Raw genomic sequence first — 288,358 nt, 5'->3', positions numbered from 1 at the left:
AGGAGGAAGGGTAGACAAACAGCTTTGTCAAGGAACTGAAAATCTAGCTGAATCTGTGAATAAATAAAACATAGATCCAAAAAACCAACAACAACAAAAAACCATAGATCAGATTTAGAAAAAAAGACTGAGCCTTGATAGAGAATTGGAATCCCGATACTACCACTTATAAGCTATATAAATTTGGACAATTCATTCAATCCTTTCTAAGCCTCAAATTTCCTGACTATAAAATGAGGATAATACTGTATTTTTTTAGGGTTGCTGAAAGGATAAGATGCAGAATGTAAAGCCCCAAATATAATGCCTAAAATATACCATGTTTTCAATAAAGAGGAAAGTTTTCTTCACCTTTCTGCTTGAAAAAATGGAAAAAAGGACACTCAACTGAGCAGAAATATAGAAGAGGCAATTCAGGTGACAGAGACAACATACAGATCAAGCTAAATAAAATTTGAGGCTAATTTAAGGTATAGTCAGAGGTTATAAAGGAAAAATCTTAGCTGATCATATGCAAATATGTACGTATCATTGTAACTGATCCTTTGTTCCCATGCAGCTGAGATACATTCAACCATGGTACCCAGTTGTGCTATGCAAGGTGCAATTGTTAGTGCTGCAGGGTGTTGAGCACATGGCTTTCCTGATTAAAAAAAAAAATTCTAATTTCTTCTCCTCTTATATACAAATCAGTACTTATGGCATTCCTTGGTTTCTGACCACCTAGTGATAATACAGCAAATTTCAAATCTAGGTGTTCTGAAAGAGGCATAGTCCAAGGGGAGAAGAATGCACTTGAAAACCCATTAGAAACATGTGCAGAGTGTCCTTTGAAGGCTCAGCTCCCCCACCCCCTATTCTGCCCTGAGTGTAAGACCTTATTCCAAAAGGTTGAATAAAAAGGAAAGATAGAATAATGATTAAAAAAAAAAAAATCAGATACAGCCTTGCCCCGATAGCCCACCCATCATACTTTCAAATAAGCTGATCACTTACAGTAGAGGTTATTTAGAACAAAGTGGAGCTCCAGAGTCCATTTATTTGAATGTATTTCCATTTCAATCACCCTGCTTCAGAAGTCGCCTCTCCTTCCCGTCACATAAGGTGAACAGATGTGATTTTAAGGACTTACTTCACGAACTCCTGCTCTGAAAAAAAAAAAAAAAAAAACAGAGCTGTCTGGATAGAGAATTTCTTTTTTTACCCCATCAGGAGCATAAGATTCAAAAATTAGTTCATTTCTGATCCTACCCTTGTGAGGGCATCATATTATTGAAGTTTCCTTTCAATACCCTTAGTCATAGGTTCTTAGATGAGTGAGTTTTCCTCCACTCTGGGCATAAATAGATTAAAGAGATCTGTTCAGGTGAGGAAACAGAGATCAAGAAGACTTTCTGAAACTTTTCATTTCATTTGGCATAATCATTGGTATACAAAGGCATCCCTCTAACATGAGTGGAACATCAGTTGATGTTCCTTTTCCAGAAGATGGGAAAGGACTGATGGATCTGAAGAGAACCAACTACACAGTTTCTTGTCAAATAGGTGCTTTTGTGACAAACAGCTCTTTATTTCAAATGATTAGGAAAGACCAGGTTGGTGTCTCCCCAAGACTAAATCTGGCTAGAGATATGGTACATTATGAACATTTAGCATTGTGTTTATATTTCTAGTGTATTATAAAAACAATATTAACATTGAAAAGCAAGATATAACAAAAGAAATGTACCATAAATTTCTACCTTTTCTATGACTAAGGAAAAATAATGGCATTATCAACCAACATGCCATTTTTGAGCACTAGAAACACCCAGGACACTCCCAGAGAAGACAAAACTCCTACCCTCCCTAATGGGACAATGAAAGTTACATATATACAAAAAAGCTATAAAATATATAAGAATGTTCTGAATAAATGAAAAATGGGGTGCATATGTAAAGGCAATGGGAATTCTCTGTACCTTCCATTAGATTTTGCTGTGAACCTAAAATTGCTGTAAAAAAAAAAGTCTATTTAATTGGTAAAGAGACAGATGATAGATAGATAGATACAGGAAGTCATCTAGAATGACCTGTCAAAAATAGGCAAAGTCACAGAAAGCTTCTTAGAAGAGGTAGGCCTTGGGGTGCCTGGGTGGCTCAGTTAAGTGTCAGACTCTTGGTTTCAGCTCAGGTCATGATCTCATGGGTCATGAATTAGATCCCCCAAGACCGGCTCCCCGCTCTGCAGGGAGTCTGCTTGAAGATTCTCTCCTTCTGCCCCTCCCCCCACTTACACTCACTCATGCCCTCTCTCTCTCTCTCTCAAACAAATAAATAAATCTTGGAAAAAAAAAAAGAAGAGGCAGACCTTGATTTGGTACTTCAGAGAAGGTGGAATTGGGATAAACTTAGTGAAAGCAGAGAACTACAATGAGCAAAGGCCAGGAGCCCAAAATGTTCGTACTTCACAGAAACCATCCTCATTGTATCAAAAGGAACATGTTGGAAGGTACTCAGAAATAAATCTGAAGACTTTAGAAACAAATCTAGACGGTAAGGTCCTTGTTTTAAAATTAAAACATCAATCATTCTTACTAATTTATGCTATAACATGCCTACTCAATAGGGTCAAAATGCAGAACTAATTAATGATTAAGGTTGAAGCTCTCAAGAGTCAAGGCATATGATTTCAGAAATTTGGTAGTGGCCTTTCATGGTGTTCACCTTTGACACAAGGTGCCCTGGCCAGCCTGGGAAATCTCTAGCACAATAGAGTTGGAAATATTCAACAACCCAACTGCTGTTCAGCCAGATTAAGAAAACAAGGTAGTTTCTCAGGGAAAAAAAATCCTGAATCCTGTAGAAATTTTTCTGAGGAAGGAGTTCAAGGGGAGAGGTGCCAAGAGCAACTGAAGCAAACAGAAAAAAAATAACCTCATGCAATGGTAATTTGAAGGGTAGGAGGGAGGTTTGTGAATTTAATTATGATAACACCAGTTTGTCAGGAAAGCTAAACTCAACAAGAAAGTCCTTAATCATTAACACTGTCATCTCAGAAAAGCGCCTTCTCGCAACTGCCTGTTTGATAGATTCCGGATGACAAGAGAGCCTGCAGACAAGAACCAGTCAATCCTGCTTCACGGAACATCAGAGAACACCCCTGAATGTGGGGTGTGTGTGTGTGTGTATGTGTGTGTGGTGTGTTTTCAGGATGTGTATTTGTTTCCCCTTTTGCTCTTCACCCTTTGTCCTTGAAAATTCTTCCCTCTTGTTCTCTAAAACAAATTGGCAATGCCTACTTTGCTCCTTTGCACTTTTTCCTCCTAGTACATTCTGCTTGCTTTTTTCTCTGAAGATTTTACTCATCTTCACTGTCTGCTTCCAGAGGGGGCCATGTTATTGAAAACCATTCTCAAGCCACGGTGTCTTTCCAGCATGCCCCTCCATCCCCACCTTCATCTAATCTCAGAATAGAAGCTTCTAAACCAGTTGCCTAAGTTGAGAGGTAGTCAGAGGCCACCCCCTGGCCCAGATACCCACAGCCAGGACCCGTGCCGATGAAGAGGTCAGACTTTAATTGGTCTCTTGTTGACTACTGCCACTTCTCCTCTCTCCTCGCCAGCCGAGGAACATGGCAGGTAGTTCACCAAGACACACACAGTCACTCACCTCTACAGACTTGCAATCCACTCCTCTAAATCAACAGCCTTTTCTTGTTCCCTCCTCACTTCTCCCAGCACAGGATCTTTAAAAATAACCTAGTGATTGAGCATTTCAATTGGGAACATTTATACTAGTATCAGAGCTAAGTTATCTAGGTGGGTGGTAGTGTTGGGGAGGGAACTGTGGGCAAGTATTGAAAGATCACAAGTCCCAAAAGAGGTGAAAAATAGTTCTACGTCACCCAAGAGGGTATTAATCAGAACAACAAAATGAGATTGAAAGAGTAAATATATGCTCTACTGCAAGGAAAGAGCTCCTAACCAAGAGTCGATGAGACGGCAGGATGGCTTCTGTGGGGAATGGCAAGTGAAGCAGCAGCAGGGTCATTGAAGACAAACACACAAAGTTCCTGAAATAAACTGGAAGTAACATTCTATTCAAAGGGCTCAATTTGGTCAGGGCCCAATTTGGTCAGCATGTGGTAACAGCAGATTTCCCAATTTGGACATCTGTCATTCTCAGATTTTGAGCAGGGGGAAAACTGCTATTCATTTTTTGTACATTTTTTGGTGCCTATTTTAAATACAGTTTTATTTAAGACATTGCATTTTCCACTTACAATACAGTGCTTGTAAAGAATGTACAAGATGAAGAATCCCTTGAAACTCATGAGGGGTAAAATCTGGCTTGCTGCCATCTTCCAAAAATATATTTCTATGATAGAGTCTTCATTTATTACATAATCACAGGTCTCTGCTCTGTCTTTGCTTTATTTGAACTCATAAGACAACTGAAGTTAATCATATTGTGTTTTGTACCATCTTTTACATGACATATACACCATTTTTATTGTTAATGATTTGTATTTCTTTCTTTTAAGATTTCATTTATTTAAGAGAGAGAGAGAAAGAGAGCATGAGCAGGGGGAGGGTCAAAGGGAGAAGGAGACTCCCCACTGAGCAGGGAGCCCGCCCCTGGGCTTCATCCCAGGACCCCAGGATCACAACCTGAGCTGAAGGCAGACCCTTAACTGACTGAGGCCCCTGATGATTTGCATTTCTTACTTCCCTAGCTAGCAAGTCAGTTCTTTGAGGACAGAGGATACTTTATTCCTCAAAACTATTAGCATTGGACCTTCTATATAGTAGCCAATCATGAATATGTCCAAAATTCACTATCATTAAATGTTATTATAAATGGAAATGACTACAAATCATTGTTTATGTGTCAGAGAATGTGCTAAGAAATTGGGTCTAATCTTCAGAGCAATGTAATACTATTTCCCCCATTTTACAGAAGAGGCTGAGGTTTAGAGAAATAAGGTTAAAAAACTTACCTAAAGTTTCCCAGTTAGCAAGTCATAGAGCTAGAATTAAAACCCACCTAATGCCACTGTTCTGGCTCCAAAAGTCAGAGAATCCAAAAGACTTTATTATTTTGTACCACAAAGTAATAGCTAACTTTTTGGATATCATGCAATAGGCATTGGGCTAAGTGCTTAACATACATTAGCTAGCTTATGATGCAAGCATGAATAACAGCCATTTACAGATGAGGAAACCAACACAGAGTGTTGGTTTCCAGAAGTGGGATTTGCATCCCACTGGTCTCAGTCATCAGCACCATGCTCTTCACCACTTTGGAATACCACCATTCAGATAAAAGAACTTAAAATTCAAGAAGAAAGTCTAGGTCATCAAGCATCTAGTCCCATGCCATTTCCACCACAGCATAAGTTGTTGATTCAATAATTGCTTCGAAGTGATTTTCCACTGAGTTTCATTTAATATCTGTCCCTGAGTCCTTAAAAGCTTCACCCAACCTCATCAAGACAATTCAACACTGCTCCTGTACTCCGTTTAAATTCCAACATACCAACATTAAAAGTGATCTTTGGTGAGGAAAAGAAGTAACACTACTGCCCAAGCACCCCTTACTGAGACTGGTGGTGAGCCAGAGCAAAGCTATCCCTGAAGTCTGGGGCAGGGCATTTGCACAGGAGGCAGAATAGAGAATGTGCAAACTGGGGCGCCTGGGTGGCTCAGTTGGTTAAGCGACTGCCTTCGGCTCAGGTCATGATCCTGGAGTCCCGGGATCGAGTCCCACATCGGGCTTCCTGCTAAACGGGGAGTCTGCTTCTCCCTCTGACTGTCCCCCCTCTCATGAGCTCTCTCTCTCTCAAATAAATAAATAAAATCTTTAAAAAAAAAAAAAAAGAGAATGTGCAAACTGAAGTGTTGTGTATGAAGGTTCTGGTCACAAGCTAATAAACCCACGGTTCAACAAAAGGCCTATTTTCCAATGTTTTTTGCCACTTATTGATCTACATCATTAATTAGTACTGAATCCTCATAGAGAAAACTATAGAAAGGATACCCACTGAGCAGCAACACTCAAGCCACACACTCCTTGAGGGCAAGCATCCCATCCGCTGGCTCTCTTCCATGTGCATTAGAGCCTTGGCACAATACTAAGAACATGAGAAGTGTTTGATCAGTGAAAGCTGAATTTAACTGAATCTTTCTGGAGTCTTACCCTGACTGTACCACTAGCTAACCAGGCAACAAGTCACTTAGGAGACTCAGCAGAGGGGAGGACACTTCTTCAAGTTATGCAAGGAGATCACAAATCTACTGGGCCCTAGCTTTTGCTATAGCCTGAATAAATAATATAGTTTTATGATCATTATTCTTCAACATAATATATTTGCAAAGGTGAATAAGATTCAACTACATTCACAGTTGCTTTTTGTAATTATGGATTTTTTTCATCATAGAGCACAAGTATTATGTGGAGAATCTAAGTAATTTTATGGTATTCTTAAGGAATCCTCACATAAAAAAATGTCTAGCTATATTGGATCAGAGGCCATTAATGGTCCCTTTCTATTCCAAGCTTTATTTTTTTTTTTAAGTAGCCTCTACAACCAACATGGGGCTTGAACTCACGACCTCAAGATCAAGAGTCGCATTCTACTGACTTGAGCCAGCCAGGCGACCCCCTATTCTAAGCTTTTATGATTCTTTGGCTTAAAGCAGAGACAGAGAACTTGACAATGCTTTTCAAAAGGTGTGTGCTTCATTCTTAGAAATTGCTTTTGGGGGGCGCCTGGGTGGCTCAGCTGTTGAGCGTCTGCCTCCGGCTTGGGTCATGATCCCAGGGTCCTGGGATCGAGCCCCACATCGGGCTCCCCGCTCGGCAGGAAGCCTGCTTCTCCCTCTCTCACTCCCCTTTCTTGTGTTCCCTCTCTCGCTGTGTCTCTCTCTGTCAAATAAATAAATAAAATCTTTAAAAAAAAAAGAAAGAAATTGCTTTTGGTGATCAAAATTCCCATCGTTCACCATTGAAAAGTCAGGAATTTTCGTATTTCCATATCTGATTCTATAATGTTTTCTGAACATTTTTTGAATTAAAAAGATAATAATTATCTTCAGTTGGGTGTCCTTGCCTTCTTCTAAGAAGGATGCAATGAGCTTTTCAATGGTGGGTGTAAATTTCTCAAACCCATCTCTCCTTATATTCCCATGCATGTTATTTGCTCTTTTCATACAAACCATTGTTGTTTCTTGAACTTGCCACACACCTTCACATTATGCTGTTCCATTAGCCTGGGAGCCCTTTCACCAGTCCTCAGACATACCCTACTTCCCTTGAGCCTTTTCATCTTGGACCATCACTATTAGCTACTCCTTCCTACCATAGAGTGGCTGTGTGCCTAACCCAGGCATTTTACTCGGCTTGATGTTATATAGTTCATTGTTTGTATGGCTCTGCACTCCCATGGCCCGGAAGCTACTTGAGTTAATTATGACTATCCCTCATTTATCTTCTTTCCCCTAGACAACCTAGCTAAGGTGATCTCTAAGTGTTCATTAAATGCCCTAAATGAATGAAATGATAGATGAAGTAACCATAGAAGGCAAATATCCTTGATTATGAAAAACTACACTTGAATTCAAAAAGTTTAAACTGGTTTCCAACTTGTATCTGACATGGTTTAAAATGAGTTTAAATTTTTAAAAAATCTTACGCTCCTACTCCTAACTACCTAATGTTCTTTACACTTTATCAAAAGACAAGTGAAAGGAAATAAATTCTTTCTGCAGAGTTTCCTGGTCCTGCTTCTATACTCTACAGAAAGAATTAATAAACCAACATTATTCCTGGAACTGGGTTGATATAAATTGATGGTTCTAGTACCCAAACCAAGATGTGGTGGTAGGATAAGACTCTGAGAGCATAAATTTTTGTTAAAGGGAGAAACTACATTAATTCCATCACCATATAAAACAAACCTAAAATTTAAAAAAAAATAGAAAGGACAAAATTACAATGTTTCTTTTGTGGAGGTGAGTACAGACAAGGGAGGAAAAAATACATTTGTTCTTTTAAGTTATTTCTAAACCAAGGGGAAGAAATTAGAATGTACATGTAAAAATGAAGACATTTGCTAAAACAGAGAATACTACATAGAGCTTGTTCTCATGACAAAATTGTTTCTTCTATAAACTGCAGAAGGACAGTATACCATTAAGCGCAGGACCCAGGACAAAGAACTGACAACTGCTAACGTGAACAGATTACTTCATCCTGGTCTGGTACTGTGCTAAGCTCTTTACTTGCTTATAATATTTTATCCTTACAATAGCCCTCTGAACTGTGAATTGAGTGCTGTTATTATCTCCATTTTTCAGATGAGGTTTAATAAGATTAGGCTACCCAAGATGATGGAGTTAGTAAGCAGTGAGACCAGGACTCAGACCTGGGTAGTGTGATTTCAAAGTCTTAACCACTTCCTATTGAGAATAGGAAGTCCGGAATATAATCTGAATTCTATATTTGAGCTAGATTTGGAACATAGGCAGAATTTCAACAAATCCAGGCTAAGGGTAAAATTTTTCAGTTTGAGAAACCAACAACAAAAAAGATGCCGAAGTGAGAAAATAAGAGGTATCCCCAGGGGACCCAGGGAGATAAGAGCACAATATCTTTGGAGATGGTGGGATGGTAAAGTTAGGCCTCAGGGGGCCAAATCTGATCCACCACATGTTTTTGTACAGCCAGTGACTGAAGAATGGTTTTTCCATTTGTAAGTGATTGAAAAATACTTCTAGAAGAATATTTCAGGATAAGTGAAAATGATATGAAATGTATAAACTTTGAATAAAATTTCAGTGCTCATTAATAAAGTTTTATTGGAACACAGTCATGCTCATTCATTTTGTATTATCTGTAGACACTTTCAGAACTGAGTTGTTACAATATAGACTGTGAAGCCTGTAAAGCCTAAATTGTTTACTAACTTACCTTTTACAGAAAAAGCTTACTGACTCCTGATCTAGACAAGTAATAGAAGAAGGTTTAGAAGGGTATGTAAGTGACAGGCAGTTTTCAAAACAGGCTGATCAATCATAATTTGAAAGGTACTGGATCCAAAACTCTTAAGGATTTTGAGACATCAAGTAACATAATCAGGATCCTAAGTGTTTAGATTTAAGACATCTTCAGATGTCTTCTGTAATGATCATTTATTGTAAGGTCACAAAGGGAAGCAGGACAGCAAGGCAATTGCCTCAGGAGCAGTATAGCCATTCTGGGTCCTAGGGCTTCCAACTTCCAAGGAAAACAGTTCATCTACTCCAGGACTTTCCATGACCTCAGACAAGCCCCCAGCCCTGTGTGCTCATAGCATTCATTCCCCCAAGAGAAACTATCTGGTTGGATTGATGCTTTATTCCACAAAGTACAGTGGCTAGCTTCCTATATGTTTGGCCTTTCCATGGCTGCCCTGGACTGAGACCATTCCTTGGTACAGACAAAAGCAGGAGAGCAGTTTCTGAGGTGCTCAACACTCAGAGCAGAAACCCCAGCAACTACATAAGAACTGTCCTAAAAGCCTGGTTCATTTTACCTACTGCTTTAACCACTTACCCTACCTACTGCAACATTCTGTGTTGTTTCCTGCAATTACCTTTGTTCTTTTCTGAAAGAAGGAAGGAAGAAAGGAAGGGGAGAGAGGGAGGAAAGGGGAAGGACTGAAGAGGAGGGAGGGAGGGAAGGAGGGAAGGAAACTGAGAGAGAAATGTCCTTAAAAGCATATCTCTCCATTAGTGATGACAAGTTAGTCATTTATCCTCTTTTGAAGATCTTTGTGTCATACTTATTTGAATAAAATAGCAAAAGATTATCTGTATAACTAGCTCAGCAAATCCTAACAGTTTTCAAATCTGAGTTCTTAAAAGGCTTTTGTCCTCTCTTCTGAAGCATTTAAACTATTTGAACAGAACAGTCAAAACCCAGTTTTGCTGGAAACTGTATGGATGGAGAAAACTTGAGTTCTAATCTTCACTCTGTCAGTCACTAGCTATAAGATCTTAAGGATGCCAAAACCCTTTGGAGCCTCATATTGGTCAAATATGAAATATAAATAATACTACTTCTGTGACATATGTCACAGCTGGCTCAAGTGATCAAATGGGAAGGTAACACATTTCAAGCTTCAGAAATTGTCAAATATAGGATACATATGAATAAAGGATATAAACATTAGTATGCAGAATAAACATTATAGGGCTACAGAACAATGAGCCATCATGCCAGGCCAGATTGATAAGGGGTTGCTTTGTGAATGATTTAGAATTTCATCAGGGTCTTAAAGAAAGAGAAAAAGATTTCAGGCTGGAAGAATATATGGTATGGAAAAAAGCACAGAAGCCAAAATGCTTGAGGTATGTTTAAGGAGCAAGAAGTAACTAGCATGGCTGGAGCAGGCTAAGTATGTTAGCAAGGTCCTCTCTCTCTTTCTCATTCTCTCAAAAAAAAAAAAGTAAAAGGGGTGCCCGGGTGGCTCAGTCGGTTAAGCATCCAACTCTTGATTTCGGCTCAGGTCATGATCTCAGGGTTGTGAAATGGAGCTCCGAGTCCAGTTGGGTTCCATGCTGGGCATGGAGTCTGTTTGGGATTCTCTCTCCCTCTCCCTCTAAAAAAAAAAGTGTGTTAGCAAAGTTGAGAGAGATGAATGTGGAAAAGGTAAACTGAAGTCAAACTGGTCGAGTCCTTCAACGCCAGGGTTAGAAGTTTGGAGTTTATTCAGGAGACAAGGAGAGATATTTTTAGACTAATGATTTGACAATAGCATGTAGTATAGATGGGAGAGAGAATGGGGAGCAGACAGAATCTATTAGAAGCTATTGCTCTCACCCATCCAGAAATGAGGTAAGAGCCTACTGAAGCTATGGCCATTGGCTACCATGAAGGACTTATCAAATGATGAGGATGCTATTGTTGGAAATGGTGAAGTCATAAGTGGGAGCCATCCTAGAAGAAGAAATTAACTCATTTTCAGCCTCAGTTTTTGAAAGGATGATATTTGGGGCTTGAAAAGATTCTAATATATCACATAGAAATAGCTTTGAGAAAGGAATGAGCATGAAAGGGGCTTGGAGCCCCATCGAAAGACAGGGGGCAATCACTTCCCCAGACTTATCAATTGAGCAGGTTCTCCAAAAAAGGCATGAGGAATGCAATGCAGCCAGAGGGAGGTAGCTCCCTAGGGAGCCTGAATAACAGAGAAATGTAGAACTGTCATATTGGGGTCCTTGATGGTCTAAACCTGACCTTCTCTAGAGATCTCCCACACAGAAGGAAACTGCAACACAAGCCAAATGTTTTTGAACCAGGCAAAAGGGGAACCAAATACCAAGGAAGGCTGATTTATATTTAAATACAATATTTTTATTACTTTTCTGGAAATTTGATACCAATCCTCATTTTAAACTAGACAAAGCAGCATAATTTTTTCTTTCAAAATGACTGACACTCAAAAGGTAATACCCTTTAAATTCCTCCAATTAAAGCAAATTTAATTTTAAGTTTAATTAAAGGAAACTTTAATTAGAAAGAAGATTAAATTTTAATTAAATTTCTCTAAAATCTTCATACCGGCCTTTACAGCTAATATTTCTGTCAGAAACCAAATCCCTTCTTAATATTCTTAAATTCTATTCTAGCATTTTCCTTTGTATTAAAACAGCATCTCACCAGCTGAACCTGCCACTGTGAAAATTATTCCCATCTTAAAATACTGGAAATGCAACTGAGGAACCAAAGTCTCCCTGGGCAGAGAAGGGAAAACAACAGATTCTATTATTGATGAGATTTTTATTTTCAATCTCTTCCAGTCCTTTCTGAGGCGATTAGGTACGGTGGGCCTGCTGTGAGCCAGTTGTAGAGTCCACAGCATCAACAAATATTTACGGAACACCTACTGTGTGCGTGGCCCTGCACTAAGTTCACTATCTAACAGGGAAATATTGTCAAAATACTAGCTCAGGCAGAGGTCCCAGCCAACCGAGCCTGGACCAGCTTTGCCTCCTGGATTCTTTGGCTATGTCTCCATTTCCAGAGACAGGAAGAGAAACATCATCTGACACCTGACTAATGCAGGATGTTTGCACTGCCCCACCCTGCTCCAAGCCTGCCACAGCTCACTAGCAGGAAGAACCCTGGATTAAGAGACAAAAGTCAGATTCTAGACCTAAACTGCTGCTAGACTGCTATGTCATCTTTAAGGAAAACCTAAACTCTCCATTCTCATGTTCCTCATCTATAAAATGGGATAATAAAACTTGCCATGCCTACTTCTCAAAGATGTCAAAAGGATCAAACAAAATACTGTAGACAGAAAAAGTTTCTGAAAACCACAAAGTGCTGCATATTCCTACAGATAACCACCCCCTATTGCCATTATATTCTTCCCAGGACCCTGCTCTCTATCAATCCATACCCAAGCTCAGCCTGTATTTTATCTCCTCCCAGAAACCAGCACTGAACAAAGCCCCCTGAAAAGAAACATTCTCTTGCTTAGATACTCATTTATATATGAACCCTGGCCTAGACTGCTTTATACTTAGAGATACTGCTATATAGCAGAGCACTCCCTCTGTTTCGACATACATGAAACAAGCTTCAAGATCCCAACCATTAGACTGAAGTTAAAATGAGAATAAACAATTTCATTAAGAGAAGGTTACCTTTAGTTTGCCTGATAGGAAGCAATTCTCCTCTTTGCAGGTTACTAGATTAAGCTTCCAACCACTGTGAACAGGGCTGTGCTGAGCTCTGTAGCCGCTACTACATGTATCAGTCACACACCCCATTTCCTTGAGTAGCTAACATGTTCAAGGGCCTATGCTGCAGGCTACAGAAAAACTTAATTTTTCTGTTATCATCCCCTAACAACTCATTTACCCAGCCTCCTAGGGCACTTTCTGGCCCTAGACCTGGAAAGCCTCTCCTAAATCTACTCACCGTCTCCAAAATTGCCACCAAACCTAAGCTCCTCCAAGAAGCCTATCTGACTCCCCAGACCTTCCTTCTCAATTCCTGGATCCCTAGGATTCAGTAACCCACAATAAAGACTTTGATGCAGGGCCTGGCTCCTTGCTATACCCTGCATCTCAGGCCTGTCCCTTCATAGCTGAAGCTGCCACAAGGTCAGATCTGTGCTTTATGCTCCTTTGGTAGCACCTGCAGTGCTCGGGCCAGTGCTGCAGACATCGGAGATAACCAAGAAACACTTATTCATTAATTGTTTTCTAAAAAGGAGTAGAAGCCCTATTCTAATTCACAAGTACAGGGAACACCAGAGATACAAATAATTTTCACAAAGCAGCAGAGACAATGATTATTCAAGAAGCAAGCAAGAGAGGGACGATTAAAAACGAGAGATGGAGGAAAGGTGCTCACATCAGTGGGCTTGGCACAGGGTAAAAATGAGAATGTGGAGGTGGCTCTTCCTGGGGGGTTGAGAAGGCCTCAATGTGAGAAAGAAGTCAAGGGCAAAGGACTCAGAACGACTGGGTTTCCGTGGCCAGCTCTGGGTCTGGGGTGATCCATTATTCAACTGTAAAATGGGTACAGTGTAATCTCATGTTCCTACTTTAAGGACTTTTGTTGAGATCTAATTATTTATTGTTTGTAAAGGGCTTTGAACTCTCCAGATGAAAGACACCATGAGCAGTTCAAAGGATGACTCTAGACCATTATTAGCTGTAGTTAGCCTCAAAGTGAGAGGAACTACATGACCATTTTCAGTGCACCTGTCAGCTCGGCCTTTTTTATCATTTGTAGGATTTTTGTGGCTAAATTAGAATTGCTCTTCACTATATTTTCCCTGGCAATTAAAAAAAGATCAAAATGGGACTTGTAACAAGGAGGCTGAATGCTAATTTTTGCTCTCTATAGAAAGGCAAAACATCCATCTCAGGAATCCTTTCCTCTTTACATTTACAGTCTGCAAGAATTTTAGGGGAAATGGGACTTTCCTCTTCTGCCTCAGAAAAACTAGGGCTAAAAGAACTGAGGGGAGAAGGTAAAACACCACTTTTAAGTGTTGATTTTTCCTTCTTTATACAAATTACCAAACTTCCCTACCGCCAAATGACAGAACACCCATTTTTTGGTTTAATTTGAAATTGAACCTCTGAATAGAATCACCACTGTCATTATCAAAATGCTGCCAGCAGTGAATTCTAACATTTTCTCTCCTCCTCTTCCTCTTTCCCACACCACCCTTACTTAAACAGTACAGTCTTTGGGTGAGTTTCTCAAGGATCCAATGGAACATGATGATTTTCTTTTCCTGTTCCAGCAGAAGATTTCTTTGGGGTCCTTTCTCCAACCAGGGCTATTGCCTACGGGTCATGTCCACCTCATGCTGAGGTCCCCATATGCCTCTGGTTTTCTTTCTTGCCTTTTCCTTGGCCTTTTTGTTTCCAGGAATATATTAACTGAGAACTGGTTTGCCCCAATCTTTTTTTCTTTCTAGCTTTACTGAAGTATACTTGGCCAATAAAAGTTATATATACTTATACAGGTGTAAAATGTGGTGTTTTGATACATGTATACATTGTGAAGTGAGCATCATGATCAAGCTAATTAACATATCCATCACCTGACAGTTATGATTTTTGTGTGTGCCTGGTAAGAATATCTCGTATCAACTCTCTTAGCAAATTTCAAGTATATAATGCAGTATTATTAACTACAGTCATCATGCTGTACATTAGATCTCCAGAACTTACTCATCTTATATAACTAACCTTTATACCCTTTGACTTACATCTCCCCAACTCCCCCATCTCCCAGCCCATTCTAGTCCCTGTTTTTATGTCTGACTTTTTTAGATTCCACATATAAGTGAGACTACGCAATAGCTGTCTTTCTGTGCTGGCTTAATTCACTGAGCTTAACGTCCTCCACATTCATCAAGGTTTTCATAAATAGCAGGATTTCCTTCAAGACTGAATAAGTGTGTGCGTGTGTGTGTGTGTGTGTGTGTATCACATTTTCTTTATCCATTCATCTCTCAATAGACACTTAGGTTGTTTGTATTTCATGGCCATTGTGAATAATGCTACAATGAACATGGGAGTGCAGGTGTCTCTTCAAGATACTACCTTCATTTCCTTCGTATATATACCAAGAAGTGGGACTACGGGATCATATGGTAGCTCTTTTTTTTTTTTGCTAGCTCTATTTTTAATTTTTTGAAAAACCTCCATACTATTGTCCTATGATCTTGGAGAATTAGGGCTAACTATACTCATTGTTCTTGCTTTCTTCTAGTACTCCCCCTTTCTCTCTTACATACAGAAGTCAATTCACTAAAATGGATATTGCATGTTGGAGTTACTGAGAGAGATTAGGAAAAAGCTAAAGTGTCAACTGTTCCTTCTTCATCTTAGATTAATCCTCACAGGTAGCGTAAGAATCTAGATTTTTAAATAATGTTTGAAGATGACAGGTCTAACCTAGAACAAGGAGTTGAGAGTGAGTTGGCCGGAAAATAAACTTTTGAACTGAAATGCTTTCTGTTTTTCCTGCCAAAGCTGGGAGATGTGAGGGTTCTACATAGCATTATACCTTCACAACAGCAGCTAACAATAAAAGGAGGTGAGGTAACCCACCCACGTGAGCTGCTAGGGCAAAAACCCACTTTGCCCCAATCCAGGAGAGTCGTAAGATCTCGAACTCTGCTATAGGCATTTTAGAAACTTTCCTGGTCCCCCCGCAAAAGTCTTGTGCCCATATTCAGGGTATTCACAAGTATTCTATAAGGGGCTTTTCATTCCATTGCAATATTTGTGTGCCACAGGACTACTCAATCTAAAATACCTTGAATGTGTGTTTTATGAGTCCACTCTTCATAATGTGTTTCTCCGAGGAGTGCCTGGGTGGCACAGCTGGCTGAGTGTCCAACTCTAGATTTCGGCTCAGGTCATGATCTCAGGGTGGTGAGATCGAGCCCCACATCAGGCTCTGCACTCAGTATGGAGTCTGCTTGTCCCTTTCCCTTTGCTCCTCCTCCAGCTCTTGTACTCTCTCTCAAATAAATAAAATCTTGAAAAAAAATTTCTCCAAGAATACAAGTTTTTTTTTTTTTTTAAGATTTTTATTTATTTTTTCAATAGAGAGAGACACAGCGAGAGAAGGAACACAAGGGAGAAGCAGGCTTCCCGCCCAGCAGGGAGCCCAAAGCGGGGCTCAATCCCAGGACCCCGGGATCATGACCTAAGTCGAAGGCAGACGCTTAATGACTGAGCCACCCAGGCGCCCCTACAAGTTTCTCTTTTTAATAATTGCTGCTCATTTTCTGTTGCTGGTGGGGTTGTATAAACTAAAACCAAAGGCATCCATTTCAATAATAATTCCTTGAGATGTAATAATTCAACAGCAATGACAACAGCAACAACGAAAAAACCCTTAATGTTCAGAAATAGAAGCAATGACATGGAACTTTTAAAGACTCCACAACATTTAAAAAAAAAAAAAAAGACTCCACAACATTTTTATTTCTTTACTCCCTTTCACAGAGTCCTATTTTCAAGAGAATTTCTACCTGTATCTTCCTCTTTACACACAAACACACACAGTACCCTCTCTGCTCTCATACCTTATGTACATGTAAACATGGTACCTCTCATTAGCTTCATTTCCAAGACTGCTCATTATTTTCAAACGTCCTCAGGCTTCTTTTGTTCCCTTAAAAAACCCCATATTCATTTCTGACTTATCATCCATCACCAAACATTTGAATAAAAACATGAAAAAAAAATTACTCAACCATTATATCAAGCATTGGGGCAGGAGAGAGGTGACCCATATTCTGATCCCAGCTTTGCAAATAATTAGTTTTGTGACCCTGAATAAATCATTTACTCTAAGTCTAATTTCTTTATCAGGAACATAAGGAATATAACTGTCCTTCCTATTTCACAAGGTTGTTATGGGAAATAATTGAGAACTGAATATATACCTGAAGTTGAATGTTTATTATTGCCCATATCTACCTTATACCACTGTCTCTGGCATCCTCTTTGAGAGCTGTCTCTGATGATCACCATCCCACCTATATAAAATTTATCCTTTCGTTCATTCAACATACATTTATGATATACCAACTATATGTCGGGCCTCAGGAACTCACACACTCATGCGGAAGGCAGAGATTTTGGCAGAATTGCACCCCCGTGTGAGAGGTGCCCAACATGCTGGGGAACACGTCACCCAGTCTGTGAAAACACAGAAAAACTTGAGGCAGTTCTTCTATGTATATGTGGAGTGGACACGTGTCTTATTTTGCTTTTCCATCTTAGTCACTCAGCATTCATTCCTCTTTCCTAACAGGATCTTCTTTTGAGAAATCTATTCTTTCCCCAATGGGCCAAGGAGCAGACTCAACCTTATGCTAACTGGGTGCTCCTTCCCTGACACATGAAACTTGTTTATGGTGACAGAAGAGATTTTAAACAGTAGGAATTCACTATTATAGCCACAGCCCCTGACCCAGCTCTCCCTACTAGGAGACTGTTTCAGTCATTACTGTTTCTGCTCCTCCAGAGCTGGCTCCGTTCCTATCTTCTTCCAAGACTGGTTCTTGGCCTTCTCTGTGAGTTAGCTATATCCTTCCATTAAATTTCATTCTTGATTTAGTTAACCAAAGTTGCCTGAGCAACAACAAAAACCAAATTAAAAAAACTAACAATAATATGCCTATATGCTATATGCAGTGTGTCTTTGTCAAAGTGTCTGAAACATACAGGCCTACCTAAGGGCTCAATCCATACTCATTCATTCAACCAACAAATATCCATTGAACATAACCCATGTGTCAGGCACTGTACCCACATGCAGCTCACAGTAGAGCAGGGAGGAAAGACAGTTAACAGGTAATTAGAAGTATAGCATGTGGCAAAGCAAGCCAGAGCCCTTCTAAAGAGTGTGGAAGGCAGCCTGGAACTAAGGGGTTGCTTTCTACAAAAAAAGTCACATTTTACCTTAAACACAGGAAATGAGGAAGAGAGTCTGCTAGGTAGAGGTTGGGGGGATGGAGTTCCACAGGGAGGGAACAATATGTTCCCCTGGGAGAAGACCATGCACACAGGCCACTGCCTCTCTATTTCATGAGTCACCAGGGTACAGGGTAATGGGCTATAAAGCAGCCAGGAAGCTGAGTACTAGCTCTGGTCCTACAGTTAACTCACTATGAACTTAAAAAGGCACTTCCTTTTTTTAAATACCTGTTTCCCTGTCTGTGAAACGAGGGTAGGATATATAATATAGGGGATGTGTGGGTGGCTCAGTGAGTTAAGAGTCTGCCAAAAGGCTCAGGTCATGATCCTGGGGTCCTGGGATCGAGCCCCGCATCAGGTTCCCTGCTCAGTGGGGAGTCTGCTTCTCTGTCTCTCTGCTCTTCCCTCCACACATGTTCCCCCCACTCACACACCCTCGCTCGCTCTCTCAGATAAATATTTTTTTTTAAAAAAGGATACATAATATGGAAAGTTTCTAACATTTTATGATTTTATGTGTATTTGTCATGTCTATGATAAATAGATGAATAAAGGATGGGAAATGAACCTCATCTAAAAGGACCACCCATCCTATCTCCTCACAGTCCTCTCTGCTGCTCTCACCACAGGATGGGGCAGTGTGGATGCAGACAACTTTGGGAGGTAATAAAAGGGCACAAAGGCTCAGGTGGATGGAGTGTGTGTGGATGGCAGAAAACTGCCAAATGCAACTAGTTTTTATTCTGTCAAAAACTAACTCTACATTGTATCCATTTTCCTCTTTCCTGCTATTTAACACAGCACCTCTTTCATGCAATGTTGACCACATTGTAGTGTCTGTATGTTTTCTTCTGTACTACCAGTTTTAATAACAGAAAACAAATATGAGGCCCTGTCCAAAAACTGTCAAGAGTCAGTGATTCAACATAAATGATGTGATCCCACTGGATAAATTACGTACCAAAAGTCCCACCTACCTGTTTGGAGAGGAATTCCCTGGGAAGCAGGCGGTATGGGCCAAGAAAGCCACCAGTGGAGATACGCATTTTCTCAGTCCACAGTTCTTTACCCTGCCTGACATCTCCCTCCTCTGAAGAACAAAGGAGGTCTGAGCAAGGGGCAGCCCAGAGCTGGGAGATAGGCACACCCCTGAGAGGACAGCCCTATGACTAGTGAAGACAGTGGTCTGAAAAGAAACCACCCTGGTCAAATCTGGACTCCTAAGATTTCTAAGACACAAGAAACCTTTACAAACATTTCCCCTATGATAAAATTTAAGCACAAGCTGGGAGCAGCTTCTGTCCTTATATAAAATTTACTAAAAGTGCAATGAACATGAGGAAAATTTTGTTGATAGCTGATGGTTCACCACCTCAGGAGTTCCAGGGTGCAGTTCCAAATTGGCCTAGTTCACGGAGGGCCAGGAGGGACTGGAGAGAGGGCCGGCCCCGCAGGCCTGAAGAAGGTGGTTTCAGGAGCAACTCACCCGGTAGGCTCGCTGGTGGAGGACCCGCGGAAGAAAGCACCTACTCCTTGCAGAGCCTGGAGGGCGCCCAGAAGGCCGGAAGTGGGCACCGAGACGCATGCGCCCAGAGGGTCTCAGCACCAAGTGCCCGCTCACGCCTGCGCACTGGAAGATGGCTCTCACCGAGGGCGGACAGGCAGATTGCACCTTCTGAGGTCAGGGAGCCGGCGGGGAGTCCTCTAACCTGCCGGGGTCCGGCTCCTGTGTAAGTCCGCTGTCCCGTTCTCTCACAGATTCTTCCAGCAATAGCTGTATATTGTCCCTGAGCACGAGAAGAAAAACAGAACTCAAATCCAAGGTGAGCTCAGTCCCTAAGAAGAGGTTATGGTAACGTCAGCACTGCTAAGAAAACCCCTCTGATAAGACCGTGCAGGGAGCCAGCCTTACCCAGGTCCCGCGACAGTGCCTTCCACTGCAGGTAACAAAGCACCCTCAGGGCTGGGGAACAGGATCTAGGGTGTGTGAATTGCAGCATTATTCCCAGAGCTTTATTCTCCTTGTTGCTCTTCTAATACAAAACATACATGGCCCTTGTTAAGTCTATGCCCACCCTGTTCCTATGTCCAGGAACTTCCTCCCCTCTTCTCTCCACTTCTCTACATCCTACCGTAGGGAAGGTCCAGCTAAAGTTTGGCTCTTAATCACTGGGAAGCTGTCCCAATTCAAACAAACCCTAAGTGATTTTCATCTCAACTCCTATAGCAACCACTGTATGAATCACTTATTTGGCGCCTACAGTATCCTTATATTATTATTTTAAATCAGGTAATGAATATGAAAATTCATTAAAAGCTAAAAAGTGATGACCTAGCATTTTCAAAGTATATTTCACAATATGATAAATGTGTAATATATTTTTTTTAAGATTTTATTTATTTGACAAAGAGAGACACAGCGAGAGAAGGAACGCAAGCAGGGGGAGTGGGAGAGGGAGAAGCAGGCTTCCCGTGTAGCAGGGAGCCCGATGCGGGGCTCAATCCCAGGACCCTGGGATCATGACCTGAGTCGAAGGCAGATGCTTAACGACTGAGCCACCCAGGCATCCCTAAATGTGTACTATTAATAAATATTACATTTAAAAAAAAGGATTGCCTAGGAAGTGTGAAGAACAAGCAAATCCATTCTATGTATAAGGGTAGATATCAGCATAGTGGTTGCCTAGGGGTGGGGCAGGTTAGGGGGGAGAGGATTGACTGGCAAGGATCATGAAAAAGCTTTCTAGAGTGATAGAAATATTCTAGATCTTCTTTAGGGTTTTGGTTACAAGGGTGTATCCATTGGTCAAAATTTAAATTCTGTACCAGAAAACCCTATATGTTGCTGTATGTAATTATATCTCAATCAAAGAGATATTACAGAGATATTAAAAAAGATTAAACATATTTTTATCACAACACTTCAGAAAGCTTCTATCCTGTTACTGTACATTATAAACCTGCAGAAAGCAGATGTAGCGCCTTTTAGCCAAAGCACTCCTCATTTTTAAAGTGTCCCAAGATGGGGCGCCTGGGTAGCTCAGTCGGTTAAGCGTCTGCCTTCGGCTCAGGTCATGATCCCAGGGTCCTGGGATCGAGCCCTGCATCGGGCTTCCTGCTCGGGGGGAAGCCTGGTTCTCCCTCTCCCACTCCCCCTGCTTGTGTTCCCTCTCTCGCTGTGTCTCTCTCTGTCAAAGAAAGAAAGAAAGAAAGAAAGAAAGGAAGGAAGGAAGGAAGGAAGGATGAAAGAAAAGAAAGAAAGGAAGAAAGAAAGAAAGAAAGTGTTCTGAGATAGCTGTGTTACACGGAAAGGTCTGTGCTATTTATAACATTTGTTTCTGTTTTCTACTATTATATTAGATTCTCCAGGGCAAAGACGGGTTTTATGACTGTCTGTACCCACAATACCTGGCACAGGGCCCCATAGACATGTGCCTTGTCGCTGCTGTTGTTGAAACTGATGCAGATAATGGCAATACAAGATACTATGATAAAAGTAAGGGTAATTTGCCCTAGATCACTGGATCGGAACCACAGCAACCTTAGCCCCAAGGGTTATGCATGGATTCTCTTGCTCCAGAGGCAGGATGAGGCGGGGATATTTTAATGTGAAGGTTCTATTTAGTAGCTCTCAGATCTCATGAGGTGGCTGCATTCCCTACTCATTTAGGAGATCATGCTGCCACTTTCTGAGAATTTACTCACCCTTAAAACACCCATAAAACATTCTGGTGCTAGGCACTGGGGAATCCACAGTGAATAAAACACAGTATTTGCCCGCAAAAAGCTCATGGTCTAGTGGGGGAGAATGTTAAAGAGATGACTTAAAAGGCAGTGAAGTAGAAGCAAGTGCTATATGAGCTCAGGAGAAGAAATAATTCATTCAGCTGTGGGATGATTTGAGACACTAATATTTGCCAGTCAGAGAGTGGGGTGGAAGACATTCCAAGCTGAAGGAAGATAAAGGTAATAAGATAATACATTTGGAAAGGACCTTACATGTCAAGTAACTATAACTAATATGCCTATGATCTTATATAAGTTATTTATCTTTAGCTTCTTCATCCCTGAATAAATATAATAGTGGTTTAGATGTGTTTAGTGAAACTGGAACACAGAGTCTCTTAGCATGGAGACATGGTTGGGTGAGCTGGAGCCAGGTTGCAAAGCTCTTATGAATCCAACAACTGTAAGGGGGTCTGGACTTTATCCCTTGGGATTATTTTAAAGAGAGTGGTATGACCACGTATGTATTTAGAATGTCACTTAAGTCCATACCACACAGGAAATTCTATACAGCCCTGTGTTTTTCAGTACTTTTTTTTCCTGAGTGTTAGTCTTGTTTCCCCAAACACATGGCAAGCTACACGAGAAACTTATCTCACATGGCAAGCAGCAACATACTCAGGTCATAGAGTGCCCTTAATATGTATTTCTTCATTAATTCTAATACAATTATCTGACTTCCTCCTAGACATCTTAATCAATAACATTTGTAAAGTTTAATACAATCATATAAAGCAATTAATCCTAGAGCATGGGATTTTATATTTTACATAAACCTTTTACAAAGAGAAGCTTGTCTTCATTTTCCAAAAGACTTACATTCACCTTGTAGATGCAAATAGATGGGTGAGTATCTCTCCATATGTATGGCAAAGTGTCTGAGTAGTAAATTAGGAGGCTGCTGATTGTAGAGACTTAAGTAGAAGTGGGAAAAAGGAGCTACTATGTGCAACAAATCCCAGCAAAATACATTAGAAGGCAGAGAAAGAGAGACGCAGTGAGATATTGAAAGCAGAATGAAGTAAAAAAATGGAATTGATAGAGGCAACCAGCTCACAGATCTGTTTACTGGTGGGTCCAAACTCTTCTTTGGAGACCACTGGATTTGGTGGGTCAAAGGGAAAAATGTATACAAATAAAGTGAGAAAAATCAATGAAGACTTGAGTGAGTTATTTTGTTTTCCTTTGTTAATCTTTGCCCATCATTAGAAGCACACAACACAAACACTTGGACCCAGTGTATCTCAGCCCCTGTTAGGATTCACAAACCCTGGATACTGCCCTCTAGGCCACATACTCCCTCTTCTCCTTCACAAAGATAAATTTCACATCAGCCCAGCAGTCAGCCATCATCTGTTCTCAGGGGAAGAGTATATAGCATGACCTCCCTTGAAATATTAGCTCTATTTACACGGGTTTGCATGGACCACATTACTTATGAGTCACCAAGGGGAAACCGAGCCTCTAGTAGATAAAGCGATCAGCACAAACCTCTGTAAATAAATCTGAAATTTCAATGAAGGTCATGCCAAGCCTGATTTATTCCTCAGCACCCTATGAAATAATGTTGACCAGGTTAAGTGGTTTTCAATTTTTTCCTCCATCCACATGGAGAACCTTTTTGCTCTAAGGAGCTTGTCATGCATGCAACAATGAGCATCTGGTAGAAAGATAATACACCCTGAAGGAAATAACCTTCTATTATTATATTAGATTCTCAATACTGAAAGGCCAGGTCATATAGCAACAATTTGGTGTTGTTTTTAAATCTAATCTGGTGGTACAAATGCTCATAACAGAACTTAATTGAGGAGCTATTGCTCAACAACAGAAACTATTTTTTATTCAATAAACAGAAATGGAGCATCTACCTACAGGAAGCACTGAGCAGAGCATGAGGTTAACCAGTGTAAAGGAGATGAAGACAAATATGGCATGGTTCATAAAGGCCTCCCTCCCGTGTCTCCATTGAAAACCCCTGAATATTCTGAGAAGTCAAACAATATCAATCAACCAGTCAATTGGTAAGTAAATAATCATTCAATCAATTTATATTTATTGAGCATTTTCTAAGGATAAGACTTTATCCTAAATATTGAGGTGTGGGATAGAAATAAAATGAAAGCATAAGAAAATTTTCCTCAGAAGTTTACAATACAGTTGAATTTTATTATATAGTCATTGCAGTGGGAAAAAAGATAGACAATCAAATTAGGTGGGTTTTGTTTCATTTTTTGTTTTTAGTTCAAGAACCATGTATCTTTTCTAAACTGAATTTCCTACTTTTCCATCTGTCCTATTATACATAGCTCATATGTAGCAAAGGGACCTCAGGACCCCAAAGCATTGTCCTTTAAGCAGGAAAAAAGAAATGTGATGACACTAGAAGATCTTAATAGAATTGTTGAAAAAGGTAGAGAAGAGTCGGGAAGACAAAGATAAGAACCAGACATTAATTAGTTCTGTAAAGAAGATAAGATGCCAATAATGCTAGAAGTGTGCATCACAATATGATTCTGCCAGGTTTGGTTGGAATTTACAGAACGAATGGTAACAGCTTCTGCTTTCAATTCTGTCTCAAATCATGATAAAAAATAATTTCAATGTGTATGGGTGCCATTAGAAACTACAGCTTTGGAGAACAAGCTGTCCCTGGACCCAGTGTTAACAGAAACACCAATCTCACTCATTCTAAGAAAAATTTCTCTGGTTCTCATTTAAAAATCTCATTTATAGGCAAACAATTGATAAATTACTCATAAGATACTTCTGTTTATAAAACTTCCTTATCTGAAGGAGTCCACTGTGTACCTAAGACTGAAAAATCTGGATTTTGTTACACTGACTCATTTTTATTTAAACCAGTTTCCTTATCTTCACCCTCTTGTACAATCTTCTTTCACTTTTCTTCTAACAAATATTTCTTCTTTGGGGGCATGGCCTCACACCCTGTTGGAAAGAACAGTTCAGGTCTTTCTATCTGTGGTAACTCTGATCTCCAGTAATGCATGAGCATGTATTTTGGATAAGATACATATATGGTAATTTTGTTGGATTTTCAGTCTTTGCTTACAAAGGTTTCAGAACGTTTTAAGCGGGTAGGGCATTAGCAAAAACCCAAGGGCCGCTCTTTGTCATGCTGAGGCGCTCGCCTGTATCTTGTGCCTTTTTTTCCATTCGATCAGGCTTTATGTGTGCTTTGATCCAGGCAAAACATAACAAAGATATTTTTCAGTTGCAAAACTCCAACTATATATTCACTGAGGGCAAAGCTAAAACCATCATTAGGCAACAATGATGCTTTGAAATTCTGGCTGTAGAATTTTGTGGAGCATATTCTCCTTCCCCTTTATGTGAATAAAACCCTTTATAATGCTTCATATTCACGATGCCTCCTGGTTTCCCTGTAATGCAGCCCTGCTTTGTTATTCCCTCCTTGCTGCTAAAGAAAAAGAGGACAAGAGTGCCTAAGTAACTTGCCCAAAGTTATTCACATGGATTAAAATGAGAATATTAAAACTATTGAAAGAATGCAATGAATGTTCTCTGTAGTCACTGATTCTTCCTGTGGCAATGCTGATATGTATTGCCTGAAATGTGCTCACCCTCAACTACCACCTGCCAGTTCAAATCCTGTCCTTTAGGGGTTAGCTCAGGTCCCACCTCCTCAAGGTCCACTTCTTCCAAATCAGCCTTCTGTGAACTTCTCTCAGACTTAACAGCTGAATGCAGGATCAAGCTCTGGAGTCTATTTTGTATTTCTCCCAATGCAATCCAAATTGGTAAAGTCGTAAAGATAGTAATGTTTCCTACTTTTGGACACAGTGATATTCATCCTACTTCATGGCAACAGTAGTAACAATAATTATTTCATTAGTTGACAAAAAGCACTAGATTGGAGTCAAAAGAAAGCATGGATTTATGTTGCTGTTGGTAAGTTCTTGAAACCCGAACAAGTCTAAGATTCAGTTTTTCAATCTATAAAATAAAAATGTTAAATAACATGCTTTCTGATAGTAATTCTAAAGTACAGTTCTATTATTCTGTTGTTTTACTTGCACACATCCTTTGGGTTGGTAGAAGGGGAACTTTTCCCACTCCTTTTCCTCCTGCTTCCAACTTTTATCTGCATGTTTCTTCAAACCTGACCCAATTAGCTCAGCATTTTCAGAAGTAAGATTTAGAGAGGTGTTACTGAATGAGGATACTACTAGACTCTTTAACTAGTCGACACTTCAAAACACGTATTTCAAAATACATGGAAAAGGAGGAAAAGTTTGTCACTGGTATCATTCATCCTTTGATGGACATGGACAATGCACTGGACTTGATATTATGACATCTGAGTTTTAATTCACCCCCTGTCATCAAATTAGGCATTTGATGAATTGAAAATGGTCTCTAATGTCCCTTCCAGTACCAACATTTTAGTAGCTGGGGGTCAGATTGGGGCCTCCTATAAGTAACTCCATACCTTTCCAACACCCTCCTTTCCCCCATAGTAGTGTTCTCTTCCTCCATGACATGACCTCCTAAAACAGCTTCTCATGGGTGACCTATTCTACTAGTTTCCACCTCTTTCAGTCTTACCCCTATTTATCCCAGCTCTTTAGAAACCTGCTACTGCTTTAAGTACTTGAGGCATGAGGCAAGCTCCTGTTGTCCATTAACATGCATATATGAGAATACAGGATCTCTATGGAATCTGTCCAACATGGCAGAAGAAGCTACTGTTGGATCAGAGGAAAAAGTGACCCATATTCCCTTGTCTGTTGACCAGTCTCCTCAATTTTCAGCAGATACCTGATTTTCATTATGATTTAATCTTTTACAAATACCAAGTGATACACCAGCATTAAGAAAACCAACCTCACAGGATTTTTTGCCAATAATTTTGAATCAGCTAAAACTCTCATCTTCTATATGAAAGTGACAACATGGTGTGAAAAAAGTACTCACAGAGACCCAAAGCATGAAGCACCTTAACAGGCCTCAGTTTCTCTACCTATAAAGTGGTGGAATTTTTTAGTAACTTAGGTAGATCAAGACAATAGACTATCAGGCAGCCATTCTAGTGAAAATTACGCAAACCATAATAATATGGAAAAAATCTAATTCAATGTTAAATAGTAGTAGAAAAATATTTTATTGTATTTTTACTTCAGTAACCATACAAATACATATGTGTATAAGTAGAAAATACTACACAATAAGTGAAATAACCATTTTAGAGTAGGTGGGTAAGGGCTGATTTATATGATTGATAACAGTTTGAATAATGACAGACTCTTTTCAATTAACAGTACAGAGGTTAGAATGACTGCTCAGGTCTCATCCAGCTATGGATTTCTGTGATCCTTTGATAAACACATTCATGCCAACATGCTTAGCAAGTGTAAATGGAGTAAGGAGTTCCTCATGGAAGTAAAAAATATATAGGTGTTTTGAAGTATGGGAAAAGCACCTTTATGAAAAAGCATGACTGAAATAGACTCATTTATTTCTATGGTTTCAAAATAAGGGGAAGATCGTTTGCCTCCCATCGAATTTTCTCCTTAGCCCAGGAATGATTAGGCACCCATGGTTCCTTCTGCAAATCTTTTTTACAGACAGCAGTTACCACATTGCAAAGGGACTATCTTTAGTTCTGACTTTCCCCAGAAACTGTGACACCATGAAAATAAGAATGGGGCTATATTCATTTTTGAGTCCTTAGAACCCAACACAATGCAGACAGGGGCCAAATTAAATGTTAGCTTGAATGAATAAATGAGGGAAAAGGAGTAGATTAGCACTCTTCTCTTAAAAATAGATATTACAGCTGCTCAGGAGTTGGTGTTCCATCCCAGGGCCTGTGGGATTTTTTGTTGTTGTTGTTTTTCTTTTGTTTGTTTTCCCCCCAAGCCATCTTTACATCACAGCCCACCGGACTATCTTCGTGTTGCCAAAGAAACACAATTTATGCTTTACCTCACAGACCCAAGGTTTGCCTGACCAGACTCATTAAACTTGATAGTTTTACACATCCCCTTTCTTTGTTTATTGTTTTAGTCAGCATTTCTAATAAACCAGCTTTGCTTATATCGATTTATTTTTTTAAGTTTCTTATTTATTCATTTGAGAGAGTCAGAGAGAGACAGAGAAAGTACAAGTTGTGGGGAGGGGCAGAAGGAGAGGGAGAAGCAGACTCCCCACTGAGCAGGGAGCCCAACATGGGGCTGGATCCCAGGATCCCTAGATCACATCCTGAGCCGAAGTCAGATGCTTAACTGACTGAGCCACCCAGGCACCCCTGCTCATGTTGATTTCTTTCTTACCTGCACTCATCTTTGTAGAATGTGCTGGAAGGTTTCTCCCAACCCCCTTCACTTCCACAGAGAAGACCATAAATATATTGGGGGGCTGGTTTTCTGATATTCTTCAGAGAAAGAAACTGTTCCCTAAAGCATGCTGATGTACCATTACTACAAGTCCTTCTGGGGCACCCAGGGAAGCAGTCCAGGACAGAAGTCTCCCTGGGCGTTGATGTCTAGATACAGAGGCATATATAAAAATAACTTGTTTTTTACTTGTCAATGTTATTTATCACAACTGTTTTCTCATTATTAAGAATACTCCCCTGTGTTCTCTATCCTTAAAAGTTCCCTTGCTACTGGCTCTTCTAATCAGCATTAAATATGCCCAAGTCTGTTTCATCTAGATACCTCCCTGTCTTATTTCACCACTCAGTACCTTGAAGTGTTATCCACAACCATTGTCTTCACTTCCTCTCAACTTCCAGCCTCTTCTTACCCCACTGCTCCAGTTAATCTATTAGCCCAAAGGTCAGCAGTGGTCTCTGCAGCTAAATCCAGTGGACATTTTACTCAGTCGATAGTAAGTATTTGCCCTCTCTGCAGCGACAAACATTGTTCCCACTCCTCCACTGAAACACTTGTGCTCACTTTCCTTGGCTTCTTGGAAACCTCATTGTTTGGTTTTTCTTCTACCTCTGTAGCCATTTCTTCAAGGACTTAAATTCTTTTGCTTAAATATTTGGGTTCTGTTTTCATTTCCCTTCTCATTTTACTTTGTCTACCTGAGAAAATTAATCTATTTCCATGACTCCAGAAGTTCCTGTGTGCTTATGATTTTCACAATCTCCAGCTCAGCTCAGCTCTCCTGAGCTCCAGAATCATATGGTGAACACTTCCATTTGAACATCCTAGAGGTACCTCAAATTCAACATGTCAAAAAATGAACTCATTATTCCACTTCCCCAAAAATATACCTCTTTTTTGCTTCTTTCTATGAAACATAAGACCATCTATCCCCTTACCTGAAGCAGACACCTGGTAGTGATCCCCAATTCTTTCTTCTTTTTCTCCTTTTACCCACCTCACTAATCACTAAATCCTGTTGCTTTTCCTTCCTCTGTAACTCAAACCCATCCACTTCTATCCCCACTGCTGATGCCTTAATTCAGGTTACCCTCTTCCTTCACCTGGACTATTTCCTTCAATCCATCCTTAACCCTTAGAAGATAGAGTAGAATGAGATACAAAATGCAGTCATAACTTTCTTCCTGTAGACAAATTATTTTCATCAGCCTAAGCGTGTTACAGTTCTATGTAGTTACTTTACCTTGATCTTCAGATTGCTTACAGATTACAAATGAAGCTAGATGCTCAAGAACATCACAACAGTGTCTGCCTCACTCTGGTATCCTTAATTTTGCAATGGGGCTTTATATTCTAGCTCATTCACAGTCTCACTTCCTTCATGGTATTAGTCAACCAGGGCTCATGGTGCAGAAAAGTGTTACAAATACTTAGGTTATGGGGTGCCTCAGTCGTTAAGCATCTGCCTTCAGCTCAGGTCATGATCCCAGGGTCCTGGGATCAAGCCCCACATCGGGCTCCCTGCTCAGCGGGAAGCCTGCTTCTTCCTCTCCCTCTGCCTCTCCCCCTGCTCATGCTCTCTCTCTCTCTTTCTGTGTCTCAAATGAATAAATAAAATCTTTAAAAAAAAAAAATAGGTTACAATGCAGCCCATATGCTTAAGTTACGATACTTACTGTGTGACTTGGAGTAAAATATTTAATATCCCTGGGTCTCAGTTTCTCATCTGAGATATGAATAGCATCTACCACAAAAGATTATTGTGAAGACAAAATTTGTTAATATAAGTAGAGTTTAGATAAATACCTGGCATGTGACAAACTCTGTTGGCCTTTTCTATTATTATTTTAGTTGGCTTATTTCTTCTCCTTGCAATTTTCCTGCTCATACTCACACCCAGTTGAACCTCTTTCTGTCACTAGGAACACCCTTTTTGGCATCCCCTCCTTTTCTTCAGGCCAGCCTCACACCTGCACCTGAGTGCTGGCTTAATGGTCTTCCCTTTAGAAGTGAGGGAAGAAGAACCTAAGAACAGAAGTAACCACCACCATTACAGAGTAAGTGAATGGCAGAGATGGGACCAAATCCTTATAGCTCATAACTTTGTATTCAGGGCTCTCCTCATCTCTGAGAGTTCTTTCTCTCTTTGTTGAGGGAAAATGTTTCCATATGCCCTGCACAAAGCATTATTTGTAGAACAGAGAAAAAGATGCTGTCAAATCATGGCTCCATCCTGCCATGGTGTCTACAATTCCCATCATTAAAAAGACTTCCTAAGATACCCTGGAGAAACTTTCTCTTGGGAAGCCATTCCCACTATTTCCCTTACATTCCACTTCTTTCTCTTTCATTCCTCAGAGCATCTTATATTTATATCAGAACTTAGCACAATTCACTAAAATTAGTTTTTTCTGTGTCTCCTCTCACCCCACCCCCCACCTAGTAGCTTGTGAGCTCTGTGAAGGGAAGGACATCTCATTAATCTTTAAATTTCCAGTGCCCAGCATGGGGCCTATCTCAGAGAAGATAATTCAATAAAAGTGTATTTTATGAATTAGTAAATATATGCTCTAACTGGGTCAAAGAACAAAGTATTTGAAAAATGGCAACATCCCAAGGGAATGTTTTATATGATTCTACACAAGCCAGAGTACATCAGAACGCTCATGAGATTAAATCTAGAATAGCTGATTTTCATGGCAGGACACTTTCATCTGCAAATATCAGACTACCCAACTAAGAGTGACTCAGATTTTAAGGGTACTATTTAGTGCTTATTTCACAAGAAGTTCAGAGGTAAGTAATCCCTCAGCATCAGTGAAGCAAGGGCGAGATGGCAGGGGTGTAGAAAAAAATCCACTTTCTCTTCTGTGAGGCATAGCTCAAATTGCCTTACCAGGTTTTTCCTCTCCTGTTTTTAAACTTCCATGAGACTTCCTCACAATACTGTTTTAATTTGCTTCTATCTTATGCCCATAGCTCATCTTCCCAAGTAGATGTTAAACAGGTCAAAGGGAAGAATAGTGTCTTATACATGTTTGTATCTGCCACTGAGATGTTTATTATGTCCTGATAGGCACTTACAGCTTAGTCATTGTTTGAGTAATTAACTGATTCAAAGTTCTACTCATGTCCCACACACAAGGGATTTCCACAGAGAAACTGTGCATGTTCCCTATTATGGAACACAGGTTTAAGGTGGAGAGGGGAGTGTATTCACTTGCTTATCCAGAAAACTAACCCAGGCTCACTTGCATTTACTTGGTTCTCCGAGATATTCCTGCATGAGTCTCTGATAAGGATTCATTTCAGATGAGTTCTTCAGAGTCATGCCCTTATGCTGTCAACATTGCCACAATTTTATCCGGATTGAGTTGAAGCCCTGTTGATTTAATCCAGAAATTTATTTCTGACAGACAGCTGGGTAGCATTTGTCACTGTGTTCCGAATCCAAAGTCAAAGAGATTGAGAGTCAGTGTCATCGCTGTTTGGGTGGTAGTGAACCACAACCGTGCTTTATTTCCATCATAAATTGTTATTTGTTGTTTTTACAATGTGCATAAAACCATAAGCTAAACAACAGGAATACTTTATACATTTTACAAATAAAGACATGAACACTCTGGAATGAGTACTATGTTTTGGTATCCAAGTTTGGGTATTTTATTCAGAGGGTCTGTTCTCCTTAATCTAGACTTTTTCCTCACTTATATCAGTCAATGGAGCAAATATATGTGCCATCAAAACTCTCCCCCTTCATTTGGCACATATTTAGCAGAGGACACCATTCTTGGCCTCACATCTCACAGATTTCCCTGAGAGACTCAGCAGGGGAGATATGTGAAGCAATCCATAAAAAATGTGGGGTTAGTGTAGACATTCTGTCAGTGAACAGAAAAGTAATTCAGAGCCCCTGCTAGAATTCAGCTTTCTATAATATTTACCAACTGAAGTCAATTTGGAAGTAAAGTACCCATGTGTAGAAGCCAGAAACTCTAATTACATTCCCACACAATTTTTCAAACAATTGGGCTGTTTCCTAACCCATCACCATCACCACACATTATTTAGGGTGAAGGCTAACCACACATTTCTATTTTGCCTCACTTTAAAGATGAATGAACTTGCATGAATCAAAGAGGGGGATTGCAACTTCCTGACTTCCAAGAACTCTGTGAGGTTGACGTCCACAGGTAGGGTTAAACAAGTGTTATGGCAAATGAATCCTGGATCAATCAACTTGAGGTAAATTCACTATGTTATTGATTATTTGTTTCGTACCTGGTTGTCCCTAGGAGGATTTAAAGTAGAATTCAAAAGCGTACATAGTATAATACAGTGCATTTACTGGAAATGGAACACAAATTTGTCTCCAAGCTTCCAAGAGAACTACAACAAAAAAGGGAAGCTAACAGTCACATCACTTGGTGTTTGGAAGATAAAATCCAAGCCAGGTACACAGGAGAAATTGATTCTTCTAAGAGCAGAGTCCTCACAGAAAAACACTCTCATGCAGTGAACATCTTTAAAAAATTCACATTATGAAAGCATTAATGATTTTCATAGGACTGTTTCCTAGAAAGTCTCTCAGTGTGCTCATTGACACAGCACTAAAGTTCAACATAGGGATAGCATATTCTGTGGTACTACCATTACTTGTGTGGATACATTAGGCAATAGAACAGGAAATTAGAAGGTAACATTTGTTTATCATCTACCAGGGTAGCCTGCTGAATCATTGGCATTACAGTTTAGAGGTGGTCATAAAACTGAAAGAGATGTTTCTTTTTAAAAAAGTACTCTAAAATTAGGGGATAGATGGGCTGTTACTTACAGTGCTCTGGCTTTTTGAAAATCTTCCTAAGATTTCTTGGACCCAGAAGCTATACCTATCTAAGTACCCTGAAGTAGAGTTATAATTATTTAGAAACTTTGGCAGGGGGAAAAAAAAAACAAAACCTGTTTTCACTAAAATGGTAGTTGTGTCTAAATTTATATAGTCTGGCTATGTCATTGACCAAATCACTACATAGTTTTCTTAAATTCCTATTCCCTCTGCCAATACATTAGCTTCTCCCGGGGCATCAATTACTGCAAGCAATTTTTTGGAAGGTATTCAGAGACGGCTACCCTAGCAGTTCAGTGAGCTGTAGCCATCCCCCAATGCAGTCTGTTATTTCTGCAACCCCTACATGTGTACTAAATTTCACTGAAATCTATCAAATATCCAGAAGATATTCCTATTTGATAAGTTTGCTCAGCTTCCATTTGTCTCAAGATGAATGACTGTGTTAAAAATAAAAAATAAAGAGGAGAACCATTCTAAGAAGTGTATGGTGACTAACACAACATAATAAAAACACCCCCCCCCAAAAAAATAAATAAAAAATAAAAAATAAAGAGACATCTTGATATCCTATCATAAGGTACAAAATTTCAGCAAAATATTTCAATGTAGAACAAACCCATATTAAAACAAAAAGTTTCAAGAGGGTTGAAAGAGAGAAACTACTCCAGCAGAATGAAAAACCCCATGAACTGCCTACTGATAGAACGGGCACACCTTTTATTAAAACTTTAATGAGACTGTGCATGCAAAGCTCTCTGGGGTCAGGCTAACTTTTCTTCCTGTGCAAGAGCCCATATTTCCCTTTCTGTGACCTATGCATACCCCTTACTATTCTCAGAAAAAAAGGCCTCTGGTAGAGTGTGTTTTCCAAGAGGGCCGCAGCAATATCTCCTATCTCACGTTTTCTTCTGCATCGTGATCTTGCCCCTCCCCAGTGAGAAGTGGAGTCTATTTCTCCACCCCCTTGAATCTGGTTGGACCCTATGGCAGTTTGGATTGATCGAATAGGACAAAGTGATGTTGTGACCCCTCCTGGCATAATCCTTAACTGAACTGTCGTCATCTTCCAACTCTTGCCTTTTAAAGCCTGTGTAAGAAGTCTATGCTACTCTGATAGATAGGCACTTGAAAGGTATTGAGGCTCCACACATGTGAGTGAAATGCCACCCATTTGAACCTCCAGTTCAGTTGAGCCTTCAGATGATCTGGCCCCAGCTATTCTCTAAAGACAACTGCTTTAGATACCCCAGAGAAAACTCCTTAGGAGAGCCTGGTTAACCCACAGAACCATGATAGAAAACAATAAATTATTTTTTAAACCACTGAGTTTGGGAATGATTCAGAATAAGTCAAATTCCTTAAATAAGCTTGCTCTCCTTTCTGTCTCAACTGCTTAGAATTCTATTCCTCCCTATTTATGCCTTTTAAAATCTCACTCACTCATCAGAAGTTATCCGACTCAATCCCTCTACCCAACACTAACCACTCTCTTCATTCTAGTCTCATAATAATTTTTCCATACCTGTATTCTGTTAGTTTTCTACTATCAAAGCATATAGAATACACATTCTTCATTCATGGATTCATTCATTCCAGAATATTTATTGAGTGCTTCCTATGTACCAAGAAAAAGTGAATACAATACAGTGCCCAACCTGAAAGAAATTACTGACCGAAGGGGGTGACAGATATAGGCAAGATGAGGCTCAGTGATTATCGATCTTCACGGAAACACTGAGAAGGGATGGCAGGAAGGGAAGGAGTTAGGAAATAAGTGAGCCGAGCATGGAAAGAAAAGGAAGGATGTTCCTGTAAAGGGGATCACATGCACAAACAAATTTCCCAGAAGTAAAAGGCAAAATGGCTCTTCTGGGAAACTCTTAAGTATTTCAGTATTACCCAGATGTAAACCAGAAATTTTAGAGGACTAGAAGACTGAAGAAGGGCAGAGATTATAGGGAGCTTCCTGTACCATGCTAAAGTACTGAGATTTTGCCCCACAGAGACCCTAAAGAAAGCCTTAAGAGTGGTTAAGGAGAATGCCATGGTCATATTAGAGCTATAATGTATTTTCATGGCATGTATATGGGACGTAGAGAAGAGAAGAGCAAGTCTGGAGAACAGGGAGTTCAATTAGGCATCCATGGTAATAGTCCATCCCAAAGATGGCAAAAAAACTGCCCAAGAGCAGTGGCCATGATGATGCGAAGGGAAATTAATTTAACCCAACTCCTGCACTTGTAAGAGGGAAAACTAAAACCTCAGAAAGATAAGAGCTTTTCCCCGTGTTCTAACAACAAATCAGGGAAAATTTTGAGATAAAATTCAGGTTAACTGATTCCTCACTTTCTCCATTATTATTGAAATAATATTTCCAACCTCTTAGATTATTAGCTCTTTAATAAAATGATCAAGCATTCTATTGTTATATTTATAACTTTATATTTCTCATAACATGTAGTGCTGACCCTTATATATAGTGAGTGCTTGAAAGTATTTGTTGACTTTAACTGATGCTTAATTCATGTTCTGGTGGCAGTAGATTAATATATACCCTACTACTGTTATTAATATTCTTTCCAAAAAATTTATGAATGTGTAGCAATTTGGGAAGACTTTTATTTTAATTTTAATTTAATTTTATTTATTTGTCAGAAAGTGAGAGAATGCATAAGCAGGGGGAGTGGCAGGCAGAGCAGGCAGAGAGAGAAGTAGGCTCCCTGCTCAGCAGGGAGCCTGCTGTGGAACTCTGGATCCCAGGACCCTGGGATCATGACCTGAACCAGAGGCAGATGCTTAACCGACTGAGCCACCCAGGCGTCCCGGGAAGACATGTTTCTTATGTAAAGAGTGGACATTTGGGTAGCAACAATGTGTCATGGTATTTTTAAGAAAAGAATTGCCTCATACATGCTTCCCATATCTGTAAATATGTATCTTATTCCTCTACTAAAGCCTAGCTCAGCATCAACTTCAGAGGGGTCTCCCCTGATCCATCCCCCAAGTTTACAGCTATCTCTAAGTCATCATGTCTTCTCAATTTTCCATGGTACCAAATGTTCAGGGTACTTTAGAACTTTATCAATTATTTCTCATGTTTTCCTAAGATGGTTTCATATATGTTGATCTTGTTTTCTCAATTAAATGTATCATTGTGGGTTAGAAGGACATTGAACACACTTCCTTCTCTTGTGCATACGATGAGAACACAGTCAGAAATACTTGACCAGGCAGTTTATAAGAGTCTTGAGCTTGCCCTTGCCTTTACTATATTTTTAAACAAAGACACATGAAATAATTAAAAAACAATGGGGCGCCTGGGTGGCTCAGGTTAAGCAGCCAACTCTTGATTTCCGCTCAGGTCATGATCTCAGGGTCCTGGGATCAAGCCCAGAGGCAGGCAGACTCCGTGCATGGCTTGTCCCTCTGCCCCTTCCCCTGCTTGTGTGTGCACGTCTGTGCGTGTGCGCACACGCTAGCTCTCCCTCTCAAATAAATAAAATCTTTAAGAAAAAAAGTTTAAAAAAATAATTACAAAATAACAAAGAAAGGAAATAGGCATGATGGCAAAATGAGGAAAAAATATTGAACAAATTAATATAGTATTTTATTATATTTATATTCTAATTAAATGATAATAATAATGAAGTCTTATGTCTGTAACGTGTAATATGTTTTGCAAAGCCCTTTCATAAGTATTATGTCATTTACCTTAGAAAAAGATATACTAAGGAACACAGAGTAATTGAAAAATGCTGGAGCTATATGTGAAGGAATGAATTACCAACTTTATTCTAATAAGTCAAGGAAGGCTTCAGAAGTAATTGTGTGCTAAAGTTTTGTAGAGTGAAAATGATACCATTTTATTTTGTGTTTGTCTGTGAGATCTATAAAGACCAATGCCTCTCCAAGGGAATAAGCAGGATCTTGAAGATATCAGAAGATGATTGCAAACCTGACATGGAATTCTGAAATGCAACTAAAAGTAAAATGAAAACAAAAAAGATTTTCTTCACTGCCCTGAATCTAGAAGAAAATTATTGCATCTTTTCAACAAATAATTAAATTTGATTCTTAGAAAGAGACTGCTATTGACCATGTAGGAGTCAGCAGTTCCATTGTCTTCCTCTTTTTCCTCACACACTCACCCATGATGACGAATGAAATGGGCAAATACTTATTTTTCTCCTTCCAGGTCCTCTCTGCGTAGAATTGGGGAGCTCATCTAGCTAACCACTGGGGATGGCCAAAAACAACAAATCAGGTAGAAGAGGCAGAGGACTGGATGGATCACAGAAATATGTCACAGGTCTTTTAATATAACAGTATTTTTAAATAATAGATCATGTTATAGTTCCTTGGGCTCCTTTGCTACCACAAAAACAAGGATTGCTTCTTGTGCACAGAGTCCAATAAAAATCAGGTAGTAGATTTCCAGTACATGAAATATACTCTACTACATTTTTCCATGTTTTTTAATTCAATTTTTATGAGCCTCTGTGGCTGAGGGAACTATGGCTAAAGGAACAGGGAGTTCTGGGTATTTTAACTGCAGGCTGATATATGCTCACAGAATTATAGGGATGGAATGGACCATGGGAATCAATTTGTCCAATCCCCCCCCTCATTTAATTGGAAACTGAGGTCTAGAGCAGCACTTCGCAACTATGTATATGTAATAACAACATAGAAAGTGGACACATTTTTATGAAACGATGGGATTATCTGGAAAAGCCGATCAGAGCTAAAGGCAACCATCTGGGGCCACCTCAGGACTGCTTGGCCCCCAAGAAGGCTGTGGGATCAGTGTCTTGGCATTCACAGTATTTCAGTGTTGCCAAGGTCCACATCAAGGGGGAGCTCTGGTCTAGGGTACAGACACTCAAACAGCAGATTTATAGGAATAACATCTGAATGTCTGACTCTCCATAAGGTACTTGTATTGTCTTGGCGAGTTGGTCAGGGGCAGTGGTTAGAAGTAGGATGGTCCACAATAGAGTTGATGAGATGTAAATGGTGGTTGCCTGAGAAATTTCTAGCTGTCTTATGTATAACTACTTAATGTCTATACTTTGCAGATCCTTCCAAAATAGAAATTTAAATCATTGCTCTAGCCCACTCCCCCCCCAGTCCACTAAATTTTCTAATAACAGAATTATGATTTTTAGAATAGAAAAAATATTAATGTGAATAACTGCTGCAAATTCCATACATGCACACACACACACAAAAGCAATCATAGAAGTCCATTCTGAAATAATTAAAACCCTGTGATGTTGCCTGGCTTTCACTTACTATAATAATTTTTAAAAATTTATTTCACTGTATCAAATTCTTTAGCCCTTAGGCAGAGGCACGGTCCTTGCTGAGTCTGTGGGTGGTCAAATCTCCACCTCAGTAGCCTTCCCTCGCTAGTCTCAGAAAACTTAAAGGCATCTAAACTATTTATGAACTTTGTGCTTCATCTGATTAAAACCTATGTGAACCATACTTTATTTTTTATGGTGCTTGTGGCAGTGCCAAAATCAGAAACACCAAGCAACTAGGCAGTGGAGTTATTGGCATTCTGTTCATTAGCCTTTCTTCTCCATCATAACTGTTTCCACATTGAGTTCTTAGCTCTGAAAGAGAGAGAAAAGATGCCTGTTTATGAAATGTTTTCTTATATACTGCATACTTGAGAATGTAACAAGATCCTTTTCATTCCATTAAAAATTATTACTTTAGTAAATTCCAGGTTGAAAACAAATGACTACAGAATGATTTTTTTAAACATTTGGAAAGCTTGCTTTTTAAACAACTCCACTTCTATTGCACAGAAAAAGCCTCAACTATTTATTCATTTCATTTGACTACTTTTTAATCTCAGTTTTTATGAGGACACTAATGACCCTCACAGATTGTTACCCTCCAGTGAAATAACAGAGCTTTGGCAGCGGCTGGATTCCAGTTGAAGAGTTCTGAAACTCACTGTAAATCTTCCTGTTTTGTTGTTCTTCAAACTAGGCTTTGCCATCTGCCTTATGAATTGAATTTTTGTTGCAGTATTTCACATGATCTAAAATATGGTTATTGCCATCCATAAACTGAGGTTCCTGGAGAGTATTAATTAAGTCCAAAATATTGCACCAATGTGCACAGTGAAATACAACACAAATATCATGGCGTGACCATTATTATAACCCTCTCTGCATTCCATGATGGCTGTTCTCTCAAAAACCCAGAGACAATTTGGTTGTAACAGCCAACGAAGTTAAACCTGAAGACTTAAATTCAGGTGGATGAGATAAATTGAAACCGATGTTATTGCTCCCAAACACTCTCTTGGAAATAATGGCACCTTGACATTTTATCAGTCACTCAAGCGGTCATTCTCAGCCGTATCAGCCAGAGCTTGAAGGATAGAGCTGTAAAGAAAGGACTGTCAGCCATAAACATTCCTCAAAACCATGAAAACCACAAATGAGAGCTTAAGTAATGGAGGATGCAATACCCTTGATATTTCAACAATTACCTGCAACAACAGGCTTTGTTCAGAACCATGGTCATTTTTTCAAGAGCTTTACTTGTCAGCCCCAGACTAGGGTAACTGGAGAGAGAGAAGAGGAGAGGGAGGAGGGAAAGGGTGGAACTGACATTCTTAGGTTAAAAAGTGAACTTAAGTTGGCTGCATATTTAAGCTTATGGGAATTTTTCAACAGCAGCAAACTAGAAAAATAAATAAAAAAATAAAACCACTAAAGATTGAACCGAGGACATTAATATTGTTAAGCTTGTGGTGAAGCTTTGAGATCATTAGAAAGGCATTTACGCTGCTCAGCTGTTTCCTGTGTGGCCATTCCTGATGTCAAATTACAGAGGAGAAAAATAGCAGGGAATGCATTGCAGGGAAGAGAAGGTAGTAATGGGTAAGAATGTAAGTATGGGAAGGCAAAATGAATTTAACTTCATTATACCTCAGAAACACATCGCTGTGTTGTGGAAGAAGAAAGACTAATTTTAAATGGAGTTGGTGCTATTATCTTGGCAATTGGGACTCAAGAAAACTAAATGAAATTGAGTATACACCACAACCGAGTCACCCAAACTCAAGAGACAGCAAACGTGGAAAGGTTAAATGCCCTAGAAATTGCCTTTGTGGAGTTTCTCAACACAAGAAATTAATGGTTACTCAAAGCAATGGATAAATATTAGCTGAAGACCATTAGCTGAGGAAAACACATCAGTGCATCATGGTTCTCAGGACTTATCAGATCAATTTTAAATAAGTTTATCTTGGACTTTTCTAACATTTAATGAGGAACAAATTGTTGTTGTTGTTGTTGTTTTCTGTTTCCTGTACCCATGTTGACTTTTTGATATTACCTAGGAGAGAACAATTAAAATAAATGGGTCTGTGACAAAGTGTTACTTTGCTTGTCTCTGAAGCAATTGGAAAAGGGTCATTTTATGATTGTTTCCTCCTATTCCACAGTTTATCATAATATTTAGGTTGGCTAGTAGACTCTTTAGATGAGACGAGAGTTTGAATGGTCACTTGGCTCTTTCCACAGACTTCATATAGCACCCACCTAAACAATCTCAGATTAATGTGAATCTGCCTACTTTTCAGTAGCTCTCAATCCATGTTAATCAAATGGTCAGTCAATCTTCTTTATGTTTAACAAGGGCAAATGAAAACAAACCCAAAATATATATTACTGTCTATCTGGTGCCCATCACTGTGCTAAGTGTGAGGGGCCTTTTAAAAAATGAATAAATAGGGGCGCCTGGGTGGCTCAGTCGTTAAGCGTCTGCCTTCGGTTCAGGTCATGATCCCAGGGTCCTGGGATGGAGCCCCGCATCGGGCTCCCTGCTCTGCGGGAGGCCTGCTTCTCCCTCTCCCATTCCCCCTGCTTGTATTCCCTCTCTCGCTGTGTCTCTCTCTGTCAAATAAATAAATAAAATCTTTAAAATAAATAAATAAATAAATAAATAAATAAATAAATAAATAAAAAATGAATAAATAAAGCCCAAGTTTTTATCTCAAGAAGCTTAGTACCTAGTAAACCTAATTCACTCATATGATATAAGCCCATTTCTTTTGTCTCTAGGAAGGATGGAGGTAAAGTGCAATTATTTTATCCATAGTTTCTTGATTGTGTACAAGAAATACCGAAATCCAAAGCTTCCCAGTTAGGCATTAACAAACCACTTGGAGGAAAACAGGGAGTAGTACATGAAGGTTGTAGAGATTGAGTAACAGCTTTATGGCTTGGGGTTCTGCGCCATCAGCTCTTCTTTGTCTCTTAGTCCAGGTTTACTTGGTTCCCCCACCAACCATTCTTGAAATCACAAAGACTTCTAGATATAAATTTGTCTCTTAAGTTTTACTTTGTTTTTTTGTTTGTTTGTTTTAACTTTCTTTTTCTATGGTTACACTCCCAAATTCAGTAAGGATTTTGCAAGACCCATCTAAATCTTTTGATAAGCAGCAAATAAAGCAACACAAACGTTCAACCAAATGGTCCAATTTTGAAAGTAGCAAGTGACATTTCTGCTTCCTTCAATGAACCATGCATTTCATCTTCATTAAGAGAATCACTTCTTTTATTCTATGTCAGTAGCTCATAATAAGGCATCAGTAGAGTAGTGCTTATATGCTATGGCTTGGCTGACCTGTAAAACAACTTCCCATGACCCCAGTATTTCCCTTTGTGAACAGTACAGCATGAAATAGCCTGGTCCCACCCATATAGAACCTGCAGTATCACAACAAACAAAATAGCACAGAAGACCATGCACACTTTTCATATATTGAGGACTGCCCAAAGATGTGAATCTGAGTACATTTGTTGTCTGAAAACACAGGTCATGAGTAAAGGAAACTTTGAGATTATTTTATGAAAGAACAAAAGACAAGTCCCCTCTAGTGATCTGAAAAGAAAAATGTGTCCCTTTGAAGGCATCAAACAAATGGAATATTCTTTTTTTTTTTTTTAAAGATTTTATTTATTTATTTGAGACAGAGAGAATGAGAGACAGAGAGCATGAGAGGGAGGAGGGTCAGAGGGAGAAGCAGACTCCCCGCCGAGCAGGGAGCCCGATGCGGGACTCGATCCCGGGACTCCAGGATCATGACCTGAGCCGAAGACAGTCGCCTAACCAACTGAGCCACCCAGGTGCCCCAAATGGAATATTCTGAGTCTTAGCAATAGTGACATTGTTGTTCACAGTGGAGGCTCTACATAGGGGAAACCGATTGGGATAGAAGGGTACTTAGATAAAGAACTTCTTACTTCATATTTCTGTTGTGCTCACTTTGGCAGCACATATACTTCATATTTCTGTTGTGAATGTGTGTGTGCATGTGCGTGCACATATAATCTATATGATCTGTTTAAACTTTTTAAGTATGCATAATTTTTTTGTGTTAAAAAGTTAAAAAGAGCAAAAATCTCACATAACTTCTAAGACATAGTTTGTTTTTAATAAACATTGTTCATCTATATTCTTCAAAAGAAAGGGTGACCAATATCTATCCTACCCTGTACCCTTTCAGCTAGAACATAAATATCTTCTGTCCTGCTCATAACCAAAAACAAAGCAAAACAAACCTATGAAAAACAATAGTTGTTCTAAAAATTGCTTGGAGCCCATAATGTCGACCTCTCCCTTCCACCCAGATTATCCCTTTCCATTTCCTTGTTTATCACATTTTGAAATTCTCAGCTCCATATCCTGACTTCAAAACTTAACTTGTGGTCCACTTTGATTCAGATGATTCTCTGGCCTCCCACTCTGGATCTTCAGCTTTCCCCTTTCCCATAGAAGAAGAGAAATTCATATCTAAAAGGCAAAGCATTTAGCAGGAAAGATGACAGAAACTAACCTGAAAAGATAGGAATCCAACAGGAAAGGTAGACAGCAAGAAGCATTTTGAGCAGAAAAGCAATTAAGCTATCGTCTGTCAACCCTCACTCAAATGCGAAGGACACTATTGGATAGGGCCTCCGGGCTCAGCCAAGTAACAGGTGATGGGATGAGACCATATTGTTTCTCTTTCTGTTTCCTTTCCCACTTCATGTCTATACCTATTTCTCTTGTCTATTCAGCCAAACACGAGTAAACAAACTAACTTCTAAATTTTCTCTAGGAGTAGCAAAGAAGGAAAATTCTGTCCTTACACTTAAGGAAATTTGCCTGTAAATAGGGAGTGAAAATTTGTATTTGTATTAATAAGTAACTAAAAATAAATAAATAAATAATTGAAAATAGAAGTCCTTACTTTCTCCAAAAGAAATAATTTAGAAGCTCTATAGAGAGTGCTTGGCTTTACAAAGAAGGGCCAAGACCTGAATTTGGAAATATGGACAGACAGGAGCTGATTTTTTTACATAAGAAAATGGGGGGGGGGGGGGGGAAATACCAGATTTTGTTGGGATAGGGGTAGAGAGAAGAAAGAAGGAAGAAGAGAGAGAATGTCCCAGCAACTTACAGAAGGGTGAGGAGGACTTGTGATGAAAAACAGCCTAATATTTGATTCTAAGATTTTGCTTTGCTAGGATATAGACTCCCTTTTTCTCCCTAAACTTTCAGTAAAGTCTGAAAAATGCAAAAGACAAACAAAAAAACTGTTATTTTTGTGGAAATGAGAAAAATGGACTAAGATCCATGCTTGGATAGAGGCCACAGTGGAAATAAACAGGGAGAAAATACAAGATGGAAAATCTGGAATTCAGAGAAGGCAAGAAGCTAGAGCTAGACACTGACCTTGATAACATGACCTACCCTTGAACTCTTCAAAATGTTGGTGGAGGGCAATGTATTTTATGCAGGGCATGGAACAGGAATAAAGGCCAACCTAGATTTAGGAAGAAAGGATACCAAAGCTGACATCTGGGTTCTCATTGTGAGTAGCCATAGACTAGTGTATGTCTATGTCAAATATGTAATAAATACCAAAACATGCTAGAGAGAAAGAGATCAAAGCAGGGAGAGAATCAGGAAAGGATTTTAGAAAAAGAGTTCAAAGCATGAGCCTCAACCTGATCTCACTAGCTAATATGAAATACGGCCACTTTGTTATAATGTTAATGCAATACCATCTGGAAGCTGTGTCTTGGCTTCAACGGTTTTGTAAAGACACCCAAAGCCCATGGGGACTGGTCATATGTAACCCAAATTTAAAAAAACTGAGGAAAATAAAATTTCTTCAAAGGATCTCCCAGGAGAGTTCTAGTTTTCTTTGATCTTTTCAGCTAAGGTCTAATGCTAGTGGTGTCTTTCCTATGAATTCCCCACATAGGAAATAGAGAATGTGAACTTAGAATCCCACCTGCTTCCAATGTGAGAAGAGAAATAGCATACTTGTCCGATGTCTTTGAATGTCACTTTTGACGTGCCTAACAGTGTGACCCTGAGAAAGTCACTAGACTCTTCTGAGCTCCACTCTGTAAAGTAAGGGATGAAGGCAGCTACTTCATAATGTCATTAAGAGAATTATAAGACCTCATAAGTAAAGCACATTGCAGAATACCTAACAGTAAATATTCAGTAAACTGAAATCCTTATTCCTATCAAGAGGAATTCTTATCATAAGCCACTCCAACATAAAATTATTTTCTTTTAGATGTATATTCATTCATTTCTACAAATATTTGAATTTAATATATATTTATAATATGTTAGATGTTAGAGGAACTACCAAAAATATAACTTTCCCACCTTCTCAGAGTTTGTCATCCACCTGGGGACACGAGATATACACAACCACATAAAATAATTAAAAAAAAAAATACAAACGAATGTCATTAAGTGCCAAAGGGTGTAAACAGCATATACCACAGTATGGAGATTTCATTGTTTCTCTGAAAAAAATGAAGGATTATCAGGAAAAAAAATACTTTCAGATTATCAGAAAAAATGTATTGCTCATGCCTACTTAGTAGCTATTTAATTCAACATTCTGACCTCGGTTACTGGGTCAGACAAAGGTCCATCAATAAATCAATAGATATTTGATGAGCATCTATGATAATCAAACATTACTGATGTTCTCATATTAATGGTGGCTACTGCTGAGCAGAATGCAGAATACCACTGCCAGCACAGGGAAAGTTTCTGGGCCTCCCCCTTTCAGCTCATCACCAATGCCTGAAATTACCAGCATGTTCATGGTGCTACAGAATTGCAGACTGGCCAGCCCCAAGCGGAGAGGAAGGGGCAGAGGAGGTGGGAGTATCAACCAGTTTGGCAACAAGTGTATCCAGATGACCAAGCCCCTTACCCTGGAGTGCGCCATCAACCTGGACCCTCTTACTGATTATACTTTTGTTATAAAAAAAAATCCCTCTATAAGGACAGCTCTGTTGCAGCTAGATTTCATTGCATGAGTGAGGAATTTGATAAAATTGGAAAGAGGAGGGTCATAGAAGGGGTTCTGATGGTGCATGAGTACTGGCTGGCCCATCCATACTGCTACAGCTGGGAACAACTTTAGGTCACCAAGTTAAGCGGTGAACTTAACCCAGGAGAAGAAGCTGAAGGACTAAAATGCTTAATGACAGTGATACCGGGCTGTCAAGGTCATTGATGATTGCATTGGTAACTGGCAGAGACCAAATACTGAACCTCCTAAATATCCATGCATTTATGCACATATTACACAACCTAAGGAACGTAAGTTGTTTTTGGTTCAACTTCAGGAAGAAGCCTTGTTTGCAGACCCTAAAAACTGTAAGCTGGTAGCTGCACCATTGTTTGACTTGTATGATGATGCCCCAGGGTAAGGACCCATCATTTCTAGTCTCTCTCAGCTTTTGGGCAGGTTCAATTTTATATACAACTGAATTCCTGGGCAGTAGAGAAATAAAAGAAGCTGTCTCTATGAGCACAGCTATACACAGTGTAGAATAAATATGGTAGAAGAAATGTTTGGGGGTATTTTTTGTTTTATCTTTTTCCCAATCCCCAAAATGTCAGCTACTGTCCATTGTTTGAATAGTAAAATTAATACAAAAAACTAGACAGTGGTGTAACCAAATATGAAAATGTTTAATTTACTTTTTGTTCTACTTATACATTTTTTTAATATATTAAAGAAAGTAGACTTCAAAAAAATTTTTCTAGCTAGCCCATATCCTCTTTAGGCCTCAATGTATCATATCAACCTTAACCGAATCTTATCATAACTACACTGCAGTCATGACTCTGCTTGTTTACATCTCATCCTTATCCTAGGCTTTTACTCTGGCGTTTTGTTTCAATGTATTGGGACGAATCAGCAGTCTCAAAGTGCTCATCAGCATATGACTTCTCTTTCCTTTCCTTTTCTTTCCCTTTCCTTTTCCCTTTCCCCCTTCCTTCCTCCCCCCTCCCTCCTCTCTTCCTTCCTTCCTTCCTCTTCTCTTCCTTTCTCCCTCCCTTCCTCTCTTCCCCTCTCTCTGTCTCTTTCTTCCCAAAAGCCGCATTGGTGTCATTGCTCTAGGTGGTACTTTACAAGTTTCAATCAAGACAAGAATCACCAGGGCCCTTGTTAAAATGCAGATTCTGATTTCAGTAGGTCTGGGTGAGGCTAAAATTCTGCATTTCTAATGAGGCTCCCAGGAGATGCCAAAGCTACTGGTCTGTGGACATACTTTGAGTAGCAAGGCACTAGTTCTCCATATCCCTTACAGCATGGTGACTATAATTAAAAATACTAAATTGTATAGTTGAAAGTTGCTATGAGAGTAGAGTTTTAATGTTCTCACTGTAACAACAAAGTGGTAATTATGCAAGATAAAGGGTTTGTTAACAAACCTTATTTTGGTAAACATTTCACAATATATACATGTATCAAATCATTACATTGTACACCTTAAACAATGTTATATGTCAGTTTTAGCTCAATAAAACTAGAAAAGAAACCCTTACAACACTTCAATTATAAGCATTTCTTTAAAGGGCTAGACATAGCTGGGGAGGCAGGAAATACAAGAAGAGACTTTGCCTGCTTCTGTTATTCTATTATTATAATCTATTAACCATCCAGTAATAATGGTTAACAATTCCTGAGGACTCTCTTTTTGCCATTCATTGTGCAACACGCAGTGACTGCATTTATTATTTCCTTTAGTCTTTACCCTGTGAAGTAGGAATTACTACTTCTTTTTAAAAAAGATTTATTTATTTATTTTAGAGAAGAGAGAGGGAGAGAGAGAGTGCGCGTGCATGTGAGCAGGGGGAGGGCATAAGGAGAGGGAGAATTATACTCCACACTGAGCAGGAAGCCCCATGAGGGGCTTCATCCCAGGACCCCAAGATCATGACCTGAGCTGAAACCAAGAGTCAGACGCTTAACTGACTGAACCATCCAGGCACCCCAGAATTGTTATTTCTGTTTTTTTTTTTAAAGATTTTATTTATTTATTCATGAGAGACAGAGAGAGAGAGAGACAGAGGCAGAGGGAGAAGCAGGCTCCCCGCGGAGCAGGGAGCCCGATGCGGGACTCGATCCCAGGACCCCGGGATCATGACCTGAGCCAAAGGCAGACGCTTAACCGACTGAGCCACCCAGGCGTCCCTGTTATTTCTGTTTTGCAGATGAGAAAACTGAGGCCTAGAGAGGCTGAATAACTTGTTCAAGGTCACATCAACTAGTTAATCCTGGCAGAGACAGGAATTGAACACAAGCAGTCTAGTTTAGGGTCTAAACTCTTCACACTCACTATCCTATCTCTTTCATACTATACTCACTAAGCCAAAATATAACATTTGGTTCTAGGGCAATAGATTATTCTATTGTTCATTCAATATCCTTACAACTGAAATCCTTAAAAGCTCTTTCCCAACCATTGAGAAAGGGTGAGATACCGGTGATTTATAAAAGTACTCCCTACTTTTTGCTTCAGGGAACGTCTACCAGTTAAATTGCCAGACCTTTAGGTAGCTCACTACCACCCACGAGCCATGAGCCATCACCTATTCTTGTTCCCCCTCTCCTGCCACTTGGAACTTCCACCGGCTCTGAAACTGGTCCCTCGGCTCCATGATGAGCAACCAAAGGCCGGCTCCAGCCACTTCGCAGACCACACTCCCAGAGCCATCCAGGTAAGTTCTACCTTCCTCCACCAATCAAGAAGGAAAGTTTAGACACTGAGCCAGTTGTGAGCCACAAAAATGAATTCAGGCTTATTAATTTCTAGTCAGGAAAGGCTTTAACAAATCAGGGAGCATTTTGCTTAAGTGACCTCATCTCCTATTTGTACCCTTAATGGAGAAACTGAAATTGTTAAATCAGTGGAATACGTTGCCTCCTTTTGCGCACAAATAATTTATTTTAAGACTTTTCATGCCTTCAGGGTTCTCTTTTCTGGGTCACAAATGATAAAGCGCAAAAAATTTTATTCATTTCTATCATGGTCCTGGAGATGTTAAAAATCATATTCTGCTTTTAATAGCTTCTCTATCAATACAGGCAGTAACCTCTTAGCCAGCCTCCTGTCTCTAACTGCTATTCCTGCCAGTCTGTCTTAACTGTGGAACAATTTGCTTGTGTGAGCTCTCATTTATTAAGTGAAGATTACAGCTAAGTGCTTTGCAGAATATATACAGCATTAGCACTTTGTGGGATTCCTTGTGGTTTTGTATATTGATGACAATAATATGTCTTACATTCATGTAGTTCTTTATATTTTCAAAGGGCTTTTTGTGTTCTTTACCTCATTTGATCCAAAACTACTTTGCAAGAGAAGTAGAATAAATATTAATCTATCTATTTTATAAATTAAAAACTTGAGTGTCATAGAGGTTAAGTGACTTGTTCTGGGTTAGACAACAAGTTTTGTCAGTGTGAGTTTGGAACTGGGAGTTCCCTTACTCACTGTACACTTTTTTTTTCAATACAGAAAAATGCAAAACAAAACAAAACTTGTGCCAACCACCAACACTTAATAAATGTTATCATTTTGTCATAGAAGGAAGGAGGGGAAGAAGGAGGGAATAGTATTTCTGGCTGGTTGGTTCACAAAGGAGATAGAATTTTATCTCAGTCTTGAAGGATAGCTGAAATGTTAATGACCAGTAGGAGAAGGAATTGGTATAAGCAACAGTGTGGGTATATGACCATCTATGGATATGCAAGTTGGGTTTATGAGGCATTTGTACAAAAATATGACTCGAGCAGGAGACTTAAGTAGGAAGTTAGTAAGAAGTAAACGGAGATCAGATGGTAGAGAATCTTGAATACCAGCCTAAGTAGTTTAAGATTATTCATATTTGCATGGTTGAATACTACATACACATGGCACATATTGCTTTTTAAGTCAATCCATTTTATCTCAACAATAACCACCAGGCTTAATGCTGGGCAAAGTACAAAAGGTATTTGACCTTGTGATCTTTCCACCTGAGGTCCTGCCCCCACTACTAAACACCCCTTGCTCAACCTTTGGTCTGAATCACCATATTGGTACACATACAGTGCAAGGGTAAGGCCATAAGTCTCAATGCTTGACCATTCTTTGTTGAGAAGTATTTGCAAGAAGTCTATCATGGTAAGAAGTAACTGACATCCATTTTACTAGTTAACATCAATTAGCCATAATTCTTTTATTGCCATCAAGCAATTGAACTTAAATATTAAGGAAATGCAAAACAGTAATTGTATACTATATGTGGTCATATATGTCTTTAAAAAAAGAAAAAGAGGGGTGCCTAGGTGGCTCAGTCAGTTAAGCATCCAACTCTTGATCTCAGTTCTGTTCTTGATGTCATGGTCATGAGTTCAAGCCCCATGCCCAGCATGGAGCCCACTTAAAAAAAAAATAAAAATAAACAAAAGAAAAAAAAGGAAAAGCACCTAGACTCTATATACTGTGGGACTCATTACATTTAGCTCAGATCCAGCATCTTCTTATTACCTATCTCCATCCTTGGTGATGAGAATTCCAGCTGAGAAAAGGAATAGCGGGATTCTGTAGAAATTCCTTGGTAAAAAGAATACTGAATTATGTTCCCTAGAGCCTACTGACAACGTTAGAATTTCTCAGCCTTGACACTATTAGCATTGTGGGCCTAATAATTCTTTGTTGGAGTGGAGGGCTTTTCTGTGCATAAGAGGATGTATACCATCATCCATGGCCTCTACCTACTAGATGCCACTATTAACCCCCTAGTTGTGAAACCCAAAAATGTCTCAAATATCCTCTGGATGGCAAAATTGCCCGTGGTTGAGAAGCACCGGACCACAGCGCAGAATCTCAGAAGGATCTTAACAATAAGTTCGAAAAAAAAAAAAAAAAACCTAAAAAAATAAATGAACTAGCCTCTTTATTTCCCTAAGCTTCCCAGTTCATCAAGACTTTGCTATATAATCTCATTTGCCCAGGTAAACCTATCCAAACCAATAATGAGAAGGAAAAAAAAAGAAAAAGGATGACAGAAAATAAATCCCAGCTATGAACCAGTTAACTAACATTCCACACGAAGTTATAGACAATTTCCCCCAAGAAATTAAATTCCTTTACAAAAGTACCCTGAGGACTTTAACACAAATCACTCTTCTTACTTGAGACTATTTATCATTTTTTAGAGCTTATAAATTATACACACCAGCAGCAATTTTATACACCAACAACCACAATAATCCAGACACAAAACAGAGCAGTTGAAGGGTACACTCTTAACAAAGAGAGAAAGAGATGGAGGGAGGGGGCAAGAAAGGAACTAACCATGCTCTCCTTTAGAGCTCTCCTCTCAGGGACATCACTTTTCCTTTCTGTCTTCACTGTCTTAATAGATTTCATCTTCCTTTAAAAGACAAGTCACAATCTGTCCCTGAAGACAGCCGTTATCATTAAAACGCTCCGCTGGGGGCAGAGGGGCAACATAACTCAGTGTGAGACAGGACATGAGAGAGGATGTATGACACTTTTCCTTCAGGGCCAGCATTTTGGAGAATGGAGGGACTAAGACAGGACTCCCAGAGGTCAACCCTTCCATCCTCTGGTTGAGGCTGCTGCCTAAGCCATTTAAGAAGGAAAGTAGTCAACTCTCTCAATTTACATTTCCAGATTGGAGTTATTTTCACATTTCACGCAATTAAAAGAGTGAAGATAGATCCCAGAGCAATAACATTGCTTTTCCAGTGATACCCTGTGCTCCCCTTAGTGCTCCTGATCTGAACATCACTTAAAGCAATCAAGAATCAGATACTAGATACTCATCTGTGCAGCACACAGAATATATCACTCCTGCCCTCCCATGTTGGGGGTGAAAAGAAACCAGAGGAAGGACACTCAAACAGTGGTCAACTTCCATTGCGGCGCTTTTCCTCTCCCCATTATTTTGGGTAATAACCTACATATCACAATTAAGCGGCACACCATCTATACAACTCAATAGATAAAAAATAAAGTAATTACAGTATTTAGAGGGGGAAGGCACCTTGAAACATCTCTATTTCCAAACTCATTTAACAAAAAGGGAAAGCCAGAGCTAGAGAGGTAAAATGACACTGCCCAAGGTCATTTGGCTGATCAGTGACCTGTGAGAACCAGAGCTCCTGTCTCCTGACTCTGAAATGCTCTGACTTTAATGCTGCTTCTCAGGAACAGTGACAGAAAACCCAGCTCACAATGGCACCAGAAGGAAAAAAGAAAAATTGGGAGTTCCCATAACCAAACAAATCAAAGATAGTGTTTGGTTTTATGAGACTGCCTGGCACAGCCATTCTGCTTCTTAGTACCACCCCAATTCCCTTTGAGTCATTGCTGTGTCTCCTTTTCTCAGCCAGGTGGTTTGGGTGGATATGGCCTCACTGTCAGCCCCATACATCCTCCTTTTAGATTCACATTTAGCTGCAAACCCTGCACAGTAAATGAATTTATCAGATTGCTTTCCTCCCAGTGAAGAGAAATAGGAACATCGGGAAGGCAGGCACACTGAGGTTAGGATTGGAACTGGGGGCCCCAAATATACACCTTTCTTTTGTTTGAAGCTGATGCTAAGAGGCTTGTGAGAGCTCACAACTAGAGAGGCCCAAGACTTTCCACCAGATATCACAGGGCAATTGCTGTGGAATATAACTCCAGTTAACTAACTCAAAGTGCCCTGGATCCAACCAGGAATTAACAAGAGAGGTCTCAGACAACTCTACCAAACAACAGAACATTGTGCTTACATTCCAAGCCACTTCAGGTAAACACTCTAATCTTAAATGAAATCCCACACGTGCTGAAAATCAATGACTCCATTTACTACTACTTATGAGTTTATGCTGCTCGGGTTATTACCAGAAGGAGGAAGAGGTCTCCCTTTATATCTTTATTTTTAAAAAATATTACCCAAGTAATAACAACAATTATATTTTATATTTTTTAACCTAAAGATCATATTTGACTAACATGTTTGTACTTTCCAAAACCTAACATAACCAAAAAAGACAAATACCATATGATTTCATTTATATGTAGAATCTGAAAAGCAAAACAAATGAACAAAAAATACAAAACAAATAGACTCCTAGATAACAGAAAACAATACGATGGTTGCAAGAAGGGTGGGGGATGAGGGAATGGGTAAAAGTAGGGAAAGAGATTAAAAGGTACAAACTTCCAGTTATAAAATAAATAAAACACAGGGATGCAATGTACAGCATGGGGAATATAGTCAATAATATTGTAACAAATTTGTATGGTGGCACATGGCAGCTAGATTTATCATGGTGATAACTTCCTAATGTATATAAACACTGAATCACTATGTTGTACACCTAAAAGTAATATTGTATGCCAACTACACTTCAATTTAAAAAAAAACCCTATTATATATAGTCTCATTTGGTCCTCACGAGGCATTATTTATCCCCACTTTATAGATGAGGACAACTGAGCCACTGGTTCAAAGTGATTATCCAGTAATAGTAAAAGAATGGTAGAACCAGGACTCACGACATAGGATTAAGTTAACATTTAAATTACTAGACTTTCAATAAAGTAAATTATTCTCTAAAAGAAAAAGACACATTAACTTAATATGATGCAAAGAGTAGGGGTCCTTTATTTTTCTTGTAATGGCTCCAAATATATAATTCTCCTTCTCTGTCTCCAAAGCTTTGAAAGTTTATCTAATCTTCATAAAGACATAGATAGATCCTAAAGCAGACACAAAGAAAATGATTTTGAAGTAGCATGATGTTGTTGAGAACTCCTGATAGGTTCATTCGAATTTCATGAAACTCTGGCTTGGTGCTCCTGATCCTGCTAGAGGGCTTGCTGTGGCAACGTGTGTGTACGTGCATGTGTGTGCATGCAAACACATGCATGCACATGCACACATCGTGTAAAATAACAGAAGGGCGACATGTGATAGACCATGCTATGAAAATGAAAGACTGAAAATTGCATTTATTTTTTACATGGCACTATTGACTTTCAATTGGGATTCATCATTTACATAGCCACTTAGGTCAGCTGACATTCAAAGTGATTCCTTAGCTTGATATTTACACTGACTCTTAGTTCTCTTTCTACTAAAAATAAATAAGCATTTTGGACAATAATAACAATCTTGTGTCTGTGAATCTGGAGATGCTTTTTAAATCCCATTCTCTGAGAAGCAGCGCTAGGTCGATCAGAAGCATTTAACTCTGTCATCCAGATATTCCTTTACTGGATCTACTTTTTCCATTTGTTTTTACAATCATTAATGATGAGGAAATTTGGCCACTCCATTGAAGTTTCAGAAGACTTAGCGAAAGGTTTTGAATTACTTCCCAATTCATGCTGGAAAGATCCAGAAAGGCATCAGAGGCCAGCAGCAGCCAATTCCTAGAGCAGGGGAATGGAAGAGCTGTTTCAGGCATTGTCATGGGAAGACACAGAAGAAGGAGATTGGGTTGTGGAGAAGACTAGACATCTCCTCCCAACCCACAAGTGCTTCAAATGGGCCAGCTCCGTGTATGTTTTGTATGTTGGGATTTTGCTTAAGAATTATTATGCTAATCTCTGGTTCCAAAGACACACTGAAAAAGCTTTGAAAAATTTGAGAGCCATTCAGACAAAATGATTTGGCCCATATTACATAGTCCCTGCAAAACAAGGATCCCAGCCCAAGTCATCCAAGTCCCAGCACTGTTCTCATCAGCAATCCACATCCTCCTGATTTCTTACCTCTAATCTCATTTCACCCTCACAGCAACCAGGCAAAGTAGATAATATTAACCTTTTTATGTAGATGCAAAACTAAAGCCCAGAACTTCAGATTATCTTGGCTATCTAGTCTAAGGTTGGAATACCTACATCTCCTGACTACAAACTCCCACGTTTTTAGCACTATATGCACCATGTCTCAATGCAAAAGACAGTGGGTTTTTAAAAAAAAATATGAGTCATGCTATCTCCTTTCCCTATTTTAATTTAAATTGTCTTCTGCACACACCCCTTGTCTCTTCTGAAATGTTCTTTGTCTTTTATCTTTGTGTCCGTTTCTTCTCTATTAAACTGATTTTGTCTGTGGTGCCCTTCCAGGATGACCTCTGCCTGGCACAGAAAGCCATCCAACAGGCCATTTGTCACACCTCATCTCTTCTCTTTTATGAAAGGGACAAAAGGCTGTCTTTGAGCCCCCTTTGGAAGTGTTTTCATGCCAATCCAAGAATTACTGTTGTGTTTGTTTTCTAGCCAGTGCAGTGTGAAGCCATTCATGGGGCCGCATGGACCTTGTCTAGTCACATTCCAGGCCATTCTTGGAATGTTTTGGGGAAACGCATCATCGCTCTGCTGGTGGGAGACAAGTCTGTGTCCCTGCCTGAGGCTGGCAGCCAGTGCATCTACGCCCTCGACTGCACATGAAAACATCTCCTGCCATCTCCACCGGGCAGTGCAGTACACACATAGGGAGAGAGGAGCAGAATTAAATGTTCATCCAAAAAAAAGGAAAAAAAAAAAAAAAAGACCAGGAAGAAAACAACAACCTCCTAAATGTGTATCTCTCTGGAAAACAAGGAAAGAAAATGAGCTGAGCACTTTAAGGAAAGGCAAGCTTTTCCCAAACAACCTGAGTTTTTATGGGGTAACAGAAATAGATCCAGAATTGGGAGACATGAACACTAATTCTGATTCTGCCACTAACTAGGTGTGTGACTTTGAGCACATTGTTTTATTTTGTCCTTAGAAAATGGGGCTAATATTTCAAACCCCGTAAGGATTAAATGAAATATTATTCACTGATTAACTTGATAAACAAAGGAAACTAAACCAATAGCCATTGTTTTTGCTCTGCCTTCTGGGTCTCAATCCCTCAGTCTGTAGAATGAAGATAGAACTATGTCCTTCAAGCCAGCTGTGTATCTGAAATACCTAGGAAGCTTTTAAAAAATCTAAATTGGGGGCCTCATTACAATCTTGAGCATTAGGGCCCCAGAACATGTTTTTGTTTTAATTCACCATGTTATCTGAATGCAGCCTGCCCAGAACTGGTTTTTGGACCTCGGGGACTACCCACCTGAAGGTCACCAGCTCAGTGTTTTGTGATTCTCAAAGAAGACAAAACAGGGGCACCTAGGTGGCTCAGTTGGTTAAGCATCTGCCTTCAGCTCAGGTCATTATCTCAGGGTCCTGGGATCGAGTCCCGCATCGGGCTCTCTGCTCAGCAAGGAGCCTACTTCTCCCTCTCCTCCACACTCATGCTCTTTCTTGTTATCTCTGTCTCTCTCTCAAATAAATAAATCTTAAAAAAAAAAAAAAGACAAAACAGCTGATGTGAGCTAAAGTTGCCTATAATTTCACCATTAAAGATACAGTATTTTGAGTTATAAAAACTTTATTTTCGGAAGTCCCCTATTAAAAGGTAAATATCCTTCATAGGGGCAATATCCTATTCCAGTGCAGTTTATTTGTTGACCCTTGTCAACTATACTAACTAAGAGCATACTTAACATAGTGGAACACAAGAAATGCCAGTGTATGTGTGAGGGTAGAATTTTCTAGAATAATATCTTTATCTTCAAATATGGTAACTGAGCCCCAAAGAGCTTATAAGTAGAGAGATCATATAATTTTCATCCAAAATGAGAGTAAAAGGGGGATTATTGATAGTCACATTAGACATAAATCAGGGCATACAGGAATATATGTTCTCTCTAGTTAAAAGGGATTGTCTACATCACAAAGAAAGTTAACATTTGAGAGAAGGAGTCTAGAAATATCAACGAATGGGACTAGAACTTCAGCCTCCAGACTTCTTCACTGACCCACATCACAGCCTATGTGATTCAAATTCATTTCACTTTGGGACCATGTTCACCCTTATTTCTCAGAAACAAACTAGGAGTATATACTTTTCTCTTCTACTTCTTTCCTATCTCCATATTCTAGTTGGCCTATTTGGGGGCTTGGGCTCCATCACATCTGTGACACTTCATTGACTCAGAGAATTCACTGAGTTGAAGGTGCCTTTCCTTTGGATAAGCAAAGATACCTGCTCTACAAGATCAGCAGAAACCCATGTGAATATCAGGACTGTACCCAGATCCTTAGAAGCATCCCCATCTGAAGACAAATGTTCTTGAGGCTGTTGCATGATTCTGACAGTCCTGTATTAACTGTCCAGAGACTCTGTGCTTTGCCCCTCTGATTCCCATCAGCAGTGCCTTAACTGAACCCAAGTAGCCAGTTTGTCAATACCCACCAGGCAGCAGGAAAAATGTCTCTTCCCAATATTAGATTTTCTAATATCACTTGTCTAACAAAGGTTATTTCACTCTGGCTTTGTTTCTGGGAGATGACTCCTGGGTTGGTAATGACCCTTTTCCTATACCCCTATTCTCAGTCAGCCATATTAACAGGTACCAAACACTAGGCTTGGGGTTTAAAAATAAATAAATAAATAACCTGTTTTTCAGTTCCCCTTCATGCTTGAAAGGAAATTTGTAAATTGTCAACTTGACTTAATTTTTCCTCTGGACTCACACCTATTTGCTATAATAAGAATTTCCCCCCTGGGTTTCACTCATCTGCAGCATGTGGCAGGAAAAAGGGGGATTAGGATTGTATTTGTCGACTTTTCCGAGAGGATTTTCTTTCAGCAAGTCTGCTATCAATTCTGTCTGCCGAAATAGCATTTTAATGTGTTTCCTGCCGGTCAAGTATGTTCTGTTAAGTTAACTTCTGCCTCTGCTATGTTTTCTGATGGTGTTTACCATTATTTTTTTCCCATTGTTATCAAGCTTATTATTTTTAATACAAATGTGGATTATGCTATTTTGATCGTGTCTCTATTTCTGCAATACATTAGTTGAAAAGAAAAAAGGGGAGGGTGTAGAGGAGGCAGCAAACTGGGCTTTCTCCTGCTGGAAAGACTCTTTTAATGAGTTTTATTCTGTAGATGGGGAGATGCTCTTAACCTCCCTGGCCCAGTAAGATGTGATTTCTTGACACTGAGCGTATTGCAAATGCATTTTTATCAGAGCCGTATAAGGTGGACACCGAGGGGATTTCTCCAGTATTTAACAAAGCCATCTATTTGCAACACAAAGTAATGCTTTGTTTACCCTTCCTCTTTGTCCTGGGCATGGTATTATTCTAGAGGCATTGCTTCTCCCTTGCAAACTGTCAGTGGCCAAGGGTACTTTTCAGTGTGTTTGGGATCATAATTGGCAAAAATGTCTGCTCAGTAGTGAAACAGAGTTAAAGGTCAGACACGACCCGGTGGGGGCCATTCTCCAGTTTGCATGACACAGACACCAAAGTACCTTGCCCATTCTCCAAAGTTCACAGACCCTTCTCCGTATTCCAGGGACACAGCCTTTCCTCCCTGCCAGATAATTAGCAGCAGCAGCGAGCCCAGCCAACTTGTCACTGGGCACTCAATGGTGCTCCTTTCCTCCAAGTTCATTTCCTTGGAAGGTGAGAGCCATTATCGTAAAGAGGGATATTGTAAATTCTGTTCCTTCTGCTACACTGTGGCTCTGAACAGAGAAATTTGTGTTTTCTGCCAGGAAGAAGAATAACATTTATTTAATGGATGCTGAGCAAAAGGTATTCACATTTCATGCTTCGGGGCTTAAGCCGATCCTAGATCAGTAGGGAACTTTTCCAGGCTCCGAATTATACAACTGGGTAAGTGCTTTGTGCTAACAACCGTTCTGTCCCCATCCAGGCATGGTCTGAGGTCACCATCTCAGGGGTGCCCCCACATCCCCTTAGCTCCTAAATTTGTTCACAAACCATGCTTTACATCCCTGCTCCTGCCAGCTTCCCCTACAAACTTAAACCTATTGGTATTTTTTATAGACAGTTCTGCCCCACTGAATTCCAGTTCTGCTTCACCAGCATCCCAGACCCTTTAAGGGAATCCTCTACAGCATTAGAGCTGTTAATACATGCGTGTTTCCTCCCTCAGCTTTGGGGACAGCTGAATACCAAGAGGACAGGGGAAAGAGGGCAGCTTTCAAGCTAGAAAGATCAATACAGGTTTAACTCATTTTTGCACTCTAAGTAGTTGGGTAATCATAAATTGCTTTATCTCATTGACAGTTAGTTTCCTCACCTGTAAAAAGGAATAGTAGATCTTGCCTTGCAGCACTGTTGCAGGGACCAAGTAAAGTCTCATGTAGATGTGTGGTCCATAAGGACAGAAGTTGGATCGTGTCTCCCTTCTCTCAGGGGGCTGCAATCTAGTCTAACTCTAACACTAACTTGCTAAGTAACTTCTGGCAAGTCATTCAAATTCTCTGTGAGTTCATCTCCAAAATGAGGAAGAGAAAAACCTCTCTCCTGCCTTCCCTACAGGATTATTATAAGGATTAAATGAAATATTCATTAAAACAGAAATTTCTACAATGTAAAAAGAAGTGTGGCCAAGAAATAAGGTGTTATTATTATGCTCATGCTTACTCTTATTATCTTTAAGTTCTAGAAATTCTATGTTTTAAAGTATTATCTACAATTAACTAGACCCATCTAAAAATAGAATGATGCCCTTTAATCACATATAGATACAAGCCACAATGCTCTGATGGTGGAAAAGCTGACATAATCTCGTGTCTTGAGAATAGGTTTGCTCTCAGAGCTGGGACAAAAGATTCCTGGTGGCTTGGTCTCTACATAAAATGAATAAGGACTGGGACATTTTATTGTATCATAATTAGGTGAAAGCCTTGCATGTAAACCTGTGAGGCACATAACAAACATTCATTTTAGCTGTTCATGGTGTGCCAGTCAGTCTTGGCCTTTCTCCTCACTCCCACTGCTGGCCTCCTGACCCTCTCCACCCCTCCTTCCCATACACTCTGCCTCTCCTCCCCCCAGTTCCCAGGGCCATCTGGACTTGAGAAAGGCAATAACCAAGCACTTCCAGTTACACACTCAATCCTTGCTGCTAGTCTTCCCTGGGCATAAGTTCCCAGTCTCCTAGCTAAGGTTCTAGGAGATTCTACTTTGTTCTTGGTTCCTGAGCCCTTTCTCACTGTCTCACTGATGTACAAGGAGCTTTCTTCTCCATCCTCAGGACTCCTCACTACTCCCTACTTGACCTCAGATCTTCCAAAATTTAAGACTCTTCTGCTTGCAAAAAAACAAAAACCATCTCAATCTACCTTGTGAAATAAAAATTAGAGGAATCTGCTAGGAGAACACAGAAGTGCCACAGAACCCAAGGCTTGAATCATGCTGAGCTCCTCTCCACCCATATCTCTTTCTCATTGCTTGGTTTCTCTGCAGTGGGCCGTTTCCTCAGTCCTTGTGAGAACTGACAGCCTTGGAGAGTGAAATGTACAGATTGAGCTAGCAGAAAAGAGTAAATCACTCCTAGAGCCCAACTGCAAATTCACAGATAATGAGGACTAATTAGTCTGACCCAGGTCATGTGCTCACCACTGATTTAAACAACAATAAAAAAGGGGTGGGTCATTGTTGACCAAAATTTGGGGAATAGCAGGACACTGTGAGCTGGATACTCCAGAAGTGTCCACTTCACATAGGAGGGTGGTCTTCAGCAATGGCCTCTACTCCTATTCCAGCCCTGTTAGGTGATATATTCCACCGAGCCCTCCGTAGCCTAAACACCACCACCAGCCCATACCAGTGGCATGGCCCCTTCCCATGGCTTTGCATGCCATAGAAGACAATTGCCCATGGTGTTTGATACGTGGTTCACTCTGGTATCTGTCTGCACTGGGCAACGCTGCTACTTCCGCTGTTCCTCCCTATCCCCACCAGAAGGTGTAGCCCTTCTACAAGGTCTCACCACATCCAGTAGGCACTGAGGCAGCTTTGGCTGGGTTCCATTGCTCCTGCTATAGTGCCCACCTTTGTTGTACATTGTGGACAAGTCTAAGAAGTACCTTCCACAAGGCTGGGCCGTTGATCAGAGGCCATTGTCTCTACAGCTGCCCTTCTATTGTCTGCACTTCCTACCAGGTACCTTTAGTGGTACAGGGATTATTTAGAGAGCCAAAAAACTTGGGGGTGATAGAGAGAAGGGGACTAGAAGGAGTAAGAAGGCTTCTAGACTTCCATTTCATTCTCGTGTCAAAGTCTGTTAGTGGAGTTTCATACCATCTGTGTTACAGAGATTTAGATGGAACCACTCTTTCTGTCTTTTATTTGTGACCTTCAACATCATTCCAAACACAAGGCTTTGCCAATGGGTCAGATTTTAATGCCAGTTTCTTCATCCCTTAACATGAGTTTTCTGCTAAGAGACTGCTTAGCTTTCACAAAATTCATGCTGGCGTCTCTTCACATCCAGTTGTTTAATAGGCATAGACATGTAGGAATCTCATCTTGAACTGGGATCTTAGCAGGATCAGAATTAAAGAGAAATGTCTGTGAATTAGTTGTGAAGATAAAATTTAACTTAAAAGGATTTTATTTCATTTGAGATGATCAGAATTACCATCCTTGATGAATCTCATTGTTTGGTCAACTAGGATTTTTTTTTTTTTTTTTTAATCAAGAGCAGTCTCTTACAAGGAGGAAGTTGTCTCTAAACAATTTAGCATTCTTTGTATTAAAACTTGCTTTGTGTTGAAATTGTATGACACTAGATCTGCCAGACATTAGAGTAGTTTGAAACTGGTTATATCTGCAGTCAGGTCAAATGAAAAACTTGTTCACTGATGGTCTCCAAGTGAGGGAATGTGGTGGTGGGTTGGGTGAGGCTATGGCAGGGAAGGAAGGAGAGAGAGACAGCAGTTGGAAGCCACTGTAAAATACTGTAAAATGTTGCTGAGGGCATCGTCCTGAGCTCCTTCTCCCTGAATCCCCTGGAAGAACTGACAACTGCCTGGCCTTTACAAAATGAAATTGACATTTGCAGGCTTAGGTTCAACAGAAACTGAAAAGGGAGGGGTGGAGGATGCTGTAGGCAAAGCCAGAGCCCAGTTCCCTGGATCCAGGGCAGCAGGCCCATAACTCTGCTGTGAGTGATGCGTCAATATCCAATAACTCCAAATCAAAAGCTGAAGTCTTCTCGAGTCAGCAGAGCTGAAGCCTCCTTCAGGGGATAAGAATACAGCGCTGGCCCTTCTGACAGAGCTGGAGTTGCCAGCAGCCTTTAATCTAAGGAAACCACAGGCAAAGCAAACTTGGCATATAACTTTTCCAACATTAATTAGCACCCTTAAGTTTAAAGGGGAAAAATAATAATACTCTTGAGAGGGCAGTTAGAGCTCAAACTCTACTCATTTGGATTCAGCACACAAAGTCTCTGGGGAGGGGACGAATGGGTGGAGAACAGAGCACAGGCTTGGAGTGGCAGAGAGATTATTTTCAGGTCAGCGGAACAGTGGCTTTCAGAAGTAGGCCATTGTTTGAATTCTGTTTCATGATATTGATTACGAATCATCTTTAGTAGTTCTTCACCTTTTTGGTCAGGCTCTGCCTGTCCTATTGGAAATAGGATGCAATATGTCCTGGAGTTCTGCTAAAAATGTTCTTTTCTTAAATGCAGTGAGCCTGTTGGGGGGGTGGGGGGGTGGGGGAACAGAAATCAGACACGGTTTTAAGATGTACTTTTAGTAGGTCATTATCTAGCTAAAGAAAATTAGCTATTTTTATTTCCACTGACTAGAAATCAAAAACAAATCAATGAGTGAAAAAAATTATAGAACAATATATAGTTTGCTATTTATGTGGATGTTAAAGACATACAAACAATTTCTTTTTAAAATGAACTGAGGATACACACATCAGATTCACAATAGTGGTTCCATGTGGTGAGGAGGACAAAGGACCAGAATTGAAAATGGTGGGCAAAGAAGCTTTATCTTACCATTCTAATTTTTCTCTTTGAAAAGAATAATTAAAATTCATAAACCACTTGTATAATTATTTATAGAGAAAAAAAAAGAAATCAATGTAGCTTTCCATGTATTTTTTTAATTCCTAAAGTTAAAACAAGGAGTTGACATCAGATGGTTATTGTTTCTGTCTGCTTTGCATTGCAAGATGACTTTTTAAGAACAGATCTTGGACAAAAGATACTGGACTCCTGAAATTATATTGAAATGCTTCCTAAGTTCTGATATAGACACAGGTGTGAGCTTGGTTCCCTTAGTCAGGCAGCGAGGCAGCAGAAGTCAGGCTCTATGCAAGGAACCATTGCTACTTCTTTAAATCCACCCTCAGTCAGGAAACCCACTGGCTTGAATCTATCACAGAGCTCTACCTCCTTTTATTTTTATATGTTTTGTTTATCATTATTGCATATGTAGCACATTTTTTAAAGATTTTATTTATTTATTCATGAGAGACAGAGAGAGGCAGAAGCACAGGGAGAAGCAGGCTCCCCGCGGAGCAGGGAGCCCAATGTGGGACTCGATCCCAGGACCCTAAGATCATGATTTGAGCCGAAGGCAGATGCTTAACCGACTGAGCCACCCAGGCACCCCTATGTAGCACATTTTAAAACAGTGATCTAAAATATTTTTGAATGTTTATGTAAACATTTAAAATTGCAAACAACAATTTAAAATTGTATCTCATTCTTCAGTTACAAAGTACTGTTGTGTATTATTTATCATCATATACCTTGTAAGGTGCTAGGATTGGCATCATTTTACCATTTTGCAAATGAGAAAACTGAGGCTTCAAAGGAGGAAGTAACTTCTTCTAAATCATACCAATAACAATAAGGACCATAACTAGAGCTCAAGTCTAATTCTCAGCTGTCCATCTATTTATTCATTCAACAAACATTCACTAAGCTCCTACTAAATAGAATCTTTTTTAGAATTACTTTCAGTGCCTCTGGTAACTGTGTTTCCCTGTTTATTCTGTCATTGTAAGATACCATTATAGACTACATTATTCATTATAGTTCCATTTTGCATGCCTTTTCCTCTACCCCATCTGCCCAATAGATTATGAAGTCCTAGGATAGTTCCATAGTTCCGAGACAAAAACTTCTTTCATATCCCGTGGGGCTTAGCACAGTTCTGGGTATAAGGAAACAATCAGTGTTGCTTAACAGATTTACTGACGATTATTCAATAGGTATAAAAGCCTAGATATTAAAGATTAACCCACAGAGCTCTAATTATGTTAAGGAGATAGAACCATACCACATATGTCCCAATCTGCCCCAGACATGTGTTGAAGATGGTAAAACAAATAGCTGGGCAGAAACTTCAGAGAACATCCTCCATGCCTATGTTACTGTTCTAAGCTTCTCGGTTTCATTCCCAGTTATAACCTCTTACATAACATTGAGAACATAATCAGATAAGACCTTCTGGTTAGGAAAAAAAAAAAAAAAGTTAAAGAACACAGAATTGTCATCTATCAGCTGGTTTTTATTGAGATCCTATTATGTGCACAATATTTTGGATGATATTGTGAATAAACAGAGTAAAGTACATGGACACTTTCCTTTTCCTCCATGTGAACTACACTTTACAGTTTATGTATGTTATCTCATTTGGAACTTTATAGTCCAGTATGGCTCTTATGTGCTTGAGCTCTGAGTCACAGTCTAAATTTAAATCCTGGCTCTACCACTTTCCAGCTGTGTGACCTCAGGCAATTTGCTTAATCTTGCCAAGCCTCAATTTCCTCATTTGTAGAGCAATGATAATAGGGTTCTTGGGAAGATTAAAAGAGATAATTCATGTAAAGCACTTAGCACAGTGTCTGGCACAGAGTAAACCCTCAGTAAATGTTAGCTATTCCTATTATCATCTTTACAGCCACCCTGTGAGGTAGATAAGGCGCACATTATTTATACATTAAAGAGAAAACTGGGGTGGAGAAAAATTAGATTAGTTGCAAAGGGAGACAGAGCTAGCATAGGCCGCGTACTTCAGGCATTCTCTCTCAAGTCGCATACTCGCCCCCCTATCGCGCTTCCCTCTGACAGTAGGGGTGAGAGGAAAAATAAACCAACAGAGGGAAAAGTACAAACGTGGAAGGCAGTTGAAGAAAAAAATGACTGTCCTTGCTGGCTGTGCTCTCCTGTGCTTTAATCAACATCTGATCCGTCATTTACCAACAGATGAACATGTACTTGGTATTATGAAGTTCTTTCCAGTTAAGCTTATCTTTTTTTAATCTAGGCCAGTTTTCTATATTTTAATCTCATGCAGACTTGGACTTTTGACACCACGCTGTGCTTTTGGATTGAACTGAATAATACAAACATGTATTCAAGGAATAAACATTATTCATTGATGTGCCCAGAGGACGTAGGAAGGAGGCAGAATTTATCTCTAGTCCTACTACAACACTTAGACCTATTTCCCATACTTCAATAAACATCAGATCACAAATTGCTGGGCCCATCTCATAGATTCTGATTCAATAGGTCTAAGGTGAACCCTGAGAATTTGCATTTCTAACAAATCCTCAGATGTTGCTGCTGGTCTGGAGACCGTGCCTTGAGTACTGCCCTATATCAGTGTTGCCCAAAACATAGGCCCCAAACAATTTGTACCCAATCATCTTAAGAGATCATCAAAATGCAGCTTCCAAAGCCCCACTCCGAACTTACTATATAGACTTCTCTTTGGATGGGTTGTGGAAACCTGCATTGTCCTAGGTATCCCCAATGAATTTCAAGTCCCTGAAAGTTTCAGAACCACTAATTTAAACTCTGAGTTTTTCCATGACCTAAATCTCATTGTTGTATGCCCAGCACCTAACAGAGTGCTTGGCCTATGGTAACTACTAAATAAATGTTTTATTTAAATATATCCCCCTTTGAATCTCATCCTGTATCCACCCACCCCCGCCCTTCCAGGAACAGCTCTCTACTCTGAATCCCCACTTTACTGCCATACCCACCCAGTCAACATGTACAATTCATTGTCTTAAAACAGCTTTTTTATTGTCATTTTAATTACTTTCTCAAACCGTTATTAGATCTTATACAAACCCCTTTATTTAAGGGGGATTATAATCTCCCTGAGGAAAATGACCAGGCCCCTGCTCCTTCCATTCACAGAACCTCAATCCCAGTCAATGAATTGTCATTTCATCCCAAAATAAAATATTCATTTTTTAAAAATTTTGTTTCACTGAATTAAAAACCTATGTTTTTATTCATTCAATAATTTAATCGAGCACCTACTAGATGCCAGACACTTATCAAGACTCTAGGCTCTCAATTAACATATATAGAAATAATCAGTAAATTAATATTTAGCAAATACTAATCCTCTTTCATTTTTGTCTTCCCTATCATACCACACACACACACATACTTCTAGGAAGCTGACAATATTCACTGACAGCTGAGAGGGGGCAAAGCTCTGATAATAAAGTGATTTTTCAGGAAAGACCAGGGAGTTTATCTCAGTGAATATCTATGCAATTCTCCTCCCAACCTCATCCCAGAGAAAGAAGAAAGCCATTCTTGTTGCCCCTTCTGATTTGATGACAAACAGTTTCATATTCTCCATATTCAATCCTTGCTTTATCATATCACACTACATTGTTTTTTCACTGTGTGGCAGGGAAATGCTATAATCAGTTTTATGGAAGGCTCTCCCAGAATCAAGTAGCTGTAGGCAAGATTGGCTGGCAGCAGGACTCAGACATTTACAGATGTGGATCTAGCTGTGCAGGAGGAAAAAGCAATTTAAAGAGACATTGTCAAGTTTGAGAGGCCTAAATATTTCATCCTTAGTTTAGTAATTAATAGCTTGAAAAGTACCCAATTAGAAATATTTTCATAAATATTTTAAACAAAGAAACAAAGAATTTTTTTAATCCCTAGAATTAATCCCTAAATGTTAAAGCCAGAGAAAGTGAACGGGCAATTAATAATTGTCTTCAAATAAATATGTTTATTGCTGGAGGAGGTCTTAAAGATCAGCAATCCAACCCCCTCCTGGGACAAATCCAAGGCAAGATTTTTTGCAAGGATTAGGTAAAATGTTAATGGCAGGGACTGTTAGAAGCCTTAAACAGACAGTGTACTTTACAACTGAGAGAACTTGGGCAAAATAATGATCCAGAGTCACACAGCCAGACCCCAGTCTCCCAGGTTTTTCTCCACCTACTCCCTCCTACCTCCTCCTGGGAAAGACTCTCCCATGTTCCAGCCAACTTAGAAAAAGAAGCAGTCTGTCTCCCTAAAGGATTTCAACTGGATATAAAAACCCCATTTCCCAGGGCGCCTGGGTGCCTCAGTTGGTTAAGCGACTGCCTTCGGCTCAGGTCATGATCCTGGAGTCCCGGGATCGAGTCCCGCATCGGGCTCCCTGCTCAGCGGGGAGTCTGCTTCTCCCTCTGACTCTCCTCCCTCTCATGCTCTCTGTCTCTCATTCTCTCTCTCTCAAATAAATAAATAAAATCTTAAAAAAAAAAAACAAACCATTTCCCATGGTAAACTTGGCTACAGGGAATCTCTCCTTCTACATCCTCCTATTTTTCTTTAAAAGGCAGGAATGATGGCTGTGCCACATTCATACTTTGGCAAATGCCTGTGATGTGCAATTTATGAGAACTAAAGTGCTTTTGTGCATTGAAACCTCTCTATCATTTGCCTATCATGGAGTCTAAAGTTCTTACTATTAGAAAATTGTTCCAAAACCATTAAAATGTAAAGCATTTTGTCTTCAGGAAACTAATGCTACTTCTAGGAAAGGCTTACACATGAATCAGATAGCAGTCATTAATGCGTGGGCATAGCAGGACCCTGAAGAAATGGGACATACAGCCCATGCTTGGAACAGTAGAGTCTGAAGCCATGGGTGCTGCCTAGGGAAGGCAAACATAAAGGTAACATAAGGGTGAGTCCTAATAAAGCCAGATTACAACTTGAGGAGAGCAAGTAGCTGAATTACTGAGGGGAAAAAATAAAAAAGGAAACAAAAAATGAGCTGCTTTATTTCCTAATTTGAACTACGGTTGACTTGATTATCCCCAAGAAAAGCATAGGCTAACATAAGCTTAATAACTCATTCAGCGAGTATTAATTGTACACCTATTCTGTGTTAAATTCTACTATGAAATGCAGAAGGGAACTTAATGTATGTGTTTCTTTCCTTTTTTTTTTAAAGATATATTTATTTATTTGCGGGGGAGGGAGAAAGAGAATCTCAGGCAGACTCCCTATTAAGTGTGGAGCCCAATGCAGGGCTCGATCTCATGGCCCTAAGACATGACCTGAGGCAAAATCAAGAGTCTGATGCTTAACTGACTGAGTCACCCAGGCACCCAATGTGTTTCTTTCCTTAAAGAGACAGCAAATAAATAGAGACAAGATTGACAGAAACTTTAACAGAAGAAACACAATGGCTATGGTTTAGAAGTGTGGCCAACCAACATTCATTGAACCCTGATAAACCCAAGGCAGTAAGTTAGGTGTGAGGGAAGTCTTGCTGCACTCTTAGCTTAATAGAGAACATGGCCTTGGTACACAAATAGCCCTAATAGGATGGGAGATAAGGTCCAGGAAGGAGGTCTAAGCAGAAGCAAAGCCCTGAGTATGTGTTTGGAGTGGGGAGGGGGACATGACTTCTACAGCAGAAAGTCTTTATTGTGAATGTGTCACCAAATCTGAACCTAAACTTGAGGGAAAGGTAGACCTCAGTAGTTGCAGATGAGGGATGGTGCATTAAAGGTGGCAACAGAAGCAGATATACAATGTATGTTTGCAGGACTGTGAGCAGGCTTGTTAACTGGGATGAAGAAAACAAGTGAGAGCTTAGGAGGTGGGTCTTACATAACCTTGGAGATTTTGTCCTTTTTCCACTTTTTAGGCGTCAAAAATAAGAGAAAACCTTGAAGGGCCCTCGAATCCCCAGCCTAGTTCTCTAAAAATAGAGAGAATTAGACCCAACTCCAGGGACTGACTTCATTATTTAACATGTGAGTAACGGGCAAATCATATAACCTCCCTTACCTGTTTCCTCAACTATAAAATGGGGGAACTTTTACTACTGCATTGAAAGGGTTATGAGAACCAAATTAGATAAGTTTTACAAAAGTCCTAGACAGAGCTATACCAATATTTGTTATCATCATTATTATGGAAGTGTGCCCAGCATCCTTGGTGGAAGCCACCTAGCACTAGGGCAGGACACAAAATTAAATTAATCTGTCCTGAAAAGACCTTATAGTCCAGGAAAATAAATATTTACCTAAAATTGGAAATCAAGAGCTAGTACATTTGTGAGAAGCATCTGGCCTCTGGCTCACTGCGGACACCTCTCAAGCCGTGTGAAAGTTAGTGCACAGTGTGAGGTAGGGATGGGAGGTCACCCTGACCCTTCAAGAAGTGTTTAGATGGACACAATATTGCAAATGCTTTCAGAATGAACAACCAAGGAATATTTTTCTATACTTCTGATGGGTTAGGACTCCTTTATATGTCAATACAACCAATGTATTTCCCAATTACAACATAAATAAAATGCACAGTGCATTTTATTCTCCTTTACGTATGCTTCAAAGACCTCAAATGCACTGGAGCCACGATAATTTGCCATTCTGTGACCTTGGCTATACCTTCTTTTGATCACAAAGCTACACTACATTTTCAGAAATATATGAAGATAGTGAGGATACTGTTTTAGTCCTTTTGGTTATAAGAATGTGTTAATTTTCTGTTTCAATTTATGATGAGGAAATATCCCCTATTGAAATCAATCTATCTATGTTTTCAAAAGTAGTTCTTAAAAATAGAAGCAAAAAAAAAAAAAAAAGCAGCCAAAGAAATATTAAGCAACTTACTCAGATATTAAAAGTAAAAACAGGCGCCTGGGTGGCTCAGTTGGTTAAGCGACTGCCTTCGGCTCAGGTCATGATCCTGGAGTCCCGGGATCGAGTCCCACATTGGGCTCCCTGCTCGGCAGGGAGCCTGCTTCTCCCTCTGATCCTACCCCCTCTCATGCTCTCTCTCTCTCTGTCTCATTCTCTCTCAAATAAATAAATAAAATCTTAAAACAAACAAACAAACAACAACAAAAAAAGTAAAAACAATGAGTTAAGATTAAAATTCCAAATGTCAAATTGATTTCAACTTTGGCTGCTACTCATCTAATTCCTTTCATGGGACTAAATTTGGATTTCTCTTTCATTTTCAGTCCTTTAGCACATTCTGATTTGTTTTAAATGGGTACAGGGACACACATACACTTAAACACACACCTAACTGTCAGGAAACACACTTGTTAAATTCACAGTCTGTAGATATTGATGTTCTATTTAGAAGGAAGTCACACAATATATAAAAGCTATAGGGAAAAATTTCTTTGCATAACAAAAGAGCTAATGCATCAAGTTATGGTTTGTTAATGACATTCAATTAACATATAACTGTTGTTAGTTGATTAAAAATTAACTGTGAATAACCATTTAACATTTAGCACTTACAAATGTTCTTTGATTTATTAAAATTTTGGGAGCTAAGGAGTCTGGGGAGAAGCTAGAAATATTTGGTTAGATTTTTTCATGGAAATTTCAGGCACATTGTGAAATATTTCTTCCTAGTAAATATACATTTGTAAATCAATCTTCATGTTTTAACCGCTCATGAAGAATTTTGCAGACCTCCTGTTTTAAAGGCACTTGAGAAATAAATATCTGCCAGGGAGAGAAATCCCATCAGTTTTCTTGCTGTTCCTATACAGATGGTGGACCATACTGTGAAATTTGCTGTTCTTCGATTGCTCCATTCTGCACACGCCCCAAGGAATCTCAGAATTGTAGAAACTAGAGATGTAAGAGACTAAATAGGTCATCTATTCCAATAGAAATTTTACCAGATTTATACAAGACTCTTTTGAATTTACAATACAACTTACTTCCAAGGGGGTCCAAGTGCTGAACAGAAAATTGGCTTTTTTTTTTCCAGCCACCCTAGCGTCATATATTATGTTTTACTATTAATCATGTTTTTCTCTTGTGAAGATAATACACCATCAGAATGTGCACACGGAATTGCTTTTCCAACAAAGGGATTAGATTTGCAGTGATCCATTTCCAGGCTCTCATCTGCACCCCCCCCCCACCCCCATCCAATGGCTGTATTTGTAAGACAGCTTTCTGAGGTCTTAGGAGTATATTCTGTGGCCCAGAAAAAATGTACAGGAAACTAGCCTTTGTGTGGGTAATACTCCACAGTTTGGTCTCTTTAAAACCACGCTATAACCAATTAAAATAACCAGCTGCAGACATATTACATGATTACTTCAAAATCATTTTACTATATTTTTGAACACCATGTATGGGTAAAGAATAGTTAGGGAAACAAAGGACTTTGAGGCACAGTCTCAAGCCTTAAAGTTTTACATTCTTGGGTAGAGGGAAAACCATTAAATAAATGAAAACATTATCCTACTAGATGCTGGGGATGTCCTTTGGTTTTGCCTCCCTTCCTTTATTTTTCTGTTCTGATAAGGAATATTCTTACTGTGGTTCATATAGAACTGACCCCACAATAACTCATACCAGCAGCCACAGCAATTAATGTAGAAATGATCTGTGATCTAAGTTTGCAAATGAGGGTCCTTTCCAGGAATTTTATGCTAGAGATCTCCCTAAGAAAATCCCCCTTTATCACCAGGAAGTCCTAAACTTCCTAAACTTGGAGAATGAGGGCAAAGGGCTGCCAATGGCAATTTACCCAACACATGGAGAGAGCCTGTCTGAGAAAGAAGCCAGGATGAGAGAAGTAGAAACTGCAGGGGTCCCAGCAATGTCATTGAACCTCTAAATTCAGCTGCTCCTAAAGCTACATCCACATTTTTAATTTATCTGTTCTGTGACCTCTCAAAAAAGATCTCCTTCTTTTAGTTAAGATAGTTTGAGTTGGGGGTTTCTATCACTTATAACTGAAAGAGAGCTAACTAATATGTAGAGACACCTGCCAAGTGAGATATACAGATAACGAGAGTTATGGGAGCTCAGGGTATAAGGTCAAGATAAGACTTTCCAGAGAAGATGGAGCTTGAGCCATGCTTATAAGAATTTGGGAAGATAGAAAGGAGAAAAGAGGCATTGCACATAAGATGGTATATAAAAAGGCTGAAAAGTATAAGCCAGTTTCAAGGGTCAGAAAAGAATAATTTGGGGTGAAATGGAAGCTATTTATAGGATAAGAAGTAGGAGGTAAAGTACAAAAATAGGAATATTCTTAATAAATATGGAATATAATTCATAATCTTAAAAAAGACTATGTTTTAAAATAAGCTTTGAAAAGAATAAAATGCTGGCCAAATATCCTTGTCATCATTATTAAATACCATCACAAATTAGCTTCCCTCACAATGCTGCTCCAGAGTACTCTGGAGAGTACACTGGTTCCAAGCACAGAGAAAGCAGCCCAGTGGCAACCAGCACTGCCCATGTACTCTGACTCATCTCCAGACTTGAGCGTACACGGCCATCTACCCAGCATTTGTCATGATGACATAATCCTTTTAGAAAGACCAATAGTATCGACTGTATGTATAGATTGTAATTTTTCTCCTCTCCTGGTCTCTTATCTCTGGAAAATAATTCAATTATATACTCTTTCTTCTCCCTCACACCATCCTGAGCTTTTGTTTGTCCATTTCTTATATTCTATACCCTAACTTTGTCTTGGCCTAGTGTGCTGTTGCATGCATGATACAGAAGAGAAAACCTTCTAATGTTTTCTTCAGCTGCATCTGAAAAATTCTTTTGTACTTATATAGAGAATAGAAAACATACGTCATATGTCAAAAGAATTATCAAGCCATCCTGATTCTTTGGGAGTCGAGGTAAGGCATTTGGAGTAATTTATGAAGACAAATTTTGTAAGCCACATTAATAGGAATATATAGTTAGATATATGTGGATATGGATTTAGATATATATAAATAGATGTAGATGTGGATGTAGGTGTAGGTAGAGGTAGAGAAGTAGAGATAGAGATAGAATGTCTGCAGTCTGAGATTACCAAGACCATTTATACTGTCTTATACTGATCTTGTCTTTCCCAATAACTTCTGGTCAAACTATACACTCCTTTTAGTTCTATAAGGGTGATTAAATAACCCGTGTCTTTCATTAGAATGAGCTTACTCCAGGAGGTGGTATATTCTCTGTATGTTGGACAGCAATTGGTAAAGAGGTAAAATTGGTAAAAAGGTAGAATGATTTGCACCACCATCAGAATGCTGGCTGGATCGAGTAAAGGTTCAGCTATGTCTGACTAAGAAAAAAGAGGTTAGGCAAAACCTCTTTCCTCAAGTTTCATTTTCATTTATTCATTTAGAGTTCATACTTATACATGTCTAATGTCCAAAGAGAAATGAATCTGCAGTGGGGGCAAGGATTGGGATGAAAAATGGAAGCCAGTTTGACAATTTCTAAATAATTGAATTGTATTAATAATTTAGTTAAACATTGATTGAGTACCTACTATGTTCTAGGCATCAGATTAGCTGCATCATATGGCATATATGTATATGTGCCTGAGTTCTAGACCATGAGCTTGCTGAATGGTCTAGTCTATGTCTTTCCATTTTTGTATTGTAGAACCAAAGGCAATGTCAGATATGTGCTGGATGGTCAATATTTGTTCAGAAGATTAATGGTTTGATGATTAAATGATATAATGCATGCAAATTATAGAATAAGGGTTCCATCAATGTTACTATTTTCATTATTACAACATTTAAAGAGCATGTAGAAGAACCTGCAGAGATTGAGAAGGATGAAGTAAGAAGGGAATCAGGAAACAATGATGTCACATAAACCATGCCTTCTACACATATTTTTCTTCTGTGGAATGCCCTCATAACTCCTTTTGCCTCGCTTACTTCTACTTGTCCTCCAAGACTCAGTTTCAGTGTCAGGTACACCGCCATTCTGGGTCCCCTGCTCTTCTTTTCTAGTCATGCCAGACTCCATACCCCCCAGCCCACATTCAGTATTTGTAGCTTCTGGAAACCACTAGAGTTAAGATCATGAAAGCAGAACAAGTCTGACGAGTTTATCCATTATGTAGATTCTCTGCTGACCTCATTCATTTATGGAGCCTATATTTACTGAGCACCTTCTATGTGATGTACACAAACATCAAGGAAGTAAACAAGATCACATCTCAAGCCCAGCCCGAAGAGTAGGCTTTTCAAAAAGTTATATCAACTAAGCCAGGCTTCATACTGAGGCGGCTTTTGCAAGTCACTCCTACTACCAGCCCAAGCCCATAATCATCAACATTACAAGGAAATTGATGAAATCTGGTCATTTGTCCTCAGGCATATTCAATAAGGTTAAACATTCCTGAGAGGTCACGTAAGAGGGGCCAGAAAAGTCTTATGGACTGAGTCTCAGACATTCCTTTACACTCTCTGCCAGAAATGCTGAAGAGAAGTGCAGGGATGGAAATCAGAAGGCAGTAGGGTGAAGGCTGAATGTGAGGTCAAGAAGCTTGACTCTCATCCAGAGGAGAGAGGGAAATGGTTTCTAGAGGGGAGTGTGGAATACAGAGACTGTTTTGAGGATTTTTTTTAAGATAGAAGAGGCTTGAGCATATTTATAGGATAAAGAAAAAAAACCAATAAAGAGAGAAAGGTTGGAAATGAAAAGAGAGGCAGAAAATAACAAGGTCTGAGGGGAGAATTGTGGGATACATCATGAGCAGCTTTGGTGGGATTCACCTGTTCCTCAGGAAAGGCGGGGAGCCTGGGTAAACGTAGACATTTCTCAGAAAGTAAAAGGCAAGGTCACCTGATATGATAGGGGCAGATTTGAAGCTGGGAACTTTGGGGACATGATGAAGTGACCCTTCAGGACACTAGAGCTTTGGGAATGCCAGGACTAGGTCTTACCTTTGTAGAGATGCCAACCTTCACCATAGGGGTAGGCTGGCCAGGGAAGGAGGTGAAATCGTGCCAGGTAGCAGCCTGGAAATAAGAAAAGGAGGGAATTGGAAATCCATCACATTAGGAAGGATGGAAGAAGGGTCACAGACCATTGAGCCAGGTTAAGATTTCAGTTGCTTAAAAGAAATAAAAACCCAAGGTCTGATCTTGGAATTATGAGCCTGAGGTAGAAGGATAAATATTGTTTTAAGTATTAAGGCTGAAGCAAGAAGGTCAAAATGTTTTGTCTCATGAAGTGCTATGTTGATAAGGATTCTAGGGGTTCACCTAGGCTTAATAGAAAAGGGTACCATAGACAATAAGTAATAGCTGCCCTGAAGGAATAAAAGTAGAAACCTATGACAAATTTTTGCCACCTTTTGCCTAGGCTGTCCACATAGATGTTAAAGTCACCTATGGCTTTAGAGAGAAGAGCAAATAAGTTAAGGCAGGAATCAAACTCCTAAATGAAAAGAGGTAGTAAAGGGTAGCCACCCATTTGCATGAACCTAAAAAGGGAGGGATTGTTTTCCATGATAGTTTAAGAGTAATGATCTGGAAACAGCACTGAAGAATGAACAGAACACTGACAAGCTATCAGAAGATACGCAATCCAGCTAGAAGAAGGGTGATGGTGGCTTTAGGGTGAAATCAGATTTCTATCAAGGACATTGATATCCCCCCCCAAAAAGCATTCTAACCAAACCATGGAACTGTCCTCTATAACATGCCGTCTTTGGGCTCACCATGGAGAAAACCTGGTTTGGTTTTGGTGCATAAATCAATGAGGTATATCAGAGCACTGACTTTGATCTCATATGGGTAAAGTGGGTAAAAATCATCTGAAACCTCACCTCAAAATGACACTCTCAGATTCAAAACATTCCATTGAAAGCCCATATTCCTTAGCCTGGTTTCAATTTGGTTTTTCATTTTCTCCCACCACACCCCCCCGCCCCCAACTAACTTTCTACCCTAAACAGACTGATACGTTCACAGCCAACACTTATTCCCACTTTCTCATGCTCATTCCTCCTTCCAGCATCGTCCCCAGCTAAGGCACCCTTTGTTTCTTTCAGGCTGTTAGAATCTTTCATCTCTTTCCCAGCCCAGTCCATTACCTGCTCATTTCACGAATTCTTCCTTTGATAACAGAGAATTATGACTTCATCCTCCTCTGTAATCACTTGCACCCATTTGTAGTTTCTGGAGTGATTTTTTCTTTAAATCACCAATAACCCTATTAGATCCTTGCATACAAGAACACTTCATAAAAAAAAAAAAAAAAAAAACACTTCATGTCTCCTACTTCTTTTCATCCCCTACAATACCTGACATATACTAACTACTCAGTGAATACCTGATGGATAGATGAGTGAACGAATTACAGAAAAATTCCTGCATTACTCCCATCCTATAACTTTTACCTTCTTAGGGAGTGGGGTTGGGGGGCTCTGAGTGACAGAGTCTAGGACCAGACAAGGACTGCAGCATGATGCCAGTAAGAAGATGGGGACAGGGTGCCTGGGTGGCTCAGTCGGTTAAGCGGCTGCCTTCGGCTCAGGTCATGATCCCAGGGTCCTGGGATCGAGCCCCGCGTCGGGTTCCATGCTCGGCGGGAGGCCTGCTTCTCCCTCTCCCACTCCCCCTACTTGTGTTCCCTCTCTCCTCTCTCTCTGTCAAATAAATAAATAAAATCTTAAAAAAAAAAAAAAAAGATGGGGACAGAAATCCAACTTTAATCCAGACACCTGCAGAGAGGTTGGCAGTGGGAAGGTGGGAGCTACCACCACCTGAAGGACAGAGGGAGGAGGGGGGCACCCTCTCCCTCAAGGCATGAAGGGTATCTCTGCCGTCACTCACCAGAGAGCGTGCGGCACTTCTGGCAAGCTCCCATTATCCCATCACTCTCTCAGATGGTGGGCAGTGGAATCGATATTCCCAAGGCTTTAAAAAGCTCCCAAATGTTGTGCTGCCATTCATTCAGCAACAGGGGGAGAAATAAGGGAGGAAAAAACTGATGTTGGCTTCTTATTTTGCTTATGTTGTTAAAAGCCGCTCCGATGCTGCGGTTCTGGAATAGGTCCCCTCTTTCTTTGAAAGCATGCTGTGTGATAGACTGTCATTTGTCCCCTGCCTCCAGAAGAGCCAGCTGGCAGCTAAGTGCTAAAGCCAGTGACTTGCATGTGTTTTTCTGACATTTAACAAATGGGAACAGCTTGCAAATCTGCATTAACTCACTCTGTCTCACAAATAATCAGGGCCTACGCAGTGTAGACGCTGGGAACATTAGCTCCGACACAAAAGAGTGAGAGGCTGGGGGGTGGGGGGGGCGACAGAAAACAAGTCAGCAAATAACGGATGTTTTAACGAAGAGATGAATGGAACATTCTGGTTCAGAGGAAAGAGTTTTGAAGTCATTTTTGTTTTTCAACAAGCCACTGCTAATGGTGCTAAATCCGTCTGTCAAGGCCCAGCTTTGCAGCTTGAAGTCATCTTCCCTGCACCTCACAAATGCTGATCTGTTGGTTGCTTCCATCTTGCAAATACCATTTCAGATTCCTTATGCTTCAGAGCCAAGGATCTCTCAAAAGAGCTGTGTTTGACCACAAGCAGACTTTTGCAAAGCCACACCACACAGTGAGATTGCCATCCCTACTCTGTTGTTGAATGAAGAAAGAAAAGGTATCACAGTTAAAAGGTTGCACATAGACACACATTTGCAGGGAAGTTGTCCTATGCATGTGTAAGTATCTGTTGTATAACTTTCTCATACAAACATAACCCCATAAATTGGGGTACAGGTCCAGCTCATGTGAGCACTATGGATTTAGGATAGATTCAGGAGCTTTTCTCATTAAGGGTGGTTTGGTGTTTGGGGATAGTTACTATCCATCCCTAAATGTTTCATTACATTTAGAAGATAGCTGTGTTTGTGACATTCCAACTTCTAGCCCCAAATATCCCAAGAAAATAAGTCCCTAAGCATGAATAAAGAAAGAAATAGAAGCACCAGGGAGTGTATTTGGCACAGGGCTTGGAAAATCTGTCCTCTGAGAGAGACGAAATAAATCTGTACTTTCCTTAAACTCTCAGGAGCGGTCATGGTAGAGCAGTGTAATCCCTATCCTCCTACTGGGGATTGTGAAACACTGAGATAGACCCTCAGACCCTCCAAGAAAGCCATGAAGAACACTTGGGATCTTATAATTAGGTCACTGGACCACAGGACTAAGACATTTGCACAGAAAGGAAGGCTATAAAGGTCCCCCACCACAGGCATGAATGCCCAGGAAGGCAGCCACATGGCCCAAGGGAAGATGTTATAGAGCGTGGCCCTGCCTGGGCCCCAGTCATGGTCAGAATTCTTAAAGTGACATCTCTCTTAGCTACCCCAGGACACAAGGAGAGGTTCCCAATGAGGACTCCTTTCTTCCCACATGCCTTGAGAGGAAGCAATAACCCTGAAGATCAAAACCAACTTTCAGGGGTCAGAAGAGCTGGAATTAGAGCCCTCATTGACCACTGCTGGCTGAAAGAACTGTCACACTGAGAATGATCTACAGCCCTGTTGCTGAAGCTGAGATATTTTGGCAAGAGCTCCAGCTCAGCAAGGAAGTAGAGGAGAAAACCAATACCGATTTGAGGTTCAGAAAATTGAGTCCAGGTAGTCAGGATGAAAGGCCCTGCAGCCTTGAGACTCTGGCCTGTTCTACCACCTTAATTGAGTTCCTAATGATGCTAGGAAGAAAGGCAAGTGGAAAATATAGCCAATTCCTCTAGCACAGGGTATCACACATGTAGCCACCATGGGGCTGGACACTACCCAGAGGTCTCTCGACATAACCCATGAATCCTGACTTATCCCATTGCAGGGGTCTGGGGAAACCAAAAATTACAGCAATTTTTATACACAAAAGATTAGCAAATTACTTGTCTGAAACATGAGACAGCTAGAGAATGTATCTCTATACCTGGTCAGGCAGAGGTCATTAAAACAGAGCATATTTTAAAAACTTTATATCCCAAATAAACAATCCTGGATCCAAATCCTTTATATTCCCTGCCCTTACTTTAGTTCCAAACCTTGTTGGCTTTTGATGGCTTTTAAATAATATTCACACATACCTCTTCATTCTAGTAACTCTATGCTAGACTAAGCCTCCATCATTTTACCTTCTCTACCCCGAGAGCTTCTAAATTCATCTCCCCCAATTGCGCTTTTGATTCTGACAAGTCAACAGGCCAGTGGTTTCTTCAAAACATAGGCTCGTCCTGTGAATGCCCTGCTTGAAACCCTTTTTTTCACAATTCTCAAAATGTGCTCCATTAAAAACACAAAAGAATGTTCTGGTACATTTTATAATTTTTTTAGAAGATTTTATTTATTTTTCTGAGAGAGAGAGTGAGCAAGAGAGAGCAAGAGAGCACAAGTTGGGGGCACCCCAACTTGCACAAGGGGCAGAGAGAAAGGGAGAACGGGGCTCCATCCCATCCTAGGACCCCAGGATCATGACCTGAGCCAAAGGCAGACGCTTAACCAACTGAGCCACCCAGGCACACAATATTATGTTAATTTTTGAGGGAAGCAGCAATACTCCACATCAGACACTGCAATTTCAACATTAAATCACACATTTATTTCAATGACATCACATTTTTGTGATGCTGTTTTCAGTGATTGCTGTGATAAAAAAGACAATACTACATGGAAATAAATGTGGAAGAGGAAATAAGGGTGGAGGTGTCCAATCTGATTCCAAAGTTTGAGAACTTGTATAGTGCCCAATAGGCAAACATGTCCAATTAATAAGTCAGGACATAAAAAAAAAAAAGTCAGGACATAGCTTGCTGCCCTTGGTCTGGGGTTCTGTTGTTAAGGAACTAGCAATGCTTAGTGCATCACATTATAGTTTCTTTTAGTTAGCAGTCACTGTATACAACCAATTCTTTATCCATCTCATTGGGCTTCTAGCCCTGTTCTAGCCTGGTTTCTTGCTTGTACCTATACCAAGAATGAAGCCTTGCTATAGACTCCCGAGTGGCCAACTGGGGTCCTGAGTGTCTCTACTCCACTCTGCCTAGCCCTTTCTCCCAGGACTAGCCCCTGTGTCTAGTATCCCTTGTCCTAACTTGGACAGTCTCTTTGAACTACAGCCCTGAACCAGAAACTGCAATCTGCTGCCACTAAGAAGCCCTTACTTTCCACCATACCTCCATCTTTCAACAACAATAAAAATTACTGAGCACTACTGTGTACCAGTCACTGATGATACTGTAATATTCACACAAACAAAATTTAATATGCACAGTAGGGGAGGCAGGTAATAAATACACAAAGAAGTAATGTCATTTTTCATCTAGTATTAAATGATCTTGTTTGTGTACTGACATCAGCTTGAATTGAACTATTTTCTATTTCTGGATCCCCCCCAGAAAGATAGGGCCAATGCAGCTACCATAGTCAACGTGCCCTCCAAAACTGGACCAGTCTCCTTCATTTCTTTCTGGTAGGAGCCCCCAACATTCTACAAACTTTAGTTCAAACTATTTAGAACACTCTCATAATGGTTAATTTAATGTGTCAACTTGGCTGAGCCACAGGATGCCCAGACATTTGGTCAAACATTATTCTATTTCCATGAGGGTGTTTTTGGATGAGATTTACTTTTAAATAAGTGAACTTCAAGTAAAGCAGATTGCCATCCGTGATATGAATGGGCTTCATCCATCAGTTGAATGCCTGAATAGAACAAAAAGACCAGCCTCCCTTGAGTAAGAAAGAATTCTCCAGCAGACTGCCTTTGAACTTCATCTGCAACATTGGCTCTTCCTGGTTCTACAGCAGATGGCCTTCAGACTCGAACTGGAACACTGTCTCTCCTGGGTCTCCAACTTGCTGGCCCACCTTGCAAATCTTGGGGCTTGCCAACCTCCATAACTGCATGAGCCAATTCCTTATATTAAATCTCTTCATACATACTCACGTACACACACACACACACACACACACACATCCCACTGGTTCTATTTCTCTATAGAATGCTGGCTAACACAACTCCCTATGACTACTTGGAAATTAAAAGTAACTTCTTCCCTCAAACAAACAAAAACAAAACAAAACCTAAGATATCTCCAGCAGGGACCAAGGTCAAAAGGTATGTACTAATCCAATAAACACTTAATGATTGATTGACTCACTAACCAGAGAAAGCAACAATGATACTAATCACTGGATTTAGGATTATAAAATGCATACAAAGACAAAAGATCAAGACATTTCACAAAGCACTTGAAGCAAGAACTATTGACCAGAGAACCAACTAGGGAGAAAGGTCACATGTGCTATGTAATTATAAGGATAAGAAATTGGGGAGGAGGGGATGGTAAGAAGTTTGTTTTATTCTCAAAATCAATGTGTCAAAAGTGGCAGAAGCAGAAGGAGACTTGGATCCTTATAACTTGAATCAGTAATGTCAAGTGTAAAATGAAGACAATAATAGCACCTACCTCACAAAGTTGTCTTGAGGATTAAATGAGATAAAAGAAGAGCATTCAGACAGTGCCTGACTATACACGCTAAGTGCTCAGAAACTGTTGACTGCTTTCATTATTATTTGTCTGTCCTATTGTTTGTCTGTCTGTCCTATCTTGAAATGTAAAACCAGATAAGTGCCTAGAAATGTGAAGAAATAGAACAGGGATAAAAAATGAACAGGTTAATATAATATTATCATGAGGAATATTAATTCATTAAATATCTCAAGCCCCACCCCTCCACATCAGACCCCTCAGCTGATGGCTATCTGGAAGATCAGCTTACAAGTAAACAAACTAATCCAGTTCCATAAACAAACACATAAGTGTCCTAAAAGACTTTCAAGTACTTTGTTGTGGAAATTCAGGGAGAAGAAAGAAATTGCTTCCCTATAGGAAAATAAGGAAATCAAGTGGCATGGAGCCTAGTTTTGGAGAACATCACTTGTTCCTGTGGAAGGAAGAAAAACAGTATAAGCAAAGGCATGGAGATGGAGCGTCTTTACCACCAGTAAATAGTCCAGATTTTAGAGGCAAGGGAGGAGGGAGGCAGAGTAGTGACAGGTAAATGAAATGACTTTCCCAAGGCCATACCATACTTGATTCTAAAACCCTGTACCTGATTCTAAAACCTTGCCTTCCACTACTCAACTCAGCAAATTTAAAAAAAATTAGTTTCAGCCAATATCATAAAGAAAGTAGTATTCATCTTCAGTTCCCCAGAACCTAAACACAACATCTAACATACAGTAAGCAGATACTTGAAAATGTGTTAAGAAAGGGGCAATGAAATAGCATAACATGGAATGCCAGCTTGTTATAGGTAAAGAAATAGTTTATTTAATGAAATTTAACAAAATTTATTGAAATACCTCCTGAATATCAAGAATTATGGCTCATGGAAAAATCTCTCAAGAGGAGTTCTGTCCCTCTATTTGTATTCCTGTGCAGCAACCTGGAAAAATCCCATTGACAAAATGTATATATATTTATATATTAATATATACATATATTTATCCTCTGGGAGGTCCCAGCTCTGCTTCTATTACTGTCTAATTACAAACCAAATTATTCTACCAAATCCTTTTTAGTAATCTACAGGCAAATTCTAATCTCAATTTGGAAAGCCTTTTATAGAGTATTTGACACTAAATCACCATGTCTATGCTCACCCTGAACTAAATTCATGAAGTGGCTTCTGGTTGGCATTTGAGTCAGGCTGCCGAGTCTAAAGTATACTGGGTTTATTTGACAGCCTCTACTATGAGGAGTCAGGACATGCCACCATGACAGTCCTGAATAAACTCCCACCCCTCAAGGCTTTCTTGAACATTCCTTGACTTCTCACAGGCTTATCCAACGGAACAATCTTACCTAGCCAACAGTAAATTTGTATCAAGCCATGTATGTATGTATGTATGTACATATGTATAGATGTATTATTTATTTTGATGGCTCCTTCCTGGTATCCAAACGACCATTTTTATTGCTGGCAAGATCATTTCTTCCTTCCTTAATTTTTTTTTTTTTCTGTGCTTCTTTCACTTTTAACTAGTCATCAGGTTAGAAGAATAACCTTTTGGTTTACTCTTATCATTTTGCCAAAAGTTTGTTTTTGTTTTTGTTTTATTTTGTTTTTGTGGTGGTTTCCCTGGCTCTCCGAAATATATACAATATGTCTTCACTCATTTTTGTGATTTTCATGCATTTATTCAGCTAATATATTTATGGAGCTGCTACTATGTGCCAGGCACTGTGCTAGAAGCCAGTAAGATTATAGGCATTCCATGTAAACAAATAATCAACACAAAGGCAAACAGAGTTTAGAAACCTGCAAGCCTCAGCTGGGGGTAGTCTAAACCAGGGGGCTGAGGTTCTGAATTTGAATTTGACTTTAAAAATCTCTGTACATTTTTATTTTTCATATAAAAAATTAGGGAACAGGACTGAATGAATAATGTTTCTTCCAGCTCTAAAATTATAAATTTAGAAATCTATTCAAGATCCCCTGAAACTGTCCATGTTCCATTTTACAGAAAAATACCTTACTTGTGATTTACCTCATCTCATCTCATATTTCTTCAGGAGGCTTCTCATATTGGTGATCAATGTCCTCTCTATTATTACCCTAGTCTACTTTTCTGATAAGATCTCCCAAATTTACCTATTATATCTACCTTAATTTCCAGGCCAATTTGACCTTTAACTGTGTCCTAAAATCATCCCACATTCACCTAACCAAATGTCTTTGCTATCACTGCTCTTTCAATCTGAAGTGGCTTTTCCATCATCTCCATCAAAAGGCCATCCTTTTTTGTGTGCCTCAATGAAAATGTCCATAAAATTTTCCCTGCTTGCTTCAGTTAACAATGATTGTTTTTTACATTGACCTCCCCAGCATTTTCTATCTCCCTTATTAAACTTATCATGTCATGTGTTCATTTCTTACTGCCTACTTTCTATGCCTGAATGTATAACACTACTTTGTCAACATTCCTCATCCCCCCAACCTCTGTGTCCTCTGATAGTGTCTTTCTTGGTGAATGATAGCCTGTGAGCAGCGAAGTTCTGATAAAGGTTAACCATCTGGCTCTCTAGGGAAAAAAATTAATTAAATGTCAATGAGTAAGATGAAACTAAAATAATGAAGATGTTGGAACTTCACTCATTGGTCAATGACATGAGAGACTTTTTTGCTCAATAATAATTTTGAATACTAGAAGAACATTTCCTCAAATTTTATCATATTCACAATGTAACAACTATGGAGACAACACACTTTTAGGTTTAATCTGCATTATTAGCATCTCCTCCATCACTTTTGGAGTCCAGACAATCAAAAATAAATAAATAAATAAATAAATAAATAAATAAATAAATAAATAAAGCCCTGATTTGTAGTGTCTACTGATTTCCATGGTGAAAATACACCCACCATGGTTAATTTTAAGCTGCTAATATGATGTCATTAAACACAGAGCTCATCTTTCTGGACCCTACTCAAGTATCATCTATTCTGAGAGAATCTCCTGTCCCCATCCCAACTTTCCAAGCTACCTCCTGTGTATTTCCATAGCACGGGACTTGGAACAGACCCCTTATCTTGGATTTGAATTTCAAAGCTTTAAATAATATTCCCTAACTTTATAAAGGTTTGTTTTCCACCCAGAAAAAAAGAAGTTAACATGAAAGAAAGAAAGAGAGAGAGAGGAAAGACAGAAAAACAAGAAAAGAAAAAAAAGAAAAAAAAGAAAAAGAGAAAAGAAAAAGACAAGACTGCAAAGAGAAGAATGGTATGTTGATGTATATGGTTCCTCCACCAGCTCTTGGCTCTGTTCTGCTGATATAATAAGGCACTCTCTCACTGCCATAGGTGACAGGAAAGGCCACTGTGCCCTTTGGCAGATGCTCTCAGAATTTTGACATGGAAGCTTCTCCATCTTTGAGAACTTTTTTCACATTCCCGTCTTTTCAATTGGGTATATTACAATAAGTAATTACCTGAAACATGGAACCTTGGGTCAAGTTGTATCCCCCATCTGAAAGCAGCAGAGAGTGGAGGTGTTTTCGCCTAATCAGTCACCCTCCCTACCTATATTCGAAAGGTGGCCCTCTGCCTTGGTAAATGGTTCCTTCATGTTATGGATGATTTTTCTCTGGGTTATCACATCAGCCCTCAACTTACTCTTAACATTTTTGCTAATGCCCCCCTCTGTCATAATCTTCAGCAGCTTACAGTAAATAGGGCAACTTATGCTTTATGATACATTGATCTGACTAATACAAATAACCTCCTACTTTATCATTTTCACTCACAGCAATTCATTCTCATAGACAGTGTTTCCAGTACTATCCAAGATGATGCTGTAGGTAGTAAAAAGTATGTACCCATGGTGGTGGGGGTGCATGAAGTAAGAACAGTAACACAGTAACATAGTATCCCATGATCTGGGTCTGTCTTTCCCACCAAACAGAGAATTCAAGAATGTTAAGTCAAAGTTTCCTGGTTTCTGGATGTCATAAACCCATGGAAAATGCCATCATAAAATCTCTGATTTAGAACCCCTGTCAAAAAAAAAGACTGTAAAACCCCTCCTACCTCTCACTCCCACAACCTTCCCTCTCTCTTCACTGGTTATTTCACAGGTCCTATGCATAGCTAGCAAACAATGGCTGCAGGACTAAGATTCTTAGGGAGACAGCAATATACACAAGTCTAAAATGATACAATGTTAAAAACCATTCTTAGTGGGGCGCCTGGGTGGCTCAGTTGGTTAAGCGACTGCCTTCGGCTCAGGTCATGATCCTGGAGTCCCGGGATCGAGTCCCGCATTGGGCTCCCTGCTCAGCAGGGAGTCTGCTTCTCCCTCTGGCCCTCCCCCTCTCATGTGCTCTCTCTCTCTCTCAAATAAATAAATAAAATCTTAAAAAAAAAAAAAAAACCATTCTTAGTCACCTAACTGAATCAACATCCTGGCCCAGACAAAATCAGTGAACCCCCATCTCCCTGTATAGGAATGGCCATTTACACACTGCTTGCTTAAGAATTTCAGCGCTAGGGCTAGACTATGAGTGCCACTGTTCCTGGAAGATCCATTTATTCCTCATACAATGAAGGTGTAGGCAGCAACAGGAGTCCATATTGTTAAACCGCAATACCCTTTGGAATTCTCTCTGGATGGCACAATAATTGTACACATGAAAGGAAGAGATGGTTTTATTTGGTCATCACTGACCTGCATCTCACAAAGAGCCAACTGATTCTTGCTTCCAGCACACCTATGAAACACTCAACAGCCATTTATAAGGCAACCCAAATGACTCCCATCTTTCACTGCTATGCAAAATGACCCTTCTGTGTTTTAGCACTTAACAGCCCATCTCAGAATCTTCTGGAGGAATGAAAAAGAAGCACATTTATAGGACAGGAAATGAAAAAATAAGACAGTATCTTTCCCTAAGTACATGTACTTCTAAAGTGCTTCATGTTGTTCTGAAAGATCCAGAAAAAACATTGAAGATATTTAAGAAAATGGAGAGTTCCTCTATAATATCAAATTACAAAGATCCAAAGGAAGTGTAAGAACTGACATAGAGAGTGCCTGGGTGGCTCAGTTGATTTAAGTGTCTGCCTTTGGCTCAGGTCATGATCCTAGAGTCCCAGGATCGAGCCCTGCATCGGACTCCCAGGGGCTCCCTACTCAGGAACTTCTCCCTCTGACGCTCCCCCCTCTCATTCTCTCTCTCTCAAAATAAATAAATAAAATTTAAAAAAAAAAGAACTGACAAGATAGAGTTGAAATCAGTTGTGGTTTTAATTACATGTTATATTAGTTTTATCTATTACACCTTACCTATAGTTTCATGTGTGTTAAGTTATTGCTTTTCACAACCTATACTAAAGACATTATTCATCTCTATTTCTCAGAGGAGGAAGTGAAGTCAGAGGAGCTGTGCGTTTCTCATATTTATCCAGATAAATGTTAGTGGAGCCAAAATTAGAGGGCTTTCTAATCCTTAACCCAATGTGCTTCCATTGCACTGCAACTCCTTTCTCATGAAAGGTTTGGAAGGGTGGAAAAGAGAGGGTTTATGACATTGCAGAGTAACAGAATTGGGTAAGGCAGAGTGGAGAGACATTTAAAAATTGAAAGAAGCAATTTTAAGATGAATGAAGTGGTTATTAAGGCTGTTTAGCAAACCCATCATACAGACGAATTCTGCAATCAGAATACCTGAATTAGATTTCCAGCTCTTTTACTTTTACTCTGTGTTCTAAGGCAAATAACCTTCCAAAAAGTCTCAATGTGATCGTCTGTAAAATGGGGGTTATCAGAGTATCATCCCTCTCAAGGTTGCTATAAGAATAAAACAAGACAATGTCTGTGAAGCACACAGAATAGGAAAACATAATAAATAATACATTTTCACAATTGTCATTGGTATCTCACAAGTTGTAACACCAGCTAGAAATTTAAAAATAGCTCAAAAGTGGTTGATATGAATTCATAGATAATAGATCTAAAGGTGTTCTTGAAAAGAATCAGAGTATTTGGAAAATGTTCCTAACTCCTTAACTCCAAGAAGAGCCGGAGGCTCCCACAACCTCTTCTTTTATGCTTGCTAGAATAAATTTTAGGTGGATGGAACACAGAGCTTAATGTATGTATTTATAGAAAATTTTGTGTCTTGGTTAATACATCCTTAAGACTATTGACTTCTGGAGGGCAAGGACTGAGTCTTCCTTAGATCATCTAAAACCCTCCCAAAGACCAATACACTGCTCTGCACTCAATGAAATAATTTTAATCCCTTATTTATTGATGGAAAAAAAATGAGGTATTTGGAGAGATTTGCCAACAGCAATTGATCGTGAAAAACAGCAATTAAACTTCATCAAGCAAAGTCAATGGCAGGCCAAAAGCAAGGAAATAAGCACTAAGAAAATGGGGAACTGAGGCAGCAATTACCTGGTATAGAAAATACCCATGGAAGAGCATTTATTCTGTAATTTTACATTAAGCATCACATTTGATGCTCTAGATAGCCCTGAAAGGTAGGGTAATATTTTTATATATGATAACTCTGAGACTCAGAGAGAGAAAATGGCTTAGAGGTACACAGTTAATATATTAATATAAAAAGATAAAGCCAAAGCCTTGAATATTTTTTTAAAGGGCAAAATGTGTGGGGGAAATGATCCTGTTTCAAATATTGTGTTTATTTTTTTTAAAGATTTTATTTATTTATTTGTCGGAGAGAGAGAGAGAGAAAGGGCACAAGCAGGGGGAGCGGCAGGCAGAGGGAGAAGCAGGCTCCCCATTGAGCAGGGAGCCCAATGCAGGACTCAATCCCAGGACCCTGGGATTATGACCTGAGCCAAAGGCAGACCCTTAACCGACTGAGCCACCCAGGCTTCCCTCAAATATCTGTGTTTAAAGGCATCTATGTTGACAATGATTTTCTGGCACTTTTCTCTAACTATCAAGATAATAATATTTGTAGACTGCTGGTGAGTTTTGTTTTGGAATGGAACTATAGTTGCTAAGATATAACATATGATAATTTTGTGGCATTGCCCTGAAAACCTGACCACATAGCCTGAAATGTTGAAATACATGTATTCTCATCTAACACCACTTTAGTCCACTGTTAACCTGGGAGAAATCAGGTCACGTAGTAGATAATGCTGTGAAAGAGCCAGGCATCCCCAAGCACAGTAATCTGAGCAGTGATGAATCCTGCCTGGCTCCCTTGGGGGCCCTCCCATCTCCTTTGTCCCCACAAACCTCTCCCATCTCTGAGCAATGCACAATCTCAGTGCCATATCATGGAGTCTGGCACAGCAATGCTGTCTGAGGGTCCATGCTGTTCTGATCTGATCTGCCCAAAACTCCTGAAAGCCCTTTAAATCAGGAGCAATTTCTTCTCCTTGTGCTTAGGCAAGAGCAGATGCTTGGCAAATATTTACTGATGAATGTATTGGGGCTGGAGAATTGTAATGCAATTTAATAACTGTTTGAGTGTAAACATGAAAGAATTCAAAAGAAATACAAATAAAGAAAAGTCATTTCTGACTGGAGGAATCACACTAGACATTACAACATAACATTCGAAGTGGGCCCCGAATGATGAGTGGGTCACTACAAAATTAGGACAGTTAGATAAACAGAGGGCTGGATGGAAGTTTATTGGTGATGTGGTCCAGCAGTGCATTTGATACTGTAAAATCCCTCCATCGTTTGAAAAGTGGACTCAAAAATTTTAATCACATAAAATGTCTAGGTTGATTATTATGAAGTTAATAAAATGACAAGTGTGGCATTTCTTTTGGTGGTATAATCTGGATCTATCCAGATCCCAGTTATGGTTTGGTGCCACCTGATGGTAGTTATCTATTCCAAATTAGTATTGATGAGGATCATTCAGGGCTTTGGGGCTGGCTGGGACTTCTAAGATTCCTGTAGCAATTACAGGAATCATTTAATGAAACGACGCCTGTTCTGTAGGCCTGGTTAGAAGAGACTGGGTTAGGAGAACAGAGGCCTGCTTCCCTAGATCGGGTTGCCTGCTATTTCCCTACTTAAGCTCCCTTCCCTGTTCACATCCCAATGAGCTTCTCCATTCCCTTCACCCCTAAGAGGATAAAAAATTTAGCCAGCTTCTCTAGAAGAAGAGAATGGACAAAGAGGCCAATTGTCAAGTACATTATATTAGAATCCCTGTTAGCATAGGGCTCATTGTCACAGGATTTTACAATATTTGACTCCCTCTTATGGCCTATAGGAGACCAACTTAAAGATGTATACCTCAGTTGCAAAGCAACCAATGCCATCCGCAGATGCTTTTAATCGGTGGAAAGTTATGGCCCAGACACTACTCTCTTTTAGCATACATACATTAGTACTAGCTCTGTGATCATCCAGAAGGATGCTATGCCCATCAAATATTAGAAAATAAGTGGCACCTATTTGCTAAGGTTTCCCTTTTACAGAGACTAAATTTCCAGAGTTCCCTCAGGAATTACTTGTCTTTAATTCCTCTTGTAATTCCTCTTGTATCCCAACAGCCAAGGGAAGTGCCTAGAACACAGTAGGCACTCAGTAACGATGTATTGGATGAGTATGTGAATGAACAAATCGTTCCAAACACTAACGTTATGAGGGGCATACCCTCATTTATCTCCTTTCTTCTTCAATTGTGGCACCCAAAATAGAGTGTAAAACTCCGGGGACTGTCCTGCAAGAACAGAAAACTAGAGTGATCACTACTCCCATCCTGGATGCTAAACATCCAGAAATGCAACCTAAGACTGACTTCTTTTTTTTGAACAATCCTGTTACTATTCATTCATATCAAGTTTATACTCAGCTAGGACCACCCTGAGATTTTTTTCACAGATCTATTGTTAAGCTACATCTCCCCCAACTGAGTTTTCAGATTGAAGTGCAAGACCTCACATTATTCCCTGTAAATTTTGTCTTACTGGATTTAGGCCATTACACCAGCATTTAAGACCTCTTTGAGCCTTGATTCTGACCTCTGACATATTAGATATTCAGCCTAGCTTTGTGCCACTTAAAAATTTTATCAGCATTCTCTCACTATCCTCACCCAGGTCTTCAATAAGTCACTGGACAAAGTCCTGGACAGAGCCCTGAGACTCGTTCCAAAAGATTCACCTCCAGCTTAATGGTCATTTATCTCGTAGCTGCACTATTGCCTGAGGCCACATGGGAAGTCACAAGAAAGAGAAATAATATACCATCAGAGCTTGGACCTCCAGCTTATCATTTGTTCATGTCATCATTAGAATAACTAACATAAATATCATGAATCCCATTTTACAGGTGTGAAAATGAAGGTTTAAAAAAATTAACTGACCAAACTACGTAAGTTGAAGACAGCAAAGCCAACATTAGAATCTAGGTTTTTCTCAATTTGAAGCCCATTTTCTTTTCACTAAATCTGTATTCCATACAAATCTAATTTTATAAGACAGAAAATTTTTTAAAACTTGGCAACAGAGGAACCAACAGAGACCACCTCAGTATAATCTTCTATTATATCCAGACATCTTTGGGCCTTTGGGCCTTTTTGCAGCCTCTTGAACATTTTAAATAGAAATAAATTCTGATCAGATAAAGGGCTAGTATCCAAAATCTATAAAGAACTCATCAAACTCAACACCCAAAGAACAAAGAATCCAATCAAGAAATGGGCAGAAGACATGAACAGACATTTTTCCAAAGAAGACATCCAAATGGCCAACAGATACATGAAAAAGTGTTCAATATCGCTCGGCATCAGGGGAATCCAAATCAAAACCTCAATGAGATACCACCTCACACCAGTCAGAATGGCTAAAATTAACAAGTCAGGAAACGACAGATGTTGGCGGGGATGCGGAGAAAGGGGAACCCTCCTACACTGTTGGTGGGAATGCAAGCTGGTGCAGTCACTCTGGAAAACAGTATGGAGGTTCCTCAAAAAGTTGAAAATAGAGCTACCCTATGATCCAGCAATTGCACTACTGGGTATTTACCCCAAAGATACAAAAGTAGGGATCCGAAGGGGTACGTGCACCCCGATGTTTATAGCAGCAATGTCCACAATAGCCAAACTGTGGAAAGAGCCAAGATGTCCATCGACAGATGAATGGATAAAGAAGAGGTGGTATATATATACAATGGAATGTTATGCAGCCATCAAAAGGAATGAGATCTTGCCATTTGCAACGACGTGGATGGAACTGGAGGGTATTATGTTGAGCGAAATAAGTCAAACAGAGAAAGACATGTATCATATGACCTCACCGATATGAGGAATTCTTAATCTCAGGAAACAAACTGAGGGTTGCTGGAGTGGGGGGTGGGGTGGGAGGGATGGGGTGACTGGGTGATAGACACTGGGAGGGTATGTGCTCTGGTAAGCACGGTGAATTGTGCAAGACTGTTGAATCTCAGATCTGTACCTCTGAAACAAAGAATGCAATATATGTTAAGAAAAAAAAGAAGAAGAAGAAGTTAGCAGGAGGGGAAGAATGAAGGGGGGGAAATCGGAGGGGTAGACGAACCATGAGAGACGATGGACTCTGAAAAACAAACTGAGGGTTCTAGAGGAGAGGGGGGTGGGAGGATGGGTTAGCCTGGTGATGGGTATTGAGGAGGGCACATTCTGTATGGAGCACTGGGTGTTATGCGCAAACAATGAATCATGGAACACTACATCTAAAACTAATGATGTAATGTATGGGGATTAACATAAGACTAAATAAATAAAAAATTAAAAAAAGAAAGAAATTCTGGCTTTAAAAATGTTTTCTGGGAAATTAATCATCTTACACAGATACATGGAGTGGTTGGTAATAATCCTATTTGGCAAACATCTAGTGAAAATTGGGCCTTCATTTCCTTTCACCTATACCATGCTTCAGGATAGGAAAACACCTGCCTTTACCTTAGGTGGAAATCAAAACCAATCAATAGGGGCACCTGGGTGGCACAGTCAGTTGAGCATCCAACTCTTTGTTTCAGCTCAGGTCCTGAGCTCCAGGTCATGAGATCGAGCTACGTGTCGGGCTCACACTCAGCGTGCAGTCTGCTTGGGACACTCTTTCCCTCTCCCTTTGCCCCTCTCCCCTTCTCTCTCTCAAATAAATAAATAAACTTTTAAAACAAAACCAATCAGTAAATATTTTGCAAGTATATTTTTAGGTAAATATTTTTCTTATGAGTTTCTGAGTACACACAGAGAAAAGTAAGATATGGACTCTTTCCTCAAGAATGGGAAGATACAATACACAGGATTTGATTCCAACCTATCTATACAATTCAACACCTGCTGTTTTTTTAGTAATATCTACACCCAGTGTGGGGCTTGAACTCACAACCCCGAGATCAAGAATCCCATGCTCTTCCAGCTGAGCCAGCTAGGCGCCCCTACAATTCAACACCCATTTATTAATGGTCTACCACAGGTGAGACAGGATTGAATATAGAGGTATAAGTAAGAGATAGCTCCTACAGGCAGATTGCTTCCACTCTAGTAAAGTGCGTTAGTGAAGAAAATACACAGGATAAAGTATAACAGTATATTAGTGCCCCAACAGATACAGGCAAAATGTTCCATGGACTCAAGGAATAATGAGAGACCTTCCTAAGATCTAACATGATGCCTGGCTCTTTGTTGGTACTCATAGCAAAAGGGAAGTTTCACAATTATAGAAATACTAGTTAAGAGTAGGAAATTCTTGGAGTGCCTGGGTGGCTCAGTCATTAAGCATCAGCCTTCAGCTCAGGTCATGATCCCAGGGTCCTGGGATTGAGCCCCGCATCAGGCTCCCTGCTCAGCGGGAAGCCTGCTTCTCCCTCTCCCACTCCCCCTGCTTGTGTTCCCTCTCTTGCTGTCTCTCTCTGTCAAATAAATAAATAAAATCTTTAAAAAAAAAAAAGAGTAGGAAATTCTTTTGCCCTGCAAAAGAAAGGAAAAATTACAGTGGGAAAATGAAGCTTGATTTTGATCTTGAGAAACTGGTAAGATTTAGCTGTACTATGAGTCTATTCCAAAACTCTTCATCTACACTGTCCAGTATGATGGCCAGTGGCAATGAAGCACTTAAGATGTGGCTAGCCAAAACTGAGATGTACCATAAGTGTAAAATGTGTACCAAATTTAGAAGACTTAATACAAAGAAAATAATTTAAAATATCCCATTAACAATTTTTATACCAGTTACATATTGAAATGATATTTTGGATACATTGGGTTAAATAGGATATATTATTAAACTAATTTCTACTGTTCCATCTTTTTAAGGTGGCTCCTAGAAAATTTAAAATCTCATATGTGGCTTGCACTCTGTTTCTGTCAGACAGCACCAGTGTTGGGAATGTCTGGCATAAAGCAGGTGCTCACCACCTGTGGGTTGAACCAGACCAAGAGATAGGAAAGCTATTCCAAGACATGCAAACAGCAAAAATAGTGGCACAGATTCCGAAAACTAAGGCATGTCCAAGGTACAGGGGGAAAAAAAGATGGTGTGATGGTACTTTGGAAAAAAGGCTATGAATGCACCATTTTTTGTTTTTATGTTTACATAAGAGGTCACCTAACTCCTTTCTTTATCTACTCTGTGGGGCTCATTAATTGGGGGAAATAACCACCATAAATGATAACAAAATAATTTATTTTAAAGCAAGTATTTACATGCAGTTTAGTATATCAAGAGAATGGAGAGTCCTAGTTCTTCATGAACATGCTTTGTGACATTGGCTAGATGACTCCATTAATCTCTTAGTTCTTCCCTTCTACAAAATAAGGGAATTGGACTGAGGTCCCTGCGTTTCTACTGTGGAGGGGTGGGGTAAAGGGAATAGCCTATGGGATCAAAGCAATAGGTTGCATTCTAGTTCCTGCTGATGTGTGCATTTCCCTCCTCTAATCTTATTGCTATTAGGCTTAAACTGCCTCAGAACCTCAACAAATCTTTCTTGCATTCTACTTTTGGCCCTTGTTAGGAGAAAACATAAAAGAAAAATGTTGGTCAGCTCAGCACACTGCCAGTCATCACAGTATTTTTTTTAAGCCCAAGAGTTGATGAAAAATACATTCAAAGTTCACCTGTGAAAATGTGGTAAATTGTTACAAATATTATTTGTTCTGTCCTAAATAATACCTCTTGCGGGGATAGCTAAATACTTGGGCTTTAGGTCATAAAATGATCATGAGTCAAGATGACCAAAATTTGAATTACAGTTATATTTTCTTCTACAGTTATACTTTCTTCTAAAGATATTGCTTGTTGTCTCTCTTAGAATCAGAAGGCAAACTGAGCTAGAGATATAAAATAATTTAATTAGGGGCATCTGGGTGGTTCAGTCGTTAAGCGTCTGCCTTCAGCTCAGGTCATGATCCCAGGGTCCTGGGATCGAGCCCCGCATCGGGCTCCCTGCTCAGTGGGAAGCCTGCCTCTCCCTCTCCCACTCCCCCTGCTTGTGTTCCCTCTCTCACTGTGTCTCTCTGTCAAATAAATAAAATCTAAAATAATAATAATAATAATAATAATAATTTAATTAATGAAATTCCTAGTAGCAACATATATGCTATACTAGAAGACTTAGTTGGACTGGTTGGGGGAATATATTAGTCAAGATTCTCATGGTAGGGGCACCTGGGTGGCTCAGTCGTTAAGTGGCTGCCTTTGGCTCAGGTCATGATCCCAGGGTCCTGGGATCAAGCCCCACATAGGTCTCCCTGCTCAGCAGGAAGCCTGCTTCTCCCTCTCCCACTCCCCCTGCTTGTGTTCCTTCTCTCGCTTTGTCTCTCTCTGTCAAATCAATAAATAAAATCTTTAAGGGCGCCTGGGTGGCTCAGTTGGTTGGGCGACTGCCTTCGGCTCAGGTCATGATCCCGGCGTCCCGGGATCGAGTCCCACATCGGGCTCCCTGCTCGGCGGGGAGTCTGCTTCTCCCTCTAACCCTACCCCCTCTTGCGCTCTCTCTCTCACTCTCTCTCTCTCTAATAAAAATTAAAAAAAAAAAAAAAAAAAATCTTTAAAAAAAAAAAAAAAGATTCTCATGGTAACCAGGACAGACACCCATCTCAAATAGTTTAAGCTAAAAAGGGACTGCATTGGGCCATTAACTGGGAGGATCTTAGATACAGCTATTTTATCATCTCTCCCTTTGCTCAGCTCACACTTCTGCTTTTCTCTGCACATCAGCCTCATTCTCTGTGACTTCAGACAGTCTTGCTCCATGTATTGAGGAAAGGAGGAAATAAGGCCACCAAAAGTTCCAGTTGCATCATCTCAGCTTTCCTATTCAAGACACAGAGACAGCATTTTTTGTATATACAAAATCCCAAGGAAGAAGTCTGCTTGGCCGGTTTTGGATCACAAGCCAGGTATATATCAGATACTATGATTAATGAGGCCTGATAACATGCTTAACCAGAAGATTGAGATACTGTGTTTGGCAGATTCAAAAGTACCACACGGTGAGTTGCACAAAGGAAGGGACATATTTATACTAGAAGAAAGGGGAAAGGTATGCTGAGCAGATTAAAAAAAAAAAAAAAAAAGTCCAGCACAAGAAGACATTAGCCCTGCATATGACCACTTCCTTTGGATGATAAAAACCCACTTCACTCTACTTAGGGACTTTCTGGTCATCTCTTTGTTTGCCCCTGACAATAGTAGCAGGCATCACCCAAATCTTCAAACTTTCTTCTGACAGTGATTAATGCCTACAGATTCAGGGCACCATGAAAACAAGAATGAGTAACAGAGCAGCAAGCAAACAAGCCTCTGTTCTTGGGCCAGTTCATCATGCCTGACAGTGCCTGCCATCACTGGGGCTGTCTTACTCGGAACTTTGTCAGCTCTGGAACCTGAATGCCTTTTGGACCTGTGACTTTTTGCCTTAACCCTCCATGAGCTCTATCTCTTTCTTTCATGGAGTTTTGACACCTTTCCCATTCCCTCAACTCAGCCAGCCTCCAAGGGCCTTTGCTGTCTCTACCTCCACATGATCCTTGAGCTTCTCATGCATAATTTTCTTTGTATTTGCTTTTTCATGTTCCTATATGTGTCCCTCCCCAAATTACAATTCTGGCACTTCACCAATAATTCAGCCCCTATTTATTTCCTAATCAAATTGAGCATATTTGGTGCTGTCAAAACCAGGAAGCTAACTAAGCTCCCAGTCATGCATTCATGTATGTGGCCGAGGATAGTTTGTAAAAAACACCCGAAGTAATAAGCCTTAATGGTGGCTTCACAAACAAGGAGGTATCTCTGACATCGCTTGCCAAAACTTACATTTCTACCATTAGAATCTGATTCCATTGCTTTATCAAATTCTTGTCTCCTGTTACAATGGCAATCCTCAGTTGGAATTGGCTTATCAATCCTCTTCCCAAGAGAATAAAAGAGCATAAAAGCTACAAGTAACCAAAATGAGGACCAAGAGATGCCATCCTGGAGGTCAAAAGCACAGGACTGCAGACATTAAAGAGGGCTCCTATCTCTAGTGTTGTACTTCCCTAGCACATGCATTTCTGTTTCTGATTTCTCTTTACTCATATGACCCAATCTGCTGTTTTCTTCTTGCCTTATTGGGACACCCTGACCCCACCCTAATCTTCCTTAGGACAGATGTCTCTTTTATATCAAACATGGGGATGCTTCAAAACATGCACTGACAGCAGTGTAGGCTCAAGAGTAGAAAGCTGAGGCTACTGAAAGGCCAGACTAGACGAGACCCAGAAGAGATCAGCATCAGCATAGTGGTGACAAGTTAATGTGGCCTGCAGAGCTCTAACTCGCAGATCGCCAGCATCTTACCTTCCAGAAAAGGATTCCTGTTTGCTAGGTGGTTCTAAATGTTGATAATAGCTCCAGGTCCAGAGAAATGAGGGGCGCAGGTTAGGTTAGACTGTCAATTCCTCTGGCCCTTCACTGGGATGTCTTGCATTATTGGGGTTTTGCTTGCCTGTGTGAATGCTTGCCTTTTTTTCCTTAAAGATGTATCCTCCACTGGTCTCGATACAGTTGTGGATGACGTTCACAGTAGCCATCACCCTTTGCATCATCTGAAAATGTCCAGATGAGTTGGAGGCAGCAGTGAACAAGTAGGCAGCCAGCTCTCATAAAGATGAATCAAACCATGGTGATCTGATAAGAAGACTTGTGAGATCCATGTTTTTCACCCAAAAGGGTAACAGTTATTATATCTTCTGAAATTGTCAATGTGATAAAGTAACCAATTGGAAGACACACTATTCATGCTTCACCCAAATGCACTGACTGGATAAACAGAGAACCGGCTCCTACCAGCAGCCATAAATTTAAAGTTAGTATTTCGGGTCTATATCTAAAGAATGACAGAGCATCATCTCTCCTGATTCTTCCAGCAAGAATGCATCATCCTTTTTCTCCCAATCTAATCAGGAACACTTCTGCCATGTTCATTTTTCTTTATAAGTCAAAAAAGCACAGAAGAGATTTAGGCTCTCCTACACCCCTCTTGACTCAGGGTTGTTGGGGGGAGGGGGAGGAAGCAGGCTGCCTGAGAGCAAAACCTCAGATTCTATTCTGACAGCCCCACAGGTACTCTTGTTTTGACTGGAATCAATTTCAAATGCTGTACACAAGTGCCATCTAGTGGCCATCAGTAAATTAACATGGCTCTTTAGACCAGAAAGACAGCCTTTCATGAATAACCAAAAGTGTTTTTTTTTTTTTTAATCTTTTTTACTTAAACAGGATGAGTTTTCTGTATTTGCCTTCTTTCTTAAAGGAATTATTTCTTCCATCTGTTTCTCTTTGGTTGTGATAGAAGTATCTTGGCTCATTTTCTGTCAAAATGTGCTTCGAGCCACAAAATGTAGGCTGGGGTTTATTCACAAGGAAACACATTGAGAATGTCTCCTTTATCACCAGTCACTACTCTGTGGAATAAAATCGAGGTGCTTCTATATTGACACTGTATTCAACTTTAGCAAACACGTTAGGAATGAATGGTGGCTAGAATGAAAGAGAAAAAGCTCCATGGGGATGGAGCCAATGACAGTCATCACCTTCAGTGGCTCCCCATTGCATATAGGTTAACAACAGACCCAAATCAAAATCTCTAAAGTCTGACTCAGACCACTTTTCTAGCCTCTTTCTCCTCTGTGCCCTGGTATAGAGTTTGATCTCCACTTTAGCCTATCCATTGACTCCTGAATAAATATATATTTTAGCCTTTCTTCATTTTCTTACTACTGTCCCTTCTCCCTAGTCTGTGGATATTCTTCCCCTCCTCTCCCTGCTTATTCAATCCTATTCATCCTTCAAGTTATATATTACTGTAATAGGATATCAAAATGGAACTATTTTTTAGTCTTGTTTCCCATTGAAATCTGTATCAATTAGTTATTGCTGCATAACAAATAACCCCAAACTTTAGTGGCTTTAAACTAGAACATGAGGGCGCCTGGATGGCTCAGTTGGTTGGGCGACTGCCTTCAGCTCAGGTCATGATCCTGGAGTCCCTGGATTGAGTCCCGCATCGGGCTCCCTGCTCTGCAGGGAGTCTGCTTCTCCCTCTGACCCTGCTCTCTCTCATTCTCTCTCTCAAATAAATAAATAAAATCTTTAAAAAAAAATAAACTAGAACATGAATTATTGTTCACAACCCTATGAATTAGCTGGGTGTTGCACCCTCCACTAGGCTTATTCATGCATCTGTGCTCAGTGGTTGGCCATGTGGGCAGCTCTACTATTCTTTGTCCAGCTCTTTTACATGTATGTTGGTGTGACATAATAAGAAATATATATTTGGTTATTGTTCCTGGTTCCTGACACAGAGCTCCTAAAACCCTTGAAATTAAGTGAGTGATAAGAATCGTAGGAACATCACTTGTTCTGATATTTGGTCTTTGGTCTTTGTTCTTGATACAAAATTCCTAAACCCATTGGAATTTCCTGGGTGATAGGAGAGTCTTTTAGTTTCAGGAAACAATTCTTGGTGGGCTCCTGATAGCTTCAGGATGAGGACTAGTCACCGGAAAGACCAAGCCATGATTAGATGCTTGGAACTTTCAGCCTGGAGATTGAAGTAATAATCAGTCATGCCTACATGATGAAGCCTCCATAAAAATCCCTGAACTACCAGGTTTGGAGAGCTTCTGGGGTGGTGAACACATCCATGTGCTGGGAGAGTGGCACACCTCAACTCCATAGGGGCAGAAGCTTCTGTGCTCAGGACCCTCTGAGACCTTGCCCTATGTATCTCTTCATGAGGCTGTTCATCTGTGTCCTTTATAATAAACCAGTAAATGTAAGTAAGTGTTTCCCTGTATTCTATGAGCCCTTAAAGTAAATTATCAAACCTGAGAAGAGGATTGTGGGAACCACCAATTTATAGCCAGTTAGTCAGAAGTATAGAGGACAACATGGGACTTGCAATTGATGTCTGAAGTGGAGAGCAGTCTTGTGGGACCAAACTCTAACCTGTGGGGTCTGCACTAATTCTAGGTTCTTAATGTCATAATTAAATTGTAGGACAACCAGTTGGTATCCAGAGATTTGGAGAATTGATTGATTGGAGAAAAAAAAATCCCATACATCTGATCTCAGAAATGTTGTGAGAAGACTATAGGAAAATAGTGTCCTGTTCAATTAGTTAAGACAATCATAGCTGTGACAACTAGACTGTTCTCCAGGTGCTCTCCCATACAGTAGGCTAGCTTGGGTTTGCTCACATGGTGGAAAAAAGGTACCCAGAGAGAGCAGAACCACTCACGACTTCTTGAGTTCCAGGCTTGGAACTAGTGCTCTATCAGTTCCATTACAATCAGTTGGCCAAGGAAAATCACAAGATCAGTTCAAATTACAAAGAAATGGACTCTACCTCTTGGGGCACCTGGGTGGCTCAGTCAGTTGAGCATTTGACTCTTGATTTCAACTCAGGTCATGATCTCAGTCATGGGGTTGAGCCCCACCTCAGGTCCCCTGCCATGCTCAGCTGGGAGCCTGCTTAAGATTCTCTCCATCTCTCTCTGCTGCTCCCCAGCCTCACGTGTTCTGTCTCTCTCTCTCTCTAAAATAAATAAATCTTAAAAAAAAAAAAAAGGGAAATAGACTCCGCCTCCTAATAGGATGAATTACAAAATCACTTTGCACAGGATATAAATATCAGAGAAGTTAAGAAAAATGGCCATTTTAGCAATCAGCCTACTCAAGGCCTCCATAGATCTATATTTCACAGTGACATGAGAGCCCCTCTGTAGAACTTAAAAGGGACTGTCTGAAACTGGGTTTGCACTTCCTAAATCCTCGCTCTCATCAAGAATTAGGAATCAGATACATAGGGTACTGTGCTTTGAATATAACACTCCCTCCTACACACACATCAAGATAAAGGGTAACAAGTGCCTGCCCTAACCTAAGTCTACAAAGAGGTAATTCAGTGAGACTTCTTAAAGAGCTTGAAATGTATCTCCTAAAATCTGGAGGATGCTGTGAACTACTGTCTGACTCAATCCAGATAAATATAAAATAAGGACAGCTGGATAAAGCACTGTAGTTTGTGAAATCCCTGAACTCCCACCAATGATGGGTCACAAGTGCAAGGCTTCCTGTGGAATAGATGTGAACCAAGAGTTTTAAAGAGATGATACAAGGTTGTCTTGGATCACCATCTAGAGGGCCATGAGAAGGACTCAAGCAAAAGGAAGCAGAATGTGTACCATGGGATGCCTGGAAGTCAAGTGACCAGTTGGAAAAGAAGTACAATTACCCATTTTTGAGGGACCTGATGATCAAAGTTGCTCAGATTGGGAGAGGGGAGGAGGCAGGGTTCTAAAGAGTCACAGATATACCCCTGATGAAACAAAGAATCAGTCTTTGGTATAGGAAGCCCAGATCACAGAGATACCACCAGTCAAGTAAGAACTTTCCTGCCGCCACTGACTCTCCTGTCTCTTCCCCAACCCTCAACCCACCAAGATAATTCATATTAAGAAAGATAAAGAGCAGGAGTACTATGTGAAGGAGAAAGATCCATAGCTCCTTCTTTCTTAACAAGACCTAATCTTGAGTTAGGGAGGCAGAGAAGCTATAATTTCAAGAGAAGTTCTACTTTTTTATTGTTACACTAGACTTACTAATTCCTGGGTTGGAACCACTTTTATAACCTCAGATTTACCAAGAGTCTTGGACCATGCCTCAGTTTTCACTCAAAAGGTAAGGCAAATACTAGTCCTACAGCACATGTTTGAATGGGTGGTGGAGAAATAAATCAAGTTGTTTTCTAATTATACCTCTTGAGTGTTGCAAGTTCAGTGTAATGATTTCCACAAATTTTCTGCTTAGAGCAGCTGTCCCAGGTGCCTCTTCAGCCACTGTCCTCTTTTCCTTCTCTGGATTGATTAGGGCTTTTCTTAAAAGAAATCATGAAGTCTACCCAGAGCTACAGAATCTGAATTGGAATTATAATTTACTATATGACATTGAGCATGTCTCATAAGCTCTCTGGCCATCTATTTTATTCCTTTCACTGAAAGTAAAATATGATGATAATATGTAGGTCCGTGGTTATTGAAAGTATTAGATGAGATACTGCAAATGAAAACAATTTTAATATTTATTGTTTTAAAAATATTTTTAAAACATTTGTTAATTCACTTAATAATAAACCCATTACATGTTTACTTAAGTAATATATTTGCATGAAACATAACTATATTTTCCAAAGCAAAATAATTCAGGGAGATAGGTGGCATTGTTTTTCATTTTTTACAAATCTTTTTAATGTCTGCCCTAATAGAAGACAGCTAGATTCTTATATCTGCTTCTGCATTCAATACTGCAATCTGTGATCTCGGTTATAGTACATGAAGAAAATCTGGCCTCAAATAGATATGTAGTTGAAAAGGGGAGGAGTATTTTATTAATAATTTCAGATCATTGTGATTACTCTTCTTTAATACTACACCAAAACTCAGCAAGTGGTAATTCTTTAAAGTGAGTTACAACATGAAATCTGAAACTGTATCAATGATATTCATACTCTGTTACATAAAAATCTATTGATCTAATGTATACTTTGAGTAGATCTTTTATCCATGCATGATTTTTTAACATTATGTATTCATCATTTGGAAAATACTGGCTCACTGAGTTATATGGATCATCCAAATGCTGACATATTTCATTATACAATAAAATTACATGAAAACAATTTCATTATATAAAACCCCCACATTTATTAGTAATATCACCACTGACTTCATCAGAAAATTCCTTGAGTATTGGAAATCTATCATGGTCGTGTGGCAAATACAAGAGGTCTATACTGCCAATTTTTGCTTAAAAGCTCAAATGTTTTCATTAGCAATCAATATTTTTCATTGTTTTCTTGAAGTGACAGATTCACATTGTTCATTTTCAAAAAATGTCTGCCAAATTCTCGTCTGAATAACCATAATTTGTCTGTTAGTGTTTAATTTCAAGCAAAATGGTGTCTCATGAAGAAAGCTGCTAGTTATATGATTTCAAAAGTGTTTTTCAAATGGGAAAGAGGGTGTCGTTAATGTTGGCCACATTGTCTGTACTTCTTGGCCAAGTTAACAGTGGTAGCCTTCACTCATGTGTCTCAACAGGAATTTTATTTTGGCTTGAATCATCCAGAAGAGCCATAGTAATAATGCCAAATTTAGGGAATCATAGAACTAGAAAATATTTTAGACATCATGTAGTCCACTCTACGAGAAAATTTTCTTTACAGCAGGCTTCTGATCAAGTTCTTCCAGTGACATGAATCTCAATAGTTCTCAAAGCAGCCCATTCTACCATTTTTAGGTAGCTTCAGTTATTACTCAAATGTTTATCATATTAAGTCATAATGTTTCTTCCTTGGTTTCATGATGCAAAAGAGAAAGAATCGACTTTCTCTTCCATATGGCTAACCTCCAAGCATCAAATCTTCAAAATCATTAAATTTGTTGAGTTTAAAAGACCACTTTAAGCCATACCCTTCCCTACTTACACACACACACACACACACACACACGCCCTTCCCTCATCATGCTATTTCTTCTCTAGGACAGAACTTGACATTTTCACTACTCATCCTCAAATAACATAGTTTTTAGATCCATGTCACCTTATCATCCTAGACTCTTTCTGTTCACTCTATCTGTGCCTCTTAAAAATAGCACCAGAATGCTATTAAAAGATTCTGAATTAAATCTTTCTGGATCAGAATTCATTTCTTTCCTGTACACTTGTTTTGTTTTAATGCAGCATACAATTGTATTCTCTTTTTTGTTTGCAATTTGTTTGCTTGTTTTTCAGGAACCACATCAAACTGCAGGTTTATATTGAATTAGTCTTCAAGAAACATCTCCAACTTTTTCCTATATGAATATTGTTACTTTGGCTTCCCTATTCTGTTCTTGTGCAATTAATTTTTTTAGGCTAAATGAAGGAATTTACATACTATACTGAAAAAAAAATCTTATTGGTTTATGCCACTTTAGAATGATCCAAGCTATTTAAATTTTTATCACCTTTTATTTTACATCTCTGGCAGAGAACACTTGCAGGTCACCAAAACCTAGTCTCTTCTTCCTGAGAACACGACTGGATTACATTTCCCAGGCCCCTGTGTAGTTAGATGCATCTCTGAGACAGATTTCCAGCCAACTCAACGTGAGTAAATAGTTTATACTACTTTAGGGGACTTTAAGGCAGCAGCATGACTACTGCATTCTCTTTCCCTCCTACTCTTGAACTTGAACATCAGGACTCACATTAACTATTGACCATACTTAACTATACTGTTGACAAAAGATCTTTGGATATGACAGAGCCATAAGCAGAAGAAGCCTGGTTCCCTGAATCTCTGTGCAGAGAAGAGTTGCCTTCTGATCTTAGAATACCTGTCTTGGAATTACATGAGCAAGAAATAAAATATTCCTTAAGCCAGTGAATGTGCGGTCTATTACAACAGCTTAGCCTACATTAACTAATATAATTGCAACATATTGATGGTAGATATGATTTTAAGGTTTGTGTCTTCATCCAAATTGATTCCTAAAGTCCCTGATTCTGGTCATATTGTGCTTTATTGTGTAATCTCTTTGAAGTCATTTCCATCTTCCCCAGCCAGTCAGTAACTCTCTCTACTGTGCTCCCATTGAAACCTTGTCTAGGCTTCATGACTTGTAATTCCATTAAAATTGTTTACCTGCTATCCTTTCGTTAGAATCTGTGCTCCCAAGAATAGGGACCACGTTTTATGGATCTGTATATTCTCAGTACTGTGTTACAGTGTTTGACACAAAGGGAATACTCCGTAAATGCTTGAGAATGGATGAATAAATAAATTAGTGGATGCTTTTAAATTGGGGCCTATAAGAAAAAGAAATCATCAGGAAACAGTGGTTCTAACATCACTAAGTTTTCATTAATGCCAAATAAACACTGAGTCTCTGAGTACAAATTTATAGGGACAGAGTAATTAGTCATCTGGAGAGTCTCTCTGGTATTCTGAGATCTGTGAGTCCTTTGATAATCCTATTTCTGCTTCAACTATCTAGAACTAGTCATGGTGTCATTGTCATCTATGACTAGCCAATGTTCCACATTGCCATGAACAAGCCTCTGAAAACCAGAGCGTGTTTTTCAAATCTTGCACATTCTCTTAAGATGGAATCTACTGTCTCCTTAGATTTCTTACTTTGGGTTCGATTTATTTAAGACGATTCATGACAGCCAGATGGTCCACACTAGTTTCAGACAATTTATCACAGTGCTCAGCTGTTGCATTAAATCTATTTCTTAAAGGAGAAAAATCATGTATTATTTTAACAAGAAGAGAATAGGGCTCCAGACCTACAAAGTAGCCTAGATGTCAGCTTATGGCTCCCTGTTCCTTGGAATCTTTATCAGAACTTATTTGATTGGCTCAAACTCCATTCAATGTCCTGTGAAAATCCAAAGCCATTACCAGATTTTCTCCAAATTCTTGGGATTATGGGAGTGGATGGGATGTGTCTTAATGATGACCTCCTGCTTGGAGGTCTTACTTCTCACCTTGTCAGGTACACACTGCATTCTACACCACATCAACCCAGGTATGAAGCTAAGCCCCTTCCTCAGTTCCCACTAAAAATTCCATCAAATGTTGTCAATGGTTTGGGGGGAAGGGAAGCTCATGTTATAGAATTGCAAACAACTTAAAAATGAATGTTAGCCTTGCTCTCTCAATTTCTTTTAACCCACATCAGGGATTTTTTTCAACTGGCTACTTCACCTATGATGCCTCAGCCCTGTGTGTTCTCACTGGTTCTTCTCTCCTTCTTCTGCCTCTTCTATTTCTTCTCTCTCCCATCACAATTTCTATTTCTTTCTAATTCTGAGCTGTATAGTTATTTCATTTGTGTATTGGGTTCCTGAAGACCCAGTAAGGATCTCAACTTTCTCTCTGAATCTTATTAAGGCTCTTTCCTAAAAATGGCATTATTTTTCTAAGTGGAATTCTGTGTCCAACTGTAAAACAAAATTCTAAGGCCATTACAAATTCATTCTGAGTGAGGGGGAGAGATTGCTGATATTTGGACCTCAGTCATTTTGTATAGAAACTTGTCCAAGGGTCTACAGTACATCCACTGCAGAATATGGCCCTACCTCTGGGACCCTCAGCTCCCAGTTGACACCTCACCACAAGCCATATCACTGGCCTCTGCAGTATGGAGTATTTTTCAGCCTAGACCCTAAGCCCAGTCAATACCCCTCCAACCTCCTCCCTTCATGCCCAACTTTGGTAATAGAACACCTTCCTTGTTCCCTGATCCTACATTCCTGTCTTCACCACCTGCCCATTAATTATCTGTATCCATCTAAGACTGGGACTCTGATACCCCAATGCATGTAAGATTGGAGCTACAACACCAGTTTTCAGTATTTCACTATTCCAGAATATTGTGATATTTCCATGTGCAAAATTACTACATTTTGTTTGTGTTTTTCAAAATCTCAGATCTGTATGATTTATATCTTGAGCTAAACCTTAAAAAAGCATTCTGAACATATCCTCCCCCTGTTTAAAATCCCTACAATGTATCTTGCTATTTAAATTCATGTTTCCTAAGTTAATGAGGACATTGGGCATGTTTTCTTATATTTATTAGTCATTTGATTTATTTAGAACTAGATGACCTTGATAAAGTGTTAGAAGTTAGATGGAGATGGGGGAAGCCAAGAAAAACTAGAGGTGGTTATATCATTTAATTAACCATTACTTAGATGAAGTATTCTATATGCAATATCAAAATAAGGTTAGGTATTAGATAATCAGCATTCAGACATATGTTGAGATAGAATTATCCACATCTTCTCAGTAAGACCAACATATAATATGGAATATCCTTAAACATTCACCTAAACTATATCTTACACGCTCTATCTCAAAGTTGGCTGCAAGAGGAGTTAATAATTGTTTCTACATGACATCAATATATCTCCTCAAAAAGTTCATACAACTGCACGTGCATGCACACACACACACACACACACACACACCCTCCAGATGTGTTGTCTTCATGTTCCAGGCACCTGATTGTTTCTAAATAGCTGGGTGCATGGCCTCCTGCAGGTGAAACATCTGGGTGATTGACTGTATTCCTCCCTATTCATCCAAAAGTTTTGGCAGCTAGTTGCAGACAGATTGAAAATCTTCTACTGAAACACGCAGGAGTAGCCTCTGTCAGCTGAATATTGACAGGATTTGTAGTAGAGTTTTTTTTCCCCAAGTCTCAGCTACCATCAAAATGTTATTTTCCAGCTGCTAAGTGCTGGTCTTTTATATTATAACTCAAGAATAGTATATTCAGGATGAAACATGAAAAATACATTTAGTAAGATTTTGGTCTTGGCAGAGGTGTTTGTGCAACAGATAAAGTCACAGAATGGTATATAGGGCAATGTACCTGTGAATATCAGACTATTTTACATCTGAAAATTTCAAATCCACACCTAATTTGGGCTTTATGTATATAGGAAGAATCAAAATTGGTCATCTATTGGCAATTAAACTTACAATGGTCCAGACTTATGTGTCCATTTATTCTAATGAACAGTGGAAAACTAAATCAAGGAATTTTTTGAGTTCCAAAGGAATAAACATGCGGTTTACATTAATTACACAGATTACTTGGCATTAACAATCATCAATTATGTAAAATATACCTATAGAGTAAAATATATACACAGTATTTTCTGCATATGCATACATTATTTAGCTATATGGGTTAGTGGGTAAGAACATCTATTTTGGCAACCAGACTATGTATGAATTTTGGCTTTACCACCTATCTACATGAACTTGGGCAAATTATTTAACCTCTCTGTGACTCTATAAAACATGAATTACAGTACAGCCTGTATCATAAGGTCACTGTGTAAGGGTTAAGTGAGATAATATGGGTAAGTCATGTGAGAGGTGCCCGGTACACAACAGACTCTCAATAAACATAGCAGGACTAAGTCTGTGTGAAATAGAGTGTGTAAGTGTGTGTATGTGTGCATGCTCAAGACCTAGATATATTTTTTTTAAATAATGAAAAGGTTTTGGCATTGATTTTCTGAATTTTATCTTCAAAGAACTATTATAGGATTCATAGGTCGTAGGGTATAGGAAAAAAGCAAACTTAAAGAATGGAAAGAAATTTTGTTCAAAAATAAAATGTAACTGTTAGGGCTTTTCTCTATATTGTTCATCTTTCTTAAATATCACTTTGATCATTTCACTTCCCTGCTCTAGAATGTTCAGTGGATTTTGATCAAGTTCTTGCTCAACCACTTACAAATTATTTGACTTTGGGTCAGCCATTGTGTCTTCATCTATTAATGATAATGGGAATTCCTACCTGCCTCTTGGAACTGTTGTGAGGATCGCATGGGAAACTTTATATCTGCTGCTCTTGTCTGCCTGATTCCTTCTTCCCTTGGAGGAACTGTGCCCTTTCTCCATCTGCATGTCTCCTGTGGGACTGTCCATCATAGGGACCTGCTTGCTTCTTATCTCAGACCTGGGCATGTGGTAGAGGCCTGATCAATTGTGGTATTCCATTCTCATGCCTTTCAGCAAAGGATCCAAGGAATAGACATCCGAGAACTAGGAGTAGTAGTCTATCCATGAATTTAGATATAAACAGACTCTTGGTAAGAAAACATCCTCTTCTGGGCACCTGGGTGGCTCAGATGGTTAAGCGTCTGCCTTCGGCTCAGGTCATGATCCCGGGGTCCTGGGATCGAGTCCCGCATCGGGCTCCCTGCTAGGCGGGGAGCCTGCTTCTCCCTCTGCCTCTGCCTCTCTCTCTCTCTCTCTCTGACTCTCATGAATAAATAAATTTTTAAAAAAACCATAAAATAAAAAAAAAGAAAAGAAAACATCCTCTTCTTGGATCACCACTTTTATGGAGGATGTGGGCTGGGGTTATTACCACCATCTTCCCCAACCATATAAGGGAAGCTGTCTATAACAGCAGAGACAGAAGGCAACCAGTAGAAAGAAGCAGATATGCACAACAAAGGCACAGCAAGTCCATAGAAACACCAATTTTCCAATCTTACTATAAATCTGTAGTGCATCATTTTAATTATTTCTCACTCTCCTATATCCCGCAGCCTCCAAGTTCATGCCTTAACTTGCATTGCTCTTTTGACACTCCTCTCCCCTTGCCCCACTTGCAACACCTGGATCTCTTTTCCTGCTGCATTTTCAAATCTTGGGTCCTTCCGTTTCTAGATTTCTTTTACTTCTCCATCCCTTACTGATTTCCCGCTCTGAAATTTTACCAAATATTACCATGTACTTCATATTTGGGTACTTAATGATATTCTATAATGATCCTTTTGTATGTTTTACTTATCAATCTGGGTTTCTAAGCCACACCTGCTTCCATATTCCAGTCCCCACATTTCTCTTACTCTACAGCAGAGTGAAGGCTGCTTGCTGGCCAGCTCCTTCCTAACTTTTAAATCCAATCCACGTTCACAGCAAAATGAAAGCGTCTTTAATAGATAGTGCTTAGTGGAAAAGTAAAAAAAAACACAATGTTATGCCAACACCATTTGTAGACATTAAACATACTCACAGACAAATAAACATGCATCTTATAAAAATCTATATAAACAAAAAGGTATATATTAAACAGAATAAAGTGGCTGTGGAAGAAGGGCATAATTATAGGAGTAGGGTATAGTGATGGAAAAGGCTTTGCATGAAGTAATGAGGATGGTATGGTGTAAACTAAAGAAGATTTTAAAAAGTCAACCTTCCTCATCTGGGGTCTTAAATAAATTCATAAATATATACTTATATTCTGGGTCACAAGTATTACAGATCCCTCAACAGTTTTGAGAATTAATATCATAACCCTACCCACCTATATATTTTCTTACATGTACTCTGTTTATACAATGAAGCAAAAAGATTTCACATCAAGTGGATATCAAACTTTAAGAAAATCTAATATAAGGAAATATGGATAAAAAATTCTAAAACATATATTAAAAGGATGGGGAAGCAATTATTTCTATTGCCAAAAAAATGTGTCCTATTTAATAGATAACTTGCTGCAAGGTTAATTTAAAAATGAGCAGTCCAGTTCATGTAAAAGCATGTTTCAATTAAAATGTTCTTCTACTTATAAAAATTTTACTCACACCAATATTTCATAAAGAGAAGCAGCTCTATTTTTTGTTGTTGTTGAAACTCTGCTTTTCTGACAAGTTTATAAGTTATATGTCTTAATAACGAATGAAGTATGCAGTATAAAATACATACTAGGGAAGTCTGAGAACATTTATTTCAAGGGTAATTTAACTAATTTAAAAATACATTTTCCAAGTACTAGTTGAAAGAGTTTTTTTTTTTTTAATTTGGGGGTATTTTTTTTTAATGCTGGGCAACAACAAAGCCCTCAAGAGCAGAGACACATTGTGTCCTTTTTTGTTATTCCCAGATCTGCCGGGTCTGATGATGGTGGTGATCACAGTAATGAGGTTAATGACAGTAATAATGTTGATGGGAGAGGTAGTCAAGACTGCCAAAATGAAAAATCTCATCCTTGAAACGGGCCCTTTTAAATTGTCATTTCTTCCTTTTATTTTTTCCCCCATTCTCCATTGGCAATAATAGGTAGAGAATCACAAATAATTTCAAACTACATTATGTTCCTTGACACAGGGAACCATAATTTAAATCACTAGTTCTCAACCAAGATGTCATAACACACTCATTTGTTCATAGCAGCGGTGGAGTACTTCAAAAATCAATCTTAGTGTATGATGTAAGTAATGAGATATTAATAGGGAAAATACTTTAAAATGTGATTTTTAACCAAACAGAGTATCTTTGAGGTTCTACCATGAACAATGTCACTTTCACACATTTTCTTTCAAATATGCTCTCTTGAGAAAGGAAAAAAATGGTGATGTAATGAGTATGTTAAAAATTGTACATAAAGCCCTTCTATTTTGTCCATACCAAGTCCCATGCTGAAAACCTTCATGGATCCTCATTTTAAATGCCCTGTCATCTCATAAACAAGGAAAGATCCCAGCATTCAAGTCTGTCACAATCTCACAATCTAAAAATCTAACAACGTGTTTCTCAATGGCAGAATTGGCACAAAAATCCTTTGTCAAATTCTGAATCCTGAATTTTTTTCTGAAAAATATGGTCACCATGGCAATCTGCTAAAAATATAATATTTGTTAATTGCCATATAAATGGGAAACAGAACCAGAGAACCGTTAAACAGACATTCAATCAGGTATAAACCAGTAATACATGAAAACCCATATAAATAAAAATTCTCTTCCATCAGAGCAATGCATTTAACTGATAATTTCAACATTTTCCATCTCCAAACTCTTTTTACTATGTCTGTTAGCAAAAAGAGAGAGAGAGAGAGAAGAAACTGCAAAGGGCATCCAAGCTTCTAAGAATTTATAAGACCAAAAAGGGAGACATTTGGTTATATTCGTACCTGCAAGAGATTGCCAGTCATTTGCAGTGCACTGAATAAAGAATTGCCGTTTTCAATTCACACTGGGGAGAGAGAATGGGGAAATTCTATAGGTAAAAAGGAAAATGTAACATTCACACAAAATACTAAAAATACAAAGTTGAGTGAGGGGGAAAAAAAGTGGGAAGAAAAGGAGAAAAGGGGAAAAGAAGGCTGTGGGTGTTGGGGCCAGACTGAAAGAGCAGGGACTGAATTGAGTTTTTAATTTTAAGAGGAGAAGGAATTAAATTCTCCACTAGAAAAATAAATCAAGGGAACTTTTATAGGGTGACTAATACATTAATAACCTACAGGAAGAGCTGAGCTCTCAGGTGAAGCTAGTTCAAGGACAAAAGGGCAAGCTCCCACTCTCCGAACACTGTCAAGGGATCTTCAATGAATTCACTGAGCAGAGACACAGAATCCGGAATTCTTAGAGATGCTTGTCTGCGTCCAGAAAGTCTCTTGTGTATAACTCTGAAAGGCCTTATTATTGACTAATGAGCTTGTCTGAATCACCTATTTGCTTTATTATTTGCAAGCAAACATACAATTATGCCTGAGCTAATTTGCGATTCCAACTTTTCATTTTTAATGCAGCTTGGTTAACGCATAAAACCTTTCACAGTGTTCATGACAAAAAGGTTACTCTTTATTCTTTTGTACCGGTGATTTTTTCAAAGCAAGCTTTACTAGATGTCATTTTCTCTCGAAACTTTTTTCCCTCCTTCCATTAGTGGAACAGTCTAATTACTGCATAATCAAAAAGAGAGGCGCACACGGCTGCCTGGCTTCACCACATCCACACAATGGTGCCGAATGCGTCTTAACAGTCCAGTGAACTGTCAGCCGCAAAAGTAATTGGAAATTGGGGGTATTTCTTCGTGTACTGGTAGTGGGAGTTGTTCTTGTGCTTTGTTAACAGGCAAATCACTCGCGGGAGGTAGGGAGTCTATAGTTAGTTTGTAAAGACTCTTTATAATGTTTTTTTGTTTATTTTTTTTTGGTTAAGTTAAGACACTGCTTTACTTCCTCCTAAAATTTTTTTTTTTCAATTACACATTAAATGACTTGGCATTTGAGGTAATGTTATCTAGTGTTAATTCACCTGTTAGGAAATTGCCTCTCTCTAGAACCTGGGGTTAATAGAGTGCAAAAGACCATTCTTATCAAGGGGTGGGAGAAAGGCGGTTAATTTACACTATAAATTAAAACATAGAAAATGGAAAGAAAACAGACTCTGAGTTCTGGCCTCACTCCTGAAAAGCTATTATGTTTTGTTGTTTTTTTCTCTTTTTAATTTGTTATTTTTATCCACTTTAGCAGGCCTCTAATCATTCCAGGCAGAACACACAGCATGGATGAAACTATACATGAAAGAATATGCTTCAGGAAGCAAAATTAATTGACATTGCAGGGAACATATTCACAGAGTCCGTGGAGTTACAGCTGTGTGGCTTCTATTCACATCACAGTAAAATCATTTGCCTGTTTAATATTTGCAAAAGCACATTTGAAAAAGAAAACCATGAAGTGCTAAGTAGCCTTGTTGACAAGCATGAATCTTCTTTGTCATATTTCACCTTTAATAAAAATAGTGATGCTAAGTGATGCTAATAATGATTAAATCCATTTGTACCACATTCAGAACACATTGCAAAGCAATGTAGGTCAGAGGATGGCTTCCAACAAGTGAGTCTGAAAATAATTGTTTATGGACCACTATGCTGCTCTTTGTGAAAAATCAGTTATTGTAAATGAAGTCTCTGGTTAATTAATAGCAAAAATAAACAAATAACTAAAGAGAGAGATATACGTTACTCATTTTCATTTCAGGAGACAGGCCTTTGTTCTCTACTTCACCCACCTCCAAAAACTAAAGGTAACAACAGCTCTTGTCACAAGCAAAATTTTAAATACGCTTACCTTTTACTTCCCTGACTGCCAAGTCCCAGCATCCTCATGATGTTTGGTACCTTCCCAGGAGCCCACACTCAGGTGCTTCAAGTCATACCTTAGCATTTGCATCTCCCTCACCTGTCAGTACTTAATTTTCTCATTCCATTCCCTCAAGACCCTGACATAGGTCAGCAAACACAAAGATTTGGCCTGACTGGCAATTGCCTAATGTATAAGTCAACTAAGTAATACGTGTGATTGATTGAGGGTTCACCACGTACAAATTTGGTGGCATTGGGCATGTCGTTTAATTTCTTAAGCCTCAGTTTTCTCATTTGTGAAGCTGAGTCAATAACCCTGTAAGGGTCTGGGGAAAATTAAATGAGATGAGCTGCATATAAAGCACCTATGCCAGTTCCTCGCCCAAAGGAGACACTCAATAGTATTAGCTAGAAGATTATTATCCCCACAGCCAAGCACAGTACCTGCCACATAATTGGAACTAGATACATGTTTGTTGAATGGAATGAATGAATAAAGACAGATAAGGCCAGATTGCCATCTGCACCTGAAATATCAGAACAAGTCATCAATCAAGTAGCAATTATTTTGTGCATAAAATATGCAAGCATCAACATGTTCTCAGGAAGAACATAACATTTTAGACGAGTTTCGTTTCCTTCTATGATAAAGCATAGATCACACAGATAAAAGATACATGTTTCATGGAATTAGTTAGAAATGACTCAATCTTCACCTGGCAATTTCAAACGGTGGCCCAAATGACACATCTTTAGCATCCATTCTATTCAATCTATTTGTGGAAAACAAAACAATGACTAATCCTTTTCAAAAATCAACACTGTAGTTAAGAAATTTCAATGTATCACCAAGTAAGTGTTGGAAGACAGAAAACGTGAAGCATTCCTGATAAATTGGGCAAATCGCCTTTAAATAGGACAAAAATCAATGGGACAAGGAGACATATTTAGAGAAAATAAAAAGAAAGAACTAGATTGGAAGAAACATCTTTGGAGGAGAAAAGGGACTTTTCAAGAAAAAGAATTCGAATGTGAATAAAACTCCATCCCTTCTTAGCTATATAACTTTATAGACACCACTTAGCCTCTCTAAACCTCAGTTTTCTTATCTTCAAAATGGAAATTACAATAAGTGTCTGCAAGTGTCGTGTGAGAATTAGAATAATAAATACTCCAGGCTCAGCGTAGCCACTCAGTGAAGAGCAGTGGTGAGGTGTTGGTGGCGGCAACAGCAGAAATAAGACAGAAGTAGCAGGAGCAGTAGACTAGGCTTTGGGGAGTCATATGTAACTACAGGCTAAATACAAAGCAGCAATTTCATACTGGAGGGGGAAAAAAAACAGTGTTCTGAAATGTATTTTTTAAACATGTAATGGAAGGGGAAGAAACAAACGGCCAATAAACATACGAAAAAAAGTTCAGTTTTACTAGTGATCAGGGAAATGCAAATTAAATAATGTGATACTATTACACACACATCAGACTGGCAAAAATTAAAAAGTGTGACAATATCAAATACAAGTGAGGATGTGAGAAACAGGAGCTATGAGAAGCACTTGGGAAAGCAATTTGCAATATCTAGTTAAAAAGCTGCAGGTCCTTTGCTGTTCTCCAGTGGCATTTCTCCACTGGAGACACTCGTATCTGAACATGAAGCCGAATGCACAAATACTGCTTACAATGGGGGGAAAAAGGGAGAAAATATAAACGTCTCTCAACAGAACAATGGATATATGAAAGATATTTGTTAAATGGAATGATAGACCCTTTAAGATGACTGAGTCAAAGTTGCATCTATCAACCTGGATAAACCTAACAAAACAATGCTAAAATGAGAAAAGAATGCTGTTGAATGATTACAAAATATTATACTACCTTGTATTGGTCCTAGAAAAGTATAAAATCATGAAATGATACACACTAGATTCAGGGTGGAGGTTTTTCCAGGGATGAGAGTGGGAAGAATAGAATCAGGCAGAAGCAGAGACTCTGTGATGTTTGATTTCTTTTTTTAAAGAGTCTGAAGCAAAGGGTGCCTGGTTGGTACAGTTGGTTAAGCGTCCAACACTTGATTTCCACTCAGGTCATGATCTCAAAGTTGTGAGATGGAGCCCTGCAAGGGCCTCCCTCTGCTCCTCCTGCTCATGCACATGTGCACTCTCTCTCTCTCTCAAATAAATAAATAAAATCTTTGAAAAAACAAAGTCTGAAGCAAATAGACAAATAGATGAGATTTCTTAAACTTGGTACTATGTATGCAGAAAGGCCCACATAATCACATCCCGTAGACAAACCTTTGGGGCTTAGAGTCATCATCTATAAAATGAAGTGACTGGGCCAGCTAATCATCAAGTTCCTTTCCAGCTGAGATATTTCATAACTGTGAAAAGAAGAACCTATAATGATGGGGTGGGCCAGTCAAGTTGTTCTCTCTGGCATAGGAAGAGAAAATTGCGTTAAATGTAAGAAAAAATACTAGAAAACTACAGTAATCAAAACACTGTGGTCCTGGCAAAAGGCTAACCATATAAATCAATGGAATAGAATTGTGAGGACAGAAGTAAACCCTTATATTCATAGTCCATCAGTTTTCAACAAGGGTACCAAGACCGTTCAATGAGGCAAGAATAGTCTTTTCACAAGTAGTACTAAGACAATTAGAAATTTGCATGCAAAAGAATGATGTGGACCATCACACCATACACAAAAATTAAATCAAAATATTTCATTGACACTACAAACTATAAAATGCTGAGAAAAAAAATAGGAATCTGTGTGACTTTGGATTAGGCAATGTTTTCCTAGATATGACTGTAAAAGCACAAGAGATGAAAGAAATATAGTTAAATTGGATTTCATCAAAATTAATAACTTTCTTGTGTTTCAAAGGATACCGTCAAGAAGGTGAAAAGACAACTCATGGAACGAGAAAAAATATCTTCAAATTATATATATAGTAAGAGATTTATATCAAGAATATATAAAGAATTCTTACAAATCAACAATAAAAAGACAGATCCTATTTTTTAAATAAGCAAAGGATTTGAAGAGACAGACAAATATACAAATGATATTCAAAGGAGCAATAAACACATGAAAAGATGTTCAACACCATTAGAGAAATTCAAATAAAACCACAATGAGATACCCCTTCACACCCACTAGGATATCTGCGATCAAAAAGAGAGATAATATCAAGTGTTGGCAGAATGTGGAGAAATTGGAACCCTCATGCAGTGCTAGTGGGGATGTAAATTGGTGCAACCACTTTGGAAAACAGTTTGGAAGTTCCCCAAAGAGTTAAAGATAGGGGGGCGCCTGGGTGGCTCAGTCAGTTGAGCATCTGACTCTTGGTTTCAGCTCAGATCATGATCTCATGGGTCATGGGATCAAGGCCCTCTTCAGGCTCCACACTCAGCAGGAGGTCTGCTTGAAGATTCTCTCCCTCTGCCCCTCTCCTCACTCGCACAGACGCATGCTCTTTCTCTCAAATAAATGAATAACTATTTTTTAAAAGAAAGAGTTAAAGATAGAATAACCCATATTATCTAGCAACTCCACTCCTAGATTTATACCCAAAAGAATTGAAAGGATATGTTCATACAAAAACTTGTACACAAATGTTCATAGCAGTATTAGCCGTAATAGCCCAAGGGTAGAAATAATCCACATGTCTATCAACTAATGAATGGATAAACAAATGTGGTATAGCCATACAGTGGAATATTATTTGGCCCTAAAAAGGAATAAAGTAATGATACATGCTACAACATAGATAAACCTTGAAAACATTAAGTTGAATGAAAGGAGCCAAACTTAAAAGGTCGCATATTGTATGATTCTATTCATGTGAAATGCCCAGAATAGGCAAACTCATAGAAACAGAGAGTAGATTAGTGATTGCCAAAGGATAAGGGAAGGGGAAATGGGGAGTGACTGCTGATGGGTACAGGGTTTCTTTGTGAGGTGATAAAAATGTATTACAATTAGTGGTGAGGGATGCACAGCTCAGAATATGCTGAAACCCACTGAATTATACATTCTAAAAGGATAAATGTCATAGCATGTGATTTATATCTCAATAAAGCTGTTATTAAAAAGTTTAAGGAGAGAAATAAAAATTAAAAAAGTTTAAGGGGGAAATTTTGGGGTTAAGTTTTCAAAGAACATCTTATCATAATTATTAAAATTATTAGAATTGTTTAGAAAGCTCTCAGAAAATATGTGGGCATTGTTGTTGAGGGGTCCCAGAAGATAACGTGTTATAAACTATCTTGATGCTTTTAGACATTTTTTAATCTGAAGACATGAGGTTGGTTCACAGAATTTTATGAGATTTCTTTCAGTTTTATTCAATAATGAACCTAAGACTCCTGTTACCAAATATTGATTTTTCTCCTGTTTCTCTCTTAGGTTTTATTTTATTTTATTTTTTTTTTTCTTAAAGATTTTATTTATTTATTTGACAGAGAGAGACACAGCAAGAGGGGGAACACAAGTAGTGGGAGTGGGAGAGGGAGAAGCAGGCTTCCCACTGAGCAGGGAGCCCGATGCGGGGCTCGATCCCAGGACCCTGGGATCATGACCTGAGCCGAAGGCAGACGCTTAACGACTGAGCCACCCAGGCGCCCTAGGTTTTATTTTAAATATAAAATGTATTCTTTTTCTCATCAGATTTGAGGAAAACCCTTTGTGGAAATCAAAATGCAGTGATACTATATTCACCTGCCATCATTAAGGAAAAAATTGTCCCATATAGGAAAATATTACAAAATAAATGAAATTTATCCACAGCCAATTGTGTTTTCCTTAATCACACTTGATAAAAGTATCCCAAAAATGCTTTGTTTCCCTGACTTCTGAAGCAAAGAATAGCGACTATACCCACCTTTCCTTCATGAAACGGGGTCAGCATTATGAATGTCCATTCCCTGTAATACACCATTATGCACCGTCTGGCTCTGCATTGGTTTTGAGTATCCTATCCTCCCAGACTGTCAACAGTCACTTCTGTTGTCATTGCAGAATGCCTTCCATGAAGGCTTTTTATAGGTTTACAGGGGGATTATTTCATTTCTCCCAAGCCCTCCCTCATGTTTCAACTGAACAAAGTCTTTGACATCAGTCACCTTTAGAGGGAAAAAAAGGGACTTTTTCATAAAGAGAAAATGAAAATGAAGGACAATTGGCCTGTACTCCCATAACTCAGTTGAATCCCAGATTGACTGATAGATTTGAAGGCTCTTGAGTCCAGCCATTCTTCCTTTAAGCACTGACGGCTTATGGTAGACTCTGTTAAAGAAAGGATGGATCCCCATCTTTTCAGTTCCAAGGAGAGCCAGAGGAGTTGGGATGGGTACCAGGGCTTCATCCCCATAAAATAGATATAATGTTACTCCCAGCAGCCCCATTTTGTCACGAGGATCCCTACTCCCATCTCCTTTCCCTTCTCATTAACGTCCTCTCCCTAAAGATGGTAAGGTAGGAGAATGTGGGGGGATTTTAGAAGATGAAGGGGAACAAAGGAAGCAAGAGCACAGTTCTTACGTTGATTTATTTCCTTCTAAGACATAAGCAGAAGAATAGGAATTAATTATCATAGTATTACCTTCTTAATCTTACTTAAAGATACAACTTAAATAAATTAACACATTTCTCTGGCTGCATGAAGTTGACCAAACAGGATTATTTTTTATTATGTACCATTTTTCATCATTGAACCCTGAGTATTTACATAGTCTTCGCTTCTTTTTTTTTTTTTTCCCTAGAGGAAGGAAAAAAATATCTGCAGAAAAAATTTTCTCCCAAACCGGCTGCCACCTGTTTTCCGTCTTTTGTCTTCCCAACACTTCAGTGTTACATAATTACAAACAAAACCTTAATAGTCTACATGTGCATGGGTAGAAAATAGTCAGATTGTTGAATGCTAAAATATTACTAGAGATATTTTGGAATCTCAGGGTCCCTGTTCACTTACTTATTAGTCCACAGATATGTTATAAGGTTGAGTATATCTGAAGTCTTATTTCTAAATAAATGGGATATTATATTCCAGAAATTATTTGGAAGGAACAAATCTAATTTCAGTAATTAAGGTTACTGTGTGTTCCAGATGGTACAGCTATTTTTTGCAGGTATTAGTCTCTAACTGATTGTGTGGAAGAAAAATCCCTGATAACCTTTATTAGAAATGTAGCACGAACAAGAAATGAAGATTTCTTGGGCACCTGGGTGGCTCAGTCGGTTAAGCGACTGCCTTCGGCTCAGGTCATGATCCTGGAGTCCCGGGATCGAGTCCCGCATCGGGCTCCCTGCTCAGCGGGGGGTCTGCTTCTCCCTCTGACCCTCTTCCCTCTTGTGCTGTCTCTCATTCTCTCTCTCAAATAAATAAATAAAATCTTAAAAAAAAAAGAAATGAAGATTTCTTAAATGATTGATATTTCAAATCTAATATTCATTGCCACAACATAACCTACCAATCCTGAGTAATATAGGCTTTGATGGAGCAAATCTGTGTGAAAAGGGTGTTCAGCTTGAGCTTTGTTAAGAATCGTTGTTATTTGGAAAGAAAAAAGAAACATTCTAGGGTAGGATATGCCATTTGAGCAGAAGGAGAGGTGTGAGGTCCAACCGAGCAAAAGAGGAGAATGACAAATGTATAGAAAACATCAGACAATATGGTTAGCTTATAGTATAGGACCAGATCTCACAGTCCTTGAACCCAAAGCATTATGTAAGCTATTTTAACTGCAAAAGACAAACTGATTTGAGCTAGCCTAAGTCAAATAGAGGAAATTACTAAAATGATATGGAGGAGTTTAAAGGAACCCAAATGGACAAATGCTTCCAAGCCTCAGAAAAGGTTGTGAACCAGATCTGGGAAAGCTGATAGAAATCCTTTCTCGGACCATCTCACTTGTACTTCTTTTGGCATGTCTTCTTCATTCTCCTCTCACTCACTCTGAAGACTGGCTTTGTCAGCTTCTATTTACATGTTATAATTTCAGACACAGTCTGGTCATTTCGAGATTGCAATATCACATCCCAGGAAAGATGACCTTTGGGTGCTGTACAAGTCAGATGTCCCCCACTGACCCAATCAGCTGTAGCCAGAAAGGAGGATCGCGTCATACGTACAGGGATGTTGGGAGCTCAGTCTGTGAATCAAGAGTCTCCAGAAGGGTCATGGCCTTGTGAGCTGCACTCGCCCCCACCACTTGCTTGCTACAGAATGTAGATGAATTAACATATGATACATTATGCAAAAACAAAAAAGTAAATAATATGACCAAAGCCATTTTAGAAAAATTACCTTGGTAATATTGAGCAGACTAGATCAAGATCAACGTAAATCAGAGACAGAATAGATCGAGAAACATGCAGGTAAACATGTATCCTAGTAAAATTAATTATTTTAAAATAAAAGAAAATATGCAGGAAAATTCAATTCTATCATATCAACAATAATGATTGCTTCTTGTTTGAAATTACAGGACTTGAATACTGTGTGGACAATCTATGTCTTATTTAGTTAGAGGCATATGTAGCATGAAAAAAAAGTTTTTTAATGGAGCCAATCAAATCAGTTCCTCAAATTTTGAAGATAAATGCACATAGACTTCATAACATTAGTAAATGAAACACTGATGCCTTCTATCTATCTGGTCAATAATGGGAATTTCCCCTATCTTTAAACATTTAAGTCAGAAGAGTTTTCTGTTTAACTTTTCAAGCTATGAATAATATATTTTCTCATATATTTTTTCATTCAGAATTTATATCCTCCTTTGATTCAATCCTACAAGAAATGATAGTTTGATGAGGTAGAAAGGGCCTGATTGTCAGAATACCTGCTCTGAAATCATAATTCCACCTCTCTTGGATTGGAGTCCTTGAACAAAGAACTGAGGCAATCTTTGTTTCCTCATACAGGTATTGATTTTTAGACATATTTAACAAATAACATTTTGAGCAACACTAGAAAGCATTGTTTTGTTCAGGCTGGACACCAAAGGCAAGGGGTTGGCACACGTATGTCTTACCGGCTCTCATGCCATCCTATGGAGCAATGTAATTGTCTGAGTAGCACTGATCCCACCATGAGTCTGGGCTCCAAGAAAAGGATCTTGCCTTCTGCGGCTACTCACTTCCTGTGGTGCTTTGCACTGTGGAGGATGGGTACACAGTCTGAGCATAGACACCAGACTCTGAACTTGGGTAGAGCTGTTCTGGGATGCTGAATACTAGCAGCTCTGCACAAGGCCACCTTGTGGGAAGTTGATCTTTTCATAAAGCCAACCCTTAATTATTTACTGATCTAAGTTTCCTCTTCCCAGTAGTGTATGTTACCACCTGCCAGCAAATAGAAAGGCACACATGATCTAAGTAGTCTTTGCTGCCATCACTTGATAATAGGTTTAGCATGCATGTTTTCAAATAAATATGTTATTCTATAAAAACCAAACCTACATTAGTGTAAGCATGACTCCAATTGGCACTTCTACTGGCCTCTCTTATCACATGGTCATAGCAATGTTAGTGTCCCACATCAAACTCTTAAACCCTAAGATGAAGATAATTTGCCTTTTTCTCTTTCATGTTACCTGGACCTTTAACAGTGTCTAGAATCAGAACAGAACAGAATGCAGTAGACGTTCAATAAATATTTTGGACAAAGAGAACATAAAATGTTTCGTTATAAAATGAACATCCCAAAGAAAGGAATGTAGGGAGGAAGAAAAGCAAAAATTTGAAAAGTAAGATGCAAACGAGTAATGAGACATTAATAAAGTTCCAAGTGGAATTCCGTACACTACTGGGAAGAGGAAACTTAGATCAGTAAATAATTAAGGGTTGGCTTTATGAAAAGATCAACTTCCCATGTATGTCAACCCTAGGGAGTGGGTTTGGAGGGGTTTTTTGTTTTGTTTTTTGTTTGTTTGTTTGTTTTAAAAAAGAACAGTAGGAATCGTTAAGCAATATGATGTGCCCTTTCTCTGCAGCCCAAATGTTTTTGCCCTTCTTAGCTAATACCTATGATCAGAGGGGTTGTGATACTGTGAATTTATTGTATTTGTGATATTCACACAGCTCTTTAATCTACAGGCTTATGTCTTTCACCACATTTGGGAATATTTCAGCTATTATTTCTTTGAATAAGTTTCAAGTGCCATTCTCTTCCCTGTTTGGGGGATTTTAATGACACAAATGTTAGTTGAGGTCCCTGAGACACCATTTATTTTTTTTTCTGTCCATTTTGTCTTTATTGTTCAGATAAGGTAAATTCTATTGATCTTAATTCAAGTTCACCTCATTCAAGTCATTTCTGCTCTACTGCTGAGCCCATCAAGCAAGTTTTTTCCAGTTCTACTAATCTCTATCAGGTGTTGTTGTTGTTTTTTTTAATACTTCTATTTTTTCACAAGATTTTCTGCTTTTTCATTTGTTTCAAGAGAATTTATAATTTTTTGTTGAAACATTCGGTGACGGCTGCTTTAAAATCTTTGTCAGATAATTGCAATACATCATTCATCTTGGTGTTGGCATGTGTTGTCTTTTCTCATTTGGGTTATGATTTTCCTGGTTTTTGGTATAATGAGTGATTTTTTAATGTATCTTGGATATTATGGATATTATACGAGGACACTCTGGATCCTATTTAACCTTTTTTAGCAGGCAGTACACCTGTTAAAGTGTAGTGAGAGGGCCAGGTGGGTGTGTAAGTTCTGCTTTCCCAGGTTCTACTTCCCACACCACCCTGCAAAAGCGGAGCCTGATTCCTATTGCCTCTTTGCAGACGTACAGAGCAGAAGTTCATCTCCCGCTTTGGCCTGGCTGACACCTTCCCAGGAAAGTGAGAGTATTAACTCAGCTCCAAGCTGGGCTTTCCACTGATACCAGAAGAGGGGAGGAGAGAACTTACTGGTACTAACTAGCACTGCCTCCTAGCAACTCACTCTGCCTTGTTAGATGGCAGGTGTGGGTGGAGACTGGCTCCCTGCCTGGTCTTGCTTTTGAGAGGAGAGACAGTGTGGGATGTGGAGGGGAGGTGAAGGAGAGAAGGGGGACTAGAGCTGGAGGGTGGACTAGCCCTGCTTTGCACTGCCTCATTCAGTTTCATTGCAGCCAGCCGGGTGTGGTGGTTCGGCTCCCCACTAAACCTCACTGACATGGGTTGGACTGGAGAGGACTGAAATATACTGGCACTGAGCTGCCCTAATCTCCAGAAGTCCAACATAGCCGCCTACCTTGCACCATCTCTTTAAGTCTTGTTGCTGCCTGCTGAGGGTGGAGGCTCAGCTCCATATAGGGCCCTGCTGCCACTGCCCTGTCAGGGGAGCTTACTGCACTGGGGGAGGAAGGGATGGAAGAGCAGTTCCCCATTCAGCGCTGCTGAAACCACATTGGGAGTGTGTGCTAGTTTTTCTGTTGGGTCACCTTTTCCCGTATTCTTTGGCTAGGAGAACAGACTTTCTTGAAGCTTTTTGGTCTGTACCTATCGGTAGTTCCAGGTTGGAAGCTTCTACCAGCTGGATCCAATCTGGGGATATATGAAAGGCAATAAGGAAACCTATGGGACCCATTGCCCTTTAACTGCTCAAGCCCTGAGGTCCCTAAGCAGTCCATTTCTTTCCACCTTTCAGAGTCTTCTTATGTTTATTTGTTCTCTTATGTCCAGGGGTTTTAGCTGACCTCTAATTTGGCTAGAACCAAAAGTTTGGGGTATGATACTTTAGTTCAGATAATTGAGACATTCCCTAGAATCTCCGGCAGGAGCCAGCCCAACCAGAAATCTTCCTAGGCAAAAATACTTTGGAGAAATGAATGAATGAATGAATGAATATCATATATTCTAAAATTTTAGTCATTGCCAAATGGTTTCAGAGAAGGTCCAGCTGTCATCCATTTTCATGTGATTTAATATAATCACCCTTTATTTTCACTCTAAGACACAAAAAAGACATCTTACTAAAACAATTAGACGTATTAACATAAAAACTAATTATGATGTTTATATTTCAAGATTTTAAAGAATAAATACTTCATTTTTAATCTGATGCTGAGCTTGACTCCAAATCTGATTTTTAAATCTTTTTATTTTAACCTTTGAAAAGCTCATTTTTATTTTTATTAGAAAAGTAGTACATGCTTATTATGGAAAACCTCAAAGTATAGAAAAGTTTAAAGAAGAAGCTAAAAATACCTTTAATCTTACTAACTTTTAATACTTTGGAATATTTCTTTCCAGTCTTTTTGTGTGTCTATTTAGATGCATTAACTAATTAATATGGTACATATAATTTTAAATCATCCTTTTTTTCATCTAACACTGTCTTGACTATTTTCTTTTCTTTTCCTTTTTTTAAAAAAATATTTTGTTTATTTATTTGACAGAGAGAGTTAGCGAGAGCAGGAACACAAGCGGGGGAGTGGGAGAAGGAGAAGCAGGCTTCCCGCCGAGCAGGGAGCCCGATGTGGGGCTTGATCCCAGGACCCTGGGATCATGACCTGAGCCAAAGGCAGACACTTAACAGCTGAGCCACCCAGGCACCCCTTGACCATTTTCTTATGAGACTAAAAATATTGGGAAAGGTTATTTTTATGGCAACAGAGTTTACCATCTTAGAGATAAATCTGAATTTATTTGGATAATCCCCTTTGGTTGAATATTTAGATTGTTTATTTTTTGCTACTATAAATTGTGCTGCATAGTATAATTTTTTTTAAAGATTTTATTTATTTATTTGACAGAGAGAGACACAGCGAGAGAGGGAACATAAGCAGGGGGAGTGGGAGAGGGAGAAGCAGGCTTCCCGCTGAGCAGGGAGCCCGATGTGGGACTCGATCCCAGAATCCTGGGATCATGACCTGAGCCGAAGGCAGACGCTCAACTACTGAGCCACCCAGGCACCCCTGCACAGTATAATTTTTTAAATAAATGTTCATCTTTATATAATTGTGATTATTTCCTTAGGATAGATTTGTTGCCTTCAATCTTTATTTTGAAGAGCTTAAGTTTAATAATGGTATTTTGGTCTTTTCAATAAAGGTGGAGAAATAGTTAAGATCCCAGTTTTAGACTTTTTGATATGCTATAAAAATATACATAATATTCAACACCAAAAAAAAAGATCTGATTTTAAAAAGTGGGTAGAGGGTCTGAATAGACATTTTTCCAAAGAAGACAAACAGATGGCAAAAAGATACATAAAAAGATGCTCAACAAGGTCACCTGGGTGGCTCAGTCGGTTAAGCGTCTGCCTTCGGCTCCAGTCATGATCCCAGGGTTCCAGGATGGAGCCCCCAATAGGGCTCCCTGCTCAGTGGGGAGTCTGCTTCTCCCTCTCCCTCTGCCCCTCCCTGCTTGTGCTCTCTCTGTCTCAAATAAACAAATAAAATCTTAAAAATAAAAGATGCTCAACATCACTAATCAGCAGGGAAATGCAAATCAAAAACTAAGAAGATATCACCTTACACCAGTCAGAATGGCTAGTATCAAAAAGACAAGAAATAACAAATGTCATAACAAGTGGCTAGGACACAGAGAAAAAGGAACTCTTGTACACTGTTGGTGGGAATGCAAAGTGGTGCAGCCACTGTGAAAAACACTATGGAGTTTCCTCAAAACATTAAAAATAGAAATACCATATGATCCAGTAATTCCATTACTGGGTATTTATCCAAAGAATATGAAAGCACTGATTCAAAAGGACATATGCACCCCTATGTTTATTGCAGTATCATTTACAATGGCCAAAATGTGGAAGCAATCTAAGTGTCCACCAATAGATTAATGGATAAGGAAGATGGAATATTACTCAGCCTTAAAAAGGGATGAGAGCTTGACATTTTGACAACATGGATGGGCCTAGAGGGTATTCTGTTAAGAGAAATAAGTCAGACAGAGAAAAGACAGATACCATATGATTTTACTTATATGTGGTACCTAAAAAAGAAAACAACAACAAGTGAACAAACAAACAAAAAAAGCAGAAACAGACCCTTAAATACAGAGAACAAACTGGTGTTTGCCAGAGGGCTGGGGAGTGGGGAGAAGGGCAAATGGGTGAAGAATAGTAGGAGGTATAGGCTTCTAGATATGGAATGAACAAGACCCAGGGATGATAGTTACAGCATAGAGAATATAGTCTATGGTATTGCAATAGTGTTGTATAGTGATAGATGGTAGCTATACTTGCGGTGAGCACAGCAAAATGTATAGAGCCTTTCAATCACTATGCTATACACTTGGAACTAAAGTAACATTGTATGTCAACTGTACTTAATTTTTTAAAATGTACACAGTACATGTACATGTCTACAGAAAATGAGAGCCCTATGTTTCTAGCACATATTTACATCTTTGTTATTAGATACTTTAATAGAGTTTGTGATATTTTCAATGGTCTTTTTTTTTTTTTTAAAGATTTTATTTATATGACAGAGAGAGATAGCGAGAGCAGGAACACAGCAGGGGGAGTGGGAGAGGGAGAAGCAGGCTTCCCGCCGAGCAGGGAGCCCAATGTGGGACTCGATCCCAGGATCCCGGGATCATGACCCGAGCCGAAGGGAGAGTTGAGCGCCTGCTCAATGACTGAGCCACCCAGGCGCCCTTCAATGGTCTTCTTAATTACACTGAGTTAGTGATGGGTGGTTCTTACGTGACATTGATTTTCCCACTGAAGTGTGAAGATTGCCCTTTACGAAATAGTAAACATATATTTTAACATATATTTAAAATATACCTGAACACAATAGACTTTTTAGGTCTTTATGGTATCATGAGAAAAACATATTGTATTAATTTTTCTTGGAAATTGTTTAGGAAAAACATTGCTGAACACACAGTTTGAGAATCACTGTAGGTATCATGTAAAATAGTGGAATTTTTAAAGACCTTTGGCTTATAAGAATCATTATTTTTTAAAAAAGTGAAATCTGTTTATCATCGTAAAGCACATAATTAACCTTCAGTAGAAAGGGATACAAGGAATATCACCAAAGACGAAAACCAAATTGAGTTCAGATGATTTGAGGATGAAAGGAAACTGGTTATAGGTAAAGTTTTTCATTTCCTAAAATGCTCAACAGGAGAAAAAATATTCACATAAAAGAGTTTAAAGATTAAATTGCCTTAAATTGCTTTTTCTTCCTTTAGAAAATAGACACAATCCGGCTCTTAGTAGCAACAGATCTCTTCTATAATTGACATGATAAATAAATGGAGCTGGGCAAAACCCGAGGTGGTTTGGAGTCTGAGCTGGGAGTATTGCATTTATACATTCCAAGTTTCCTTTCCTAACTTGTGACTCTGGGGCTGAAATAATGATCTCTTTTTTTTCCCTTTAAAATAAATCTTTCCCTGCTTCTAACTACCAGGGGAATATTATGAAAACATTCAGAACTAACATTACAGAGCTAACATAGCTAAAAACTGTGCATCAGCATTGTGAAAAGGCCTATAATCCCAGAGAGAGGAAAACTCCAAACATTATCAGCAGTGCAGGGCTCTTGACTGTTGATTCTGAGTAACAGTAAGTTTGGGATTCTTGCCGCTCATTTAGCAAAAATAAAATGACCAAAAAAAGAAGAAAGAAAAAAGAAAAAAGGAGCCACAGAGAGAAAACTTCTTTGTGTTCACCTGGGTATCTCATGACCAAGGAGCCTGTAATACACTCAACTCAAAGGATGAGCGCTGACAGAAGGGAGGGGTGTGGTGAGCACGGATAGAAGCAAGGACCAGACAGGAGCTTCAAGCTTCTGGGGTGTTGCTTTCTCCTCCATGCTGCTTTGCTCATCCAGAGAAGAATATAAATGGCAGACACCAGTTTTATTTTTTATTTTTTTAAGATTTTATTTATTTATTTGAAAGAGAATGAGCGAGACGGTGCACGAGTTGGGGGGAGGGGCAGAGGGAGAAGCAGACTCCTCACTGAGCAGGGAGCCCTATCCTGGGCTGATTCCAGGACCCTGAGATCAGGACCTGAGCTGAAGGCAGATTGCTTAACTGACTGAGCCACCCAGGTGCCCCATGGTAGACACCAGTTTTACTCCACTAAGTCTTCCCGTAGGTGTGGGACTGAGTAGGGAATCTTAAGCAGCTCAAGTTAAAAAAGCAGATGTCCTCAGAATAACTATGACTGCCCCCCCACCCAACACACAAATTAAACCAAATGCTACCATCTCATCCTGAGTTCTCTGGTTCCTTTTGGTATTTATTTACTTTCACTCTAATTTCAAAATCCAATTTGCCTATCTCTGCTACAGTATGCACAACTTGTGTTTGTGTGTGTGTGTGTGTGTGTGTGTGTTAGGCAAGGGGTAGTGTTTTAATGTTAAACTCTCACCACTTGATTATTAATTCCCAGAGAGTACCCTTGAATCCCTAAAACCTTACAAAATACCTGGCATATAGTAGGCATTTGACAGTAATAATTATTATTTATTGAGCAAGTACGATTCTCAGGAATTACGCTAAGTAATTATACATGGTAATAAACAGAAGTTTAAAGGAATTAAGGAAATTGTCCAGGGTAACCAGGTGGGGGGGGGGGCAGGTCTAGCCCCAGGAGTTAGGCTTCTGACAAGCAGTAATGCCTCACTCATTTGTTAAATAAATATGGGAAGCTCTCTTTCTCTCACCCCATTGTGATAACTAACTATGACTACAGATAGTCAATATTTTAATATAAGAAACTGAAAAATCTATCTTTTCACTATCATCAAAACACTATTTGCACTTTTGTATACTGAGATTGCCTTAGAAATAGTTCCTGCCTTCTAGGAAGCTAGAATCTAGGGCAATCACATTATGGGAGGCACAGATACATAAAAGACATACAGCCTACAGAATAAAAGCATTACCCTATACATTAATGGACCATAAAATACTACTTAGGGGGCCTCACTTTTCAATTTACATTTAAAACTACAGCAGGAACATGTGATATATACATCAGTATATATGTGTGTGTGTGTACATGTATACTTTTGCATACATATACACATACTTCTGTACATATATACTTCTATAATTATATATATACTTCTGATATACACATATACACATAAGCATGTACACATACATGTATATGTATAAAGCACACACACACACGCACAGACATGGCACACAGAGTCATTATTGAGGAGTGTCCTAAGTAAGAATCTACCTCTCTATTTCTCTGTTCTCTCTTCTGTAAAATGGGTTGGTGTAAGTATTAAATGAGATAAAGCATAAAAAGTGCTTTGAATGCAGTCTGCAGCCGTTCAGTCATTTCGTAGATGATCACAGCAGAGGGAATTATCCCTCTCAGGTTAAAGTTAACATGCCAGTCAGCTGAATCCCCTGAGCAGAACTCTCACAGACCGACAGTCTACCCGCTTCTGAACGTCTCAGGACCACTCTGAGCACATCAAGCCTTGCATCCTTGTTGCCCCTCTCTACCAGCAGTCCAGGCCATGCATCATCACCTGAATTCTCACTCCTACTTGGCCACACCACCCCTAATCTGACTCAATTCCATCTCTTCTCTCTGAATCCTTTCCCTGGACCTTCTGGAACAATTTTTTGCAATGAGCTTCAGCTCCATTTCTGAAAAATTCCTTCACCTCTATGCCTAGGCAAAATGTGTCTGTCTACTGAGGACCCCATACCCCCTTTCAAATGGAGGCTGTTGTTTCTTTTCCCTCTTCTGCACCACCCGCTTAGGGCCAAGAAGTAGGTTAGATACTCACCTCATTCCCACTGCTGCTTCCAGCCATTTCTCCTTCGCCCTCCTTCACACTAAGGTTAACTTGTCCATTGGGGATACTGGGCACAGTAGGCACAGTCCCTCTCTTGCTTTTAGGGGACTAGGAAAATATTTCAATTTCTTTTAAAATTAGAAGAAGAAAATTAATATAATCCAACCTGAATTGTGTTCATTTTTTATTCAAGCAGTTGTAAAATATACTTTTTAGAATTTTTTTATGAAGGAAGGGACCAGTATGCTTAGGGCCCAGATAAGTCATAACATGGCCCTGCTTTAAACCCCTAGCTCCTTCCAAGCTCCGGCTGTCAAGGTCCGTCACCTCTACTCCCCTGCTAATCCATCTAAGGATCAGGGTTCTGTCCTTATATACTGAGGACCTGAGCTCCAGTCGACCACTTTCCTCTCCATCCAAACTCTAATATCCAGGGTTGGCCTAAGTATATACTGAGGCCTTAATGCAAGAGGTCACTCTTTTAGATCAGCCTCCCCACTGGACTGGAGAAAGTATGTGTGTATTTTGGTAGCTACCTGGGGGTGAAGACTAAGGAAAGGAACAGGGCTAAGGGCTGGAACATTGTACATATTTCCTATTTGGCCCAGACCATTTCAAACATTGGGGAAGGATTGAATCTGCAAGCAGATGGCCTTGGTAGTTTTGGTGAAAAGAGCTGGGGAAGGCAGAGGGAGGAATAGCAACTGAGGCTGAGGACAGTACAACCATTTGGGGTCTTTCAGTCATTATTCTCTCCCTCTTTGTAGCCTCAGCCACTCTCATTTGCGTAGCAGGGCTGGGTGAGCCAAGGGTGGGATGCCAGGTGGGGATGCTCATGGCCCAGCACTGTGAAGGATCTCCTCGCGCTGCTGCAGTCCTCAGTCTGCAGGCCGCATGCATCAGCCTCTGAGTGCCCCTGTCCTGAAAGCGCTGCTGAGTTTTCAAGGTGCTTCAGCGCATCCTGTAGGGAAAGCAAATGCTCATCACAATGGAGGGAGAAAAAAATCCTGAATCCTTATTTTCCCTGAAGGTTGCTATGTTCTTCAAGTGCAAAGTAGAGAGAAGGGCTCAATGTGTGTGCAGAGGCTCTTCACGCTATAAAAGCCAGCCTGAGAGCGGCAGGCAGCTCTCATTAGGCAGGTGTGGGAGAAAGCCTCCTCTTCAAAAGGCAGGAGGCAAGGTAGCAGTTGATGGGGCAAATGTGTTTGTTTTAGCCTGGGCTGTGTCCTGGGACTGCTCTGTTGGGAAGGGCGATTGCCTGGGGTCACAGAATGACCCTGCCCAGGGCATCTTTCTCTCCTTCCCTTTTTCTCTCTTTGTTAAAATACAGATTTACATCAGGAAATAGCCCAGTTTCCTAATGATGGACACTGCCTCTGTGCAGATATAATCTCTGATTGATGGGGTGTGGGGAGGGAAGGAAAAAGACCAAAGAAGAGTTTATGAATTCACTCTCAGATTCAAATCACGTCAGAGGCCCTGCCAGTCTCCTTGGGGATAAAACCAAGCAAGGCAGAGATCAGCAATGTGTGTTGATGTTTTGCCTGCTCCCGCTTTTCTCTACACCTGCATTTACTCACTTAACAACCTAGTGAACTTAGGCAATGGAGCCTTACCACTCCTTCCTTCTTCCATAAAGCAAAACAGACATGGAAAGTCTTGCTTTGTTTTAATCACTAGTCTTCTCTGGGGACTTTAGCAAAACTGAACATACTGGTTCACTTTTAAAGAAAGTTTTATTTACGTTACTTCCAGTGGGATGCCCCAAGGTTATTTTGTCTACTATTTGTCTCAGTATTTAAAAGCTTAGCGTATTAATAGAACAGGGATTTGCAAATGCTCACCGTCACTCACCTAGAAGCGATTACTCAAAAGATAATCAATTTAACATCAATACTTTGTTTTTTGAGTGCCAATATCTGACTGGCTCTGTTCTGGGGCCTTTTGTAAGTATAAGATAATAAAGGTCATATTCCATGTTGGTCAGTGTGGGGTGAAAAAGCAAACACTTGAAAAAATAGCAAAAAAAAAAAAAAAAAAGCATACTAACTAAAAGAGTACCAACAGGCAGTAGCATATACCTTACATATTCTAGGTTTTCTACACAGATAGAAATAAAGCTCACATTTTCTGTATAGTAATACTGACCTGTAAATACCTTATGCTATTTCATAATGCTGGTCACCTCATCCATATAATATGCAAATCATCTGGTTCAAATGAAATTTTAAAAGGTGAGGTCTTTTTCCTTTATAGCAGAGATCATTTGTGAGGCAAATCGCAACAATAAAAAATCACAAACCCCTGACAGATTCTAAGTCACGGCAGAACTTTTATTTTATTTTTTTAAAGATTTTATTTATTTATTTGAGAGAGAGAGAGAAAGAGAGAGAGCAGGAGCAGGGGGAGGGGCAGAGAGAGGGGAAGAAGCAGACACTGAGCAGGGAGCCCAAGGCTGGGCTCAATCCCAGGACCCTGAGATCATGACCTGAGTCGAAGGCAGACACTCAACCGACTCAGCCACCCCGGCGCCCCATGGCAGAACTTTTAAAATCAGTATAAGAAAAACTTCTGTTTTAACAGGGTGCCTTCTACAGAAAAGGGGAGTCCATAGCTTCTGTGCGTTACACTGAAAAACACTTTCAATAATCCTCAAGTCAGCTGGGAATGTGAACACTAGAAAGCATATCATCAAATGTTTGCATGGTACTAAATAACTTAATGCTTTAAGATTCAGGAAAGACAAAATAGCATGTTGTATAATTTTACCTTCAGAATTTTTCTTTCTCTTTCTTCATATAAATTTTAATTGTTTTAATTTAATTATAAGTAATTAAATCTAATAAGAAGTTTCTTAAATTTTTATTAAGGGGTTATTGTTTAGAGAGAAGTCAGCCCTCTCAGAGAGGGTCTCAACAGCAATATGTTCAAACAATAGATGCAAAAACTGCAGGAGGAGACTCCAGCTGTGGAATGGGAAAAGGGAAGACAAGCAGACTTTACATTGGAACTCAGGTTCAAGAGGAAATAATAATTGAATGAACCTACAAGTTGTCTATTAAATTCTGGATTTCATTCCAATTTCAGGGCTGTTTGGAGGCACTTGGAATCTGAGATTGATCCTTGTCAAAGACAAAAACCAAACAAGGAGGGATATTACTTTTATTCAGGCTATTACCATAAGGAGAACACCCAAGATGGGTAGATCAGAGTTTCTTAGCAGGATAGTTTCATCTCTGACTTTCATGGGAAGAAGGAGACAAGATATAGGTGGGATGATTTTACAGTAGGCATTGTGTCTATAATCAGAGGGATTCTCAGTTGGTCACTTAAATAGGAAATAATATTTCTCTGTGTGTGTAACTAATTTTTGGACAACAGATACTTCAGTTGATTATTTATGAGACAAAGAATGGAAATTTGGAGTGTCTGTGTCTGGTCTTGTAATAAATAAAAAGGTTCATTAGCAAATTTTATCTAAGTCATAGGGAGAAGGGTGGTTCTATGTAGTAAGCCATTTTCCTTGATCACAAAGAGTAGGTCTTTTTGGGTTTTGTTTTTTTTTAACCATCCCTATTTTCCAAGAACACAGAGCTCAAATAAAATTCACTACTGCCATTCTCAATCTTGTTACTAACTAGAACGAAACTGTCGTGCCCCTTGAAAGTTCACCTACTAGGCAAACTTATTCATGTAGTAGTTCATTTATTGATGTATCATCCATTGAGGGCTTCATATTCCTGTAAAAGTTAATTTTCAGTAAAAGGTAAAATGGTGACTGTCATACAGATGTTCAAATGGACACATGTTAACCATTTTGTTCTACTCATTAATCAATGACAGAACCAGGCAGATGTCATAACCTGTTTGAAGGAGAATTCCAGGACTATTCCTGATAGTTTTAGATCAGGAATATTGACATGAATATGCAAATCAAGGCAAAATGGGTTTTTCCGAAAGTGGTTGAAGGCGGTTTGGATTTGTCAGTAGGCCTTATTTTGGTATTGGTTGCTTACAATTTACAAAGTGATAAAATAGCTCAAAGACATTCTAGTCTTTCAACTAGAATCATATAACCTGGAGGAATGTCGCTGGAAAATGCCTGATTCTTCTTTGAAGTGCAGTTTTTTTCCTGCATTGCCTTTACAATGAAGTCTGAACTTTTTCGTGTTTTTTTCCAGGCCCTGGTTCCTCCTACCTCTTACCCTCTTTCATTGCCTTTCCTTTCTGTTATGAGTTGAATTATGTCCCCTCAAAATTTCTCTGTTAAAGAATGTGACCTTATTTGGAAATAGGGTCATTGCAGATGTGAATTAGTTAAGATGAGCTCATACCAAAGTAGGTATTTAATATGAGTGGTGTCCCTATAATAAAGGACAATTTGGACACATAAATGCAGATAGGAAGAAGGCCATGTGAAGATGAAGGCAGAGAGGCTTCTATAAATGAAGGAACACAAAAGATTGCCAGCAAACCACTAGAAGCCAGAAGAGAGACATGGACCAGATTCTCCCTCATTGCCCCCCGAAAAGACCAACCTTGCTGACACCTTGATCTTAGACTTCTAGCCCCCAGAACTATGAGATAATAAATTTCTATTATTTTTGTCATTCAGTGTACAGTACTTTGTTGTGGCTACCCTGGCAAAGTATTATACTCCCTTCCCACTGTGTTCTGTGTTCTTTTCAATTCATCCTCCTCTGAGAAGACCCAGGCTATTTCCTCTGTCTGGAATACTTTTCTTCCTTCCTTCCTGTCTATGCTTCTCTTCAGTCACCTGGCCAACTCCTACTCATCCTTCAGATCTCTGCTTCATCCTTTCTTCCTCTGCAAAGCCCTTCTTGTCTCACTTGCACACCCAAAATATAAAGAACCATTCTGATGTGCTCCCATGGAACATTATATCATTTGTCATACTCATCATAACTAATGACGGTCAATCATAACTAATTACGATTATTTTCAGTAGCTATGTTCTGTAAGGTAACCATGAACACTGAATTAGTGGATCCTGAACTGTCCCAGGAGAAATGCAGGGTTAAGTTCCTGTGCGTCTCTGGTCACAACATTGTCATCAATCAATACATAATTTTGTTTTATGTGTGTTTCTGTTTGAAGACACCTTGTTTAATACATATTATCGATTCATTAACATGGAATTCAGCAGCACTGTAACTCATGCCTGAACGAAGCTTACCCTAACGCATGTATTTTCTATGTAAGTTACATCCCAACCCTCTTATATTTAAGAACACTAGACAGGACTTCAGTGCTACGCCTGAGGGCCATTTTAAATGATGAAGTCCCTGATAAAAAGTACAAACATGTGAAACAACATGGCACTAAATAAACTGAGAAGGGACTGTATTTTACAACCTAAGAGCTAAAACAAGAATGCAGAGCACTGCCTTGTTCTAGCTCAATTGGGAATGTACATGTTGGACAACTTAATTTTTCTGTTGCTCTGCACATGTCTGTAAATGACCACAAAAGCCCTGTAACTACTAAAGATAAATTTTAGTGACAGTAGGTAAATTTGTAAATAGGGAATGCATGAATAATGAAGATGACTGTACTTATTTAGTTTTTGCTTTCCCCATGACACTGTAACTCAGAGAGAGCAGAGGCTATGCCTCCTTATGTCTACTTTCTCTCCAATTGCTATGCCTGGCTCATGGTAGATGCTCAATAGATATCTGTTGAAAGAATGAATGAATAACAAGTGTATTAATAAATTTTCATGCTATTGTACTGTGGAAAATACAATGATAAATTAATTTTGGTTTCAGGATACTTACACAAGATAACAAGTGTACATACCTATGCTTACCAATAACTGTGGGGGTTTCAAAGATGTCTAGGAGTTTGGAAAAGTTGTGCCTCAAGGAGGTTAAATGTAATGAGGCTAGTTCTTGAAGTAAGTGGGACAATGAGGAAAGAAGGAATCTCTTTAGGGAGAATACATAGTATACGCAAAAGATACGTGGGCAAATATAAGTTGTGCAGAAGCCTGCAGGTGGGTAGAGCCTAAGAGAGACTCCACCTTGAGAAGCTGTGGAAGAAAACATACAAAAAGGAGGCTGAAGTAAGAATATGGAAGATAAAGCAGGCCCAGGTAGATTTGATTTTTATTTCATTAGATGTGATGAGCCACTGAAGGGTTTTGAGCTGGGGAGGGACAAACTGATATATAATAAAAAGTAAGCATGGAATGGACCCTTAGCTGGGCTTATGGAAATCCTGTTAGAAAGCTTTTGTTCTTTTTTTTTTAAGATATTATTTATTTATTTGTTTGAGAGCCAGAGAGAGCAAGAGAGAGAGCACGAGTGGTGGGAGGGGCAGAGGGAGAGGGAGAAGCAGACTCTCCGCTCAGTGGGGAGCCTGGGGCTCCATCCCAGGGTCTTGGGATCAATACCTGAGCCGAAGACAGATGCTTAAGTGACTGAACCACCCAGGGGCCCCAAAACTTTTGTTCTTCCTAAGAAGTATCAAGAAGCTCCATAGGATAGAGTTGGCCTTCAAGAAATGCAAAAAGATTTGGGAAAGGAATGGAGAAGAGGAGAAGCAGGGACCAGCCAGAGGAAGCCCTAACCATAAATTTAATTCTGTGCCTGTTAGCATCACCAGAGGTCCATCTCCTCTGTGGAGTCTTCTGGCACACTGTACTCCAGTTCCAAATCTATAATAATCTTGACCTCCGCAATTTGCTTCAATCCCTACAGGACTCAATTTCTGTGTCTCTAAATGAAGAGAAATGGATGGTGCAAATTAGTACTACTGAAGACAGTTTTAGCGTCCCTCATTAGAAATGAAGACTCTCAGGCCCCTCAGCCCACAATCACTGAATCAGAATCCTCATTTTAGTAAGATTCCCTGGCGCACCATATGCACACTGGTCTAGAGAGGCTTTTCCTTCTCTTTGGGGAACAAATATAGCCAATTCTCATTATTCATGGATTCCATATTTATGCATTTGCTTGTCCACTAAGATTTGCCTGTAACCCCCACATCAATATTCGCAGCCATTACAGATAGGCACAGAGCCGTGAAAAGTCCGAGTCACCCGATGTACACATTCCCAGCTGAGATCAAACAAGGCAATGCTGGGTCTTCTTGTTTTGCTCCTCATAATGTAAACAAATGGTCTTTTTTGCCGTCTTTTAGTGCCAGGCTGTGGTTTGTTTGTTTGTTTTTGTGTTTTGCAGTGCTGAAGTGCCCTCTGGTGTTTCTAACACAAGAAGAATGTAATATGCCTCCTAGAGAAAATAGATGTGGTAGGTAAGCTTCAGTCTGGCATGAATTATAGTGCTTTGGCCATGAGTTCAATGTTAACAAATCAACTATAAATATATATATATATATATATATATATATAAAATAAGGTGTGTTTAAGCAGAAGCATACATCAAACAAGGTTATATATTCATTGTTTGATGAAAATGTTATGGTCGGAGGCTTGCAGGAACATAACCCTTTATTTCCCCTAAGAGCAATATTTCAATATTCACTAATTCCCTGCCCTGTGACCTTATAGAACATAACTACTGTGAATAACAAGAATCGGTATACCCCTACTGGTGAAGGTAAAGGTACAATCTGAATACAGGATAATAGAAAAGATATTATTATTTTTTTTAAATTTTATTTATTTATTTTTTTTAAAGATTCCATTTATTTATTGGAGAGAGAGAGAATGAGAGAGAGAGCACATGAGAGGGGGGAGGGTCAGAGGGAGAAGCAGACTCCCTGCCGAGCAGGGAGCCCGATGTGGGACTCGATCCAGGGACTCCAGGATCATGACCTGAGCCGAAGGCAGTCGCTTAACCAACTGAGCCACCCAGGCGCCCAGAAAAGATATTATTTAAAACTGATGTCTTTCAGCAAACATTAAGAGACAAATAGAAAATTACCATTTCACAGAAAAACCTAAAACTTAGCTCCAATTCTAAATAGTCTATGAGGTCTGGAAATCCTCTGTTTCCTCTTAACTGCCATGAAGAGCCCCACTATCCAACAGCACTTTTGTGTTGTTTTGTCTTTGTTCGTCCCCCAGCTGGGGAGTTCCCAGGGAAAATCTGAAACTTCCCTCCCCCCCAAAACAGAGAGCCAGGAGAGATGGAAAGAAAGTGGCTGGTCCCTCCAGATGGCGAAGTTGTGGTTTCATAAGCAAAGGACTTACTAATTGGTAATCAGGTGCCTCAAGATGAGAGGATACCTGTACCCGCTTGTTAGAATAACAGGGCTCAGTCACCTGTACTGTTCAGAGGGCATTGCTCAACAAGGCTGAATTCTTCCAAACGGTTCCCACTATGGGAATGGTGGGCACAACGTATAACACGGCACAGGGGAAGGGGTGAGGAGCCTGTGACTGCCGGGAGCCAGCTCCAGGGTCAACCAGCGGTCACGTCCTCTCCATGACCTCCTGCTACAGTTTTTAAGATAGCAAAAGAGACAACATTTGGCCCCTGCACCTTAGTTAGACTTGGTTTCTCTGAGAAGATGGAAGTCCCAGTGTTTTATTTCTCACATTCTCTCCTTTGAGGCTTAAGTCTGTTCCCTTATTAAATCCCACCCCCCCTCCAGCCTGACAAATATCCCTCTCATTCTGGAAAGAGTATTAGCTTTTGGAGCTCTTACACTAATGCATGGCTTAAATCCAAGCAGACTCTCAAGCTAACAATTCTCCTTCTTTCCCCCTTTCTTTTTCATTCCAGGGTTTCTTTTAGTGTTTACATAAGCTTTTTGTTTTGTTTCCTATTAAAAGATAAATTCCTACAACACAGTGAGGGTCTTTCCTTTTTTAGAGTCTCTGTTACTCTTTCCCTGTGCGTTTACAGCATCTGGGTAAGTGGCAAAGTGGCTTAAAATGACTCAAGAGCTCACGAGGAATTACTTGTGTCACTAATTATTGTCTATGGACTCAGACCCTGATTGCTCCTCTTCCTTCTGTCTCAGAGAAGCAAGTCTGAGTGTTGGGTCAGCAACCTTTCTGTGATTAAATATTCATGCACAAACACAAATGCACACAGGCAAGGCAATAAGAGGTGCCAAAAATAACAGCAGCATCTCTGTCCTGTGGAGCTTGCTGAAGCACAAGTAAAGAATGAACACAGATCAGAATTGCAGATCAAACATAATGTGAGCTGAGAATGCACTCACTGCAATGGGTTTCCTAACAACAGTGAATTCTCAGGAATATCTAAAGTCATTGTCATCCCACAATATCCACAGAACAAATGAAATAAAGCTCTTTGTGCCCCAGATCTTACAGGACAGGCACATGATGACATAGGGAACACACACCGAGGGATGCCCGTGTTGGCACTGCATGCAGATGGGGAATACCATTTTCTCCCTGGTGAGACTGGAGGGGCCAATGTCTAATATAAAGCGTGGTGTGGTTCGTGACACATTTTAAGCACTCAGTAAATATTTATTACATAGATGGACGACCCGCAAAGATGCTAAGTGGACCAAAATCTCCTCCCTCCATGGAGTTAATCTGTAATAAATCAAGATGTTTACCTGAGAAGATAATCTACAGAGAGGCAGAGGGATCAACGGCGGCGCCAAATAACTAACACTGAGGATGCTAAAGATACTTCCGTTAATAGTTTAGTTTCTGTTGCAAAACGTGAGTTCAGGAATTGTTATGGAATATTTCTTTATAGTTTGGTAAACATATCATGCCTTTTGGAGTCAGACCCACTTAGCTCTGCAATGTATTAAGTTATTCATTATATACAAATCACTTCATCTACCTTATTGTTACTTTTCTGTAAAATAGGGTAATAGCACCTACTTATTTAATTTGTTGAACTACATAAATAAAATAATACACATGAAATTGCCTAACCTGTTACCTGACATATAGTCATTTTTCAAATGCTAGTTTCTTCCCTACTTGGCTTATACAACATCTGCCCTGTGTCAGGAACTGATGTAGAATGTAGTGCTGAATAAAATATACACAACTCTTCCCATGCAGAGCTTGTAGCCTAGTCAGGGAGACAACCATTAACCAAATTATTATGATAGAAACTCTTGAAAATGCTGTGAAAGAAGAATGCAAAGAGGGATAGATTTTTGAGTGAGATGACTTACTCACTGTTTGGAAGGAAGGTGAGGCCAGAGGAGGTTTCTCTCTGAGGAAACCAGCTTAGGCTTGCAGTGCAAAGATCTAACAGAAGTTCCTTTGGCAGAAGTTGGGGAAGAGGGAGGAGACTCTTCCAGGATCTAGTATGATTTTGTAAAAGCCCAGAGTTGATGGGGCTTAGATTTTATTTATTTGAGAGAGAGAGAGACCCCAAGAGCGAGCATGAGTGGGGGGAGGGGCAGAGGGAAAGGGAGCAAGAATCTCAAGCAGACTCCTCATCCAGTGCAGAGCCCAACATCGAGCAGGGGCTCGACTTCATGACCCCAAGATCATGACCTGAGCCAAAACCAAGAGTCAGGCACTCAACCAACTGAGCTACCCAGGTGCCCCCCAAATTTTTTAAAATCTTGACTCAAAAGATTATAAATAACAGGGGCGCCTGGGTGGCTCAGTCGTTAAGCGTCTGCCTTTGACTCAAGTCATGATCCCAGGGTCCTGGGATCGAGCCCCGCATCGGGCTCCCTGCTCGGCAGGGGGCCTGCTTCTCCTTCTCCCACTCCCCCTGCTTGTGTTCCCTCTCTCGCTGTGTCTCTGTCAAATAAATAAATAAAATCTTTTTTAAAAAAGATTATAAATAACAATCAGATATTTCTCACACTGTTTTTTAGTTCTCCTTTCCAAGGTCTGTATAAGAGATCACTCTCATATTAGTGAGAAAGATGAAGTGACACAGAGCTTCCCCTACAACAATGTTCCGTGGGCATGACCTAATCATACTTCCTAGAGGAGACAGGACTCTATTCCTCATTTATAACTGAGATTCTTGATAGGGATATCATTCAGCTACAAGTTTTCTTTTCTCAATTGTAATACAGAAAGAGGAGCTTCTTCTATTACATAACAGAAATATTACAAAGGCACACACATGCAAGATATATGTTTATTATTTCCCAGAATACCTCATGCTTTTGATTTTTTCCCCCTTTTGTAGCAGATAGAAATTACCTTCTTGAATGGAACTTTTCAGGCCTTGTGGGTTCCTGCTCAGGATCACTAGCAGACTTTCTCGAAGTCCATCATTTTCCACATTGTAACTTGGTAACAGGCCAAGAGTTTTGGCTTATGAGGTAGGAGTTTTCAAGTTTCTTGACACTATTTGTTCTATCATGTAATTAGGTTCTAAAACACTTGGAGTAAATGGAAAACTTGTTAAAGGCATTTTTTTAAACTGAAGAAAAGGGATTAATTATGTCATTTTAATCTCACGATTTCATAATCATTTCTTTTTTAAAATGAAAGTTTTATTTTTTTTTATTTTTAAAAGATTTTATTTATCTATTTGAGAGTGAGAGAACAAGAGAGAGCAGGAACAGTGGGGAGGGGAAGAAGGGAGAAGCAGAGTCTCTGCTGGGCAGGGAGCCCAACATGGGGCTCAATCCCAGGACCCCAAGATCATGACCCGAGCCAAAGGCAGATGCTTAACCAACAGAGCCACCCAGGCATCCCATAGTTATTTCTCTCTTGATAGAAGCTTAATAACAAATGCTTGTTTTTTTAAGCTGTAAGTGCAATTTTTTATCACAAGCCAAAAAGAAGAAATTGGGTGACAGGAACTGATGAAAACACACCCGAGTCTTGGGCAACTTGACGGAATGAACAAGTATCATTAAAATCTGTTATTTGAATAATTAAACATGAGATTGAAAAAGATGGCAAAAGAAACACAAAATCCAAACTACAACTGCAGAGGTGAATTAAATAGAGGCCCAAGTAGCCATGAAGTAGCCTACCATACAAAGAAAACACCTATGCATAAAAAGTATTTCCCTACAGACAGGCAGTTGGCAATGCTCTATAGAACTGTGGATTCTTGAAACAAAAATTGTGTTCCATAGTTATTAAGTGTTATATTTATGAGTTGTGGAAGATCACATGGGAAAAAATATCACTCTTTTCCTTTCAGAGTGTGATGCCTAAGGCTTCCATTTCCTCCTTGAACATGGCCTTGTGAACTGGACTGTGATATACAGATCTACTAACCAACACCTTCCCAATTCAAGGTGGGTCTAGGAAAGGCACTGCCAGTTTTGGCTTCTGTGACTTATACCATGCTTCCATGACCTACCAAAATCCTCTTCCTTAACTGGTGCATTAGTTTTTGTTGTTGTTGTTGTTGTTGTTATTGTTGCATTAATGTCTTTAACAATTACAGTCCAGTCCTCTAAGATTTCGCTATAATCAATTTTTAATGTATTTTTTCTTGATGGTTATCTTTAAAAAGTTAATATAGGTCTATCCTGGGTTCTATGAATGAAGATCTTAGAACTAAGTACTGACACTTCATTTTTATGCCTTTATCAGTGTTGTGTTTGTAACTGTGTTGGGTTCAATTTGTATTATTTTTAACTGTCGTGAGCTAAGGAGAAATGGACAGGGATAGGCTTAAGGCAAAAAAAAAAAGTGCTTTGGGGGGCCAAGTAAAAGCCAAATGCCATATGTTACTTATACTCATGAAGATTTCATAGTAATTTGAATAAAAAAGGAGGCAAGAAAATTGTATTACTATGTGGTATAAAGCAGTACAGACATGGTGAATTTCAAAGAATCAGTCCTGTAACAGGAGTCAATGCATGTTGTAGGCAGTAGTTTCAGCAAAAAGACTATTATACTAAGGTTGTTAATTTGAAGTTTTTTATATTTAATTTGTAAAATTAAAAAGTAATTTATAAGAATTTTAAATTACATATATGTATGTATACATATGGAGTTTTACTTAGGTCTGTACATTAAATAACATTATAATAAAAGTAATTTAAGTCAGCACTGGGATCAGAGAATTTGTCTTTCATAAACTGTCACTATTTTATTCAATTTTGATAAACCTGTTTTACATCAAACCTCACACCCATTGCTGGAATTATCCCATAGACAGGGCACTTGTAACTATTTGTTTTACTATTGGACAGCTCTGATGACTAGAAAGTTTAATTTTTATTGTTTGCTGATATTACATTTCCTTTAAGTTCCAATCATTGGTAGTAGTTACATTTAAGAACATATCAATTCTGTTCTCTCTTTTGTGGGAACTTTAAGTTATGGGAGGATAACTATCATGTTTTTTCCAGAGTCTTGCTTTCACAAATATTTTTGAGAACTTACTTTGGCCAAAACATTGTGCATAAGCCATGTTTTGCCTTTCCAGCTTAAACAGCTACACTCCTTCTAACCTTTCCTCGAAACTTATTTTCCCCCTAATTACTGTAATTTATACAAACTCTAGCCATGTCCTTGTCACAATGTGGCACCGAAAAATAAACATATACAAAATGGAGAATTTTATTCAATTTCACCAATAATAAAGATAGGAATTATTAAACTCAACAATGTATTAAGCACTAATGGAGGCAGGTACAGAAGTAAATGGCACACTATTCTTGCCTTCCAAGAGTTTTGAATCTAGTTGAAAATAAAGATCATGAGTTTAGATAATATTAAATTATAAAAATAAGCATTGTAGGAGTTCAGATGATTCAGAAAACTGAGTTCTAGATCTTTACTGGATGTTTCTATGTTCTAACTAGGGTTGTCTTGATAACTGCATTGGGTCTGAATATTACCAGTGTAAACAAGTACCAAATGCTTTGCCCAAAGTAGCATAAATATCGGTAGAGCCAAAATGGAACCCAGGTTTCTTGGTTCCTTGTCTAGTCCTTTCTCCACTCTTTACAGCACAGAGTAAATCTTTCCTTGAGATAGCAAATTAGTGATTAAATCTGCAATTTTCCGGAAGGCCACTGGAAATAAAACTTGGCAAAATTCTAATTCTTGTGACTGCTGCTGTTTAGCTTGCAACCAGTGAAGACTGAGTCGAATTTTCTTTTGATTTTTAGGAACAGCTCAGGCTCAAACGACAGCTTTACTTAAAAAAAAAAAAAAAAAAAAGCCCTCTTAAGACAGGAAAAACACAGGAAGCCTGGAATGTAACCAGATGGGCTGTATTTCCGGAATCCTACCCTTAAGCAATATGTTGGGCTCCTTTTGCACATGCGCAGAAGGAAAAGTTGGGCGGGGAGTTCCGCTGCGTCGGGTCGCGCTCCGGGCAGGGATTGGTGGCACCAAGCGTGAGAGGCGGAACCGGAACCGCCTGTGTTGTGAGGCTCAGCCTGTTCGCTCCCGAGGACTTTCCAGCGCTTTGGTTCTAGCAGTTGGTGCGGGTTTTGCAGAGGGTGCCATGGGGGAAGCGGAGAAGTTTCACTACATCTACAGTTGTGACCTGGACATCAACGTGCAGCTTAAGATGTAAGATAATCGGGACAGTGATTGGGATTGCTGTGACTTAGGGACGCTGAGACAGGGGGGAGAAGATGGTTATTAATTAGCCTGAAGGCGGTCCTGGGGGTGGCTGGGAGGGCTGTAGCCAGCGAAGCGGAGGAGAACCGGAGCATAGACAGGGGGGGCCTTGTGAAAGGATTGAGGACTAGGTCTCTGGGAGAAGGATAGCAGTAGGAATATGCCCTTAAGTCCCACGGTGTTTTACTTTCTTCAAAGCATTTTGCTGCTGACAGCAACCTTTTGAAGGTTTTTACATTTTACAGATTAAGAAGTCAAGTCTCAGTAAAGTTGCCCTCTTGCCATTAATAGTTGGAAGATCTTTACTTTAGAACAGGCTGGCAGGTGGAATGGAGGCTACAGATATTATGGAGAGCTGATCTGGTAGTTGAGAATAAGATGAGTACATGGATACAGTATTAGAATCACGGGAGCTGATGGAAGCTTAGGTTGAATCTTGGGACAGTGTGGCTTTGTTTACCCAGGGAAGTTGGGAGTCAGTCAAAGATGAGGGTGCCAGTTGGAAAGGGACCAGAAGATGAGAGGAAAGGCCTTGCAGGAAGATCTTGGAGCATCACAGTTGAAGTAAAGGACAAGAGCATGACATCTTGAGATGAGATTAATGGACTGGAGATTGGGGATGGGTAGGACTGAGTTGGAAATTATGTCCATTTTAAGGCAGTCTTATAGAAGTGTTTTCATATGTGAAAGCTATCACAGATTATGAATCATATCATCATTCATAATATATTTAGTCAATATTCATCTAATGTGCCTCTGGCAGAGGGTTGCATACATGCAGTGAATACATTTTCTCAGTTGTCAGATGCATCTTTAAAGGATTGTTTTTATTTTCAGAAGTTACTTACTTCAGACTCTGACAAATCTTTTACTATCCATTTTGTGGTGATAGTAAAAATAGTATTTCAACAACTGAACTATACTTTTGTAAAATAATTTACACACCCATTTCAGAAAATTTCTACAGCATGTGGCACTAGATGCTTATATAGGACTGTATTACTGTCATTTGGTAAAGGGCTCTCCTTCAGTTTCATTCCTCTCAGTATTTCTTGGACATACGAATGATTTTTTTTTTTGAAACTTTAGAACCTTAGAAGGAAAGAAGAAAAGTAAAAAACACTGGTCTGTCATTAACACACACACACACACACACACACACACACACACACACATTGGGTATTTTGAGGCAAAGTTAAAGCGTAAATTAGAAGTTTGGCAAAATTCAGTACTTAACCATCTTTTAGCTTCTGAGACTGCCATTGTTGATCACTGGGGGCAGGAAGTATCAACTTAGAATCATATAATGAGAGGGGCGCCTGGGTGGCTCAGATGGTTAAGCATCTGCCTTCAGCTCAGGTCATGATCTCCAGGTCCTGGGATCGAGCCCCATGTCGGGCTCCCAACTCAGCTGGGAGTCTGCCTCTCCCTCTCCCTCTGCCTCTTCCCCTGCTTGTGCTCTCTCTGTCTCTCTCTCTGAAATGAATAAATAAAATCTTTAAAGAAAGAAAAGAATCATATAATGAGAGAATAATGAATTCTTTAATTCAGTTTATTCTCCCCAGGCTTTTAGTTTATTGTGACAGTTTTAATAACAAGTTGCACTTTGATGTCTCTTTTCTTACACCGTAACCAGATATCAAACTTCCTGCAAGACATGGTCACTTTGGATGTGCCGAAGCAACTTGTCTGAGACTGGTACATCATTAGCCTACCCCTCTGATTCTGATCTTCCTGTATTGTGTCACTTATTTTGGTGATTGTTGGCATCATTCATCGAGTTGGTTAAGACAGGAAACTTTGAGTTCTGCACACACCCCTCTCTTACCTTCTTTGTTTAATCATTTACAAATTTTCTTGAATCTACCTTCATATCTTTGATCCATGCCCCCTTTTTTACCCCACAACCCTGGCCTTAGTCTACCTTTTTCCTTTTTAATGTGGACTGAAAGTCTTCTAACTGCTTTCAGTCCTTCCTCTCCATTATGTTTTATACTCCTGCCAAAAGTACAAATCTGATTACATTACTCTCACTTCAAATAATTTAACAGATTTTTGAATGTTCACTTTGTGTCAGGCACTGTACTGAATATGGTGGCTACTAGCTTCATTTTCTACCTACTTTTCATTCTCATCTTTAGCTTCTTTACCCCATGAGCTTTATGCTTTAGCTATACCAAACAACTTGTAGTTTCCCAACACATACCTTCTTGCTTCTTTGCATCTGCATATAGTATTCTTTTCGTCTGGGACGACTCCCTACTGTTTTGGCTCTCATCACCCATATATTGTTTGGGCTCATTTCAGGCATCTATCTGGGATACTAAGCTCTTGGCTCCCAAGCAAGTTTACATGCTCCTGAGACATTTTGGTATGTCTTTCTGTAGTAAGAAGGAAGGACATTAGCTTTGGCTTCTTTATTATTATTATTATTTTTTTTTATTTTATTTATTTATTTTAGAGAGAGAGAGCACAAGCAGGGGAAGGGGCAGAGGAAGAAGCAGGCTCCCCACTGAGCAGGGAGCCCGACATGGGGCTTGATCCCAGGACCCTGAGATCATGACCTGAGCCAAAGGCAGACTTCTAACCGAGCCACCCAGGCGCCCCACTTTGGCCTCTTTTGCCAGCTCTGTTACTTATTTTGTTATCTTGAATAATGACCTTGATCACTGAGTGTCTGCTTCATTATTTATAAAATGAGAAAAGGGTGAAAAGTAAGAAAGAGTACATAAAATCCCTGGCACAATATTTGACATAATCTCGATGTCCAAGCAATGTTCTTACCTCTTTTTTTAATGTGTTGTACATATCTTTTATGACTTATAACATTGTATTTTTTAATTTAAAGAACTGATCAGATAATATATCTACATAGTAACAAAATTGAAAGAGTAATAGAAAACATTCAGTTAAAAGTAAGTGGAAGATTAAAAAATAAGTGGAAACAAAGACAACATTTTCTTGTAATGCTGTATTGTTTATCTTATCTTTCATTTTTGGTCCTCTGTGCCTGGTACAGTGAATGTATGTTGAATGAATACATGAATAAGTGCTCAGCTTGAAATTAATAAAGGGAAACTAAGGCCTGGAAAGCTGGTGATGTCTAGAAGGTAGATTAAGAGTTGGTGACAGGATTTAAAATTAAGTAAAAGCCTAAAATAGAGAAATATGTTGGTGAAGATTGGAAGGATCTTAGGTATGTTGGGACTTTAAGAGACCTTTATTAGATGTAAAAGTGACTTTAATTTTATATACAAGGAAATGTTGAGGTAGCAGAAGGTTACTGTGATACAACCATAAACTGTTCTTAGTATTTTTTGTGTATATGCTTAAAAAAATATGTCTAAACATTATTGTTCTTATGCCTCCAGAGGAAGTTTGGAAGGGAAGAGAGAACAGAAGAGTTACAAAGCTGTTCTAGAAGACCCAATGTTGAAGTTTTCAGGACTGTACCAAGAGACATGCTCTGACCTTTATGTTACTTGTCAAGTTTTTGCAGAAGGGAAGCCTCTGGCCTTGCCAGTGAGAACATCCTACAAAGCATTTAGTACAAGATGGAAGTAAGTTGTTGTCTTGCATATGGTGGGTTTCAGACTATTCTCCCATTTCTTTATAGGTGTTGTATGATTTGGTAGGCATTACAGAGGAAATTTTTTAAAAAATTGTATTTAATACCTATAAACATTGATCCAGTAGTTTGTTTGTTTGTTTATTTATTTATTTACTTAAGGTTTTATTTATTTATTTGACAGAGACACATCTAGAGAGGGAACATAAGCAGGGGGAGTGGGAGAGGGAGAAGAAGGCTCCCCGCAGAGCAGGGAGCCCAATGTGGGGCTCGATCTCAGGACCCTGGGATCATGACCTGAGCCAAAGGCAGATGCTTTACGACAGCCACCCAGGCGCCCCGATCCAGTAGTTTAAAGCAGCGACCTACCCAGATGGGATAAAGTATTATATATAGTAGTATTGTAAGTACTATTTAGGTAGAAGTGAATTTATGTTTGTATTCAGTATATTGACATATTTTTATAAGAACTTGACTGATGCACAAAATGACCCAAACCAAAAATACACGTGTAACATCTTTACATTTTCTACCACTCTATGCCCTGAACACGTGAATATTTCTGGATAATCTGAAATGTTGTCCAGCTTGATATTTGGTGCTCAGATTTGATGAAATCTCTCAGACAACAGAAATATCTGTTGTCATCTGTTATGATCAGATTTTTATTATTATTTTAAATATGAAAATAACTTTTTTCCTTAAAGTTCATGGTTTATTGAGCATGGTACATTAGCAAACTGTTGTTGGGATGCAAGGTAAATATAATGAACATGAAGTTCCTGTTTTTCCAGAACACTTTTGTGGGTCCTGAATTTAAAGTCTTGTCTCTTTTTTTTTTAGATTTTATTTAGTTATTTGACAGAGAGAGAGACAGCAAGAGAGGGAACACAAGCAGGGAGAGTGGGAGAGGGAGAAGCAGGCCTCCCTCCGAGCAGGGAGCCCGATGTGGGACTCGATCCCAGGAGCCCGGGATCATGACTTGAGCCGAAGGCAGACTCTTAACGACTGAGCCACCCAGGCGCCCAGTCTTGTCCCTTCTTATTTGATAGATTATGTGGCACAGTTTTGTTGTTCCTTCAGTGACTGTTATTGAGCACCCTGGGAGGCTCAATGCAGGATACACAGGTTGTGTGCCTCTAAAGGGAAGAACTTACGCCCACAGTGTTAATGAAGACAAGGTGTGACCGATGGATTACCAGGTTGTGTTGTTGAGTGTACAACCCTGTGTTTACCAGGTGTGGTCTAGTAGGCTGGAAAGGATTTTTCAGAGAGCAGAATCCTGAGCCCTAGTGATCTGGCTACATTGAAACCAACTATTTTAATGGTGTAATTTCTTTAGTAGTCTTTTTGTGGATAGCTATAAACACATACAAACACACCCAAGTACACACACACACACACACACACTTGTTATTTTGGAAAATTTCAAACCTGTAATAGAGAGAATAATATAATGAACTTCCAAGGCCCCGTCACCTAGCTTCGGTAATTACTAACTCAAAGCCAATTGTGTTTCATCTATCCCCATAGTTATTTTGAAGCAGATTCCAAATATGATACCATTTTTAACTGTGTTTCTGTATATTTTTTAAAGAAAACTGTAGTACCATAATAACATCTAAAACAATGGACCAAGATTCCTTAATTGTATTGGGATTTTTCTTAGAAGTTTTTTTTTTGTTTTTAAGATTTTATTTATTTGTCGGGGTGGGGGAAGAGTGAGTGTGCACAAGCAGGGGGAGTGGCAGGCAGAGGGAGAAGAAGCAGACTGCCTGCTGAGCGGGGAACCTGATGCGGGACTCAATCCCAGGACCCTGGGATCCTGACCTGAGCCGAAGGCAGACGCTTAACTACCTGAGCCACCCAGGCATCCCGGTATTGGGTTTTTAAAACTGGAATCAGGAAATCTGTACAAACCTGAAATTGTCTGCAGAATTTTGTATCTTGTGCATTTTTACAGGGACAGAACTCAAAGCTTTTGTTAGATTTTTTGAGGTGGTTTGTGACTTCAAAAAAGACTTAAAACTATAAATTTAGATCTAGACTGTCAACATTTATGGTGAATTCCACCTTTCTTGTAAGGGAAATTGTATGTATAGTGGTTTTGTTCCATGCCTTGGCAATAAAGAAAATTAGAAAAAAAGCAAATTCCCAGTTACAGGGGGCAGGGGGTGCAGAGGGATAAAGAGAAGCAGATTCCCTGCGAGTAGGGAGCCCAACTAGGGGCTCCATCCCAGGACTCTGGGATCATGACCTGAGCCCAAGGCAGACACTTAACTGACTGAGCCACCCAGGTGCCAGGTGGATTTAGCTCAGTGAGAGTTGCGGGTGTGGGGAAGGGATGATGCATGGGGAGGGAGAGAACAATATGATGTTCAGAATTCACAGCTTTTTGATGTCTGATCAGATCTTTCCATAATTTCCAGAATATCTAAGGTAGTTTTGAAACTATTTTATAGCTGCAGATTCATTTTCTTCGAAAGAACTCTTCTGCAAAAGTCTGGTATAAAGCAAGTTAAAGTATAGTTACTTGATTTTAAAAAGGTGTGGGGGCCATGGTTTTGGATGGCAGAAGGTTTGAGGCAGATGATTGCTTGATCATAAGCATTGTCTTCTAGGCAAAGGACAGAATATAGAGGTAAGAATTTTCATAGTTCATTTTAGATATTGTTACAGATTTTTCTAACTTTAGCTTGTGTTAATTGATCTCTGTTTTTTTTCCTTGTCACAAGATGAAACTGCTTAGTATTTACCTTTTCAATTTGGCCCACTGTGTGGATAATAATTAAATAAATTTACTTATTTCCTCAAGCTTATCTGTAGTGGAGAATGTCTTTTTTGAGCATACAATTTATTTTTTTTAAGAACTTGATAGAAGAAAAGGATTTAATGACTTTGATTCTCCTTTAAATTGGTAGTCATGTCTAATTTTCCTATAGGTCCTTGAATTTATATGATGGATATAAATGATTTGTCCTTTAAGTTTTTGAAAATTCTGTTCAATTTCTTACAATGCAGTTGTATTTGACCTAGACTGGGATATGACCCTTGGATAATAATTTTGAGTAAACAATAATTTTGAGGAAACAGAGAGAAACAGTTCTCTGTGTCTGCTGGGTATTACTTTGTGTATTGTTTGCATAGTTTTCTTTTGGGATTTTAAAAGCCATCTGTTGTTTAAGGGAGTTGAAATTATCAAATAGATTCAGTGCGAAGTTTGAATGCAGAAGAAAATTTGCAGAGATGAATAGAGAATTTAAAAGAAGAGCTGTGCTGTCATGACTAAATTATTAAGAACAAAGATTCCTTAGTGAAGTGATATATACAAATATGCTTTAGAAGCATAAAAAAACTGATAGCTAAGCCTTATCAATATTAATGAAATAACTCGAAGAACAGAAAAATCTCACGTTAAAAATTGTCACGTCTGTCCAAAGCAGTCTGATAACTTCTTCATGTTATGAGGGTAGTGGATAGTCTACTTTGACCTCTAAGGTTTTGGTTGTTGTTTTCTGCTTTGTTGAGGTACTGTTGTATATTATAGGACAATATTATCCATTGCAGCTTTTTGAATAATTCTGAGTTTTTTTCTCTTTATAATATAAAACTGTGTTCTGGAGAAAGCTTATAGATAATCACAGTTTGGTTCAAAACAAGTTTGGTTCTGATAGGTTTGTGTTTTCCCAGATTTTTATTAGCCATTATTATATTCCTTGTGTCTTAGTGATACTGTCTGAATTTCTTTTCTTTCTTTTTTTCTTTTAAAGATTTTATTTATTTATTTATTTGAGTGAGAGAAAGAAAGAGAGAGAGAGCGAGAGCACGAGCGGGGCAGGGAGGGAGAGGCAGAGGGAGCAGGAGAAGCAGGCTCCCCGCTGAGCAGGGAGCCCGACGTGGGGCTCGATCTCAGGACCCTGGGATCATGACCTGAGCTGAAGGCAGACACTTAACCCACTGAGCCACCCAGGCGCCTCCTGAATTTCTTGATTAAAGAATTTACCAGTGTTAATTTCTGTAAGCTTGGTTTTTCAAAAATTTTTTTCATGTGTTCTATATTTAAACTTGAGGTTGCCTACATCAAAATTAAGGTAAGTGCCACATTTTTTGTAGTATTAACCTAATCTTTTGGGACATTTTCTCTGGGCAGATCTTATATGGTTTGTTAATTTAAAAGGAAGTTTATATACACACACACACACACATTTTATTTCCTTAGTGTTGTTTTTGTTGACTTTGTTCCCATAGCTGGAATGAATGGCTGAAACTTCCGGTAAAGTACCCTGACCTGCCCAGGAATGCCCAGGTGGCCCTCACAGTATGGGATGTGTATGGACCAGGGAAGGCAGTGCCTGTGGGAGGAACAACAGTTTCACTCTTTGGAAAATATGGGTAAGCATTTTTGTCTTCTCTATAGGAGTGTTGGGAGAGCTTTTCTTTTTGGGAGAGCTTGAATAGTTTATACCCAGTCTGATTCTGTCTGTCGTAGGAAGTGAAAACCTATGTGGTACATATGATTCCTTCATTCTTGAGACTGAATTTGACACATATTTCCTATGGGATATGCAGATAGATTAATTAAGAAACTTACTGTTAGTGATTGGTAATGTGATTTCTATTTAAAAATAGTCATTAGAAACTAGAATCTTGCTAGAAAAAGCAAGATGGCCCTTTGATGTATACTGTAACTTCATTGTTAATAGAATTTTTTTTGCTTTCTCAAAATAGTGACAGGACAGTAAGTGGGGTTTGAAAGCACAAATTTGCTAATAATGATTATAATAGAAAGTTGTCAACTCAGTTTTTAAAAATTTACAGATAATAGAAGCTAACTGTAAAAAAACCAAAAGCATAATCCTGAAGGGTATTTTTTCTCTTTCCCAGAAGAATCACTACTTTTAGAGAATTGGTGATATATATATATTTTTTAATTTTATTTATTTATTTGAGAGAGAGCAAGAGCACAGGCAGGGGTAGTGGCAGAGGGAGAGGGAGGAGCAGACACCCTGCTGAGCAGGGAGCCTGATATGACCTGAGCCCAAGGCAGACACCCAACTGACTGAGCTGCCCAGGCACCCCAAGAATTGGTGATATTCTATTATTCTTTTCTGCGTTTATTAACTGGAATTTTCCACTAAAGAACATGGTCTTTTCTCAAGTATTGAGTTACCTTGGTATACAGTTCATGTAGGAAAGACAGGTGAATGTTCAATTTTTTTCCCCTTTACCAATTTGAAGAATGCGTTGGTGTCCTGGTAACTTGTGCATTTGATGATCGATTTTATTTTTCTTTTTAAGTTTTGTCATGAACTTTTAGTCTTAAACATTTCTGGAATGTTTCGATTAATTGCTGTCTTTAGTCTTAATAATCCTCAAAAACTCCCCATTTTTGGTCATAAGAGTCCCTTCAAGCTGATCCCATGTTTTTTTGACAGTACTCCAGTAGTCATTGGTAGCTTCTTTGCTTTCTGGTGGACAAGCTATTTCAGGCTCATTTGGCAATTTTCCACCCCGGAACTGGAATCTCTGAAAGAAGCCCTAATTCTTTTCGGTGCAAAATCTAGGTATTATTGAACTTACTAGTTTTTGTCCATTTTAAAGTTGGAAAATTTTATCTCCTGAATTAATTTTCACATCATTAAATGTAAATGAAGATGATCATATTTTGATATGTTCATTTACTACTTGTGTATATGTTTCTGTGAATTGCTTTTTGATGTCCTTTGCCAGTTTTTTCAAAAATTGAAATATAATTCATGTGCCATGAAATTCTGTTTTTTTTTTTTTTGAGTTGTCATTTTTCTTATTAATGTATGGGGGTCTTTGTAGATTAATGAAATTAGCCTTTTGCATGTTACATGTTACAAGTACTGTTTTTCCTATTTGACTTTTTTTGAGTTAGTGTGTATTTCTTTGCTTGCCGTTCATGCATCTTAAATTATCATGTTGAATTGATCAGCTTTTATTTTTATGTCCTGTGAATTTAATGTTTTAGAAAGTCCTTTTCTATTTTTTTATTTTTAAGATTTATTTATTTATTTGACAGAGAGAGACACAGCGAGAGAGGGAACACAAGCAGGGGGAGCAGGAGAGGGAGAAGCAGGCTTCCCGCCGAGCAGGGAGCCCGATGTGGGGCTCAATCCCAGCACCCTGGGATCATGACCTGAGCTGAAAGCAGACACTTAACTGGCTGAGCCACCCAGGCGCCCCAGTCCTTTGTGTTTTTAAAAAATATTTCTTCTTATGATTTCAGTCCTTTACATTTAAGTATTTGATTCATCTAAAATCACTTTTGTGAGGTGCACCTGGGTGGCGCAGTCAATTAAGCATCCAACTCTTGGTTTCGGCTCAGGTCATGATCTCGGGGTCCTAAGATGGAGCCCTGAGTCGGACTCCACACTCAGTGCAGAGTCTGCTTGAGATTCTCTCTCCCTCTGCCCCTCCCACTTGTGCTCTTGCTTGCACTCTCTCTCTCAAATAAATAAGTAAATCTTTAAAATTACTTTTGTGAAAGGAGTGATATATTGGGAATCAACTTAAAAAAAACCCCAACAAATGGCTAGTTATTTGTCTTAACACTATTAAATTAGCCATTGTTCTCAAATATTTTGAAGTGGTACCCTTATATATTCAATTCATCATGTATTGAAGTCTAAGAGAAGCAGTGTTGTACATCATATGGTGGTGGTTAGGGACGCATGATGTAGAACTAGGTTATCTAGGTTCACATCCTGACTCCTTTAATATCTGTGTACCCTTAGGCAAGTTATTTAATCTCCTTCTGCCTCAGTTTCCTCATCTGTAAAATGATATAACAGTAGTATTTACTTTACAAAATAGTTTATGATGATAAATTACTGAAGACACATAGTTAACTTAATGAGTGTTTATTAAGTATTAGCTATCATTATTTCTGAGGTACTCTGTTAGTTTTGAATACTATTATAAAATGTTTTAATACTAGATGGTGATGATCTTCCTTATTAGCTTTCTTTTTATAATTTCTCTGGATATTCTGTTTTGTTAGATAAATTTTATTATTTCCTCAAATAAGAAAGCTCATTGTTATTTTGTAGGAAATCATATTGAAATATGTATGTTAATTAAGGAGAGAATTGACACCTTTGTAATATTGAATTTTTCCATCCAGGAATAGGGTGTGTTAGAAAGGTTTCAATTCATGAATAAAACCTAGATGTAATTTCATTTTGAATAGCTTGGTTGCTTAGTAATATGAAGGTATTTTAGTTTAATGTAAGTATTAGATATTTATTATTGAAATACATGCAAGAACAAATTTAGACATAGTCTGACACATTAGATATAATTTGGGTAGAATAGCATATTACAGTAGAATGGACATATTATTAAATCAGTATTGTTCCTTTTCTAGAATGCTTGTTCCTTTTTCCTTTACTAGAGTGGGGTTTGCTTGCCACACAGAAGAAACATGGGCACAGTTTATTACTCTTACTATATAGTTAGTGGTTAAATGTTCTTGAAAACAGTTACCAGATAGACCTCTTGGTTTTTCCTCTTGGTCTCTTTATAAGTGGTTTGCCTTCTGGAATAATCAGCCGGAGGTTCCCTCATAAAAGCACCTCTTTTAGTACACCTGTGCATTTTAGATGACCTTAGGATATAGTTTCAGGAGACACTGACTAGACAGTAAGTGTGAGACAGACGAAATTTCCACAGAAGTGGAGTGAAATGAACTGCTTAAAGCCAAACAAACTCTTTCTCAGGTTAACATTTGTGACGCGGTTTGACTTGACTTTTGGCAAGGTTTTGAAAAGTACATGAAGTCAGTAGTAATCAACCTATGAATAAGAAGCACCTGGTAAGCTCACTAGACAAGCATCTTCCTGTGTTCTCATTAAATTTGGTAAGAATGTGATGGGGCCCAAGAATCAGCATTTTTAGTAAGCATCCTGAGTGATTCTGCAGACCTATGGATCACAGCTTGCAAAACACTGCATTAACCTTTTCATAGTAGTGGACTTGTCAGACATAGGCTTGCAGTTTTCAGAATTCCTTCCTTGACTTCATCCCATTGCTCACTTTATTTGTATTTCTGTATGAATCCCAGTAAAAGACAACTTCCTTTACTTCCTATCCAAACCATGCTGGAAATGGGCCTAAAGATAAATCAGTAGTATTTGTTCTAATTTATGAAGTAATTAAACCCCAGATATTTCCATGAAGGTAATAGTAGCAATTAAGTGGGACTTAAATTCGCTTCTGATATTAAGTAAATTAAGACTTTGAATCTTGGAGAGTCATCTGTTTTCTCTTAACTGGACAATAGGTTATGGTGTCCCTCCATGGCCTGAACACCTGAGATGTCAGATGCATGTGAAACATGTTGGAGAGCAGTACTGATTCTGTGACATTCCCTCGCTTAGAACAGGGTTTCTCAAATAGGAGTTGTTGACTTACTACTTTCAGAATTCCTGCCTTATCTCTCTACTAAGTATACTCTTACGTACTTGATTTTTTTTTTATGTTATGTTAATCACCCTACATTACATCATTAGTTTTTGATATAGTGTTCCATGATTCATTGTTTGCATATAACACCCAGTGCTCCATTCAGTGCCCTCTTTAATACCCATCACCAGGTTAACCCATCCCCCCACCCCCCTCCCCTCTAGAACCCTCAGTTTGTTTCTCAGAGTCCATAGTCTCTCATGTACTTGATTTTTTTATTTGAACCAGCTCACTTCTTTTTTTACCTTTAATTTAGTTTGAAGCAAAAGCTTAATATCCCTAATATACATGGAAAGCAAGTATTATTTGACATTGATGGGTAACGATAAAATAAATAAAATGAGAATAACTATGTTATTAGGTTTTGGAAACTGAAGGAAAAAAACTGCAGTGGAATATAAATAATAGTAAATGTATTTGATTTGCAAAACACATAAACAATACCTACAGAGAAAGTCCTTCTTTAATTAGAATGGTTCTTTTTGTGCCTAGTCAGATATTTAGCTCACTGTCACTTAATTGAAGGTAAAAGGTAAGGTTTTACATCAATATTTTCTTTGTTAATCAGTCCAACTCTTACATGGTTGTTTGTTATCAGTTAGCCGAATGATAACATCAGATTTTAGTAGAGGTTTCTGGATACTTTGAACAGTGGGGAAAGAATGCAGAAAAGCTGGATCACCTACTTCTCTGTTCCCTCTAGGCCGGTGTTTATACTGACCTTCACCTCAGAAAAAAGAAGCATAAGAAATTTTATGAAATTAAAATAACTCATCTTTTCTCTGTGTGTCCTGGGGCCTTTTCTTGAGGGCACGAAGTGGGTTGCAGTGGCTACAAGCTCAGGCATCCCCTAGCACAGGACTGGACTTTGTGTGCAGCTTCTGGTCCTGGTGCTCTGTGCAACTGGTCAGGATGTTCCTGACACTGTGGCAGGGTGCACATGTCCACTTGGACTGCTGGGTCACAGCTGCTGCTGTACAGGCTGCTGCTGATGTTCAGGGAGAGAAAACCTCAGTCTTCTGGGTGTCCTCAGAAGGAAGCCTGTGCAGATTTTCTTCCACCGACCATTAAAAATCATGTCATGTGCCACCACAGATTTCGTGACTTAGGGAAATAGTGCTTTAGACTGTAGTTTCTTCAGATTTTTTTTTTTAAAGATTTTTTATTTATTCATTTGAGACACAGAGATAGAGGGAGCACGAGCAGGAGCAGAGGCAGAGGGAGAGGGAGAGGCAGGCTCCCCGCTGAGCCAGGAGCCTGATGCAGGACTCTATCCCAGGACCCCGGGCTTGTGACCTGAGCCGAAGGCAGACGCTCAACCATCTGAGCCACCCAGGTGCCCCCAGATGTTTCTTGAACAGTGATGTCACACCAGTTGTTCTTCACCTTTTCCCCTAAATAGTCCTGGTATGGACTTAGTAGCTATTTATTTATTTATTTATTTATTTAAAAGATTTTACTTACTTATTTGACATAGAGAGAGGGAACACAAGCAGGGGGAGTGGGAGAGGGAGAAGCAAGCTTCCCGCCGAGCAGGGAGCCTGACACGGGGCTCGATCCCAGGACCCTGGGATCATGACCTGAGCCCAAGGCAGATGCCTAACGACTGAGCCACCCAGGCACCCCTGGACTTAGTAGCTTTTAAAAGTGGTCTTCAGAGTGTGTAGTAGTTGTCATATAGTATTGGGAACCTTGTGACTACCAACTCTTGTATTTGCTAATGTCTCTTTGGTATACTTGAGTTCATGTGAAGCAGTGCTTTTTGGAGTGTAGTGTAATTAATAATTGAAAGACTGATCTCCTAAGATACAGCTAGAATAACTAATTGTCTTCATTTTGAAAGTTTAGCTTGTGGGATTTCTAAGTAAAGAATGGATCGATCGGCAGGTTGAATTGGCAAAGAACCATGGGCAAGCTGCAGATTTGTCTTGCAGATGTTTTTCCAGATGCGAATTCAGAAGTCAGGGCGGTGACTGCTGTAGTGGCTTGGCCCTGGGAGTGGGAGCAGCGGCTGTTGCTGGGGCCCCTGCTGGAGTCTGAAGGAGATCCTGCTGTGCTGTTTCTTTTGTCTTGCCTGTTTGGCTTAATTTCCCAAGTGGACACGATGCTCTGAGCATCTTCTGGCTTGCCACATGGAGGCTGTGTAACTCTGCAGAGGTTCCATTAGTGTCAAAAGAAAGTAATATGTTCACTTGATCATTTGAGTCACTTGGCATCACCCCAGCCCTCCACATCCTGTATCCTTAAATCTTCTTTCCAGACCCATCCCAGGGCACCTAAATCATTTATTAAACTGACTTCGCGCCAAATGTACTTATTTTTGATTTAGTTACATTTAGCCAGTCATAGTATTCACTGGGGGACACAGAGGTAGAGAGAAGAAAGGCAGGCCTTCTGCTTCTCCAGGTGTATTTAAGGATATTCATCCTAAGTGGCATTATTGCTTCACCATACCCAGTTTCCTAGAGACTAAGCAGGTCTACTTGATGTTGAATCTATACCTGAGTTGAAAGAAAGTCATCTTTATAAAAGGCTTGCATATGAGCTTTTTTGTAATCCAACTTTTTTTTGATCTTTAATATAATAAATAAATATTGAGAATTTTGATTCTTCACAACCAGTCAGTGCCTTTTTTTTTTTCAAGATTTTTTTTACTTATTTATTTGACAGAGAGAGACAAAGCGAGAGAGGGAACACAAGCAGGGGGAGTGGGAGAGGGAGAAGCAGGCTTCTCGCCAAGCAGGGAGCCCAATACGGGGCTCCATCCCAGGACCCTGGGATCATGACCTGAGCCAAAGGCAGACGCTTAACGCCTGAGCCACCCAGGCGCCCCGAGTCAGTGCATTTTTTATCGGGCCTCCATATGGTTGCTGGATAGTACCTGTTTATTGCCAACCTTAGAGACCTTATAGCAAGTACGATTATACCTTAGCCTTAGTGTGCTCATGAGCTTGTAGCAATCACTTATCATTCCCATTCTAATTGTTTATGGCATCATTGCTTATATACATTACATAATCAATGAAAATCCTCTTTATTACCTTTGGAAAATCTGTGAAGAGATTTTCCATTAGAACATGATAGTAATGGTTTAAAAATTTTATGTAAACCTTTTACAGTTAAAAATACTATATCAATATGTCGTCCATGTACCTTATTTGAAAAATTATTAAATGTGAGAGTGTGCAAAATGGACTTGCCTCCTCTCCTGCCCACACTAAATATTTGACATTTACCTAACATTTAGTGCCAGTGCTATTTCAGGTACTTTTTACTTCTGCCCATCTGTTTAATTTTTCTAACAAGGTACAGGTACTCTTTATAATCTTAGTTTATAGATGAGAAAACTGAGACACACAGGTAATTTACCCAAGGTCATGTAGGTAATAGATGATGGCATAGCTGGGATTCAGATCTCAGCATTTTGACTTAGCCAGTCATAGTATTCACTGGGGGACACAGAGGTAGAGACAAGAAAGGCAGGCCTTTCAATTCAGCTCTGCTGAATTGCCATTTAAAGTGGAGAGTAGTGTAATTATTTAAATTTTGGTTTTAGTCATTTTAAATGTGACATTCTTTCATTGGGTAGGAATTTGGTCTCTATTTTTTCTAAGATCTCCACTGAAGTAATGAAGTGTGTGGTCCATCATTGAACTTTCTCTGTTTCTACTCTACCTTTAAAATTTCTGTAACAGTTCTATGTGGAGGAGCAAAGAATGGCATGTAAAAAAGTGTTACATGGATTTTAGTTGCTTGGTTAATTGCTTTACAACCCACTGGAGGCTTCAAGCTTGGCAAGAGAGACATGCATTTTCCTGTGTGGAATTCTCTGTTTGGGAACCGAAATGTCCTATAATGAACTGCATTAATTTACTTCTACCCTGAACATTCTCTTTTCACCTAGCATGTTTCGCCAAGGGATGCATGACTTGAAAGTCTGGCCTAATGTAGAAGCAGATGGATCAGAACCCACAAAAACTCCTGGCAGAACAAGCAGTACTCTTTCAGAAGATCAGATGAGCCGCCTTGCCAAGGTAAAAAAGAAACTATCAGAACAGGTGGAAAGCTCTGAGTGATGCCTGCTGTAGAAGAAATTGGCATTATGAATTCTGTCAGATCATTTTTTAATTTAAATTTAATTTTTTAATAATAATTTTACTGGAATGATAATTCACATACCGTAAAATTCACTCTTGGAAAGTGTATAGTTCGGTGGTTTTTTAGTAAATTCACTAAAAGTTGAATTGTGTAGTCATGCCACTATTTAATTTTAGAACATTTTCATCAAAAATGTCGCCATACACTGTACCTATTAGTGGTCAGTCTCCTTTCCCTCTACTCTCCAGCCCCTGGCAACTATTAATCTACTTTCTATCTCTGTGGATGTTCCTATTCTGGACATTTTGTACAAATGGAATTACACAGTATGTGGTCTTTTGTGTTTATAATTCTGTCAGATTTGAGAATGTAGAGCTTTTGGTGATACTTTCAAGATGACTGTCTACCTTTTTTGGTGACATAGTCTTAAAGATGCAAGTATTACATGCTAGACATTCTTTTTTTTTTTTTTTTTAAAGATTTTATTTATTTATTTGAGACAGAGAGAATGAGAGAGACAGAGAGCACATGAGAGGGGGAAGGGTCAGAGGGAGAAGCAGGCTCCCCGCCGAGCAGGGAGCCCGATGCGGGACTCGATCCCGGGACTCCAGGATCACGACCTGAGCCGAAGGCAGTCGCTTAACCAACTGAGCCACCCAGGCGCCCCATGCTAGACATTCTTATGTTGCTTGGAAGTAACACTATAAAACCAGCTTAAATTATTACCTGGTCTCAGTTGCTCTCACACTTCCCCCACTTCTTTTTTTGTAATCAGGCGCTGAATTGTTACCTTTTTATTTAAAAATTGTTTTAATGTAGTGTTTTCATTTAGGAAAAAAGAAAAACTCGGATCAATTCTGTGCTTAAATCACAACAGTATAACTTTTTTTTGCTCACAAAGCACTATGCCAGATACTGTGTAAAGATCCTTTTACAGTTCTTCTGGGAGACTCTTTTAATTCTTATATGTAAATTTCCTTTTCAGTCTTACTTGTATGGATGACTCTTTAATGTCTGGAGAAAGTTTTGATGCCAGGCATTTTATAGCTTGTTGCCTCAACCTATATATGGAAGAAATCTTAATTATAAAGAATAAATACTTGCATTGCTTGGCTTTGTTCGTCAACATAAAATTTTTGTTGTCAAGTTCATTCTTTGTCTTTTAGTGTTGCTCTTTTATGGAAAAATGATATCATAGTTTCCTCATAAGCTTTCTTTCTTTTTATTTTTTTAAAAATTTTTTATTGTTATGTTAATCACCATACATTACATCATTAGTTTTAGATGTAGTGTTCCATGATTCATTGTTTGTGCATAACACCCAGTGCTCCATGCGGAACGTGCCCTCTTTAATACCCATCACCAGGCTAACCCATCCTCCCACCCCCCTCTCCTCTAGAACCCTCAGTTTGTTTTTCAGAGTCCATCGTCTCTCATGGTTCATTGCCCCCTCCGATTTCCCCCCCTTCATTCTTCCCCTCCTGCTATTTTCTTCTTCTTTTTTTTTTTCTTAACATATATTGCATTATTTGTTTCAGAGGTACAGATCTGAGATTCAACAGTCTTGTACAATTCACTGCGCTTACCAGAGCACATACCCTCCCCAGTGTCTATCACCCAGTCACCCCATCCCTCCCACCCCACCCCCCACTCCAGCAACCCTCAGTTTGTTGCCTGAGATTAAGAATTCCTCATTATCAGTGAGGTCCTATGATACATGTCTTTCTCTGATTGACTTATTTCGCTCAGCATAATACCCTCCAGTTCCATCCACGTCGTTGCAAATGGCAAGATCTCATTCCTTTTGATGGCTGCATAATATTCCATTGTATATATGTACCACATCTTCTTTATCTATTCATCTGTCGATGGACATCTGGACTCTTTCCACAGTTTGGCTATTGTGGACATTGCTGCTATAAACATTGGGGTACACGTACCCCTTCGGATCCCTACATTTATATCTTTGGGGTAAATACCCAGTAGTGCAATTGCTGGATCGTATGGTAGCTCTATTTTCAACTTTTTGAGGAACCTCCTCCATACTGCTTTCCAGAGTGGCTGCACCAGCTTGCATTCCCACCAACAGTGTAGGAGGGTTCCCCTTTCTCCGCATCCCTGCCAACATCTTTCATTTCCTGACTTGTTAATTTTAGCCATTCTGACTGGTATGAGGTGGTATCTCATTGAGGTTTTGATTTGGATTTCCCTGATGCCGAGCGATGTTGATCACTTTTTCATGTGTCTGTTGGCCATTTGGATGTCTTCTTTGGAAAAATGTCTGTTCAGTCTTCTGCCCATTTCTTGATTGGATTCTTTGTTCTTTGGGTGTTGAGTTTGGTAAGTTCTTTATAGATTTTGGATACTAGCCCTTTATCTGATACGTCATTTGCAAATATCTTCTCCCATTCTGTCGGTTGTCTTTTGGTTTTGTTGACTATTTCTTTTGCTGTGCAAAAGCTTTTTATCTTGATGAGGTTCCAGTAGTTCATTTTTGCCCTTGCTTCCCTTGCCTTTGGTGATGTTTCTAGGAAGAAGTTGCTGTGGCTGAGGTTGAGAAGGTTGCTGCCTGTGTTCTCCTCAAGGATTTTGATGGACTCCTGTCTCACATTTAGGTCTTTCAACCATTTTGAGTCTATTTTTGTGTGTGGTGTAAGGAAATGGTCCAGTTTCATTCTTCTGCATGTGGCTGTCCAATTTTCCCAACACCATTTGTTGAAGAGACTGTGTTTTTTCCATTGGACATTCTTTCCTCCTTTGTCAAAGATTAGTTGACCATAGAGTTGAGGGTCCATTTCTGGGCTCTCTATTCTGTTCCATTGATCTATGTGTCTGTTTTTGTGCCACTACCATGCTGTCTTGATGATGACAGCTTTGTAATAGAGCTGGAAGTCCAGAATTGTGATGCCGCCAGCTTTGCTTTGCCTTTTCAACATTCCTCTGGCTATTCGGGGTCTTTCCTGGTTCCATACAAATGTTAGGATTATTTGTTACATTTCTTTGAAAAAAGTGGATGGTATTTTGATGGGGATTGCATTGAATGTGTAGATTGCTCTAGGTAGCATTGACATCTTCACAATATTTGTTCTTCCAATCCATGAGCATGGAACGTTTTTCCATTTCTTTGTGTCTTCCTCAATTTCTTTCATGAGTATTTTACCTCATAAGCTTTTTAACCAAATTACTGTTGTCATCTTCCCCTCCATAATTAAATAAATACGTTTTAATTTCCAGTACAGCTACTCATTCTGAGATTTTGTTTACATTCTTATATGGGATGTAAGAAAGTTCTCAAGCTTTTCATGTGCCTACCTTCTCTCTAAGGGTTTATCTTAGTGATGAACTTTATGCTACTCTTTGTGACTTTTTTTTTAAAATTTTATTTATTTATTTGAGATTGAGAGTGAGAGAGAGCATAAGTGGTGGGGGAGTGGGGGAGGGACAGAAGGAGAAGCACAGTCTCTGCTGAGCAGGGAGCCTGATGTGGGGCTCGATCCTAGGACTCCAGGATCATGACCTGAGCTGAAGGCAGACGCTTAACCAACTGAGCCACCGAGGCGTCCCCTTTGTGACTTTTATAAACCCTGAATAGTTATAGAAATTTTATCAAAAGCAGCTCATTAATAGCCATGGGTCACAAAAGGTTAAATTTCAAATGCAGGAGGAATGTAGCATGTGTTGAAGTAAAGCTCTTAAATATGTTTTTTTTTGCAAATAGCAATATGATTCATATTATGGATGAAATTCCAAATTTGAGGGGTAATAGGCAGAGTCAAGAAATACAAAGCTATATGGTTGCACAGTTCATCTACTTTGGTTCTCTTTTAAACAAATTATTTATGCTTCTGTCCATATGTTTCTAATTTTTTTCCCCAATTATTTTTGATGCAATATTCAAACATAATTTTTATAACAACTCAGTATGCCATTTTTCAAACATCAGTATATGCAGCATTGAAATTTATTTGAACTGGACTTTTGGATTTTTAAGGTCGCATGATGTTACGCATTTCTCATTTTTATCTTTTGAATTTTATGGTAGCAAAAGAGATGTGACTTGATAATGATCAACTTTTTTATGATTGAAACAATAACCCCTTAGAGTTTTATGGGTTTATATTTATTCTTTTGGTTATTAGTGCACATTTGCAGCTTTAGAAATGATGTCTATGCATATGCAGAGCTAAATGAGGTGTTGGGAAGACGCTTTCTTAACATGTTTGTCAATTGGTAGGAATTGTCTGTAGTCTCAATTCTTTATATTGAAGAATATGGCAAGTTGGGTCCTAATTTTTTTTTTTAAAGATTTTATTTATTTGACAGAGAGAGATGCAGCGAGAGAGGGAACACAAGCAGGGGTAGCGGGAGAGGGAGAAGAAGGCTTCCCGCTGAGCGGGGAGCCCAACGCGGGGCTCGATCCCAGAACCCGGGGATCATGACCTGAGCCGAAGGCAGATGCTTAACAACTAAGCCACCCAGGCACCCCGGGTCCTAAATTTTTAAGAGATATTAAAATTTATATGTTGTCTGTATTTCCCAGAGTAGTTAACAGTTTTCAAATAAGTCTTTATTTAGCTTATAAATCTTTAAAATGGGAATAAAAATTAATGAGAATGAGTATCTAACAGCCTTTTTGAGGCTAATTGGAGATGAACTCTTTTCAAAGTTCTTTGCTCCTAATAGAATTGTACTTTTTACTTCTGAGTGGAGACTTCAGAGCTTGCTGTACTGTGACACCCTGCTTTAGTGTTACCTCATGCTCCCCACAGACTAAAGAGAAACCATTAAAACCAGTAATTACTTTCCTTATATGGAAAAATACATCATGTTTGTAGCATTGTTGAAGGAACTGCTCCCCCTCTGAAGTCAGCTCTTTCTCTTTCTTGGCACTTGGGTTATGTGCTTCATTCTTTTCTGTATGGCAGTTGGTCATGTTGTCTGAGGTTTCAAAACCTGTTCTATCCCTGCTGCTGTAGAGGAAGAATGTGTTTTCAAAAGATGATGTCTTAAGGTTTGGTGAAATTGGAAGCTTGGGCACTTGGAAGAACTTTTCAGTGGGAAGAGCACTGTAGTATGAGTCAGAGACTTGGCCATCCCACTGAATCACAGAAAATAAATTCTGAGCCTGTAAAGTCAGAAGTTTAGAATGGATGATTTCTGAGGTCCTGTGTAGCTATTCATATTCTGTTATTTTCAAAGTCCTGAAATAGTGGGGCATTGGGGTGGCTCAGTTGGTTAGACCTCTGGCTCTTGATTTCCACTCAGGTCATGATCTAGGGGTCCAGGGATTGAGCCCTGCACCAGGCTCTGCACTCAGTGGGGGTCTGCTTGAGGATTCTCTTTCTCCCTCTGTTCCTCCCCCTGCTCATGTGTGCGCCCTCTCTCTTTTTCTCTCTCTCAAGTGAATAAATAAATCTTAAAAAAAGGTTACTGAAATAGGAGATAATCAGGATTATTTATCTACCTGGATTTTATAGTTATCGCCTTAGTAGAGCATAAATATGTAATCATCTATTTGCAGTTGTGAAAGTGCTTGTTCATGTCATTCCTTTTTTTTTCCTGCGATCTCTATGCTTAGAGTAAAGTATTATTCAGGACCTGCCTAATGTGAATGATGTGGCTCTGCTCTTAGATTCGATTTTTGTTGTTGTTGTTTGATTAGTAACTGCTTCTTTAGTTCAGGTTTTCAGATTAGCTTCCTGAGTCTGTTTCCCTTGCCTTATACCAGAGAAAGTATACTTTGATACTTGTTATTTCTGAACTTAAAATTATATTTCCATATTTGTTTTGTTCTTAAAATTGTGCCACAGTAGCTCTCTTTTCCTCTCATTTTCCTTCCCCTCTCATTTTTCTGGTTCCACGTTAAAAAGTTTGTTTAGTTAGATTGTCATTATCTTCCTCAGAACACTTTAAAATTGTCTCTGGTACAATAAATTTTTAAAAACTGGGAAAGAATGTGTATGCTTGTGTTTCCATTTTTATACAGAAGGAACAGATTTTAGGTATAATATTCTTAATTCTCATACTACCATTTTAAGGAAGTAAATGAGAAGAGGCTGACATGGTTAGAACTGAATAGTTTATTTCTTGTACTTTGATTTTCCAGTCAGTGAATTTACTATGATTGTTTCTAATTGTTGAGAAGGCAGTTGGACTCAGAGTAGAAAGGTGTAGATAAATCTTAATAATAGCAAAGCATGGTTACCACGCATCATACCCATGAGCCAAAATAAATAGCATAGTGACAATTTTCAAACTGCCGTGTAAGAAAGTTTATTCAGTTACAGAAGTGCTTTAGTCTTGGCTGCCTAGGGATAATGGGACAGAGGACTGTGAAATGAAGATGAACTATTTAAATGGCTTGTGAAAGATGGCATTAGATAATTATTAAGCAGAGAACCTCACACAAGCTGGACTAACCATTCTTCTTCGACTTATTGCTTGTTCAGCTATGAAAGTTGAATTATAACTGCAGTATGAGTAACTGAAGTTTAAAAGCCTGATTTCTAGGTTGAATAATTTTAAAAGTCAAATGCTTTCAGAGGGCTTTTAGTGGAATTAACCTCTCTGATGATTTTACATCATTTTGTGAACATGCCTAGTTTTCCTTTGAGGAAAAGAAAACAAAATGGGACAGTCTTCGGTTTGGTTCTTGTTTTTTATAAGTTGGATTTCTTAGACTTCGTAGGAAATAGGAAGAAATGAATGCATTAAAGTATACTCACGCCTCCCCAATTCTTCCTCATTATCTTTTTTTTACCCAGCTCTAAATTTTCCTAATTAATATTTACAAATATAGTATCTTTCTGTTTGAATTGATTTGTGAAAATAATCAAAGGCCAGACCTCTGGAGGATTTACTTTCATTGTCCATGACCCAGCCTTTTAATGATTGTGGGCCTTACTTGAGCAAATTTGCCCATTGTTCCCATCTGCTCCGTTTTTCAGCTTGTCATATCGTAAGAGTTTTATGACTAGGATGCATATCCACCTGGGTTTTTGGACGTGACTACCAAGCTTCAGTGTTTGATATATATTTGAATCCATGTCTTTAGACATGTAAGGTTAGTGCAAAAGCATGCTTCTCCACTGTCTCCTTTTCATTTTAGCAGCTCTGCTTGATACCTTTGGAATGTGCTTTAGTTTCTGTCAATTTGATTAAGAGGAGGCAAAGAGAAAGTAATGACTAGATGAAAAATACTTTGTGGTCTGTGTGACATACATAGGTTGGGGAAAGTTGAGTGTGTAGGTGAGCACTGCAACAGTGAAGTTGTGGTAAGATGAGGTGATGTTTCAGGCTGACCCTCATATTGTCTGCATGGGATCATTCTGGGTCCAGGGTCCAGACTTCAGGTTTATAGCAATAGAAACTGGATGTTTTTAGTTCATCCAGGAATAATTAGTATCTTGAGGATAGGCTCATGCCAATCAGTTGAAAGGGTTATTTATAATCTGGAGCCGTACTATCTAAAGTAATAGCCATAATTCACATGTGGCAATTTAAGTTAATTAAAATTAAATAAGATTAGAAATTCAATTGCTCTGTTACCATAATCACATTTCAAATGCTCAATTGCCACATGTGGCCAGCAGCTATTGGACAGTGCAGATATGGAATATTTCCATTATTGCTAAATGGTCTATTGGACAGCAGTGGTCTAGAGTGCCAATTTACTAATCTGTAATGGGTTAGTGACCATATTATTATTTTTCTGGTAACTATATTACTTGTGTCTGCTACCCAGGACACCTTTTCTTTAAAGCACCTTGGAAATTAAATTAGTCTTCAGGAGATTGTTGATTTCTTAGTGAGCCATGAAGGAGCTAGCCTGAAGGAACTAGAAACTGCTGTGAGATATTTCAGTTTGGGGAAATCTTAAAAGGACCTTCTCTCTTGACATTATCATTTTGGTTATAGCATTACTTGAATATGCTGTCTACACTGCATCTTTTGAATAAACATCGATAAATTATCATGGTTACAAAATAATCCTTTAAAATTGAGATTAAGGTAACAAGAAATTTTCTGGTGACATAATTTTGTGGAGTGGGATTGAGGCTATTTATTTTATTTTTTTTAAGATTTTATTTATTTGACAGAGCGATAGAGAGAGAGAACAAGTAGGCAGAGAGGCAGGCAGAGGGAGAGGGAGAAGCAGGCTCCCCGCCGAGCAGGGAGCCCGATGCGGGGCTTGATCCCAGGACCCTGGGATCAGGACCTGAGCTGAAGGCAGTTGCTTAACCGACTGAGCCACCCAGGCGCCCCGAGGCTATTAATTTTAAATTATTTTTTAGTACTCTTTAACCTGCTGAAACATTGCCCTTGAAAGAAAATATTTTACATTGAATGCATTACATTGAATGGGTACTAGTCTAGAGGCATTAATTAGAGGAGACTTTTATTATAAATATGTGGAAAACTCTTCTTTTTTTAAAAACTGTTTTCATAAAAATTCATTCAATGTAAGGGACTTTATTCTAAGATTGTATTCTTTTGGTGCTTTTGAGTATTAAAATGTCTCATTTGATAGTAGCACTTAAAAAATGACTTTACTTGGCAAAATAAATTTTGGGAACATTTTTATAAGTAAAAATTGTAGTTGACATGCACTATTGGTTTCAGGTGTACAACATGGTGATTCGACATTTATATACTTTATGAAATGCTCACCATGATAACTGTAGTTATCATCTGTCACCATACAGTTATTACAGTATCATCCCTCTTTGTCTCCACCACCATCACCTCTCTTGAAGGCATACTTCTGTATGTTGGAGACAAAAAAAGGGTATTACAAGGTTGATGCTGTTGTTACTATTAGTGCATTATGAGTAATAATAATAAGTAATAATGATAATCACCTTGCATGTATAAAGTGTTTTAATATCTATAAAGCCTTTTAGTATAGATTGAGAACTAAAATGGAGAAGTGGTTAAAATCATGACTTTGAACACGGTTTTTCATTTTGATTTCAGTTGTCTCTTGTTTAGTTGTGATCTTAGATTAGCTACTTAACTTTTTCTAAGCCATGAAATCCTCATCTGTACAATAGTAATAGTAGTTAACGTCTACTTTTTTGAGTTATTGTGAAGACTAAATATAAATGAGATAAACTGTTTAAAGGATTTCATATTGCTAGGCATCACTGAGCACTAACAAATGTTAGCTGTTGTTATTACTTTATCTTATGTGTTTTCATTTGATTCTAATGAGTATAATGATTGGACTTATAACATACATTGTTTTTAAACTCCTGAGAAGATGGAAGCTTAGAGAAGTTAAGTGATTTATTTAAGGTGTTATGTTTAGTAAGTTGAACCAGGACCTAAATTCAGGTCTTTAAATTCTTCATGTAAATGTCTTTCCAAAGATAAGCATCTGACTTTTTTTAAGATTTAAGGCTTGTGAAGGATTTCTTTGTATGGAAAATACGTTTTTCTTATCAGGAAGATAAAAATTGAATATAGGAGAAGGGGCAGAGGGAGCGTCAAATGGCATGTAGGGCATAAAAAAATGGTGCCTGGGAACTTAGTAAACAAGGATTTGCCTATGGTCAGTGAGTACCCATTGCAAACATGCTATGAGTGAACTAGAGTTATAAACAAATTTATTTATTTTAGAGTTAGAGAGAGCAAGTGGGGAGAGGAGCAGAGGGAGAGGGACAGACTCTGCACTGAGTGCAGAGCCCCAGGTGGGGCTTGATCCCACGACCCCAAGATCATGACCTGAGCCAAAATCAAGAGTCTAGCGCTTAACCGACTCATTCACCCAGGTGCCCCTGAGTTAAAAACAATACTTGTGGCTTCAGTTGTTACCAATGCATAAGTTAAAAAGCAATAAATAACAGTCACTTTTTTTTTTTTTTTTACAGTCACTCTTAAGATTTCTTTCACCCACAGACCTCAAACAACTAAGGTTTAGGAGGAAGGGAAACATGACAGTGAAGAGAGTATATGTTGTCCAAAGAAACAATATGGTAGGAACTTCAGGGTACAGCTGCATGTGAGAATCCTTTGCTAAAGATAAAGGAGGGAAACAGATGCTGATAAAATTGTGGAAACATTTTAGAGCTGTGGAGGGGAAGGTGCTGATAGTTTCTTTGTGTGATCACAAAAAATGATGGAGCTAGAAAATTAGTGGTGATGAAGTCTCATTTGTTGAGCCCAAGCTTTTGTCAAATTACTGCTTGATCACAGGGTAATTTTTTAGAAGGTTAAGGAAACAAAGTGTGGCTACTCTAGCTCTAAATTAGCCAATATGAAGGAACCTCAGTTGATGAAAGGGGGATAATAGGAACTTTGGAAAAAAACTAAGGATGTCGCATTGTACATTGGGATTGCAGTTATAGCCAAGGAATGGAATAATGGGTCAAGTTTGGGGTTAGTCTTGGACTCTAAGAAAACAGTTTCAACAAGAGTGGAGAAAGGCAAGACATTCCATTGATTTGAGAATCTAAAAAGAAAGACAGCCCAAGAGAAACAGTGATTCTCAGGTGATTTGGGATGGACATAAGATGTATTTATGACAGGAATTGTCTAATATTTGGAAGAAAAAAAGTACCTAAGGATAACAGAATACTTACATTTAATTTAATTTATTTATGTTTTTTAAAAGATTTTATTTATTTATTTGAGACAGAGAGAGAGTGAGAGCACTAGCTGGGAGACAGAGGGAGAGGGAGAAGCAGACTCCCCACTGAGCAGGGAGCCTGATGAGGGGCTCCATCTGAGGACCCTGGGATCATGACCTCAGCCGAAGGCAGCAGCTCAACCGAATGAGCCACTCAGGTGCCCCAGAATATTTATATTTTGTTTTGAAGGCGTTAAAAGCACATTGAAGAAGTAGGTCTATGTGAGATAACCCAATTGAATTAGTTGAGTTTTATCTTCCTCGTCAAAGTGTCCTTCAGCCTAAGGGAGTTAACTAAATAAGTTAAGTGATAATTGAATCCCAAGATTGGTGAGAAGAGGTAGTAAGAAGGCACTCACAGACTATTCATTCAGTTTTTCCAGTCCTTGCAAGTTGAATGCCTGGGTTTTAAAATTATGTGTACAGTTAAGTTTTTAATTTTTATTATAAATTCAAATAAAAAATGCATAAAATAATGTAATAGACATCCATGTCATTGGATGATTGTCATTTTTCATTGTCATGATTGAACATTTAACATTTTGCCTTGTTTCACGTTATTTTAAAAAAGATTTAAGGGGTACCTGGGTCTTCCAGTTGGTTAAGCATCTGCTTTCAGCTCAGGTCATGATGCCAGGGTCCTGGGGTCGAGCCTTGCATCGGGCTCCCTGCTTGGTGGGGAGTCTGCTTCTCCCTCTGCCTCTACCCCCCACCTCCAGCTTGTGTTTTCTCTCTTGCTCACTCTCTCTCAAATAAATAAAATCTTTAAAAAAAAAGATCTAAAAAAAACACAGATATTTGTTAAAACTTCCCTCATTTTTTTTGTTTTATAATTTACTTTTTTAAACTTAATGTCCTTGAGATTTATCCATGTCAATATATAGAGCTTGAGTGCTTTCATTTAAACTGCTATATAGTATTCCTTTGGATGAGTAAATTAGTTTATTTGTTCTCCCAACGATTTCAGCTTTTTGTATATTTACAGGGCTGAAGTGAATGCTGTTTCATATTTCATCTTATGCCCACAAGTGATTTCTTTAGTGTAGAAATTTAGGAGTGAAATTGTTGGATTTCAAAGATTAACATCTATACATTTTCTGTTTCCAATTTTCAGGTAGTTTTTGTTGCTATTGTATATGTCTTCTAAAAATTGTATTTTTAGATTGGTAAAGAGGGAATAGTAGGAATTGTGGAATAATACTGATTTCTATTTATTAATCTTATATTCAGTGGCATTTCTGAACTCATTGTTTCTAATAGTTTGTCTAATGGTTCTTTTGACTTTTCTATGTGACAATGACCTGTAAATAATTTTTATTTCTTTCATTTGTGTTTTTCTTCTATGGCTGGTACACAAAACTCTGGTATAGTGTCTAACAGAAACAGGAGTGGAGGCATCCTTGTTTTGTTCCTGACTTTAATGAAAATGCTTCTTACATTTAACCATTTGATAAGATGTTGGCTATTACTTCTTGGTATATATATATATTTTAAATCAGGTTAAGAAAAGGGGCAACTGGGTGGCTCAGTCGGTTAAGCAGCTGCCTTCAGCGCAGGTCATGATCCCAGGGTCCTGGGATCGAGTCCCGCATTAGGCTCCCTGCTCAGCAGAGAGCCTGCTTCTCCCTCTCTCTCTCTGCCTTCCTCTCTACCTACTTGTGCTCTCTCTCTGTCAAATAAATAAATAAAATCTTTAAAAAAAATCAGGTTAAGAAAGTCCTGTTTTGGGGCGCCTGGGTGGCTCAGTTGGTTGAGCGACTGCCTTCGGCTCAGGTCATGATCCTGGAGTCCCGGGATTGAGTCCCGCATCGGGCTCCCTGCTCGGCAGGGAGTCTGCTTCTCCCTCTGACCCTCCCCCCTCTCATGTGCTTTCTCTCATTCTCTCTCTCTCAAATAAATAAATAAAATCTTTAAAAAAAAAGAACTATTTTATAGTACCAAAACTTTATATGATACATGAGTGTTGAAACTTACCAAAAAAATTTTGGGATCATCTTACCATATGCTTTTTTCAAAACAGTTAATGTAGTAGGCCTGAGGCTGCCATCTTTAGGAGGTCCTGCTTGCAGGGATGGCTCTCAGCTGATGTTTGTGAACTTAGCTTCTGAAACATTCCCTAGCTGGTATAGATGTTTGACTGTGCCTAGGCTCTCTGTACATTGTGATTGATGGTGAATACCTGCTTTCTTCCTGGGAATTTGGAACTTAAGTAGTTGAGAGCAGAGAACACCTGTGTGACCAGCCCCTGATGAAAACCTCTAACTAGAGACAGCCTCAGATGGGCTTTCTTAGGCTGCATATTTCTTTCTTGAGAAAGAAGCATAGTCAAGTATGTTTCTTTTTGGGCAAGGAGGGGAAACTATAGGAAGCCTATGTATGGACTTTTCCCAGACCCTGCCTTGTCTTTTTTTCTTACTGAACTATCTGGCTGTATATTCTTACTGTGTTGCTGTAATAAATGTTAGCTGTGATTACAGCTGCCCCTGAGTCCTGTGAGTTTGTCTACTGATTTTGGGGACCCCTGATACACTTAATAATGTAAAGGATTACACTAATTGGTATTCTGTGTTAAACTGTTCTTATATTCTTGGAATCATGATATGTTTTGTTTAAATATTTAATTTATTTATTTGAGAGAGTGCACGTGCACAGGGGGAGGAGCAGAGGGAGAGGGACAAGCAGACTCCATGCTGAGCGGAGCCTGATGCGGGGCTTGATCTCACAACCCTGAGATCATGACCTGAGCCGAAATCAAGAGTCAGATGCTTAACCTAGGCACCCTGATATGTTATTTATTTATTTATTTATTTTTTGGTTCAAGATTTTATTTACTTTTTTGTCAGAGAGAGAGAGCACAATTAGGGGGATCAGCAGGCAGAGGGAGAAGCAGGCTCCTCACTGAGCAAGGAGCCCGATGTGAGACTCAGTCCCAGGACTCTGGGATCATGACCTGAGCTGAAGGCAGATGCTTAACTGACTGAGCCACCCAGGCATCCCAATGTGTTTGTTTTTTTTTTTTAATTGCTTGATTCAGTTTGCTAATTTTCTGCTGAAATTTTACATCTATGTAAGTAAGAATTGCTTGTAACTTTCCTTTCTTTGACTTTCCTTCTCTAATTTTTATAATCATGGTCATATTGATCTCAGTGATTTTGTTGATACATGATTGTAAAACCACTTGAGTTTGAAAAAGGGGAATACAGTGGGAAGAATTACTCTACTCAATATTAAGGTGTACATATATATATAGTCATCATGTCTTGTTCTTTTTTTTGTGTTTGATTCCTTCATTTCTGTTTTATTTTTTTATGTCATTGTTTTATTTTGAAATAGTAATTTTATTTCTAATATTGTATTATCTGAATTTCTGGTGGGTGTTTTCCAGTTGTTTGTTATGACTATTGACTTTAGCTTTCATTGGGTTGTAACTGTAGACTGCAAACTCATCTTTTGTGAGACTTACCTAAGTTGTTATACCTATTTTACTGTTATTCATATGTTTTAGCTGTTTGTTGTGTGAGGATTTTCACTTTATTTTGGTCTTCCACATTATTGAAATTGGAGCTCAAACCCAGTGTTATTTGCTTATCTGCTCTTGATGTTAGAGGAATCTAGAGAACCTATATTGGAAAACTAAGATTAGCAAATGTTTTGGTTTTTAGAAATATGATTTAAGAAATGAGTTTTGTTATAAGCTGGACATCATTTCTGGTTACAAATTCTAGGATAGATTGTCAAATTGGTGACTTAAATGTGTACTTTGCATAATGGTATTTTCTGGTTAGGTTTTAGACATATGAAAAACATGGAATTATTCAAAGAGGTATTTTGAAAAATGAAGACATTATCTTTTATTTTATACTTTTAAAATTAATAGAACTATCAAAACTGTTGGAAGATTGATTGATTGATTGATTGATTGATTTTAAAGATTTTATTTATTTTTTTGACAGAGAGAGACATAGCGAGAGCAGGAACACAAGCAGGGGGAGTGGGTGAGGGAGAAGCAGGCTTCCCGCAGAGCAGGGAGCCCGATGCGGTACTCGATCCCAGGACCCTGGGATCATGACCTGAGCCGAAGGCAGACGCCTAACGACTGAGCCACCCAGGCGCCCAAAACTGATGGAAGATTTAAATAGTAATGAAATACATTATAACTGGGTAGAAAGACTGGCAGTCAAAACCCCTCATTTTAGCTCTCACAGTGGCTCATTGCATAACCAGCTATTTCTGTATTTGTGGATATTTTTCATTGATAAAAGTGATCAGTTGGACTCCATCTGTCTGTTATATAGGAATCATAAAAATGACATTATTGTTACTATCATCAACACAATGAAAAATAGTAATGAGTATAGTAGAAATGATGTCAAGCTCTCAAAAAAATGAGAACCCCATTTATGTTTTTTGTCTGTCATTAATAATGTACTTTCCTGAGAAGAAACCAGCAGCAACAACAACAAAAACTCCTGTTTTTTAAATGTCTACATTTTGGGGAAAGGAAAGCAGTGGTCAAAAGTGTTAATGAAGACATTTGTTACTTTAAAAACGAAAGAGCAGAATCCTGCTATAAAATTTGAGTTAGGCAGAAGCATCCATTTGGTTTATTTCCTTCCTCAGATCTTTTGTAAATGACAATAATAAGCAACAGAATTATGATGACAGCTGCTGAAATTATTCGAGGCTATGAAACTTGTTCAGTGGCACCACTGACATCATCAAAAATACTTCTTAGCTATAGGTTTTTATATGAATAATAGGTGTAACTTTTATAAACAGCTTATTTGATTTGATTCTGTGTTGCAATTCTTTTTTGTCATAAAAGAAAGATTTGGGAATCTGTTATAAATTTATTCCTAATGATACATGGTAGAATCTTCTTTATCAGTCACTTTGGTTTGCTTACTGTTGTCTAATACTGTCAAAGCTTTTAGATTTGTCTTGAAAGCATTGGCAGCAAGTAGACTAAATTAGTTTTTGTCAGTGTTAAGATTGAGCCCTAAAAGAATATTGATTGATGTTCTATAAATCTGTTGTCTGTCTTTACAGCTATAGTTTCTGCCAGAAAAAAAGGAAGTAACATGCTTTTAAGACTAGATTAATCTCTGAGAAGTTTAACTGAATGAAACTTTTATGATGCAAAACCCACTCTTCCTGAATAAGATTTACATGTAAAGTTTCAAAGTAAAATTGAAGATTTGTAGCTAAGATTTCATTAATCAGGAAGATAGAAACTCCTATGCTTCCTAAGAATTAAATACATAAGTGTATGTACAAAGTCTCAAACACACACACACAGCTCCTTTTTTAATCTTAGCAGTTCAAGTGAATTCTTATATACAACTATATTTGATCTTGAATTATAAATTACTGTATAGCTTGTATTTATTTTGATACAAATAGGACTCATTGTCTTATGTTTATTGAAGAATTGTACATTTTAACAATAGAAATTTATGAGCCATAGTGCTTCATGTGAATGCATTAGCTGACCTATAATGGTATTCTGTTCAACGAATATTTATTAATTTAGCTCAGTTCCAGTTTAGGCTCAGGGAAGTGTTACAGTTGAAAGAGTTATGTTTTGGCCTTTAACTTGAGGGAATTTAGAGGAAGAAGATAATGAGGTAGTTGAATTAAATACCACTTATATAATCATGCTGGAGAAAAGTAGTCTTGTATATGGTAGTAGCCAGCACTTTTATTGGTCAATATTCTCATAAATGTTTCAAGAGAGAAATTTTGAACTTTCACATAGGCTCTGTGAATCTGAAAGTTCTCTTTTTGGTGACAGAGCGGACTGAGTTTTTTTTCATTTAATATTCCAGTGGCAGGAAAAAAAAATACAACTTTGTCATTTTTTTCCCCCTTAGATTCCGTAAGAAAGCATATGTGTATCTGGCCCAAGCATCATCTATTATAGAGCTACATTTTTGGAAGGAAAATCCATTTATCTTGTAACTCTCCTCATAAAGTTTCTTGACATGAGTAAGGTTTGATACATAAAGCTTATAAATATGTCCATATGGGAGTTTTTTAGTAACCACATATTGAAAAATTGTGGTTTTTAATCTGTACAGTTCTTTAGTTGGACCTAGTTGAAAGGCTTTTGGAAGCAATAATTTGAGAGAGAACAATTATATTGATTCCTGGTTTCCATTTTAGATGCTCAAATTAATCAGATAGGTCTTTTTTTTTTGAGTTTTTATTATGAGGTGAAATAACTTCATATAGCATCATCTTTTTTTTTTTTTTAAGTTTTTATGTATTTGACAGAGAAAGACACAGCGAGAGAGAGGGAACACAAGCAGGGGGAGTGGGAGAGGGAGAAGCAGGCTTCCAGCTGAGCAGGGAGCCTGATGCGGGGCGGGGCTCAATCCCAGGACCCTGGGATCATGACCTGAGCTGAAGGCAGACGTTTAAGGACTGAGCCACCCAGGCACCCCTAGCATCATCTTGATTAATGCTAATCTTTAGTGGTTTTCTCAACAGAGATTTCCTCACAATTAATTGTTTTTAAAATAACTTTAGTTTTTAAATAACATTATTTTTTTGAAGTAGAAGATTTTTAGAAGAAGATTGGTAAAGCACAAAGACTATAAAAATCTCTTCTAACCCTCTGCTCAGAAATAGCCATCATTAATATTTTAGTTGATATGTTTTCAGTAATCAAATAAATATATGTGGTATATAAACATATCTGTATTTATTCTTAAACTGGAATCATATTGTGTGTGTGTTTAATTGAATCCTGGTTTTACACTTAATGGTGTTTCAAAATTGTTCCAGGTCATTTAAGATACTTCTACAACATGATTTGTAAAGACCCCAAGAATTTGCATGGTGTGGATGGGTGTGCCATAATGAATTTCAACAGTCCTCTATGGTTGAATATTCAAAATGTTTGCAATTCTGTGCTGTTGTAAAGCCATTATTCACTTTAAATTTTCTATTGGCTTGAAAATCAAAGAGGAGGATTGTTTTTTTGAGTTGTTTTTAGATGGCTTATTTGATTTGCTCATATACTATATTTCCAGGTTATCAGATGTAGTCATAAGGTATATGTAGGTGCTTAAAATCAGGATTAAAGTTTGGTATACATTTTTGAGTTCTTTCATTAGTTATATTCTGTCTTATGTGTTCATCTTGTTTACAGCTAGACACTAAACTTCTTATGCAATCATATCATCTCTTAATAAACAAGAATAACCCCTTTTCAAAGCATCTGTGAATTTGGGCCATGTGTCTGGTATTGTTTGAAAAATACATGTCGATCGACGTCTTTCATAAAGATAGAGTAGGTGTATGAATATGGGAGAAATCGGCCAAGGAATATTTGTAAAGCAGAAATCATTTCTTTCCAGTTTCCTTTTGAGTCAGTGAGTCTCTTCCTCCCCCTCCTCTCCTCTTCCCATTTACCTACTACAGATTTCTGGGCAGACTTGTAATAAATAAACACTGTTTTTCAGTCCTTCTTACTCTTCCCTTTCCTTCTTCAGGCTGTAAGTATAGTGTCTACTATAAGGAAAAATCTAGATGATGATGAACCTCAAGAAAGCTGATTCCCAGTAAGCATCTTATGTATATATAGATTTTCCTATCCTCCACCTTCAAGAGAACTTGATTTATTTAATTAAATATTTATTGAGGACTACCATCTGGTCTTCCTTTAATCCCTGGGCACATGAACATCACTGTTGTGCCGATAGACAACCTGGGAGGTATCATTCTGTTGTTTGGCTGATTCCTTTATCCTTCTAGTCTGGGAGGTATCATTCTGTTTGGCTGATTCCTTTATCCTTCTAGTCTCTGCTTGAATATTACTTTCTTGAGAGCCCTTCTCAAGATCCCCCATTATTTTCTGTCACAGCATCCTGTTCAGTACTTTCATATTACTGCTTCAATTTATAGATACACATATGGTCATTTACCACGTAAGTGACTCATCCCTTCCTACCTTTTAAGTTCTGTGAGGGCAGGGAACTTGCTTCTCTTGTTCAACATTCTGTGTTTACTTTCAGTGCAGAGGACCTAATGGAAGTTTGCAGCTTACAGTAGCAATCAAGTAATACATAATTATGTTGAGAGTATATAAATAATAGGGAAAAGTGACCCAACGGCATGAATCATTTTCTCCAGCTTCCTTTTGAGTGTTAACCCCCTCTCCCCTGATACCATGTTTCCCATCCACTCTCCAAAGCTCTTAAGCAGAATTCTGAAGCATACAAACATTTGTTTTCCATCTGTCACCCTTTTACACTAGAAGGCCTTTCAAAATATATTCATTGAGTGGATAAGTGCTGGGTTCTATCAACCATCATAGCTCTAGTGCTCAAGAAGCTTATAGTCTAATAGGGCAGATATGAATCTATCTAGTAAGACATAAGGAGAGATGAACTGTAAGTTGTGATCATGGGAGTCTATATTCCCAGGGATAACTGTCAGGTTTGACATTTGTTTTCCCAGCTATGCTTAGTTGATATACAGTGCAGCACTTGTATTGAACACCCAGGAATCTGAGACATTGTTTCCGTCTTCGCATTTAGTCTGACAGTGCATGGTTGGTACTCCAGGCAGTTTCCTGGACATGCTGTTATTTGGGTCTTAAAGATTCTTCTATATAAATGGCCTTTAAAACTCATTGCTGTAATTTTTGGAGAAGTTAGAGCTCAGTAATTATGGTACTATTTCTGTGACAGTGGGCTTCTCTTCTGAGTTCTGTGTGTCTTATGAATTTTGTGGAAACCTGTGTTAGAAAGTGAGAATGGCACTTTTATTGTTTTCTTAACCTATCTCTCCTTCCTAGGATGGGCGCCCTGATGAGGATTATTTCTTCACAAGCAATTTGAAGCAGATTGTACTAGTTTTATCCTGCTGTTTAACAGAATGCAGATTTCTTCTTTTGAAAGATCTAGGTCACTGACATTTCAGACCTAAAATGAAAATATACATTGTTAAAGTTCATATTTGTTTTTTAGTTTCTGTGGAAGTACCCAGACTGGAGACAGCTAGCAGCTGCTTTGGACTGGTGAAAACCACCCAAGTCTGTCTCCATCGTTATCAGCACCTATAGGAAATGAAGTGACATAGATGATGGTCTAATTATGGCAGCTGCTTATACGATGCATAAGTGCTTTATAATTTTATAAAAATTTTTAGAGAAATTTTCCATCTAGTATTTAATCATTTCATCTGTATTGAGTGAGTCTTCAAAGTAAAATGCCTTATGGTTTGAAGAACTGGAAAGGTGGCTGGAGTATAGCATGTCAGTTGGAGTTGTGGGAGATTATTTTGGAGAGGAAGGCAGGGCTAATAATTTAGGAATTGTGATAGCTAATTCTAGGCTTTCCCTATTGCCTGAAGTCCAGCCAAGAGCTGACTGCCATCTCCAGATTCTTTCCCACAGCTCTTTTGCAATTGAGCAGTCAACTGTATTGTATGTTTGGACTTTCCAATAAGTAAATGCTGTACTAGCTAGTCTCCAAAGATGACCCTCAGTGAAACATGCCTCTCAGTACTCATACTTCCATTCCACATTGGGATATGCACTAGCTCTGTGACTTTTTATTTTTATTTTTTTACACTTTAAAAAATTTAAATTCTGTTAATTAACATATAGCATATTACTAGTTTTAGAGGTAGAGTTCAGTGATTCATCAGTTGCATATAACAACCAGTGCTCATCACATGCCTTCTTAATATCCATGACCCAGTTGCCCCATACCCCCACCCTCCTCCCCTCCAGCATCCCTCAGTTTGTTTCCTATGATTAAGAGTCTCTTATGGTTGGGCGCCTGGGTGGCTCAGTTGGTTAAGCGACTGCCTTCGGCTCAGGTCATGATCCTGGAGTCCCTGGATCGAGTCCCGCATCGGGCTCCCTGCTCAGCGGGGAGGCTGCTTCTCCCTCTGACCCTCCCCCCTCTCATGTGCTCTCTCTCTCATTCTCTCTCTCTCAAATAAATAAATAAAATCTTAAAAAAAAAAAAAGAGTCTCTTATGGTTCATCTCCCTCTCTTGATTTCGTCTTGTTTTATTTTTCCCTCCTTTCCCCTATGCTCCTCTGTTTTGTTTGTTAAATTCTATACATTGAGTGGAATCATATGGTAATTGTGTTTCTCTGATTGGCTTATTTGGCTTAGCATAATACCCTCTGATTCTATCCACGTTGTTGCAAATGGCAAGATTTCATTTTTTGATGGCCGAGTAGTATTCCACTGTATATATATACCACATCTTCTTTATCCATTCATCTGTCAGTGGACATCTGGACTCTTTCCATAGTTTGCCTATTGTGAACATTCCTGCTATAAACATGGGGGTGCAGGTGTACCTTTGGATCACTACATTTGTATCTTTGGGGTAAATACCTAGTAGTGCGATTGCTGGGTTGTAGGGGCTCTGTGACTTTTTTTAAACTAATACAGTCCATCTGAAGTGATGCTATGCCTGTTCCAGGCCTGAACGTTAAGACAGTTTGATAGCTTCTCTGTTTTTGCACTGTTGGGAACAGTGAGCCATATGTAAGAAGTTTGGGTATCCTGTTGGACTGCTTGTACTGAAAGACCACCTGGAGAGGGAGCAGCGCTGAGTGTACATGCAGAAAGAGAGGGGCCCAACCACCCCGGTTTCCCAGCTGAGCCCACATTTTCCCACAAAGGTATTAGAAATGTGAGTGAAGGGCCACCTGGGTGGCTCAATTGTTAAGCATCTGCCTTCAGCTCAGGTCATGATCCCGGGGTCCTGGGATTGAGCCCCACATTGGGCTCCCTGCTCGGCGGGAAGCCTGCTTCTCCCTCTCCACTCCCTCTGCTTGTGTTCCTTCTATCGCTGTGTCTCTCTCTGTCAAATAAATAAATAAAATCTTTAAAAAAAAAAAAGTGAGTGAAGCTATCTTGGACATTCTAGCTCCAGCCACCAAAATGACGTAGTCTCATGAGAGACTGTTGGCCATTAGGAAAAAAAAAATCTAGATGTCCCACGAGAAGATGGCTTCTTGACTTCTCCAGGAATCATGAGAAATAATAAGCTGATTATTGTTTTAAGGCACTCAGTTTTGGGGTGCTTTGTTACATAGTAATAAATAAATAGTGCAGGTGGCTAAGTGGACATTTTGAGTGACAACTTTCCAATTCTGCAGTTTAAACTTAAACCAGAGCCAGCAAAATGCTTAGTCCCTGTTTTGTATGAGAAATTAATACTAAGCGCTTAGGTTGCCTTATTCTTTCTCATTTAGAGATTACCTCAGGTGAAAAGAAATTTGTTATTTGGAAGAAAGCTAAGCTGATATTTTTATATTACAATGATCTTCAAATGTTTTTATATGAAGTCACTGTTTTCACTTCTGAAATAGTATGACCACATAGTTGTGATGAGAGTTTCTTAGTTGAAGAAGATAAAGAATATTGATGGTGAAGATTTTTAGTTCTTTGAGAGATAATTGATGGCAGTGTTTGGCATTCTTGTAGGAATACCATCATAACATATATAATGGAAAGGAAGATGACCGATAAATACTAACTATTGTGTAAGGCTTTGCTGCTCAGTTTTGCTTTATGCTATGAGCTTGTTTAAAAAGAAAGAGAGGTTTTGAAACATGAATAATGATGTATTTAAATTACACTTTCTAAGACAAAATCTTCTTCCAATTTGAGAACCTTGGAAATTGTCTTGAATTCTCTGTGGATTTGAAGCGTCAGTGTATTATTTAATTTCTGAAACCAAAGGTGGTAGATTGGTATGTAACATCTTCAGAGGGCTCTACCAACTGAACCTCCAGAAATTATTTTCTTACTACTAATTCTTCTTTATTGTTAATGCTTTAATCACTGCTTCTTAAAATTAAAACATGCTTGCACACCTATACCCTTAAATCTTGGAGTATCAAATTATAGGCCTCAGAGAAATGCCTTACTGTATGTAACTTATATTTTATAATTTTTTTTAGATTGAGAGATGGGAAGGAAATAGACAAAATAGTTTATTTCCCATTTGAGAAACTGTTCTTATTATAAATCTCTCTCTTCATAATCAAAATATAAGAAATGTAGAACATGGAGATACTTTTAGGAAAGGCTTCATTATTTTTTAACATGTTTAAATGGCAGATTGTGGGCCTTTAAACAATTTTTAAGTTTTTTTTTCCTAAAAAATATAATGATTAGTCTCTAGCCAAGTCCATTTCTTATCCTGATAGTTGTATATAGTTTCTGTTACATACAAAAATGTATCAAATGCAAATGTGACGTTACTATCCTTTTTTTTTTTTTGACTTGTAAAGATGTTATTTTTATAGAGCCGTTTTATGTTCACAGCAATATTAAAAGGAAGGTACAGAGAGTTCTCATATGCTGTCTGTCCCCATACCTGCATAGTGTCCCCCATTATCAGCATCCCCCACTAGAGTGGTACATTTGTTATAACTGATGAATCTGCACTGACACATCATAGTCACCCAAAGTTCATAGTTTTCCCCAGGGTTCACTCTTGGTGTTGTGCATCTTTGGGTTTGGACAAACATAGAGTGACACTTATCCATCATTATAGTATTTTTTTTTTTTTAGATTATTTATTTATTTGAGAGAGAGAGAGACAAAGATAGCAACAGAGAGCATGAGCGAGAAGAGCGAGCACGAGGGGGGAGGAGAGGGAGAAGCAGGCTCCCCGCTGAGCAGGGAGCTGGATGCGGGGCTCAATCCCAGAACCCTGGGATCATGACCTGAGCTGAAGGCAGACACTTAACTGACTGAGCCACCCAGGTGCCCCTATCCATCATTATAGTATTATACAGGGTAGCTTCACTGCCCTAAAAGTTCTCTGCCACCTATTTATTCTTCTTCCCCCTGCTAACCCCAGGCAACCGATTATATTTTTATTGTCTCCAGACTTTTACCTTTTCCAGAATGTCATATAGTTGGAATCCTACAGTATGTGGTTTTTCCAGGTTGGCTTCTCTCAGTAATATATACTTTACGTTCCTCCATATCTTTTTATGGTTTGATAGCTCCTTTCTTTTCAGCACTGAATAATATTCCATCGTCTGAATGTACCACATTTGTCTATTCACCTATGAAGGACATCTTAATTCTTGCAAGTACTGGTGGTTCTGAATAAATCTGCTGTAAATATCCATGTTCAGGCTTTTGTGTGGACATGTTTTCAGCTCATTTGGGTGAATACCAAGGAATGCAATTCTTGGATCGTATGGTAAGAGTATATTTAATTTGTAAGAAGATGCCACACTGTCTTTCAAAGTGGCTGTTCTATTTTACATTACCAATGTAGCAGTGAATTCCCAGCAGTGAATGAGACTTCCTGTTGCTCCACATTCTCATCTGTATTTGGTGTTGTAGGTGTTTACAGATTTTGGCCATTTTAATAGGTGTTTAGTGGTGTCTTGTTTTAATTTGCATTTCCTTGACATATTGCTCATTTGCCATCTATGTGTCTTCTTTGATGAGCTGTCCATTAAGGTTCTTTGGCACATTTTTCTTAGCCAGGTTGCTTAATTTCTAATTGAATTTTAAGTGTTCTTTGTATATTTTGGATAACAGTCCTTTATCAAGTGTGTCTTTTGCAAATATTTTCTTCTGATCTGTGACGTAGTGTCTTGATAGTGTCTTTCACAGAGCAGAAGTTTTTAATTCTAATGAAGTCCAGCTTGTCAATGATTTCTTTCATGGATTGTGCCTTTGTGTTGCATTTAAAAAATCATCTCTATACCCAAGTTCATCTAGATTTTATCCTATGTTATCTTCTAGGAGTTTTATAATTTTGCATTTTACGTTTAGGTGATCCATTTGATGTAATTTTTGTGTGTAAGTTCCTTGTCTAGTTCCTTTTTTTTTTTTTTCATGTGGAACTCTCATTTGTTCCAAAACCATTTGTTGAAAAGTCTTTGTTCCATTATATTGCCCCTGCTCCTTTGCCAAAGATCTAGTGACTCCTTTTATGGCATCTATTTCTGGGTTTTCTCTTCTGCTCCATTGATTTGTTTATTTATTCTTTTGCGAAAACCAAACTGTCTTGATTATTGTAACTCCATATTAAGTCTTGAAGTTGGGTAGTGTCAGTCCTTCAGTTTTTTTGTTCTTCAATACTGTGTTGGCAGTTTTGGTCTTTTGCCTCTCCATATTAACTTTAGAATCAGTTTGTTGATATCTATAAAATGTCTTGCTGGGATTCTGACTGAGATTGTACTGAATCTATAGATCAAGTTGGGAAGTACTGACATCTTGACTGTTTTGAGTCTTTCTATCCATGAACAGAATATCTCTCCATTTATTTAGTTCTTTGATTTTGTTCCATAGATTTTTATAGTTTTCTTCATATAGATCATGTTTTGTTAGATTCATACCAGTTTCATTTTTGGGGTGCTAATGTAAAATGGTATTGTGTTTTTAATTTCAAATTCGACTTGTTTATTGTTGGTATATAGGAAAGAGATTGACTTTCTTTTGTTAACCTTGTATCCTACAACTTTGCCATAATTGCTTATTAGTTCCTGGAGTTTTTGACCTTTCTTTGTTTATATCTACATAGATGATTGTGTCATCTGCAAATAAATACAGTTTTATTTCTTTCTTCACCATTTGTATACCATTTATTTCCTTTTTATTGTCTTATTGTATTAGTTAGTACTTCCAGTATCATGTTGATGGTCATTACCATTTTTATCCTCCTTTCTGTGAAATCTGTGTTAAAATTTTCTTCATTATATTTGTTCTGCAGCTCACCAAAGCACATCGACAAGGGCACATGGTGAAAGTAGATTGGCTGGACAGATTGACATTTAGAGAAATAGAAATGATAAATGAGGTGGGTTGTATCCCTTTTTTTTTCCCCCCAAATAGTTTTCCCAGATGTCTAAGTCAGGATTTTTTAAGAAGCATTGTTTATTGCCAGGTTATCTCACAAATGTGAGAACATTGAGAATAACCTGTAGTTGTGAGTTTTGTGTTAATAATTGGAAAACTTGGGATATCTGTTTTTCTTATTTTTTTTTAAAGATTTTATTTATTTATTTATTTATTTGAGAGAGAGAGAGAGAGAGAAACAACATGAGAGGGGAGAGGGTCAGAGGGAGAAGCACCCCGCTGAGCCAGGAGCCCGATGTGGGATTCGATCCCAGGACCCTGGGATCATGACCTGAGCCGAAGGCAGTCACTTAACCAACTGAGGCACCCAGGTGCCCTGTTTTTCTTATCTTTTAATGTTATATTGAACCATGAAGTAGGCAGTGGCCATCGTAAGTGTACTAAGTATTATACAAGTGAAGCTGGTATTAAGCTTGATGCTTCACTTGTGTGTTCTCTCTCCATTTGGCAGCTTATGTTTAGGTTCAGTTCAGTATTGGATTCTTTCAACACAGTGCTGCCCCTTTACTTCAGTTACCTTAAGTCACTGTTAGTAATCCCTGTCCCCAGTTAAGATACTATGTGTTTTATGTGCTATACTACATATAAGACTCTGCATCCTTAGTAAAGTTACATGGTTCAAAGTCATTTATTTGTTTCTTGATCTTGTTTATTGGTCTAGAATATGTTTAATTAAAAGATGGCTTCCATGAAAGTTTCCAAAAGTTAAAACAAAATTTTTTCTTTTTTATATATTTATACTGAAATACTAGATGTGTGGCTTAACATTCTGTGTCTGGAGAGTAGAAAGAACAATTATTTTAATCACATTAGCAGAGAGAAATATCAGTTTTTGTGATATGCCTAATTTATTGTGATCACCACAGGGCATAACTGACTTATTTTATATTCTCTGAATGATTTTTAGTGGGTTGAAAGAGAGAGAAATTTTAATTTTATAACGAACACTTATAAAAGTTAAATTCTACTATTGTGCATTTTTTAAAAAAAAATTAGTTGTGTTTAACAGTGTTTATATTCAGTATGAATAAACTGGGCTTCTTTTCTAAATTTATTCATAATACACTCTCATATACCGAAACTGAAAGAAAAATTTACTTTTTTGAATGTTTATAATAGTCACATTCCTAAAATAGTTAAATAAAAATGTTTACTTATATTTTTCTGCTCTTCAACTTAGATAGCCTTTGGTATAGAAAAGGCAGTGTTAGGGCTCACTTTGTCGAGCCCTACTCACCTTTTCCACCCCTGCTCTTTGAAAGATAGGAGAGCATTGCCATTACCATAATTCGACTATAATATGTGTCATAAAGCTCTATAATTTAAGTGATTTCTTTAGACCTTTATGATTTTATATATAAAGATTTAAAGCCATTTTTAAAACTGGTTTAAGATTTATCACCCTTTTAGACTTCTTTTATTTTCACTTTATTATTGTCCTAGTGTTTCCTTTTTTTTAAGGGGACATGTTGTTGTGTTGGAGAAAAAGTAACTATTCCCCACTATGTTTAAAGTATATTGATAAAAATTTACAAATGATTGCCAGTTATCTTAAGACCACTTACAAATTGTGAAAAACTTGTGAAGGTTGTTTATGATAATGAAAGAAAAATTTGTTATGGTTTGAAGTTGTACTTGATAGATCATGTATTACTGAATTGGAAATAATGATGCATACCGCTCCTTTAAGGGAATGTCAAAGATCATGATTTTTCATAAAAAACTCTCTTTTTTTTTGTTTTTTTTTTTAGAGTGAGAAACGAAGTTCTAATTTCATGTACTTGATGGTTGAGTTTCGATGTGTCAAGTGTGATGATAAGGAATATGGTATTGTTTATTATGAAAAGGTATTTGCCTTGGAACTGTTTATGGTCTCTAAAGTAGAGGGGAGGGGATACATTAAAAAGAGTTCCTGTTGTACCTGCTGAGATGAATTCTTTGGTTGCAGGATAGCAGCAGACAGCTGTCAGCAGCCGCTGTTTGTATATACACAAGTCAGATCATGGAGCTACAACAAGATTACGAAAGCCGATCATTCATGTAATGCAGTTCTGGGTTCCAGAAGTCAATAAATATGCAACAGATTAAAAACTTTTTGATTAATTGCTCTGCAAATTGGCAAGTAGGGCATTAAAGCAATAGCTTTATTAGCAATTAGTATTCATTTGAAAAATAAAAAGGGAATCTGTTTTTAAGTGATAAGCTGTTGAAAGTTAAGGGTATGCTTACTATTTGAATTTGTATATATAATGGGTGACCCTAACGTAAGTATGCTTATGAAAGACGTCCTAAATGTATATTTATATAATAAATGCAGAATTAAAAAAAACATGTTTTCAGTAGGCTGGGTGATAACAAGTATGTACTTAATGGATTGGCTCTGGTCTGCTCATTATCCAAAAGAAAGTAGTTGTGTGTTTGATATGTAGCTACTTGAAAAATATCTTGTGCCTTAAATGCTTGTTGAAGGGTCTTAATTTAAGGACTATAGAAAGAATTGCATGCGTAGTTCAGAACTACATAAACCAGGTATTATTGTGGAAATACTTAGGTGCTTAAATCAGTGTGAGTGAGGACAGACTTTTGATACATGGCATAATGGAATAATATTTCTTCTAGTATATAGCTAAGCTTATATGCAGTATATTTGTTTATTAGAAGCAACACTTCTAAATTATATTTATGCTGTAGTGTTATTTATTAAAGCTGTCATAGTGATTTTTTAAAATACACATTTTTTCATAACTGTAAGTTACTACTTGAAAGAAGTTTTCATAATGGAGTTTTAGGGTTTGTGTAGTTAATTTATGATCATTTTTCTGGTACTTTTCAAGTTAACACATATTTTTTTCTCTTTAGCTTCTATCCCTTCCCTTTAGTAAAAGGTTAGGAAAAGTTAACTTGTTTCAGTTTTTTATTTTGTAAATGATAGTCTTTGGTAAAAAGAAGTTAGGAAGATAGACTATTTAACATTGCTTATTAATTCATTAGAAAAACTACATTAAAAAGAAGGGGAAATATAGGTGAGTGAAATTGTTTTGTCACTTTAATAAAATCACATTTTACATTTTATACTATATGTAATTAAATGCATTATTTCTTGTCCCTATGCGGTTTATATTGCAAAAACATGCTAGTGGAAATGGTACTTTCAAACATAAGAGATGTGAAGAATCGTTTGAAAGACAGCTTTGATAATAGATGAAATAATAACAGAATAAAAATTAGAAGAATTTCAAGTATTTTTGAAAAGGTTCTTGACCCCTTTCTACTGCTTCTTGAAAATTGCTTGTAAATTAATGCCTGTCTACCTACCCTGTCATATTTCCACTTAGTGTAAAGATTGCTGGGCCAGTGTATTGAATCTAATGGAAATAGACTTTCTTGTCACCTGTCTTTTGTGACAGATAGCCTTAGTGAAGATTACTTGTCACAGTTGGGCTGATAAATGTGTTTTCTGGTGTTGTGACTGAGAACCAGCCTGTTAAACAACGGCTGTGGGAATTTGTGGTTTTCTGTAAGACTCAATTACTGAACTAAAGTCAAGTCCCAATACTTCCCTTCTTTCAGTCTCTCCTGATTTGGTTGCACGCATCTAACACTGGAAATACTAGCATTTGGAAATTGACAGAAAAGCTTGATGCGAAGTGTACAGTTGTGAGGAAATGAATTTTGACCTTGATTAGTTTAGCATTTTCCAGTATGTATGCAGTGACATTTATTATACTGAATTACCAAAAATGGTAATACCAACAAAATAAGGCAGCTTTGTTTCTTAAGAATTGATGGATTAATTCTTCTTATTCAAGTTTGCATTGTATTGAGTAGAAGCAATGCTGCTGAGTCTCTAGCTGTGTATAAATTTCAGTAACATTAACTCCATGCTTAAAATCCAACTTCTTTGGATGGAACTCAGTTGTGATAATTTGAAAAATTACCAACATCTACTTAGTAGTTTTTGCAAATGATGCAACACATCCCTTGTGCCATAATTTATACTTTGTGGTTTCTTGTTCTAAGTTTGAAAATTAGGACATACTATTTTTGACCTGCTAGCATTATAAACAAAGTTAAAAATAACTGACAAAAACAATCTACTGATTTCTAGACCTCATATATCTAAAAACTGTAACAAGTTTTTATTGTTAGATTTTATTTTTCCCAAATATTTCATCAGCAACAACAGGTAAAAAATGGATATATATATATTAAAATACAGTTGAAAGAAAATGCTTTTTTAAAAGGGAGGAATGATGTTCATTAAATAGAACTAAAATACATTGGAGTGTACATTAGCATGTATTATTTCTTACCATTTGGTTAAATTTTGTTAATTTTTTTTTAACTTACTACACCGTAATCCAGGATGGTGATGAGTCATCTCCAATTTTAACAAGCTTTGAGATAGTAAAGGTTCCTGACCCTCAGATGTCTATGGTGAGTTATTGCCAGATTTCTTATGAAAGTGCTTTTCTCCAGAGTGATTATGACTTGGATTCACAGCATACACTTTCTTTTAAGAAAGTATATCTGAAACTAACTCAGTTATCTAAAAGTGATTTGTAAGTCCATTTTTAGCCATCTGGAATCAGGTTCAGGTGGAACTTTTATAATATCAACATCTAAAAATATGGTCAGGGTAGTATAGTGTTGGGGAACCATTTATTTGAATTATTGGAAGAGTTAGGGGATGTAGTCTTGAAGTGAGAACTTGGGGAACAGGTACTTGAAAGATTGTCATCATATGGGAGGGGAGTTTGTTTATACCAGGATGTAACACTGGGTTCAATGGATGGGAATGTTAGGGAGAGTGATTTTGTTGAAAAAAATCTGGAAGATCGTTGTAGCTACTAGAACTGTTTAATTTGGATCATGGTGACTTGGATGATTTTGAGATAGCCATCTATGGAATTTTTGAGATGATAGTTCGGGGCTATTAAACAGGAAGAATTCTTAACTTTGCAACAGAGGTTTAATGAGATGACTTTAAATTTAGAAAGTTTCAGGCAAAAGATCATTTTCGTAGCATAATAGATACCATGATATTCACACAACTCGTGACATCACCCTGAACCATTTTATTCTTATTTTTTATGTTTATAATTGGATTAGTTACCTTCCTAATCAGACCAAAGTGAATTTAAAGTAGCATATTGGAAGATAAAAGCATGATGAGGGAGGTAAAGACAGGTCATTAAAACAGGAAGTAATGACCGATGGCCCAACCTCAAAGGAACAGACAGGGGAAAAAGAGTATAAAAAATTAGAAGAAAACGCAACTTGGGAATTTTTTGGAAACAAACATCCTAAATATGATAAAGGTGACATTTCATCATTGGAACATAGTGCTGGGGAACTGATTAGCCATTTGGAAAAAGATAAAATTAAATCAGACCCATACCTCACATCATACCCATAAAGAAAAATTCCAAATAGATCAGGGATTGGATTTAAGTACTAAAAAAAAAACGAAGCCTTACTAGTACTTTACTTTAGTGTAGGGAAACACTTCTAACAATGACTCAAAATCCAGAGGCAGTAAAAGAAGTGATTAATAAATTTGACTACATTAAAAAAATTGCATGGCAAAACACTGTAATAAAGTCAAAAGACAATAGACAAACTGGAAGAAACTTTTTTTTTTTTTTAAAGATTTTATTTATTTGACAGAGAGACACAGCGAGAGAGGGAACACAAGCAGGGGGAGTGGGAGAGGGAGAAGCAGGGAGCCCGATGCGGGGCTCGATCCCAGGACCTGGAATCATGACCTGAGCCGAAGGCAGCCGCTTAACGACTGAGCCACCCAGGTGCCCCTGGAAGAAACTCTTCTTGCCATACATCACAAAGGGATAAATAGCTAATATATGGAGAATTCTTAAAAACAAGTGACAGGGGCGCCTGGGTGGCTCAGTTGGTTAAGCGACTGCCTTTGGCTCAGGTCATGATCCTGGAGTCCTAGGATTGAGTCCTGCATCAGGGTCCCTGCTCAGCAGGGAGTCTGCTTCTCCCTCTGACCCTCCCCTGTCTTGTGCTCTCTCTGTTTCATTCTCTCTCTCAAATAAATAAATAAAATCTTAAAAAAAAAAAAGTACATGGATAATGCCCTTTAAAAACAAACAAACAAACAAAAAAACAAGTGACAAAGCAGCAAAAAACTAATTGAAGGGAGAAAGACATGAGAAGACAGTTCACACATGCAAAAATAAGTAAAATAAATCTCTTTAAGCAAAGAGTGTATGTTCAAAACTAATGATTTTGGCCATAGGTAAAATAGTTCACACTAAATATGTGTATATTCAACCATTATGGTCATTGTCCCTGTCGTCAGTCACTACTGGCAGTTGAACTGTTAAGATGATAGTACAGTGATATCCCAAGGTCACTAGTAGCTCATAGGAAGAGGGAATGCTTTAGTCTGGGTTGTCAGGGAGGATTTTAGAGTGAAGGTTTTCTCTGAGTGGGTAGAGGATGTGAAAACCTTGAATATATGGAGAATGAGGGGTATTATGAGATGTTTTAAGAAGCTGGAATGGTAAATGCTTATTATGGCACTAGTGAAGCATAAGGCATGTTTAGTTTCCCTATCACAAAATGGTGATTTTTTTTTCCAATTTAATTTTCTTTTTTTTTTTTTTTAAGATTTATTTATTTATTTTAGAGAGAGAATGGAGGGAGGGACAGAGGGAAAGAATCTTCAAGCAGACTCCCCTCTGGGGGTGGAGCCCGATGCGGGGCTCGATCTCAGGACCTATGAAATCATGACCTGAGATGAAAAAAATGGTGATATTTTTAAAGAAATACATAGGGACAAAAGTTGTAACTAGAATAAAATGTTAAGTATTATAAAATGGTCTTAAGTAAGCAACTGTTTATTTTTGCATTTCTAATTGGCTGTTGAAACTTTTGATGACATTTACATAATCGATTAATATTTATAAATAATTTATAGGAGAATTTAGTTGAGAGCAAACACCACAAGCTTGCCCGGAGTTTAAGAAGTGGACCTTCTGACCATGATCTCAAACCTAATGCTGCCACAAGAGATCAACTAAATGTAAGAGAATTTATAAACTATTAATATAAAAAAATGAAACATGTAATTTGGTTGCAACTGATCTGATAACCACTTCATTTGGAAGTGATTCAGGTGCATGTTTTTTTCCAGGGTAATGAAATCTGTATAATAATTTCAACAAATTTGCTTTTTCTGTAGTTTTTGTTTCTGGTTTTTTTTTTTTAAATCATTTTGGGACTAAGAAAATATATTAACACTGGAGGCAGAGCTACAAATAGTATATACTTTCTTGATATAGCTGTCTTAGAAACTGGCCCTAAGGTATTGTCTGAGAGAAGTCTTGGTGTGCACACGTGCGTTGTGTGTGTTGACTTGATAGGGAAAATGTTTATTGTTTATAACAATATCTGTAACTAACTCAGTTATCTAAAAGGGGACTTTTGTTATTTTGATTTGGTTTATTTTTGGTTGAATGAAATGAGCTCTGTAGTTACAGATTTTTATATGGAGTGTGACTTTTTAAGTTTCGTCTTTTTCTCCCCCTGCACTCCAATAATATCCTTTTTAGACTATTAAGTACAGCAAATTTAGTTTTATTCTGCTGCATGTACATTGTCCCTACTTCTATAAAAGTTCTATTATAGAAATATTTAAATAAGTGAAAAATTTTTAATGAAATGGAAATAGGAAGAATATATTTGACAAAAGTAGTTTTTTTTTTTCTTTGTTGTAGATTATTGTGAGTTATCCACCAACCAAGCAACTTACATATGAAGAACAAGATCTTGTTTGGAAGTTTAGATATTATCTTACTAATCAAGAAAAAGTGAGTATCTTGAATATTTTTATATATCAGATTTATCTGTAAACTTTGTTGCTATTGAATAAGATGAAGTTAAACTGCCATGGAAATAGAGTGTTACTGTCAAATTAAAAACAAATGTTATAGGGCAATATGTATGATACCTTATTTTTTTAAATATTACAAAGGGTATATACACAAAGACACAGGTACCAGTTTGTTGGTGCCAGATTATGCATAGATGCATAGTGTGAATGGGTTAAGTCAGAGAGACTTGGGTTCAGTTTCTGGCACTTGTACGTATTCTTACTATGTAAGGTTAGGAGAATTGCTTTGGAAGCTTGGTTGACACCCCTAGACATTTGCTTTTCTTAATGAAACCAAGGAATTGATGAAGTTTCTGGAGAGAGAATTATGATAAATTAGTCAGCAGTAGATTTGGGTCTGGAGACTTGGTTCTGAGTCTTACTACTGCCTCTAAGAAGCTTTTTGACTACTAGCCTATCACTTCACCTGTCTGAATTTTAGTTTTTCATATATAATATGAGTGGATTAAATAATTGTGAACTTCTAAGTCTCTTTTAGTACTTAAAGTAGCCTGTAATTTCTTAGAACATAGGTTCAAGGATTAACTCTTAAGATAGAGTAATAATAACTGGTATCTATTCACCAGCCATGGTGTGCCAGGGATCTTTTCAGTCACACAACAACCCCACAGTATCAGTGTTAATGTTGGTGTTCTACAGATGAGGAGACCCATGCAGCAGCACAGAGCTTACAGATGCTACCTCTTAATGTGCTCACATCTCTGAGTTAGAAGCAAACTCAGTCAGGGAAGCCATAGAAAAGTGGACTGTAGAGAAAATATTTGCAACATTATGCATGTGCCTCAGCCGTTCTGCAACGTGTTGGGGACAAAACATAGAAGTGTCAGGAAAACTAATATCTGTCAGAAAGCTATTATATAATTATATAAGAATGAATGGATATGTTTTACAATCTCATGAGACAGTCTTTAGCTGCTTTGTTGAACTTGTTTTTCTGAAACAATTGCATTTCTTTTAGTTTCTGAAATAAAGATAAAAATTCATTTGCAGCTCATCTTAACTCTCCAGCTTTTCTTCTTTATCTTTTATTGATGCCTGGGGAAATTCTTTGTAGATGAATCATATTAACTCTTCTTTAACATCCTTAATAAGAGTGAGAGAAGAATTTTAAATTTACTGTAGCTTTGAGTGTTATTCTCTTCATCATTGCAAAAAAGGAAATATTCATCAGTAGAAACTGAGGTTGTGATTCTGTGTTTTATAAAAAGATTGAGTTAGTACATGAGACTCAGTTAAATGAAGAATAACCTTGGTCCCAGCAATTGCATCTTGAATGTAGCACAGTGTTTTCTAAAATATACAGCGAGATATTGAATTAAACCTGTTAGAATGTATGGGTTCAAGAAGCATAGAGAAGATTTACAGAGCAGAACTGCCTTAGATAGAAAGGCTTGCAAGAAAAATTGTTTGTTTAAACAAGTAGTCACTTCCCACTGAAATTCAATTACTTCTAGATATGTGCAAAAGAAATAAAATGCTCAAGTGATATAAAGTGTGTGACAAGTTTCATTTAACTAGTTGGCTTCAACTTTTCGAAAGGTGGGTGATGAAACTTCAATTCTCAGGACATATTATAGGATTCTTATGATCACTAGAGTAGAGCAAACGATATTTTTTAATGTTTGGGAAGCACTTTTCAGTTAACCAAATATATATATTGGCCTTGAAGTGACCAAAAGAATTATTCACACAGCCACATTTGTATCTTTGTAATAATTTAAAATGGGTTTTGTAGAAAACAAATACTCTGGTATCCCTGTCCTTTAATTTATTTACACAAAGAAATTCTTTCAGTGTCAGTTTCTCAGATACTAATTTAAGTTATTTGGCATTTGGGCCCCAAGGCTGAAAAGATTTCCTGGAGAGAAAATAGTACTCAGAAAACAAATTGGTAGAAATTAGTTCTTGCAGAGTTATACTTCTTATTTACTTTTTAATTAAATTTGGTCTTTCCACCTATTTTTTTCTAAATGACCTGTCTTAAGTACTTTGGATGAAAACCCTCTAGTCTGGATTTGATGTTGCACCTAAAAAGTTAACAGTAACCACTTTGTCTAGCAAATCCAATGAAATTTAGAAAGAATTTTTAAATTTGTGGTTCATACTATGTAGGAAGTGACTTATTTTTATGAAATCCAAAATGTGAATGTTGTAACTTTCCAAACCAGTAAATGGTAAATGGCTTCTTCTTATAAAAATGTTAATTGAAAATAACTTTCTTAATGCCTTTTTATTATCTTTGGGAGAAAAAAGCAGTAGGAAGAGTCACATGTGGTGAAGATAATAGTGATGCCCTGAATGTTCCTGTGAGGCTGTTTCTGAAGTAGCTACTGAGACAGTGAAATCAGGACAATAATCATATTTGTGCTGCCTGTCAAAAAGTTGATGACAAACCGTAACAGAAATGAATTCAGTTCAGCAAGCTTTTGATACCACTCTTGGCCTAGTATTATTCAAGACTCTGGGCTTCAAAATACCGTTTCTCTGTCTTCATATAAATTAAAACTGTTTTAAGGGAAGGATATTTCTACACAATCAAAATGGAGAAGCATAAGCATATAATTGATTAAAGGTTACTCTCAATAAACATTTAGGTAATTACTATAATACAAATGTAGAGTAGAAAAAGCTCAATGTGCTGTGATATGAAGGAAGTTTCACAGAGCAAAAATAGGTCTTAAAGTTTGAATAAGCTTTGATGATATTTTTATTGATGATCATTTTTCATGGGGAGGAAAAGCATGAGTAAGGCAGTGTGTTAGGTTCAGAGACAAAAAATTGTGTGAATGGTTATGAAACAGAAAGTTTGAGTCTTGAATTCAACCCTTGGGAGTTGGATTTCACTGGCAGTAGGAAACCACTAAAGCGACAGAATGTGAAAAAAAAATGTGTCTTAAGAAGTAATGTTTTAGGGGCGCCTGGGTGGGTCGGTCGTTGGGAGTCTGCCTTCAGCTCGGGTCATGATCCCAGGATCCTGGGATCGAGCCCCGTGTTGGGCTCCCTGCTCAGCAGGAAGCCTGTTTCTCCCTCTCCCCCTCCCCCTGCTTGTGTTCCCTTTCTCGCTGTGTCTCTCTCTGTCAAATAAATAAATAAATAAAATCTTAAAAAAAAAAAAAGTAATGTTTTAAGGAAGTCAAGCCAGGGTGGATTGGAGCAGATCTGGGAATGAAAAAAGAGACCTAATTAGGAGGCTCATGGTATGATTTTTAAGAGTGATATTGGAAGACAAGGGAAGGAGAGGAGAATGTATAAAATAACTTGGTGACACCTCCCAGGAGTTAGGCTTGAGTGCCTGAAATAAGGAAATAGGGCAAATGGAAGGAGCACGGTAAGGAGATATTTTCAATTTTGAGTCTAAAGTATTAGAAGCACCAGTGTGATATTGTGATCTAGTAAGAAATATATATTTGGTTTTTGTCTCCGGCAGAGTTTCTAAAGCCCTGAGAATTTCCTTAGTGGTAGGGATGAGAGGAGTGTCTTTTGTTATTCATAATAAGCCCCTTTCAACCGTACCAGAATTTATCCTAGTAAGGTGACTCTTGCTTGAGGGGGCTGGTTGCTAGAGGAACCAACCAAATGATTAGAGAGTTGGAATTTTCAGCCCCACCCCCTAACCTCTGGAAGAGGGACTAGGAATTGCATTTATCACTACTGGCCAGAAATTTAATAAATCATACGTAATGGAAACTTCATAAAAACCTATAATGGCGGTGTTTGTAGAGCTTCTGGGTTGGTGAATGCATCCATGTGACAGCAGAGTGGCACACCCAGACTTTTATAGGGACAGAAGCTCCTTTGCTTGGGACCCTCCAACACCTTGCCCAGTGTACCTTTTCATCTGGTTATTCATTTTGTATCCTTCATAATAAACTGGCAATAATGAGTAAAATATTTCTCTGAGTTTTGTGAGCTGTTATAGCAAATTACTGAACCTGAGGAATGTGTTGTTGGTAACTTTTGATTTGTAGCCATGTCAGACAGAAGTGTGGGCAACCTGGGAACCCCAAGTTTGCAATCAGCATCTGAAATGGGAAGCAGTTTTGTGAGACTGACCCTTTAACCTATGGAATTGTTAGTAACTCAAGGTAGTTTCAAATTGAGTTAGATTGTGGGACACCTGCTTCGTGTCCTCAGAGAATTAAGGAATTGTTTGGTGTGGAAAACCATACATTTGTTGTCAGAAGTGTCCCGGGTAGAGGAATGGGTTTCTCTTTAGCAACAAATTAGAAATTTCCAATAATTTACTTGGTAGACGTTAAAAAATGAAATATATATGGTGAACGTAGTTTTTTCAGCTCTGAAGTGATTGTGAACATGATTCTAAGAGTAGGAGATAATAGTGGGAAGGTTCTAAGATCAGAAGGGAGGTTAATAAAATATTGCTATTAATATAAAACATGGCAATAAATGTGTTAATGTTAACATTTGACATTGACTCAACATCAGAAATAGAATAACAGTGATATCAGATGATAAAATAATTAACATCACATATTTGTTATAAAGTACCGTTCTAAACATTTACATTCAATAACTTTAATCATTACCACAACCTTGTAAGGTAAGTCATTTAAAGTTAAGTAGTGTGCTCCTAATGACTCAATTAATAATTGATGGAGTTGGGAATTAGGATTTGACCCCAAACACTCTCCAGTTATCTATGGAAATTCTAAGGATAAAATTACATCATTTGAATCTTGTACCTTTACATACATCAATACAGCATCTTTAAAGGGCCAGAGATTAAGTATCATCATTATTATTGCCTCAGATTCTTACACTTTCTGCCTTTCTCATTTCTCCTTGTTTCTTTCTTTATTCTACTACCTCTTTGTTTACATTTGTGACATTCAGCATTATAAAGTTGTGAATTTTTTTTACAGTGCCTTAAGTTCCTTGGCAGCAGCATGATCTATAAATCTTACTGGTAAATCTGAGAATTTGGGGGTTAGATTGTTTCAGTTATTGAACTGAGTACATCAGGATGCTGCGAGATTTGCTTTTAAGTACATATCCACACATTTCTATTAAGACTGCTGATGTGCTGTGAAATGGAAAAGTTTTCACTGTAGTTATTTACGAAGTGTTGCTTTGTTTCGACATTCAACATAGAAATACATCTTAGAAGTGAAAAATAAATGCATGGAATAAGTCAGAAGGGTAGTCTGTGTTCTTACATGGAGAAGGCAGCACTCTGCTAAGTGGCACGTGGGAGGTACAGAAGAAATGGATAGCTAATGTTGCGGAACGCAGACTCCAATTGTAGAGATAAGAATGCCCACCAAAGCATTTGGCAGTTAGAAGAGCATCATTTGAATGAAGAGAATAAAACTGAGGCAACTACTAAAGGAAGAGCTCAGAGCTGCTGAAAACTTACTGGAAAAGTTGAGTCTTTGACAAGCTGGCCTTGAATATGACGCTACTATTTGGGTTAAGAGCTTTGTAGATAGGAGTTAGACAAAGTGATGTAAAAAATAGGTTAGCTTGGTTGAAACATAGAAGGAGAATAAGAGGTCACTTAATGAGAGTTAGAGGATTGTGGTGAGAAGTATCATTGAAGTGTTTTGGGAAAGAAGCCGAGGTTTTGTTGTTACGTTTGTATATTGGTTTTGTTTGTTTATAAATTAGATCCTATTATCTAATGGGAAACCACAGTATAACCATATGGCAGTCATCATCAACTATTGGAAAAGCTGCCCATGTGGTGGGGTTAAATTTACTCTCATTCTCCCCATTAAAACTGATCGGTGGGAAGAAGTTACATGAAAACACATTTGTCTTTTGGTACATTACAGTCAAAAAATAAAAATGGCTTCACTGTCTATAAAAACAGTGGGTGCTTTGGAAATTAGTCACTGGAATTACTTAAATAAATATCAGGTCTCTTTTTGGCAGGGATGTTAGAAGATGAATTTCTGCTGACAGTTGGAGAGTCATTCTAACATCACTTCCAACTTGAACTTCTGAGAGTCTGTATGAAATGATTAGAAGTGAAACTGGTATTAAGGCTCTTAGCTAGAAGGCTATGCCAAACTCCACATGTGTGGTGTAGTGAGAATCAACTTGAGGGGAAAATGCAGGAAATATTGCTAGGAAATAATGGATAGGAATCCAATAGGAATGGATTTAGGAGATCAGTGTTGGTGGAATAATGTCTCTAAGGGGCATGGGTTTAGCTAATTAGGAGACAGCAGTATCTTAATGTTGGGGGGAACCATCTGGTGAAAGATGCATGGGCTGAGTTAGTGGACCCTGATTTTGGGTGTAGATTGTCCACCATTTTGAGATGATGGGTAAGCCACTTAACTTCACTGAGATTATATACAGTTTGAGCAGTGGACTAGATAATCTCCATTGTGCTTTTTTGCTTAATTTAGTTAAATCAAGAATAAGTTAGGGGATGGGCATCAAGGTTCATTTTATGTCATACTAACCAGTAATTGTGTTTTATTGTCCAAAAGGACATTTTCTTGAGAACTTGATTAGTTTACTAATGAAAAGATTTCAGTTGGGCAGAGTAGGAGTTTAAAATTTTAAAGTTATCTTTGTTCAAAAGATGAAATCATGCAGAAAGAAGAAAATGGGATCAGCCTGGAAAGTGTTCCCTGTAGTAAGATGTGACAATAGAGATAGTTTTTTTTTTTTAATGGAAAACAAGTATACAACTGTTTTAAAAGAGCATTTATTATGTATGCAACCATAAGTGTTATGCTCCAAGGTCATTTACTTACCTGGATGATCTTGTGAAAACTTTAGATAGGTATGCTGCCTGTCTAAAGAAGTGAGGTTCCAGAAGAGCACTACGAACAGGCAGCTGAATCATAGAATATTTGCTGCTGCTTCTGTATTTATCTATATGCTTCTTTCTGTGGAATTTTTGATTATCTTTTTAAAAAGCTACTTGTCTGTGTAAGAGCTGTACATATTTAATTTAGTTTAAGCCCTCATGTGTGAGTATCTAGGAAACCCAATGATCTGGGGAGGTGTTTGAGAGTGAGGTTAGTGGTGGGGATTCTACCCTTGCTTGACTTTGGACTCTTCATTCATTGGCTGCAGTATTTTATGTCACATGTTGATGGTATAAAATGAAGGTTGTCTTTAAGGCATCTCATGAGAATATGCCTCATCTCTTTATTTCCATGTCTTGAGGCCTGCACTATTTTAAAATAAAAAAAGGAAAATGAAAAGCCAAAGAAAATTAAAAAATTCATAGTGCTTGAATTTATGTAAGTGGTTTAACCTGAAATATGTAAAGTTACAGGGAACATGTTTCTTTTTTTTTCTCTGTCCTGTAGTATTTTTCTAGGATCATATGTATAACTATGTTTAGTGACTACACAAGGAGTCAGTCTGTCATCGACTCTCTGACTCTACCCTCAGCACCAAGTGAAAACTCTGCCTAGTCACCCTTGACCCTTCGTTACCCCAGGTAATAGGCTGTTGTTTCTAATTTTAACATCTTTTCTGATTTTAGGCTTTGACTAAATTCTTGAAATGTGTTAATTGGGATCTACCTCAGGAGGCCAAACAGGCATTGGAACTTCTAGGAAAATGGAAGCCAATGGATGTAGAGGACTCCTTGGAGCTGTTATCCTCCCATTATACCAATCCAACAGTGAGGCGATATGCTGTTGCCCGGTTGCGACAGGCAGATGATGAGGTACATTATTATTCATTACTCCTCTTTGACTGGGTACTTTTTTTTTTTTTTTTTTAAAGTAGGCTCCATGCCCAGCGTGGAGTCCAGTGCGGGGCTTTGAACTCATGACCCTGAGATCAAGACCTGAGCCGAGATCAAGAATCAGACACTCAACCGACTGAGCCACCCAGGTGGCCCAGACTGGGTACATTTAAACTAGAGCCTGATTATAGGCTCTATAGCATATCCCTCCCCTGCCCCCGTGTGTGTGTGTGTGTGTGTGTGTGTGTGTGTGTGTGTGTGTGTGAGAGAGAGAGAGAGAGAGAGAGAGAGAGAGAGAGAGAGAGAGGGGCGGTGTGGGGAGGAAGGGAGAGAGAGATTTTTAGAAGGGAAGAGGATGTACTAGGTGTGTTTTCAGAAGTAAAATTAAAATATTCCTCCAAGGACTCTTCTGTGAAATGAAAATTTACTTCCTGATCTGTTACATGATAGGACAGTCTCTCCCAGGACATTTACCTGCAGCAGAGCTTGTATTTCTCTGTCTGGAAAAAAGAATTCTAATGAAAAATGGTTTAATGCAGTACCAGCTAGGGAGTAATTCAGATCCCCTTTATCAGTCAGTATACAACAAGCCACATTTAATTGCAGCCTTGAAAAGCCCTTGGGGCCTTTAAAGCATAGAGATGCATGGTCATCTTATTCTCCTTCAAACTTCTCCTTTAAGCTTTTAGCTGCTGACAATTATATGTATATGTAGATTTTCTGAAGGTGGTTTTGAATCCTCTGGAAAGCAAAGACTGCAAACTTTAGGCTGGCTATTTATATACATATAAAGCCACCAGGGAAGGAGGAACACTCTATGTCAACACAAGGCATTGCTGGAGTTTGAATTTTAGTAATTGCTAATAAGATAGAGTAATCCAACAATTTTTTTTTTACTTACTAATTTTTATAGGGTGGATGTCTTTTCCAAACATAACCTAATAGTTTATGCTAGCCTGCAGGGCTTATGGGATATGGGATAATTCTTCTCAAGCCTCGATATATATAGGAATGTTGATCCCATAGAACAACTAATATCGAAATCTTTTTTTTTTTTAAATATTTTATTTATTTATTTGACAGAGACAGAGATAGCAAGAGCAGGAACACAAGCAGCGGGAGTGGGAGAGGGAGAAGCAGGCTTCCCCTTGAGGAGGGAGCCCGATGTGGGACTCGATCCCAGGACTCTGGGATCATGACCTGAGCCGAAGGCAGACGCTTAACGACTGAGCCACCCAGGCGCCCTATCGAAGATCTTTTAAAAAAAATCATTTTGAATTCATAGTGGCAAAACACAGCATTTACTAAGGTCAATAAGGTTGATGTATATTTGTATTTAATTATTGTAAAATGTAAACAATAAATAGTGTGGTGAATGCTCACATATAATTTACCCATATTCAGCAGTTGCCAGCTCACAGCTGGTCTTGTTTCATCTGTAACACCACTTATTTCCTCTTCTCCATTCCCTACCCTCCACTGGATTATTTGGAGGCAAATCTCAGATATTGTATAATTTTATTGGAATAGGGTGTTTTTCACTTTCCTGTTAAAAAGCAATCCTAAGGGGCACCTGGGTAGCTCAGTTGGGTAAGCATCTGCCTTCGGCTCAGGTCATGATCCCAGAGTCCTGGGATCGAGCCCCATGTTGGGCTCCCTACTCAGTGGGGAGTGTGCTTCTCTCTCTGTCCCTCACCCCACTTGTGCTCTCTCTGTCTCACTCTCTCTCAAATAAATAAATAAAATCTTTAAAAAAATAAAAAAAATAAAAAGCAATCCTAAGCATTGTGATTTAGCATATTATCTTTCTTCCTCGTTGTCTTTATTGTATCACAAGTAAAAGTTGAAATGTGGAAATACTGAAATATTTATTTTGAAATTCATTAGAAATTTAACCTAAATCATTGATTCTCTATGTTTGACATGAGTCATAGAGTTTAGCTAAAGACCTCTGGGCAGTAGTCAAGATAGCCTCTTGATGTGGGTTCAGAATTTAAATAGAAAAATTTATAAGTCCTCATTTTTTATTGTCTTACTTCAGTTCCCTCACAGGCTTATAAACTAAGTATTTGATTGTGGTGATAGCCGTGTTCGTGCAGGTACTGAACTGTTTCTAGACCATTTTATGATTTTTGTTATGATGTAGAGAATAATGATAGAAACATTGTGTACACTTTAAACTGCAAAATATGATAGTTTCTTGAGGTTTTATTTTATTTTTTTAAGATTTGTTTATTAGAGAGAGAGCGCAAGAGCACGTGGGTGGTGGAAGGGGCAGAGGGAGCAGAAGGAGAGACGCAGACTCCTCGCTGAGTGGAGCAGGTTGAGGGGCTCTTTGTGGGCCTCGGCCTCACGACCCTGAGATCATGACCTGAGCCAAAATCAAGAGTCAGATGCTTAACTGACTGCGCCACCCAGGTGCCCCTTGAGGTTTTAAAGAGATCTAGATAGCATAAATAGTATGATGGTTAAGTTATCTCTTGATTTTCCTTTCTCTGAACTTAGTTCAGTAATAAATTGTATACAGTCGGCTAAAAAAAGATCTTTTAATTCTGTTACTACCGATTCTTTGGATGTATATTGAGATGAATTTTGTCTTTTCTCTGACTCAGTGTACCTATGTATGTGTCTTTGGGAACACCATATAGTATTCTGTTTCCTCTCAAAAAAAATAGTGATAATTGCTGTTTATGTCACTTGATAGCTATGAGGAAAGATTATGTGGGGGCATAGTTTTGAAAACTGTATTCATGCGCATATACAGGAAGATTGCACACGTATATTATGTAAACTTTATACTAAAATCATTTATATTGTTAAAAACTTGCCTTCTTTACTGAACAGTGTAATCTTGGACATTTTCTCATTATCAACACATATATTTGGTTCCATGAAGTCTGGAAACATAGACAAATAAATATCAAGGCAAATGATGTCAAGGACATGTTTAGTCTGTAAAAAAAACACTGTGTTTCTAGATTTTATGGACACCTGTAGCTCTACCTTATTCTTTTTAAACAGTAGCATAGTATCTTATTGCAAGTTTAATTTATAATTTATTTAACCAGCTTCTTTTGATTCATTTGTAATCTTTTGCTATACTATATTTTAGTGAACAGACCTATGTATATATTTCTCTGTATTGTTGAATAAGTAGCTTATATTGGAATTATTAGGCCAAGAGATACATTCCTTTTACATTTTGCTGATAATCCTCTACAAATCTTTTATTTTGGGACTTGTATCATACTTCAAAAAAAATTGCAGTTGCTTCACTATAACATTAAACATGATTGGACAGATCCTTTCCCTGTTTTTCTTTTTTATAATTTTCTTTGTAATTTTTATACTTTTATTCTTTCCAAGAATTTTAGAATAATTTTTTTCATTTTCTTAAAACTCCACAAGAATCTTAAGTGGAATTACATTAAATTTATATATTACGTTACAAAAAATTGACAACTTTATGATATTAAATCTTCCCTCCTGGAGACATGATTTTTGTATTCATACAAGTCTTGATGTTAGAAAAATTTTATACATTTTAAAAATAGATTTATTCCCTGACAGTTATTGTTAACTGTTATGAACTACCTCACCCCTTTATCTCTTACTTCTTTTAGTTAGTTAAATGAAAATTATGTTTTAATATTTATGTTTTATCTAATCACTTTAGTGATTTCTCTTGTTAGTTTTAATAAATGTTAGGTGGTTTGCTATATTTTGTGGGTATAGCATTGTGCTGTCTGGAGAACAACAGCATACAATATATGCTCTATATGGAATCTGTGCTGGTGAATTCCTAATGTACCAGCCACACATTTGTAAAATAAATTTTACCCAGTCTTTGAATACTTTTCTGAATTTAATTTGCTAATATTCTATTTAGGAATTTTTTTAAAAGCCATATTTCTTATTGCTATGTGGCTCAAAAGGAGAGATGCCCCATAGAACTTGAGGAGGAAGCAGTATTTGAGATAGATTTTGAAGGAAGAGTGGATTTTCACAGTTAGACATGAATTTACATTTTAAGTGGAGAGACCTGTATGAGCAAAGGCAAGGAGAATGAAAAGTAGAAGAAAAATAGAAAGTATTTCACTTTAACAGGAACGTAGGATATATGTAGCTAGCTGTTCAGGAAGTAAGATCAGAAACCAGAAACCGTGTCTTTTTAACTGTAAATGCCTATGTGAAGAATTACTCTTAATTCAGCAAAAAATGGGAAGTGAGTGATTTTTGACATGGAACTCTGCCTGTGCACTCTGAAGCATTCGAACTAACTTGTTATCAAGAGGAATGGTGATCACTATCTAGATAATATTCCGTAGCTCTTGGGAAATTTTTACTGAATTGCCTCAGTCGGAAACCTGATTTTTTTTTCTTTTGTTTTACTCGGATGCTTATGTCCTTCATGCTCGGAAGAATTTTAAGTTTTTCAAGATGTGACTATATAATGAGCAAACAGACTTTGTACAAATGAAGGAAAGTACAGTTTGACTATAGAATATCATGCCAACAAATCAGATAGTAATGAGTGACATAAAAAGAGGAAGGTTTTCTTCTGAATTCGATACAGCCTTTTTAATTTCATGTGGTAAGTCTTCTATAATGGGGAAATCATAACAGGTGGTATATTCAGCAGCATTTTTGAAGCATGCCTTGGTAAGGAAAGCTAGCAGTGAAACTTAGTTACTTACACCTCCTGAGAAGGATACTTGTCATTAAATGTATTTATCAACTTTCTGTTATTTAATTCACTTTTTTTCTTAGAAAAAGCATGCCTATTGCTATTAGATGTCATAAGTCTCAAAAGAAGAGATGGTTATTGCTCCAATTAAAAAGAGAACACTAAGAGGTGCTTTGATATAGAGTCATTTGTTTTCTCTGGCCACTGACATTGATATATTTGAATATGAATTAATAAGCCTGTTAACCTTTCATTTAATTTTTTTGTGACAAAATCATATTTAATGGTGAAATCTTGTATATTATTCTTTGTCAGTATTTAGATAATGATAAAAATGTTGACTGTTAATGTAAGAAAAAATTATGAAAAAAAGAAATATAGTATAGTATTAAGTGAAGGAAAATAGGTTGTTGGAAGTGGTCTTTGTCCTCATGATGTATGTAATAAACTGGAGAAGACCAAGGGTAAATAATTTAGCAAATAAGTACAAATTCTATAGTTGTTACAAATAGGGAAGGAAAGTGTGAGCCCTGAAGTTTTGACAGGGGATTTTATTTGGTTTGTGGGCTTAAAGAGGAGACTTGAGATTGAGGTGGTGGTTACCAAGTCTCAACAATTACCTAATTATGAGTTTTGAGGGGCCAACTGGGTGAGTGGCAACGGGAACTCGACGGTAATGATACTTTTAAGAAGTGTTTGAGTTTTGTGAATTTCTTCAGTTTGTAATTATTTTTAAAAATGAGATTTTTGGAGTTTTCTTAATATTCATTGGGAAAGGCCAAGAAAGTATGACATTTATAGAGAGTATGACAGGAAACATTTCCATCCTAAATATTAAACCTAAAGAGTCTTTTTACATTGAAGGAAAACTCAGAAAAGTAAAAACTACTTTGTTGACACTTTGAGTCCTAATTATCCCGTTGATTGTCAATAGCAGTATGGGAAATTTAGGCTTAGGTATTTGTTTTCTTTAAGCCATTGTTGCTAGTTGGCAGGAAAGTAAGCTTTTCCCTTAACCAAGAGTGTTAAAATTAAAATGTCTGTTTTATAGGATTTTTCATTTAAGAAGCAGCACAAATTCTCTAAAACCTGAGCTCTCAAGGGAAAAAAAAAACTCAAGATTCAAAAAAATCCTAACCAGAAAAGCTTATGAAACAGAAGTTCTTTTAGAACTTGAAAATTTGGAGTTTCTTATGAAATCATAGACATAAAATGCTATTATCTGACCTATTGCTGAGAAAAGGATCCTTCTTTAATTTCTTAGTTTTACATAAACCATCTTAATCCTTGTTTTTGTTTTTTGCTCTACTTTTTGTCAGTTAGGGGCGCCTGGGTAGCTCAGTCTCTTAAGTGTCTGCCTTCGGCTCAGGTCATGACCTCAGGGTCCTGGGATCAAGCCCTGAGTCAGGCTCTGGAGCAGGGAGCCTACTTCTCCCTCTCCCTCTGCCGCTCCCCCTGCTTGTGCTCTCTTGCTCTCTTTCTCTCTCTGTCAAATAAATAAAATCTTTAAAAAAAATAAACAAGGCATTTATTGGCCATTTACTCTGTGCCAGGCACTGTTCTATGACTTTCTTCTATTAATTGATTTAATCCTCACAACTCATCTCTAAGGTATATATGATTATGTCCATTTTACAGATGAGGACCCAGTGAGGCACCAAGAGCTTAAATAGCCTAGTAACTTGCCAAAGGTAACACAGCTGATAAGTGGTAGACGAAACAAAGCTGTTCTCTTGATATTTAGGAATAAATGATGTCTATAATCCTATTGCATTTGTTTTTCTAATATTAGCTTATTTTTGTGTGTGTGTGTGTTTGTTTTCCAGGATTTGTTGATGTACCTATTACAACTGGTCCAAGCTCTCAAATATGAAAATTTTGATGACATAAAGAATGGATTAGAACCTACCAAGAAGGATAGTCAGGGTTCAGTGTCAGAGACTGTGTCAAATTCTGGAATAAATTCTGCAGAAATAGATAGGTATGGATATCCAGGGAGGACTTACTTTCAGACGAGATCGGGCGCGTTCAGGGTGGTATGGCCGTAGACTGGGGGGAGGACTTATTTTCAAATCTAGTAGTCTCCCCCCTTTTCAGACTTCTTTCCTTTTTCCCCAGATGTACCAAACCCTAGTTGGTACTAAGTTTAAAGTTTTACCAATGAATGTGGTATGTATACTCACAGAGCACAAATTACTGTATTGCAGAGCAATGTTTTGCAAGCTGTGGAGTCAGAATACCTGAGTGAAAATCTTCACTCTGCCACTTACTAGCTGTGTAAACTTGTGGAAGGTGCATATTCTCTGTGTGGCCCCAGTTTCTCATCTTAAAAATGGGGATATAATAATAGTAACTGATCTTTGAGGGCTCTTGGAAGATTAAATGAGTTAATATACTAAAGCCTTTAGGATACTGCTCAGTAAGGGCTAGATACTATTACTGTTCAAGCAAAAATAAAATGAAGGATGGGGCATGTTAGTGGGCTCAAATACTTTATTGTATGTTTTATTGGCCGCTTTTCACCTTTTTAGTAGTTAAAATAAAAAAATAGCATGGTACTTGAATTAAAAGCTGTTAACAATAATAACAACAATTAAGAACTCATACCTCTGTAGCAGACACTGTGAGGTGGTCCACATACATTAACTCATTTTAATAATCCTCTGAAGTAGGTGTTCATATCCCTAATTCAGATGAAGGACTTAACAAGAAGATAATTGTCCAGAGTCTTCTGTCCTGCAAATGTTAGAGTTGACTCCAAAGCCCATGTTGTTTATACTTTGCCATTTTGCTTTTCATAAAGTCTTAAAATTTGAGATAAATGGAACCTTTAGGTGAGAAACCTGAGGCTCAGTAATAAATTTATATTGTGAAGGTCATGAGATTTATTAATGACAGATGAGGTCTAGAATTCAGATTTGCTGAATTAGTCCAATTACTACAATTACCGCATGAGCTCAAGATTGTATTTCTGAATTTTTCATTATGATTGTGATACTGTTGTTTATCTTCTTTCATTTGAAGAAGAACTGAAAAATGGGAAAAATCATTTTTTCTTCTGTAGGCTGCTTTATATTTTTCTGTTTTTAAGAGAAGAGACCCCCCCCTGCTTACTTTGTCTCCCACCATACGTTAGAGACCTTCACTCTCCAGTCATGCTTGCTTATTTACCTTCTTCCTCCCTTATGCCACCTAGAATATTTTACTAGAAGTCTATTAAGATTTTATGACAAGATGTAAAATGTAACCCAGTATTTCCCAAATTATGGTCTGCCGGTCACTAGTTTATATGTTTTTTAAAAGATAAAAAAGAGATGGGATGGTCTTGTGGCCAGATATGTTTGAGAAATGCTGGCTTAAATTAAAATGGACTTTAAAAAAACACTGCAGTACTTGTCAAAAACCTGTAATATACCAGCTTGCACAAAAATCTTCCAAGAGGCTGTTACCCATATTTTTTAATTGTAGGCTTTTTCTAGGACATAATGTGACTCTAGTGTTGCACAGAATACGCTTTAGAAGTGATGCTTTAACCAGACAAAACTGAGGTGAACTGTGCTAAAAAAATGTATATCTTCTCTTACAGACAGAATATTTTACATATCAGTGATATCTCCTTTATTTTCTCAGCTCCCAAATTATAACCAGCCCTCTTCCTCCAGTGTCTTCCCCTCCTCCTGCAGCTAAAACAAAGGACAGTTCAGATGGTGAAAATCTAGAGGTGAGTACAAAGCTTTTCAAGTTTCTACAGGAGCTATCTTTTTTTTTTTTTTTAAAGATTTTATTTATTTGACAGAGAGAAACACAGCGAGAGAGGGAACACAAGCAGAGGGAGGGGGAGAGGGAGAAGCAGACTTCGCCGAGCAGAGAGCCCGATGCGGGGCTCGATCCCAGGACACTGGGATCATGACCTGAGCCGAAGGCAGACGCTTAACGACTGAGCCACCCAGGCACCCCTCTACAGGAGCTATCTTACCAGATAAACATTTTATGTTGGTCTTTAAAACATTGAATTTGATTAATAAACAAAATATTACAACTTAATTAAATAACTTGTTATATGATGCATGTTTATGACTTTTCTTCTCAGCAAAAAGTGCCAGATAATCTTCAATTCAAGGCATTTTATTGGTGCTTTGGACATATAAATGGATTAATACGCAATATGAAAATAAACTGGGCTTAAATATTTTATTAAGGAAACTCAGACTATTTATTGTTAACATATTTAGGAACATTACTGTAATTGTCGGTGTTTGTGATTACATTCTAGAAATGTATGACTTTGATACTAGGGATTATATACTAAGTAGCTGTTTTTAACTCATACAGAAAAATTAAGTGAAATCTTTCTAAATAATTAGACTGATTTTTTATTTAAAACAGGCCAAATAGGCTACTGCTACTCTGAGAGGTACATTTGGAAGTACATATGCAGAAACTGATGTAGTATGTTCTTGAATTTCTCCCTAAGACTTCTAATTTGAGAACCTTTCACACCTCTGATGTTGAAAACAAATAATACATACTTTGATACTAGAAAGTAAAGTTGATTTTTAAAAATGTATACACACACACACACACACATATATTGCTTTTAGTCAAATTTTAGAAGTTAATATTGATGACTGAGTGACTCTTGCTTTTATCATTAACTGTTAACCAGAGTTTGATATCTGCCTACCTTTTGATATAAGAGAAAATACTGAAAAAAGACTTTTAAATTACAGGATCATAGAATCCTTAAGGGAGCCCTTTAAGAAACCATTCAGCTCCAGTGTAATTGTTTTGCCTTGTCAAATCTAAGGTACAGATATACTGATTCAGTAATTCATTCTTTCACACTTATGTTTTGAGCTCTTATTATGTGCCAGAAATATTCAAGATGCTGGAGGTAGAGAACAAAATGGTCAAAATCTTTGTCTTCACGGAGCTTACATCCTAGTGTTTGTGCCGATGGTAGTCAATAATATTTATATATAGTAGAAGAGATAATGATATCTACTTTCTAAGGAGAAAAATAAATCAGAGAAGGGTGATAGAGGGGGTGTTGGATAGGGTTAGACAGTTGCAATTTTGAAAAGTGGTTAGGGAAGGCCTCCCTGGAAAAGTGACATCTTTTGTAAAGGTGATATAGGCGAGGGAATAACCATGTGAGTGGTCTGGGGAGAGGAGTGTATCAGGCAGAGGGAACAGCAAATATAAAGGCTTGAGGACCAGAGCTTAAGTGTGAGGAACAGCAGAGGATGCCTGGCTCTGGGGAGTGAGCGGAAGGGAGCATGGTTAAAGAATGAGTCATAGAAAGAGCAGGAGTCAAGCAGGGTCTTGGAGGCCATGTTATCAAATGACTTTTACTTGGAAGCTGTTGAAATAATCCACGTGAGACTTGTTGGTGGCTTCAGCTAGGGTAGTTTACACTGAAGATTGTTTGAAGTGATTGGGTTCTGAATGTTATATTCAGAATACAGTTTTACACACTATGACTCAGAACTTTTAGACTAAGAATAAAAATAGTTTTTATATATTTCTGATATTTCTCTTGTGACTGTTGAACCTGTTATTATTACTCAATGATTATGCCATTTTGTCTTTTCTCAGCTGAATAGTTCTATAAAGAGTTTAGGTAATTCAAGCTATCTCAGAAAGCACTGGGACTCATTTTGAGTACTTTTTTCCGCCTCCCCCTTCCTCACTGCCCCCAGCAGAGTAATAATAATACTGTACCAGCAGTCATCACCTTTAAGAGACCTGTAAACAATTCAGTGTTTGGACATGTCAGGCGGCATTCGACCAAGCTGAAATTCCCCCGCTTATCACTGCAGATACCAATATTCTTGTCTCCTCTCTGACACCTGAGGATTGTCTCACTTTCTTCCCCTTTCCTTTCCCTGTTCTTGGAGTTTTAGGAAACCACTATGCATGTATGGCCAAACATTAGAAAGAAGATAGACACTCGAGTCTCATTGCTCAAATATGGTCATTTTCCATAAATTCCCTGGATATTTGAAAAAAAGATATATTCCCCAATTGTTGGGTACACCATTGTATGTATGTCACTAGGGCAAGCTCATTCACTGTGTAAATGAACCCTTTCCTGATGTTTTTCTGCGCTTGATCTCTTAAGAATTAGGGTAAAATTCCCCCTGTATGATGGTGGAATTGTCAGTTTCTCCTTCTTTTTCTGTTGATGTTTGCTTTAAATATTTTGAAACTATTTTATTAGGTGCATTCAAGTAAATTGAATCTTTTATCACTGTTTATTAGTAACCTTCATTATGTCGAGTCATATTTTTTGCTTTAAAGTCTGTTTTGTCTGATAGTAATAGAATTTTGTCTTGGTTAGTATTCACTGGTATACTTTTTAGTCCTTTCATTTCAGTATTTCTGGGGCCTTATATTTAGGTTTATCTCTGGAAAACATCATATAGCTAGATTACGTTTTTTAATACAGCTTAACACTATTGTCTTTTAACTGGAACTTTTCCCCCATTTTTATTGTGGTTAGAGCTATACTTGGATTGATTTCATCGTCATAAGTGGTGGTACTTTCTATTCTTATACATTTTTCCTTTGCCTGTATTTGGCTGGGTCCCCTCCCTATCCTTTGTCTCCCTCCTCAGCTTGGAGGTTATATTGTCTCTATCAATTCTTTTACTGGCTATGCTAGATATTTTAACATCCATCCTTTAAGTTTGGCATAAGAAGTATTATCCTTCTCCAAAACAGTATACCTCTTTACTTGTATGTCACTTTTACCCAGTGACTTAATTTAACTCCCTAATTAGATAATACTATTATTGTATACAATCAGTAACTATTTAGAGGTATTTACCATTTCTTTTTATATCTCTGACCTTCAATATGAGATCATTTTCTTTTTTCCTAAAGCACATTTTTTTCTTCTAGTTGTTTTAAAATTTTATAAATTGCTCACCCAAATTGAGTTTAAAAATTTATAGTACAGGTTTCTTGTTTCACATATATTTTTATTTTTTAAAAGATTTTATTTATTTATTAGAGTGAAAGAGAGAGCATGAGTAGGGGGAGAGGCAAAGGGAGACGGAGAAACAGATTCCCTGCTGTGTGGGTAGCCTGATGTGGGGTTCAGTCCCAGGACCCTGAGATCATGACCTGAGGTAAAGTCAGATGCTCAACTGACTGAACCACCCAGGCTCCCCTCACAAATGTTTTTAAATTTAATTCTTCCCTGCCTATGCTCTGTATATAGTTCTTTAGTGAAAAAAAAAAGAATCAAATGCAATCTGTGTTTTCTATTTAAATATATATAATATATATAAAATTATATAAAAGCATAATATCCTTCTCCTAAAGTCAAAGATAAACTTTAGGCTTAGATTCTACCTGTTAAATTCATGGATTCATTATTATGGCTTTCTGATTGAGGCATTTCCCTGCTGGGTTTTTAAATGTTGCACATTTAAAATCTTTAGCTCTAAAATTAGAGATAAGATTCTTGCCACTTCTGAAAGCACTGGTATATCTGCTTTGTGATAACAACCTTTTATTATTTTAGCTTACTTTCTGAGCTACCCCCACCACATAGAATCTTCTAATCCATTGATCTCTACCCCTTTCTTTGTTCATCAACCCCCTTCAGTATTTGCTTTCCTCTGAATATAGCTTTAATCCCATGGCTCAGCATTATAATCATTCTTTTATTAGTACTTTCAGTTCCCCTGGTAAAATCTCTACCCTTGATAAGCCTAATTAATTACCTGATTGCTCTGTGCCTGAATATTGCTGAAGAAAAGCACGTAGCCTGTCATGTTGGCATCACTGTGAATTCATGAGCACCGACACCAGGCGGACACAACACTGTCTGCCATCTTATATTTCTCTGGGTGGGCTGCTCTCCCTGCTCTGCAGTGGCTCTTTCGTACTTTTTCTCTTCTGTTCTTCATGCCCTGCTTCATACTTAGTGGAAACAAATAGAAGTCACTAGGTAAGAATGGTCTCAATTTCCCATCACCAGATTTACAGAGGTGAATCCTTTTTCATTCTGGCCTTCTGTTTTCTTATACAGAAGAAATATAACTCCCTTCAAAGATATGTTCTCTTCTTTTCCTGGTAGAAATACTCAAGTATGTCAGTATCTCCCATCTGAAAAATTCAGAAACGAAACAGAACAAAACAAAAATTCTCCCTTGACACCACCTCCTTTGAAACAGCACCTTATCTTCTTACTTCCCTTTAAATAAGATCAGGCTTCTAAAAGGAGTTGTTTGTACATACTGACTCTTCTTCCTTTTTTTTTTTCCCCAGTCTTTAATCCACATCATTCTGGCCTTTGCTTCCCATTGTTAACTCAAAACTTACTTTGCTAAAGTAGAAAATAACTTTAATGTTTATGATTATGTATACTTCTAAGTTCCTGTTTGCAGTATTCAGCAAAATAAATGGCTCCCTTCTTGAAGGACTCTTCTCATGGTCTAGATGTTACCGTACGACCTGTGTTTTCTTCTCCCGCTCTCTGGCTATGCCGTCTCAGTTTCCTTTGTCAGCACTTTCACTGCAGCCTGACATCTTAATGTTCCTCAAGGTCCTCTTCTATTCTCAATTTATACTCTTGCCCCAGGCTGTACTGATAAACTCAAATTTATATGTCTCGTACATTTCTCTCATCTGAGTTCTAAATTCATATATCCAAAACCCTATTGATCTCCATTGTATATCTGACAGGCATTTCAAAGTTAATATTTCAAAATACAATTCTCTCCCCACACTCCAGCCTGTTCCTCAGTTGGAATTTCCATCTGTGACGTAGCAAATCAACCCATTTGCTAAATCCATAAATTTGGGAGTTACTGGCAATTCCTTTCTTTCCTTCTTCCCTCCTTTCCATCAGCAAGTCTTATTAATTATACTTCCCAAATGTTTTAAAAATCTGTCTATTTCTCTCTGTCTCTGCTCCTACGGTTCACTCTTATACTCCTGTATAACTGATCAGCTTCTAACTGATCTCAGGCCTCTACTTCTCAGAGCAGCTGGAGTCGTTTTCATAAAATGGAAATCAGATCATCTCACTCCCCTGCTTAAGATCTTTTATGCAGTATCCATTGCTTTGCAAACAAAATCCATACGCAATAGTGTGACCTTAAAGGTCTTGCACAATTGGGCTTTGCCTACCTTTTTAGCCTCCTTTACTTTCATGTTCACCGAATTTTAGCTATGCTTGGCCTTTTTAAAATTTCTTGAACAGTCAAGTTTAGGGCCTCTGTCCATAGTGTCATTTTGGTCTTGCCTGATATCATATCCCCATTGCTGCCTTTTGTGACTTCCTGATCTAAATTATTTCTATGAATTTCTTTGATGTCTCTCTTCTCCACTAAATGTTAAACTTCAGTAGGACAAGTAACTCTGTGAACCATGGTGTCGTTAGCCTCTCATATATTGCCTAATTTAGAATAAGTATTGGACGGAAGGATGGAGGGATACATGGATGTGTAAAAATATGATCTGTGACAAGAGATATATAGATGAAAACTGATAGACAAATGTAGACTCTCTTCTTTTCCCCCTTGTTAAAGCAGATGGTAATAAATATACATTTCTTTTAATTCTTTCAGCAAGATCTCTGCACCTTCTTGATATCAAGAGCCTGCAAAAACTCAACACTGGCTAATTATTTATACTGGTATGTGAAATAGCTTTCTTTTTATTTTCTGATTACTGGTTAGGACTATTTTTTCCCATACCCAAAACGTAAAGGCAATTTAAAATAAGGGATGAGAAGTCATCAAAAGCCTAAATGTAGTATTTGCATCTACCTGGCTGTATTTCTTTACAACTGTGTTCATGGAAATGCTTGTTAGCACTACTGTTTCTCTTCCCTTCACTGACTTTCCAGGATCTAAGATAAAACTGGGTAAGGTAATAGGTTTTGCAGTTTGATATCTATTTGCCTCTTATGCTATTTAAGTAGTGTTAGTATGATTCCTCACAATCCTTCAAGAGTGTGTATTTTCACATTATTTACCACAGCATTGGAATCATGCAAAAACAGGAAGCTGGAATTTGAAGGTACTTCTCTCATGGATGAGGAAACTGAGGCAGAGGCAAACTTGGTGGCACCTCAGTTAGAATTAGATCGTTTATTTAGCACTTTGCTATTTACAGAATACTTTCAGTGACCTTTTCTCCCTTGTCCCCATGAAGTTAAATGGGGCAAGTAGAAGTATCTCTGTTTTACATGAGACAGGTTTCCTGAGTGAGGTGAAGGGAAGAGCAGCTAAGGCCATAGAAAGGCTGACTGACTTCCTGAGACACAAGGAGTATGAAGCCTGGCTCCCTGTATCCGTCACAGAATATTTAGGTGTAAAGGACAAGTAGCTTAAGCCACAGTGAGCAATATTTTGGTTCAATAAAAGAAAGCACTAGGATTAAACACTAGACAAAAGAGCCTTCTCTAGTTTTGTAGAGCAAACAAAGGGCCGAGCCAGCTGGGCAAATCCTACCTGAAGCCTCTGTACGTTCAGAAACATTTTTAAACTTATTGACATACTTGATAGTATTTAACCGTGGAAATTGTTTCTGATCTAAAATACTGCCTCATTTATTGGGTTTACTTAAACAATAGAAATGAATTGATATCCATTCTGAAAGCTCATTATTTTTGAAGTACAATGAGGCATTTTGCTTTCCATGAAGAAATTAAACAAAGTACTGTCTTGTTTTAGACTGAGTTTGGAAAACTGTCCTGTAGGTCAAATCAATCGTTAATTTCATTCTCCCACTCTCCAAACATAACAGTTTTCTGGACACTGCCCTTGTAGCCAAGAAATATGCAACTAAACCAGGGAAGTTCTTTAACAAACACAGCTGTCTGTTAATGTACATATGCGGTAAATAATTGTTTAGTTTCAACCTTTATGGTTCCCTTTACAGTGAAGAAAAACTGCTATCAACAATCGTAACTAAATCTGTCATTTTTCCCCCCACCGCTTTGGAACCTGTAATTTTTTTTTTCCTGTTGGTCCTAGTAATAGAAAGAAAAATACCTCTTTATTTTTATTTTAGCAGTTTAATATAATATTCATAAAACTACATTTCTCTCACAGTAAATGTTAGTATGTCCTTGAAAAATACCCACAGAATGTTTTGGCTAGTTGTTAATCGCTCTTTTCCTTTGAAAAGTTTACTTGGCAATTCTCATAATACCAAATAGCTACTATTTCCTTTTAATGTAATCTCTTGCTTCTTAATGTTCTCCATATTCCAGTCTGAATTCTTAAGTGTATATCTATTCACTGGTGTTATGGAAAATTTCCTCATGAACATCTAAGTAAATATTTAAAAGGAAATAAAAAAAAATATAGCACTCAGCATGTAAGCTTCTTAGGTATTTTAAAATTAAGATTTTATATATTTTTTAAATCATTTACTGAGAATTCCTTTATAGGTATTTTTATTTTCTTGCAGTATTCATGAAAAGTTTTCTCTGGCTCAGAATTTATAGTCTAGAGTAGTCACTGTTTTTTTCTTTCTTTTTTTTTTTAAAGATTTTATTTATTTATTTGACAGAGAGAGACACAGCGAGAGAGGGAACACAAGCAGGGGGAGTGGGAGAGGGAGAAGCAGGCTCCCCGCAGAGCAGGGAGCCTGATGCGGGACTCAATCCCAGGACCCTGGGATCATGACCTGAGTTGAAGGCAGTCGCTTAACCAACTGAGCCACCCAGGCACCCGAGTAGTCACTGTTTTAAGAGCTATGTGTGCATATACTGATTATGTGGTGTTTTGAAATTATGTATTCTTCAGATTTGACTATAGACCAGATTTCATTGTAAAATCTGAAATTAGTTGTGATAGAACCCTTGATTTCTTATTTCAAGTAGGACGAGTTTTCACACCATTGTAAAAGCAGCTAAACAGTAGGAAACCTATTAGATGAGCAATTTCCAGCAAGGCAACAGTTTTCCATTCAGAAAGAGTGCTTTGTTTTCTCCACAGACAATAAACAAAGTGCAGCTCCAACTCCCAGTCTTATAAGCATTCTGTCAAACTTAGATTTGATTTGTGTTTTCCCGCTATATCTCTGATTCATTGAAGCAATAGCATGTGCTATGTCTGCTCCTTCTCTGAGGAGTAATTGTTTTTCCTGTATTTACAGTCTGCATATTACATTTTCAGAAATATTCATGGGGAGAAAAAAGCTATTGATGTGGGCTTCTGACGTTGGTAGACACTGCTTTTGTGATTGTTGGGTGAAAATATGGAAAATAATTTCAGTAGTTGGTTTAAAATGATCATTCACTTCCTTTGAACATGGACAGAGTAGTATAAAAATATTAATCAAATGTAACAATTTAAAGGCCTCTCACTCTAAGCGTACTCTTATTTTAACAAATGTATTAAAATAAAAATTTTAATTGATTGTGCTATTTCCTTCCGAACCTTTTGAATTTCCTTTTTTATTTGTTCCCTTTCCAGTGATTTAAATGGCATTCCTGCTATGGCTGAATCCTTAGGGGCCTATAGTTGTGCAGACAATCCTTTTAAAATGAATAGTGTCAACGTTTTAAGCCACAGAGGGGAGTTAGAGTCTCCAGTCTGTAAAGTGTTGGGTATCAGGACCTATAAATCGTTCCAGTTTTTTATTTTATAGCTATTCCAGTATGTTGAAATTGAAAGTAAACTTTGGATGCTTTGACATGTTTTTCTATAACTTTTAAGACCTTTCAAGGTAATAAAGGTTATTTACCCCACAAAACAAAATTGCTGGGAAGCAGGTAGCCCACTGATGTCATCTTACAATGGGTACCTGGACAGTTTTGTCTGTATTTCTACTTGAAGATGATAGGTTTCAAGGGAATACCTTAGAGTGCTTTGTAGAATCTACTTACTGCTGTGAACTGAGAATTCAGAAATGATTCAAATCTAGGTCATTTAGTCTTGATCTAAATTTGGCCTTCATATTTGGAGATGACGTTGTCATTTGTATTTTAGATGGACTTTTCTTTTTGTAGCAGAACTTCGGTTTGGAAGATTTTTTTACCTTTATCATGATCATCAGTGTAGACCCTCAGTCATAGGAAATAGCTGTGACCATTGTGTTTACTTGGTGGTCAGGGAGATCTGAACAAAAGCAGGGGATCCTACATGTTCTGGTCATCTGTATTACTCATTTAGAAATGAATTTCTATGTAAACACACAGAAAAAGACAGTATACTAAGGTAATGGAGATAGTCAAGAACTTTAAAGGATGGAAAGGTCTGAATAGGATTTGAAAAGGACTGTATATTGACAGTTTTATAGTTTAGAATCACTGTCTATTTAACATTCCTGGGTGGTATCCTGAAATGACCAAACATTCTGGAATACTGCAAATAGGAAATAAGAGTTTCTCTTAACTGTTCTTAGCTTATTTATCTAGAATAGAGTTGTCCAGTGAAACTTCCTGCAGTGATGGAAATTATCCATAATGTTGCACATACGGCTACTGAGCACCTGAAATGTAGAATGTGTGAGTGAAAAACTGAATTTTTAATTTTTATTTAATTTTAATTAATCCTATTTTAAATAGTCATATGTATCCTGTAGCTCTAGAAGGCTGGCTTGCTTGCTTTCTTTCTTCCTTTTTTTTTTTTTTTTTTTAAGAGAGGGGGAGGAAGAGAGAGAATCTTAAGCAGGTTCCATGCCCAGTGCAGAGCCCGATGCAGGACTTGATCTCACAACCCTGAGATCATGACCTGAGCCGAAATCAAGAGCTGGATGCTTAACCAGTTGAGCCACCCAGGTGCCACTCTAGAAGGCTTTCTTGATTCAAGATTCAGGAGGGCCTTCTTGAAATTTTGGCTTAGAACTCCTGTTGGGAACATGATACGGTGGAAAGAGTGTCATGGTTCAGTTCTTCATTCCACTTTACAGAGAATTCTAGGCTATACAATCCTAGGACTTTAAACAGCTGCTAGTATCATAGTAAACCATTGTACTGGAAGTCAGGAGAGGAAGGCTTTTACTTTTATGAGCCCTTAAAATATTTCTGTGTATAAGACTATTATGGGTATGTCAGGGGCTACTGAAAAGTTTTAAGTTGTGGCCTGTGGCATCGGTTTCTCTGTAACCTATGAAGGGAACTAAGAGTTAAACACATGAAACAGTTTGGTGATATGAGCACAAGTTGTCTGAGAGGCTAGGCCTATTCTAGGAAGTCAGAGGAGGAGGGACTTGTCAGGGTCTTTGAAGACTTCCTGGAAGAGAGAAAATATGTCCTGTAGTTGAAGGGTGAGTAGAATATGGAAAGATGGAGATGGGAAGGTATTTCTGGACATTACTGCAACCTGAGCAGAAGTACCAAGTGGATGCACATACTAGGAGTGGTTAGGGGTCTGACCTGACTGCAGTGTGCGTGTGTAAATTGAGGATAGTGGAAGTTTGAACCTGATGCTGTGGCCACAAAATCTGTGTTAAACTGGTAGATAAGAGAGAACCATTGGTGTTTTTGTTAATAGAGGTGGGACATTATGAAGCTAGTTTAAAGGAAAAAAAAAATTAGGATGATTATGTTGAGCAATAATGGATTTCTTTTTAGAGTTGGAGAGGCCGGGGAGAGGTATCTGCTGGCTAGCTAGTAGTACAGAACCATGGTAAGAGGCATTTTGTAGGACAAAAAAATCAACAGAGTCTGGTGACAGATTGAGTACCAATGTTTGAAGAAGGGGAATGGGAACTCGCATGGACCGCAAAGTAAACACAAAGTGCCAGTGATGATTTTAGGTAGAGCTTATGTTCTCTGATCTGGCTACTGCCTCACTTCTCTTTTTTTGTATTCAGGTGATTCAAACATTTGTTTCCTGACTGATTTTTGAGAAAACTTGAGTTTGCAAACCCCGCTACAAGAGAATTCCCAGCCCAAATGACTGGAATATTGGTAGATTCAATAGAGATAGAGGATAACTCATTTAATGTGATAAGTTCAGTTTTACACATGTTCCCTTAAAAATGACAGTGTCTTGGAAAGGGGGCGTGCTGCTTGAAAATTAGGGAGGACATGCAAAGAAGTGCAAAATCAGACTTTTGGTGTGATAAAAAGGATATATGTATTCATATTTGAGAATTAGCATTGAGATAATGGCTAGATCTATGAGATTTGAGTCATTCATTCATTCAGCAATAACCTGCTGAGTATTATGAGCCAGGCCTGGAAGTGCTGAGGGTATAGTGTAAACAAGACAGGTAAGCTTTCTGCTCTCATGACCTTCACCTTCTCCTGGCAGACTGTACTTTTTCCTGGAAATAATATAAAAGAAAATAAGTGGCTGTGACTTGAGATTTGAAAAACACTATCAGATTAGGGAGTTGAAAAGTTTCATGTGATTTTTAAAGATAAAATAGTGTGAGGGTAGGCTTAGCAGGCAGAAAGGGTCCTGACCCAGGAGCCCAACGTCCTGGGCTCTGATTTCAGGTCTACAATCAACTAATGATTGTACTGTGGGCAAGACACAACCCCTCTTAAGTTTCACTATTGATGAAACAAGCAAGTTGGTCTAGATAGATCTGTGTTTTTCAAACTACATGTCACGATCCACTGAAATCAATTTACAGGTTCACAATCTAGTATTTGTTGTGTGAAGAAAGAACAGAGTAGCAAATATTAACATATAATAGACTATTGTTTTGTGAAGCTTTTTTACTTTGGGGCATCTGTGTGCACACATGTGGCTATATGTCCTGAGTTGTGATATAAAATGTGTTTGTTAGTATGGCTTGTTCCTATCAGAACAGTTAGAGAACATTGGCCTCTAGAATCTAATTCAAATCATTGGCTATAAGATTTGGTAATTGTATAAGCAGTTCAGGTTTAAGAATATATTTAAAATCTCTTTAACCCTTTAAAACCACAATTTTATGATACATAAATGGAAGATTATATATGGATTTTTGAGAAATGGGGAGATTGGATGGGAAAAATAAATTTAAAATTGTATTCATTTTGCAGAGGTATATTAATGAGAAATAGCTTCAGAGAAGTTTTCAGAGTAAGAGAGTCTTAGAAGAGGATTACATAGATTTTGAAAATATTGTTTGTGAGTTACTTGGTAGATATGTGAGCTTAGATGATTTCTGAAGATGGTAATGCTATATGTACCTCATAAAGTGTTAGGAGAAAATGCTTCTTTTGATGCCAAACTTTTTAGTATATCTAGGATATTATACAAATTAAGGCATTATTATTATTAATTTACCTTTTTATAAATGTTTGTGTATGTGCCCTAATTTTCCACTTTTAAACACATTGAAAAATGTGTTTCATTGCTTCCATTTATTTAGTTTTGCAAATGTGAACTAACCTGGTTGAGTGGAGAAGTAGAAATATTTACAAAATGAATCTGACTCTCATTTCACCTCTTATGAGTGACTTAACATATTTTTAAGGTATGTGATAGTGGAATGTGAAGATCAAGACACTCAGCAAAGAGACCCAAAGACCCATGAGATGTACTTGAATGTAATGAGACGATTCAGCCAAGCATTGTTGAAGGTAACCATTTCATGTGGGGGTTGGCAAAAACACCGGGCATGGGCCAGATCTGGCCTGTTGCCTGTTTTGGTATGTCCCATGAGCTAAGAGTGGTTTTTATGTTTTTAAATGGTTAAAAAAAAATAAAAAGAAGAAGAATATCTTGTGACATAGGAAAATTATGTGAAAGTCAAATTTCAATGTTCCTACGTAAAATTTTATTGGAACATGGTCATGTTCATTTGTTTTCATATGTTTATGGCCACGTATTCACTGCAGTAGTAGTTGAATAGTTGAAATGGAAACCGTATGGCCAACAAGACCTGAAGTATTTATTCTTTGGCCCTTTATAGGAAGTTTGTTGACCTCTGATTTAATGAAATAAACCTATATATGGAACAAATTCCAAAGCTTTGCTTTTTTTATTTCCCTCTCTTCTATTTTGTTTATCAAGACTAGGTACATTTTCAGAAATCTGACAATGCTCATATTGCAGGTACTTACTACATAACTTGTATTTTTCCTTCTTAAACAGTTTTTAGAATCTATGTAAAACCATTTTCTCCTCTTAGGTGTTGTAATTCTCCAAGTGCTGTGGCGCGGTTCAGCCAGCAGAGGGTGCACGGGCAGTGAGAACCCTCACAGCACTGATCTGTGATTTGCTACAGAAATAGTTGACTTCATAGCATCTTTTTTCTGCAGCTGCAGATGAACATGTTTCATGTTCTTACAAATTTAAGTCCCGTCTTACTGAGATCTTGGAGACTAAACTTTTCTATAGTTCTCAGAGCTCATTCTCTTCATTCACCTATTGGCAGATAAAGTAGTTGGTCTTCTCTTCTAACCTCAGTTCTGTCACTTACAGCTTTTGTCATCCTGTGAAGAAATTTCACTTTCTCTGAGCTTAAATTTCCTCACCTTTAAAATGAGAATTATAACAGTTGCCTAGCCACCCTTATCAGTGTAACTGGGAAGATTAAATGAGAAAATGTATTTTTTTTTTTAAAGATTTTATTTATTTAATTGACAGAGAGAGATAGTGAGAGAGGGAACACAAGCAGGGGGAGTGGGAGAGGGAGAAGCAGGCTTCCTGCCAAGCAGGGAGCCCGATGCGGGGCTCGATCCCAGGACCCTGGGATCATGACCCGAGCCGGAGGCAGTCGCTTAACCAACTGAGCCACCCAGGTGCCCCGAGAAAATGTATTTTATAATATTTTATGAACTGGGAATTCACTACATAAGACTTTATGGCATTTAATTTTTATGACTTATATTTTACTAAGCAAGCATGCATTATGTTGCTATTTGAGTGCTTTTCTTTTTTTTTCAGTAGATTTTTAGTTCCTTGAAGGTGATATTGTTTCTGCCATATGCCTATGCATTTCTGAAGACATCATAGGCTTCCAGTTATTTATTGAGTCAGGAGTGAATGCATTTTGGTGAACAGATTCTCTCTGATCACATGGTTGTATGTGAAAAAAAAGTGCCGTTTTTGATAGATTAGTATTCGCTGAAGACTCAGATAATTTTCGACTGCGGAAGAGTTGGCAGTGTTTAAATAAGCTAGAAGCTTTCTCATTATCTCTGAATCAAGATAATTAATCTTTTTCAATTTCACTTTGTATTGAAGTTTGTAGCTATTAGAAGAATAAATAAAGATCACCCATGCTATTAAAGAAACCCTGATCATTATGCTACACAGAACTAATTTTCCTTTCCTTTGAATCCCTTCAGGGTGATAAGTCTGTCAGAGTTATGCGTTCTTTGCTGGCTGCACAGCAGACGTTTGTAGATCGGCTGGTGCATCTAATGAAGGCAGTGCAGCGTGAAAGCGGAAATCGTAAGAAAAAGGTAAACCTGTGGGCTTTGCTTTTTGTTTTTGACTAATGATGTTGCAGTATCATAAAATACTGAGTTTTGGTACTGTCTCTCTGGGTTGATATATTTTATGAAATTCTTATGTAATTATAGCAATAGGAAGATTTATAAGCACTGATTATGTACAGGATTCTGTCTTATGAATTTATACATATACATATATATATTGATTTAATTCTCACAACAACTCTATGTTAGATGCTATTATTATCTCAATTATAAGAAAAAGTGGGGGTAGAGAGGTTAAATAATTTTTTAAAAATTCTTTAATTAATTTCAATTTAGTTAACATATACTGTATTATTAGTTTCAGGGGTAGAATTTAGTGATTCATCAGTTGCATATAACACCCAGTGCTCATTACATCAAGTGCCCTCCTTAATGCCCATCACCCAGTTACCCCATCCCCTGACCCCCCTCCCCTTCAGCAACCCTCAGTTTGTTTCCTGGAGTTCAGCTTCTCTTATGGTTTGCCTCCCTCTCTATTTCTATCTCATTTTTCCTTCCCTTCCCTGTGTTTATCTGTTTTGTTTCTTAAAATTTCACATATGAGTGAAATCATATGGTATTTGTCTTTCTCTGACTTATTTTGCTTAGCCTAATACCCTCTAGTTCCATCCACGTTGTTGCAAATGGCAAGATTTCATTCTTTTCAATGGCTGAGTAATATTCCATGTGTATATATATATATACCACATCTTCTTTATCCATTTATCTGTTGATGGACATCTGGGCTCTTTCCATAGTTTGGCTATTGCGGACATTGCTGCTATAAACATTGGGATGCATATGCCTCTTTGAATCACTATATTTGTATCCTTTGGATAAATACCTAGTAGTGCAATTGCTGGGTTGTAGGGTAGCTCTATTTTCAACTTTTTGAGGAATCTCCATACTGTTTTCCAGAGTGGCTGCACCAGCTTGCATTCCCACCAACAGTGTATGAGGGTTTGAGGGGTTAAGTAATTTGTCCAGCATCCTTAGCTAGTAAGTATTACAGTTGGGGTTTATTCCCAGGCATTCTCAGTCCATATTTTTATTTTTTATTTTTTTTAAAGATTTTTATTTATTTATTTGACAAAGAGAGACACAGCAAGAGGGGGAACACAAGCAGGGGGAGTGGGAGAAGGAGAAGCAGGCTCCCGGCTGAGCAGGGAGCCTGATGCGGGGCTCGATCCCAGGACCCTGGGATCATGACCTGAACCTACGGCAGACGCTTAACGACTGAGCCACCCAGGCGCCCCCTCAGTCCATATTTTTAATCTACAATGCTTTATTGGGTCTCATTTTAGAATTTTAGCATCCTTGCATATAATGTGTTTGATGTGTAAAGGACCTCTACAGATTGTGGAGACTGGAATTACTCTGAGAAAATGAAAGTCCAATGTGACTTGCCCAGGGTGGCAGAATTAGTTGTTAGTAATAGCACTGGCTTTGCATCTGTTCTAATGGCTAGTACATGGATCTTTCTCTCAAGTAAGGCTTCTACGGGATGACAGTAGATGAGTATCTGTTCTTCATATGTCATTTTTCCCTCATCATTAGCCCAAATGGTATGAAGGATTCACTTGATATCTTCTCTTTACCTAATCCCACCATAGGCAGATCTTTCTTGGTGACCTTTGTAAAAGAACACAACACATTTTACTGTTTTTCTCCAGACTTGTGAGAGGAAGTGGAGAGGAAAAAAAGGTGAAAAATGGAGTCGGGAGTTCAGAGGTAGGGGATCAGGTCTAAGGAGAAATGCTAGTAGATATATGTGCAAGGAATAATGTTCACAAGGTTAAGAAGGAGAAAATGGGCTGAAGAGAAACACATTTTTATTGAGATGACTTTTTTTTGTCATTGCTGTGAAAAAATCACAAACCATGGTTTAAATAACTAAATCCGTACTGCTATTCCTTTGTGGAACCCCTCTCTACAGAGGTGCCTGTGTGAGGAAGCAGTATAATCCCACATACCCACCTGCAGGAATGCGGTCCCTGCGACTGTCAGTGTGGGCATATGTTTAAACCAGTTTGTGTTTGTGTAACATGCTCTTCTATTTGTCACACACATGAGTCTGGCTGCACATCAGTTTTAGCTATTTTGGAGGACAACTGCATACCCATTTGAGGTATCACTTAAAGCTTCCCAAAATAAATTTTGTTTTTGCCACATAGCCTATATTTTAAATCAGACAATCCTAAATATAGTCTCAATATTGGCTAAAAGTCTTTTTAGACATTTTTTTATGGTGTGTTAAAAGACAAGCAATTTTGTTAATGTAGATTTACTAGAAACAAGCCCTGGCACCATGGAGAAATGCCAAGATGGCTGTCTACTACCATTATTTGTGTTATTATTAGTAACAATGAATTCACTACTGCTAATAATTTAAAATCATATGTAGCACTTTTCCATCCCCCCATTTCCATAATGAGTTTGGGAGAAATATGTCGTGGTGAATGTAGCAGTGTTAGGTATGTAGGAACGTTATCTGTGAGTTATTAGTAAAATGGGTAAAACAAATGATAAAGTTTTTGCAATAGTGTTTTCCTGTGTTGACCTCTAGTTTAGGAAGAATTCTGTTGAAAGAGGTCTCTGAGTCTGGATATTTGAATTCAATAAAAAGGCATTTCCATCAATACTTTTTAAAAATTTTATTAGGCTGCCTGGGTGGCTCAGTGAGTTAAGCGTCTGCCTTTGGCTCAGGTTATGATTGATCTTAGGGTCTTGGAATTGAGTCAGCTTGTCCCTTTCCCTCTGTCCCCGCCCCCCTGTGCATGCTCTCTCTCAAATAAATAAATAAATAAAATGTTTTAAAAAATTTTAATTAAAGCTTTCATTTTGGGAATGTTGTTAAATGTTGTCTTTTCACTTTTTGATCCTTTAGGTGATCAATATTCATTTATTTGTTCTATAAAAATGTATTGCATGCCTACTGCATTCCAAATACTTTTTTTAGGTTCTGGGATATAGCAGTGAATATAAAAATTGTATTCTTATGGAGCTTTGGAGGAGGAAGTAAATAGAATAAGTGAGTGAAATATAGAGTAGATACTGTTATATGCTATGGAGAAAAATAAAGCAGGAAAAGGAAACAGGTAGTGCTGGGTTTGAGTAGTAAGGCAGTGTTTCACCTCTCGATAGCATGGTCAGGAAGGCCTCACTAGGAAGTTGACATTTGGACAAAGACCTGAAGCAGGTGAGGGAGTAAGCCATGGGCGTATCTAGAGAATCGACTGTTCCAGCCAGAGGAACAGCAAGGACAGAAGCCTGATGTGAGAGCATGTATGTGTGTGTGCGTGACATATTTGTGAAATAGGAGGAAGCCCAGTGTATTTGGAGCGGGGGGGGGGTAGTAGTAGGAGAGGAGGAAAGAGGACAGAGATAAGAAAGAAACAGAGTATATCCTTGTAAGCCATTACAAGGACTTTGACTTAAACACGGAATTAGCATAGAAGCTGTTGGGGGTTTTGAACAGGAGAGTGACATGGCCTGACTTTGGTTTTAGCAGCAGTGCTCTAGTTGTTTTTGATAAGAGACTGTAAGAGGCAAAGGTGAAGAAGAGTCGTCAGGAGGCTACTGCAGTAATCAAGCTGAGAAGTGATGGCAGGAGCCCAGGGCTTATAGCACTGGACGTGGTGAGAAGTGGCTGGATTTCTCACCCTCCTTTGATCTGTTTTCTGGTTATTTTATTGTTTATTAGCACATCAATTAGAAATTGGTCATGAATGGATAACTTGAAATTCAGGTTAATAGACATTACCTCATACTTATATATCTAATCATACATTTGGTTAGGGAGTAGATTTAGTAATTTTTATAAGGGTTATGTAGAAGTTCGTACCAGTTTTCAGTTGACCTTAACTTGCACTTTCTACAATTCAGAGGGAGAACTGGAATATTACTGGAGGGGAAGAATATGACTTTCTGTCTTAGTGGTCCTGGAAACATTATTTTTCTGAACTTCCACCTTACTGATTGCAGGGTTCTCTCCTGCGACGCTGCATCCTCTCAGTAGCGTTACAGTGCAGTGCTTCAAGCTGCTGGGATTGGCAGGGCAGGTTTTCCCCTTTAAAGAACAAGCACACCTGTTAAAAGAATGCAAGACTCTCTTGAAGCTTTCAAGAGGATTGCTCTTTTGACATTGAATGAAGGACTTGATCTAAACAGTACAGATGCTGCTACATGACAAAGGGGTTTCGCAGTGACTTGAATTTTTCAGTTTCTGAATTCTTGGCTCAATGGCAGTACACATGTGAGCTGAAGAAAATAAATGATAATATCTCAGGAAAAGTTTGATCAGACCAAGCCAGTGAACAGTAAAAGGTGGGGTTCAAGTTCCTCCAAGTGAATTGTTTACTTTTTTTAAACCCAAAACATGCCCTGGAGCAGAGTACTGAAATTCTTGCTTAATATTTGGTCATACAAAATTAAGCTTCAAATGAAATGAGTTTCTCTTTGTGGCTTCACACATCCTTCGAAAACAGAAATGGAGTCTTTAAATCCAGCATGAGTGTATTCCTTACTCTCAGCTGCAGCAAGAGAAATGTATTTCCTAACCTTGTGTAAGTCCAGCTCTTCACAGTCAAGGGATCGCTCCTCTTAAAGTGTGCCGCTGCTCTTGTCAGGCAGGTTCCAAGCGTGGAGTGCTTGTCTCTTATGGGTGCACCGTCTAGTTCGTGTTACTTTTATGGTGCTTTGGAGACATTTCAAAGTTAGTAAGATTACTCTTTATGTCTTTACCATATGTTTTATAAACTACTTTTCCATTTTAACGCAATCAGTTCTTTCTGATTTGTTCTCTTAGAACGAGAGACTACAGGCATTGCTTGGAGACAATGAAAAGATGAACTTGTCAGATGTGGAACTTATCCCATTACCTTTAGAACCCCAGGTGAAAATTAGAGGAATAATCCCAGAGACAGCTACACTATTTAAGGTAATTGTGATGGATCTCTAATGTATATGATTGGAACCTGATTCTATAAAACAAAAACAGAGACACTCCCTTCAAAAATGATTACAATGCCGATAATATCTGTAATTTTGTTTGATTTAGTAAATGCTAGATAAAAAATTACCTTTTGTTTATCATTGTGTCTTGATTTACCAGTAGGTATTTTTATATGAAATGTGTCATGTCAAATATTTTTTTTAAATCTCTGGGTTGCTTTTAATCTTTAATTCTTTGAACTTTTTATTAATTAGAGCCACACCTACTTTTTTCCATGTAAGCTTTTTTAAAAAAACCTTAAAATTTTGCAACACTTATATTACCCATTCAGTTCATAAGTTCATGTGGTTATAGTCTCAGTTAACCTTTTTAACATTTCTTGCTCTGTTACTTGTTTCTGTGACTTGAATTTTTTTCTTGTGTTTTCAAGTAGTAATTCTCTTTAGTCCTTGATAGCATGCCAGGCTTCTTTTGGCTGGCCACGACTTGGATAGTTAGAGCTGATGGTAGCCACTTCCTCCAGTTGGGCCAAAGGACTGGGCATCATTACCTGTGAAGCATCATGACCTGTTGGGCATCATAAAGAAAGGTCTCTGTGAGACATGGTGTTTTACATTTTGTGATTCTAGGGGTGGAAGGGCATAAGTTGTACTGGAAAACTACTTTGTATCCTGAAAAGAAAGGGCTCATAGGACAACTACTTATGAATATAAAAAGGGTGTGATTATAGTAAGTAGTTTGGATTTTTTTTCAAGGGTGTGTTTAAAGGCAACTTATGGCAGCCCAGCTCACACAATTGAAACGTAAGTTTTTAAAGTAGTACTGAACCTTTTTGCATGTTATGGACTCTGATAGTTTCTATTAAGAATTATTCTGTTGCATTACATTTTAAATGTAACATGCAACTTGTTTAATTCGTTTTAAAACTCATTAATGGATTATAACCTGCAATTTGAAAAATACTGGAACAGGAGATAAAATGCAACTATTGCTTAGCTTGTGTTTACAACCCACTGGAAGCTGAGATGTTAAAAGCTACGCACAGACATGTAACAACTGGTGTACATGTGTACAAGTGGTGTTCCTTTGGGCTGGAACTCTCAAACAAGACCAGCTTCTAATATTCTCATTCCCTGAGGACTAATCGAGAGCAGTAAATCAAAAAGGTAGTTTTACCATTTTTTTGAAACAGGATGGGAAAAAATATTTAAGACAGAGCAGGAGTTGGGCGCCTGGGTGGCTCAGTTGGTTAAGCGACTGCCTTCGGCTCAGGTCATGATCCTGGAGTCCCGGGATCGAGTCCTGCATCGGGCTCCCTGCTCGGCAGGGAGTCTGCTTCTCCCTCTGACCCTCCTCCCCCTCATGCTCTCTGTCTCTCATTCTCTCTGTCTCAAATAAATAAATAAAATCTTTAAAAAAAAAAAAAAGACAGAGCAGGAGTTGTAAGGGTGGGGTAGAGGAGTGTATATCTGCCACTATTGTTAGGTGAATTCTGACCTATTTTCTCCTTAAGTGTGCAATATTTTAATTATGTCTTAAATGCACAAAGATGGTCAATAAAATATTATGAGACATGTTTTTGATCCTGATATCCAGTTTTTTTGTTTGTTTTTCTTACAACCCTTAAAGTATGTGAGCATTCTTAAAAATTTGGGGTTGGAGTTTAGGATTAATGGTTCTAGGGCCTTTACTACATAACTCTGTCATAGTAATTCTTAGTCATTTTGGGGTCACAAATGCCGTTGAGGTAATCTACAAAATATGTTTTTGCTTGGGGTGATAAAAAGATACTCCAAATTTAAGATAATTTAAAATTCAGAGTTTTAATCCAAAAGAGGTTATAAATTCTAAACATATATTCACTGAAGCATTTTTGATGCCTTTTACCCCATCATTTTACAGGAAAGTTTTCAAGCATACAGCAAAGATTAAAGAATTATACAGTGAACAACTAGATACCTACTGTTTGACTCTTCTTAACATTTTACTGTATTTGCTCTGTCATATGTTTTAGCAACTCTGCAGAGGAAAAGTTATCTTTATTTTACAAGTGAGGAGAGAGGTTAAAGAACATGTGTGAGATCCCCTAGCTAGTACCTGGTGGAGCCTAGATTCCTGTCACCCTCTCTGGAGCTCTTGTTCTTTATGCCATGTAATCTTCTGACTATTAGCTAGCTTGTTGTTTTCTCCAAGGTATCTAATTACATCTTGCTGCCAGCCCATCTTGTTTCTTTAGTTTCTGATAACTTCCTTGTTTACTTTACAGGTCAGTGTTTCCTCCTGTGTATAGTAAATCTCCATGCATTAATTTACATCCAAATTTGAAAACAATATTTTTATTTCCAGAGTGCTCTTATGCCTGCACAGTTATTCTTTAAGACAGAAGATGGGGGCAAATACCCAGTTATATTTAAGCATGGGGATGATTTACGGCAAGATCAACTTATTCTTCAAATCATTTCACTCATGGACAAGGTGACTATAACCTTATGTTGGCAGGGAACATTTATTAATTTTGGAAAACTACAGTTTAGTGTGTATGCTGTGTATAGACACAGAAGTATTTTTAACATTCAGGTACAAAGGAAGCTCAGCAGTCTCTACTTGACCTTGAACAAGTGTAGTTATTTTGGTACATTGCAGAGTGACTCTTGTGATGAGTATAAAATGAAATTGCATGCATTTCTTTTTATTAAAACTTTTTTCTCAGTTAAGTTCTCTCGATGTCAGGTTTAATAATTCCCTTCCTCTTAGTCAGCTAGATCTTTTTCTTTAAATTGCATCCCTGCCCCTGGCTTTAAAAGGAACATATTTGCCCTTATTTCCCTTTTTCTGAGTTCTAAAACACTTCGTGACTAGAGAGAACGGCATAAATGAGTTGGAGGAACCCTACTGTTCATTGAAAACTATTGACAGTGATTTAGAATAAGATAAAAAAAAAATTGGCATACCATCAAGTAAGTGCTTAATAAATTTGATGATCAAAGTGAAATTAACTGATTAATTTAGTTAAACCTTTAATTTAGATTTATCGCCTAAATCTCTTACATTAAGCTATTATAATACTTGCCTACAAAACTTTTTCAGAATAATCTTTATATTTGTTTAACATATTTTATCTTTTGATCAAAAGCTGCTACGGAAAGAAAATCTGGATTTGAAGTTGACACCCTACAAGGTATTAGCCACCAGTACAAAACATGGTAAGTTTATGTTACACTGTAGTTGTTTATTTCAGTGTCCAATGAGTCTACTTTTCCTCTTTTAATTGAAAGTTAAGAACATTAGAGATTGAACTCATTTGTAGCACTGAAGACTGATTGTGCCTCTCTCCTTTTCTCTCTCAGCTTTCTCTTGAAAACATTAAACAGTGTATCTGTAAGGAAAAATTAACACCTTTATATTGTATTTATTTGCATTCAAAGCTGGTTACAGTTCACAGTAGTTTCTTACACAGTAATTTGTGTCCTGAATCATCATTTGAGAGTTACTATGACGCAGAGTGGCTTTGTATTGTGCTCTGCTGAAAAAAGCCACTCAGCAAATGATGTTGCCTTATTAACTGATCTTTTTTTAAAGATTTTATTTATTTATTTCACAGAGAGATAGAGAGAGAGAGAGCACACGTAGGCAGAGAGGGAGGCAGAGGGAGAGGGAGAAGCAGGCTCTCCGCTGAGCAGGGAGCCAGATGTGGGCCTCTATCCCAGGACCCTGAGATCATGACCTGAGCCTAAGGCAGCCGCTTAACCTACTGAGCCACCCAGGCGCCCCTAACTAATTTTTTTAATATAGATTTATGGCATCTAAGTCTTTCTAAGATGGAATAACCTCTGGAAATTTGATAGATGATTCCCTAGGAATGCTTGCCTAAAACCTATTGTAAATTCCCTAGTCTTGTTACTCTCGGAGCTTCTCACTCGTAGATACCTGGGAACAACAAAAGTATCTGTTTTAGGTTTCCTGCTCTTCCCCTGGCCACCCTCAAAACCTTTTGGTGGTATAATTCCTCTTCTCATTTTTCTCTCAGAATGATCTTGTTAAAAGTGCACTTGTGCTCTTTGACTATCCTGCATAAATTGACTTACTCACTTCTGTTTGCTCCTCAGACAAAGACAGAAGCCTTAGCTTGGTGTACAAGTTCTGGCGTGTTGTGACACACTCCTGGGCCTGTTTCTCAAGCCTCTCTTTTGCCAGTCTCCCGCTTGCTTCCCAGGAGTTAGCCACATGGGCCACTTTCCATTTTCTTAAACGCACCATGCTTTTTTCAGCCTTATGGCCTTCATGTATGCTTTGGTCCTTATCTTTAGCATCCATTCCTCCACAGCTTTACCTATTAACTTTTATTATCCTTCAAAACACGGCTCAAATGTCCGATGCCCTCTGACCTCTGTGGTGATTTAGGTCTCCCTACACTTTTCTCTTTCATGGTACCCTTTTCTTCATAGTATTTATCCCAGTAAGACTTGCAGGCTTGTACAGTCTTTAAAGACAGGGTCAAAGCTCTATTTTTTACATGGAAAAGTTCTTACTACATGGGAGAGAGACAATAAATATATTTTAAGTGAATGAATGCAAACTCTTCCCTGTTTGTGATCCAGCAATGAATGAGACATTTCTTACTCTAAAGGAGGATGCAGTAGTTTCCTTCATTCAACTTTGATATTTTCATAGATTTGTTGTTTTATACTACTGTTGTGGTCTCTAGACTTAATTAGACTTATCTTTTCTCCTTCTTGTCCTCCCATATAATGATGTCCTCTTCCCCTTCTTTTTGGTAGTTTAAGGGATTTATACTTTCTTCTCCTATCATTTCCAGGAAATGTCAGAAGATGGAGTATTAGACAAAAAAAGCCAGTGAACATAATACAGTTTTAGGCTTAGGTGATTGATAATACATAATTTCAGATTTCTTAAAGTGATTTGAAATTTGGAACATTTTTAATTGGTATACGTTATAAAAATACAGAAAGAAGAAATTTTTGTGCCCAGTTTAGAAAGCTTAGCTATTACTTTCTCTTCCTTGTATACAGTAATAGAAACTGGCCTGGAGAAGCATACAGATAAATCAGCTTAATTGAAAGAAAAGTTTTCGGGCGCCTGGGTGGCTCAGTTGGTTAAGCGACTGCCTTCGGCTCAGGTCATGATCCCAGGGTCCTGGGATCGAGTCCCACATCGGGCTCCCTGCTCGGCGGGAGGCCTGCTTCTCCCTCTCCCACTCCCCCTGCTTGTGTTCCTGCTCTCGCTGTCTCTCTGTCAAATAAATAAATAAAATCTTTAAAAAAAAAAAAAAGAAAAGTTTTCTTACAGTTCCTGTGAATTAAATGCCAGGCTAAATATATTGTTTACAGACCTATTTAAGTTGTTCAAGTATGTAGTATATGCATTTGAAATGAAGGTTATTCTTAGAACCATTATTTTTATTGCTTAACCAATAATTGTGCTTAATGCAATGCATATATTTCTGTGTAGGCTTCATGCAGTTTATCCAGTCAGTTCCTGTTGCTGAAGTTCTTGATACAGAGGGAAGCATTCAGGTACAGAACCAATTTTAAATGAGTTCTACAATTCATGAATATATTACTGTTCTAAAAATTTCAATCTTTATAAAAAGTATATGCAGTAAAGAATGAATGTCTCCTTTTATCACCCTTCTTCCCTCACATTGTTTTCCTTTCCTTGGAAGTAAACAGTGCTATCAGGTGGGAATTCCTCCATGTTAGTACATATAGATGCTCAATTCCTTAACCAGTGCCTGGCATATAACAGGGAAGCAGGAATTAATTAAATTAAAAATTTGTTAGTTTATGGTTATATTATATTCCAGATTATGGAAATTCTAGAGTTTATTTAACCATAAATGAACACTTGATTATTTCCAGTTTTTTTTTGTTATTCAGAGCAGTGCTGCATATTCTTCCTCATACATGGTTTGAACATTTGTTTTTAAGACCCGTCTTGCTCTCCAATCTCGTCGCTGTCCTTTAATATAAGAAAAGGCAAACAGTTTCTAGGACCATGCCATGTGTGTCTTTGAAATTTTTTACACTTTAAATACATGGATTAGTTCTTATCACATCTTAATAGTTTATTTTGGTTGTTTTTTAAATATGATTTTTCTTTTTTCCTGTGTAAAAAAAGTATGTAATTTACACAGAAAACCTGATATACCTGACATGAGAGCTAACACAGAGAAGGACTTGACAGAGGATATTTGCTACAGTGTGTTTTTGTCTTTCCCAGTTTAACATGTCACAGTAATTCAGTATGGAGTTTAGATTTGCAGAAAAGTATTACTCTGATTCCTTCACAAAGCAAGTGGTTATTCTGTTCTTTCGTTTAGGGAACAGTCACATGCAGTGGTTAAAAGCTCCGGCTTACTAGAGTCCTTAGGGTTTTAAATATATAGTATCATGTCATCTGCAAACAGTGAAAGTTTTACTTCCTCCTTATCAATTCAGATGCCTATTTTATTTCCTTTTGTTGTATAACTGCCATGGCTAGGACTTCCAATATTATGTTGAATGAGGGTGGTGAGAGTGGACATCCTTGTCTTACTCCTGACCTTAGGGAAAAGGCTCTCAGTTTTTCCCCACTGAGTATGTGAGCTGTGGGCTTTTTGCATATGGTCTTTATTATGTTGAAGTATGTTCCTTCTAAAACTACATTGTTGAGGGTTTTTATCATGAATGAATGTTGTACTTGGTCAAATGCTTTTTGGGCATCTATTGAAATCATATGATTCTCATCCTTTCTCTTATTGATGTGACATATCACATTGATTGATTTGTGAATATTGAATCACCCTTGCATCCCAGGAATAAATCACACTTGATTGTGGTGCATGATTTTTCTAAAGTATTCTTGGATTCAGTTTGCTAATATTTTTTGAGGATTTTTGCATCTATGTTCATGAGAGATATTGGCCTCCTAGAACTGATAAGTGAATTCAGTAAAGTTATAGGAGACAAAATCAATATACAAAAATCTGTTGCGTTCCTATACACTAATAATGACAGCAAATTAGGAAAATAATCCCACTTACAAGTGACATAAACAGTAAATATAAAATATAAAATAAAATACCTAGGAATAAAAGAGATAAAAGACCTGTACTCTGGAAGCTATAAAACACTGATGAAAGAAATTGAAGATGACACAAAGAAATGGAAAGACACTCCATGCTCATGGATTGAAAGAACAAATATTGTTAAAATGTACTACCTGAAGCAATGTGTGCATTTAATGCAATCCCTATCAAAATACCAACAGTATTTTTCACAGAACAAGAAAAAACAATTCTAAGATTTGTATGGCACCACAACAGACCTCAAATAGCCAAAGCAATCTTGAAGAAGAAAAACAGAACTAGAGGTATCATAATTTCAGATCTTTTATATTACAAAGCTGTAGTAATCAAAACAGTATGGTACTGGCACAAAAATAGACACATAGATCAACAGAACAGAATAGAAAGCCCAGAAATAAACCCACAATTACATGGTCAATTAATCTTTGACAAAAGAGGCAAGAATATGCAATGGGTGAAAGTCTCTTCAACAGATGGCGTTGGGAAAACTGGACAGCTACATGCAAAAGAATGAAAAATGGACCACTTTCTTACACCATACACAAAAATAAACTTAAAATGGATTAAGGACCTAAATGTGAGAACTGAAAACATAAAAATCCTACAAGAGAGCACAGGCAGTAATTTCTCTGACATCAGCTAAAAGGATCCTTTTAGATCTGTCTCCTGAGGCAGGGGAAACAAAAGCAAAAATAAACTGTTGGGACTATATCAAAATAAAAAGCTTCTTCATAGCAAAGGAAACAGCCTATAAAATTAAAAGACAACATGCTGGGGTTGCCTGAGTGGCTCAGATGGTTAAGCGTCTGCCTTCGGCTCGGGTCACGATCCCAGGACCCTGGGATCGAGCCCCACGTCCGGCTCCTGGCTCAGCGGGGAGGCTGCTTCTCCCTCTGCCTCTCCCCCTGCTCGTGCTCTCTCTCTCTCTATCTCTGTGTCTCGAATGAATAAATAAAATCTTTAAAAAAAAAATAAAAAATAAAAAAAGACAACATGCTGAATGGGAGAAGATGTTTGCAAATGACATATCTGATAAAGGGTTAGTATCCAAAATATATAAAGAACTTATACAACTCAATACCCCAAAACCAAACAATCCAATTAAAACATGGGCAGAAGACATGAACAGACATTTCTCCAAAGAAGATATCCAGATGGCCAACAGACACATGAAAAGATGATCAACATTAGTCATCACCAGGGAAATACAAACCAAAACCACAATGAGATACCACTTCACACCTGTCAGAATGGCTAAAATCAAAGACTCAAGTAACAACAAGTCTTGGTGAGGAACTGGAGAAAATGGAACTCTGGTACACTGTCGGTGAGAATGAGAAGTGGTACAGCTACTGTGGCAGACAGTATGGAAGTTCCTCAAAAAATTTATAAATAGAACTATCCTATGATCCAGTAATCCCACTACTGGGTATTTAACTGAAGAATGTGAAAACACTAAATCGAAGGGAAGGGATATATGCACCCTTTTGTTTATTGTAGCATTATTTACAATAGCTAAATTATGGAAGCAGCCCAAGTGTCTATCAATAAATGAATGGATAAAAAAGAGGTGGGATACACACACACACACACACACAGATACCATACATATGGAATATTATTCCACTGTAAAAAAGAATGACATCTTGCCATTTGCAACAACATAGATGGATCTAGAAAAGTACAATGATAGGTAAAATAAGCCAGTCAGAGAAAGACAAATACCATGTGATATCATTCATATATAGAATTTAAGAGACAAAACAAATGAATAAAGGAAAAACAGAGACAAATAAACATTCTTAACTATAGAGAACAAACAGATGGTTACCCGAGGGGAGGTGGGGTGGGAGGGAAATGGAAGGAAAAAAAAAAAGAACTTGTGCTCAAAACATCTAACTGCCTGGGGTTGAAGTTTGGCCATGCAGCTTTTCAATGTAAACCTTGAGTGGCTTCTTAATCCTCTGTGCAAAGAAGAGTTAACATAGCCGACTTGAGGTTCTTATCTTTAGAAAGGCCCACTTGCTAGGTTAACCTCTGACTGATATCTGGGAACTTGGCCTTCAGTGTGTCGTTCCTCTGTTCCCTAACTGATAAGGGTGGTTCAGTGTGCCTAGACTGTTTGTGATACGTGATTTATAGCAAACAACTTGCTTTCCTTCTAGAATTTTGGCAGTTGCTAGACAGAGGGTGCCTACATGACCAGCTCCCAATAAAAACCTTGAGTGATGTCTTCAATAGGTTTCCCTGGACAGAAACACTGCACCCATATTACTGCCTTTTTTTTTTTTAATTGTTGAAGAAAAGTAATAAATATGCTCAGTTTATTCCCACACAGAAGAGAACCAGGAGGCTTACATATGGGTTTCTCTAGACTTTGCCTGCATATTTTTCCTATGCTGAACCTCCTGTGTATACTTTTGCTTTAATAAGTGTCACTTGTGCTACAAACGTATGTTGAGTCTGTGACTCCATGTAACCGATCAAACTTGTAGGAGGCCTTGACCCCCTAACATACCCTTCAGCTCTCAGTTTCTGCACCTGTAAAATTTGGGTAATAATTAATAGTACCTACCTCTGGGATTGTTCTGAAGATGATGTGAAGTGTAGGTAGAGCTTTAACATAGTTTCTAACTGAAGTAATTGTTTAATAAAGTTGTCAATTATTATGTTGCTCTGTGAAATTATGATTTAGTAAAATAAAGACAGTGGCAGTTTGTATATTGATTCTTGGTTTTCATATCTGATCTCTGTAAATAGTTTCACTAAGTCATAGGTTATTCTCATGTTCAACTTCAGTAGATAATTAAAAGCTATTTTCCAAAATAGTTGTTTTTGGAAAAACTGTTCTGTTTCTTATTGCTATACATCTTTGCCTAATCTTGGTATTGTTAGACTTTTATTTTTTTTAATTAAAAAAAAATTTTTTTATATTGTCAGACTTTTAAATTTTGGTATTTTATTGTGGTTTTAGTTTGCATTTCCCTAATTAGCCACAAGATTGAGCATTTAAAAATATATGTATAGGCCATTTATTTCTTCTGTGACATGCTTATTTACATCTTTTGTTCATTTTCCTGTTGGGTTGTTTGTGTTTTTATTGATTTATAGGAATTCTTTATATATTCAAGGCATAGTCCTTTGTCAAAGGACTTTCAGAAAAGCTGAAACATAGGATAAACTTTTTTTTAACAGCATGTTACTTGTATTTTCAAATAATATATACTCTTTTTCTTTAACATCTAATATGTAAGGGAATAGTTCCAGTTGGTAGTCAGAAACAAAACAAAACACTATTTTCCCCATTGTTTCCAGACTCTTTGGACACTCTAGTGCATTTATTGTCCCCCTGTAATTCTTTTGTTCAGTTCACATCTCTTTTATATTTATCTTTCCATTAATTTCCTCTAAGAATTATTAGCACTTGCATTCTAATTAATTTACAAATTTGGGTGTAATTTTATTGAGCTTTTTTAATTGGCGTATAGTTGACATACAATATTATCTTGCTTTGAGGTGTACAGCAGTGATTCGACAATTATATACATTATGAAAGGATCACCATAAGTCTAGTTACTGTCTGTCACCAAAGTTATTAACAATATTATTGACTATATTCCTTGTGCTGTACTTTACATCCCCTTATTTGTTTTATAACTGGAGGTTTTTTAATGGTAACAGTAACTATACTTAAAAGATAATTTTAATAACTCATGTTCACTTTAAGGAGAATGTATGATACAAAAAAAACCCCTCATTGTTTACATTCAGAAGAAAGATAAAAGAGATAAATTGAGTATAGAGAAATAGCAGTGAATTTATTTTATGTAATGTTTTCCCTAAGGTATAAAAGTAGCAGCATATACTTTTTTTTTTTTTTATCTTAACTGTCTGTAAGCATAGTAATAAGACTGATTCTTGGAATATGCTTTTTAAAGTCCACATTTTGCAATTACTGACTAAGCTTTAGACTAGACGCTTGGTCATTTCTTATAATTTCAAAATGTCTGATTTGTTTAAGGATTGTATTGAATTTGTAAACATGTAAATTATATCTTTTCAGAACTTCTTTAGAAAGTATGCACCAAGTGAGAATGGGCCAAATGGGATCAGTGCTGAAGTTATGGACACATATGTTAAAAGCTGTGGTAAGTTTTTCAAGCTCTACTTCCATTGATACATTGGAGTCAAGGAAATAGGCTATCCCAATGTTGCCATATTCATACACATTTACATTTAGCACATTGTAGGATTTTATCTTAGACCTTTTGGGCTGCTGTAACAAAATACAAGAGGGTGGCTTCTAGGCTGAAAGTCTAAGATAAGGTACCAACATGGTCAGGTGAGGGCCCTTTTGGGGTGGAAGACTTTTTGTTGTATTTTCACCTGGCAGAGTGGGCTAGGGATCTCTGTGGGCTCTCATTTTTGAGTTTTTAGGATGGTAAGCACCTCCTAATACCATCACAATGGGCAGTAGGATTTCAACATATGAATTTTGGGAGGACATAGACATTCCAGTCATAGCAGATTAAAATGCTCTATAAGAAGATGATTAAAAGATAAAATCCTGATAAAAGAAGTCATTAATGTTTTGACATAATAGTAGTAACAAGGTGTAAATTCTGTTTAGTCTTTAATGGGTGTATCTTTGCAATCACTTAACTGTATTATCACTACAAGTTATCTCTTCCTGGAAGCTGTTAATTTTCCCCTAGATTTTCCCTGTGTTTGAGTAACTGCAATTAGTAGACTGTGGGGAAAATCTCAGTAATAATTATGGTTTAGATAAATCTCAAGATCTGTGTTAGAAGGATGTCTCTCATGATATTTTATTTTATGGTCCCTTCCTGGAAATAAGTAAGTGGTAGAATGCCATAGGGATTAATTCAATGTTTCGACCATTTATGCCTACCTATCCTCATGAAGTTTATATTCTAGAGGATTTTTAAAAGATTTTCTTAAGAGGTTTTTTTTATTTGTTTGTTTTGTTCGTTTGTTTTTAAGAACTAGATTGTTTAAGGGAGGGTTAATAAAGGAGTTGACACTAGAGTTGAGCCCTGGATGGGATGTGGTATGTGGTAAGTTATTCTTATTTTATTTAAAATTTTATGTTTATGTTCCTATTTATACCTACCCTTAAGTTAGGGGGAAGCAAGTAAGGGGCTTTATAGACCTATAACAGTTGTATTTAAACTTTCATATCATTTTATGGCTTGTAAGCTGTTTCTTATACATGACATTTTTTTATTTTTCACAATGTTCCTGTGAAGTAGTATTGCAGATTATTTTAGACAACATAATTTCTTCCCAAATTTATACTTGATGATGCAGTTTTGGCTTAGAAGTATAGAGAAAATGTAATATTTCTGGGAACTTTAAAAGCACCGAAATAAAATATGTATGTATATTAAAATCCTTTATGGTTTTGATCTTATTTTTACTGAAGGAATATAACATGTGTTACATGTAACTGTGTTTACCCATAAAAATGACCACATACAGTGTAGATTTAAGAACTAAAAAAAATTGATTGAGACATTCCAGAGAAAAATGTATTCTTTCTTTTTACTTACCCTTCCTCTCCTACTCTGTATTTTTCTTCTTTCTCTCCTACCATCCCTGCTTTCATTCTTTTCTTTCCCCTTTCTCTTCTTTCCTGTTTTTTTAGAACTTCAACTCTGCTTTCTGTGTTCTAAAAAAATTACATATCATGTAAAGACTAGGCTAGACATCTAGGATTACTCACATGACAGTTCATACTGTCTTTTATAACAAGGCTTGTCAATCAAGTCTCCTGTACATGGCCTCTCTGTGGCTTGGACTTCTCAGAACTGGGTTCCAAGAGGAAGTACTCTCAGAGACAGGAAATTGTTGGTGTCTGAAGGCCTGGACTGGAAAGTCACAGAGCCTGCTTGGATCCACCTTGAATGAAAAGTGTGGCTATCTTTTTTTTATCTTTATCCTAGTTCTCAGTATCCTGTTACATGAGATATTTCACATGCCTTCCAACAATTATCTTGTGTCTTCTTACTGAACTTTTAGTTATTATAAACTTTTTTACATTATAAATCTATTTAATAAAGAATGCTTTTTCTACTTGAAATATATACACACATATCATCTATAAATATTGACTAAAATTTGAAAATTTTAGTAAAATTACTAGAACAGTATATTATGGATACATGTCATAGTGTTGTACCTTTTATATAATGTCCCATTTTTTCCCACGACCCAATGAAAATATGACTGGCTTTTTCATTTAAAAAAAAGTAGCCATTTAAATTACACCTCTTGGACACTTAAATTGAAATTGGATCTTGTACCTCTCTTTTTCTCCAAGTATTACACATTTATTCCTTCGCGGATAATTGATTTGATGGCAGGCCTTCTCTTCATCTTATTTTGAATAGCCTTCTGTTTCCTATATATCTTGTTGTGTTACAAAATAATCATTTGTGTTTCGGTGAGTTTGGTAGCATTCCAGGTTATATTGGAGGTTGAAAGCCATTATTTGAATTTTTCATTAGAGGATTTAGTGATTAATAAGTTGCTAGCTACTTTGTACTGGAATGTGATTGTCAGACATTATCATATAGATGTATGTGTAACTTTCGTTTTAGAAAGTAAAGTTTTGAGTTTTGGGCAGAGTGTAAGAAGAAAGTGATAATAGTTACGGTGACATTTCTGGATTATGCAAGGTTTCAAGTCTGTATCATGCAAGTAAATTTGAGAACACTAATTATTCTTACACACATATCATTACTAAGTAAAGAGAAATAATTGTTTAGATGTCTAATATTTCTCTGTATTTTACTTTAAATCAAAGTTGTATTATAAAGCCAATTTGAAGACATTTCATATGAGGTCATAATACTAATGGGCAGCATCACTTGGACAAGGTTCTCTTGGACAGGTATAGTATTTCCACTGAAGTTAAAGAATAGCTTCAGTTCCTCTAAAAATCCCCTGATCTACTTTGTGTCATCTCAGATTGTTCTGAATCTATTATCTGTGTCCTAAAAATTTCTGGAGATCATCCCACTCTTAATTCAGATGTCTTTTTCAGGATGTACTCCTTCTCTTAAGCATTGACACTTAAAAGAATTATTGGAACATTCTGAATTCACACCCCCACCATTTATATAAATGTGAAAGAGAGAAGATCATATGCTATCTCACTTGACTTAAAAAAACATAAATTGAAGTGACCATCAAATATATTTATGACCCCAACCCACTGAGGCATTATTTTCCATTGGAAAATAATCCAGTAATAACAAGGAAATATTATTGTAAAAGCAAATGTGATAAGAGAGTAGTTTATCAAAACATCTTGCCTTATCAGTAGAGACAGGCAATATTTATGGCATGTCTAGTTACATAAAAATTTTAGGTCAAAAGTACTGTTGCTACACATTGAATCAGTATTACTCTAGAGGGATAGCCAAACAACTTGAAACAAAGTAGTGATAAAACTAATTTATAATTAACAAAGAGTAAGTTGTAGCATACAACAACTCAAGTGCATTGATACACAGTGGTGCTCTTTTTGAAAATTGTAATTCAACTATCTTCATAAGCATATTATCAGTAGGAGTTTTGTATCCTTCAAGTATTGAGCGACAAACCAGATTTCTAAGTGACTCACCTCTTAGAGAGCTCAGTGTTCTATTTATGAATACCAGACGTAATACCCTTTGATAAGTCACTCACTGGTTTTTTCGTGGAGGGCCATTTGTCATTTGTGGATTTGCGTATTTTGCAGCAATTTTAGAGCAGTGCTGCTACTGCATGGGTAAGCCATGGACCAGCAGCACTGGCTTCATCTGGGAACTTGTTTCTATTAGTGAGTCCCAATGCTTTGTCCCTGATGTTTTTGTTTTGTTTGGTTTTTGTTTTTTTTATTAACATATAATGTATTATTTTTTTCAGGGGTACAGATCTGTGATTCAACAGTCTTGCACAATTCACAGTGCTCACCATAGCACATACCCTCCCCAATGTCTATCACCCAGTCACCCCATCCCTCCACCCACCCCCACTCCAGCAACCCTCAGTTTGTTTCCTGAGATTAAGAATCCCTCATACCAGTGAGGTCATATAATACATGTCTTTCTCTGATTGACTTATTTCGCTCAGCATAACACCCTCCAGTTCCATCCACGTTGTTGCAAATGGCAAGATTTCATTTTTTGATGGCTGCGTAATATTCCATAGTATATATATACCACATCTTCTTTATCCATTCATCTGTCGATGGACATCTAGGCCCTTTCCATAGTTCGGCTATAGTGGACATTGCTCCTATAAACATTGGGGTGCAGGTGCCCCTTCGGATCACTACATTTGTATCTTTGGAGTAAATACCCAGTAGTGCAATTGCTGGGTCATAGGGTAGCTCTATTTTCAACTTTCTGAGGAACCTCCATACTGTTTTCCAAAGTGGCTGCACCAGCTTGCATTCCCACCAACAGTGTAGGAGCGTTCCCCTTTCTCTGTATCCCCGCCAACATCTGTCATTTCCTGACTTGTTAATTTTAGCCATTCTGACTGGTGTGAGGTGGTATCTCACTGAGGTTTTGATTTGGATTTCCCTGATGCCAAGTGATGTTGAGCACTTTTTCATGTATCTGTCGGCCATTTGGATGTCTTCTTTGGAAAAATGTCTGTTCATGTCTTCTGCCCATTTCTTGATTGGGTTATTTGTTCTTTGGGTGTTGAGTTTGATAAGTTCTTCATAGATTTTGGATACTAGCCCTTTATCTGATATGTCATTAGCAAATATCTTCTCCCATTCTGTCAGTTGTCTTCTGGTTTTGCTGACTGTTTCCTTTGCTGTGCAAAAGCTTTTTATCTTGATGAAGTCCCAATAGTTCATTTTTGCCCTTGCTTCCCTTGCCTTTGGCGATGTTTCTAGGAAGAAGTTGCTGTGGCTGAGGTTGAGAAGGTTGCTGCCTGTGTTCTCCTCAAGGATTTTGATGGACTCCTGTCTCACATTTAGGTCTTTCATCCATTTTGAGTCTATTTTTGTGTGTGGTGTAGGGAAATGGTCCAGTTTCATTCTTCTGCATGTGGCTGTCCAATTTTCCCAACACCATTTGTTGAAGAGACTGTCTTTGTTCCATTGGACATTCTTTCCTGCTTTGTCGAAGATTAGTTGACCACAGAGTTGAGGGTCCATTTCTGGGCTCTCTGTTTTGTTCCATTGATCTATGTGTCTGTTTTTGTGCCACTACCATACTGTCTTGATGATTACAGCTTTGTAATAGAGCTTAAAGTCCAGAATTGTGATGTCACCAGCTTTGCTTTTCTTTTTCAACATTCCTCTGGCTATGCGGGGTCTTTTCTGGTTCCATACAAATTTTAGGATTATTAGTTCCATTTCTTTGAAAAAAGTAATGGTATTTTGATAGGGATTGCATTAAATGTATAGATTGCTCTAGGTAGCCTCTGATGTTTTGATCAGAATCTTCATTTTAACAGGATTCCCAGGGGATAATTATGTAATTAAAGCACTAGAGAGGGCTTTCCAACCTTCTCTGGTGTGTATAACAATCACTTTCTGGCCACTGCCCCTAGAAATTCTGATGCAGCAAGACTGAAGCAGGCCCTTAGCATCTGCATTTTTAACAGGCTTCTACGTGAGAGTGATGCTGCCAGTCTGTGCCTCACATTTTTTTTTTTTAAGATTTTATTTATTTATTTGACAGATACACAGCGAGAGACGGAACACAAGCAGGGGGAGCGGGAGAGGGAGAAGCAGGCTTCCCGCGGAACAGGGAGCCCGATGCGGGGCCCGATCCCAGGACCCTGGGATCATGACCTGAGCCGAAGGCAGACACTTAACGACTGAGCCACCCAGGTGCCCCTGTGCCTCACATTTTGAAGAGCAGTTCCCCAGATCAGGAGTCAGATCACTTTTTCCCTCAAGCCTTCCACATATGAAATATTATAGGCTTATTCAGGCCACATGGTCTCTGGTGCAGTCATTCAACCAGTTGCTCAAGAAATATGTAAGTGAATGGTTGTGGCTGAGTTCCAGTAAACTTTATTTATAAACTATGAAAACAGAGGGGGTCCAACTTTGGCCAGCAAGCTGTATTTGCTCATCCTTTATGTCAGTGACCCTCAAGTTCCTCAGTGGATCACTTAATGTGTCAACGGTTGCATTCAGCTGAAGTTCACGTAATCTCTAGTGGTTTACACACACAGGTCATTGTCTTTTTTGTAGGAAGCCCAGATGTTAACCACTGTATTTGTTTCAGCTGCTTACAGATGTTAGGGCCAGCCAAGGTCTTTGTGATTCTCTTGGCCTTTTCCCTGTGGTCCTGAATGACTTTTGCCAACACAGTCATCATGTTTGCAGTCTCACCAGCCCGGATGAAAACCCTAAAAGGCTCACTCCTCAGCTCGGTCTGCTCCATCTTTCAAAATGCTCATCATCACAAAACGACATTTGCTTACAGTTCCCTGGGCGTGCCTAAGTGCAGGCGAGTGCAGGAAACACATTCTCTTACCTAGCCACAGTCTCACCCCCCACATCCTGGTTTTGTTTTAAGGAAGAAGCATAAAGAGGACAGTGCATAGGCAAACGACTAATTCCTGTCACACCACAGGCTATTTTGAGAGTAACTGATTTGTTACAGTTAGGTGAAAATTGTTAGTAGAAACATTTTTTTTTGAAGATTTTTATTTATTTATTTGACAGAGACACAGTGAGAGAGGGAACACAAGCAGGGGGAGTGGGGGAGGGAGAAGCAGGCTCCCCGCGGAGCAGGGAGCCTGATGTGGGGCTCGATCCCAGCACCCTGGGATCATGACCTGAGCCGAAGGCAGACGCTTAACGACTGAACCACCCAGGCGCCCCTAGTAGAAGCATTTTTGGAATGATAGTATGCTTTCCTACATTCTGTACATATGGATGTATTTTGAAATACATATAAAATTTTATCTATAATTAGAATATGGTTAGTTATTCTAAACAAATATACTTGAGCTTAAATATCTTGTTGAGTATTGCATGTACCTAAATAGCCACTTTGGGGAACAGGGGCTCTACAGTGCAGAAGTCGCCTGAGCAAGGACTTTAGAATCAGAGTTAGGTTCAAATCCTAGCCCAGTGACCTTGGACAATCTTGTTAGCTTCTAGAGTCTGAGGTGTTTTCATTTGGATGGTAGTTGTAATACTTAACTGGCATCATTATAAGGGTTAGAGATGATGAATATAATGTGCCTAGCTAAGTAACCTTCAGTAAGTTGTAACTGTGATTAATTAATAATTAAAGATTAACCCAGTGAAATTAATTTGGTCATTAACAGGTGGTCCAGTCTTTTTTCTACATACTAACTGAAATAAACCTGTTTTTATAAATACTGGTGTAGTCATGTGTATGTTTGCCAGTTGTATTTCTTATCAGGTTACTAATGGGAGCAGTAGAATGGATAATCTTCAAAAAGGTGTTATTTGCTTAATTTTGTTTGAGTATTTTCAACACATGACAGGTTTCCAGATTTTTTTTTGAAGAGAAAGATAAAAGAATAAAGCTAGAGCCAGTGACTTTGCCCTTAGCCCTGCTCATGTAATTTTTCTTAATACTTGAGAAGATTATGCTGTGAACTTAAGTGCTGTTACCACTCACATGAATTTGGTTGTTTTTCTATCTGCTGACACTTCACAATTGTTTCTCTAAAGATTTTTCTTTTAAACCCTGCATTTACTTATTTTATCTTAAAGATAATGGGGTTGTGGGATGGTTGACTTCATTATGTGTATTTCTGTAGACACTTCTTTTTTCTCTGTCATCTGTAATATGTGTCCAATTTGAAATGAGAAGTGGGAGAATCATGTTATAATTAAGGTTCCTGAAGCCTGAATTAACTTTTGATATAAATGACTTTTATAATTTGACAAAATTCTACAAGATATTGTTTCTCATGCAAATAGCAATTTATATTGAGTTTCAAGTGATAAACTCTTCATAGAATCAAAGAAGATTACACATGAGAATTTAGGTGAGAAATCAAAAAGTAGTAATCAAATTGAAATTAAAGTAATACAGACTGCTTTTATATTCATTTGTATGTTTCACTTGGTTTGCATGTGTTTTTCACTATTTTTTTTTTGAACTGTTATTTGCAGCTGGATATTGTGTGATTACGTACATCCTTGGAGTTGGAGATAGACACCTGGATAACCTTTTGCTAACAAAAACAGGTAATAACTAATGGCTACTAACAGATATATACATTTTATATGCCAGTGATTTTTACTGTGGAATCTGCTTAGTAACAAAACAAGTTACATAAGTGAAAGTAAATCATATATGTCTTAAAAATCCCTTTTTATGGTGCCTTTGAAGGAAACTCACATCCTTTACAAGAATCGCTTGCTTTTTTTTTTTTTAAAGATTTTATTTATTTACTTGACAGAGCGAGAGAGCACAAGCAGCGGGAGAGGCAGAGGGAGAGGGAGAAGCAGGCTCCCTGCTAAGCAGGGAGCGTGCTGCTGGGCTTGATCCCAGGACACTGGATCATGACCTGAACCGAAGGCAGACGCTTAACCGACTGAGCCACCCAGGTGCCCCCAAGAATCACTTTAGTAGTAACCCCGCAAGTGGTCATCTAACCCTTACTTCTGAAAATGCCTCCTTTGGTGGAAAGCCCATAATGTATGCAAGCAGTTGAGTCTCTTACTGTACAGCTCTAGTTAGAGTGTTAGAATATTCTTTCTCTTACCAAACTGTACTTAACTCACATTAATCCCTGTCTTTAATTCTTTGCTTTTCCCCTTGGAGTTCCATGGAATAATTGTTCTCATCCCCCTCCTCCTTTTAACTCTTGAGCCCCTTGGCTTTAACCCCATCTCTAAGCAAACAACTTCCAAACGTACAGCTCTGTACTTCAGTCCATTTCATGAAGCTTCAGACTGAAATATCCAACCACTTATTTGACATCCCAATTATGTGGCCAGTTGTAAAAGTGGTTTGCTTCCTCCATTACCTGTGTAATAACCTGCTCCTCACTTCATTTTTTCCATCTCAGTAAATTGCAGCATCATCTACCCAGTTGTTTAAACCCCAGGCTTAGGAGTCATTTTTAATTCTACTCTAGGTGTCATCTCACATATCAAAACTATTTAATAGATCTTGTCTACTCTTCTCCCAAATGGATCATGAAGTTACCCACTCTCTCCATTTCCACTGCCTTGACCCCATTTGAAGCCACCAACATCTTTTGCCCAAACTATTTGAATAAAATGTGAACTCTTTACTGTGGTAAAATTGTGGCTTGCCCACAGTGACCAGTTTGAATGTGTGGATGTCAAACCACTCCTGCCTCAGGCAAATGCCCCTGTTGTTTTTCTCTCTGGAAAGCCCTTCTCTCAAATCATTTCATGCCTGACTTTGGTTATTAAGGCTAAGTTCAGGTGGCATTTCCTTAGAATAGCCTTTTCTAACTCTCTGATCTGAAATGGTGCATACTTGCCCACCGCCCTTCTCCATTACTCTGTTGTTGTTTTGCTTTCTTTAAAGCACTTAGCCACTAGCCGAAGCTCTCTTTTTTGTATAATTCAACAAATATTTATTGAGCACCTCCTATGTGTCAGGTATTGTTCTAGGTACAGGGTATACCAAAAAGAACAGAACAGACACAAATCCAGGTTCTTGTGGCGCTTGTTGACTTCTTATCATCATCTCCCATTCAGGACGCAGGTTCCATGAGACCTGGGACCTTGTCCATCTGGTTTGCTACCACGCCTCCAGAGCCTTGAACAGCACCTAGCTACAGTGATTGATAAATCACTGTTGACTTAATGAATGAGTAAATATTGCTGCTCTTCTGTGTAGTCTTTTCTTCCCTGGGCTAAATAATTCAAGTTTCATCAGCCTTCCACAGAAAATAGATTTTAAGTTACTCTTAAAATGGTCTCTCAGGTAAGAACATTTTCTGTTTTGTTAGAATTTCTTCAAAATGTGACACCAAGAATTTAACACATCAAATGTAACTTAATACAGCAAATGTAGTCTAATTATTAATACATAATTAACCCTCTTAATTCACATCACCTGGAATTTCATAGATTTAGTTTTAATTAGTGCGACAAATTATCTGTGGTAGAAATTGCATGTGGGAACCACGTCTGTGTCAAGGCCAGGCAGTCCCTTTGGTAACCAGGACCAAGGAATGTCATAGAGGTTCTTGCCAGATTTGCCAGTTTAGCACAGGATATTTATAAAACATTACAGTGTGTTTGGAGAGAATTGTAAGTTGGAAAAGGTTTTCCTGTGTTATCCCTTAACTCCCTTTTTCAGTTAAATCTTTTAACCACAAGAATCAAAGTACCAAAGTGATTCCATTTCCTTTTGTGTTGTAATCATTTTATAATTACAATGGAATTATCTACTGTATAGAGTGGCATTACATCTGTAATGTTATTTTCACATGTCTCTTCTTTTTGAAATTGATAAATAATAGACCTTTTTCTTTTGGACTTGGAGAACTGCTCTGTCATGTGTCTGTGAGGGTGTGTGTGTGTGTGTGTGTGTGTGTGTATAGGGATATTTTAAGAATAAGATTTGGAAAGCGGAGTCTATTTAATATACTTTGGTGGTCCAGGTCACAGTTACTTGTCTTAATGGATTTAGAAGTATAAAATTTCTGAAGCAGAGGTTTTAAGCCTCTTGTCACCAGTTTTCCACTAGAGGGTGCTCCAAATTTGGCTTTAAAAATCAAAAACTTCGGGGAGCCTGGTGATGGGTATTAAAGAGGGCACGTTCTGCATGGAGCACTGGGTGTTATACGCAAATAATGAATCATGGAACACTACATCAAAAACTAATGATGTAGTGTTTAACATAATATAATGATGGTGATTAACATAACATAATAATAAAAAAAATTAAAAAAATAAAAAACTCACCATGTGCTAAATGAGAGATACATTCTCTTTCTTTTGAAACAGCATTTCTTTCAGTTATTTTTTCTTAACTTGTCTTTAGTTATTTCATCAATTTATATCATACAGTTACAATGTTAAGTCTTACTAGGATAAATTATTGTTTTTAATTTTCAAGTTCAGTTTGAATGAGATTAGATTATGTAAGGAAACACCAATTATGTTAAGACAAATGGAAGTATAATGCATTCCTCAACTTCCAAAAATTTGTAATGATTTATTTTTAAATTTTTTGTGTTTAGTCATTTTTTTGCTGAAAGTCCATATTTCAAAGAGGTTTTAAGTTACATTAATTACATATATGTTGTAATTAGACTTTGTATAGTTTAGACAACTATTATATATTTAAAGTGAATTTTGAATGTGGTTCATTGCAGGAAATACACTTCAGTACTTGTAATTAAAAATGCCTCGAATAACATGAAGCCCTTCCGTTGTATATTTTTAGATCCATTATGCCTTCAACACAGACTGCGACATGTTAAAATTTTAGATTCCCTTCTGTAACTCTCCAATCTCAGTCTTGGTGGAGCAGTTTTTTTTTAATGATAAATAACATTTCTCCCATTCTTCAAAATAAAATACCTTTTGTCTTCTGATTTGCCAGCCTGAATAGATTTAGTGTCTATGACTCTGCTTTGGGATGAATGTGGTTTTTTAGAATGGTAATCACAGTTCCACTGGTTCATCTATGTCCAGTTCCCTGGTAAGAGAGATGGATCAGAGAGGAAGAAGACACCTAAATTTCATTTTACTGGGTATCTCTTGGGGATTTGCCCCCAACACGCTGTTGTACCTGTAAATTTAGATGAGACACAAAAGGGTCAGACTGATAACTTTAGGAGTGTGTGGAGGAAAATGTTTCACTGCATAGAAAGAATTGTAAAGTATATACAACAATAGTGTGCAAAAATGCGAAATGTGAGTCTTGATTCCAGATTTCCCAGAAAATTTTTTGCCTGTATTTATTGGGTTGTGGATACTTTTGCTTGGTTGAAGTATCCTCAGCTTGTCCAGCAGAGGGCGATGTGTGTCCACCATAAATGTGAAAGTCTGGAAATTCCTTTGTCAATTATTGCCATGTGGTCACTTACAACATTGTTTTCCTGAAGCAAATTTGGAGTGAGTGGTGTTTCACTTATTAATGCAGTGATATAGTATTTTCTGGGCAAGAAATTAAAAATTTAAGCTCTACAATGGGATTGGAAAAGGTGATTTTTTTTCAGAGTTGGTGTCCTTTGAGGAAGCTTTTAGGAGTTTATCCAGGGTAATTTGATTGTGGTAGGGCTCAAATAGAACATGACTGAGTTTATCTCAACTCTCAGGAAAGTTTTTTGTGTTTTTGTTTTTTGTTTTTTCATTTTTTAAAATTTGAGGGGGAAAAAAACAGAACTAGTATGCCTGAAAAACTTTGTTGTTTATGATAAAGGGAATTTACAATAGGATGAACATTTATTTTTATTTTTTTTTAAAGATTTTATTTATTTATTTGACAGAGAGAGACACAGCGAGAGAGGGAACACAAGCAGGGGGAGCGGGAGAGGGAGAAGCAGGCTTCCCGCTGAGCAGGAAGCCCGATGGTGGGGCTTAATCCCATTACCCTAGGATCATGACCTGAGCTGAAGGCAGACGCTTAACGACTGAGCCACCCAGGCTCCCCTAGGTTGAACATTTAATATTAGTATATAAATAACGGAAAAACATTCACAAGTGGAAACTAGGAGCTAGGTCTCTGTAGTAAATGGAAAGTTCACTGTAGATCCTAAGGATGGCTCTTCCAGTCTGGAGTTGTACATTTGTGTAGTGAGAGGAGTGGTGGTTTTTTGTCTGACTCAGCACTTCAGAGTAATAAATACTCTCTGAATCTTTTGTCTGAAAGCTTGAAGTTAAGAAAGTCATTGTTAGCCTAGTTGGGCACTTTTCTTCTTTATCATTCTTTAATTTTATATGAAGTTGATTCACTTCCTTTTTTAATTTTGAGGAACAGTCTCACATAGAGTTAATATTCAGGCTCTAAAGTAAAAAGTCTGGGTTCAGATTGCCTCTCCACCATTGGGTTACTTTGGGTAAGTTGTTTATATCTGTGACTCAGTCTCTTTTCTGAATGTGCAAATAATAACAGGACCTCTCTTTGGTGGTAGTGTGAGGGTTGAATGAGATAATATAGTAGAGTTTTTGTATATACTGAGCGTATAGTAAACATTCCTTAAGGGCTGGCTAGCTATTATGGTTTTGTTTGTTTTACTACCAGGAAATAAGAATGCTTTCCTTTTTTGGCTTATGTAGCTTTTATTTGGAGTCATAATTTTAGGCATAAAAAATTTACTTCAAAAATTCCTTTTTCCCACCCTAAAATCCAAACTCTTTTAAGTTACTGCCTATTAAATTTTGTTTTGAGTGGCTCTTTATCTTAGTAGTATAGGAAGTTTTGTTTGTTTGTTTATTTATTTATTGAGAGAGAGGGGGTGGGTTGGGGGAGGGAGGGAGAGGGAGACAGAGAATCTTAAGTAGGCTCCATGCCCAGTGTGGAGCTTGATGTGGGGCTTGATTTCAGGACCCTGAGATTATGACCTAAGTCAAAATCAAGAGTTGGACACTTAACTGACTGAACCACCCAGGTGCCCCAGTATAGGAAGGTTTATAAAAGAGAAACAGTCAATGTGATCATTGATTTCATCTTATTCTTTCTGTCTTTTAAGGTAAACCTTGAGATTTTGAAAAGAAACATGTTTGATTATGTGTTTTATTTTTTTCTTGGGGCATAACAGAGTAGTTCAAAATCTTACCTAGAAAGAATTTAGTTAACTATTCAAATGGTGGTGCTTCCTAAGCTATTTGTATTTAAGTTAATTAGTTTGGTATGTACAATATACTGTAAAATCTAAATCTATAGACTTACTTTCTTAATGTGATTATTCTCTGGGACTTGAAAGAAGGGGGCAAAAAAATTTTATGCATTTAGTAGGCACCCAGTACATGCTTTTATTTTTATTTATTTATTTATTTTAAGATTTTATTTATTTGAGAGAGAGAGAGTGAGAGAGAGAGAGTGAGAGAGAGCATGAGAGGGGAGAGGGTCACAGGGAGAAGCAGGACTCCCTGATGAGCAGGGAGCCCAATGTGGGACTCAAGACCAGGACTCCGGGATCATGACCTGAGCCAAAGGCAGTTGCTTAACCAACTGAGCCACCCAGGTGCCCTAGTAAATGCTTTTAAAAGGAATAAATGAGCTAAGTTTTTTCATGTCATTTTTACCCATCCTTAGGTTTTCTAGAATAATCTGTTTCCTGCTTACACTATTTTTACTATAGACTATGGACATAGTATTATTTGCCAGTTTGATTGGTTTTTCTCAGTTCACGTATGCAAAAGAGAACCAAGCACATAAGACCACCCCTTTTTAATCCATAAATACTTTTTTAGTCTTTATTAATCATTACTTTAGATGCTTAGATAATGAGAAGGACTTACCTTCATGTGAATAGTTTTCTTTTTAGACACTGTTTAAAATCTGAGTTTTTGAAAGTTTCTTGAATATTCAGTATCAGGAAGTCAGCCTTCTTATGTTTACTGAAACCTATCATAAAGAAAATGTTAATGGTTGCTGTAAAGGGTGCTTTTTTTTTTTAAGTTTGTTTTACAAGGACATCGTTTCTTCTCATTAGAAGTAATAAAAAATGATAAAGTGCTATATTCTTTGTGCCTAAGGAGCTGGAAATTACTTCATGGACAAAGTAACTTAGACTGAGTCATGAAGAATGTGTTGGGTTTCTATGGGATACAAGTGGAAAAAAAGCACACATTCCAGTAAAAATACCCAGAAGCTGAAATAAGCAGTGCCTTTGCAGGTAATATATAGGTTGGTTAGATAGGTTTAAGGTCACATTGTGGAGACAAATCAATCTACCTCCTTCTGTATCACCTTTTACATGGCAAAGCTTAATTCAGTGGAAGTAAAACTGTAGATTAGGATATTACTTTTTTTAAAAAGTTTTCTTATTATAGGTGATATATTTCTTAAAGCTGGGTATTTGTTTTCTTTTGCAATAAATTATTTTGGAGAGGGTTAAATTTTAATGTACTTTAGAGCATTCAAGTTCCATCATAGACTAGCAACCATAAATTAGATTAATAAAAAGTTAGTACATTTTTATAGTGACCCCTTGAACAAAAAATGTGTCAAATTTTAAAGTAATGGGGTTGTACAACACAGGGAAACTGTAACCATTAGTACTGAATATGTGTTTTAATTCAGTGGGGTGATTCACCTTGCCACTGTCTCCTCCACAGTGACCTAACTGCGGTTGAGAGTTGTATTAGTATAAAGTAGATCAGAAGTCCTCAAGCTTTGTATTTCTTGAATTCAGGAATTACAAATGCTTTGGCTTGTATCAGTATTACCTGGAAAGCAAGTTAAATTACAGATTGCTGGGCCTCAGGCTCAGTTTCTGATTCAGTACATATGGTAGGATCTGAGAATTGGTTTCAGTAGCAAAGAAAACTACCCATAATTATCTGAAAAGGTTATTAAAATTGTCCTTCCTTCTAAAAGTCCATATCTGTTTAGAGGCTGGATTCTCTTCTCTTACTTAAATCAAAACAATGTATCATAATAGATAGAAGCAAATATGAGAATCCAGCTGTCTCCTATTAAGCCAGACATTAAAGAGATTTGCAAAATGTAGTGAGTGCCACTCACCTCACCAAATTTTTTTTTTGTATTAGAAAATAGTTATCAGAAAAAAATACTAAAATCTTGTTGATATATTATTTTTAGATTAATATATTTAAAAGGTCTCAGTTTTAATTTTAAATGCAGTAAATACAATAGAGATAGCCCAACTAGATAGCCCAACTAGATAGCCCAACTGTCTCTAGCCCAATAGAGATAAGCCCAAAAGCTTATTTGGGGTCCTCCATAATTTTTAAGAGCATAAAAGGGCCCTGAGACACAAAAAGTTTTAGAATTGATCATCAAAGACCATTTTTGGGGGGTTTTATTGCTGTTGTTGTTGTTTTAATCTTCAAAGGGTTTCTGTTCCGCTTTAGACATTAAAGTAGTTCTCCAAAAGAAAAGAATACTTCAGGGAATAAAACCTTCATTGGCTTTAATGACTACAGAAAAAATGAAAATATATAACATTTTAAAATTTGTTTTTCTTGAATAGTTTGCCCCCTTTTCATTAGTTAGCTTAATTTTGTCCCTATTCATAAGAAACCTAAGGTCTTAACAGTTGAATGTGAAAAAAATTAAATGAAATATTTAGCAGATAACTGGAATGTCTATACTGATCTGTACTTAATGTCTTATTGTTCTTCATTACTCAAAAAGTATAACTAAAAAATATTTCATCACCACTGTGCTTTTAACTATAAGTGAAAATAGCTCTAACCAAGTATATTGTAAGGGCTTAACTAACTATTAAGCATTGGTAGTATTGGGAGTGTAGCTTAAGGAGTATTTTTAATTCCAAAAATATAGGTTCCATTGTATCAATAAGTGGTTGTTCACCACCTTCTTTTTTTCTAGGTTTCATGGTAGGACAGCTTCAACATTCACATAAGAAAACATAAGAAAAATACAACATTCATGTAAGAAATAAAGGCATTTTATGGAAAAATAGTAAAATGTGTCATATGCAAAGAAGCTGAAGAGTGGGAAACTTACTGTAGAGTAGAATGGCAGGGAAGAATATTTGAATTTGGGGATTGTGTGGGATTTTCAAAAATAGAGTTTGGATTATGGGGAACAGAAGAAGAGAGTCAAGTAGAAGGATTAAGCAGAGGTGTGAAAAAATGGAATAAATACAATCTTGAGATTGGTCATATGTAATTATTGGATAGACAAAAGGGAAATTAAAAAAAAAAACAACCTCTACTATGAAATGCTGTTCATTTCAGCAGTTCTGTTCTCTTTAATCCAAGAATTACAAATGCTTTGAACCACAATTTTAGAAATAAGTTAATGTCACTTATTCAAATAACAGGGAAATTTAATTAACACTTCTTATTCCCTTTGTATTGCAAGTCAGGGACAAAAGGAGGTAATTACAATCAACATTCAGTTTGTTTTATATACACTTTATCTCTTGACTGTTTAAGATTAATAGATTTGTTAATAGATTTGAATAAGCCCATACTTTCTGAATATCTTAATTAAACTTTTTTTTTTTAATTTCATGAAGTGCATTTTTAAAATCATTACAAGTTTCACTTTAGACATTTACTTTAAAAGAGCTATTCCCTTTGGTATCAACAAGGATGAATTTTCTTAAAACATTAATAGCCTCTTTTCATAATACATGACTCTTTGAACTTGCAAAGCATAATAATGGTTTCATTGTTAGATACTGAATCTTTTATGCCTTATAATTAAGCAGTACTCCTATTCTTTGAGAGTTTTCTTACAAGAAGGATAGAAATATACTCTTCATTTTCAAGCAGTGATACAGAGCTGACATTGGAATTCCAGTAATGCCTGTAGTGAAATGGAGAAAAGTGGAGCTAGGTTTCCTATTAAAAGATGGATCCCATTAAATAAGCCTTGTGTGATGGCTGATACAGTTTGATGTTAGGATGGCATGATTTATTTTAAAAAATCAGCTTTGAATCAAAGATTGGTCAGTTAGGTTATCTGCTTAAGTGCTGAGTATCATTAGAAATTATATTGGTAACAAAACATTATATTTTTTTGAAGATTCATCTATTTCAGAGAGAGCTTGTGCAAGTTGGAGGGAAGGGCAGAGGGCGAGAGAGAGAAATCCCTCAAGCAGACTCCCCACTGAGGATGGAGCCCAGCACGGGGCGGGATGCCACAACCCTGAGATCATAACCTGAACCCAAACCAAGAGTCAGCCTCTTAACCGACTGAGCCACCCAGCACCCCAAAACAAAACATTATTTAAATAATTAAAACCAAGGAAAGTTTATCTGTACCTATAATATTGTAAAATTCTTGTCTCTTTAACTCTTGAAGGGTAGAATGGTATTTGTCTAAAAAATTTGTAGAAGACAAATGGGAACTCAGAGTGAGAGTAAAGCGCAAGATGAAGAGGTTAGTTTAGCTGAACAGAGGATACATGTTTAGCTGAAGGCAGTGAAATCCTTAACAGAAGTTGATCAGGGACTTTTTACCAAATCATGGAAAATTCAATGATTGCATATTCCCTTGAACCTTAAAGGATTAGGAGAAGATGCTTTCCCAGTAAGCACTACAGTTATCAAAGACCTTATTCTAAAAGTAGTTTCTCATCTTTTTGGAATCATGGACTTCCCTTGGAAATTTGGTGAAGTCTATGGATTTCCCCAGAAATCAAACTTATTGTGGTTTGGGACCTCTGAAACCCATTTTAGAATTCTGAAATGGTGTTTTTCAATCATGAGTAACACACAGAACTGTTTTAAATAGGAGTAAAACCCATTGTGTTGATATTATATTTTATAATCTTAAATATGTATGACATAGAACCTGGTATTAACTTCTTATGCATGTACTCTTCTATAACTATAAAGTAAAAACAGATTTATAAATTAAATCATGTTACAGACTAGCAAAATGCAATCCAACAACATTAATGTGACATGAAGTAATGTTGAAATTAAATTGTCACTTGTTGGGTGAATATGGTACAGATAGTATAGTGTGAGTTTGAGTTCAGAGTGCTGTTAATATCATATCCCATGTGAATATTCTTAAACTGCTTTTCTCTCCTTGAACTACTTTATAACCTTTGTTTGTTCAGGATGTTGTCATGTAATTTCAAGGTATAACCACTTCTGCTTCTGTTAGTGTTAGCCGGAAACAATTGAAGTAGCCTTGTTGTTTAATACCAACCCAATCAAAAACAGTGAAATCACAGGATAGTACTAAGTAGTAAGGATCTAGGTGATCCAGACTCAGCTCTATTAATTTTATTATAGGTCTTCATGGAAACAAAGCTACAAAAATTTTAAAACAAAACAATGTGTGAGAACTCTGGTTTCTAGAAGGAAATTTCTTGTATTAACAATGTTTTTAAAACTTGTCTAAGCTGTAAATGTGAAATTTAGATATCATTAGTTAAAGTCATGCAAAATAGTCACACTGAGTGCTTCTGCATGCTAGGCATTATCCTAGGTTTCAGTACTGTACAAAAATAAATAAAGCAAGATTCTTGATTGTAAGACTCTTAATGGTTCAGGAAGAGTTTAGCTTGGGGGAGAAAGCTAAGGGAACAAATACTTTCATTACACACTTTGCTGAAGTGTTTTGATATGAATAGGTGGGGTAGGAGCCTCACTAGTAACTCCTTACCAGATGTGTGCCAGATGTGTGCCTTGTAGGTAGTAGCCCTGGTGTGCACTAGAGGAACCATTTTGCTAAGCTGTTACTTTGTTATTTTTGGGGGGGATAACACCCTTTTTTAATTCTCTACAGGTTCCTTGCTCTATCTAACTATAATTCCTTCTCCCCTCACCTCCTATCTGTCCTTTACTATAATAGATAGACACATTTGTTTAAAAAGTTCTTATGAGACTTCCATCAGCTCCCCAATTTGAACAGAACATTTTAAGCCTGGTGTAAGCTTAAAAAAAAAAGACAGGGAGATGATGTGGATAAATGGAAAACTGTTTTTTTCAGTGCAGTGGTTGCATTGATAATGGCCACTTATTCTCTAGCCAGGTGATGATAGTGTTTAAACCTTTGGATACTTGTTGTTATGCATATTCATGTGTAAACTGTTGTTTCTCTTTATATATGAACTCCATGTCCTAGATGTAGTACAATGTCTGCTCTGTACTCCAGATCATTTTCAGGATAGTTTTCTTTTCTTTTTTTTTTTTTAAAGATTTTATTTATTTATTCATGAGGGACAGAGAGAAACAGAGGGAGAAGCAGGCTCCCAAGGAGCGGGAAGCCCGATGCGGGACTCGATCCCAGGACCCTGGGATCATGACCTGAGCCGAAGGCAGACGCTTAACCATCTGAGCCACCCAGGCGCCCCAGGATAGTTTTCTTTACTGTTGTGTGAAAATAGCACCAGTGTCTATGAATTTTACTTAAATTTAATATCATTATTGACTTAAATTTGGACCTTTTTTTATTACCTGGCCTTGGCAAATCTGAAGTTCTTTTTCATTTTCAAAGTTGTATAGGATTTCCAACTTAATGTATTATTTAGTTTTTCATTGTAAGAACAGTGCCTGGGAAGAGTTGCAAATAATAAGATTGCTTATCCCTTTAATATTTAATTTTACTAATTCCTGGCAGTTGTGGTCTCAAGTCTAAGGGACATAAATACCAGTTCAATATATTTTAAACATCTTTAAGTCAGTAGTTACTAATATTTATTTTTGAACAGAGTTCAGTATTTTAAATTTTTTTAAAAGGTGATATTTGAAATATTTAAGATAATCATTTGTAAGCACCTTTAAAAGACCTGGTCATTAGATATTAAATAGCTTGATTTGGTTTTGCGTTCAGACTAAAATAATTTTTTCCTCTTAAGGGACATAGCTTCTAAAATGGGACGAGGCTATAGATATAATCATCCTTGACTTAAATGAGGTTTTTTTGTTATTTTGCTTGACACACTCATCTACAGCTTAGTTGGAAATAATTACAATGACATTTAGACCATTTACTGTGTACCTGGTACTGTGTTAAGTATTAAATATATTATCTCTTTTAATTCTGTCTTATGAGGAAATTAATAGTAATAACCTATTTTGCAGTTTAGAAAGTGAGGCTTAGAAACATTAAGTGGCTTCGTCAGGGTCACATACCTGATCGAGTGAAACATGAAGGTGTTAGTTGTACTAAAGAACAGTTACATGGCTGACTCAGAGGGCCTGCCAGTGTATCACCGTTCACCTGGGACTTCATGGCCACACCTAGAGTCACATTGTTTTCTGTTTCCAACAGTGACCTAATGATGGGGTATAATATTCACAAGTAACAGTAATGATGCTCAGAGAAAAAGGTAGAGGGTTTAGCTAACATGGTAATGGTAGAATTGATGTATAAAAATATTTTGCAAGATGGCAAAAGTATGCCCAAACTCAATACATGTACTTGAAGGAGCAAAGTTTTTGGCTGCAGCTCTTGATGGGGCAGGGGTACCTGAGCTTCCCAAGTACATGATGGAGGATAGGTTTTCACATAAAACAGGTCATATAATGTATCACAAGACAAACGAGTGGGCAGATTGCACGAGGGAGATTTTTGGCTGGCTTTTTAAATGAATTCATTCCTTCATTCAACAGTGAGTGCCTACTATGTGCCAGAAACTATTCTGAGGCTGGGGATACAGCCATACACAAAATGGGCATAAATCCCTGCCTTGATGAAGCTTGGGTTGTAGGATCCAGGGGGCTACTTTTTCTGTTAAAATGTATGCCTCTTTTATGCCTACTTATAAGTCACAGGATGCTTTATGAATTCAGTGGTGAATCATTCTCTAAAGTGAATGATCGGTCACGTTCTTACATATCTTGTCTGTGGGTTTAGGTAACTGTCCTAGGGTTTGTCATCATGGGCACTGCAGCTGTGTTCAGCTCTCGGCGGACATAAATACTGTGGCTTCCTAGTCTGCAGCTACCAAGTGACATGGATTAGCTGAAAATGGTTCAGCTGAAGCTAAGAATGTAATTTGAAATTTGGGGGATTTGGTTTTGTTTTGGTAAGGGGAATAGTGATAAGTTAAAGGGTTCATCTCAGCAATACTTAAAAGGTCTTCTGCTTATGAATGGAGTTTGTGTAAACTTTAGCATGAGAAATTTGCTACAAGATACTAATTTCTGCTAATCCGTTAAAAATTTATCTAGCCTTGGCTGTCTTTGATTCTGAAGATCTAAAAGTGGAATATAAATTAATATTACTCTGAGATTATTTTAACTATAGCTTCATCTGAATAAATGTAAGTTAAAATGAACTGCAGAATGCTCTGAAGACCACTCCCAAGCCTGGGTTTAGAGGATTAAACAATTTAATAGACTTCATCATGAATTAATATTCTTTATGAAGAGACACTGCTTAGACCAATTATATGACATATCCCTTTCTCAGTTTTTAAAGATAATTCTGGAAATAAATGAGTTTCTTATCAATATCCAGGCAAACTCTTCCACATAGACTTCGGATATATTTTGGGTCGGGATCCAAAGCCTCTTCCTCCTCCAATGAAGCTGAATAAAGAAATGGTAGAAGGAATGGGGGGCACCCAGAGTGAGCAGTACCAAGAGTTCCGTAAACAGTGTTACACGGCTTTTCTCCACCTTCGAAGGTAAGTTGATCGTAGAGAATTTTGATAAATTCATTTCATAGAGCAAGAAAAGGAGTTGTTCAAATGTATACATTCTTTAACATCACTCTTTTCCAGAATGACACAGGCAAAAGTATTTCTTAATGCACATTTAATATCTATTTTGATAAACAGTCTGATAGCAAAAGAAAAAAGAATTTCTTGCTTTCCCACTAATTATTTGATTGCTAAATGCCACCAAATAGGAAGCTGACATTCCATAAGATTAGGCAAACATGGAGGCTTCAAAATCAGTGGGTTATAATCATTTTAGTAAAATATACTATGTGTGCTTTTACAGTGCTGGGATGGAGAAAAGATTAAGAAGCTTCATAACCATTCACATCTCCCTGAAGCCAGTCTTGAAGGATTATAATCACGATGTTGAGTTCTTTTCCTTCTCCCAAACTCACTTCCTGTTTCTTTATCAAAGAATGAAGTATTTAGCTTATTTAAAGTGATACTAGTCCATTCATTTTTATTCTGTAGCAACTTTATCAGCCTTAGTTTCGGTTCTTCAGGAACATTTGGAAGTTTGTTAAATGATGGAAGAATAAATGTTACATATGATTTTGTCTCTTTAGCACCTCATCAGTCATCCTGCTAAAGGAAAAAAATTGATTTTTCTCTATCCCTTCTTCTTTCTCCAATGCCACTCTTTCTCTGCTTTCTTCATCCTAGTTTACTTAGGACTTAACATCAGGAAAAAAAAAAAGTCATGCTTGTTAAATTTAGGACATGGCTCCGGTGATTAGTCAAAAATGACAGGATCATTTGACCCAACTTAACTATGCAGAAACTCCCAGCCCAGGAGACATACCTTTTTTTTTTTAAAGATTTTATTTATTTATTTGAGAGAGAGAATGAGAGAGAGAAAGCATGGGAGGGGGAAGGGTCAGAGGGAGAAGCAGACTCCCTGCTGAGCAGGGAGCCCGATGCGGAACTCGATCCCGGGACTCCAGGATCATGACCTGAGCCGAAGGCAGTCGCCCAACCAACTGAGCCACCCAGGTGCTCCAAGAAAGGAGACATACCTTCTTACATCTCTTCCCAGTGAAAATATATGACCGGTAGACAGTAAGTTGCCTATGCACGTGGGCTCTGTCTTATTTGTCTTTGTAACCTCAGTTACTTATGCAGTGGTTAGAACATAGACACTCTGTATGTTTATTAAGTGAGAATCTTCAGTATTTATATGAGAACCCCCCAGAACTTCTGTTACATATCTGGGGTGAGGTCATGTTCCTGGATGATGTTGATGCTCCTGGTCCTAGGAGAATGGCTGTACTCTATTCATCAGATTTCATCTCCACAGTGACTCATTAGGCCACCATTGTTAACTCAGTCTGTACCATGTGTCACAAACTCTGACGTGCATGTTACAAACAGCCACACTATTTATCCTTTAGGTGGCAGAGTGACTCAGTTTTACTTACCAGAAATGCTGAAATAATAATGAGATCAATGCTCTTTGATTTGTCTGTTGATGCAGAAGCACTTCCAGAGAGATGAGATGAGAGTTCCACTTTAATATCTGGGATTTTTAATTTAAAATAGTCAAAGCCTACCAAAAACTAGATGGAACCATGGCCTTCTCAGTGACGAGACAGACAGAATGATATGAAATGATAACTAGAGAAATGTCAAAGGTGCTCTATCTTACTGAAAGCAGAAGGAAAACAGTGTGCTTTATAAACTGTCATTGATAATGGATTAGTAGCAATTCAGTAGAATGAGAAAACAGGCAGGTTATTAATGTGGAGCCAAAGTTAACTTTCATCACTACTAAGAAAAATCAGATTAATCTAAATAATTTTATGTTAAGTCTTCATGAAAACTGCTTTATTTTTTAAAATTTCACTGTACTTTGGGTAAGATCAGCTAGACCCTAATATTTTAATCAACATTTATTTTTCTTATTTTTAATTTTTTTAAAGATTTTATTTATTTATTGAATTTAGGGGGAGAAAGTGCAGTGGGGAGGGGCAGAAGGAGAGGGAGAAAGAATCTCAAGCAGACTCCATGCTGAGCACAGAGCCTGACCTGGGGCTTGATCTCACGACCCTGATGAGATAACTACCTGAGCATAAACCAGGAGTTGGACGCTTAACCGACGGAGCCACCCAGGTGCCCCCAACGTTTGTTTTTTAATGTATTTTAGAACATTGTTCTGCTAGTAAAAAATTGCCTTTATGCCATAAGAATTAACATGATACTTAAAAGTGTGTTTAGAGCTAAGGTTATTTGGAACTTTTTAAAATTACGGTTTATAGGTATGACAAACTACTTCCTTTTCATGGTTTTTTTATTGATGGCTGATCATTTTCTGCAGCAAGAAACCATTCACTAACATTGGGCCATGTAAACAGAGCAGTTCCTTTTGAACTAACTTATGAATGGTTACAATTGTATAGATATCAGAACACATTTTGTGGTGTTCTGATTTTCATGTAACAAAATATATTATCATCTCTTTTATTAATCAATACCTAATACACCAGTAATTGGTAAATTTGGTTTTTGAATACTGTCTCATAGCAAGAGTAATGCTAAAATATTTTAAGTGTCCAAGGAAAGCATAACTCCTTCTCTTAACCCACGTATATGCCAAACATTAATAGACACTTAGGATACAAAGACAGCTAAATTTTCCAGTAAAAATACTGAAATTAAGAGTGCATTTGACTATATCAAATTAAGTTCTTACATTGTCTGAGAATGTTTGCATAGTTACCAAACAGCCATGACTTTATTGATCATACTTCCTTTCATCATTAGCTTCATTGTTCTCCCTCCTTGAAGTAGTACACTTATTAAATAATTTTTTTTTTTTTGTAGGATTTTTCTTCAATGTTTGTTGCATGCCAAGTGGATATATTGTAAGGGTAATAGACCTCTGGGAACACTATAGGAAACCTCACTTGATATAGTTAAATGCATTTCTATTTTTAGTATTGAAGGTTTGCAATGAACAATTTAGACCATCTTTGGATGACCTTATATTTTCTTTTGATAATGGTTTGAAAGATGTCTGGTAACCTTTACATCTTTTTTTCTGGGTAGAATATTGAATGACTATGCTATTTAATATATACTTTCCTTTGGGGGGGGTCATGTGCCCTATCTTAATTGGAAAATGCAGGTTCATAGCAACAGATGTAAAGGATTAATACAGTAAAGGCAGTGACAGATTTTCTACAAAGTAATTGAATGTTTAAGCTTCTTATAGAATATTCCATTTTATATTTATTTACATTTTGTTTTCCTTTGCTACAATAATAGCAGCATGGGTGGCTAAATTAAAACCAACAGATACTCCAGAAAACATTAATGTTTGCCTTTTAAAAAAGAAACACACATATGCTTCCATGAAGGCAAACATTTTAACATAGATCCTGGCTGTCCATTAGAATTACCTGGGGGAACTTTAGGGGGAAAATAGTTTTCTTTTTTTTTTTTTTTTTAAGATTTTATTTATTTGACACAGAGAGACATAGCAAGAGAGAACACAAGCAGGGGGAGTGGGGGAGGGAGAAGCAGGCTCCCCGCGGAGCAGGGAGCCTGATGTGGGGCTAGATCCCAGGACCCTGGGATCATGACCTGAGCCGAAGGCAGACGCCTAACGACTGAGCCACCCAGGCGCCCCAGGGGGAAAAATAGTTTTGAGGTCCGTCAGATTTACTTGGTCTGGGATTGGGCTCAGGCATTAATAGTTTTAAGAAACTCCCAGGTAAATCTAATGGACTTCCAGTTTTGAGAACCTCTGAAATATCCCTTTCAAAATTGAGCTTTGTTTTCCCTTCCCTGTGTTACTCTGTGAATCTACCCTGTGATATATTCCTGAGATTCCCTTATGGCAAGATTGGGAAAAACTGTATAGTCAACAGAGCAGAGTGCGAATAATTGAGGGTTCATTGAAAGAGCGTATTTTTTTCATGACATAATAATACTAGCAGCTGGCTGTACTCTGCTGCTACCATGGTCCTTGCAGCCCTCTCAAGTGGATCTTCTTGATTTCCATATCCTACATATCTCAAAGCTTGGTGCCCTCCTTGCTTCCTATTGCAACTTCCAAACCTTAGTTTGCCTTAGTTCTTTACTCTCTTTCACAGCCCATCTGCTTTAAAAAGGTCTGTTCTCACTGTCTCCACTAACTTGCCTCCTTTTCTTCCTTCAGCCTTCTCCAGTAAGACTTCCAGCCCTACTCTACTATTAAAACTAATTTTATCAAGATAAACAGTTACCTATACCAAATCTAGTGGCTACTTTTCATCCTAGCATCTTTGACACAGTTGAGCACTTCTTTGTCCCTGAAAACCTTCCTTAGATTTGGTGTAACCCACTCCTCTGTTTTCTTTTTGCCTTGCTGGCTACTTCTGCTGCTTTGCTGATTTCTTGCGTCTTCTGTCTGATCTTTACATATTCAACTGTCTAGAAGTTCCATTGTCAGTATTAACCTTTTAGTTCTGTATCATTTTCCCCCCTAAACTCTCTTTCAGCATTTTCATCCAGACTTGTGACTTTCATTAGGATCCAAATGCTGATGTTTTGAACTGATAGCATCAGCCCTGATATTCCCTCTGAGTTCTCTGTCTACTTGACATCTTGACTAAGAATCTGATAGGCACTTCAAACTCAGTATGTCTAAAACAGATTATTACTGATTCCCTGTCCCCAATCCTGCTCTTTGTTCATTCTCTTTCTTATTTTGTGAACAACGGTAGTTTCCCATTGCTTAGGCTGAATCCTTGGTGACATTCAGTTCCTCTGCCCTCTCTCCCTTGCTCCGTTGAAACCATCAGCAACTGTCTTCCACTTCATCTCCAACGTACAGCCTGAGAATCTCTCTATTGTTTCTTTTCTCACTAGACAGCGAGCTTTTAACAATGCGTATCTCCTACTTGCAGGGGAGATGCCATGATCATGAAGGTGGTTTTCTTAGGGTGAGCCTTATTCATTGCACTCTGGATGTGCTCACCCCTGCAATTGCCCCAAATGTGGGAAACTCAGCTGCATAATTTGTGGTAGTGGGGGACTGTGTTCACACTGCCCCTGAAAAAGATAAAACAAAAATGCGTATCTGAGTGCCTTACTCCACACTTTACACTCAGTTGCTCCCTCCCAGCGCATTTAGAATAAAATCGTCACTGCTTAAGATGGTTTTTCCTAACCCATCAATCTCTAACCCATTTCCCTGATTTTTCTTTTATTTTAAATTTTTTTATCAGTCAGCCAGGTATGAAATTATGTTACCATTTTATTTTGTGAGTCCCCCATTCTCTTCCAGAATGTAAACTTCATGAATGTAGGGACCTTATTGGTTCAGTTCGCCACTGTATTCCTTGTGCCTAGAACAATGTATAGAGTGAATACTCAGTAAATATTTGTTGGGTGAATAAATACAATTATTATATGAGTAGAAATGGAATAACATCTGTGGTAATTTTTTTTTTTTTTAGATCAATTCCCTCAAAGAAATTAGTAACTTAAAGCTAGGTTAAAGCTGTTTAGCTATTACTATATGAGTATAAGTGAGTTAGGGCATAATTTGATTAGAAGATGACTTCAAGGTATTAGTTTTCATTATAGTCCCTCTTTTTTTTTTTTCCTTCTATAGTCCCTCTAGATTTTCATGGACAATATAAAATTCAGAAATTATAAAAAGGTAATTTGAAGTTTATATGAATAGTTATTTTTGTCTGTAAGTTCCATTATCATTATAGTTCAACAATAGCCAGTTTTTAGGTAACAAGTTGTGCCTTTTTATATAATGGATGAGTAGATGGCTAGTATCACCTAATGCCTGACCTCCATCCCTAGAGAAGACATGCAAGGTACTTGTTGATAATTTTACTGAGATCAGCTAAAAGCCTTTATTGCCTAAAAACAAAGCTTTGTTTACTCACATCCATCCCCAAAGTCAAACCTGAATCTCCTTTGTTACTAAGGGCCATCCAGAAAAATTATAACTGTCTAAGGGGAGAGTATTCTGGAGCAGGAGGTGGATTGTGCCCAGGATGCACTTACACCTTTCCCCACAAGGCTCCACTTCTGGAAATGAACATTTGGAATAGTACCATTCTTTCTAGAGGGAGAGGAAGTGGAAGAATTTGAGGATTGGTGAGGATAAACCTTTAGTTCCTATAGGGCCAGCATAGTCCAAAGATGATATTATTTATATATCTAGCCTATCCTTAATATAGTAGAGTACTAGCTATTTTCTCCTTCATTTAGGATTGCGTATATCCATACAAGCCTCTGTGGTTCCTAAAATGGTGATTAATATCCCTGGGGGATATTCTTGAATGTTTAGAGGGATGACAGTGTATCTCTTTCATTCCTTTAGCCATGACACACTGAGGTAGTCTTAAGGTAGCAGATTCTTGACATCATCTAGCAAAGACAGATCTTCAGTGTTCACTAAATGCTAATTAGGTATAAAGTGGATTCTCCTTAGATTTCTCCTAAAAAGAATATTCTTACTATAAGAACGAAAAGAATGCCATTAGATGGCTACTCCAAAAGTTTATCCCATAGTGTAGGACCTAGAAAGGGCATTATATCAAGACCCCAGAATAAGATACTTTTCATTGAGACAGCTGATAATGGCACATTCTATATTCTGTAGGAGTAATAGTAAAGATCCAAGTACAGCTACTACTTCTAGGAGTATTCTTTACCGGAGAAAGAACTGCAGAAGTCTAACACATTGCTTTTTCTTTTTTCACTTTCCTTTAGGTATTCTAACCTGATTTTGAACTTGTTTTCCTTGATGGTGGATGCAAACATTCCAGATATTGCTCTTGAACCAGATAAAACTGTGAAAAAGGTAATTTTTATACATTGTCAGGTATATTAGTCTACTTTTCATATATAAAGGATATTAAGGTTTTAATAACCCATTTCCCCTTGATGTCCCTGGCTCTAGACTCTTAAGTAACATAAATTAAGAAAGAGACCCTTTGTTTAATTTTTTTACCTTCCAGAATCCATTAGCCTCTCTGGTTCCTGCAGCCAGTTCTGTTCATACCCACAGTCACATGACTAGGTCATTGTATCTACAAAGAAAATCTCCATTGTATCTATGACCCTTGCTCTTTTTTCTAGAAAGTTTAGCACTTCTTTAATAATCCTGATCGGTTATCTGATTCCTGGCACTCCTGGGCTATGCATGCCAAAGATCAGAGACAAACTATTAATGATCCTAACTGGGAGAAAAGAGCCATTCTTTATCCTTCCCATCCATATCCTTGGTTACAGGGGTTTCTTACAGCAGAGTAGAGACCTGCCTTTTAACTAGGCCTACAAGGAAAAGAAAAAAGGATAGTCTTTGTGTAGGTGAACAGTGATTCAGAGTTGTCGTACCATGAATTCTAGCAAGGGATGGGAGAAAGGACAGCAGATTTGAAGATATTTGTCTGAATTAGCTTCTGATTCTCTGATCTGGTGGGGGGAAGGCAGGGGGCAGTTGGAGATAGTATGTAGAAAGCCCTTTTTCATATCCAAAGATAACATAAGATGATCCTCAATATCGGTGTGATAACCAATATTGTACTTGAAAGATAGTATAGTTTTTTGCCTTGCAGAAGTATACAATTACTAAAGGACAGTAGCAGTCTCAGAGATGGAGTCTCTATGGGGGATGAAAATAATAATTGGGACCAAAAAGCTCGTAACTTCTGACATTATGGACTCTGAACATTATTAGAAAGATTCCTCTGGATTGAACATTGTCTTAGTCCATTTGGGCTGCTATAACAAAGTACCAGAGAATGGATGGCTTATAAACCACAGAAATTTATTTCTCATAGTTTTGGAATCTAGAAGTCCAAGATCACGGTGCCAGTATGGTCAGGTGAGAGCCCTCTTTGGGTTGAAGTCTTCTTGTACCTTCATGTGGCAGCAGTGCTAGGGAGCTCCATGGGATCTCTTCTATAAGGATTCCACTCTCATGACTAAGCACCTCCCAAGGCTCCACCCTAATATCTTTCACATTGGGCATTAGTATTTCAACATGGATTTGGGGGGAAGGAGGCACAAATATTCAGACCATTGCAAACATAAATAAGAATCTCTTTTACCTAGTTTTGTAAGTCTATCACAAGTATTAAGAGGGGGTTTTAATGGAAATACTTTATTGTTGAGCCATTTAAGAAAATTACGCTCTTATTAAGACTTCGTTTATTATTTTATCCAGCAAGCACTGTTCCAGTAAACTCCCTTCTCCCCATAGGAAATAGACTAGTCATCACCTTGGTTTTTGACATGACTTCCTTTTGTCATTTATTTTTTATTTATTGACTAAAGCTCATTCATCAAGAAATATAGTTGCTTGCTGAAAATTTCCTTGGCTGTAATTGATGGGTACACTAGATTCAAATATTGTTGCCCCCCCCTCTTTTCTTTTTGCATTGATATATTCAGGACTTGTTTTGTTGTGTATTTTAAATCCATTTATCTCTGGTCATATAGTCACTCTTCCCTGATTTCCTTCGTGTTCAGAAGTCAATTATGAAAGTTCTCTAACAATATTTGTTAAACTGAGTCTTCCAATTTCTTCTGCTAGTTAAGTTGTGTTGTTCTTGTTCTTATTAGGTCTTTTGTGTTATTTGTTTCTCTTTTAGAAAATCATTGATGTTACTGTTTAAAGTGGACAGTGCCCTTTTGTTACAGCTATGTTAGTGGAACTATCTTTTAGCACACAAAGCAGTTTACTTTGGGAAGAAAAAAAAGCATGTGTATTAGTTATTTTTCTTTAGACTGGTACTCCTTAGCTGTTTATTCTAATTTCAATTACATGAACCTTGAAAAAAAAAGGCATTTCACCATATATCTTCCCAAAAGGATTTTTCATAAAAGGTTTCTTTGCTTTCTGCTGTTTTATTAAGAATATGAAGTAATTATTTGCAACATAAATTTGACATTAAAGCCATAATAATATTGGAAAGTTATTCTGGAAAAGGCTAAAATTTGTGTCATATATTTCATTTTTTAAGAAGTATAGATTTTTATACCTCGTTGAAATAACAGTTGCTAACATTACTTCAAACTCTTACCACTTGGAAAATTTTTGTGTTGACCTTATGAATGGAAACCAACTAGGGAAATAGAGTAGCACATTTGAGGCTGAGAGAAGTACAGATTATTTAAATTATTTGAGTAATCATAATGAAGCACAACAATGTTTTCTTGTCTCTATAACTTAATTTAGTATATATCAGTTTTGTTTTAATTTTTTGGAAATTGAATACTTATATATGGAATACATGATATTTTTGTTATTCATGTTTATTTCTTAGAAAACAAAATTGCCCAAAAATGTGAGATGGAATCACAATTTAAAACATATGATCATCAGTCACAAACATTAAGTATCTGGTAGTAGTAGGTTAGTGTGCCACTCTTTGCTTTGTGCCATGGGAAGCTTGCACAAAAGTTGCTTTAATCCTTTTAATAATTTAGAACAAAGTTATCCAAGTAGTCTAATAAAAATAATGCATATTGATATAAAGCAAAGTGTTATGTGCTAGTATAACTAAAGCACAGTGGATAGACAAATTTCCAAAAATGAGCAAAGGGATCATGCTAATTTTTTTTTAAAGATTTATTTTTTATTTTGGATAAATACTCAGTGGTGTTTATTGAGCTATTTACTATGTGTCAAGCACTGTCTTAGTGCTTGAGTTATAGTAATAATAAACAAAACAAAATTTTCCACCCTCATGGAGCTTACCTTCTAATAAGGGAAACAGAAAAGAAACAGGATAAAGTAAACTATATAACATACTAATCGTGGTAGTGTTTAGAGAAAAAAAATAAATGAGAGAGGAAAATGAAAAGTTGAGTTGGCATTGATTCTGGATATTTTAAAATTTGTGGCCAGGAAAGGCTCACAAAGTAAGATATGTCAATTCTTTCTGAATAAATTAAAAGGAGATATCTTATGAACATGTGATATGGAAATAAGACTTCTTCGTCAACTCCTATAGATTGTCCTAGTGAATAAAGGGAAGTTAAAATATTTGAGATAAAAAACCTATGTATTCAGAAGCTAATGTAACATTATGTGTTGACTATACTTCAATTAAAAAAAAAAGAAAACTTGTATTTCCTAGCATATTATTAACTTTGTTACTAGGGAATGTGTATTGATAAAAGACAATTGCTTATCTTCAGGGAGTTTTAAATTTTCTTAGCTTTTGATACAGGTGAGTCTCTATTTAAAAAAAATGGGGGGAGGGAGAGAAATAGAATAGTTTAATGGATAAACATGACCACTTGACAGTCACTGCTTTTTCATTTGTGTTTTTCTTTAAATCAGTAATAAGGAAATCTTTTAAACTGTGGTAATAAGTTTGTTCAGAGTAATTTAATGAGATAATACTATTTTGTGTTGAAGAATAAATGGATGTGTTCTTTCTCTAAATTGATTTTTTAAAAATTTTATTTCTTTATTTGAGAGTGAGAGAGCACAAGCCAGGGGAGAGGCAGAGGGAGAGGGAGAAGAGAAGCAGACTTCCTGCTGAGCAGGGAACCAGATGCTGGGCTTGATCCCAAGGCCCTGGGACCATGACCTGCCCAAAGGCAGAGGCTTAACTGACTGTGCCACCCAGGCACCCCTCTCTAAATTGATTTTTGACTAAACTTTAAAACAAATTTTATATATTACAAGCAGCTACAAATTGTCTGAAGATCTATTTCAAATGACCTGTAAAATTAAATTACCCTTGGTGCCTACAAGGTTTGTTTATTAAAACATACAAGCCATGGGAGGGAAGGGGTGGCTGGGTGTTGGACATTGGGGAGGGTATGTGTTGTGGTGAGCACTATGTGTTGTGTAAGACTGATGAATCACAGACCTCTACCCCTGAAACAAATAATATATGTTAATTTAAAAAAATCTAAAAATAAAATTAAATTAAATTAAAAATTAAAAAAAAAAACAAAACATACAAGCCGTAACATCCATTCACATTGAATTTTGGTAGATTTTATTTTTCTCTACTAGTTCTGTGTCTTAATACAATTATAGCATTGATTCTCTTTTAGCAGTAGTTGGATGGGGGTTCATTTTTTATAATTTTTCTTTTTAATTCTTTATTTTAAATTCTGGTTTTTAGGGGTGCCTGGGTGGCTCAGTTGTTAAGTGACTGCTTCGGCTCAGGTCATGATCCCAGGGTCCTGGGATCGAGCCCCACATTGGGCTCCCTGCTCCACGGGAAGCCTGCTTCTCCCTCTCCCACTCCCCCTGCTAGTGTTCCCTCTCTCACTGTGTCTCTCTCTGTCAAATAAATAAATAAAATATTAAAAAAAAAATTCTGGTTTTTATTCAAGTAAGGGAGTTTTTTTATTCTAATGCAGCTCAGATAATCAAATGAACTCAGCAAGGAAATAATGTTTACATTAAAACTCTTCCTTTTACTCTGATGAGTGAAAATTTTTCCTTTGTTGTAATCACTTCTGTGATTAAATTATTAGGAAATGAATACAAGGAAAAACTTTTAAAAATTCTAATTAATTTGAATTAAAAATATTTAATAGGGAATGTCTGCTTTTATTATTTTAATGAAAGTTACTCTTATTTCAGAGATGCTAAACACTAAATTATTTTAAGCAAAAGTCTTCTTTATTAATGAATGTTAAATTAGTCTTGTAATGATGTATTTTGAGCTTTGAAAGACGAAGGGTAAAGATTAGGTATAAATGAAATCTCCCTGTACTCCTTAGGAAGGACAGTATAGTTTAGTCTAGAAATGTATTGCAGGGTTTTGTGTGGGGAATAGCTGTACACACCTGAGAACGTGGATGCAAGAAGGACCTATGGGACAATAACAGGTAGCCTGGTCAGTATATATGAGGCCAAATCAGCCATTTATGTGCAGTTAAGGATGATTTTTTCATATTTGGTAAGTAATGTCTACTTTCTTTTTTTTTAAAGGTTTTATTTATTTGACAGAGAGAGACACAGCGAGAGAGGGAACACAAGCAGGGGGGAGTAGGAGAGGGAGAAGCAGGCTCCCCGATGAGCAGGGAGCCCGATGCGGGGCTTGATCCCAGGACCCGGGATCATGACCTGAGCCGAAGGCAGACGTTTAACGACTGAGCCACCCAGGCGCCCCAATAATGTCTACTTTCTATGTCAAATACATATAGTCTGTTTGTGTTGCAACACTTAATAGAAGCGTGTAAGTTTTGATAAATTAGGCTAAAATTTTGATTCTACTGCCCTGTAGTTTTTTGGTGTCCTTAAAAATAGTTCCAGACCTGTCAGACATCTTTTTAAGTCAAAGAAAATAAAGGATTAAACTCAAGGAACAGATACGCCATTAATTGGGATTCAGAAATGGGAGAGCTAGTCCATTCAAGGTATTCCTTTAGAAACTCCACCGAACTGTCCTTCACTTTTTATATCTACCTCTTTACTTTCCCATCCTGAAGCTGCAGAGCTGTTGGATCATTTGGCATATCTCCAATCTAGTGATGAGATAAGTGCGAATCCAGGGCTGTGGGTTGTCCTACTGTGTCCGTCTTAGTTTCCTAGTAGTTAAATTCTATACTTAAAAGGAAATACTGGGCGCCTGGGTGGCTCAGTTGGTTAAGCGACTGCCTTCGGTGCAGGCCATGATCCTGGAGTCCCTGGATCGAGTCCCGCATCGGGCTCCCTGCTCGGCAGGGAGTCTACTTCTCCCTCTCCCACTTCCCGTTTGTGTTCCCTCTCTCGCTGTGTCTTTCTCTGTCAAATAAATAAATAAAATCTTTAAAAAAAAAAAAAAAGGAAATACTAAATGTGACCACTTTTTATTTGCTTAGAAACATTTTCTCCTTGCCTGCTTTTTCAAAAGTATATTTGGGTCACTTACAAGAGGAGAAAGGAGTAGAATTATAATGGTTATGTGCAGTGGCATGAGATTGTCTGGAAGCATGAGACCCTTGCCATCAGTTAAGGGTGTCTGGGTAGGTTGGCTTCATAGATACTCTTTGCTTCCGTTTCTGCATCTTAGAGGTGGAGATACTGTCTACCTCAGAGTCAGATGAAATACTGCATGTAAAGTGTTTTGCACAGAGTATTCATTCAATAACACTGGCTTTTATTTTTTAGGCATCATTTTCATATCATAACTAGACTTTTTCTAGTTATTATAATAAAAATTCTAGTTATTCTTATCGGGAATCAGCTGTAACTTTAAATATGAAATAAAGGGAAATTCGTCTCTCTTTGGAAATTGCAGACCAATTGAAGTAGTACTTGGCAGAAGTATAAGGAATTGCTATAGGAAAGGAGACATTTTGGAAGATCTGTATTTTGCCAGTGATTAACATGTTTCCTGTTCTTGTATAGGCATTGAAATGGTGTGGAAGAATGATACTATAATCTCACCTTGGTATATCCATTTAATAATAAGTAACAGGGATAAAGTGAAGGAGATTATTAATAAGTATGCCTCATTTTAAATTTTATACAGTAGTTCTAGCTTTGAAATGCAAAAGAAAATAGGGGCGCCTAGCTGGCCCCGAAGAGCATGAGACTCTTGATCTCGGTTGTGGGTTCGAGCCCCATATGGGGTGTAGAGATTACGTAAATAAAACTTTAGGAAAAAAGAAACGCAAAAAAATAAAGCACACTTTTTTATATTTGCAGCACATAGCAGAATCATGTTTACTGTTTATTTTTTCTTAAAAAAAAAGAAACTTAACAAGCAAAAAGGAAAGGGTGATAAAGAGCATATAGCAAAAACAATAAACTTCACTCAAAAGAATGATAATAGTCAGAACTTCTTGTAAGTTATGAATTACTTCTTTGTCATAGAAATAGGTCATAATATATTATAACAACATCTATACCAATCTGATGCTGTCTCTTCAAATTGAGTCCTTTTTTTTTTCATTCAAAAGACTAACCTACTATGACCTTGTAGGTTCAGGATAAATTCCGACTAGACCTGTCTGATGAAGAGGCAGTACATTACATGCAGAGTCTGATTGATGAAAGTGTCCATGCTCTCTTTGCTGCAGTGGTAGAACAGATTCACAAGTTTGCCCAGGTAAGTTCTCTGAAGGCAGTGCAATTGATCACAGCTTTTCCATGTCCTACCCCAGAGTCCTCAGAGAGCCATGCTTTTCTCCTGCTAATGATGTCTTCTCTGTGTTTCATCAAGCCTTTTTGACATCAGCCAGCTGATGTGAATGTGTTGCATACATTATTAACTCTAAAACATCCCACTTAAATTTTCAGTTGTAAACTAAATTGTGGAGTGTCAGCATAGGTATATCTGTCCTTTGTAGTTAGTGGTGATTGTAAATCTTTCCTGAGAATGGTCTTGGGTCTAACGGAGGCCTTGGCGAGTGAGACTTGAACACTTTCTGGGTTTTGACAAATGGTGAAATGCTAGGAAAGGAGTTTAGAAGCTGTAAAAAGATGTGCATACCACACACTGAAAAGGTCTATCTGTAGACTTACTGTTCGTAGAATCTTGCATGCAAATGTCTGAGGGAGACCTTTTCACACTAGCCTATGGTGGTAAACCTAAGGTTAAAACCTGGTTTAATTATGAATTTCATAATGAGGATGATTATGAAAATGGTGAGCAAACAGAAAAATTAGACCTCTTTCCCTCCCACATACTCACACTCTTCTCCTTGCACACACCTTCCTGATTTTGCATATCCTGTTAATAATTTTACTAATCACCCAAGCTCAGAGCCTGTCTGCTTTGCCTTCTCCTTCACCCAATACCACTGTCACCAAGCCTTGTCAGTCTTTTTAGTTTAACCATTTCTTTAATTATCCTTTTCAATCATTTTCTGACTACTAACATTTTAATCCATTTTTTGTTCTTTAATATATCTTGGATAACTAAAACCCTTTATAATTCTTCTGTTTTAGGTTTTTTTTTCTCTAAGCATTTTTTATCCTTCTAAATATCCCAGTCAGATATATTTTCACAAAATAATGTTTCACCTTGTCCTTTTTATTTTTTAAAATTTCAGTGTGCACAATGTTTCCCCATTGCCTAACAGTGAAGTCCAATCTCTGGTAGCCTAAGGCCTTCCAGAATATTGTATTCCAACCTACTTTCCAAGGTGTTTCCCTAATACTCTCTCTGCATATTTTGTTCTTTTCTGTCTCTGTGATTACTTTGCAGCTGCCATTTCTTCAGCATAGAACATCCATCTTCTTAACAATGAATCTTTCGTAAACTTCTGCTTACCAAATCCAAGCTGTCCTCCAAGATCTATTCTTAATGCCACTTTGATTGATCTTCCTCTGGATATTTATAGTACTTTTACCTTTATTATGAGTTGCACTTATATTTTGCTTTCTATTATAGATGCTTGAGGATACTTGTCTTATAACTCCTAAAATACAAACTTCTTGAAGACGAAGCTATATCTGTTACTCACCTATTAGCACAGTGACTTATCTACTTAAAAAATACCCAAGAGACATAAAGGAGTTTCTTCCTGTAAATGTTAGCTTATCCTCTTTTTCTGGCTTAATGAAAAGTTTCTTCTCCCAGAACACCAGTTCGGGTCATATTTTATTGCTAGGACCAATCAGGGTCTGCTTCCCAGGTTATTAAATCCTAACCAGTCACTTCTCAAGAGAATAAACCATCCCAGATGGTACATGATTTGTCTAGCTAATGGTAGATCTGAGTTTCCATATAGCACAGTAGAGTATTTTGGAGCAATAGGAGTTAGAAACCCAGAATGGGATAATGACTTCACTAACGTCATGTGACTAACAAGGGACGGAATCAAGACTTGAACCCAAATCTTTTGACTCCCATATCCAGTATTTTTGAAACTCGTTCTCTTGTCAGTGTCTTGCATACCGCTATATTATGAGTTACTGAAACTTTCCCTGGCACAGCCCTCACAATCCAGTTACTTTCTCTCTCCCTTTTGTATGTACACCCTTTTTTTTTCTTTTTAAAAACTCAAATAGTTGTAACATGCTTGAGGTTAGAAACTTTTAACTTCTCTGTCTTTGCATTTCCTTCAGAGTTGGTTATTTATATTTCATTTTGCTCTATCCTTATCTATAGCTGAACAAATTTCTCTCCTTCAGGAGTTTTCCTTCCTGCATATTTCAAGTTTCTCAGTTTTCTCCTTTAGTTTCCTGGGCATTTACCATATAATAGAGCTAAAACTCCACACTTAAAATTAATGCTGCTGCCTGACACCTCATTTCAGATTATCTGTAGCTGTTTAACAAACCTGAACTCACTAGCTTAAAAAACAATAATGATTTATTACTTCTTATGATTGATTCTCCAGTCAGGATTTCAGCCAGAGCCCAGCCACATGGCTCTTTTGTTTCCTGTTATGTCAGGTGGGTTCACTCATTCAGCTGTGTTCAGCTGGGGATTGGGTTTGTCTGAAGGGTCCAAAAGGTTTCACACATCTACACTTTGGTGCTGCTCCAGACAGCCTGTGTCCGCTTCTCTCGCTATTCCGACTCTACCCAGGGCTGCCGTTCTCCTGCATGGCGACAGCTGCCCCCCCAAGGAATGTGAAAGTGGGGGCAGCAGGCCTCTTAGAGCAGGTCAGAAGGCCAGCCCTGACTCTCAGGGACAAGAGAAGTGTGTACTCTGGAGGAGAGGGACTAAGTGTGGCATCTTTGAAGACTTAACTGCCGCACATCTAATACACTCTAGCTTAAAGTTTGAGCTTTCAAGCAAGTTCTGTAAATGTACTTGTGGTATACTTTATTATTTATTTTTTTAAAAAAAGATTTTATTAACTTATTTGAGAGAGAGAAATGAGTGAGCCAGAGAGAGAGAGAGCAGGAGCAGGGGGAGGAGGAGAGGGAGAAACAGACTCACCACTGAGTAGGAATCCCCATGTGGACCTTGATCCCAGGACCCTGAGGTCATGACCTGAGCTGAAGGCAGATGCTTAACTGCCTGAGGCACCCAGGCGCCCCTGAACTAGTAGTATACTTTAGTTTTGAAATTGTGTTGTCAATTTGCAAGAGAGAGAGAGTGCCTGGGGCTGGGAGGGGAGGGGCAGAGGGAGAGGGAGAGAGAGAGAATTTAAGCAGACTCCCTGCTGAGAAGGGAGCCTGATATGGGGCTGGATCTCATGACCTCCAGATCATGACCTGAGCTGTGATCAAGAGTTGGAGGCTTAACGTACTGAGCTACCCAGGTGCCCCAGAAGGACTATTTTTCTTAATTCCCTGTATGAAAAATAGAGGAGAGAAAAAGCTAGATAAAAAAGGGACCACATTCTTATTTGGGGGAGGTGGTAACAGAGGGACCTTTCTTTACCAATATCTCTGGGCCTCAGTTTCCACATCTGTAAAGTGATTGGTATTGAGATAAAAACTAATATAAATTTAATCTATTGTCAGAGATACACAAAGGTTAAATGCTTTCCATATATAAAGCTTATATTGACTACTGCAAAGACTGAAAATAAATGAAACCCCCAGCACCGATGGTTAAATTACAAAGGTTGTTTAGAACCAAGAGTTAATGCATGTACCTTTTCTATTCACAGAGAAAATATGAATATGGCCAATAAATTGGTAATAGCGGTGGATATACTCTTAGACTTGGGAAGGATAATTTTATAAGCATGAACTAACAGAGGATTATATTTCTTTTTTTTTTTTTTTTTTAAAGATTTTTTTTATTTATTTATTTGACAGAGAGACACAGCGAGAGAGGGAACACAAGCAGGGGGAGTGGGAGAGGGAGAAGCAGGCTTCCCGCCGAGCAGGGAGCCCGATGTGGGGCTCGATCCCAGGACCCTGGGATCATGACCTGAGCCGAAGGCAGACGCTTAACGACTGAGCCACCCAGGCGCCCCCAGAGGATTATATTTCTTGGAAAGAAATATTAAGTCTTTCTTGGGTTTCTGTTTTTTAGTTCTTCAGTAAAATGGTAGATAAGAAATCCTGGATAAATAGTTACTGTAAATTACTTTGCTTCATTGTTACAAACTCTTTTGGACTAGGATAGATTCTTGATAACAAAATAGTATTATTATCTAAAATCAAGGCCATAAAGGGGTGCCTGGGTGGCTCAGTTGGTTAATCATCTGCCTTCGGCTCAGGTCATGATCCCAGGGTCCTGGGATTGAGTCCTGCATCGGGCCTGTCCCTCTGCCTGCCACTCTTCCTGTTTGTGCCCTCTCTCTCTCTTTCTCTGTCAAATAAATAAATAAATAAAATCTTAAAAAAAAAATAAAATAAAATCAAGGCCATAGCAGCATGAATATGAATTAAGAGCAAATATCTGGATGACTCCAGCAATGTAAAGACCATCAGCGTCATCCTAGACAGGTTAATAGTAGAGACTTAATACAGCATGGATATTTATGTAGACAAAATTTTATAGATCATATCTCAGCGCTCCATTTTACAATGAGAGATAATTGTGTCTGGGACAACAATAACCTTATTTATTTGAACTTTGTATTTCATACAGTGCTTCACTGTTTTTTAACGTTGTATGATCTTTACTATAACCACAAAAATGAGTTTTAACATTCTACCCTCTTAGAGATGAGAGGGCTGAGCCACATAAAAAGTTGTTTCCTAGCTTATCAAATTCAAGTCTTTACCAGAATATCCCACGATATTCTACATCCTAAGAAATGAACTTGAAAATGCTCATGCTATCTTAGGTTTCCTTAAATATGTCACCTCTGCCTATACTCGTTACCTGTTACTATACTCTTGTGCAACTGAAACAATATCAAAATCAGAGTAACCCAAGGATGTTCAATGTCATTGGAATTTGTTTAGGCATTGAAGGTTACAAAAGATACTAAATACGGTTTTAACTTCATCTAAGTCTTTTCAAATTATGAAATTATAGCAGCATAGCTATTTTTCTTTTTAAAGATTTTATTATTTTATTTTAGAGATAGCAAGCAAGCAAGTGAGCATGGGAGGAGGGACAGAGGGAGAGGGACAAGCAGACTCTGTGCTGAGCACAGAGCCCACTGCGGGGCTCGATCCCAGGACCCTGAGATCATGACCTGAGTCAAAATCAAGAATTGGACAATTAACTGACTGAGCCATCCAGACACCCTGAAGCATAGCTATTTCTTAACTAATCTCTGAAGTTTATTTTCTCTTTGAAACTCACACTTCTAAATGCTGTATATTTTCTAAGTAGTGACTATTTTCTAAGTAATACTTAGAATAAATGACATGCACGTGCAAATCCAGATGACCAACATCTGGTTTTTTGGGTCACTCATAACATTTACAATAAGGATGTATACTGCTAATTGATTTAGGCTAATTTTAGTGCATTCCTATTAATCACTGTGGATTGTAGGACAATTTTCTAAAAATGGAGGTAAACTGATTGATACATGTTAACAAAAATTATAGTTGTTTCAGCATAAAAGAAAGTATAGTCTAAAAGAAGACTACAGAATTGCCACATACAACTGTTATGTTGCAATCTGAAAAGACTTATTTTCTTCGATCATACCATTCCTTAGGAAGGGTGGAGATTAAACACTGCAATATTCGTTGCCTAGCAACACCCACCTATTAGTGATACAAATTTTCCACAGAAAAACACTTTTATTTAGGTCATTGTCTTTGAGATTGCATCATCAGAACTCTTGTCCCCACTGAAATGATCTTTAAAGGGCTTTCTAGTCTTGTCTGCACAGAAAGGTAGAGGTCACTTAGTTTGGGTCACTTACTGCTCTAAAACTAGCCTTTGGATGGTAATCTCTCATGCAACAGCCCGCTTCTTTCCTGTTTCTGCTTTGTCCTGTCTTTCTCTCTCTCTACTGATTGATGATAAAGGGCTGGAGAGTGAGGTGTGGTTTCCATTCATCTTAGTACATATTAATCTAATTAACTAAATCTTGGTAGATTAACCAGGGTTAGAGATATATTTTTTGTAGACCGAGAGTTAAAACATAAGAACAGATGGTGTTCAGAAAGTTTACCCAAGTTCCAGCTCAAGATACTGAGAACACGTTACTGCTTTACATTTGGCAAGAATCCTTAATTAGCCCCTGTGGTGTTCAAGGGGGAAAAGCACAGGTCCAAGCAGAGGGGCACATGAATGTGCAGTCATATATTATGTGCCTTTAACTGAAGAGAATTCAACTGTATATACTTGTGGTGATTTAAAAAAGATAAAAAAAAAAAAAAAAAAACAATGAAAGGAGACAAACAATGTGGTTATTCTGCCTGATGTTTTTCCTGAACAGCACATGTCCTAATAAATGTGAGAGGAGCTCCTTCAGGGATGTTTCAGATCCCAGGTGTCTCCCATGACATGACATCTTGCCATGCTGAATGTGATTCCAGTTATTGAGGATTCTCGTTTTTTTGTACAACGAGGCTTCTAAGTGCAGGCCATCCATCTGCCCCATCTGCTGCTCAAAAAACCAAGTTTTTTTGCATCAGTATTAAGGGAAAAGCTTCCTGTTCTGAACTTTTGGAGAGATGACTATATAGAATGTGTTGCCTTCTGATGGCTTTTTTCGAGTAATTTTGTTTATGTTCCTGTTTTACCTTTATGTGCTGACCCTAACACCTCAACCCCGTGTAGTATGTTTGCACTGTAACTACTCTACTCTCTGATCTACTTTGAGAGCTCATAGATGCAAAAGATGCCCTAGGAGAAGAGAATAGAGTGTCATTTCTGAGTTTATGTTATATGGATCTTATTTTACCATTAGGAATAAAAAACAGCAGTGTAAAATATTTAATTGAACAAAACAAAAAAGTATTGAATTCTTTAGCCAAAGAGAAATTTTTCTCAAAAACCAAGCTTTTTTTTTTTTTAATTTAGTAAATAATTTTCTAAAGATGTAGATGATTCCCAGACCAGTGGCTTGAATAAATAACTATTACAATACCAGTATATCATACAAAAGTATTTTGTATCATTTTGTGTCCCAGATCTATTCCTAATTTATCTGAATTATCCTAGGAGGAATAAAAATTAACAACAACAAAAAACCAATAATAATAGTAATAATTGCAGCCTATTGAACACTTATATGTGCCAGAAATTACGTAAAGAGCTTTCTCTGCATCACCTTGTTTAATCCTCACCCCTGTGAAGTGGGTATATCACCAGGCCTGTTTTACAGAAGAGAAAACCAAGGCTGAGATTAAATAACTCATGGTCTCAGAGCTAATAGAGGACAAAAGTCCAGATTCAGACCCAGGCCCTAGGTTGTAGAAATAGACAGTAGTTTCTAAATCATGTTTTTCTTGATATATATATTTAAGCTTTAATTTATTAGAGATGAGTGGATTTTGGTGTGAGTAGCGAGTTTTAAAAAGTATACTTGTAAATTGAAAAAAATGATCTTTTAACTTTTCTCTCCTTAATGTTTCATCCACCCCCAAAAGAAAAAAGAAAAAAAAAAAATCAGTTGTGCAAACAACCAAGAGAGTGTGATCTAAAAAGGAGTCATTGGGAACAGTTAATCCCAGATAAATATGATAAATGTGAGATAACATTTATTTTGCACATTGGCCACAAGCCAGTCTTGAATTTTATTGATGGCCGCGTGCTCTCAGGTCACTCTGCAGTCCGCCAACACTGCCGTGCGAGTAGCCGGTAGAACCAGCCACGTTTAAAAACATCATACAGGCACTTGGGACATTACAAATGTTTTAAAGTCTACAGAGTAATTACTGTAATAGCAGCAGTCAGCAGAATGCCCCATAATTTTCAGCTAAAATGTCCTGCAGTTTATTTTTTATCTGTAGAAATTTAATTTCCTTGTCTTCTGTGGGGCAAGTTTTCAGTCACAAGTATAATCCACCGTAAGATTTGTCTGTTTGCTTCATTAACTGCTTTTAGGAAGGTTAGTTGTCATACTGTTGTTTTCCTGCCCCTCTGTTGTATCAGACCCTTTTATATAAATTCATCAGATGTACAGGGAGTTGAACATTTTGGGACTGACTCTGCTACATAGTATTACTGATTTTTTTCCCCCGCAGACAGACGCTCAGAAGTATTCAGGCGATCTATTAGAGACCGTCTGTTCCGTAGCAGTGTTTCTCCCACACATACAAACATACTTATCCACATGTGTGGTTTTCCTCGTTTCCAGGGTATTTAGACTTCCTAGCATGTCTGTGAGGACCCTCCACAGTTTGGCGCTAACCCGCATTTTCAACTTTAATCATCTTCCACCAGCCTACAAAAAGAGCCTTCTTTGTAGCTCTGCTGATTTACCCCCATGGCAGTTTCTCATACCGAATATTTTCCCTCAAGCCCCCACAAACAGCCCACCTTTGCTCGTTGTCTGGAATGAGTTCCCTACCCATTGCCCAACTTTTGAATGTGCTTGTGTGTATATGAGTGGTGACCCTGTTTTTGTCTTCAGGCTTTTTTTATCTCGAGTATCCTGGGGACTCTCACAGAACCTGAGCTGTTCTGGCACATAGTAGGCACCAAATAAACGTATTGATTTTATATAAGTGCCAGGGACCATTTGAGAAGTTTATTTTTATTTCCTCTGATGTTGTCACCTAGAAGATATTTAAACAGCTTCTTAAATCAGAAATTACATTCCTCTTAAAAGCATTAAGGCTGAATCTTACCATATTCTTGCTAGAATCACCACTTTAAATTGTATCAGATTAAAATCAGTCAACATCTTTCACATTTTTATACATATTCGTGAATGTACACACACACCCACAAATATTTGTCAGTGAGGTTTTTTTTTTTTTCCCTTCATGTTTTTTTCTTAGAGTGATAATGAGGTGAAGTTCACGGAAACAAAATTATGTTGCCCATGTCCAGCATTTTTATTTCCTCCAAGATACTGCCCGCATATGTGTATATATATATATACATATATATATATATATGGCACATGAGTTATGGACGACTCAGTTATGTTCACCCAAACAATCAAGAGTTGTCCATCCTGGGCGCCTGGGTGGCTCAGTCGGTTAAGCGACTGCCTTTGGCTCAGGTCATGATCCCAGGGTCCTGGGATCGAGCCCCACATCGGGCTCCCCGTGCTCTGTGGGGCACCTGCTTCTCCCTCTCCCTCTGCCTGCCACTCCCCCTGCTTGTGCACACTCTCTCTTCCTCTCTCTCTCTCTGTCAAATAAATAAATAAAATCTTAAAAAAAAAAAGAGTTGTCTTTATTGAGAAAGTGGTGACTGGCAGCATCTGTACATGTTAAAGACAACCATTAACTGTTGCAGATTATTTTTGTATTATCTAGCTCTCAGAAGTAATGGGTAGCATTCTCTGAATTTCACTGAATGCTAATTTTGAGAGATAATGAAGAGAGGTGCAGTGTCACACATCTCTTTATAAGCAATATCTGAGGTAACTGTGAGGGTGCCTAGCACAAAATAGGTACTAAAAACATTGGTTTCTTTCCCCTTGATATTTTAATATCAAACACTGTTAATGTGTTGGCCCCCACACAACTCCTGACTGGGCTTCCTTGTTCTTTCAGGAGTACTGTCTTTGATTTGATTCCAGATCAGTTCTGGAATGAAGTGGGTGCACTCTGTGGAATAAGCTACAGCTTTTTAGTCACTAAAAATATCATGCCAAGAACTAAGCCATTTCTTAAAACTGTAAACTCTGTTGTTTATTTTTTTTTGTGAAATTGAAGTTAATTGCTTTCTACTTGTTTATCTGTTTTTGATTTTTGTAGTACTGGAGAAAATGAAACTGGACTCGGCACATCAGGATGTTTGGCTCTGTAAGAAAACTACTTTAGAAGCAACCTCTGTATAAGGAAGACTTCAGAGTAACAAGGAAGAGAACGTTTGATCTTCAAGATACCATATATCCTAAATGTTACATGGTGCCTGAATTCAGTTTCTTTGGATGTCATTGCTTAAATATGGTCTTGAAGGGTTTGTTTTGAAATACTGTATACATTTATTTTCAAATGTACACATTGTTAATAAGCTAAGAAGTGAGAAATTTATTCCAGGATCATGTACATATTATGAGAGCTCTGGAAGAATTTTATGTTGAAACAGTAAAACATTTTAGTCTTTGAGTTTGAAATGTCCTTTTTTTTTTTTTTAAATCATCTCTTCACATCAGGACAGTAGTTATGAATTTGGATTGTCTCAGTCAAGAAGGCTTTTTTGGTTTGTCTCTCCCTCCCCCCTTTCCCTCTCTTTTTCCTCACACTCATGTTTGTTTTTGCCTAAGCTGCAATACTTAAAGTTTTACATATTGTGGCTCATTCTTTTACAGTTCAGCAGTTACTACATATACTTCAAATAAGACAGTCATTTTCTCTCACTTTTAATTATATATCTTATTTGAAAACTATGGTTAGTTTACAGTTCTCCTACCTTGTAAGTACATAAAGCAGGATATGCATATGTAGCCATCTGAATTACTGGCCAAAAGGTCATAATGACAGCAGCTTTCAGTGTTGAGCCCAAGATATTTTTACATATACATGTAAGCATAAATTGTCTTTCTGCAATAAATACATTTTTGATGCAAACTTACTTTTCAAAAGGTTTTTTGAAATACCTTTACTAGACCTGCTAATGTAATATATCCTTTCTGATTTAAGCAAAATGATTTCTTGTCTTTTAAGACTTCTAGTCCTGCTAATCCATCTAGCCTTTTTGCCTCATGGAACTTTGGGAAAAGAGCACATACGAAAACAGAAGAGCAACATAATAATAATCTTTACAAATTAATGTGTGGCATAGTCATGTGACTTTGGAAGAAAAACAGTATCTCATTCTTTCAGTGCTGAATAAATATTAAATATCCAATTTCAGAGAATGCTATTAATTACAGTGTTTGTCACCACATTCTTGTATCTGGGAGTTTGCCCCTTTAGAATGGGGTTACCAGCTGGATAGCAAGCACATAATTAGGAGACGACCTAGAGGCACATGGAGTGGGGTTTGTGTAAAACATACATGCTGATTTGAAAACGAGAAAAGATGAAAAGATCTCTTCAAATCATTGTAAGAGAGTTGATGCCCATGAGCTGGAAGCTCCATCCTCTATCTTGCTTTTTCCGTGCTTGATGTGTTTATATCACTTTCTGTTGCCGAGAAGTTTTGAATCTGTCTGTATTCTCATTCTTTGAGTCCTATTTCTGTTGGCTCCGAAAAATTTTCTCGAAATGGCCCTGTTGAAAGTGGCCAAACTCCTGAACTCTTACAATTCTTTTTTTTTTTTTTTTAAGATTTATTTATTTTTATTTGAGAGAAACAACACATGCATGCGCGCGAGGAAGGAGGTGCAGAGGGAGAGAGAGTTCCAAGCGGACTTCATGCTGAGCGTGGAGCCCGACTCGGGGCTCAATTTCAGTACCCTGAGATCACAACCTGAGCTGAAATCAAGACTCCAATGCCCAACCAACTGTGCTATCCAGGTGCCCCTCTTATAATTCTTTATAGTTTTTTTAATTGGCGTTTAATAAAGGTAGGTATTTTTGTTATACTTGCACCTCCCATTTCAGAGGTTTGGCAAACTTTTTCTGTAAAGGGACAAGATAGTAAATATGTTAACCTTTGAAAAGCATATAATCTTCATTACAGCAACGATTCAACTCTGCTTTTAGAGGATAAAAAGTAGCCAGAGACAACACGTAAGCAAATGGGCTTGGCCAGATTTGACCCTCGGGCCTTAATCTGTTGACTCATTTGAACTAAGTGTAAGACAGAAACTATCACCTTACTCATCTTTATAAACTCCACTGCACTTTGCATAGATAGTAGTATGTTTATAGTAGGTCTCTATGAATTATTTTGGACTAACATAAAATTCTATAAGGGCCAACACCGACAACTGTTAAGGAGAGTTGAT

The 288,358-nt window shown here is 38.0% G+C and overlaps 1 protein-coding gene, 1 non-coding gene and 1 pseudogene across 2 annotated transcripts; all 3 read left to right on the top strand.

The window, feature by feature from the left end:
* Positions 1-45,082: 45,082 nt before the first annotated feature.
* LOC110576965 lies at positions 45,083-45,844 on the top strand (annotated as a pseudogene).
* A 97,904-nt stretch (positions 45,845-143,748) lies between these two features.
* PIK3C3 (phosphatidylinositol 3-kinase catalytic subunit type 3) lies at positions 143,749-286,813 on the top strand. Its single transcript, XM_021686322.2, has 25 exons — positions 143,749-143,946; positions 147,369-147,557; positions 151,814-151,957; positions 159,960-160,089; positions 185,511-185,597; positions 187,408-187,503; positions 190,022-190,093; positions 192,606-192,710; positions 193,405-193,497; positions 201,055-201,240; positions 207,775-207,929; positions 209,579-209,669; positions 215,536-215,603; positions 222,344-222,449; positions 224,163-224,279; positions 229,102-229,233; positions 231,595-231,723; positions 232,382-232,451; positions 234,718-234,782; positions 240,399-240,483; positions 248,478-248,552; positions 262,390-262,558; positions 269,315-269,405; positions 276,493-276,618; positions 286,218-286,813. Exons 1-25 carry the CDS (start codon positions 143,879-143,881, stop codon positions 286,230-286,232), a joined length of 2,664 nt encoding a protein of 887 aa, XP_021541997.1. The 5' UTR covers positions 143,749-143,878; the 3' UTR covers positions 286,233-286,813.
* On the top strand, positions 267,474-267,631 carry LOC123326700. The gene has a single exon (XR_006541269.1). It is a non-coding gene; the product is annotated as a U1 spliceosomal RNA (small nuclear RNA).
* Positions 286,814-288,358: the final 1,545 nt, after the last annotated feature.

Source organism: Neomonachus schauinslandi, chromosome 14, assembly GCF_002201575.2.
Source record: "Neomonachus schauinslandi chromosome 14, ASM220157v2, whole genome shotgun sequence".
NCBI lineage: Eukaryota > Metazoa > Chordata > Mammalia > Carnivora > Phocidae > Neomonachus > Neomonachus schauinslandi.
Note: the sequence above shows the minus strand (reverse complement) of the source record. Positions and strands in the feature narration are given on the sequence as shown.

What these genes read in the sequence shown, in the direction of transcription:
- PIK3C3 (XM_021686322.2), top strand. Translation starts at nt 143,879, where the DNA reads ATGGGGGAAGCGGAGAAGTTTCACTACATCTACAGTTGTGACCTGGAC. An exon ending in AAATAGAAATGATAAATGAG is followed by an intron (nt 185,598 to 187,407) that starts GTGGGTTGTATC and finishes TTTTTTTTTTAG; the next exon opens with AGTGAGAAACGAAGTTCTAA. An exon ending in CAGATGGTGAAAATCTAGAG is followed by an intron (nt 209,670 to 215,535) that starts GTGAGTACAAAG and finishes TAATTCTTTCAG; the next exon opens with CAAGATCTCTGCACCTTCTT.